General features: G+C 34.8%; 6 protein-coding genes and 4 long non-coding RNA genes across 30 annotated transcripts; 6 read left to right on the plus strand and 4 right to left on the minus strand.

Moving 5' to 3' along the window:
* The first annotated feature begins 31,071 nt into the window (after positions 1 to 31,071).
* Positions 31,072 to 154,040, plus strand: LOC128234064 (integumentary mucin C.1-like). 11 transcript variants are annotated; one of them, XM_052948038.1, is made up of 13 exons: positions 31,081 to 31,402; positions 67,020 to 67,098; positions 73,953 to 74,285; positions 95,455 to 95,586; positions 123,025 to 123,051; positions 124,974 to 124,997; positions 133,459 to 133,554; positions 134,508 to 134,630; positions 138,159 to 138,185; positions 138,494 to 138,583; positions 147,501 to 147,660; positions 149,280 to 149,354; positions 149,504 to 154,040. In XM_052948038.1, exons 2-13 carry the CDS (start codon positions 67,020 to 67,022, stop codon positions 149,703 to 149,705), a joined length of 1,368 nt encoding a protein of 455 aa, XP_052803998.1. In that variant the 5' UTR covers positions 31,081 to 31,402; the 3' UTR covers positions 149,706 to 154,040. The 11 variants fall into 11 exon arrangements, with proteins under 11 accessions (XP_052803995.1, XP_052803994.1, XP_052804003.1 ...); XM_052948043.1 differs by lacking the exon at positions 95,455 to 95,586 and having other exon boundaries at positions 31,075 to 31,402; XM_052948042.1 differs by lacking the exon at positions 149,280 to 149,354 and having other exon boundaries at positions 31,082 to 31,402.
* Positions 47,712 to 52,967, plus strand: LOC128235822 (uncharacterized). The gene is made up of 2 exons (XM_052950615.1): positions 47,712 to 51,765; positions 52,483 to 52,967. Exons 1-2 carry the CDS (start codon positions 47,712 to 47,714, stop codon positions 52,965 to 52,967), a joined length of 4,539 nt encoding a protein of 1,512 aa, XP_052806575.1.
* A 5,800-nt stretch (positions 154,041 to 159,840) lies between the features above and the next one.
* On the minus strand, positions 159,841 to 164,010 carry LOC128236320 (uncharacterized). Its single transcript, XR_008261321.1, has 2 exons — positions 163,799 to 164,010; positions 159,841 to 160,421 (listed from the first exon to the last, which is right to left on the minus strand). It is a non-coding gene; the product is annotated as an uncharacterized LOC128236320 (long non-coding RNA).
* Positions 163,722 to 176,641, plus strand: LOC128236319 (uncharacterized). Of its 4 annotated transcripts, none has more exons than XR_008261319.1 (10): positions 163,722 to 163,839; positions 164,377 to 164,476; positions 164,911 to 164,988; positions 166,972 to 167,138; positions 167,359 to 167,437; positions 168,723 to 168,940; positions 170,102 to 170,167; positions 170,536 to 170,601; positions 171,528 to 171,634; positions 172,447 to 176,641. It is a non-coding gene; the product is annotated as an uncharacterized LOC128236319 (long non-coding RNA). The 4 variants fall into 4 exon arrangements; XR_008261318.1 differs by having other exon boundaries at positions 167,359 to 167,428; XR_008261320.1 differs by having other exon boundaries at positions 166,972 to 167,128.
* Positions 176,642 to 178,915: 2,274 nt separating this feature from the next.
* Positions 178,916 to 188,734, plus strand: LOC128236292 (uncharacterized). 2 transcript variants are annotated; one of them, XR_008261310.1, is made up of 8 exons: positions 178,916 to 178,956; positions 181,676 to 181,796; positions 182,191 to 182,317; positions 183,495 to 183,559; positions 183,939 to 184,015; positions 185,176 to 185,311; positions 185,546 to 185,713; positions 185,975 to 188,734. It is a non-coding gene; the product is annotated as an uncharacterized LOC128236292 (long non-coding RNA). The 2 variants fall into 2 exon arrangements; XR_008261309.1 differs by lacking the exon at positions 183,495 to 183,559.
* A 2,011-nt stretch (positions 188,735 to 190,745) lies between these two features.
* LOC128236293 (uncharacterized) lies at positions 190,746 to 208,717 on the plus strand. Of its 2 annotated transcripts, none has more exons than XM_052951178.1 (17): positions 190,746 to 190,780; positions 192,486 to 192,605; positions 192,871 to 192,933; positions 195,195 to 195,227; positions 195,640 to 195,827; positions 196,977 to 197,136; positions 197,601 to 197,709; positions 198,633 to 198,718; positions 198,946 to 199,110; positions 199,855 to 199,933; positions 201,255 to 201,412; positions 201,721 to 201,883; positions 203,150 to 203,376; positions 204,691 to 204,799; positions 205,282 to 205,411; positions 206,498 to 206,630; positions 207,927 to 208,716. In XM_052951178.1, the coding sequence occupies exons 2-17, from the start codon at positions 192,493 to 192,495 to the stop codon at positions 208,051 to 208,053; spliced, it is 2,043 nt and encodes a 680-aa protein (XP_052807138.1). In that variant the 5' UTR covers positions 190,746 to 190,780; positions 192,486 to 192,492; the 3' UTR covers positions 208,054 to 208,716. The 2 variants fall into 2 exon arrangements, with proteins under 2 accessions (XP_052807138.1, XP_052807139.1); XM_052951179.1 differs by having other exon boundaries at positions 190,753 to 190,883; positions 207,927 to 208,717.
* Positions 208,718 to 217,388: 8,671 nt separating this feature from the next.
* On the minus strand, positions 217,389 to 220,919 carry LOC128234539 (uncharacterized). Of its 2 annotated transcripts, XR_008260965.1 has the most exons (5): positions 220,897 to 220,919; positions 219,941 to 220,038; positions 218,755 to 218,779; positions 218,427 to 218,571; positions 217,389 to 217,628 (listed from the first exon to the last, which is right to left on the minus strand). It is a non-coding gene; the product is annotated as an uncharacterized LOC128234539 (long non-coding RNA). The 2 variants fall into 2 exon arrangements; XR_008260964.1 differs by lacking the exons at positions 219,941 to 220,038; positions 220,897 to 220,919 and having other exon boundaries at positions 218,755 to 218,880.
* An 18,094-nt stretch (positions 220,920 to 239,013) lies between these two features.
* LOC128235823 (neuroblast differentiation-associated protein AHNAK-like) lies at positions 239,014 to 241,087 on the minus strand. The gene is made up of 3 exons (XM_052950617.1): positions 240,234 to 241,087; positions 239,908 to 239,999; positions 239,014 to 239,027 (listed from the first exon to the last, which is right to left on the minus strand). Exons 1-3 carry the CDS (start codon positions 241,085 to 241,087, stop codon positions 239,014 to 239,016), a joined length of 960 nt encoding a protein of 319 aa, XP_052806577.1.
* Positions 241,088 to 250,679: 9,592 nt separating this feature from the next.
* Positions 250,680 to 273,844, plus strand: LOC128234540 (HAUS augmin-like complex subunit 5). Of its 4 annotated transcripts, none has more exons than XM_052948806.1 (17): positions 250,680 to 251,031; positions 259,070 to 259,189; positions 259,603 to 259,665; positions 260,669 to 260,701; positions 261,113 to 261,300; positions 262,241 to 262,400; positions 262,859 to 262,967; positions 263,886 to 263,971; positions 264,199 to 264,363; positions 265,107 to 265,185; positions 266,516 to 266,673; positions 266,982 to 267,144; positions 268,416 to 268,642; positions 270,311 to 270,419; positions 270,900 to 271,029; positions 272,116 to 272,248; positions 273,552 to 273,844. In XM_052948806.1, exons 1-17 carry the CDS (start codon positions 250,967 to 250,969, stop codon positions 273,676 to 273,678), a joined length of 2,115 nt encoding a protein of 704 aa, XP_052804766.1. In that variant the 5' UTR covers positions 250,680 to 250,966; the 3' UTR covers positions 273,679 to 273,844. The 4 variants fall into 4 exon arrangements, with proteins under 4 accessions (XP_052804766.1, XP_052804767.1, XP_052804765.1 ...); XM_052948807.1 differs by lacking the exon at positions 250,680 to 251,031 and adding an exon at positions 251,043 to 251,077; XM_052948805.1 differs by lacking the exon at positions 250,680 to 251,031 and adding an exon at positions 256,636 to 257,674 and having other exon boundaries at positions 272,116 to 272,230.
* Positions 251,099 to 256,321, minus strand: LOC128234541 (uncharacterized). Of its 2 annotated transcripts, none has more exons than XM_052948809.1 (5): positions 254,355 to 256,321; positions 254,052 to 254,185; positions 253,268 to 253,914; positions 252,642 to 252,863; positions 251,099 to 252,446 (listed from the first exon to the last, which is right to left on the minus strand). In XM_052948809.1, exons 4-5 carry the CDS (start codon positions 252,817 to 252,819, stop codon positions 251,755 to 251,757), a joined length of 870 nt encoding a protein of 289 aa, XP_052804769.1. In that variant the 5' UTR covers positions 252,820 to 252,863; positions 253,268 to 253,914; positions 254,052 to 254,185; positions 254,355 to 256,321; the 3' UTR covers positions 251,099 to 251,754. The 2 variants fall into 2 exon arrangements, with proteins under 2 accessions (XP_052804769.1, XP_052804768.1); XM_052948808.1 differs by having other exon boundaries at positions 254,052 to 254,219.
* Positions 273,845 to 285,805: the final 11,961 nt, after the last annotated feature.

Consider the following 285,805-nt stretch of genomic DNA (forward strand, 5'->3'; position numbering starts at 1 on the left):
GATCACTATCCAGAGTTTTAACAAATTCTCTCCTTAGCGCCATCGTAGACAATGTGTGGTCGTCCCGTTCGTTCATCGTCCTCTAATGTTTCGCGTCCATTCCTGAACCTTACGTGCCACCTGAACACTAATATACGGCAACATTTTTGTTTCTGGCCTACTTGTAGCTTTTTTTAATGTTTGCGTCGGTGGTTATCGCAGGTTGACACAAAACTTTGTTTGTTCGCACTTCCACGTCGTCTGTTGACGTCATTACCCTTTTGCAGCGAACGACACTGTTTTTGCTATACCTTATGTTATAAACAACGTACAACGTTAAAACTCAACGGAAATGACGTAATGACGTCGTACGTGAGTGCGATATTTTGGCACAATTCTACTTATACCTATACGGAATGTTTATAACATTTATACTGGTATACTTTTTTTTAAATCGACGTGCTCGGGGTGTTGTTTCCATGGCTGCAATCGAAGCCACATGTGTGCTTATAAACGACGCTTTATTCTAAGTCGTTTTACAATATTACTAGGGTTATTTATACTTGTAATGTGTAGCGTTTTCATAACTATACGATGAAAATTGAGAATATGGCACCATTTGTCCCCGAACTTTACTTATAGCTCTCGTACAGTGTAAAAGCATTAGGTTTTCAATTTGAAAAGCTTAAATGCTATGAATTTATGTACAAATTCATTTTGATTAAGTTTCTCTCGTGTTTGTTTGATTGTTAAACCATCGAAATTAATTGTGTGTGTTTTTAGAAAATAATGACTGCGAAACAAATGAGTAACGTATTAGTTCACTTGAGAAACAACCACCAGAAACATACGTTAATATAACACTAAAAAAAATGTTGTTTTTAAATAAATGTTGTGCAGATTATCGCTTCAAAAAGAGGATTTTAAACAGCACTTAACAATTATACTTGAATATTTGAAACGGTTTGAAAGTGGTAACAACCGGGGAGAAAATGCACAAGCGACCATATAAGACAAGAAGGAACAGCACTCGCCCAGGCGGTATGTCCCGGCATGAGCCAAAGATTGTCTGCATATCATCTCTCCGGTTTTTCTTGATTCCATCGTGTATGCGGACGCACAACTTCTTCTTTGTGTCGCATTCTTTGTGGTTCATAAAGATGATAGGTTACTCCTCTTTTCGATGGTTCAATTTCTAACCTATGCCCCATAAAAGGGGGTTGCATTATTAATTATTATACGGCTCGATACATTACTTGACTAGAATCCGAAAATAAGACCGTGGTGTATTAAACAGCAAACCACTTCAAAACAGTGTTGTTGTTTTTTAACTTTGGCATAATACACGTAAATGGGGGATAGGCGATGTATAACAGCTATTATTTTAGCTATAAAAGAATATAGCTCGAATATCAAATAAATAGTTTATCTTCCTTTCTGGAAACCAAATTGTGAATCGTTTATTTATTTATTGTTGACTGCCCATTTTGTCACTCTATTGAATAGTATTTGAGGATACTCCTTACTTAATATATTACTTAACGTTATGCCTCTATAACTTTTAGATACACCCGCGTTACCACCTTTATAGATTGGCGCTTTTATACCCTCTCCTAATGATTGCGGGTATTCTGCGTTATTAAACATTCTGTTATAGAATTTAAGCAAATATCTGGAATTATTTCAGAGTTGCCCAAAGGAGAGAAATAAAGATAACTTGCGATGAAATAATTTGCCAGGCTGTTTCCGTTCGTATGATGGAAAGAAAAGTCGCCTATTTTACTATCCTTATGTAATCGACTGTTTACTATATGTTGGTTTGATGTCTTACGAAAGTCTAGTAACTTTTTTCCGTGATGGTCTAAATCTTTACTAATAATATTTGGAACATTTGTCAACGTTTGTTCAAACGTCTCGTTGTCAATATAATTATCAAAATTTAAGAAGTCAATTTCAACCGCCATGCGGCCATTAAAATCACTGTACAAGTCGAAATAAACTGTCTGTCTATCTGTCTGTCTATATAAACAATTACTGATAATCATTTAGTCGAACTTATTATAAAATATAACGTTTGCAATTATCATTGGACTTTTGAAACAGTGCGAATAATAAGTGATATGCAAATCAATAATAATATGTTTCCTTCATGTCTTAATTATACAGATTTAATAAGTTTGTGATTTTTTATAGTTTGTATAGACAACCTAAAACATCACAACATTGAGAATATAATATGGAAACTCGAGTGTCTAGTTAAAAGGATAATTTTTGTTATATTCACTCAGGATAAAATGAACATTTTAGCTAGAAATGAATATATTGCATGTTTGAGAAACGAAATATCCCCAACATGACATTTTCATTAACAGATGTAGAGTCACAGAAAGAAAATACTAAAACAGAGTTGTCAATAGTGTCCAAAGTATTTGGATAAAACCGACCGTTGGGTTACATCGATGCGACCTTCGGGAGACATTGAACATTTTCACAAACAGGTCAACTATTTTTTTCGACCAATAGTCGTTGTTTAATAATAAATTATTATTGCTTACGGTTTTTATATAACATGTTATATTATACCAGTTGTTATTTGATAAATATGTTTGAGATTTTTATTCTTTTAGAACAAACGTTCTGATAAATGGACTACACGCATTTTGATTCGGACGGATATTTGTTTTTATTTTTTAATTTCTAAGACATGACACCTCATTTATTTTTTACTTAGACTTAAAAATAAAGTATCGTTTATGGTTATAAACAAATATGAAAACACATGTAACTTCAAATTGAATTTCTTTGACGAGTACCAAGTAAGACGATTTTTTTTCAATAATCTTCACAGTCGAAACCCGATGGCTCGATATTTCAAGGACTGTCCAAATTACTTCGACCCTCGCAAATATCGAGCCAAGCGGTATTGAGTATTAAATGTGTTTATTAGACGTTCAAGAAAGACTTGTAAACATCGTTTGTTGTTTGCTACGATACCTCAGCAAGAGTAATTAATACCGATTGCACCTCGTACAGTTAACACCATGACGCATTTGATGCTAAAAAATCACTTGATTTTTAAAAAAATAGTTTAGGCAATAAAACTATAAACCCATTCATAGGAAAAGAGTAAACAAACAAGCTTTACCCAAAGTTAGTAGGAATACGTGCAAATAGCTTACGTTGTACCGATATATTAAATATTTGATAATATAGTTTATTATTAATAGTTATTTTTGTGTTTTGTTTGTATATAAATGACTTGTTCGCCGTCATTTATATTTTATTATGTATAAAAGCAAGGACATTTTCATGTTTATGGTAATAAACCTACTTGACAAACTTGTTACTTATGTATTCGTGCCAATTAAAGACCAAAACTCAAGTGAAAGCATGTTTGCTCAAACTGTTAAACCATTTAAATCGGAAAAAGAATAATAATACCAATCAGGCAAATCTAATCGATAAGCTACTCGGCTTAATGAAGAACAAGCAAACAAGTCAACGTGTGAAATTCATACCTGAACCAGCAAAAATGACATCGAGAAAAACAAAATGTGAAATTGTTACTAGGGAACGCAAATTGACATGGAACGTTGAGAAATATCAAATATCGAGCGAGCCGATCGAATTTTATATGAACATATTGTAAATACTAATACTTTTAATCTCGTTCGAGCCAACGGAAAATCGAACCATGCGAAACCGAGCCAAGGAGTTTCGACTATTATCAAATATTAATTCATTTGCATCATTTGCCGATCTGCCGACATGAAAACCTATCATATTTATGATTTTGTCACTTCCGAGTGCATTATTGTTTGGGTTTCATATTCATCCGCCTTAAAAAAAACAATTGAATTCTTTTTCATTATTCGCAGCACCAAAAAGGTTATTAAATGCTTATACAATCATCTATAGATAAGCCTTTTGAGTTTGTAATATTTTACTTGTACAGAATTTTGATATTTTTCCAAAACTGTTTTGGTTTTGTTTTTGCAATGATAGCTTTTCAAGCACCCTCATTCTTGATTGTTTTTATTAGTATTATCATTATTATAACCATTATTATTTCTATCATTAAACGTTTTATTATTATTATAAGTATTTTCACAGTCATTTACCGTATTTCTATCTGTACCTATTGTGTTGTTTTTTCAAAATATATCAGTAAATTTATTATCTAAGCTATGAATGTTTGTATTATAAAGCTGTCACACAACGCGTGTGTTTTTCTTACAGCCATGTATGTGTAAAATTACTACATCATATCCTCTTAAAATGTTAACAAAAATCAGTATCGCCAATTTTTATTACCAGGTACATTTATATTCCACGATACAATGCAATAACCAGTACCACTAAATTTGGAGCTATGTCTTGTTATATAAACAATTACCGATGATCATTGAGTCGTAATTATTAAAAATATAATGTTTGCAGTTATCATTTGACTTTTGAAACAGTGCGAATAATAAGTGATATGCAAATCAATAATAATATGTTTCCTTTTTGTCTTAATCATAGATATTTCATAAGTTTGTGATTTTTGTTAGTTTGTATAGACAACCTAAAACATCACAACATTGAGAATATAATATGGAAACTAAAGTGTCTAGTTAAGACGATAATTTTTGCTATATTCCCTCAGGATATAATGAACATTTTAGCTAGAAATGAACATATTGCATGTTTGAGAAACGAAATGTCCCCCACATGACATTTTCATTAACAGATGTAGAGCCACAGAAAGAAAATACTAAAACATAGTTGTAAATAGTGTCCAAAGAATTTGGATAAAACCGACCTTTGGGTTACATCGTCGCGACCTTTGGGATTTTTTTCACAAACAGGTCAACTATTTTTTTCGACCAATAGTCGTTGTTTAATAAAAAAATATTATTGCTTACGTTTTTTTATAAAGCATGTTATATTATCCCAGTTGTAATTTGATAAATATGTTTTGTATTCTTTTAGAACAAACGTTCTGATAAAGTGTCTACACGCATTTTGATTCGGACGGAGATTTGTTTTTGATTTTTAACTTCTAAGACATGACACCTTGGCACAATATTGGTCCCGTGTAGATGCGTGCTTGCGTAATTTCATCAGTGCTTCGTAAGTGTGTCCGTTCGGCTTGTCAAGACTTAAGTTGAACATGCATGGAAGCTCACTATGACCAGGAGGCGTGTCTCACACAGTATCCTAAACTATGTAACTCAAAGGTTAAGGTCAGTTAATAATTGTCAGAGTACTGTGGAAAGAATTAATCTGGAATAAAGCTTATCCGGGCAGTATCTTAACTATGCAATACTCTAGTATACACTTTAGTATACACTTTTTAAAACACGGAACGTTCAAAATTGATGAACAAACGTGTCGCAGGTCCGTGTATGTACGTGTTTGCGTCCGTTTATACCGACAGAACCTTGTCCAGGATGTATCTTGAGTACATCAATTTTCAAATAGAAACAAATGTTCGTTCCAGTAAAGAAAGTAAAGTTTTGCTACTCGCATGTAGCATTTTGTGGCATATTTTTCGCAACTTACTTCAAATGTAACAATCATCAGCCGTTAATGGAATACCTTCATCATATGTTCCAACTTCCATAAACACACATCGAAGGGCATAACAGGGTGTTAAAAAATAAACAACATTTAGGTTTAAACAAAAGGTCACACTGATGTGGCATATGCGATAGACAACTGCGACATCTAAAACATATTGAAAAAGAGCAAATATTGTAATATTAAGAACTTTACCCCTGAAGTTAATTTTAAAAAATATGCGACATATGATGTAGGTTTGACATAAACGGTAGAAAAAATATTCAAGGGTGCTCCATCTCATAAATGATATACAGGCCATACATGCAGTTCTCAATGGCAGACTTTATTCCCGAACATCAAAACCCTCTGTCACAGTATTCAAACAATGACATAATCAGTCACCGCGATCTTATTTAACTTATCTTATATTTGTTAGATTTTCGTCTAAAGATCAATGATGGACCACGTGGGTCTAATGTCGTTTACTTTTATTTTATTTTTTTGTCGACCTATATTTAAGAACAAAACATGATTAATCACAATCCACGGTAACATTTGAATGCAGATCAAAAGCAACCTTTCACTTTAAATATGTAAGCCAGTATTTTGTCTATGATATAAACCATTTTAAAATAAGAGTAGGAGTCGATCTCAATCTCATTCAAAAACAGATAATCGAATGTTTGGAAGACATAACTTTTCGTGAACGTTTCTGAAGTACGCAAAATGAGTATTTGCGGGAATGTAAACTGCTTACAATTGTTAACCAAAATTCTGACATTCTAACATTTCTGTATAAAAGGTATTATGTTTTATCTTTTTCCATAAATACTTTTCAAACATCAACACATGTCCAGTCCTACTTTTTTACACCAGGGCTCCAATTTTTCGAAAATGTTCCTATGCGGTGGCTAGTTGTAGGCATTTATTAACATAAGATGACTTGTCATGATACTGCTGATATCATCATTCTGGAGTGTTTTATGATCATATCAAGTTTCAAGATTATAGTCTCAACTTTGAAAATGAAAGTTTCTTGAAATATCGAAGATAATTATTTGGTTGAACTAGAAATAGAAATCTCAACACATTAACATAATTTCGTTATATGACAAAACAAAAAAAGATAATAGTAGATTGATTAAGTAAAAGGACTTTAATACCTATCACGTACATTAATGCTGAAATAAATTTTATTAGTTATCACTCACAGATATTCAACTCCTAGTTTTTCAAAGCTATGTTTTAGCTGGGATCATACATCATCATTTTTGGAAAGCATGTTTCAAAATGATCAGACTAAGTGCACAAACTCACTTATTTAATGGTGAATTCTTACAAGACTGTTTATAGTAAATCCATGTGTCCGTAGTTTGTCTTTATTTCTCTTAATTTAATAATTTCTTTCATTTGGCAGTTTCCATAAAAAACACAAATATTAATATAAGATAATATGCAAAGCAATATATTTTAGAATTATGTAAAAATGTTAAAAACAATAGATATGGCGTATGAAGAAAAGGATAGTTACGAAACGAATTTGACAAAAAACCTATTCATGCAAGATATAGATCTAACGCGTTTAGTCTGTATAAGATTCAATCAACATAAATCTTGCTTTGGTAACGATACATACATAGTCTTTAGTTAATTTTCTCCACCTTTTTATGTCGTCTCTTCTGGTGTTCTGGCTTTTGACGTTAAAGCTTTTCGATCACTTCTGATTGATCTCTTGCCAAAATCATACTCTATAGTTACATTTTGTAACTTTTTCATGCAAACACAACTTACTAAGTCAGTGCAGTTATTTATTATGAAAAAGTAACAGAACTAATGCCATTAGGTTTTAATTAGTGAAAGTCTGTACTGAAAAAAACGTCTTAAGACGGACGGAGGATATATACGCCCGGTTTCGTTACACTCGTCAGTATTATCAGTTTATCATATATTGTATTTTGTCAATGCAATAGCTTTGATCAGCAAGTGAACACTATCTTAAATGTATTTACAATACAAAAGGTCAATACATAGATACATTTGCATAGAAACATGGCATCAACACTACAAAAAGACAGTTAGGTATGTCACATAAATAAATATGCAGAAAATGTTTTTGAGTCATACTTGACACTCACTACACTCCCTGCGTTGGGAGTGTTTCTGCATGTTGCCTGAAAATACATCAAGGCAAACTCTGCATTTAAGTAACGTAATAATACAGCCTTGTAACACACATAACTTTTATTCATTTATTTCATTATATTATTGACGACATATTATTTCAATATGAGATATTTATGAAAACACACACCTTCCCCTCCATTGATTTGTTTTTGCTCCGCGACGTAGTTAAATGAACGTTTTATGTGACTTCGCAAAAGAGCCCTGGAACCAACCAATTCTTTGAATGTTTGTGTAATGTTCTGTTCTAGTGCAAGACTTTTTGACAGGTTGTTGGTACAGTCATGTTTTTTGTTGTTCTGTGACAACGTGTTAAGAAGAGGCAGTGCATTTTTCTATTAATCATATGAATTTGACTTCTCAAAATTTCTTCGATCAGAAACGATCAGAATCAAGAATGACCTAACAAAGACATTAAAATACTGCCAGCCATGACATAGTATAATTATATATCTTCAAATTACAAATAATGCGAAGCATTTGAGTAACAAATGATTAAAATCAGCTGAGCTGTGAAAATGCCGATCACCAGACGGAAGGCGGAGTCGAGATAACAGGACTGACTAATCAACAATCGTATCTGATACAGCGGTATGCATATTCTGCTGAAGAAATCAGTAAAATGGTCGACTGGACACGTGCCCTGTGTAAACATCCTGGAGATGGGGATATAAATCAATACACAGTTCCATTAATATGCACTAGACTAAGTGATAAGTATGAAAGTGTTTTCTGCAAGAACATTTATTATGCTTTATTACATTCCAAATTTATTTTTCCATTTTCTAATAAAAGTTAATTTGGTATTATATTTGGTTATTTTAAAAACGCCATGCACTTTGTATCTTTATAAATATAGAAGTTTTTTTAAATATAACTTAAACTGTAATTTTATTTTTGCTTTTTCTTGTGAAAAAGTATTACGGTTTACCTCATTGTTTTGTCATATACATTTTACTTAAAGATGAAAAAATACGATGAGAAAAATTTCAGTGTATGAAGGCTTGAAATATATTATAATCTATTTGCATTAAAATGTTCCAAGCTTAATTTAAATGAACACATTATAGGCCCTATAAAAATGCTCCTTATATAAAAAAATAAAAAAATGTCGCCTGAATAACAATGTTAACACAATCTAAAACAAAGTTGGGAACCAAATTTGGTCGAGCTTATTCAAAAGAGATCGCTGTTTATACGGACGTCAAAATCACACCAGGCATACTGGAGGATATATAATTTAACGGCGTTTCCTCTATATTTCATAATAAAAATAACCATCTTCAAGTTAGTTAGTTTCAAGTTAGTTTTTGAGGCATTTCTTGTCGTTCATATTTGTACAAATCCGATAGTTTACCACTGGTAAACGTTTATCCAGTACTTCGAGGAAGCCTGGAAACGGTGCCTTTGATGGTCAACACAATCTAGAAGTATTAACACCAACAAATATCCACACACTGGCGTATGATAGAAAAATCTGCGGTCCTTGACACTTATAGTCATTTTGAGTAAACCTTCTCAATCCTCCCTCATTGTCTTGAGTCAAGATTGAGAACAATATGTCCCCTACTTGCCTGTATCCCAATGAATTATAGAGGGATTAGCTTATTATCCGCATCAGTAAGCTGTACACTGCGTTTTTGAACAAACGACTAACAAAATACCTCGAAAATGAATATATCCTTGCGGACGAGCAAAGTGGATTCCGGACCAATACATCTTGCGAAGATCATGTTTTCAAGCCTAATAGTGTTATACAGAACAACAAAAATGCATTTTCAACGTACGTCGACTTTCGACGCAGTTTCGGTTACATTCACAGGGACATGCTCTTAAACAACCTACTACTTAACAGAATATATGAGAAGTTTTATATTTCAGTAAAGAATGTTTACGCAAATTCTCTATCTTGGGTCCGGTTTAACACTTCGAAAACGGACTGGTTTTATTGTGTCACTGGTGTGAAACAAGGTTGCACATTGTCACCGACGCTATTTTCAATTTTTGCCATTTTTTCTCTTTCAGGAAATCAACTTCCCAAGATGTGGCATCGCTATCGGGGACAGTCAACTTTTAATCCTCATGTAAGCTGACGATATAGTGTTAATGACACCGAAGAAAAGTAGCAAAACATGCTTGACCCCCTCAACAGTTAGTATACACGTTGGCGTGTCGTTGTCAATACGTCTAAGTCGAATGACGGTAAAGTTGGAAGGTAGTTGGTAGTTGGTAGTTGGGGATTCGAATAATCAACTACTTACCAGTTGCCAGTTGGGGATTCGAATATTCAACTACCTGCTAGTTGCCAGTTGGGGATTCGATAAACACTGTTTTAATTCACTTTTATTGGTATATTCGCCAGTCGGATATTCGACCATTTCCAGTCGATTATTCGCAAATGTTCAACTGCAAACCAGTTAGTAGTTGGGGATTCAGTTTATGTCTTTATGTATGGTTTTAAAGGTCACATATGGGAAAATTAATCCCCAAATGTTTCTGTATACATGTACACATAGGTTTCTTTGCGAAAAACACTGTTTTAATTCACTTTTATTCGTATATTCGCCAGTCGGATATTCGTCCATTTCCAGTCGATTATTCGCGAATGTTCAACTACTTACCAGTCAGTAGTTGGGGATTCAGATTATGTCTATATATATGGTTTTAAAGGTCGCATATGGGAAAATTAATCGCCAAATGTTTCTTTATGCATGTACACATATGTATCTTTGCGACAAACACTGTTTTAATTTACTTTTATTCGTATATTCGCCAGTCGGATATTCGTCCATTTCCAGTCGATTATTCGCGAATGTTCAACTACTAACCAGTCAGTAGTTGGGGATTCAGATTATGTCTATATATATATGGTTTTAAAGGTCACATATGGGAAAATTAATCGCCAAATGTTTCTTTATGCATGTACACATATGTATCTTTGCGACAAACACTGTTTTAATTTACTTTTATTCGTATATTCGCCAGTCGGATATTCGTCCATTTCCAGTCGATTATTCGCGAATGTACGAATATACGAATAAAAGTAAATAAAAACAGTGTTTGTCGCAAAGAAACATATGTGTTCATGCATAAAGAAACATTTGGCGATTAATATTCCCATATGTGACCTTTAAAACCATACATAAAGACATAAACTGAATCCCCAACTACTGACTGGTTTGCAGTTGAACATTCGCGAATAATTGACTGGAAATGGTCGAATATCCGACTGGCGAATATCCGAATAAAAGCAAATAAAAACAGTTTTTGTCGCAAAGAAACATATGTGTTCATGCATAAAGAAACATTTGGGGATCAATTTTCCCATATGTGTCCTTTAAAACCATACATATAGACATAAACTGAATCCCCAACTACTGACTGGTTTGCAGTTGAACATTCGCGAATAATCGACTGGAAATGGTCGAATATCCGACTGGCAAATATACGAATAAAAGTGAATTAAAACAGTGTTTGTCGTGTCCCCAACTGGCAACTAGCAGGTAGTTGAATATTTGAATACCCAACTGGCAACTGGTAAGTAGTTGATTATTCGAATCCCCAACTACCAACTACCAACTTCCTTCCAACTTTACCGTCATCTAAGTCGAAATACATGAACTTCCGGAAAGGCCGCACACAGCGTATTCAACACTCATTTCGAATTGGCAAAAGTGAACTTTAACTTGTTAACAAATATAAATAACTCGGAGTTATTTTCCATGACAAAGGCGATTTTAATTTCACATGCGATGGCTTATCCAATGGGGACGGTAGAGCTCTAGGAAGTGTTATCAACAAAGGGCATAAACTAAACGACATTGGTTTCAGACCATATGAGAAGTTGTATAATTCTTGTGTTGTACCGGTATATAACTGGACCTCAGTATAGAGATTCAAGCAGTTCCAATCCTCACACAATGTCCAAAACCGTTGATAAGATACGCCCTTGGCGTACATAGATTCCCGCGCTTACTGGCGACACTGGCTTATATCCCAACCCGTAATAGACGATGGATTAACATGCTACGCCTCTGGAACAGGCTCGTGCTCATAAACCTAAACGGACTGTGCGCCAAGGTGTTTTAAATGGACTATAACAGGTGAACTTGTAATTGCTAAAGCGAGTTTAAGAAGATCGTGACACACATAGGGCATATAGACAGTTTCAATAACAAACCACCTGTTGATCTCTCCTGTAAAAAAAATCAAGTGCGGAACCACTATATAAACATATTGTCAAGAGGGGTCTAATCTATGTCGAAATTAGGAACGTATACGGTATTAAAGCGATACTTTAAATACGAAAGCTATTTGGACTTAGGCCTGACCAAAAATGAACGTTCTTTGCTGGCCCAAACACGTACTGGTATATTACCTTCAAGAATAGAAACTGGGCGGTATCTAGGTGAACCTGTGGATGCAAGACTATGCGATGTCCAAGAGGTTGAGAATGAGTGGCATTCTGTATTAAAGTGCTCATTGTATACTAATACAATAATTTCATGCATCGGTCCTGTGCTTTCTGAAGATCATTTCATTTATCTTACTGACATCGAAAAATTAGCGTTTTTAGTGAATTAAAAAAATGAGGTAGTTATTGAAATAGTGTGAAAGCTTACTTATGCTCTAAGAAAAAGTACACAGGATGCATAGCATTTATACTAGTATTATTATGTCTTGTGTCATTTAATTTTGTATCAAACATTTATATCTTACTTACTTACTTACTTTACTTACTTACTTACTTACTTACTTACTTACTTACTTACTTACTTTTACTTACTTACTTACTTACTTACTTACTTACTTACTTACTTACTTACTTACTTACTTACTTACTTACTTACTTACTTATATTATTATTTACCCCCTCCCACACCCCAGAGTCCACATACTTGCATATAATAGCTTGGCTTGTATCAGATGATAGCCCTAAATGTCCCCTTTGTACCAGTACCTGGTCTTTGTGCGTCGCTTCACCTCAATCTAGTAGTTTCAATCTTAAAATTTGCAGATATAGACCTTTTTCGTTTAATTATGTAAAACATGAACTTACACCGTTACCCATATCGCTATTTCTGAAAAATTACATGGGCGTAAACAAATTAAGCAGAGATATCTAATATTTTAAATGTTATTTAGCATTTTACCATTTAACAGTCTAAGTGCATTTTTTCTGATTAGCTGCTACGGTGATATTACTTGCTATTACCGTGCTTATACTTTTTATTTCGGCTGATCCATTCTAGTTATTAGCTTCTGGTTGCAGTTATTATCTTTTACATTTTTAGCAGTTATCTTCACTTGATTAAAATAGAGCCTATTTTAGGTTGATGTCGTTCACACTTGGATACCTCAGATACTTTGATTAAATAGTTGACTGCATTTTTAAAAATTTCTTCAGATACTCACTTTCATGCGATGCTAAGTAATTATAAAACTTATATGGAAATATGATTTTGGAACAAGCAACGAAACACTCAAGTTGATTTAAAGAAAATATTAATAATAATTGATTCTTATGTGTTGTCGACTTAGTTTATTGCAGATACGTAATGTACGTGCACCATGAATTTAGTTTGAATTACTGCTTTAGTTGTCTTGAGGATTTCGAAGAAACTTGTTACATGTGGCACTTGTATCCCTTAACCCTTCATCTTTAAATGCCAGGCCAGAACAGGCTTGGCTGATGCAAGAAGTTGCTACTAGTTAAGTAAAGTTTAATGCGTTATTGTTAAAGATCTCACCCAAAGCTTTATTATACAGACATATTCTTATTTAAGGAAAAACACTTTGTTATTATAGACAAAAATAACCCCTTTAATATATCATATGATAATAGTATTGTCAATTTGGTTTATTTAAAAATGCATTCAATAATACTATAACAGTAAATAAATATAAATACAATATAATTATCCCGATATTTATATCTAATACGCAATTACACTCGAAGCAGGAAACTAACTGCTAAATGTATCTACCTATCTGTACCAGCATCTTAAAGATTGAAAGGATACGACCAAGTGTATGTTTATACAGTAGATAACAATAGCAGATATTTGTTTATCTGCCTTTGAGAACGTGTTAAACCTCTTGAGAACGAAATATTCTTAATCGGCTTTAACCAACCTTTTCTCCCACCTCATATAAGTAGATCCAAAACTTTAACCATGCTAGATATTCTAATCTTGCCCACGGGCGAAGATAAAATGCCCGTATGGAACTCCTTTTATCACATTGTAATTACCTCCCTGGTTGAAGACTGTCGTCAGTAGCATCAAGGAAATCTTGTCTTATGGTAATATTTAGAACGCTAATTAATTATTTCTCGCTTCAAATGTCACCATAAAACAGTTTTCAGGAACCATTCAAGAAATAATGCTTCATTATCCTTAGAACTATTTAAAAAGACGGATTTGGCTATTAACAGTAACTGGATCACTGCGCGTATATCCATGACAACCACGTGCTATCGCATATCCATACGCAATTATTTTCACTAAGCAAAACAGAGTTCCAGCAAAAAAAACATTTTTACTTAATTTTGTTAAACTGAGGTGGGAGAAAAAGCATCTACCATAGCCGCTCGAATAAGATAGGTTCATCCCGACCCTCGCGCAGGGTGTTTTGCGGAAACTCGGTAAACCTCGTTTCCGCAAAACACCCTACGCTCGGGTCAGAATGAACCTATCTTACACTCTCGGCCATGAAAGATACTTATAATCTCTCCACTCGAGTGATTATTCTATGCGTTAGAAATACATATCACTATGAAACCACTGACCAAAACAAATCCTATAATCCGAATGCAGACAGTTTATTTCCCTTTCCGGATGAAAATATCATAGCGTTTGAATAAGTTAATAACGAAATTCTTAAACATCAATTATTAAAATAAATAATTTTAGAAATAAGTCTTTAAAACATTTAATTTAGTATTTGAACGAGAAACATCAAATTGTTCAAGCTTGCGATGCATATTCACGAAAAATTTAAACTATGTAGATCTCATCATGTTTCTTATGTGTATATGTAAATGGCATTACCTTTGAAGTACAAAATTGTCCTGTATGCTTACGTACGAAGAATAAACAATCGAGAAAATATATTGGGTTTATTTGCGCAACGATTTATGATAAACAGGTTTTTTTTAAAACAGAACAGTCAATTCGAACACTGGCTATTGATACATGCATTCTAGAATACTAGTGGACTTTTTATGCATCCGTAAATCCTATACAATCATAGTCAATGAAATATGTAGATATTTACTGTATACATGAACGTGAATACAGGCAGTTTTGTTTTACAATGACGTTTAATAAATAATATTATATGATTTTTAGTCGACCGATAAACTGTTTTAAATGCGTTGTATGTGTGATTGTCTATTAATGAATATACACTTAATGTTTTACAAACATAATTTGTGTGCATACATAATGATAACTATGGATCGATACAAAGTAGATTAGTAGTAGTGTGTGTGTGTGTGTGTGTGTGTGTGTGTGTGTGTGTGTGTGCGTGCGTGCGTGCGTGCGCGCGCGTGCGAGTGCGTGAGCGTGTGATTTCCGCGTGCGTTCATATTATTCACTAGGGACAAGAAGGAGAGCAGCGACTTTGTAAATATCTTAGATAAATATGACATTTGTTTTTTGTATGAATCATGGTGTGATTCTTCTAGCAATATTGAATTAAAGGGGTATAAATCGCATAATTTTTATCGTAAATTTCAGCATAGGAACGCTAAAAGAAATAGTGGGGGTATTGTTTTGTATTATAAAGATTGTTTAAGCGAGGGAATTGAAATTATTAGAAACCACTTTGACACAATTATATGGCTTAAGTTTGACCACAATTTTTTTAACACAGTTGAGGATATATATTTATGTGGTGCATATATTTGGGGCGAAGATTCATCTATATATAACACTGTTAATGTTGATTTGTTTGATATTTTAGAACATGATTTGTCTTTATATGACAGTCTTGGTAGTGTATATGTATGTGGTGATTTTAATAGTAGAACGAGTAATAAAAAGGACTATGTAATACATGATAAATATAATTGTAATATTGACAGCCCTGATTATGACTTTGACTGTATCCCCGATAGGGCCTCTATCGACAAATCAAGTAATAGCCATGGGATAAAATTATTAGATATATGTAAAGGGTCAAGTATTCGTATTGTTAATGGTCGTATTGGTAACACTGATCAGTATACATTTTTGTCACATAACGGTTGTTCTATGATTGATTATTTATTGTCAAGCGAGCGTAATTTCTCACAGATTACAGAATTTACTATTAAATCTTTCAATGAATGGAGTGACCACGCTCCGTTACATATTTCATTGCTATGCAATACTATTGAACCTAATACTACAAAGTACTCGGAGCTTAAATTTAAATGGGATGTCTCTTTTCGGGAGCAATTTCGCTCCAGGATTATTTCTAATTTACCTGTTTTCAATAATATTTTTCATAATGTTGATTGCTCAAACAGAGACGCAGTTAACAATATGTTACATTCCTTCACAAACACTATTCAGAGTGTAGCTGAACCATTGTTTTCAAAAGAACGTTTTTATTCAGATCATCTATATTTTGAGAATTATACCCATAACAATAAGAATTGGTTCGATCATGATTGTACTGTAGCACGTGATTTGTATTTAGATGCTCTTAGAATTTTTAATACTGATAGATCAGATGCAAATAGATTGTTATTATGTAATGCGAAAAACAGTACAAGAGTATAGTTCGTAAGAGAAAAAATATTGATTATAGAAAGAGAATGGAAGATATTGAAAATTTGAGAAAGAGTAAGCCTAGAGAATTCTGGAAATATTTTAAGTCTAAAACTACAAACAATTCAAATAAAATTCCACTCGATAATTTTCGAGAATATTTCGCAAATCTCAGTACCTCTGCCATTGGCAGCCTTAATAATGACGCAGAGGATTTTAATATTAATTATGATTTTAATGCACCAAATAATAGTTTTCCAGAACTTGACGAGGCAATATCTGTACAAGAAATAATAAATGCTACTAAGTCATTAAAACGTTGTAAAGCCTATGGTACTGATAATATGTTGAATGAATATTTTATTGAAACTATAGACATTTTAGCATCACATTTTTGTGATTTGTTTAACAATATATTAAATTCGGGTTATTTTCCCGAACAATGGACTGAAGGGATTATAATCCCCTTACATAAAAAAGGATCATATTCTGATGTAAATAATTATAGGGGAATTACTTTAGTTAGTTGTTTATCGAAATTATTTACCACTGTTATAAATAAGCGTGTTGAAAAGTTTTGTGAACAACATGATATTATTTCGGATGCCCAATTCGGATTCAGAAAAGGGCGCTCTACCACTGATGCTATATTTATATTGTTATCTCTTATTTAAAATTATTTGTTTGAAAACAAAAGGCTTTATGTTATATATGTTGATATGATGAAATGTTTGATACTATTTATAGAAATGCCCTATGGCTGAAAATGTATAAATGTGGAATACAGGGAAAAATACTTAGAATAGTGCGTGATATATATATGAAGGTTAAATCTTGTGTAAAATCGTTGTCATCATATTCTGAATACTTTAGCTATACTGTCGGGTTGCGTCAGGGTGAAAATATGTCCCCTTTGTTATTTTCTTTATTTGTGGAAGATATTGAATTGTATTTACAAAATGATATTAATTCAGGATTACAAATAGATGATATTGTCATAATTATGCTATTATTTGCTGATGATATGGCCATTGTAGGAAAATCTCCTGAAGAAATTCAAACCCATTTGGACAATTTGTCAAATTACTGTAATACCTGGGGATTAAAGGTGAATATTGATAAGACGAAAATCATGGTGTTTCGTAAAAGAGGCGGATTATTTCCCAATGAAAGATGGACTTACAATGGCCATGATATACAAGTTGTTGATGATTTTAATTATTTGGGTGTTGTTTTTAATTATACTGGAAATTTTAACCTGAACCAAGAACATTTAAATGGCAAAGCACTTAAGGCAATGAACGTATTATTTTGTAAATGTCAAGATTATGACTTAAAACCCAAAATTATGTGTCAGTTATTTGACGCATTTGTTGGTTCTATTTTAAATTATTCGGCAGAGGTTTGGGGGTATACTAAATCAAAGGAATTAGAAAGAATTCATTTGAAATTTTGTAAAAGATTATTGAACGTTAAAACAAACACTTGCAATGCCACTGTTTACGGAGAGTTGGGTAGATATCCATTATATATTCATAGATATGTGCGTATATTGTCTTATTGGTTTAAGGTTGCTAACAGTGATAATATTATCATAAAATCTGTATACAAACAGGCTAAGAGTGATAGTGACAAAGGTTGCCGTAATTGGGTGTATAATGTTAAAAAGATATTAAATGATTATGGTTTTAGTTATGTGTTTGGTGATATTTACAATATTGATGTTAAATCATTCATAAAAAAATTCAAATGTAGAATTATCGATACTTTTAAACAAGATTGGTATAGTACTATAGAAAATAGCACGGTGTTAGATGTGTATAGACATTTTAAAACCTGTCTGGAATATGAACCTTATTTAGATATTTTACCAAAGAGCTTACGTTTTTTTCTTTTGTAGACTACGGCTGTCCGTGCACCCACTCCATATTCAAACTGGTAGATACAATAGAAATAACGTTGTACGCAACCAAAGATATTGTTTGTGTTGTAACTCTTATGACATCGAAGATGAATATCATTTTATTTGTGTTTGTAAATCCTTTAGCAATTTAAGAAAGAAATATATCAACAATTGTTACTTTATAAGACCTTCTGTATTTAAATATATGCAGCTGTTGAAATCTAACAATAGAGCTGAACTGATTAACTTATGTCTGTTTGTTAAAAATGCTCTCAAAGAAAGATCCGCTTTGATTAATGTTAGAACATAATTCTATTTAATGCACATCCACTAATATATATATATATATATATTAGTTTATTTAATTTAATTACTTAGAAGTATTGAATACTTTTGTACATATATATTTGTATATATATACTCATTTGTTTGCATTATCTGTTACTTTACATACACGTTGACATTATATGTTATATCATTATGTGTTGTTGACGATGTCCATTGTACAAGTCAAAATAAATTGTCTGTCTGTCTGTCTGTCTGTCTGTCTGTCTGTCTGTCTGTCTGTCTGTCTGTCTTATTTCTAATAAATGATTGGTCTGTGTTACATTGATTAATGTGTAAATGCATTTGTCCAGATGGCTTTATTGGGATGAATGAATTTTTGTTTGTTTGTAATGTGAATTTTAAATGAATGAATGATTGAATGAATGAATGAATGAATGAATGAATGAATGAATGAATGAATGAATGAATGAATGAATGAATGAATGAATGAATGAATGAATGAATGAATGAATGAATGAATGAATGAATGAATGAATGAATGAATGAATGAATGAATGAATGAATGAATGAATGAATGAATGAATGAATGAACGAATGAATAATGAATGAACGAACGAATGAACGAATGAATAATGAATGAACGAACGAATGAACGAATGGATAATGAATGAACGAATGAACGAATGAACGAATGAATGAATAATGAATGAACGAATGAACGAATGAACGAATAAATGAATGAATGAACGAACGAACGAACGAACGGACGAATGAATGAATGAATGCGTACGAATGAATGTATGAACGAACGAACGAACGAACGAACGAATGAATGAATGAAGGCACGAACGAACGAACGGAAGAACGAACAAGCAAACAAACAAACAATTAAACAATTAAACAAATAATTATAATACTAATAATAATAATAATAATAATGTTAATAATAATGATATACAATAAATTACTTATAAGCTGGACCCAAATATTTGTATTGATTGATAATAAGTTAATAACTGTTTATCTACATGATAACGCATGTCATAATATCACGTCACGATAACAGTATGACTGTGCCATTATTTCTACAGTCGGATTATCTTTTAGTACTGCACTAGTTAAGATAATCCTTTCAACATCAATGTTATGTTTACTACTCGTATAAGAAGATGCTTAAACTAAAGATAAGTTAATTTAGAATTAAACTGATACTAAACGTATTTTCAATCAGGTACGACAGTTGTTTATTGATCTGAAAGAATACCTTAAACCACAGTACAAATTTATCAATCTTTATACATGAATATTGATTTTAAAAAATGAGAAAATAAAGTAGTCTATTTTCATTTTATCACCTTATCTAAATGTGTTTTCGTACATAATTGTTTTGTGTGTTTTTTTTTGCAAAATCCGGTCTTCGTATTAAAACACAAAATGTTAAGTCGAAAACACTAAATAAAGAAAAGCACATGGACAGACATAGCGAATGAATCTATTTCGGGTTGAAAAATTACACCTCGGAGTGAATAACAACTCAAGTGATGTAGGATTTTTTTTATTATTTTTCTACAACAACTACTACTACTACCACCACCACCACCACCAATGACAATACTACTACTACTACTACTACTACTACTACTACTACTACTACTACTACTACTACTACTACTACTACTACTTCCACTACTACTACTACTACAACTACTACTACTACTACTACTACTACTACTACTACTACTACTACTACTTAATAATAACAATTATTCTATTACTACTACTAATAAGAATAATAATCCAACTGACTGTTCGCTATGAACTGCATATCAATTCCCTGACCACACACTGAATAAAAAAATGCGTAAAACCTCAAAGCTGCAATGTACTTGATGTTAGCGGCCTATCGGCATTTCGGCCATGCGGCTTGAAGCAAGCGGTCTGGCGACCAGGCAGCCTAGCAGCCTAAATTGCTTCCTAATTCAAAACATTTTGTTTGCGTTTTCTTCTAAAATATTGATAAATCTAATGTTCCTATTCACTCACAAATCAATATCCTTAAGCGAATACCAGCATCTTCCCTAGCTGGACTGGTTGATTGAATATTTTTATACTCGCTTCAGAGTGTTGAAGTTTTTAGAAACAAGTATTGCTAAAGAGGAAAGATCATATAGAAATGATTTCTGTTTATCTATGAATAAATAGGCTTTGATTTATCACTGTTTTTTATTCCAAAATGAAACGGATGTTCAATTTCATTGAATAGAGAACAAATCAAGGCCAGGCCACCAATTTCGCGCCGCAAGGCCGCTAGGCTGCTAACTTCACGAACATAAAGCTAGCTGCCTATTCTTGCATTACAGGATGTATTGCAACCATCAGATTTGCTGGGCGTTCATAATCAGTACGAAACAAAACAATTATGTGATTTGCGATTCCTTTTGGAATTTGATATTTATAGAAGTCCAGTGCATGTACATCATGTAGCCCAGTATTTTCAGGTCACTTATATTTCCAAATAGCTGATCTATTCCATAGTTTCTCATTAGCATGTATATTTAACACTCATACTCATTCGGTTTGTATTTACAACTAATCCTCCGGGGGCGGTTCAAGTGGCCTTGTGAATTTATATGAGATATATATGGGTGGCATTTATAAAACTTATTCAGTCAAATCCACACATATGTCATTTCAAAGTGAAAAATATTACTGGTCATAAGATTTTCATGAATACAAGCCAATGTGCCTGGTCAGCTTTCATTCTAGGTGCATAATTTTGACAATTTTGGTCTGAGACTGGCCTCGGAAATCAAGGGCTGAATTCAGATTAACCACTCTCGCCCACACACAATGACTTAATCCTCTGTAATAACGGCTCAGAAATGAGTGTGACGTAAGTGTTTTGTGTGTGGGATATTTGTTAGTGCACGGCTAGGCCACCCGTGAGGATTGGTAGTGAATACGAATTGAATGAGTGTGAGTGATAAATGTACATGACAAGCAGTAAAGATGGAATATTTAATATTTTGGAACGACTATGGGGCATGATCGTTCCCAGACAATATTCAATAGACCGGGATAGTCCATTGGAGTATATGTACTTAAATATCGTGACTTCTATAAAAACATCAATTTTCAAAAGGATGCACCATTCACATATTTGTTTTGTTTAATGCTGATCTTGACCGCCTAGAAAACTTGATGCAGACTACATTACATTGCGATTATATACGAATATGTTCAAATCACGTGATACAAATGAAAGCGGTTATATTTTAAAAACAACAGAAAACAGAAAACATGCATTTTAACGAATTTTAGAACTGTTATTTACAATCCAAAATGTTTATTTTTTATTAGCGAATTGTTTTAAAAGGTAAGTTTCATTTTAAGTATAATAATTATTGTAATTTGTGTGTCGCAATATCTGACAAAAAGGTACTCAAATCACATATGTTTACATTGTATACTATAAACACCACCATGATAGTGAAACAGATAATCCGATATGACCATGAAAACATGTATTTGTACTGAATTGGTCATTTAATGAGATGGAGTGTAAGCGAGGCGTGTGAATACAAAAAGATCAATTGAGTGTCACTCCATTCATTCTACTCAAGTGATCACTTGGGTGTCCCTAACGGGATTGTGGTTGGAGTGTGAGTGAGAGTGCATGTTCATCCGGCCCAAATTTAAAAAAAAATAATTTACAATAAGAATTATAAAAAACATGGAAATGCTGGTACCACACAGGGCCAGTCTAGACAGCAAAAACTTAATTTGAACAAACTGTGTAAAGCACCATTACACCATGCTCAAAGACTTCATTTCAAGGGTCTGCGACTTGCGGTTACAGAGGAAATAATTCTTTATTTGTTTTACTTCAGACGCTATTTACTAAGGCTAAGGCATGCATTGGCCAAAGGAATATCATTTGATTTTTGTTAGTTAACAGCCAAAACTTGAGGCTACATTCAACTTATCAAAACTCTTGCCCTTGTGATTGAGAGACATCTTGGGCAATACAATTTTTGGCAACAAAACAATTATTTTATCTTGTTGTTCAATTGGCATTGAAAAAAACACATTGACGCACGGAAGAGTGAACACCGCCTCCCGCACTCATCCACCAATACTTGCACGTGTCTTCTAGGGGAAGGCCTTGATCTTAAGTGAAACCAACAGCCATAGGCAAGCGCGTAGCTAGCCCTCTATGAATGTGCTTGCAACCACCCCACCCCCCGTCGGAAAATTTGTTAACCACGGTGCAATCTGGTGCATTCTGGTCGTTCTGCGGTGCTGTATTTAGTATATTGAAATTGACATCAGGTAGTCCAGAATAGATACTGCAACGTTGTCTGTTTTGTGTCAATATCATATGGATTCAGCCGAGTACTCGTATATTTATATTTACGCGCCTGATAGTCCATTTAACTCTACATTTTACTAACCTGTGACGGATATAGACCGACACTGGTATCAGAGAATAAGGTGCTGGTAGACAAATACATGTGTATAGCGTCCAAAATAGACCTACAGTACTACTGTGAACATAGCAGTGAAATGAGGATTTGAACGTATGTACAAGGTAATATTTATGATGCACACCAATTGCTTGGTCCGGGGTTGTAAGAATCCAATTTAAGCAGATTAAAAGTGTCAACTAAACTAGGTTTATGTTTAAATTTTTTGCTACTGATCTTGTTTCTGTAACTTTGTGCATAAATATTTCCACGTAACGATATCCGCTTTTGCAATGAATGGTTGTTATTGGGTTGATTGTTAAAAAAAGAAGTGCAAAATGCATTGTTTGCACAATATAACAGATGGCGAATTTTGTCAACACATTTTCACAACCCATTCCTGAATGTAGTAGTCTGGGTCTGTTTCAGCGTTGATTCAAACCCGCCACTACTAAATAAAGTTGAAACATGCGCGAAATTTGAATTGAAATTTTTAATGTGACCTTAACCCTAAACTAAAAACACGATGAAAGTTATTTATACAGAACAGAACAGATATTTCATTAAGACTTGTACAAAGTACATCATCTTCTTAACCACATATGAATAATAAATAAACAAACACATGGTATGACATAGGTTATACATTATATGGAATAGAATCATAAATACATTCAAAAAAATAAATAAATATATATGCAAATCAGGTGAGGATGAACAAAACTATTATAATTATAAGTCAATATTTAAAGTTGATCTTCTAATACTCAGAGCTTGTTTGACAAATAAGGACAGTTTTATAAGTTCTTGTTTATTTCTTGTGTTTAACAGTTCGATGAACTTAAAAACAGACGGACGTAAATAATAATACCGTTTTATGTATTTCTTTCTTATAGTTTCAAAACGTGTACACGTACAAATAAAATGAAATTCGTCTTCTATATCTCTTGAGTTACAGCAAAAACAATGTCTTTATACGGCCGCTTTTTAGAGTCATGATCGCGCCATGGATATATTTAAAATAAATACCCTGTTAAATACATCTGATGAGTGCAATTCAAATTGACAAAAGTTGTGCATTGATATATTAAAGCAATTGCATGTATTCATAAAGTCTCTGACGTTTGGCTGAACCAGTGTTAAAAGGACCATAGTAAAGAAAGTGAAATTTACTGATTCGTTAATTAAGATAGTTCGCACTAATTGTACAATAAGTAAAGATCAGCAATTGAACAGTGAAGGCTTGTCACATTGGAACTGAAATATATGGATTTCAATACAACTTTTGAAGAAGCGCAACATTTGGATTTTTTACCATTATTTTGATCTTTGAAGATATTTTTTTAGCAAACTTTTATACAATTATCTAAAAGAAAAACAGCTCATTGTGTTAAGCATACAGTTAATTCCCTTTTGAATTCCCAAAACGCTTAAATGGGTAAAATGGCACAAATTAAACCAAACAAAAAAATCGGCTGAACTTAATACTGTTTTAAGGGACTTTAGATGTATCGAGCAATTGGGGCCGGAGTAATCTGGGACCCTGATTTTATTATCGAAGATTTAATTGGCTGACAACGCGATCTGATTATTTTTGAAACTTATATATATCGCCCATGTGCATTGTAGTCTTAGCAACAATAACTGTTTATTCGTTGTATTATTTAAAATTCGAAAATTATATCACAAATAACGTTTGAAAAGTGAATTCTTTGACAGTGTATAATTTTGAAATTCTTTTTTCGGGCGGATTCATCTATCCTAAGGAAATTATTTAACTTTTAATAAAAACGTGGTTTGAAATATTCATTTCAATTTGAACATCATAACTATTGCATTGAAATTGTAAAAAATAAAATAAAAAAAAAGTTCATTCAATAATTTTTCATAGAAAACATTACCGATAAAAATAGGAAGACCAACCATAATTTATGTCCAATGCCTCATGGGTTTTAGACCTATTTGCGTCGAAATGAGAAATCCTGAGATGAATTGTGCGGCGTCTGCAGTCTGCTCAAAATTACATGTAGTCATAACAAATGAGATTTCGGCGCATCACCTTTTGCTCTTAAGAAATGGTTTGATCAGTCCCACAGAAGTACCACAAAGGTTTAAAACAAGCTTTACACTGAAGAGCTGGCCGGAAGGATAAGTATTGGAAATGCATCTGTTCACAAACTTTGACATTGACTCTTAGATGTGAGTGCGAGGTTGGTGCCACGACACTTGAAAGTGACGATAATGCAAATGGGGCAATTATCATAAAAATATAAAAATGAGTCATTCTCACCATGCGGTTGTGCGGCATAGTTGTTTCGCAAGAGACCCTGCTTCGAATCCTGGTCCCGAGTGGAACTATTGCTTATCTAGGAAACATAGTATACTGGATACTTAATATTGGCACCATTTAGGGGCCATTTTGAGTTAACAGTTTTCGGTTTCTGACTTATATTGTCTGAAGGTTGCAACTAAGTTAATCTTATCACTTTCAGCTGTTAAATAAAGCTTAAAAAGGTCATAGCTTGGGTTCGCGTCTGGGCCCTCACACTTAGTGACCGATATTCTATACTGTAATAATAAAGAAAACGCAAAATATTTTTCTTATAAAGATTACACATAGTTGAGAACCTAAATGTTGAGAAAATGCATATATCAAGGTTATGAAAAAAATATCATTATGTCGGTATAGAAGCTAGAAGCACATACTTGTATAATGAACAAACCCCCCCTTGACCTACAATCACACCCACTGCTTTATTTTCAGAGATTCTATCGACATTTCAAGATATTTATGGTGTTTTTCACATTTCAATTTAAAAGTTAACTACTGTGTATTCCAAAGTAATTAAACACGACTTGCATGAACATATATCCTTATATACTCGGTTTTAAAGTCATGCTACAACACGTTTAATTGTCAACATTTAAAAACAAGTATCTCTAAGACACAAGTATTATGCTATTCTTGAAAATGCTAAATCTTACTTACGCTTATATAAAGGCAATTAAGTATCCATGAGTTATTTACAGCGACTAAAACATACATGATATGAGTAAAAGGTCTGGCATTTAAAGACTATTCCTTTGCATATGGTAGACATATTTCATGCATTACTTATGAAGTGGTAATGCAAACAACACAATGGAACTACTCAATGAAGTCCGAATTACTCGGTTTAAGTGTCAGCGGCCAGTCATTGTCAGACGGGGGACACTAGTGTTGTCTCTACGTCGTTCAGTTCAGGATTCAAGCGATTGACTGTTGAATGTTCGCAAAAATCATATTTTAGTATTCTTAGAATTGGACTTTCTTTGGACATTAAGCAAGAGAGGACTTCTGTGACATTTCATGTGTTTCAATTTAGTTGAAGAGTTACTGACAAAAAATCTCATTTAAAGATTCACTCTCACGCCCAAATAAGAGTAACCTCAATTGATAGAAGTGTTTCAATTTATCAAAAGTAAGAAATATAATTAAAAAATATAATGAAGGACACCGTCTTTAATATGAAACAAAGGAGCATAAAACGGTATTTCTTTTATGAGACAATACTTGATCACTGTTAATATCTTAGGACCCACCAGTCATTTATGTTTTGTACGGTTTAAAGCTACTGAATACATGTTTATAATCATGTTATAAGTAAGAAATATTTTCCATAAATGTATAATTTCGCAGTTCGTTTCGCCGATAATAGTTAACACATATAATTACACAGACACTGTCAGTCATCTAATCATTCACTATTAACGCAACATTACGCGTTAAACAGTAAAGTACCAGAACTAAACTTGTTTTTTACTTTTTTAAACTGTTCTTTTTCTAAAGTAATATGCATATATGAACTGAACCTGGAAACCAATAAACAAGAAGTATGAATTGAAAATAAATAACCTATTACACTTGTTCTATTTCTAATGATTTCGGCAACATTTGTTGACAACGGAAATAGAAAAGACTGCTATTAATGGCCGGTACGATTTGAACACAATTTATGGAATGATTATCAGCAGCATGCACCCCTTACGCATTCCATAAAGAAAATATTTTACCTTTGATTAATGTTTGTGTAGATCCAGACCAGTTAAGTAGCATTAAAAGATGACAGCTTTTGTATATAAAATCACAGATTTCGTAGGCTTCAAGACAAACATATCAGTTTGCACATGATAAAATAATACGTGCAGGTACATAAGTGTATATTTTTACTCTCCAATACATATATTGTTAAATTAACCACCAAGACCTGTTTTAATATAATTCCGATCGATTCAATGCTTTGTACAAGTAGTTAAGTGATAATCCTTTTAGATGTCTCATAGTTTCTTAGCTTAAATGAGTCATGTAAATAAGATTAATTTTCTTTTTTAGAACAACTAAGTGTTATAGACTTAATTGTTTTTTATCCTTTATCAACAATGTCAAGATATGTTGTTGTATTTTAGTCTCCTGTAATTCAATTTTATGAATGGATGTGCACTGAACTCTTAAATATTTGTATTCTATGTTTTGTCATGTTGTGTACATATGATACATGAATACACTATAAAACTGCAGTGAAAATCATTTATTATGGCACATTATAAAAACTATCAGATAACTGTTGTGAGTCACAAGTGTTCAATTACTGACTAAGATATATTATGTGCTTTATTTAGCTTGCAATGGTTCACTCTGAGCATATTCGTTTTATCTGAAGTAACATTACCGAACGTATTTGTAAGTATATGTACCTTAAATGTTTTTGAATGAACTGTTCCCATTTATATCAGTATATAAATATTGAACACGGTTTTCTGTAATATAGAGCCGTAGCACATGCGACCATAATTACCATTCGTTATTCGCAAATAGTTGCGTCAGGTCCGTGACCCTTGGGAGTGACTGTAGGCCAAATTGAAACTTCCTCGACGTTTGGTGTGAATGTCCAATTAAACATTTTAAAATACAACTATTATAAATTGTAATAAGCACTTTTGTCATTTGTGTTTATTAATTTTTTAAAAAAATAACTAATACAACGAAAAGTACATGTCGTTCTTATAGTCTGCAAAGCATTGAATATACATCAACCTTTGGGCGACAAGAAAACACGGAACGTACGCTTATTGCGAAAATATTTTTTTGACGGAATTTCGGAATCTTTAAAGTTGAACACAATTAACTTTTCTGTTAAAAAATATTATATTCTTTACATTTATGAATTCTTATCTAAAACATATAACTATGACAAGAAAATTATTAAAAAAAAAATAAATGTATCCCAAAGGTTGTTTTCAAAATATACATTCCTGCTGATTAGTGCTGAATGACTGTTCCTTTTTAAAGCGTTCACAATCGTTTGCAAAATTGTTTTATTATTTTAAAAAATAAATTGACAGAAAAAAAACACAATTACTTTTGGGCGACACAACATATATCCTATGGGCGACACGAGTCTCCCAAAGGTTGCATCAAAGTTACCCAAAGGTTGGATTGTTCTATATATATATATATATATATATATATATATATATATATATATATATATATATATATATATATATATATATATACACACACATATATATATATATATATTTCATTAACAATTGATTTCCATTCCTTGACTAAACCCAATGATAGCTTTAAAAATAAGAAAGGTTGAAAGGGTACTTTAAAGGTAATCCAAGCACAGCATTGATATTTGTTTTCAAAACTGTACACATGGTCAAAGTTTCATTCCTGTAGCTTCAAAAATAAGAAAGTAGTCTAATAGGTCACAGTCAAGGTCATCCAACCACAACATTGTTATTTGTTTACAGAATTGTGAACATGGTCAAAATATTTCTTCGCTGTAGTTTCAAAATTAAGACAGTAGGTCAAAAAGGGTGGGACCAATTTAACCCAAGAAGCATAATTTGCACTATCTTGGTAGAGAACCACTGTATGATGCTTGTAACAGATTATTAAAGGTCTGGGCCTAGTGATGTCAGACGACAAGATTTTCGATAGGTTCATGGGAAACCTCATGGCATAGCGAGTTTTGACCCCAGAGGCATAATTTGATTTTCAAAAGCAATAGTGTAAGACACAGGAACAACGGACAGCGCACCATCCAATAAAATATGTAACTGCTATAAACTATGCAGATTTGATAACTACACTCTGAACAACCCACATTTACAATGTGTCAATTTCGGTCCAACAAAACATGGCTTCCCAACTGTGCACGGGAGGTAAAGTCTTGTTTATATACAATAAGGTGTATTCACTAACCACATAAAAGATAAGGTAATTGTTGTAAATAATAATGGTCGATTAAGTCCAGAGGAAACCTCATGGCATAGCGAGTATTGACCCCAGAGGCATAATTTGATTTTCACAAGCAATAGTGTAAGACACAGGAACAACGAACAGCGCACCATCCAATACAATATATGACTGTTTGAGCATTTGATAAAACTATTCTGTGAACAGCTCACAGTAACAGTTATTTTTGTCTCAGTTTCCATCCAACACTACATGGCTTCCCATCTATGAATGTGAGTTAAAGTCTTGTTTATATTCGGTGTATTCACTAACCACATAAAAGATAGTATACGATTACAACGGTCTTCATGTAGTTAAATGGAAAAGTCTGATTATTAAATTCATCATTGGGTAAAAATAAAATTCTTCAAAAAAAAGAGATATAATATTTCCTAAATTTTAAACCTATTACTAGAACAATTATTACCGTAGAAGTGACTAATTTTAAGAATTAATAAATATAACATATTATCCCTTGTTACTAAAAATAGACTATGCACTCTTCAACAGAAAGGGAGACCATATAGCAATATGTGCTGCCCTTGCTTCAAGAGTGATCTTTACATAACTATCAAGATTGTAACAAAATGTATTTATAGTGAACTTGTTACCCACAAGGTGGGCCAATTTTGACCCAAGAGGCATAATTTCAACAAACTTGGAAGAAAACTACTAGACAAGGTTACATACCAAATAGCTAAGCTCTAGGCCTCATAGTTTTTGTCAAGAAAAGTTTTGTAGTTTTTTCCTTTATGTTGCCAAGGCAACCAGAGTTCTGCATGGAATTCATTTCTTTGAACAATTTTGAAAGAGCGCCAACCCAGGATCATTCCTGTAAAGTTTCATAAAGATTGTCCTAGTGGTTTAGGAGACATTTATAAGCAATTGTTGACGCCGAACGGCATACGACGGACGACAGACACCGGTCATAGACTGATCACAATACTAAGCTCACATTGAGCACTTTGGGTGAGCTAAAAATGGACATTAACATAGGGCATTTTAATCAGCAAGAATGTGGCCTTCTCAGGGATAATTCTATGTCAGATTTTCAATGAGAGAATTGCTCCTATTTGGCCAAAATTAGTGAGAGAATATTAATTTCAGTGATTTTTTTTGTATAATGCATGGATAACGAAGTGATTAAACAATGCAAAACAGTAACTTTATCCATGAATATCAATACACTTACAATGTATAAACACTTGTTTGACTGGAAGGAAACAATTGTTAACTGTTCAGACATCATAAACATTAAATATTATCTTGGACTTTTCAGGAGCACTGTCCCCTAGTCAAAACCTAGGTGCCAGGATCATATGATTCTCATCATCTTATCTTCTTCTTTTTTTACTGGTAGTCGGTAGCGGTTATGTCTCTTGTTACTATAATCGATTGTTCAAATTTCACTATCGATTGTCGCCGACGTAGGCCTAACCGATCAATTGTCGATTATAATCGATCATCGGCACAACACTAGTAAGTATACTTACCCCCCCCCCCCCCCCCCGCCCCTTCAGCACCTATCCCGAATTTCCAGGTTTTCCAATCATAGATCGCGGGGCCCGGCATATACACCCGACCATAACCCGACCCAAAATGGCGATGTTGACTGCATTCGGAATAACTCAGCTATTTACCCTCGAAAAACCGTGGACATTCATATGGACGGTTTACAGTTCAAGAATGTTTCCATATAACTACGCTACAAGTAGTTCGCGTAGTAATTTTTATTAAGCAGCTAAGTTTAATGACTTACTCCTAGAATTTTAATTATTTATGCAAAAATTCACTTCACTAGCAATTAATTTAAACTTAATAGTACAATACACTCGTAAAACACTACGATTAATTAATGTTCTTCTTTTAAATTGTACGGACTACTTCTACTGATGTATATAGATGTTCCGAATGTGTTGACACTAATATAATAATGACAGAAGCCGATCTGAAGTTTTTCAAGGAAAAATAGTGTAATTAGTGAAAGGTATTGGCCAAGATATAATTAATGTGTATTTTTGTGTGTTTATTAAACAATTCAGTGTTATTGTGGAGTTACAGGGTACCACAGTGAGTCGAATAATCTATTTTACAATGACAAGTTCAAGTTTTATTCATACTCTTGGCGTCTTGCAGTCTTGGCCTAGTCCACCTAAATGGCCGTTAACGATTATTTTGACGAATTTTTATTATGGCAGACTCGTTACAGGGATACACATGAAATGTCAAAATAATAAAAAAAGTATCCCTGATCGCCCGGTCGGTGGAAATAAAAAACTATCCCTGATCGCTCGGTCGGTGGAATTACCGAAATCCCGAAAATCCCTGTAAATACCGAAAATCCCTTTCATTCTCTGAGGTATATAGCGTTTTCTTTAATACGCCCGGATTTACTACTTTATTGTGTTCGAATGTTGTATGCCGTAATTGTTGGAGGTTGGAGAGGGGTGGGGAAGCCTGGGGAGGGTGGGGGTGGGGGTCGTGGTGACTAAAACCCGGGACCCCCTTTCATTTTCAAAAGTTCGTACAAAAGAAGAGTATGCGAGGAGGTTCTTACGCCGTTCCTTCAAAACTGCATTGTGTTTTAGTGGGTTGTATGCTGTATATCTTGGTGGTTGGAGAGGGGTGGGGGAATCGGGGTAGTTGGGGTGGGGCAGGGAGTGATTAAACCCCGGGAACCCCATTCATATTTCTAAGTACATACACAAGAGTATGCAGTATGGTTTAAAACTGTAATGTGTTTAAGTGGGTTGTATGTCGTGGTTGAGGTTGGTTGTAGTCCAAATAATTGTACGTCGACGGATTTTTTTTTAGATTTTTGATATGGCAAATCCTTCACGTACAAATTGTTTAGTATCAAAAGTGGGTAGTTGTTCCGATCAGGATTCCGGGTTAAAGCATATAGCGTCTATAAAATAACATAAAAACAAGAAATATTACCAGATAATGTTATTTTATATTAGTTCTGTACACAAAAATTAAATATCCAACTTATAATAATGAGTTTGACGGCTTTTCTTCATTTCATTCTGTCAAAACATAGCGATATATACATGAAGGGCACCTGCAAGGCTTTAGGGCACAGTTTTAAATCGCTCGGAACATTTCGACCATTGGCCGAGTTGTTACGATTATATAACGAGGTCTATCTCGAAGCTTTGTCGGAGGAGGCCGAGTTATTACGATTGTATCGAGTTGTTCCCCTTCGCATAATTGTTGTCTGTGTCAGTCAACTTTCGTTTTATTGGAAAGGTAAACAACTTGTTTTAATGCATTAAATGCTTGTTCAGTGCAAAATAACATTTCACTTACATGGTAAAATATGAATATAACTCTTTATGATCAATTTCAACCATAAAATACTTCACTTAAAACAATTTCAATTTTTTTAAAACACCCCCGTTTTTTGCACATTCCCGTTTAGACGTTAGGGATTGGAAGAATCCCGTATAACACGTCTATTATTTTAGACTAAGGTTGGTTGGAGAGTGGTGGGGGAGTCGGGGGAGGGGGTGGTGGCTACGAAGAAGTCTCAAATACTACTTTCACATATCTCATTTCAAATTGTAGAGGTAAGGGAGGGTAGGGTCGTACCTTACCGTATACAAAAAAGTATGCGAGGGTGTGTACGCCGATATTTAATACTTCATTTTGGTCGTCCTGTATGCCAAAGTTGTTGGTGGGTGGAGGGGTGTGTGGAAGTCGGATGAGGGGGATGGCTAAATCCCGGGAAGTCCTTTTAATTTCATATATGTTAATGTTTTAACGACTAGTTCAATATCACATTTTATTGTGTTTGATTGCTATTCGTATTTTAAGTATATCGTATAATGAATGTTTTAAAGGTGTATTATTTGTTATTGATATTTTCTGTAATAAGTTATCCGTTTATTTCATTGTAAAGCGCCTTTGAACGTGTGGTTAAAAATGGTGCTGTATAAGTTAATCGATAAATAATAATTGTGTATTGTGAACAAGTTGTGTGTCGAGAAAGGTGAATAATTGGTATCAAGCGGGAGTTGATTATATTCAAAGTCAAAGTCAAACACGGTTTATTCTCTCACGCCATAAACATGGCAAATGAGGTCATATACAAAACATATATACATGGCGGCAGATATAATGTAAATTTCTAACTACAATTCATATGATACCCAATACGAGTATCGGACGGTCATTCACATGAAGCCAGAAAACATTATAGTCAAATCACAATGAATAAGGTTGTATCAATAGTAGAAATATTACCTTTGAATCACTTGTACATAAGAAAAAGAATATCTAACAATTGTGTGCCTAATTTATACAATTGTTTTTATGTGTATCATAACGATTTGTTGCAATGTTGTAAGTGTAGTTCAGTTCTCACTGCTGAGTTGTTTTGAGTGAATGTTAAATATATCACCCATTGACTTTAAAAGAATACAATTTAAATAATACTTGTTCTACAGCATTCAAACTTTCAGACAGTGATATTGAAATGTTAAAGTTTTAATTAAGCTATCAGTAATTGAAATTGATTCCACGGTAACCATGGAGACAATTTCTTGTCTAAAAATTATACTTTTATTTTGCATATATGCTATTGTTTTTCATAAAAACACATTTGTGTTCATCAATAAAATCCACCAATTGAAGAATTTTTGGGTAAAATGAAGATTCACACTGATATTGAACGCAATTAAATGAAAACTTATGTCATTGTTTATTTTGGACAACATTTGTTATATGGCGTGTGCTACAATATAATTGAAAAACAGCTGTTTATTTCATTTATGTCAATGGTCATTCATTTGTTTTTTCTAGCTTTAGTGTTCAGATCAAGAATACAATACTATGAAGCAACAAAAACCTTTGTGAGAAAGTTATTCTGCATGTTCCCATGGCAACCAATTTTCTTTATTTGATATTCATACCAAAGTTAAAGAATTTGACCAATGTTCATGTTTTTTATTGACTACATTACCATTGTTTATGAATATTTATCTGCTTTATCTAATTTAATGTCATAATAAATAATTTTCAGCAAATAAAAATTCACATTACGGTATTTTAGTGATACTAAGCTATGGAAAGAAGAACAGTTAACAATATACTAATGGCACAGACCTGATACCCTGTTTAAAGGATCACAATAGTCCAGTATGAAATTGATATTACAATATTACTGAATGGGAGCATGATTGATAAATAAACATTCCACAATTATGTATCTTTCAGTCATTTCATTTCAATTTTAAAAGGTTGCTATGGAAACATCAACTATGTTTTTTTTTAAAGTACAGTATACCAATAAGATACGATTCTTAAGTTGTAGTCATTTGAGACTGCATAAACACAACATGAGACAATGAATCAAAAACATGCTTTTGACCAGTATTAATTAAATATTACAAGTACAATCATGTTTCTTAAAGTAAACAAATGTTTATATTTGTTATTTCCAACCAGCGACTGAACTAGTCTTCTTTAGTTGCAGTACTCAAGACTTGGTTATAAGGACAGTATCAAAAGTGCATATATGGTATATAATTAAATGAGCTTTAAAATAGTGAAAAAGAAGTTTATCGCATCTTCTAATGTACATGTACTGAATAAACAATAACAAGCAGTTACTTTAGATTGACAGGATAGAACCAATACTTAAAAACAAGTTGCCCATTGTACCCACTGACTGCACTAGAGGGGGATGTGCACCAGGCAACGCCCCTCACATTGTTATAAATTTACTTCTTCTATATCAGAGAAATAAGATAAAAAGTAATTTTATACATTCAAAATGCAACATCTCAGACTACAAATTGCTTACATTTTTTTGGGTGGGGTTGGGGGGGGGGGGGAAGAACCCATTTTATGCCATCCACCCTGGTACCATTGTAAGTAGTTAATTTTGTAACTTAATGAATTCATAAAGGGAGCGTTAGTTAAAACTTATTTATTTTCACAATTGTGAAACAAGTATTTGCAACTCTCATTGGCGTCTTGTGTAGTAGGGGAAACTGGAAACCCCGGAAAAGAAGCCCACTCGTCCAACTTGGTGACCACTAACCAAACTCACACTCGCCTAGGCTGGGAATTGAACGCAGGTTCTCTATGAGAGAGGCGAATAGGAAATTCCTATCGAGCCCATTGGTATAGTTCTATACATAACATATCATATTGCTTTCTTATTATTAAACATGCAAGTGTTACTTTATTTACAGCTTAAAAAATACTTGCCCTGCCTTAACAAATCAAATAGTTATAGTTCTTGGATGGCTGTGCATAAATAATTTCATTGTAGGACTGTATATTCTAATACATTTGATATTATTTCATCTTATGATAATATAATGACGTGAATGTGTGGGTTCAAATCCTGACGCAACTCACAATGAATGTTTTAAAGTTTTAATAACGTCAAGAATATAATCACATGCATACAGTTCTATGGAACACCAGTAGAAGTTATTTATACAGCGTCATCAATGATTCTTGTAACACAAGTGTTTAAGTATTTTAAATTTGTAACGCAAATTATTAAACACACTTATAAAACTGTTCCTAGAAATATATATTTGTAACACAATGTCCTTTATTATAACTTTGGTAACGCACACAAAGTCGAAAATAATATTTGTAACACAATGTCCTGACTTTGGTAACACACAAAGTATAAAGTAATGTAATGGAACACCATACAATTCGAAGTCCTTAATAAAAGTGATCCTTAAGCTTTTATATGAAACATATTGTTGTTTTAAAAGGTTAAGAAATAACAAGAATGTCTGAAATGTCTCACTCAGGCTTAGCTATCAAAACTTGTCTAGCTAAGCCTGTTGCATAAAGATTAGTTAGAACATAAAATAATGAAGGTGCTAAAATTAAAGGAAACATGCAGACACAAAAAATAACAGTTTGTTGAAGAATTAAAAACCATTATGAAACCCTTCAGATGTAAAAGGAAATAAATAAAATGTATGAAATATTGCATATAATTCAAAGGTTCTATATTATTAAGAATATAAATGAATTCCTCATAAGATAACAATAATTTTCATACCAAATATAATATATTTCATATGAATAAAAGATTTACATCTGAATAGCAGAAGAATGTACATCTAACTTCTGGGACAAAAACATTAAGAAATATTAAATAAAAGATAACAAATATATGAAGACAATTCGACACAAAATTGCTTCATAATAGTTCCCCCCGAATACATTTAAGTTTGGACCCCAAACGTTACATCAATTATCTTAAAAGTTAAGAATATAAATCTATGCATGTTACAGATGTTTTTGTAACTGTCTACACAAAAGTGTGAAGTGTCCATCTCTTTTGCAGCACCCACATGTCTCTTCCATGGCAAGGTACACATTTTTATGATGGTATGAATCACTTCCACATTGCCGGCAATTGAAATCTTCAACATCTTCCATATAGTCATAACGTTGTAGAGTGGCTTCACTTACTACATCTTTGAATTCCTGTCTGGCCTTGTGAAATATTTTGTATCGTGTCTGTGAGGCCTGGTTGTTACGTAGGTTTAGATCTTGTAGTAGTTTCTGTGCCTTGTTGAGTCTCTCAACAAGCTTTGAGTTGAGCAGTTTAAGTGGGGCAATCTCTTCTGTATTAGTAGCCCTTTTTGATTCGGATACCATGTGGTCAAGCTTCTTGGTGAGGTCCTTATTTATCTTAATTTGTTTTGACATAGCCTTTGTGTGTATTTCAGATTGGCGGTCTAGCTGCTTTGATAATTCTATGTTTTTGTTACTATGCACACGGTCACTAACTTTGAGGTCATTGTTTTGGAGCTTGAGGATGGAGATTGCTGCACAATGACCTTCAATAGTTGCCTGAAATTTTTCTTGAAGTTTTTTAGAGTTTGCCTTACAGTTTGATGTTATTTTAGTTAAAGAGTTGAAGCGAAACTTCTGCAGGTCAGCATCCTCAAGGTTGTGAAATGGCATGTTTTGGGAGTCTTTTCTGTTCATGAAGGCAGTCATTCTTACATGGTCCCGCAGCTGCATCTGGTTTTTGCGAATAGATGTTGACCTGGCTTGGTGTGGAGTACCAGGGGAATATGTTCGATTGCAGTGTTGGTGAGAATGACTGTGGCATGGCTGGCACATCATGATTACAGGGTAAAATAGATGATGGTTACCCTTTTGGAAATTGTTGAAATTCATTGTAGAGTCTGTCAGTTTCTTTGATAATGGGAATTTCTCGCTTGGCTGTTGATATGTCCACACACTCAGAGGTACCAGGAAAGTCACAGCAGCTAAACAGTGCTGTTCCCCAGATTCATCCACCAAACTATAATGACGTGAATGTGTGGGTTCAAATCCTGACGCAACTCACAATGAATGTTTTATTGCATATAATTCAAAGGTTCTATATTATTAAGAATATAAATGAATTCCTCATAAGATAACAATAATTTTCATACCAAATATAATATATTTCATATGAATAAAAGAATTTACATCTGAATAGCAGAAGAATGTACATCTAACTTCTGGGACAAAAACATTAAGAAATATTAAATAAAAGATAACAAATATATGAAGACAATTCGACACAAAATTGCTTCATAATAATAACATTAAAACAGAGAGAGATATACATAGAGAGATATACATGTTGTAAGCAAACTATCATAATTTTTATACTTTAACTATTTAGTTATCAGGTGGTTTAATGTTACAGAAGGGCCAACAAAATAAAGAACACATTAGCATGTCTGTATACTCATGTTTCAACACCATACTGTTTGTACATATTTATAAAATGCAATGTAAAGTTTGGTAAAAATAACTGCAACTTTGAAGAAATAAAATGTATCCACCTTTCTAACAATTATGGCAGAATGTTAAATCACATCTCTGCTTAAAGTTACTTGCCATCTATGCAATGATTTAACTTGTCATTTCTCAGAATTCTTGTGCATGTATGCAAAAACATAATTTTGGTTCATATTGTAAATGTTGATGAAAAGCTCTCATGAGATGCAACATGTTTTGCCTTTTTTATTTAATAACAAACATTGATTTTAGTGACAAAGAGTGTGATTATTTCCTTTTTTTATTTATTTTTTTAAATAAACATGTAAATCCATATTATGTTAGGTAGTTTTTTTCTGTGTTAAAATTCCTTAATTAATTTTTATCATATGACATATATAATAAATAAATTCATAAGAATGGTAATTGCCAATTACATTTTTTACATTTGATTTTTTTATTGATAAAAGTAATGTTTCATTTTCTGTATAAATGACACTATTGTACATCAGACTCATAAGGAAAACATTTATAAGTGACAATAGAGGTGTTTTGGTTAAGGGGTGTTTATTTCATGCTTTGGTCCTTTTTTCCCCTAGTCAAACCTTACAGGTATTTTGCCACCTGGTTATTGGGGGGGGGGGGGGGGGGGTGGTGGTGGCACATTACAAAAATAAGCAGTTGTAATATGGTGTTTTGTTTGAGGTGAAGTTGTCCCACATCCTTATGTGTAACCTTGGAGCCTGTAATTAAGGTGTACCTTAATTGGTTTGTTAAAATTAAAATCTACTCTACTGTAACATTCTCCAGATGACAGCAGCCAAATGTATTAAACCAGTTAATTCGTTTTAAGTTTAAAATGAGTCGAAATGTTTATTAATTGGTCAACATTCATCAAATAGCCACTGTTCACCAATTTAATTATAACTATCATGTGTAAAGTAACCAAAAGATTACATGCGGATAATTGGCCCCCATATGACTTGCGGATATGTAAAACAGCATCCGATTAAAGTAAAAACTTGTGACATTTTTGAATGAACTGTTGTTCTTTTTCGACTAGGGCTAAACGATAGCAGTCATATCATTCTTTGTATAAAATAATTAATTAAAATATGCAGGAGTTGTTAAAATAACAATAGCAATAAGCATTGACAAATGTAACAGCCAACACTTGTAAACAATAACTGTCACGTGATTGTTGTTTTTTCCTCGCCAATTTAGGTCAAGCAAATATTGTTGTTTATAGATAAAAAATAAAAGTGTCAGCTGCTGCCATCGAATATATAGACACAAATATCTGTAAATTATGTGTAAGAAAAACATTTTATAACATTCTATGGTTAAATATCAAATAACAGTGCTCTAAGTGTGAGTGGTGAAATCGAAAGTAAATTTTCTAAGTTGACACCGGTGACCTAGTTTCACAATTTAATCTCAATTTCGGAGGTGGTGTTTATGGATTTTATATCACAGAATGGTTTGGAAATACTTGTCATTGAGTCAATGTAAAGCTTGTGTTTATTCTAAATTGCATGTTTATTCATGTTTGAGTTAATATAGTGTAAAAACAATGAAAGAGTTGAACACATACAAGTGTCATTGACCTTTACTGACACTACTGATGCCGGGATTTGTAACTGCATAACATTTAGATAAAACAACACGGACAACTGTTTTGAATACGTCCATTTCAATTTGTAATGAACTTGACATTTCACTTTAAATGAGATTTGTTGTTGTAACCAAGGAATACTCTTTAAAATGTAAAATAAACAAGTATGAAGTATAAATGCCCTGTGAACGCATACTCAAAATGGCGGAGTTGGGAGAAAATGAAAAAATCCGATACATAGTTATGGATTTCTCTGTCAGTTTACTATTATTGGTACATAAAATTAAGTCACATGCTAGATTTATTATTTTGCTATGTGATTTTTAGCTCTACTGGCCAAAGGCCAGAAGAGCTTATGCGATGGTAATGTGTACGTAGTATGTGCATCCGTGCGTCCGTGCGGTCGTGCGTCCGTGCGGTCGTGCGTCTGTAAACAATTGCTTGTGAACACGATACAGTCTTCAGTTTTGATTTTATCTCAATGAAACTTGTACAGTATCTAGATATCCATTAGAGCTCGGTTCCTTTCGAAAACCAGCCAGATCCGCCCATGCATGCCTAGATTATGGCCCTTGATAGTATAAAACAATGCTATTGTGTAAACAATTGGTTGTGAACACGATACAGTCTTCAGTTTTGATTATATCTCGATGAAACTTGTACAGTATCTAGATATCCATTAGAGCTTGGTTCCTTTCGAAAACCAGCAAGATCCGCCCATGAATGCCTAGATTATGGGCCATGAAAGTTTTAAAGAAATGCTTTCTATTTTTAGCCAGGTCTGCATGAGCGAATTCTATTTTTAGCCAAGTTTACATGTATATATGTTAATTCAAGTCTAGAGTTAAGGGAGACAATTTGCAAGTCTAGGATTTTGAGAGACAATTTGCTTTTTGCTTTTGCAGTTGATTTTGTGAATTACTCTGCCTTGTTCTTGTTGAAAGCCCAAAGGCCATTTTTTAGCTTTAAGTTCTGTAGTTTGTGCATTCATCTTAACAAAATTGGTTGTGAATGTTTTAAGTTATGCACCTGGTGTCATTACTGGCCACACCCAGGGTTCACAGGTTTGGTAAACATAAATCTGGAAAGATTTGAAAATCTTTTTGTGTGTTCGTGCATCCATCTCAGCACAATTGATTATGAATGTTTGTTCAAATTGATCAATGTTGTCCTAGGATGCCCTTGACTTTGACCTTTTGACTAACTTTTTTTAACTTTTAAAACTACAGAAATTTTTACTATGAGTACAGTTTTGAAAGCATTTTTTTTTTTGTCAGATGACTTATTTGGCACATATTAAAATAGTTCATGCAACTAATCTGCTTTCAATACTTTCTGTGCTCAGATGTTGAATGTGCTACGTTTTCAGGTAACCCAAACACAAAACATAAACTATATGTCTGTTGCCTTTTACCCATACATACATGCTCTGGATTGATATGACCACAAAAGCCATGCCAGTAGAGCATAGGCCCTTTTGGGCCTCTTGTTATGTACTGATGTGGTAATTTGCTGCAAGATTTGAATTTGAAGTGGATTTGTTGAACATCCCATGGTAAATAATCCGGTCCGAAAATATCCGGACTTAGCATGGATCGGGTTACACACAACTAGGTCCGAATATAATCGGACCCCGCATGGTAAGGGTTAAAAATCAGAAAATCAATAAAAAAAAATAATGTGATATCAATTGAATTACTAGTTTGAAGTTAAAACATTAAATATCAATATCTACGATAACAAAATAACTCCAGCCCATGTAAAGTACACAACTTCTGTGTATCTTTATTACCGTCTGCTGTCTTATCAGATCACACATTTAAGTGTCTTGCTGTGCGGTGTCATCCAATACAGTACAATTTTCATAAACGAAACTGAATGAATAAATCTTGTTATCATACTTCGTTGGTTTTGATTACGTTTAAGTCACCCCAACACCCCTCCACCGACTCCCCTTCCCCTCTCTACAACCAACTATGGCATACAAGTGATGACACTAATAATAAGTAATTACTCCTGGCGTACAAACCACCTCGCACACTCGATGTAAAATGAAAGGGGGTCCCGGGTTTTAGTCACCACGACCCCCACCCCCACCCTCCCCAGGCTTCCCCACCCCTCTCCAACCTCCAACAATTACGGCATACAACATTCGAACACAATAAAGTAGTAAATCCGGGCGTATTAAAGAAAACTCTATATACCTCAGAGAATGGAAGGGATTTTCGGTATTTACGGGGATATTTGGGATTTCGGTAATTCCACCGACCCCTGATCGCTCATTATTGTAGTTAACAAAACATGTATCAAAACATTAAACAGAATCAGGTTGGGTTGGGTCATTAAGCACTGGCTGGACTGGACTAATTACCGACCAACTAGCTAAAGAACTTCGCTGAAGAGAATGCCGTATCCAAACCCTACCAGAATTCGTGACATTTTTATGTCATGCTGTTATTTCACTTGTATGCATTGTACATACAAAATAACTGTATCCTCAGGTAAATGAAGTAAAATGTAGTTCACAAACACATTTTCAACACCAAAAAACGCTTTAAAGATAGTTGATTTAGCATTTTAATAAATCCTTTTACAAGCATTCCTTAACTAGGTCATAGTTGTGTTCAAATTTAATCACGTGACACCAAGATTTTCAGAAAATACCCTTAGTACCTACATTTGAACTCACAAATGTAGTGTTTATTTTGCTGTTATTTTTAACTCACCTGTCACATAGTGACAAGGTGAGCTTTTGTGATCACAATTTGTCCGTCGTCCGTCCGTCCGTCGTCCGTCCTTAAACTTTTACTTTAAACGACATCTCCTCATAAACCGCTTAGCCAGTTTCATCCAAACTTCACAGGAATGTTCCTTGGGTGGTCCCCTTTGAAAATTGTTCAAAGAATTGAATTCCATGGAGAACTCTGGTTGCCATGGCAATGGAAAGGAAGAACTTTAAAAATCTTCTTCTCCCAAACCACAAGGCTTAGGCCGTTGATATATGGTAGGTAGGATCACCAAATGGTCCTCTACCAAGATTGTTCAAATTATGGCCCTTGGATCAAAATTGGCCCCGCCCCGGGGGGTCATGGGTTTTCTCTATATGTTTATAGTGAAAACTTAAAAAATCTTCTCCTCTGAACTTACTTGGCCTAGAGCTTAGATATTTGTCATGATTCATCGTCTAGTGGACCTCTACAAAGTTTGTTCAAATTATGGCCCTGGGGTCAAAATTGGCCCCGCCCCGGGGGGTCATGGGTATGCTCTATATGTTTATAGTTAAAACTTCAAAAATCTTCTCCTCTGAACTTACTTGGACTAGAGCTTAGATATTTGGCATGATTCATCGTCTAGTGGACCTCTACAAAGTTTGTTCAAATTATGGCCCTGGGGTCAAAATTGGCCCCGCCCCGGGGGGTCATGGGTATGCTCTATATGTTTATAGTTAAAACTTCAAAAATCTTCTCCTCTGAACTTACTTGGACTAGAGCTTAGATATTTGGCATGATTCATCGTCTAGTGGACCTTTACAAAGATTGTTCAAATTATGGCCTTGGGTTCAAAATTGGCTCCGACCCGGGGGGTCATGGGTTTTCTCTATATGTTTATAGTGAAAACTTCAAAAATCTTCTCCTTTGAACTTACTTGGACTAGAGCTTAGATATTTGGCATGATTCATCTTCTAGTGGACCTCTACAAAGATTGTTCAAATTATGGCCTTGGGGTCAAAATTGGCCCCGCCCCGGGGGGTCATGGGTATACTTGATATGTTTATAGTTAAAACTTCAAAAATCTTCTCCTCTTAACTTACTTGGACTAGAGCTTAGATATTTGGCATGATTCATTGTCTAGTGGACCTCTACAAAGATTGTTCAAATTATGGCCTTGGGGGGGTCATGGGTTTTCTCTATATGTTTATAGTGAAAACTTAAAAAATCTTCTCCTCTGAACTTACTTGGCCTAGAGCTTAGATATTTGTCATGATTCATCGTCTAGTGGACCTCTACAAAGTTTGTTCAAATTATGGCCCTGGGGTCAAAATTGGCCCCGCCCCGGGGGGTTAGGGTATTCTCTATATGTTTATAGTGAAAACTTCAAAAATCTTCACCTTTGAACTTACTTGGACTAGAGCTTAGATTTTTGGCATGATTCATCGTCAAGTGGACCTCTACAAAGATTGTTCAAATTATGGCCTTGGGGTCAAAATTGGCCCCGCCCCGGGGGGTCATGGGTATACTTGATATGTTTATAGTTAAAACTTCAAAAATCTTCTCCTCTAAACTTACTTGGACTAGAGCTTAGATATTTGGCATGATTCATCGTCTAGTGGACCTCTACAAAGATTGTTCAAATTATGGCCCTGTGGTCAAAATTGGCCCCGCCCCTGGGTGGTCATGGGTTTTCTCTATATGTTTATATTAAAAAAAATCAAAAATCTCCTCTGAACTTACGTTGCTTAGAGCTTAGATATTTGGCATGATTCATCGTCTAGTGGACCTCTACAAAGATTGTTCAAATTATGGCCTTGGGGTCAAAATTGGCCCCGCCCAGGGGGGTTAGGGTATTCTCTATATGTTTATAGTGAAAACTTCAAAAATCTTCTTCTCTGAACTTACTTGGACTAGAGCTTAGATATTTGGCATGATTCATCGTCTAGTGGACCTCTACAAAGATTGTTCAAATTATGGCCTTGGGGTCAAAATTGGCCCCGCCCCCTTCGGGGGTCATGGGTTTTCTCTATATGTTTATAGTGAAAACTTCAAAAATCATCTCCTCTGAACTTACGTGGCTTAGAGCTTAGATATTTGGCATGATTCATCGTCTAGTGGACCTCTACAAAGTTTGTTCAAATTATGGCCCTGGGGTCAAAATTGGCCACACCCCGGGGCTGATGGGTTTTCTCTATATGTGTTATAGTGAAAACTTAAAAAATCTTCTCCGAACTCACAAAGACAAGTAACGTCTTAATTTAAACTGGATAACATATTTAGTACACATACCAATTTTCAATATGGGCCACATACAACAATTAATAACAAATATACATATATAGATACACACATAAAATCAAGTAGTGACAAGAGCTTAGATATTTGGCATGATATATCATCTAGTTGACTTGTACCAATATTGTTCAATCTTTGGCCCTGGGGTCAAAAAATGGCCCCACCCGGGCGGTCATGGGTTTCCTTATATATGTATATGATGAAAACTTATAAAATCTTCTTCTCCGAAACCAAAAGGCGAAGGCCTTAGATATTTGGTATGAAGCATTGTTTATCGGACCACTATTAAGATTGTTCAAACTTTAGCCCTTAGGTTTTCAATATTTTTATATAGTCTTATATAATAAAACTTTAAAAATCCTCTTCTCCAAAATATAAGACCTAGAGCTTTCATATTTGGTATATAGTGTTACCTAGTGGACCTACACCAAAGGTATTCAAATTATTGTCCCGGGGTCAAATTGGCCTTGCTCAGGGGTCATTTAGTTTTTACATTGTCTTGTCACTTAAACATCTTTTCCTCTGAAAGTATAGGTCAGAATGACTCCATACTTGATATGTAGCATCCTTACATGGTCATCTCTCAACTTTGTTCAAATGGTTTTGTTTGGCCCCTTTTAGGGGTCACCAGAGCAAAAAACAGAAAAACCTTTAAACAACTTGATCTTATTAACTGCTTGGTGGATCTTCAAGTCTGAAGCATCCTAGCATGGGCCTCTGTCAGGTCTTTTCAAATAATTTTGTTTGGCCCCTTTTAAGGGCCACCAGAGCTAAAATTAGTAAAAAAAACTTAACATTTTCTTCGCATGAACCCCTTGATAGATCTTCAGCAAATTTGGTTTGAAGTGTCCTTGCATGGACCTCTCTTAAATTTGTTCACATAATTTTGTTTGGCCCGGTTGCCAAGACAACGTGTCGCCTGCAAGACCCGTGTCCCTACTTCAAAGGTCAAGGTCACACTCAGTGTTTATTCACAATGGAGTGCTGCATATAAGGACATAGAGTATAGGTTGTCGTGTCCGGGCTGTAACTTTCCCTTGTATGGACAGATTTTAAAATAACTTGCCAAATGTGTTCCACATACCAAGACGACGTGTCGCGTGCAAGCCCTGTGTCCCTACCTCAAAGGTCAAGGTCACACTTAGTGTTTATTCACAATGGAGTGCTGCATATAAGGATATATAGAGTATAGGTTGTCGTGTCCAGGCTTAAACTTTCTCTTGTATGGACAGATTTTAAAATAACTTGCCAGACTTGTTCCACATACCAAGACGACGTGTCGCGTGCAAGACCCGTGTCCCTGCCTCAAAGGTCAAGGTCACACTTAGTGTTTATTCACAATGGAGTGCTGCATATAAGGACATAGAGTTTAGGTTGTCGTGTCAGGGCTGTTACTTTCCCTTGTATGGACAGATTTTAAAATCACTTGCTACATGTGTCCCACATACGAAGATGACGTGTCGTATGCAAGACCCATGTCCCTACCTCTAAGGTGAAAGATACACTAAGTGTTTATTCACAAGGGAATTCTGAATATAAGGACATAACAGTATAGGTTGTCAAGCATGGGTGGTATTTTTTTATGTTCAGAGGAAATTTAAAATAACTTGCCATATGTATTTGACATGTAAAGGCAAGATCAACTTTTCATGTACTGACCTTGTTCGTAGGTCAATGTCACATTTGGGGGCATTCGTCACATACTGTGATAGCTCTTGTTGAATTATATAATGTTTAATGTTATTATTAAATTGTATAAAAAAAATGTTTTTATTAATATGATTGTCTATGATCTTCTTATTCCAATGACTGTTTAACTCCCATGGTTAATATTAAAAAGACATAAAATTGAGTTAACGTTTGTGGGCAATAACTAGCCACCCGGTTAACTTAGTTTGTAGGAGCGCCGTGCCAGTATACCAGCAGCCCTTGGTTCGAGCTTTTTCCTATCATGTTACTTTAGTATTTTTATAGTCAATAAGCCCAGGTGTCGTTAGCGTACAGTAGGCCGAATATTTTCTTGGCCCCAATTCAAACAGCCTTGACATTTAAATGAAACTTGGTACACATGCACATTTTCAGAAACAGTAGGCTCATGTCCAGCAAGATCATACATAATATTTCAACACTTGAATGATTAAATACATCTGCTGCTATGTATTCAAATATCCATAACTAAGATTGTTCATCATTGTAAATATAGTGCTCAAGTTTAAAGCTGCATTCTCACAGACTGACCGTTTTGACAAAAAAAATGTCTGAAAACCAGTGATATAAGATTGCTGATAGAAGATCAGGAAACATTTTTACATATCTTGACTGTTTTGACAAAAAAAATGTCTGAAAACCAGTGATATAAGATTGCTGATAGAAGATCAGATAACATTTTTACATATCTTTGTTTGAAAATTGATATTTATGGTTAGAAGCGTTACTAACGCTTTAAGAAAATGGAGTCTTTTGACAGTGTTTCAAACAACTGAGATCTGTTCTATTGTGAATCATTTTATATGATTGACTGAATTGAAAGCAATGATACCAATGTTCAGAAGGTATACAGTTTAGTTCTAACTCGATTGATGGAACTTGTTACGTTATATTTAGTGGTGTATAACCTTATCCTCCGGTGAGACTGTCGAATATATCGTTATAGTTAAAGCACATGTTGTAATAGAGAAAAACAATAAAAAGTGAAACAGAACGTTATTGTGTATAGTATACAACCGGCAAATAACGTCAATAGATATCGACACAACAAAATGGTAGCAGAGCGTGGTTGCAAAACGTCCAATCGTACTGTAATAGACGGAAATGTTTAATCGATGCATCAAGTTCGGATAGACCAGTAGCCGGATAGACACGTTTGTGAATGTTATTTGGCCAGTTCGTCATACCAACTTATCAATATGGCAGAAACGGATGAAGAAAAGGTTGAAGACGTTACACACGACAACGAAAGTAAGTTGACAAGCTTGAAAATGAAAAAATCCCGTAAAAAAGCGGCGTTTACTCGAAGCAAAAACAAACTTCTAGAGGAATTGAACGATGAGACACATGAGAAAGAACTATTAAGAGAGCTGATTGATAAGTTAGAAGTAAACATGGATGAGGCTATTACTTCGATAGAAGAATTGACAATTGAGTACAAAACGCAGGGAAAAACAAAAGAAATGAAGTCCACTGTCAATGAAATTGACCTCTTGTCAAAGGAATATGATAAGGTGTTAGATGAGTATCATTATTTAATGAGCGAAACAAGTAGCAAGAAATCAACAAAAATAGAACCAAGCATCAGTAAGCAAAAACAAGTTGATAAAGACTTGAGGTGTCAGTTGAAACGTGTGTCCATCCCTATGTTCTCTGGTAACAAGAAAGATTTCCCATTCTGGAAGGCAGCCTTTGAGGCATGTATTGACAAAACAGATGCGTCTGCAGAGTATAAGTTTTTGCAAATGCGCCAGTATTTGACAGGTGAAGCATTGAAAACGGTAGAGGGCCTTGGACATTCAGCTGTAGCTTATGACAAAGCAAAAGAACGCATTGAGAGGAAATATGGTGGGGAAAGACGACTAATGACAAAATTCATGGACGATATTGCAACATTTCCACAAATAAAACGTGAGAATGCGAAATCAACAGAAAAGTTTGTTGATCTACTAGATATCACCCTGGTAAACATGTTAGAGAATAAAATTGAAGACCTGCATAGTGGTATTCTTTATCAGCAACTGTTAAAGAAGCTACCAGAATCCATGATTTCACGCTATGAACGTTGGGTATATGAAAACGAGAAACAAGAGTCAGTGGAAACATTAAGTGAATGGACAGTGAAAGAAGCAGAATTTCAAAACATTGCAATGGAAACAAAATATGGGCTGGATGGAAAATGTGAAAGTGAAAACCGAGAGCATAAATCATTTTTTACTTCACCTACGAAAGCCCTGAGGTCATGCAGTATGTGTCATCAAGATCATAATATTTGGGACTGTAGTCAATACAAGAAACTGTCAATAGAAGAAAGATGGGAGAAGGCAAAATGCTTCAGGTTGTGTTTTCGGTGTCTTGGTAATTATCATTCTGGTAGACAGTGCAAAAGAACAAGACAATGTGGAGTAGGTGGGTGTAACAGATTACACCATAGATTACTACATAACCTCAATCCGGATGCAAGAGCATTTTGTCCAAAGAGAGATGAAATTAGACACGAACCAAATGAGGTTAGAGACACATCTGGTGAGACTTTCACAAGCTCACAGAACAATAGTATTTCGTTACGAACAGTTCCAGTTTTAGTGTGTGCAAATGGAAAAGAAATTAAGATTAATGCACTTTTAGATGACGGAAGTACAAAAACATATGTCAACAGTGATGTTGCTGCTAAACTTGGTTTAACTGGAGACAAAACTGTTTTGCAGGTGAATGTGCTGAATGGAAGGTGTGAAGAATTAGACACTATGAATGTTACATTCAATTTGAACAATGTAGACAGGGATTTAGAACTAGACATTACAGCCGTTACCACTATAGAAGTAACCGGGAAACTGAAACCTACAGACTGGAGTCAAAATGTACATAGATGGGCTCATTTAAAAGGAATTAAATTCCCAAAGTTGGGAAAGAAACCCAAAATAGACTTGTTAATAGGGCTTGACCATGCAAAATTGCATAGAAGTTTGGAAGAAATAGTAGGTGAACCTAATTCACCTATCGCAAGACTAACACCTCTAGGATGGACATGCATTGGTCCAGTGAAAAACCAGAATTATAAGGATACATGTTTGTATACATTTAATACAGTTCAGTGCACAAGCGAACTGCATCAAATCGATGAGACTTTAAAACGATTTTGGGAAACAGAGGCTATTGAAAATAGACCAAAAATGAATTCGGAAGAAGTGAAATCCCTAAAAATAGTAGAAGATACCTTAGAGTATAATGAAGAAAATAAGAGGTATACAGTGTCAATACCATGGAAAGACAACAAAAAGGATCTGGTCATTAACTATGAACATGCCATGAAAAGATTTGAGCATACAGAAAGAAAGCTAAACAAAGACATAAACTTGAAAAAGGCATATGCAGAAACTATTGAGAGTTACAAAGAGAAGGGTTACATTTCTGAAGTCAGTAGTACAAATGATCAAGAGTGGTACATGCCTCATTTTCCGGTTATTAAATCTGATCGAGAGACAACAAAAATGCGCATTGTATTTGACGCTTCAGCCAAGTACAAAGACTTGTCGTTAAATAACGTCATCTGTCAGTGTCCAAAGCAACAGAATGAACTGTTTGACATTCTATTGAGATTTAGAATGAAGGCTGTAGCAATCATGTGTGACATTCAAGAGATGTATTTGCAAGTGGGTTTAGCAAATCCAGATAGAGCAATGCATAGGTTTCTGTGGCGTACAGAATGTAGCAAACCAATAGAGACATATGAGTTCAATCGTGTAGTGTTTGGGGTCAGTGCATCCCCATTTTTGGCGCAGTTTGTTTCGCAAGAAAATGCAAGAAGGTTCATGGAGCAATATCCAAATGCAGCCGAATGCGTGTTGAGATCAACATATATGGACGATACCATGGACTCAGTGGAAGATGAAATAGCTGCAATTGGATTGTACCATGAATTGTCAAGTCTATGGCGATTAGCAGGAATGAAACCGAGAAAATGGATGACAAACTCCTCAGTCGTACTAGCTGAAATACCGCAAGGAGAACGAGCTTACAAAATGGAAGTTACAGACACAGAAATGCCATCTGTCAAGACATTAGGACTCAATTGGGACTCACAAGAAGATATGTTCTTCTTTCGCAATACAGCAGTGGATATAGAGAGCATGAAATTGACAAAAAGGATAGTCCTGAAGAAAATTGCAAGTTTATTCGATCCCCTCGGGTTTCTTACACCCTTCACAGTAAGAGCCAAGATGATTATGCAGGACATATGGGTTGCAGGTGTAGACTGGGATGATGAGCTACCAGAACACCTCACAGCTGAAGTAAAGATGTGGTTCTCAGAACTTGAACAACTGAGTGACGTCAAGATAAATCGTTGTATCAACATCACACCTGCAAGTGCAATACACACATTTGTTGATGCATCTAGTCAAGCATTTGGAGCAGTTGTATATGCTGTAAGTCCTGCTGATAACATTAAAGATTGTGCTGAAAGCAGTGTCAGGTTGATTGCTGCGAAAAGTAGAGTTGCACCACTTAAGACATTGAGCATTCCTAGATTGGAACTTTTAGCAGCTACACTTGGTCTCAAATTAACACAAACAGTCTGTGCAGCGTTAGGTATAGAATTAGAAAGTACGGTGTTCTGGTCAGACAGCATGAATGTATTATATTGGATACGTGGTGCAAGCAGACAATACAAGACATTTGTCGCTAATCGAGTAGGCACAATTCAGGATGCAACCACTCCAAAACAATGGCGACATGTCAGTTCAGTGAACAACCCAGCAGATATAGCATCTCGTGGTAGTCAATTACATACTCTGTCAGAAAGTGAACTATGGTGGCACGGACCTAACTTTCTTAAATGTTGTGAAGAATCGTGGCCTGAGAACAAAATAGACATGACAGATGGTGTAAAGGTTGAAATGAAAAGAAAGTCTGCTCCGGATCGAGGCAATACATTCATAGCTACGAACAAGATAGAGGACAACAGACTCGATCCAAATAGATATTCTAACTGGAATCGGTTAGTGAGGATTCATGCATGGGTAGCTAGATTCATTGACAATTGTCAAAAGAAAGAGACAGAAAGAAAGTTGTCGAAAGAGCTTAGCTTGAGTGAAATTCAAGATGCAGAAGGAATAATTATTCAACAAGCACAGATAGAAGCATTTGAAAATGACTATTCACTCCTTTCGAAGGGCAAATCAGTATCAACGAATAGTAAGCTTGCTCCTTTGAATCCAAAACTAGACATTGAAGGCATAATGCGAAGTGACAGTAGGTTGAAATATGCTGAATATCTTCCATATAGTGTGAGATATCCAATTATCTTACCAAGAAAACATTGTGTTACAAAGCTAATAGTGAAACAGGGTCATGAGCAAACTGACCATGGTGGAACAAATCGGACTTTAGCTTCATTGTCAGATAGATATTGGATTTTGTCATCACGCGAAGCAATCCGAGAATATGAATCAAGTTGCACCGAATGCAAACGTCGAAAAGCAAAAGCGAGCACGCAGAAAATGGCTCCTTTACCAGTAGAACGTCTGAGACAATCTGTGAAGCCGTTTACAAATACAGCAGTTGACTATGCAGGGCCATTCATTACCAAGCAAGGTCGGGGAAAGGTTAGGTTGAAAAGATATTTGTGTGTTTTTACCTGCATGGTAACAAGGGCAGTTCATTTGGAAGTTTCATATAGCTTAGACACTAACTCTTTTATCAACACCTTATCACGGTTTGTCAGCAGAAGGGGTGTTCCAGACCGTATACTTTCTGATAATGGAACAAATTTTGTCGGTTGTGTTAATGAACTGCGAGAGCTTTACAAGCGGTTAGACAGAAATATGATTATTCGAAATGCTAACGAGAAACGAATAGACTGGAAGTTTCTGCCACCAAATTCACCTCACTTCGGAGGTGTGCACGAATCAATGGTAAAATGTGCAAAGAGGGCTTTGTACAAAGTTCTTAAAAACACAAACATTTCAGATGAAGAATTGGTGACTGCTGTTGTTGGTGCTGAAGGCATGATAAATAGCAGACCATTGACGTATCAGTCAGCTAACCCAGAAGATAGTACTGTGTTAACCCCAAACCACTTCTTACATGGACAATGTGGCGGAACATTTGCTCCTAATGTAGACAAAGCATCAGCCAACAATTTGAAGAAACGTTGGCGATATATACAAGAACTCCTCAGACACTTTTGGAAACGGTGGTTCCAAGAGTATCTGCCCACTCTTGTTTCTCGAAACAAGTGGTACCATGGCTCTAGAGATTTCCAGCCAGGAGACGTGGTAATGGTCATCGATCCAGATATCCATAGAGGTCAATGGCAACTCGGGCGTGTGGTTGATGTCCATCCAGGTCGTGATCAACGAGTCCGTGTGGTTGATGTTCGAGTCGGAAAGACAGTTGTTCGGCGACCAATCACGCGAGTCAGCATACTCGAGAAGTGGCTTAAAGCGAAGTGAGCAGTGTGGACTACTGTGTGTTGAGGCATAATAATCCTCCTAGCATACAGTCAGTCATATAAGTGATTAATACATAAATAATCGCGTTATTTAATGTCAGTTCTGAGACAAACATGTAATTGAATTATACCGAGTTCAGTTTGAAGATTACAAGATGAACACTTTCAAGATGAGAAGTCCAGAGTCGGATCGTGGACTGTACTTGTCTACATCAGTTCTGTATATATATAGATTCATAAGATTGATATTCTAATGTTACTTAAATGCATAATTCATTAATTGAATGTGTACTAAGTCTAGATGTATTTTGCATTATAGAGTGGAATTACTGAAGTACAAAAGGTACTATTTTTTAAGGGAAATAACATTTTCTTTGGAAATAACATCAATACTTAAAATAGCATTACTTGGAGAACGGTTTAAATAAAGAACTTAGAATTGTTCATATTGTCAAGGACCGTTATATAAGAAATAGAATGAGATGATGTTATTTTGTGTTTATTATGATTTATTATGTCACTAAAGTATAGGTATATATAGTTTGTTTTACAAAAGAAAAATAAGCTTTATATGTATTATGATAGTGTGGGTTCAATATATTTGATATGTATGTTGACATATTTTGACTAATGAATCAGTCTATAGTGCTATTGTTGCTTATATACACCAATGGGGCAACATACTGTCTCGTTAAATTAATCTATGACTTTAAATAGCATGTTGTCAGTACATGTACAGTACACTCCACGCGGAACTACCACTTTCCTCGGTGACTCGGAGGCGTTTTTAATTTATCGCGGATTTCCGCCGAGTACGCAACCTTTTTCCTCGCTAAATTTCGCCGAGTTGCACCGAGTTAATCGTTTTCTATGGAGGGTTTTATTGCCGGTAGCGCCGGTGATCGTATCGATTTATTGACCTAATCGCGGAACTCGGCGTTTTGTGCATAGCTACTACAGTACATTGCTCTGTTAAAACAGTATTAAATAATTATTTTTTTTCAAAGTACAGTCAGTTTCTTTTTAAAAACAATTATTATAAATTTCCATATCAATTTTCATCAGCATCGTCAAACAAATGTTGTTTTTCACATTATGTAATTAAAAGATATACCATAGCGTGTATTTGTGTTTGTTATTGTTATCTTTCTCTTACTATATTAAGGTGTTGAGAACTTAATTAGATTGGAGTAATGAAGGTGTTGAGAACTTTGTGTGAATATTTTTCGGTCATTATTTCTTAATTTGCATTTTACCACTTATTAATTTATCCGTAGTTATCAATGGTTCTAAACTTATTCATTACGCATATAAGTGTAAATCCTTCATCAAGTTAATTAAAATCCCATTAAACACCATTGTATACATGTACATGCATTGAAATGAATAACACATTCTATCGGCTTCAGATCAAACAGTCTCACTGTGTGACGTCACATAACTCACAGTTTTACCCACGAGGATCTCATGGAGAGCATGTATATTGTTATGCAGGATTAATGTGTCTGAGTGTTTTTTTCGAATGTAACTTAAGTATTGCATTTCCAACTTTATTTCATCACATTAATTAGTTACCTATAAATCATTGAATGTGTTGACTTTTATTGATGATTCAATAAGTATAACTGTACATAATTGCTTCTTACAGTCTACAAGTGTGGTACACGTTTTAAAGTTTATTGGCAGATCGTTTTACAAAAATGTCATGTCTTTGTTTTCTTAATCCCATGATTGCCCTTGCTGTTTATTTAATCCTCCAATAAATATTTCACACTTCCTCTTTCTACACGCATCGTTTAGGATGGTTATTTACTAATTAACTTGTAAACAGTTGTGTATACGGTTAGGTAGATAATCTTCGTCTGTGAAACTTGGTAAGTGTGAAAGTTATGATTGATGTCCTTTGGATGTCCGAAAATTAGGTATGCGAAATAAATTATTTTTTTAAATAATTACGGGTGTAGCAAAAAATATCAAATAAATTAAACAAAATTAGATACAGTGGGAGATTCTTATCGGTTTTCCTCCGAGTTTCGCGGTGTTTTTACCTCCGAGTAACGCGGCGATTGTAATTATACGGTCCACTGATCAGCCTCGGTGGGTAAACGAGTAAAAACGCCGAGGAAAGAGGATTATGATCAATTGGATGTCGTGTCCGCGATGACCAAAATCCGCCGAGGAAAACGGAAAGTGGTAGTTCCGCGTGGAGTGTACTGTAGATAGTTATTATTTCTTGTGCTAGTTAAGGTATGCTTTCAATACATACATTTTTGAGTTTGAAAATGGTAAAGTCAGAGAAGTGACTGTTGAAGGTTGCACATGATAAATTGATTCAATGATAGTTTAATGATAGATAAAAGAATTGTGGATAAAATGGTTAAATCATGTATCATATATCTTTTGTATTGAATCGGATTGTCGTGTGTTATACTGCATTTGAATGGTTGATGATTGTTTAAAGAAATTTATCATTATGTAAAATGAAGATAGTATAGCTATTTGTGTATGAGGACACAAGTTAGAAGCATTTTGCAGAATGCAATTCATTGATTATCGTAACAATGAAAAGGAATGTATGCTATATATGTATTTGTATTCAATAAGTAGTTATTATTGATATTCAATAATCAGATACATATAAGACATGTTGATACATTTTTGCATAGGATATCGTTTAGCTGTTAAACATTCATGGGATGTATGATAAAAAAGAGAAATAGTTTAGTTTCAAATATCGTATTCATTGTTTTTCAAGAACAAGTCAAGGACATATACGTAAAAGTCAGTAAAAATGGTAAGATGTTAATTAAGTTCAACATATGCTATTGGTTAAGCACATTTTATAGAGAATAACAGTATTTAACAATACATTGTTTCTGAATTGTTATAAAACATATAGGTTATATCGTTTTAAGAACATGATGTTAAGGTAATTGATAAGTATGACTTACCAATGTGGAGGGGTATGTTCAGAAGGTATACAGTTTAGTTCTAACTCGATTGATGGAACTTGTTACGTTATATTTAGTGGTGTATAACCTTATCCTCCGGTGAGACTGTCGAATATATCGTTATAGTTAAAGCACATGTTGTAATAGAGAAAAACAATAAAAAGTGAAACAGAACGTTATTGTGTATAGTATACAACCGGCAAATAACGTCAATAGATATCGACACAACAACCAAAATCAGTTAATCTGTGAGATTGCAGTTTTAAAGGTGCAGGTCCCTTAAGATCAGTTGGCAGAAGATCTCATCATATTTAATGAAGAATCATACATTCAATGATGCAATTCAACTTATTCATTTTGATTAGAATCATCATATTATGCAGTGTACGAAATTCGGCTTTGAATCCACTAGCCCATTCGGGCTACCAGATAGGAAATTTTACTAGCCCGAAACCAATTTCACTAGCCCAAACTTAAACACTTAAAAATTTCACTCGTTCGGAATAATTTTTGGAAGTTTAATTACGATTCCGCAACGAGTCCGATCATCTAATCTAGCACGCTCATACAGTTTCAATAAATGCTCCCCAACCTGAACAATGTGTCAATAATAAATTATAGTCATACTTAATTAGTGTAGTCATCAAAAGTTCATTAACTAATAAAGTTTTCACAAAGGCATTACGAGAAAAAAGAGAAAAATATTTTCTGAACATATCATTTATTTAATTGGAAAGAGTTATGCATGTACTGTAAGTTCTGTTATCCAATGCATCTTTGTCAAATCCGATATGCACCAGCGATTTTGCAATGACATTTTTCTCTTTTCAACTTTCAGTTTCACTTTCAAGTATCAACAAAAATATATGGATGTTCATATTGCCAATATTCCTATAATTGTTCTTTAAAAATTAATGGCAAAGCTATTCAAAGGTATAAAATACAACACGTAGAACCCTACTGTACTGTACACAGACAACGAGTTAACTATATCCGACAGTTCTCCTTTCACTTTGATTAAATTTGTCAGGAAGTAAGCGGGCACCTGTTTCCTCCGCATTTCAGACAACTTTTGTAGAATTATTATGTTCTGTTCGCATTAAAAACTTCAATATCGTTCTTTTTATTTTAGCTAATAAATAAAATATATTTAAATGAAATAAACAAAATATCAATGTTGATATTGCTATTTTAGCATTGTTGATTTTCATAGCCATCGTTGTTGTCAAAAACTGCCAACTTTATCCGTTAATTTACATAATGGGCGGAGTTTAAATGACGTCATAGAGTTGGCTGCTGCTATTAGACGCAGTTACTGGTTAGAAACTGATCGATAATTATGTCTCCCCCTCTCTGGGGGAGACATATTGTTTTTGCCCTGTCCGGTAGTCCGTCAGTCCGTCCGTACGTCACACTTCGTTTCCGATCGATAACTGGAAAACCGCATGACCTAGGATCACCAAACTTGGTAGGGAGGTTGGTCGTGAGGTGTAGAGGATCCCTATTGTTTTTGGGGTCACTAGGTCAAAGGTCAAGGTCGCGGCGACCCCCAATATAAAAAACATTTCTGCTCAAAATCTTGAGAACGGTTTGACCTAGGTTCACCAAACTTGGTAGGGAGGTTGGTCGTGAGGTGTAGAGGATCCCTATTGTTTTTGGGGTCACTAGGTCAAAGGTCAAGGTCGCGGCGACCCCCAATATAAAAAACATTTCTGCTCAAAATCTTGAGAACGGTTTGATCTAGGTTCACCAAACTTGGTAGGGAGGTTGGTCATGAGGTGTAGAAGATCCCTATTGTTTTTGGGGTCACTAGGTCAAAGGTCAAGGTCGCGGCGACCCCCAATGTAAAAAACATTTCCGCTCAATATCTTGAGAATGGTTTGACCTAGGTTCACCAAACTTGGTAGGGAGGTTGATCATGAGGTTTAGAAAACTCCTATATTTTGGGGGGTCACAAGGTCAAAGGTCAACGTCGCTGTGACCTCTAATGTAAAAAAATATTTCCGTGCAATATCAGGAGAATGCTTTGATCTAGGTTCACCAAACTTTGAAGTGAGGTTGGTCATGATGTCTAGTTGATTTTGCGATCAGTTGGTCAAAGGTCAAGGTCACTGACCTTGAGGTGAAGAACCGGTTTCTGCTCAATAACTCAAGAACGTTTACACCCAGGAACTTCATACTTGGTATGCCAGTTAGTCATGACTAGTTGATGGCCCCTATTGATTTTGGGATCAGAAGGTCAAAGATGAAGGTCACAATACTGTGAGGTAAAAAATGGTTTCCGCTCAATAACTAAAGAATGCTTCCACCCAGGAACTTAATACCTGGTATGCCAGTTGATCATGACTAGTAGATGACCCGTATTGATTTTCAGGTCAGTAGGTCAAAGGTGAAGGTGACCTTGTGGTAAAATAACAGTTTCCGCTGATTTACTAAACACAACTTCGGCCCAGGAACTTCATACTTGGTTTGCTAGTTGGTCTTGATTATAAGATGACCACTATTGATTTTGAGGTCAGTAGGTCAAGGTCAATTTCTTTGTCACCAGTACGTACGTCACACTTCTTTTGGCTCAATAACTTATGAAAGCTTGGACCCAGGAACTTCATACTTGGACCCAGGAACTTCATACTTTGTATGCAGGTTGGTCATGACCAGTAGATGACCCCTATGTTTGTTCGTCTCCAGTCCAAAAGTACAAATTTCATGTCCATCATTGATTATTTCTCACCTACGACCACACAATGGGGGAGACATGCGCTTTTTCAAAAAAGCAATCTCTAGTTACTTGTCACTTTGGGCGTTAATTAATTTTGACATATGCTTATATTCATTGATTAAATAAACAAACATAGAGCACATGGCTTGAGCCCTGAATAGCAGAGCAATTAGCTTTTTTATCATCGTAAATTTCGGCGAATCCGACTACGCCTTGAAGGAGGCATTCTTGAATAATAAGGGTTTGCGTATAAAAAAAACACGATGCGTAACACGTTTAATTGGCAGGTTTTTTTTAAAATCATAAGGAAAAAACGGTAGCCCGGTCGGGCTAGTTTCTGTGGAAAATCGGTAGCCCCAGCTGAAATTTGGTAGCCTCGGGCTATCGGGCTACCGCGAATTTCGAACACTGATTATGAACACCATGAGCTCTGATTTTTTATGACAAATTTATCATATCTGTAGAAAATGTCTGATACTATCATACAAATTATAGCAAAACAAACAAAAAATGGTTGTACAGAATTAATATTCATTTAAATATCTATAAAAAGAGTTGTTCATATAATAAAACATTATGATGCACATTTTAAATGTAAGTACAAGGACATAAAAAAATATTTAATTTATATGATTATTGAATAATAATATCTCTTAGGATAATAATAATAGTTATAAGTGTTAAATACTAAGCACTTGTACATGTATGAATATCAATAATAACAGTCAAAAAACAGCAGTTCAACCAACAAAAGAGCTCCAACAAGTACTAGCAATGGGAATCCAACCAATATGACCTGACAACCTACAGTAGCCGTTCAATCATCACTTCATTGCGTTCAAATCAGGCTCAACTAGATAGCCATGGGACATCCATTAAATACAGTCCAATCAACTCTTGTGGTCAAACCAACACTTCTTGTCCATCCATTAAAAGTTGTTCAACCAAAACATGTAAATCAACTGAGTATAGCTATCCAATATAGCTGTATATCCAACAGTGATTCAAATAACACTAGTTGTCCATCACACATTCTGTCCAACAAGCAGTCCAAACAACACTGATGGTCCAACCAACACTTCCGGTCCATCCATTTATAATTGTTCAACCAACACGTATGGCCCATCCAATATATCGGCCCAGTAAGCAATAGATGCCCAACCAACAATAGTGTTTCAACAGGCACTAGCTGTCCATCACGTTGCTACCAATCTAGCAGCCCAACCAATTGTAGTGATGTTCTTCATTGATAGTAATGATCTCAGAAGATAACATCCGCATATTTGAATCATATCTGTAAAGAAAGGAATGGATCATAAAAAGTTTATTTTTTATAAAAAAGGTAAGTTACTCTCAGACTTATTTATGGATGGGTTTTAAGACAATCTGGACCCCGATTTAATTCCAGGCCTGGGTGTATGCGACTATTTGGGTGGCCATCATAATATTTAAACATAACTAACTAGTAACAAATCATTCAGAAGACTACACATGTGACAGCATGACATAATTACTCTTTCTAAGTAAAATGTTTATTACATAGTAATAAAATACACCGAGCAGTATAAATATCATAATCTATATTGATGATGATTTATATATGTTCATTCATAAGATTATTACATACAGTACATGTAGTTATACCTGGTAATGTATAGATTCCTCATTATAGATTATGACAGTCAGATAGTAAAACAGACTAATATATTATTTGTGTTAATTTTCAAAACAAATGTTTAAGAATAGATGATAATTATTTGTTGTTAATAATACTCCAATAAGAATAGTAACCGCTGTCTTTTCTGAACCATCTACCCCACCCACCAGAACTAACTGTCCAGGTAAACAGTCAAGCGATTTATAACTCATGACATTCAAATAATATCACAATAATGTAATATAAACTCATTAAAATGACAAATCTAATAAAAATAAATAAATTATAACAAACCTGGAATGATAATTAGTCCGTATTAATCGCTGTTATTATACTTCGTTATTAGCTACAATAATGAGCGATCAGGGATACTTTTTTATTATTTTGACATTTCATGTGTATCCCTGTAACGCTACAACTCTCTACCATTTAACACTGGGCGAAAGAATATATAGTAATATCATGCATCGATGTTGAATAATAATGATATAATTGTTCGAAATGTACCTGAAAGTGATCTTAACTGGGTTGGATTTGTCGTTACAGTCGTTATTTTCACATAAATATACTCTGGGTCACGAAATGAGCGTAGCAGTCCACCATTTTTTATACATGTTGATTTTTATCGAATAAATTTGTACCCATCCGTCAATGATTGTTAACCCTGTGCGCAGTCACAGTTATCCTCGCTTTTCTATGTATTTGTGCAGAGCAACGCAACAGTGTTCAAAAATGGTGATACCTAATCATCATCATCATCATCATCATGAACATCATCATCATCAACTTCTCCCAACTTGACCCATTAAACACGTTAGCTTTCAGCGCATTGAAATGGTTGCATTTTTAATAGTGTTATTTAACCGAGCCTATTAACGACCAAAATATTGGAAATCCTCTACCCCGTTTCATACATGTACACAACCTGTCAGATTTGTCCTAGATTTACAGATTAATGGATACAATCGATGCATGTAAGTGCATGATGGTATCTGAACATGTTTTTTCGGCATAATGACATAAATAAATGTGTGTTTGATAGTAGGCAATGATATTTTCGTAGAAATTTGAATTTATAACAAAGATAATTTAAAAATTGTGGCCGCGAGGATCCTCTGCGCAAGGCCCGTTTGCTACTTTTTGCTGGGATGGTGGACGTCACCAGTCTGCCATAGTCTAAAAATCGTCAAAAGACTGGTTGACGGCCATTTAGGTGGACTAACTTCGTTATAACCCGGAAATAAACCGGAAGTCACCATGCCGCAAAGGATTATGGTCTATTGGAAAGTCGAGAATGGCAACCTAAAGGAAAATGTCAACAATTGGTTATAATCATCTTCTTCTCCTAAACCGCTTTGACAATTTTGATGAAACTTCATAGGAATGATCCTTGGTTGGTGCTTTTTCAAAATTGTTCAAAGAAATTAATTCCATGTAGAACTCTGGTTGACATGGCAACCTAAAGGAAAAGTGTCAACAATTGGTTACAATCATCTTCTTCTCCTAAACCGCTTGGACAATTTTGATGAAACTTCATAGGAATGATCCTTGGTTGGTGCTTTTTCAAAATTGTTCAAAAAAATTAATTCCATGCAGAACTCTGGTTGCCATGGCATGGCAACCTGAAGGAAAATATAGGCTGTCGTGTCCGCGCTGTGACTTACTCTTATATGGACAGATTTTAAAATGACTTGCCATATGTTTTCGACATACCAAGACAACGTGTCGTGTGCAAGACCCATGTCCCTACCTCTAAGGTGAAAGATACACTAAGTGTTTATTCACAATGGAATGCTGAATATGAGGACATAAAGAGTGTTGGCTGTCATTTAGTATGATTGTTTTTTTTTTCTATGCTCCGAGGCAATTTAATATAACTTGCAATGTATTTGACACATAAAGGCAAGATCAACTTTTTATGTACTTGTTCGATCAATGTCACATTGGGGGGCATTTGTCACATACTTTGACAGCTCTTGTTCAATATTCTTTGAGAAACAAGCTATATTAATAACAAAGGTTAAACTCTTTTACTCAGGTGAGCGATTTAGGGCCATCATGGCCCTCTTGTTTCTATTTCGAATAATTAGTAAATAACTAATAACAAATTTGGAATAAATCAATTGCTTTTACTTATCAAAAGTATTTTCAGCCTTACTGCAATTGGATTCAACTAAATGAACAATGTGAATCCGATACTATAAATAGAATCCATCGACGTCATCATGGTCATGTGATTGCATTGCATCATCACACTCAATTGATTCTGGTTGACTTTACTATGGGGGTTACGCCATAACTTTAATGTGTTGTAAACATCCAAAAAATAAATATCAACATTAAAGTAATTTGCCCTTCCCTAAATTTGCCACGAATTGGATGTGGAAAATGGGTGGCAGTTGGTGGAGTATTGGAACGGGTGGCACTTGGTGTAAAACGATGAAAAACAGAATAAAATGGGACTTTGATCTAATTTTTCACCATTTTCCACCAAATGCCACCCCAACGTGGCACTTGGTGGAGTATTGGAACATTTTCCACCAAATGCCACATGGCAATTTTTTTCACCAAATGCCACCCCAACGTGGCACTTGGTGGAGTATTGGAACGTTTTCCACCAAATGCCACGTGGCAAATTTTTTCACCAAATGCCACCCCAACGTGGCAGTTGGTGGAGTATTGGAACGTTTTCCACCAAATGCCACGTGGTAGTTGGTGGCAAATTTTTCACCAAATGCCACCCCAAGGTGGCAGTTGGTGGAGTATTGGAACAATTTTCCATCAAATGCCACGTTCAGTTTCTTTGATCTTTTTTCACCAAATGCCATGCCAATGTGGCAGTTGGTGGAAATTACGTGGCACTTGGTGGAAATAAAATCATGGGATTTATGAAGTATGCATACAACAACCTAAGAACAACAAAAAACATTTCTTTGCAGTCATTTAGTTTCATATGTACACAAAATTACAAAGGATCACAGTTGATGGTGAAGAGCTGTCTGCATTTCTACATTTGGAGAAATCCTGAAAACAGTTTTAGTATTATTTATTTTGGAGGTTTCATTTTAGCTATCATTATTCAAAATATATTTTAAAATTAGATTCAAGTTTGGCTATACTTCTTCTGCTATAGAAGTCCTCTATTCATATTTCTTTCTGAAAAAAGCGATCATTTTAATAAATCTGTTCAATATAATAGGGTTTGCCTCACAGAAGAATGTTATTTGTTCTACAATTTGTTCTACAAATGTCTTTGGAAACATGTGTACACCAAGATTCACTTTAATATCTTTATTTTTTCAAAATCATGCAGCCAACAACATGAATTACACCAAGGCTTTGTCAATACCTCAACGATTTTTCTTAAAAACACACACACCCTTTAGATCATATACATCTTCTACATCTTTTCTTGACTGGCATTTAATATTGTTTATCTCACCCTTCACAGCACTTAGCACTTTTAAATAAGTATAAGCTAATAAAATATGATAAAACTATGAGGTCAGTCTTCATTTAAGTTATTGTAATATTCAAATATTTACCAAAAAGGTCTTAGAATCTTGTTCCAAGTACATTGTCATCGTTATGGGGGGGGGGGGGGGGTCTGGAAAAAAAAATTGTATAACATTTCTTTATACATCTTCAACTTCATTGTACAAATTGAATGATAATTTTTAAACTTAGTACATTGCTTGACTGAGTATTTGTCAATTGTTTTGGAATAAAGTGAAACATACTTGACAGTACATGCATAAAGCTTATCTCTTAGTCAAACTTTAAACAAAGACAAAGAGCCTAATATGTGTAAAAATAAAATAAAATGATAAGTCATGATCTTTTTTGGATGTTAATATGATAAAAAAAATAACAGTTACCTTATAATCAATCCATTTTATTAAACAAAACTGCACATTTTTTTTTCTCACTATTCAAAGTTCCACAAAATTAATGCTAATAACTGTAAGATTCAAATATTTTGAGGAGATTTTCCAGCAGAGAGGTCATTCCGAGTTTAAATCAAACATTAATGCATCCCTGTACCTTTGGGGAAATAGCAACAGAGCACATGTACACAGAAAACTTAGTTTAACTCATCATTATCATGATCATGATAATCACCATCACATTGTTGTTGTCATCATCATCATCATCATCATCATCATCATCATCATCATCATCATCACCACCACCACCACCACCACCACCACCACCACCATCATCATCATCATCATCATCATCATCATCATCATCATCATCATCATCAATAACAACATGTTGTTGTTGTTGTCACCACCACCACAATCATCATGATCACTATCACCACCACCACAATCATCATAATCACCAATACCACCACAATCATATTCACCAACACCACAATGAACTACCAACAACAACACAATTGTCAAAATCAACCACCACCACCACCACCACAATCATCATAATCACCACCACCACAATCATCATAATTACCACCACCACCACCACCATCATAATCATTATCAATAGAACCACCAACATCATAATCATCATCAATAGAACCACCAACATCATAATCATCATCAATAGAACCACCAACATCGTAATCATCATCAGTATAACCTGAGCAACATTACCAGTTAGTTTTAAATAGTAGCATATGTAATGATGCTAAAACAGCAGCATGAACAGCAACTGTCGTAAATTCTATTATTATTCCATCATGATAAGTAATGGTTCCATTTTACAGAACTCTTGAGATTTTCTAAGTCTTTTTTCACCAACTGCCATATGAAAAATTAACTAAGTCCAACTTTTTCACCAAGTGCCACATGAAAAAAAAACTGAGTTCAATTTTACACCAACTGCCACCTCCAGTTGGGTGGAAATTTCATGGCAGTTGGTGGAATTCTTGATATTCCACCAAGTGCCACCCATTTTCCACCAAGTGCCACCCATTTGCCATGGATTTGGGTGGCATTTGGTGGAAGTTGGTGGCAAATTTAGGGAAGGGTGGGTGAATATAAAAGACTGGCCGGACGTGACCAATCCCTGACCAATGGAAATATCTGGACCTGTATGGAAATTGTTCAAAAGTCTTCAGAATTTTGATTGGGTATAAAACACTGGCCGAACCGGACCAAATCATAATAATAACAAATAACTTACTATATATTAGAATTCAAGAAATAAAATTTAAGGTACATAAAATACTTGAAAAGGTTTGGATTGACACGGTATACTCATTAAAGGGGCTGTTACAGGTTCTTGCCTATAAGTAAAATCTGTTCTTTTGATTACACAATAAATAAGAAATAATAATATATTTTTGATTTTTAAAATAATCTTCCTTTTTATTTCATTATTTTTTTATTTTTTATTTTTAAGGTATCTTGATCAATAATAAAATGCTTATTTACTGGTTCATTCATTCATTCATTCATTCATTCATTCATTCATTCATTCATTCATTCATTCATTCATTCATTCATTCATTCATTCATTCATTCATTCATTCATTCATTTATTCATTCATTCATTCACTCATTCTTTCATTCATTCATTCATTCATTCATTCATTCATTCATTCGTGTATTTAATAAATATTTACTTTATTACACAAAGATGCTGCTTTTTTACCTAAACTAAGAGATGCACTTCTAAGTAAAAAGATACACTTAAAATGCACTCTTTAATGACAGTAGATTATCAATAAAACTAAAGATACACTTTTCAGGTAAAAGATACGCTTTTAATGCAGTTAAAGATGTAGGAAAATTCACTTCAATGAAAAAGATGCACTTATTGCGCAAAAGATACACTTAAAACACACAAAAGTCCACTTCCATAGCAAAATATGCAGAAATCTTAGGAAAAATATTTCCACTTGTCATAAATTCAACATTTTTTTTCATATCTTGATGAAACTTGGTCAAAATATTTGTCTGAATAATATCTTGCTTATTTTCTTTATTGGTCACCCTAGGTCAAATTCTAGGCTACTAGGTCAAATCTTAAGAAAATCTTTCCACATCATAAATTCATAATTTTTTGTCAAATCTTTATGAAACTTGGTCAGAATATTTGTCTGCATAATATCTTGAAAGTTCTTTAATATGGGTCATCCCCGGTCAAAATCTATGTCACAAGGTCAAATCTTAGGAGAAAGAATTCCACAGTCATAAAAATTCATAAATTTTTGTCAAATCTTTATAAAAATTGGTCAGAATATTTGTCTACATGTTGTCTTAAACATTTGTGAATATGGGTCATCTCAGATAAAAAACTAGGTCACTAGGTCAAATCTTAGGAATTATTTTCCCTATGTCATAAAAAAAATGAAATCTTAGATGATAAAGTGTGTCATCTAGGGTCAAAAACTAGGTCTCTGGGACAGATCTTATTGGAAAAGCTGATGTATTTATTGGAAAAGCTGATGTATTTATAAAAAGTTTATTTTTCCTCACACAAATGGTGTTTCTGTTGATCAGATTATTTGTATGAACGATATCTCTGATAAGTATAAATATGGGTCTTTTTTGTTAAAATACTAGGTCACTACCTCAAATCCTAGGTTTGCAATATTGCAAGAAAAAATCCGGCTTTAATGCGGCGTTACCGCATTGGGGTCTTGTTAACAATTATGACTAGAATGTTTCTCTAGCAAGTCAATCCCAATGTATGTTCAGCTGTTGTACTGTGCAATGTCAGGTCATCATGGTGTTTTTTTGGGTGTGTTTTCAGATGGTTATCATGATGGAGTTAAGAATCAGAGAGATACTATGCTACATGCTGTGCTGTTTTTGTGTCAACATGGTTTCAGGTACAAATTTATGTTATAAGTGGTAAGGCCAGCATTTTTTAATGCCTTTGAAGGACTTAATATAGTATTTGGACTATACGTCTGTCTGTCCCCACAGCTTTGATAAAATGCGAATGCTAGATGAAATTATGGACAGAGGGTCAAAGGACAAGATCATGGTGATGTTGAGCTGAAAATTATTTTCCGATTTAAGTTCGGTATGGGGGTAAAGGGACGCATGGGGGTAAAGGGACTTTGAACTTACTAGACAGGTTCTTCATGACCAATAGATGAACCCTATTTATATTTCAGTTAGAGGGTTAAAGGTTTAGGTTGTTGTGACCTTGAGCTGACTATCCATTTTCAATCAATAACTGAAGATTGCAGGGTCCAAGGGTCTCAAACATGTTAGACAGGTTGTTGACCAGTAGATAAACTGTATAGATTTTGAGGTCAAAGGTCAAGATTATGGTGTCCTTGAGCTGAAAATCTGTTTCCATCACTAACTAAATTTTTGCTTCCAGGGACTTCAAACTTGGTATTGGTTGTATCCAGCAGATAAACCCTAACACTTTGAGGGTTAAATTAGTCAAAGGTTAATGTCAATAACTGATGACCACTTGGGCCTAATGACCTCATACTTTGTAGGCAGTTTCAACATTAGCAGCAGAGGAACCCTTTTCAATGTTATCTTATAATAAAAATGTGGCTGAAATTTGGCCACATTGGCATAAAAAATAACACTTTTTTTCGCAAAATGTTTAATAATTTCAGATATGATTAGTTCCCTTCCTGCAAAAGAGGGTGGGGAAGGGAAAAATTTAAAGCATCTCGAAAGTTTGTTTTATTTAGTTTTGAACAATTGTTTTAGGGAATAAAACATACATCCTTTGCAACATTTTTGTGATAATTAAGATTTTGGATATAAAAGCATCTTCCTTTTTATGAAAAAGTCTGTCAACAATATAAGTTCTATGTTTTGGTGTCATAATGCCCAAGACATCCTCATAAACAATGGCTTGTGGGTTCTTGATGATATCTTTCCAAAATAATGAAGATATTCAATAAAATAATGAAAAGTAGTGAATAAAATTCAGGTGTAATTATATTTTTTAGAATAGCTGCTATCACCACAAGACTGTTGATTGGGTAGTACTGACTATTTATTCCCCCGACAAACAAAGTTTGGAGGGGCTATATATGTCACCCTGTGGTTGGTCGGTTTGTCGGTCCGTTGCAGTTTTCCTTGTCTGTAGGATAACTTGAAAACTACTTGATAGAATTAAATAAAACTGCTCACTAGATTAAAGCACCATGATGGCTCATTATCAGATAGCTGGAAACAATAACTTCCGTCACTTTGATTTTTTTTTCCAAATCTATGCAATGAAATTGAATGTGATGTACATGCAAACTTATTTCATTCCACACTTTGAAAACCATCATTGGAAAAGGTAAGTTAATAGTGCTACCTTCAATATAATTAGGCTTCAAGAAAAATGACATTCTGATTCTTTAAGAAAACAAATGCCTTCTTCAGCAATGAGCAGTAGAAATATCATGAAATATAAAAGAAAATAATGTCAATGTACAAAAACAGGTCCGACTATCTTTTTATGGCATTTTTCAGTAAGTTGAATAATCTTTTAAGGCCACACCAAATTAATGTTGCGTTCCTCGGATTTTTCCAAAAAATAATGGAGTGAGTGAGCGAAAAATAAATTAAATTACGAATTTGTCAGTGTTCATAAAATCCGAAGCGAGTGAAGAGCGAATTTTTTTTCTTTCTTATAATCAATATAAATAAGAGAGGTTGTTCAATAGAATTGCATTTAAACCCATTTGAATGCAATCTTGAACTGAACCTTTAACCCATTGTATTTGGGATACACCTTTTGGTGTAGTTACCCTTTACACTCAGGATACACCAAAAGGCGTAGTTTTTGACGTACTCAACTTAAGTTCATTAACTTTCACTTTCGATTACTTTTTTCCTCCTCTTACGTTTTTCATGCGATTTCTACCAAACTTTTACAGATTGATTATCATAAAGTGAAGCAGCGCATATTGTCGGGCTTTCGCGTTTCGACCATTTTTGAAAGAGTTATTGCCCTTTCTTTATTTTACATTTAAAATTGGTTTCTTCGCAACTCCTCTTACGTTTATGGTTATATAGTGACGCAGCGCATATTGCCAGGCTTTTGCAATTTGACCTTTTTTGAAAGAGTTATTGCCCTTTCTTAATTTTACGCATTTCTTATGTTCCTGAGAAACTACCCTTACCATTGATTGGCTTTCGTTACAAAAAATGCCCCCATGATGCGGGGGATATAGCTGTCTGTGACCGCTCTTGTTTTCGTGAAGAACTTTTATTTGACAAGATATAATAAAGAACTCACAACATTGTTGAATAGGTAGTCTGGGGCATTTTGATGTAAAAACAAGGTGATAAGCAATGTCAACAGACTTTTCTGAATAAATGTGAAAGTTTTTTTGATCCAAAATATTTATTAATACTCTATTGTAATTTTTTTTAACTCCTTACTACCCCAAATCATGTTGCTAATAATATATGTTTCACACCCTTAAAAGATCGTTCCTCAAAACTATATAAAACATGGACTTTTTAAACGTTTTAGTTTTTTACCTTCCCCATCCACTTTTGCATCGCTGCCGGCCCTATTTGGCAATTGATTCTTTTTCTAGACAAAAATGGCTTACGTATACATTAAGAAACAATAGCTGTTAAAATATATAGCAATAAAGTATTAGCTGTACGCTAGTCACAAACATTCATTTAGCTGTGTTTCTACACAAACGTATTTCTACATTTGTCGCGCAAAATGTATTACAACAAAACATATTTGCTCATTACTTCAAAATGTTGCTATGTTATTTTAAACAATAATGTTAGCGTAAAAGATCGTTATAAAAGTTATTGAATTATACCCCTTACTTCGCTTGAACTTATCTTAAATAAACGAAACAACACTTCAGTTTATTTGGAGCATTATTTCGACAAACATGGCGGGAGTTCGAAACTACCTCCGCCAGTGAAAAGCGTTTCGTCTTAAATGCGTAACTGTTAGAATATAGCTACGCTAGAATATGACTATTTTGTAAATATTTGAGAGACAATCGATTACAAGCAAATCAATTGCATTTTTCCCCATTCTCAGAGATCATGGTCCATCTAATTTTATTTCTAATTAATAAAGACCTAAGCGAAACCAGAAGTTGAAAGAAAAACTCTGGTGTCCTTGCGTCATTGTAAATGATTGTAGAGTCGTTTTAGTTCAGTGAACCTTGAAAGAAGGTACATTTAACTTGTTTGACAACTAATTAACCAGTGTTGACCTCAGGTGCTCGTCATATTGCCTGGATACATATTTTTTTATTTTTTTATTTTGTTTTTTGGTCAAGATAGTGAATATATGTCATTTTAAAAAATATTCCACAATTTTTCATGAAAAAACTTAGTAATATATTTTTTTAAATGACATATATTCACTATCTTGTCAAAAATAATAAATAATAAAAATAAAAAAAAATATTATAAATTATAAAAATATATTACTGTATCCAGGCAATGTGACCAGCACGTGTGAGTGGAACAATCCATGGCACCTTACATGATACATATGATATATGTGGTGCTTTAATTAAAATAAATTTGATTTCAATCTTCATGTTATTTTGATATGGAATTTTCTTTAAGCATGTAATTTTTTTTAATTGATAATCTTTGGGTTATGACTGGGCCAATAGTGTTACTCTAAATGCACCAGTCAGTTGTAACCACAGCTACCTCAACTGTCTGCCTGTTGCTGATGCACCTTATTATATTCTGCTGGTCGTCTCATCTTTTGAATGGTTAAACAGTTCATCAAATTCATTAATCTTCGATGATTCAAGTTCAAGAAGTTAGGTTCATGAAAATACTTCATGGACTGATGTTTTGGTGAATTCTGTGCAACAGGTGATAACAAAATACTCATCACAAATATTAATTAATACCATTGGTAAACATTAGACAATTATATTAAAAAAAATCTGAAAAAGGAAACTGTTGAATCCTTAAGTTGTCCTATATGTGCTCAATGTCATGATACCAAATTCCTAACTACCGGTAATCCAAATGTTGGGATTTTCATTTTACAGAAAAATGATTGCATTTCTAAGTAATGATAACTTTTTCCAATTCAGAAAAGCTAGGATAAGTTTGGATTATTATTCCAATCTTTTCCTTTCTTTTCCAATATAAATATCCAAAGAAGTCTAAAGAATTCTTGGGATTTGTAAGGATTGTCTATTCCAAAGAATTCCAATGTTTTGCAAATGAGAAAACATTGGTAATTGCTAAGAAATCATCGAAATTGTTAGGATTTGAAAATACATTGAAATAATTTCTGCAAGGATAGGGTAATTAAGCTAAATTGGCAGTGAACTCAGGTGAAAGATATATGGCCATCGTGGCCTATTTGTATTTGGCTAATTATTTTTAGCTCTACTGGCCAAAGGCCAGAAGAGCTAATGCGATGGTAATGTGTTCTTAGCATGTGCGTTCGTGCGTCCGTGCGTCTGTAAACAATTGCTTGTGAACACGATACAGTCTTCAGTTTTGATTGTATCTCGATGAAACTTGTACAGTATTTAGATATCCATTAGAGCTCAGTTCCTTTCGAAAACCAGCCAGATCGGCCCATGCATGCCTAGATTATGGCCCTTGATAGTATGAAAAAATGCTATTGTGTAAACACTAGCTTGTGAACACCATACAGTCTTCAGTTTTGATTGTATCTCGATGAAACTTGTACAGTATTTAGATATCCATTAGAGCTCGGTTCCTTTCGAAAACCAGCCAGATCTGCCCATGCATGCCTGGAATATCATTACCACTATGCAAATCCTTGCTATTTTGAACAAGGCTTTTAGTGGTCCACTACCATGGTTGTTCAAATTATGCCCCTTGGGTCAAAACTGGCACTGCCCTGGGTGTCACTATTTTCCTAGAGACTTATTTAAGAAATATTTTCAAAATCTTCTTGTTTCAAACCACAAGGCCCATACCTTTGATATTTGTTGTGGAGCACAGGGCTCTCACTAGGCTGAAAATTTTGGGAGAAGTGTCTTCTCCCTTTAGTCAATTTAGGGAGAAGTGGGGAGACTTTAGGGAGAAGTGATACTTTTTATAACACCTGATACAAAAACTATGCCATACCACACACCTCAGTTTATATTCACATTCAAATTGATTGCTATAACTATATAAAATGTTCATAAAATAATGTATCATTTTTGGCTCAGCAAAAGTGTATTTGTCAATGTCACATAGTTTATCTCCAAATAGCATCTAAAATGAACCAAAAAAATACATCTAAGAATTTGAAATAATCATAATGACCTCATAAATGAACTGTCAATAAAGTAGGGGGACGAATCTTGTTTTGGTACGTTCGGGATAGGGTACGAATGTCACATTCAGCTGTGCTGTTATTTACTTGTCTCTGGCTAAATAATTTTAAATATGCTGACATTTAAGAACCAAATGACATTTAAATCAGTGTCCTTGATGAAAAATTTACCAATACATAATGTGAAGTTGAAAAATTAACTCGGAAAATTGTTCTGACAAAATGGCGATCTCGCCGATTTTTTTTTACATCGTAACTGTGACAGGAGAAAAATACTGTAAGTAAACTCTACATAAAGCAAAAAAAAATTATTTTTTGTGTTTACAAATCATTTTTCATCATGAACATTTCACTAAAACCAATCAAATATTTGGTGATACGTCATGTTATTGATTTTCTTAGCGCCTACTTGCCGATGGCCCTAGATGGCTATGACCGTCTGCTTCAAAAGCAACAATGTTTAAATGTCTTGCATTGTTTGTTCAATTCATATATTAATTACTTTTTAACTTAAATTAATGCTTGACAAGATATTTCATAATTATGTCTCCAATTCTATCTCATTTTAACAAACTTATATCATTTGATCAGGGTCTTCTGAATGTACATTCTGATTGGTTAACTTTCAATAGCTCCGCCTACTGGCGATGTTTTGGTAATTGGATGACACGGCCCAATTATCGGATTAGGAGATTACCAATTTGTATGAATGGCTTATTGTGATGTTTTGACTAATGGGACATTGGCCAAATACTCGCTGATTAACAGATTTACAATGTGCTAAAATTTTCGGCGAAGTCAATGTCGCTTTGATGATACAAATGGGCGAAGTCTGGGAATTTTAGGCGACCACTTCGCCCAAATCGCCCCCTCGCGAGAGCCCTGGTCAGCATCATATGATGCAATTGAAAACATTTGAAATAATGCCCCTTTGGCAAAAGCTGGCCCCACCTCTTTTGACTTACTTATTAATTTTTAAAGCTACAGTAATGAAATTTTGACCATGTGAACAGTTTTGCAAACAAGCATTAATGTTGTCCTCGGATGTCCTTGACTTTGACCTTTGACCGACTTTTTATTTTTAAAGCTACAGAAGTGAAATTTTGACGATGAGTACAGTTTTGAAAGCAGATATTTTTTACCCTCAGATTACCTTTACTTGGCACATATTAAAATAGTTCATGCACCTAATCTGCTTACAACACTTCCTGTCCTCAGATATTGAACGTGCAGCGTTTTCAGCTAACCCAAACACTAAAAGTGAACTATATATTTGTTGCCTATTACTCAAACGTACATGCTCTGGATTGAAAATGACCACAAGAGCCATGCCAGTAGAGCATAGGCGCTTTTGGGCCTCTTGTTTTGGAAAATTATTCAAACGTAAAATTAATTCTGTGTTGCTATTCATAATTCAGTCATTGGTTGTCTCACTGTGTTTCTTTTTTTCTTTTATTTTAGGGGTTGTGAACCTGACAGCATCTGGCTACTTTACGGACAGTACATATGTGGTACAGAAAGGAAGCTCGTTGACATTGACCTGTAGTAACGATAATAAAGCTACCTCTGTTACCATATCAGATAAGGATGGAGCTGCACTTGGTACATGCACTGTTTTTTTGGGAGCTTTCACATGTTCCCCAAGTTCATCATACACTGTAGATGCCACTGATGCATCTGTCAATTACTTTAATTTTGTCCTCAGTAACTTCCAGACAAGTAATTGTGGAACATACAAGTGTGAAATGGCAACAGATCCAACAGTGTTTTCTTCAATAAATGTTGAGCAAGAAGGTAAGGAAATAACTGTGCTTTTTGATCTGGTGTGTGAACAAATTGGTGAAGGAAGACCTGGTGCACTCAGTAGATAAGGCAAATGAAGCTTGATTAGAACTTATATTTGAGGCAATTACTTCAGATTTGTATATGTAAGAGATCCAATAATCTAGTACTCATAGTACTTTTTAATAATCAACAACATCAACAGAAAATATTGATAGCATAGAAGAGTGTAACAACAACATAATTTATTGCCTCAATGAGAGCTTGAAAAGGTTTAAAGTAAATTTAACATTTTTTTTAAACAACAAAAAATAACTGAAATGCATTGTTTTTGAGTTCCAAATTCATGCATTTCAGTTGTCCTACGCTAAGGGGTTTATTATTTGTCTGTTTTTGTTATTAAATGCTTAATCTTAAAACACATCCTTAATTGTCAATAAAATTTAGCTTTATCAGACTGTACAATAATTTAAACTACTTTTACCCAATATTAACATCATGCTGATATCAACACTGTTATTGTACCTCCCTTGTTATTGGTATGTTATATACTTAGTGCTGAATCACTGTGTTTAATTCCCCCCACTGAGGGTTTCAACAAATTGTTGTTGCTTTGTACCATATTGTGGTGGTGCACACATAAGTTTTTGTTGGAGTAGTTCATTACCACAATAATTATTTACCTTTAATTAATCAAAAAGCTTAAATTTATCCTTCTAGAGCAATGTCTATGAAACTTATTGATGGAAATTAATAAAGCTAAAACAAAATGAGTACAAGATGCTATTTTATGTTATGACAGAAGAGTCAAAACACTTTTTAGCTCACTCTGCTACTATAAAAGACTTTCCAGGAACGATTTTACTTTTCTTTATGCACCCTTCTGCTTTCAATCACCCTCTGTAGTATGCTAACCTTCCTGTTACATAATTACATGGAGAGTGGGACAGCAAATTTACCATATAAGCCATCATCCAAGGAAACCTCAATGCTGTCAAGAGGGGTAAACGGACATTTGCCCCCCCGGACATTTGCCCCCCCGGATGTTTGCCCCCCTTTTGGACCATGGCGGACATTTGCCCCCCCGCCGTTTTCGAGGGGGCGGACATTTGCCCCCCCTCAATGTTCGAGGGGGCGGACATTTGCCCCCCCTCCATTTTCGATGGGGCGGACATTTGCGATAACTTTAATAATCTTACAAACTATCAACACCAAACATGTGTTTGTATTAAAGTGCGATCCAACACTACAATTAAAGCAATCCCGATCGCGCTAATTACCTATGTGTGCATGATATCAAAGAAGTGTTAATTAATGAGAAACAATTAAAGCAATCTCGATCGCGCTATTTACCTCTGTTTGCATGATATCAAAGAAGAGTTAATTAATGAGAAACAATTAAAGCAATCTCGATCGCGCTATTTACCTCTGTTTGCATGATATCAAAGAAGAGATAATTAACGAGAAAAATGTGACGTACTTTTGCTCAAAATACAAACTAAGAACACGGGACTCATATAATGGACGTATTTCCTATCACAAATTACAACTCACAATTCACTTCCACGAAGCAACATGGAATTCATTACGAGTAGTAGAGGCGCACCAAAGCTTTGCTTTGATAGTTTTACGTACACGAAGAAGAAAAGCAGCAAGACCACCATCACCTGGGAGTGCTCACAGAGACGCACCTTGGAATGCAAAGGAGCAGTTATTACTGACAGTCCAGTAAGTTATTTCTTTAAATACTCACTGAATTAAGATAAATCTGTTATAACTCTTAAAAACCGGGGGGGGGCAAATGTCCGCCCCCTCGAAAACGGCGGGGGGGGCAAATGTCTGCCCCCTCGAAAACGGCGGGGGGGCAAATGTCCGCGATGGTCCAAAAGGGGGGCAAACATCCGGGGGGGCAAATGTCCGGGGGGGCAAATGTCCTAGAATCGTCAAGAGGACCTGGGGGTTCAGGTTTGAAGAACAAGTAACATGCAGGTTTTATTGCCAAAATTGCACACATAAGTCTGATATATATATCAATCCGAAAATCAGTATCTGACACATTTGTATCTGACAAGAAAATATAGTTCAAGAATTGAAATATACCTGCCTTGGCTTACAAGCACAAATCCTTAAAATGTATAGATGGATAGATTTAATACCTAACCGTATACAACACTGTGACAAGTTAATTAGTTACTACCCATCCTAAACGATTTATTGCCTGTTGAAAAGGAAGTGTGATATATTTAATAGGGGAATAAAGAAACAACAAGGGCAATTAAGGGATTATGAAAACACAGACATGACATGTTTGTAAAACGATCCGCCAATAAACTTTGAAACTTGTACCACACTTTTAATGTAGACTTTATGAAGCACTTATCGTAAAGTAATACTAATTGAAACATCAATAGAACAATAAAAGGCAACACATTCAATGATACAGGTAACTATTTAATGTGATGAATTAAAGTTAGAAATGCAATACAATCGAAAACACCACACATACACATTAATCCTGTATATCAATATGCATGCTATCTATGAGATCCTCGTGGGTATAACTGTGAGAATGTGACATCACACAATGTGACTGTTTGATCTGATGCCGATAGAAGGTGTTTATTTATTTCAATGCATGTATAAAATGGTGTTGAATGGGATTTTAATTAACTTGATAAAGGAGTTACACGTATAGGCGTTATAACCATTGATAACTACGGATTAATTATTAAGTGGTAAAATGCAGACATGAAGAAAAAAGGCAGGTTTAACATACATGTATATAAAATGTAAAAATGGTTATTTTCTATGAATTCGAACAGCGAAAAAAATAATTATTTTAAGGTGTCCGAACTCTAAGGTGAATTACGGTAAATACAATCAGAAATCCAACTAATATATTGTCAACTTTTCGTATACATTTTGTAACAAATGCTTTTCGTATCCAAATCACAATTTTTCACGGAAAAATAGGTTAGGGTCGGCGGGAAAAAATAGGGTCGGTCGGGTAACCTGAAACGGAACTATTTTTTTATTTGGCCTAACTATAAGTATTTATCATGTGTGTCCCGTTATGAGAGAGGTATTCTTGCATACCAGACGTGTGTTTCCGGTCATTTGACCAGTGCTGAAAAAACGCATCTTACACCACCATGTAAGATGAGTTATGTGCAACAACTCGCTACTTCTTATTTCTTTTATTGTATGGTTTATGAAAAGTACATTATTTCATTTCAATAAAGCGCAATCAATTATATAAGTAAACAATTAATTAAAATAGATAATGAATTATCGTAAAAACGCGATTTAAATAGTTACTATTTGACATCAATAGTGATTTAAAATCACTGCGCTTTATAACGTCAGTAAACAACGTTTCACGCGCTTTTTGGTAAAATGTACAGAAGTGCGTTTTCTACCTCAATTCTTCCACAAATTGATAAATTTAGATATGCAAGAAAAAAAATCAAATTGAATCATGTTTTTCCGGTCCGGATCGAAAAATCCGTCCTTCAGTCACACTTCGTGGCCGGTAACTCGGCAAACCTCGTTTCCGGCTTACGCGCGTGCACTCGGTCGGATTTTTCTATCCGTACCAGTAACACATGATAGATACTTGTAGTTATATGGTAAAATTAACAGCACCTAGCCATTTGTTTTCGAAATAGTTTTCAGTAAGGTTAAGGTAGGTTGCGAAGAGTTTTGTTTCTGCAAGTAGTATGCATAACCAGCATAATGTTCAATGAATGATAAACATAGCAACTGTTGTATTCATTCCAAAAGCGTCAACTTTTTATATTACTTCAAGCGCAAAACATACTTGATAGCACCATCACTAGGGCAACAGTGCCATCACTAGGGCAACAGCGCTACCACTATTATAAATATGTGCATTTTTCCTTTTTAAGAAGTGCTTATCAGTGTTCCGGCATAGGTACTATACATAACAGTTATGTTTGCATGCGTGAGAATGTTCTTATGGGGTGTGTTAGCACGGAAATGTACTATGCAATCAGATCTCAAAATATGCACAAGTCCGATTCGGGAGAAAAGCTCCTGACACCACAGTTTGCACAATATTGAAACGAAATAGTAACCAGCCTACAGTAGAAGTGTTCTTACACGGTACCACATTCTCCGATTTTCAAAATATGTCCGTTAAATGAAATTATCAAATAAAATATAAATCATACTCACGTTTGTTCCTGTAAACATAGGGCTCAGCTCCACCACGGAAGTGTCGACAGCTCTTTTTCTTTGCACCACCGTACAGTGGTGGAGCTGGCGTTTAGAGGCCGTGTAAATAGAGAACAAGATATAAATGTTAATTGAAAGTGTTAAACAAGCTGCACAGATTGATACTTAGCGCACTCTACCAAGCATTATCATTATGTGCAACAAGCTTAATATTTAAAAAAACAATGGACACAAATGTGATAATATATTTATAACATGTGTTTTCTCTTCCAAATCAGTAAAACAATGTTATGACGTCAACACAATATATATGTATCACTTTATCGATAATACTTAAGGCTTCCTATTTCATCGATGTTATAAATGAAGGACTCATTTTCCTTCCTGTTTTTGGCCAAAATAACCTTGACATTGATCTTACCTACACTTCACACTATAATATTTACACCTCAACTTCCATTCCTTAAATGAACTGCTTTTCGGCAATTGCGTTCATCAATCGACATCTTTGGATATGTTGGGATCGTAATTCATTGCATAACAATATACATGAAAGCTATTGATCTTGTTATTGGTTGTATTGTGTCTGCAGGTCCCGTAAAATATAGATCAACATTTTTAAAAGTGCTAGTTTATTATATTTTAAATATAATGGTACCAGAAGTGTTTCAATTTCACGTTTTAAAATGATTTCAAGTGGTTGATCTTTTCCCGCGTTATTGTGACGTCATTTGAAAAAAATGTTTCCGGTTATAGTTGGGTCGTTCTATTTACAGAATGGGTAAAGAGGGATTACTTAAAGGTTTTCTTAAATGAAATGAAGAATTTTTTTAACAATTCTTGAAAGAAATAATGAACTATTGGTGTAAATATAAGGAATGAATTGCGGGGTTGATGTCATTATCGGGGATATGAACGCAATTGGGTTGGACAAAGTACGCGTGGAGTCCTTCGGACTCCACACACATTGACCAACCCAACTGCGTTCATACCCCGATAATGACATCAACCCCGAAATTCATTCCTTAATGAATTACTTTAACAAATATCCTTTTATAATATGTTCAAATATCCAAGAATATTTAGGTTACCGATCAAAAAACTTGTATTTCCTATATTCCCACTCTTGACCAGTGGTTGTGTACAATTTTGGTCAGATTCAACATACCAGTCAGGTTGCAAGAAAAACAAAGTATACTTAAAACAATGGCAGGGGATATAGACGCGCTTTGGACTGCTTTGTTATGCCCCGCCGAATCAAAGGTTTCCGGAGGGCGATATTGTTTTGGCGTTGTCCGTCCCTCTGTCCGTCGGTTTGTCCGTCGGTCCGTTGCAATTTACCTTGTCCGGAGCATAACTTAAAAACTACTGGATGGAATTGTATTAAACTTCATACAATGGAAGAGCATAATGAGAGGAAGTGCAGTGTACAATAACCATAACTCTATTCTTGCTTATTACTGAGTTATTGCCCTTTGTTACTTTTTTTTGTCGGGATTATAACTTGAAAAGTACTCGATGAAATTCATTGGAACTTCATACAATGGTAAAGCACAATGGGAGGAAGACTAGTGCAGTGTTCAAGAATCATAACTCTACTTTGGCTAATTACTGAGTTATTGTCCTTTATTTATTTTTTTTGCTGTCAAATTTTTTCCCAGACATTAACTTGCAAACTACTTGATGAAATTTATTAAAACTTAATACAATGGTTAGGCACAATGAGAGGAAGTGCAGTGCACAAGAACTATTACTCTATTTCAGGTAATTACAGAGTAACTGCCCTTTGTTACTTTTTCTTGTCCGAGGCATATCTTGAAAACTATTGGATGGAATTTAATAAAACTTCATACAGTGATAGATAATTTAATAAAACTTCATACAGTGATAGATCATAATGAGAAGGAGTGCAGTGTACAGGAACCGCAATTCTATTTCAGCTAATTATAGAGTTACTGCCCTTTGTTACTTTTTCTTAACTTGAAAACTAATGGATGGAATTAAATAAATCTTCATACAGTGATATATCATAATGAGAGGAAGTGTAGTGTACAGGAACTGCAATTCTATTTCAGCCAATTACAGAGTTATTGCCCTTTGTTACTTTTTTCTTGTCCGGAACTCTTCAAAACTACCGGATGGAATGTAATAAAACTTTATACAATGGTACAGCACAATGAGAAGGAGTTCAGTGTACATGAATCACTACACTACTTTTTGCAAATTACAGAGTTATTGCCTTTTTCTGTGTTGTTTTTATGCCCCCGAAGGTGGGCATGTTAAAATCGCACCGTCTGTCCGTCCGGCTGGCCGGCCGGCTCTGTAACTTTCCCTTGTATGGACAGATTTTAAAATAACTTGCCACATGTGTTCCACATACCAAGACGACGTGTGGCGTGCAGGACTCGTGTCCCTACCTCAAAGGTCAAGGTCACACTTAGTGTTTATTCACAATGGAGTGCTGCATATAAGGACATAGAGTATAGGTTGTCGTGTCCGGGCTGTAACTTTCTCTTGTATGGACAGATTTTAAAATAACTTGCCACATGTGTACCACATACCAAGACGACGTGTTGCGTGCAAGACCCGTGTCCCTACCTCAAAGGTCAAGGTCACACATAGTGTTTATTCACAATGGAGTGCTGCATATAAGGACATAGAGTACAGGTTGTCGTGTCCGGGCTGTAACTTTCCCTTGTATGGACAGATTTTAAAATAACTTGCCACATGTGTTCCACATACCAAGACGACGTGTCGCGTGCAAGACCCGTGTCCCTACCTCAAAGGTCAAGGTCACACTTAGTGTTTATTCACAATGGAGTGCTGCATATAAGGACATAGAGTATAGGTTGTCGTGTCCGGGCTGTAACTTTCTCTTGCATGGACAGATTTTAAAATAACTTGCCACATGTGTTCCACATACCAAGACGACGTGTCGCGTGCAAGACCCGTGTCCCTACCTCAAAGGTCAAGGTCACACTTAGTGTTTATTTACAATGGAGTGCTGCATATAAGGACATAGAGTATAGGTTGTCGTGTCCGGGCTGTAACTTTTCCTTGTATGGACAGATTTTAAAATAACTTGCCAAATGTGTTCCACATACCAAGACGACGTGTCGTGTGCAAAACCCGTGTCCCTACCTCAAAGGTCAAGGTCACACTTAGAGTTTATTTACAATGGAGTGTTGCACATAAGGACATAGAGTATAGGTTGTCATGTCCGGGCTGTAACTTTCCCTTGTATGGACAGATTTTAAAATAACTTGCCACATGTGTTCCACATACCAAGACGACGTGTCGCGTGCAAGACCCGTGTCCCTACCTCAAAGGTCAAAGTCACACTTAGTGTTTATTCACAATGGAGTGCTGCATATAAGGACATAGAGTATAGGTTGTCGTGTCCGGGCTGTAACTTTCTCTTGTATGGACAGATTTTAAAATAACTTGCCACATGTGTTCCACATACCAAGACGGCGTGTCGTGTGCAAGACCCGTGTCTCTGCCTCAAAGGTCAAGGTCACACATAGTGTTTATTCACAATGGAGTGCTGCATATAAGGACATAGAGTATAGGTTGTCGTGTCCAGGCTGTAACTTTCCCTTGTATGGACAGATTTTAAAAAAACTTGACACATGTGTTCCACATACCAAGACGATGTGTAGCGTGCAAGACCCGTGTCCCTGCCTCAAAGGTCAAGGTCACACTTAGTGTTTATTCACAATGGAGTGCTGCATATAAGGACATAGAGTATAGGTTGTCGTGTCAGGGCTGTTACTTTCCCTTGTATGGACAGATTTTAAAAAAACTTGACACATGTGTTCCACATACCAAGACGATGTGACGTGTGCAAGACCCATGTCCCTACCTCTAAGGTGAAAGATACACTTAGTGTTTATTCACAAGGGAATTCTGAATATAAGGACATAACAGTGTAGGTTGTCAAGTATGGGTGGTATTTTTAGCTCACCTGTCACGTAGTGACAAGGTGAGCTTTTGTGATCACAATTTGTCCGGCGTCCGTCCGTCGTCCGTCCGTAAACTTTTACTTTAAACGACATCTCCTCATAAACCGCTTAGCCAATTTCATCCAAACTTCACAGGAATGTTCCTTGGGTGGTCCCCTTTGAAAATTGTTCAAAGAATTGAATTCCATGCAGAACTCTGGTTGCCATGGCAATGGAAAGGAAAAACTTTAAAAATCTTCTTCTCCCAAACCACAAGGCTTAGGCCGTTGATATATGGTAGGTAGGATCACCAAATGGTCCTCTACCAAGATTGTTCAAATTATGGCCCTTGGGTCAAAATTGGCCCCGCCCCGGGGGGTCATGGGTTTTCTCTATATGTTTATAGTGAAAACTTAAAAAAATCTTCTCCTCTGAACTTACTTGGCCTAGAGCTTAGATATTTGTCATGATTCATCATCTAGTGGACCTCTACAAAGTTTGTTCAAATTATGGCCTTGGGGTCAAAATTGGCCCTGCCCCGGTGGGTCATGGGTATGCTCTATATGTTTATAGTTAAAACTTCAAAAATCTTCTCCTCTGAACTTACTTGGACTAGAGCTTAGATATATTTGGCATGATTCATCGTCTAGTGGACCTCTACAAAGATTGTTCAAATTATGGCCTTGGGCCTAAAAAAAAAATTGTTTGGTTAGGGTTACATCCTTTTCAAAAATAGGTAGGGTAGGTAGGCTTTTTATTTTATTTTTTTTTTTTTTTATTAGGCTTTATATAAGAATGTCATTTTCATCATTGGAGAATGGTGTTAAAGTTATCTTCTATATAAGCAATTAAGGTTTTAAACTACATATTGAAAAGCGAAAAAAAAAAAAAAAAATTTTTTTTTTTTTTTTTTTAGTTTTTCATTTTTTTTTTTTCAAACTGACTATAAAAACGTTAGGGTCGGCGCCTATTCCGTAGGTAGGGTCGGGTAACCCGAACCAAATGTATTTTTTTTTTAGGCCTTGGGGTCAAAATTGGCTCCACCCCGGTGGGTCATGGGTTTTCTCTATATGTTTGTAGTGAAAACTTCAAAAATCTTCTCCTTTGAACTTACTTGGACTAGAGCTTAGATATTTGGCATGATTCATCGTCTAGTGGACCTCTACAAAGGTTGTTCAAATTATGGCCTTGGGGTCAAAATTGGCCCCGCCCCGGGGGGTTAGGGTATACTTAATATTTTTATAGTGAAAACTTCAAAAATCTTCTCCTCTTAACTTACTTGGACTAGAGCTTAGATATTTGGCATGATTCATCGTCTAGTGGACCTCTACAAAGATTGTTCAAATTATGGCCCTGTGGTCAAAATTGGCCCCGCCCCTGGGTGGTCATGGGTTTTCTCTATATGTTTATATTAAAAAAAAATCAAAAATCTCCTCTGAACTTACGTTGCTTAGAGCTTAGATATTTGGCTTGATTCATCGTCTAGTGGACCTCTACAAAGATTGTTCAAATTATGGCCTTGGGGTCAAAATTGGCCCCGCCCAGGGGGGTTAGGGTATTCTCTATATGTTTATAGTTAAAACTTCAAAAATCTTCTCCTCTGAACTTACTTGGACTAGAGCTTAGATATTTGGCATGATTCATCGTCTAGTGGACCTCTACAAAGATTGTTCAAATTATGGCCTTGGGGTCAAAATTGGCCCCACCCCCTTCGGGGGTCATGGGTTTTCTCTATATGTGTATAGTGAAAACTTCAAAAATCATCTCCTCTGAACTTTCGTGGCTTAGAGCTTAGATATTTGGCATGATTCATCGTCTAGTGGACCTCTACAAAGTTTGTTCAAATTATGGCCCTGGGGTCAAAATTGGCCACACCCCGGGGCTGATGGGTTTTCTCTATATGTGTTATAGTGAAAACTTAAAAAATCTTCTCCGAACTCACAAAGACAAGTAACATCTTAATTTAAACTGGATAAAATATTTAGTACACATACCAATTTTCAATATGGGCCACATACAACAATTAATAACAAATATACATATATAGATACACACATATCATCTAGTTGACTTGTACCAATATTGTTCAATCTTTGGCCCTGGGGTCAAAAAATGGCCCCACCTGGGCGGTCATGGGTTTCCTTATATATGTATATGATGAAAACTTATAAAATCTTCTTCTCCGAAACCAAAAGGCGAAGGCCTTAGATATTTGGTATGAAGCATTGTTTATCGGACCACTATTAAGATTGTTCAAACTTAAGCCCTGGGGTCAAAATTGGCCACGCCCCGTATTCATAGGCTTAGGTTTTCAATATTTTTATATAGTCTTATATAATAAAACTTTAAAAATCCTCTTCTCCAAAATATAAGACCTAGAGCTTTCATATTTGGTATATAGTGTTACCTAGTGGACCTACACCAAAGGTATTCAAATTATTGTCCCGGGGTCAAATTGGCCTTGCTCAGGGGTCATTTGTTTTTACATTGTCTTGTCACTTAAACATCTTTTCCTCTGAAAGTAAAGGTCAGAATGACTCCATACTTGATATGTAGCATCCTTACATGTCCTCTCTCAACTTTGTTCAAATGGTTTTGTTTGGCCCCTTTTAGGGGTCACCAGAGCAAAAAATAGAAAAACCTTTAAACAACTTGATCTTATTAACTGCTTGATGGATCTTCAAGTCTGAAGCATCCTAGCATGGGCCTCTGTCAGGTCTTTTCAAATAATTTTGTTTGGCCCCTTTTAAGGGCCACCAGAGCTAAAATTAGTAAAAAAAAACTTAACATTTTCTTCGCATGAACCCCTTGATAGATCTTCAGCAAATTTGGTTTGAAGTGTCCTTGCATGGACCTCTCTTAAATTTGTTCACATAATTTTGTTTGGCCCCTTTCAGCTAAAAATAGAGTAAAAAACGATTATTCTTGTGAACCTCTTGATGGATATTTACCAAATTTGGTCTGAAGCACCCTTGCATAGACTTCTCTCGAATGTATTAAAATAATTTTGTTTGGTCCCTTTTAATTTCATATTTGCATATTGATGGAACCGTACAGAGATATTGAATGGCGTACTAATTAGTGCAACATCCATTTAACTTAATGAAAAGTGACCAGCCAATATTCTTTGAGAACAAATATTAAGCTATATTGATTACAAAGGTTAAACTCTTTTACTCAGGTGAGCGATTTAGGGCCATCATGGCCCTCTTGTTTTATGTTCAGAGGCAATTTAAAATAACTTGCCATATGTATTTGACACGTAAAGGCAAGATCAACTTTTCATGTACTGACCTTGTTCGTAGGTCAATGTCACATTCGGGGGCATTCGTCACATACTGTGACAGCTCTTGTTTTTGTTAAACTTTTGTCTGGACAGTAACTGGAAAACTACTGGATGGAATAGCATAAAACTTCATACAATGATAAATCATAATGAGAGGCGGCGTTCGAGTGTATTAATCACCAGTGATAGCTCTAGTTTTTTTTATTTCAAACAGTTGCAATCAAACTCGTATATATATTTCACCAACAATTGATTTCCATTCCTAGATTTAAGCCAATCAGGCGGGGGATATAAATTCAACGAATTTGCTTGTTTTTATTTATTAGCTCTACTGGCCAAAGGCCACAAGAGCTTATGCGATGGTAATGTGAATGTAGTATGTGCGTCCGTGCGTCTGTAAACAATTTCTTGTTAACGCGATACAGTCTTCAGTTTTGATTGTATCTCGATTAATCTTGTACAGTATTTAGATATCAATTAGAGTTTGGTTCTTTTCAAAAAGCAGCCATATCAGCCCATGCATGCCTTGATTATGGGTCTTGAAAGTTTTAATGCTATTTTTAGTCAACTTATTTTTAGCCATGCAGGTCTGCATGAGCGGATCCTATTTTTAGTCAAGTTCACATGTACATGTAAATTCAAGTCTAGGATTAAGGGAGACAATTTGCTTTTTATGCCCCCGAAGGTGGGCATATTAAAATCACTCCGTCCGTCCGTCCGTCCGTCCGGGTCTGTAACTTTCCCTTGTATGGACAGATTTTAAAATAACTTGCCACATGTGTTCCACATACCAAGACGACGTGTCGCGTGCAGGACCCGTGTCCCTACCTCAAAGGTCAAGGTCACACTTAGTGTTTATTCACAATGGAGTGCTGCATATAAGGACATAGAGTATAGGTTGTCGTGTCCGGGCTGTAACTTTCTCTTGTATGGACAGATTTTAAAATAACGTGCCACATGTGTACCACATACCAAGACGACGTGTAGCGTGCAAGACCCGTGTCCCTACCTCAAAGGTCAAGGTCACACTTAGTGTTTATTCACAATTGAGTGCTGCATATAAGCATAGAGTATAGGTTGTCGTGTCCGGGCTGTAACTTTCCCTCGTATGGACAGATTTTAAAATAACTTGCCAAATGTGTTCCACATACCAAGACGACGTGTCGTGTGCAAGACCCGTGTCCCTACCTCAAAGGTCAAGGTCACACTTAGTGTTTATTCACAATGGAGTGCTGCATATAAGGACATAGAGTATAGGTTGTCGTGTCCGGGCTGTAACTTTCTCTTGTATGGTCAGATTTTAAAATAACTTGCCACATGTGTTCCACATACCAAGACGATGTGTCACCTGCAAGACCCGTGTCCCTACCACAAAGGTCAAGGTCACTCTTAGTGTTTATTCACAATGGAGTGCTGCATATAAGGACATAGAGTATAGGTTGTCATGTCCGGGCTATACCTTCCCCTTGTATGGACAGATTTTAAAATAACTTGCCAAATGTGTTCCACATACCAAGACGACGTGTCGCGTGCAAGACCCGTGTCCCTACCTCAAAGGTCAAGGTCACACTTAGTGTTTATTCACAATGGAGTGCTGCATATAAGCATAGAGTATAGGTTGTCGTGTCCGGGCTGTAACTTTCCCTCGTATGGACAGATTTTAAAATAACTTGCCAAATGTGTTCCACATACCAAGACGACGTGTCGTGTGCAAGACCCGTGTCCCTACCTCAAAGGTCAAGGTCACACTTAGTGTTTATTCACAATGGAGTGCTGCATATAAGGACATAGAGTATAGGTTGTCGTGTCCGGGCTGTAACTTTCTCTTGTATGGTCAGATTTTAAAATAACTTGCCACATGTGTTCCACATACCAAGACGATGTGTCACCTGCAAGACCCGTGTCCCTACCACAAAGGTCAAGGTCACTCTTAGTGTTTATTCACAATGGAGTGCTGCATATAAGGACATAGAGTATAGGTTGTCATGTCCGGGCTATACCTTCCCCTTGTATGGACAGATTTTAAAATAACTTGCCAAATGTGTTCCACATACCAAGACGACATGTCGCGTGCAAGACCCGTGTCCCTACCTCAAAGGTCAAGGTCACACTTAGTGTTTATTCACAATGGAGTGTTGCATATAAGGACATAGAGTATAGGTTGTCGTGTCCGTGCTGTAACTTTCCCTTGTATGGACAGATTTTAAAATAACTTGCCACATGTGTTCCACATACCAAGACGATGTGTCGCCTGCAAGACCCGTGTCCCTACCTCAAAGGTCAAGGTCACACTTAGTGTTTATTCACAATGGAGTGCTGCATACAAGGACATAGGGTGTAGGTTGTCGTGTCCGGGCTGTAACCTTCCCTTGTAACGACAGATTTTAAAATAACTTGCTACATGTGTTCCACATACGAAGATGACGTGTCCTGTGCAAGACCCATGTCCCTACCTCTAAGGTGAAAGATACACTAAGTGTTTATTCACAAGGGAATTCTGAATATAAGGACATAACAGTGTAGGTTGTCAAGTATGGGTGGTATTTTTTTATGTTCAGAGGCAATTTAAAATAACTTGCCATATGTATTTGACACATAAAGGCAAGATCAACTTTTCATGTACTGACCTTGTTCGTAGGTCAATGTCACATTCGGGGGCATTCGTCACATCCTGTGACAGCTCTTGTTGGTTCTGCACTTGATTTTGTGAATTACTCTGCCTTGTTCTTGTTGAAAGCCCAAAGGCCATTTTTTTTTTTAGCTCTAAAGTGTCTGTAGTTCGCTCATTCATCTTAACAAAATTAGTTGTGAATGTTTGTTCAAGTTATGCACCTGGGGTCATTACTGGCCATGCCCAGGGTTCACAGGTTTGGTAAATTTAAATTGGGAAAGGTTTGAAAATCTTTTTGTGTGTTTGTGCATCCATCTCAGCACAATTGCTTGTGAATGTTTGTTCAAATTGATAAATGTTGTCCTCGGATGCCCTTGACTTTGACCTTTTGACCAACCTTTTTTTTTTAAATTTAAAACTACAGAAATTTTTACCATGAGTACAGTTTTGAAAGCTTTTTTTTGTCAGATGACTTTTACTTGGCACATGTTAAAATAGTTCATGAAACTAATCTGCTTACAATATTTTCTGGGCTCAGATGTTGAACGGGCAACGTTTTCAGGTAACCCAAACACAAAATGTGAACTATAGTCTGTTGCCTTTTACCCATACATACATGCTCTGGATTAAAAATGACCACAAGAGCCATGCCAGTAGAGCATAGGCTATTTTGGGCTTCTTGTTTCTCATTATTTTTTTTTATATCCTCCTCCTCACCCAACTTTTTGGAAAATTTCCTGTAAATCTAAAGATAAAAAACTCTGGCCTAAATACAAAAAAAAAAATATGTTGGGGACGAATCTTAGTTTGGTACTATCTGGAGTGGGATTGGGTATGAATGTTATATTCAGCCTGGCTGCTATTTAGGCCAGAGTTTTTTAAATAAATGATTTTCAAACCTGCCACCCCTAATTTCTGTGAAAATGAAATAAAAATAAAAGACATCATGAAATGTTTTATTTTTAATTAGTATGCCGACCTAGGAAATGAGGAGCAATAGAGAGAAAAAATCGTCACTCATTTTTCCCTGCAGCGATTATTTCCCTTTGTCATAAGGCATTCGGACTGCACTCGGCTATTTCCAAGCTTGCCAGAAAAGGCTGAGTTGTTACGATGTGTTTTCGCTCAACAAGGGAAATCACTGTCACGACTTTTTTTATCCAGCAGCAGTATCAAATTATTTTCGTATAAAAACTGTTTTAAATGGGAAGAAAGAAACTTGTATCAAACTAATCGATCTTCAGATTACATTATCGCAATTCGCAGCAGATTTTCTAGTTGATAAGGATGTCCTAGAAGATCGGGCAGCTGCAGATGACGCAGCAAGTGCGATCAACATCCCCTTCTGGGTATAAAAAGAATTTGGGTATGCATCACTATGATATCAATTTCAAACATAAATAATCCAGAATTAAGAAGATACAAATATAAATTTGTTATTGGTCTTTTACAAGAATAGTCCAGTCGATTTACATTTGTCACCACCCTGTAGTTTAGATGCCTCTGCTATAAATGTTGGCCTAATAATCGGGCTAATGTCATAGTATGTACATAACAAGGCAATTGAAAAAGTGAATAAAAGGACTATATTTTGTGGGATCTTGAATTTGTGGATCACCCCACCCACGAAAACCACGAACATTAATGTCCCACGAACATTAATGATTTCACAGTATCTGACATGTTTTGAAGGTGAGCTATTTTGATCGGTCTATGTCCGGCGTCTGTCGTCGGGCGTTCGGCGTCAACAATTGGTTATAATCATCTTCTTCTCCTGAACCACTTGGACAATTTTGATGATACTTCATAGGAATGATCCTTGGTTGGTGCTTTTCAAAATGGTTCAAAGAAATTTATTCCATGCAGAACTCTGGTTGCCATGGCAACCTAAAGGAAAACGTCAACAATTTGTCATTAACATCATCTTCTCCTAAACCCCTTGGACAATTTTAATGAAACTTCATAGGAATGATCTTTGGTTGGTGCTTTTTTAAAATTGCTCAAAGAAATGAATTTTATTTTGAACTCTTGTTGCCATGGCAACCTAAAGGAAAAGCATCAACAATTTGTTATAATAATCATCTTGTCCTAAACGGCTTGGACAATTTTAATGAAACCTTATAGGAATGATCCTTGGTTGGTGCTTTTTCAAAATTGTTCAAAGAAATGAATTCCATGCTGAACTCTGGTGGTTGCCATGGCAATCTAAAGGAAAAGCGTCAACAATTGCTTATACTCATCTTCTCCTAAACCGCTTGAACAATTTTAATGAAACTTCATAGTAGTGATCCTTGGTTGGTGCTTTTTTAAAATTGTTCAAAGAAATGAATTCCATGCAGAACTCTTATTGCCATGGCAACCTAAAGGAAAAAATACAAAACTGTTTTTGGGAAAAACTATTAGGCCTAGTGGTTAAACATTTGGTGTGTAACACTGTCTATTGGTTATCTACCATGTTTATTCAAATTATGCCCCTGGAGAAAAATTGGCCTCGCCCAATGGGTTACAAGTTCATTATAAATACATTTTGTTAAAATTTGATAGTTATGTAAAGTTTACTCTTGAAACAAGGGCAGCAAGTTTTTTTAGGTTCATAGATTAAAATAACTATTATACACTTTATTCTTTAGCATAAATTTTATTTTTACTTAAAATGATAAATTTAATAATCAGACTTTTCAATAGAACTTCATGTAGATTATTGTAAACTTCATGTAGATTATTCTAAGCTACATTCTTATCTTCTGTGTGGATAGTGAATAAGCCTTACACTGAAAAATTTGATTATTAAAATTTGAAGGATGGTGATGCTGTCCTAGATGGAAGAAGCAATAATAGAATTTGAATGTGTTCTGATATTTGAATTTTAGAGCTTAAGGCAGTTTATAAGTTTTATTGGATGGTGCACTGTTTAATGTTTGTGTATCTATACCAAAAGTTCTTTCAGTGTGCAAGCAATTAAACATAGTTTTGTCAGTGTGCAGGCAATTGAACGAAGTCATGTCAGTTGTTTGTGTATCTATACTAAAAGTTCTTTCAGTGTGCAAGCAATTTAACATAGTTTTGTCAGTGTGCAGGCAATTGAACGAAGTCCTGTCAGTGTGCAGGCAATTGAACAAAGTCCTGTCAGTGTGCAGGCAACTGAAAAAAGTCCTGTCAGTATGCAGGAAACTGTGACAAATCCTGTCAGTGTGCAGGCAACTGTGACAAGTCCTGTCAGTGTGCAGGCAACTGTGACAAGTCCTGTAAGTGATTATTCAGGCAACATGTTTGACCAGTATGTTTTTCGATATTCTTTGAGAACAAATATTAAGCTATATTGATTACGAAAGTTAAACTCTTTTACTCAGGTGAGCGATTTATGGCCATCATGGGCCTCTTGTTTCAATATGTATTTTTTTTATTGGTACACAAATATGTTTCTGAAGTGTAAAGCAAAAAAACAGCTGTTTAAGTATCTTTAAAGTAAGTGAGTAGAAAGAAAACATGCATAATACACATATTATATAAAACAATATTCTGAGTTAAAAATGAAGGGTAAAAAAAACAAACACCTTTGGGTACTTTTTATGCCCCCGAAGGTGGGCATATTAAAATCGCACCGTCCGTCCGTCCGTCCGTCCGGCTCTGTAACTTTCCCTTGTATGGACAGATTTTAAAATAACTTGCCACATGTGTTCCACATACCAAGACAACGTGTGGCGTGCAAGACCCGTGTCCCTACCTCAAAGGTCAAGGTCACACTTAGTGTTTATTCACAATGGAGTGCTGCATATAAGGACATAGAGTATAGGTTGTCGTGTCCGGGCTGTAACTTTTTCTTGTATGGACAGATTTTAAAATAACTTGCCACATGTGTTCCACATACCAAGACGACGTGTCGCGTGCAAGACCCGTGTCCCTACCTCTAAAGTCAAGGTCACACTTAGTGTTTATTCACAATGGAGTGCTGCATATAAGGACATAGAGTATAGGTTGTCGTGTCCAGGCTGTAACTTTCCCTTGTATGGACAGATTTTAAAATAACTTGCCAAATGTGTTCCACATATCAAGACGACGTGTCGCGTGCAAGACCCGTGTCCCTACCTCAAAGGTCAAGGTCACACTTAGTGTTTATTCACAATGGAGTGCTGCATGTAAGGACATAGAGTATAGGTTGTTGTGTCCGGGCTGTAACTTTCCCTTGTATGGACAGATTTTAAAATAACTTGCCACATGTGTTCCACATACCAAGACGACATGTCGCGTGCAAGACCCATGTCCCTACCTCAAAGGTCAAGGTAACACTTAGTGTTTATTCACAATGGAGTGCTGCATATAAGGACATAGAGTATAGGTTGTCGTGTCCAAGCTGTAACTTTCCCTTGTATGGACGGATTTTAAAATAACTAATGCCACATGTGTTCCACATACCAAGACGACGTGTCGCGTGCAAGACCTGTGTCCCTACCTCAAAGGTCAAGGTCACACTTAGTGTTTATTCACAATGTAGTGCTGCATATAAGGACATAGAGTATAGGTTGTCGTGTCCGGGCGGTAACTTTCTCTTGTATGGACAGATTTTAAAATAACTTGCCAGACGTGTTCCACATACCAAGACGACGTGTCGCGTGCAAGACCCATGTCCCTTCCTCTAAGGTGAAAGATACACTAAGTGTTTATTCACAAGGGAATTCTGAATATAAGGACATATTACAGTGTAGGTTAGCAAGTATGGGTGGTATTTTTTTATGTTCAGAGGCAATTTAAAATAACTTGCCATATGTATTTGACATGTAAAGGCAAGATCAACTTTTCATGTACTGACCTTGTTCATAGGTCAATGTCACATTCGGGGGCATTCGTCACATACTGTGACAGCTCTTGTATTTTTATTCATTTGTCGTCCACTCACTTTTTTTTATTTTATTTTTATTCCCCCCCCCTCCCAACTCAATTTTTTTTTAAATCTCATAAATCATCTAATAAAAAAATGATGGCCTTTATTATAAAGTCTTTGTTAAAATAATGTTTAATATGCTGATGTTTTAGAATAAAATGACAATAAAAATCACTGCCCTTGCTTAAAGCTGCACTCTCACAGATATACCATTTTTACAACTTTTTTAACTTTTGTCTTGGAAAGAGCAACTTTTTGAATAAACATGATATAAGTTTGCTGACAAAAAATCAGATTGTAGATTTTCATATTTCCGATCGAAAATTTATGTTTTATGGCTTAAACCGTTTCTAACGGTTTAAGAAAAATGCATTATTTTTTTATTTTTTTTAACTTATACAGTCCAAACTCGCTATGTCGACTTCGGATATCTCGACTTTCCAGTTGTGTCGACTTTTTTCTCCGGTCCCGAATTTATTCCTTCTTATTCTATATAAAATAAATCTGCTTGTGTCAATTTTTCTATCTCTTTTTTTTGCTATGTCGACCTCATATTTCAGTCCTTGTGGTCGAATTTCACACATTTTCCTTGTTTCTTATGTCGAACTGTAGATTGAGTTGTAGGTGCGAAAATATTCATGACGGTTTGCGGCGTGTCGCTAAATTACCGTGCGTGTCAAAATAACAGAACTGTCATAAGTGGAGGTTTATTGGTAAGTGTGAATAATGAAAGTCATTTGTTTATGTTTTTGATTAAAGAGCAATTTATTGCTCAAGCTATTCATTGAACTGCTACAGGGACGCCGATGACATCATCGGAAAATTCAACAACATTGCAAGTCACGTGACAAAGAAATTTCTCTATACTGCATGTACAAAACAAACAGTCATACAAAATGTACTATTTATGTGCTATACTGTTTCATTACAATGTACAAGTGTATGTCATTGTGGTTTTATACCTGTTTTTTGTAATCCATAAATGTGAATTAAAAAAACTTCATTTTTCAATAATACGTTTGTTGTTTTCACAACTGTAAAAAGACTGTTCAATTGAAAAAGTCAGATGGTGGACTTCAATCAAATTCAAATGTGTTGGGATTGGTGATATTTTTTTTGTAATTCGTTTGTGTCGAATGTTCGTTATCTCGACTTTTTCCCCTAGGTCCCGACAAAGTCGACATAACGAGTTTCGACTGTATATAAAAATCTGCGATCTAATTTTTTGTCAGCAGTCTTACATAAAAATTGGAACGTTCCAAGTCAAAAATGAAAAAAGTTGTCAAAACGTTCAATCTGTTAGAGTGCAGCTTTAAAATCACTTATAAAACATAGAACACTGATAAAAGTACGCCGAAATTCGTTTTGACAAAATGGCAGTTTTGGCGAATTTTGACATGATCGTAGACATGATAGGTAAACGCTACATAAAGCATCAAAATATATTTGTAGGTTACAAAGAAATTTTCATCATAAGTTAAAATAAACATTCAAATTATTTACAGAAAAAGTGATGTATTTGATTGTATTAGTGCCTACTTTCCTATGTTTACAAATCGGCAGTGACTGTCTGCTTCAAATCAACAATGTTTAAAATGGCGAGTCACGTTTGTACAATACAATTAACAGTTATTTTAAAAGGTTTAATAGTGCTTGACAACATTTTTCACCATGCCTTCGCATTCTCTATCGCATTTTACAAACTTTTATCATTGAATAAACGAGTTCTCAATGTATATTCTGATTGGCTGACATTCAATAGCTCCACCTCCTGGCGATGTTTCACTATTAGGCTCTTCCTAATTATCCCATTAGAAGATGACCGATTATGAATACACAGGTCGTCTGCTCATTACACAAATACACAATAAGCTGTCATATGACACGGACAAGGCACATGTGAAGATGAAAGGGCAGTACAGCATATTTTAAGCAGTAAATGGGGCAGCATGGTGACACCTAACGGGAGCACTATTATCATAAGTGTTACGTAATTAGTCTCAATTATGACAGCAGATTAAGGGCTGCCAATCTTTCGTGATGATTTCAATAGTAAAAAGGGCACTTACGGGATAGATGGCGCTAATAGAGCATTTGTTAAAAAGGCTCTACCCCAAAAGGGGGCAGGGCGGTAAAAAAAAGGAATGGGCGAACCGCCCTCAAAAAACGGGCTAGCTGGAGCACTGATAATGCATTTATTTTCAAAACACCTAAAGCATATCAAACACACATTTGACTAACATTGACAAACATTTTTGTTTTAGTTTACTACGATGATCCATGTGGAACTACGTGTGGAACGTGTGAAGTCAACACCTTTGATTGCCAGGCAACAACCAACAAATGTGTATGTAAAGGGAATACAAATCCAGATCCAGACGACAAAACAAAATGCTGTAAGTGTATTTAAGTGTATTGTATTCTTATTTTCATGTTGTGTACAGTACACTCAACGAGTTAGACCCACTTTCCGTTTCCCTCCGCGGATTTTTGCTATCGCGGACAACAAAATTATTTTATCCACTGTCCGCGTTCCTCGGAGTTTGAAATTAAGGCCCTCGGAGGGTGATAAGTCAACCGATGAATTACGAACTTGATCGGCGTTCCTCGGAGGGGTTAACTCCGCGAAACTCTGCGGACACTAGATAAGAATCTACGCTAAAGTTATATTTATTTTATTAAAATTTTCAACCGATTACGACGGCTCCAGTAAATTGCTATTATTCTTTTTCCTCTGCCCGTTTTGCATTAAGTTAGCTTACCACAAGAATGCAGTCGTATTTCACATGCATCTTATAAACGTGTTTTTGCTAATGACTGATAAACATATTTCTTCCGAGAAATTCTAGGTTACACATTTTCGGAAAATCGGGAGGTCAAACACGCGTTCCAAGTTCACAGCGCATGGTTTTGAAGGCCTTCTTGCCTCGTTTTCTGTGGAAAATTCTATGAAACGTCATAGCTATTTTAAACCACCAATAATACATAGTATATTCTACATTGTATTGATCACGCGCTTGACGTCAGAGGTCATGGTTCAGAATCGTGTAAATAGTCGGCTGCTTTATGATGCAATAACTTAGTGGATTATAATACTTTAATGATTCAATGTTTATAATTCAAGACAATATTTAATTGGCGTTTACGGACATAAATACAAATTAAACGTGGGTACATGTAAGAATCTTTTACGCTTAACAATGTGCATAAGCATAAAAATAAATAACTTCTAAACAAGAATGATTTCTTGCTTATCTGATTAGACTCCGAGTTCCGCCGCGGGATCATAAAATCGGACAATTCTCAACGCTATCGTTCATATTAAACTCGGCGGTAAGCCAGCCACTCGGAGGAACTCGGGGGAATTTTAGCGAGGGCAACAGTTTTACCCTCGGAGGAAACCCGCGATCACCGACTTTATCCCTCGGAGTGAGCGAGGAAAGTGGGTTTAACTCGTTGAGTGTACTGTATGTATGGCAACATCCATGGTAGACAGTTATATGCAGACAATAGGACCAGCATTTCTGTGATTTCGAGATCTTAGACTAAAATATACTTATCTGATCCCAATTCACATGATGCAGAACAGGCTGATATTAACACCCTATGAATTTTCATAACCAGTTAAAGATTAACAAGGTTGATCAAGAAGTTTGCAAAATTTTGTTGTAAATTGCACACCAGGCAGATGAAGCTAACAAAGTTGTTAATGCCATCATTGGTAACTTTAAAATCGTTAATGTGCTAAAGTAAATGGATACACTTGTAATCTGCTATATTTTTAACAAAATTTAAGACAACTGTTTCAGCTGTACTTGTTTATTAGTTCTGAATGAAAGTTGCATATTAAAGCTTTTTATAACAGCTTGTTATAGAACTAATAATTTTAAGCCATATAAACTAATTTGAAAATAAGAACAAGAATTAATACTATTTTAAAGAAGATTCCTCTCACGCAGTCAAAATTTAATGCATATTTTGCTTGACGTCTTTTGGGGAGTGCCACCTATCTTTCCCTATGTTATTCTAAAAACTAAGCATGGTTGATGTACCAAAATGAAGTTTTGCATATAAAAAGTAGACTCCCTAATAAGTAGCATGATATAAGTATTTTGTTTAAATGCCACCTTATATATATGTATGTAAAAAGTACACAAACTTCTTGTTTTGACAGACTTCGTTATAGTCACTTGACAACACTGGACAAACAAAATTTAATGCCCGTGGGCTTGGATTTAAATTGTTTTTTTTTGTTACAGTCAAACATGTATTAAGTGGCCACCCTTGGGAAAAATTCAAAGTGGCAAGACAGTTGGCCACTTAATCCAGGTTGGACATTTCCGCCACTTAAACTTTGTTCTAACAGAGGTCGATCATGCATCTTAACCAAAACCTCACTATCAGTATCAGCAGTACTATTATTATTAAAGAAGATAAAATAACTTTATTTCAAATTTATGAATAAAATGCATTAAATAAATGTTTTATGTTCTCGTATTCCTCCACCATTTCACGCTTACGCTCAAGCAAGAAATTGATTTGAGTCTTTCCACAGTTAAATTTCTTGTCAACACTTCTTGCACTACGGCCATTTTCTAATAATCTTACAACTCAACACAATCTTTAGGGTCAAACACTTTCGCTTTTTCTTATTTTTAAGCCATAATAAAAATTTAAAAAACTAATATATCAAGAACAATAAAATGTAAATATCCGTTCGTAGATAGATAAATCTGTGCACTTTGAAAATTAATAGGGAAATTAATACACATCGTATCTCGTTTCACACCTTTGATTGTCAATGCAAACTGTAAATTCATAATAACCGGTGTTCTTTGTAGGTATTTATTAAATAATTAAGTTCGTATTTGTGTAAGTATCTATATTAATTATGTCAATTCTGATCAAAACATTCACCAACGTGTTATAAACATGATTTTCGGATTAGTAAACGGGCATGCCAATCGTGTGATGTAATATGCATTGTCATTGGATGACAGAAATATTCGAGGCGGTCGTTCTTTCCTCTAAACTTCAGTATGCAATTAACAAGCAGAAGTGTCAGTGACAAGGGATTAGTGGCCGCTAATTAGTGTTTATATGTTGACTTTATATAGTAAAAACATATGAGGGGGGGAATTCGGAGTGGCCCGATAAGGCAGGTGACTCTTTAAAGCAGGTAATTATCTTTGGTGGCGTTTATCCGATTAAGGGTCATGTCAATTAAACTTGAATGGCATGTCATTGTGGGTTGGTTTAGGCTCGATTTTGTTAGAAAGTGATAGCGATTGAAATTCAAATTCTTTCTAGTTTGGTCCTTTATCTCCTATACACATTTTTAACCAGGTTTTTACATAGTGAAACCTTTTTATTAGAAAGACATACATCATTATTTGGGCAAGAGGGTGGGCGGTTAAGCAGGTGGGTGGTATTAAACTTAAACTGAGTGACTTGAGTAAGGGTCGACATATCTACTAAACTTGGTATTTAGGAAGAGTTTATGGAGACCTTTCATTGGATTCCATTTCAGGCCCCTGGGGTTAAGGTCATGGTCAAAGTCACTGTTACAAACAATAGGTAACAGTTAAAACTGAATAACTTTAGTGAGGGTTGACATATCTTGACCAAACTTGGTATGTAGAAAGAGTTTGTGAAGGACTTTGATGGGATTGCATTTGGGGCCCAGGTCAAGGTCAAGTTAAGTGTTACTTAAATAAGAAAAAAAAACCCAGATGAAACTGAATCTCACAATGAAGGCGTTCTTCTGTCAATCAGAGAAAACCTGGTTTCGTCACATTGCGGCATTTCTTGTTGGAATTGTCTTACTGTGTAAATTACTATTACATCAGCATTTCTGCCATGCACATTTCGGGTGTTTGTGCTGACATCTCTTTCTCAGGCTAAAGTGCTCAGAGCAGCATGTAGGTGCTACTTAACTTGGTTGTCAGAATATTTTCATTCAAGTGAGCCAATTAATGGGGAAATAATCAATTTAATAAAGGGTTTTAATTAGCACATTATGTTTGACAAAAATTGTATGGCAAGGAGATGTAACCACTGTGTGTTCAATCATCAAAAATAAGGTTTGATTAATTTAAGCTAGACTATGCAAAAGAATAAGGTGAGCTTTCTACTCATCCTGGTGTCGATGTCACTTTTGGCCTCACAACCAGACGTGTGAACTCTACTAGCAGGATACAAAATCTTCCCCTTTTTAGACCCTTCTAGCACCCTTCCGCTTTCCCAACAATATACCGCTTTGGAAAGAAATAACAGAAAGAAAATGCCTAAAAGTTGCATGTCCACGTAAGGTCATAAATTTGTTATAACGAAACTGCAATTGGCTGGTCACACATTGCTGGAGGGCAGAGATTAACACAATATGCCTGCCATGATACTGCCAGTTAGCATAATAAGTAGGGATGGAAACCGGATACCATACTCTTATCAAATTGTTTTCATAATAGGTAAATTTCCTATTATATGTCACCCACCTTCTGTTATTTGACATAATTGTCCACTTAATTTATAATTCGTCATATGGCAATTTCACTTTTTCATTCATTCTTTCTCAGTCTTAATAATTTATAATGTTATAATCAAAGCTAAAAAACTCATTTTATGTCATAAAACTCATGATGAATACCACATAAACACCTTGCGAATTTGATAGTCACTTCGGCCGAGGTGGTTGCTAGGTTCCTGCCACGTGCTTTCGAGTTTGTTATTTATCAGCAGGTTTCATGTTAAATGACGCTTTGATTATTTGATAGTCGATTGTAATTTTATTTCATTACATTGTTTTGATTTAATGCAATACCTACAATTTCAGCGGTGTTTTGTAATGAAGGATATAGTTGCGGAAAAGATAAGAAGACAAAAAGACGATCTGATTTTTCTTTATTTACATGCGTGTACTTTTTTTATTTATCAATAAACTAAACATGTTTACATATCGTATGAAGTCCGACATCGCTCGCGTAAGTCTTTCGGCTGTGGCAGCCTGCAACTGCGGAGGAGTGGACATGGTGACGTCAAGAGTCGTCTGCCTCATGGTGGACTTTGAAGGTGTTGTCGGTGGACTGCATACGGGGTGTTTTTTCATGTGATTTCTAAGATTTGAAGTTCCACCACAATATACCAGTTTAACCTTACACAGTTGACACACAACACTTTTACCATCCTCGGATTTTGTGAAATACTTCCAAACACTTGAAGTCAATGTTGGAGGCATATTTTCATAGTCGTGATACAGGAATAACAATTAATAATTTAAAACACAATTATAAGATGCAAAATTATGGAAATTTGATTGAAAATTGAAAAGATAAACAAATTTGTTTTTGTATTTGTTGTTCAGATAGCAATAATTTTTTCATGCATATTCATCAAAAATACGATTGGTCATTAATAGCTTTGATTGCACGACCCTTAACTTGTGATTGGACGATCAATTCCTACGGATTAATGATCAATCCGTTTAATATCAACTAGTGCCAGTTAGTGTCAATTAAGCACATCTGAGATCATAAAACAACACTTATCATTGTAAACAAGGTCATAGAACTTCACAGGGTGCTGCACAAGAACACAATATCACGCCTTGTGCAAACACCCAATTAGCAGACGATTTGTGACACATACCATACCACTCCAAATTCAATGAAATTTTACAGGAAGCTTCCATGGGTGACCCTCTACAAAAATATATCAAGGGGTCACGATTGATCAACAACAACAACAATTACAAAATGGCCAACTTCCTTTTTTGCTTTAAAAAAACATCTCTAAAACTACCAGTCCAAATTCAATGGATCTTTACAGGAAGCTTCCTTGGGTAACCTTGAACCAAAATACAACAAGGGGTCGCCATTGATCAACAATAACAACAACAGCAACAACAATCTGGTGTAAAATCTTGATAGTTATGTAAAGTTTACTCTTGAAGCAAGGGCAGTAAATCTTGCTTTATGGTCTCCCTTTCTGTTGAACACTGCATTGTCTATTTTTAGTTTTTTCTATTTTTAGTAACAAGGGATTATATGTTAATTTTTTTAATTCTTCAAATTAGTCAACTTTTATGGTAATAATTGTTTTTTTCATAGGTTTATATGTTAGGAAATATTATATCTCTTTATTTTCTAGAAGAATTTCATTTTTACTCAATGATGAATTAAATGATCAGACTTGTTCATTGAACTACATGTAGACCATTGTAATTGTACAATCTTATCTTTTTGTGGTTAGTGAATAATACCTTATATAAAAAATTCTATACCATTTATTCCGTGCTCTTAATAAAGTTCAAAATTATTTATGACCATCTTACAACAAAAAACATAACTCCATTTTAACCCTTAATACAAATTATGGCCCTAATAGTTTTTTTTTTGTTTTTTTTTTAATTACTTTTGAAAAGCATATTTGTAATATAATTCTTAATCATTCTACAATAATGGGAAATCAAGTTATTTGAATGACTTGTGTCATTGTTTTGGTGGGCTGCTGGAAGGGTTGGCATCAAAGTCACCTTATGTATTGAATAATTTTAGTTAGGTTTGACATAAAGAGACCAAACTTGGTAATATTACATCGTTATTGTATTCACTTCTAAGTCAAACGGCGTAGTCGAGCGCGCTGTCTTACGACGGCTCTTGTTGTATTCTTAACCACATTTTCATAAAGGGAAAACAAGTTATTTGAATGACTTGTGTCATTGTTCGGTGAGCTGGTGGGAGGGCAGCGTCAAAGTCACCTTATGTATCGAATAATTTTAGCTAGGTTTGACATAAAGAGACCAAACTTGGTATATGTAAATAGTTTATAGAGACCTTTTATGGGAATGCATTTGGGGCCCCTAGGATCAAGGTCAAGGTTACTTTTAATAGAAAAAGTGTTGGTATTGAATAACTTAAGTTAGGGTCTACATAATTTTTATTGTGTCCAAACTTGGTATATAGGAAGAGTTTATAGAGACCGTTCCTGAGATTGTGTTTTGGGCCCCGAGAGTTATGGTCTAAGTCATGGTCACTGTTGCTAAAAATAGAAATATGGTTAGTACTGAAATGAATAACTCAAGTAAGGGTTGACATAGTGTGATCAAACTTGGTAAATAGGACAAGTTTATGCAGAGCTTTCATGGATTGCCTTTAGGCCCCCTTGGGTCAAGGTCACTGTTTACTTAAAATAGATTACTGTTACAGTTATGATTGACATACCGTGACCAAACTTGATATGTAGGAAGAGCTTATGGAGGACTTCCATGGGATTGTGTTTGGGGCCCTTAGGATCAAGGTCACTGTTAAAAAAAAAATAGAAGAAAAATTGGAAACTGAATCTCTTCTGTCAATCATTAAAAACCTGGTTTTGTCACATCGAATTGCTTTTGACGGGATATTACATTGTTATTGTATTCACTTCTAAGTCAAAGCGGCGTAGTTGAGCGCGCTGTCTTCCGAACTCTTGTTCATGTTCTAGTACATTGTGAGCAGCTTGGTACTATTTGATTATTCAAATTTGCTAATGGACAACTAATCACGTCTGTGAACCCTCAAACACGGCTCGAAAATACAGATGCCTAGTGCATCACTACAAACTATGCACAAGTGCCCTAGTCCAAAAATCATCCTGGAAATGGTGGTATTGACATAAAACAAAAATGGATTTTTTGACATGAAACATGCTGGCTCTAGGATTTAGTTATTTTGTTTGATAAAAATGATGTCAACATTGAAAAATGTATGCTCATCAAAAAAGGAAAAGAAGTTTTTGAAGATAGCAAAATAAATTTAGATGTTTGCAAAACTGTAGATTAGGATTTCTGAAAGGTTTATCTTCATGTCTCATCCTATTGAAATCACAAAGCAATATATCTTGATTTGGTTATCAAAAGTGTAATATTATAAATCAGTAATGGATAATCACACAGTTCGGTGATGAATCTTTGAAGAGTACCAGACAGCATTGTAAAAATGTTTTCCTGTTCATTGCCAGGTCAACCTACCACCACAACCACCACCTCAAGCACAACAACCACCACCACAACAACAACTACTACACCTTCTACCACCACGACTTCTACTACAACTACTTCACCTTCTACTACAACTACTTCGCCTTCTACTACAACGACTACATCTTCTACCACCATGTCTTCTACTACAACTACTTCGCCTTCCACTACAACTACTTCGCCTTCCACTACAGCTACTGCACCTTCCGCTACATCTACTGATGCCATTACCACTACCTTAATAGCTGAAACAACTGAAAGTGACACTAATACCGCTGCTGTTTCAAATGAAAGGACAGTCATTATTGTAGTGGCCTCAACAGTTGGTGGGGTGGTGTTGGTAGGTCTGGTGGTCTTCTTACTAGGTCTGTTTCTGTACAGAGCTAGGAGACATGGACATGGAAAACACAAGCATAATCACAAGAGAAACACCAGACGACAACAATCTGGTGGTGAATATATCTATAGTGGCCAAAACAATGGTCATAGTATGGCAATGCACCCCAGTATGGCCTCCTACATTGATACCAGGCATGGTTATCCTCACTCTATAAAGGATAACCCGGATAGGCACATTCGGGTAGACCATCACAAACAAGCCAATGGAAAACATGAAGGAAGTCAGATGAGGAACACAAACAATGTTAAATCAAGATACAGTGTCTATCCTGGGAATATGGTTCCTTCTCGAAGCACACAGAACTTCTTCCCCGATCATTTCCCCAGACAGGACGAATGGCAAAGGCCTGCAACAACGGGCAACATACACCCAGGCCATGTTAACCTTGCCCTTCAATCTGGTTACACTTATTATCAGCCTCGAGATTATTCAGATAACTGGAATATGTACTGATGTCAATGGATCAAAAGGCAGAGTTTGAGTTGACATTGACAAAGTATAGCTTTTAATAGATTTAGACGTGAGCCATGATGCAACAAATTTTAAAATTTTCTTGAAGCGATATTATGTACTTTTACTTATAAAGTTAAAAATAATGTACATATTTTCTGCATATCCTATTTTGATGATTTAAGAGTTGTGTCACTTTTCTAAACTTGCTGTGAACCATATCTTGTGTCCCTTGGATTTTTTTATGAATATTTACAGGAGCAAAATTTTAAAATTTTAATGCAACCTCACTGTAGGCTCATAATCATAATGATTTTATAACAGGAAACTTGTGTGTACAATAATTATAAATATCATGTAATTGGCAATAATTTACGCTTCGGCCACATCAAACTTAAACGGGTTTTTTGATAGATTAATACCCCACCTATATTTCCATGATTTCATTTTCTTTAAGTGACCACTCCTGTTTTCACCCATAAAATCAACAAATGACAAAACAGACCTTCATGCAAGCTATAACAGACAGACATGTTATTATATGTCTTACGACTCCCGAAAGCCTAAAACAGTTATATGTGAAATGTCAGTGCTCTGTTGGGTATTCTTAAATTTCCACTTAAAAGAAATAATAAAGTTATGAGTATTCATGACTATCTTCTAAATGATGATTAATTTAGGAAAGAAAAAATGTTTTGCCTCTACCCACTCCTGTTTTTAAAGGAAATGGAAATATTGTATGTTTAGTTTTATTTCTCAAGCTAGCATCAATTTTTATACCCCCCAAAACAAAGTTTGGGGGGGGTATACTGGAATCGGGTTGTCCGTCTGTCCGTCTGTCCGTCTGTCCGTCCGTTTTTTTTTTTGTCCGGGATTCATCTTTGTCGTTATTGAACAAATCTTTTTCAAACTTTCAGATATTAATGGCCATGATGTAAACTTGCGCCTCTGTGAAATTGGTACGGGTCACATGACCCTGACCAGAGTTATCTCCCCTTGATGTGTTAAAGTAGGCAAAATAAGCCCTGTCCGGGATTCATCTTTGTTATTATTTAACAAATCTTTATCAAACTTTCAGAAATTAATGGCCATGTTGTAAACTTTCGCCTCTGTGAATTTGGTACAGGTCACATGACCCTGACTGGAGTTATCTCCCCTTGATGTGTTAAAGTAGGCAAAATAAGCCCTGTCCGGGATTCATCTTTGTTATTATTCAACAAATCTTTATCAAACTTTCAGAAATTAATGGCCATGTTGTAAACTTTCGCCTCTGTGAATTTGGTACAGGTCACATGACCCTGACTGGAGTTATCTCCCCTTGTAGGCAAAATTAGCTTTGTCCGGCCTAACTCCAGGGCAAACAACCTAGACATGGAGGGGTGGGGGGTATTCGTTAGCCTATGGCTTACAGTTCTAGTTTAGGGTGAAATCCATAGAATAAATATTTGAATTGCTTCAGCCTTATTCTTGTGAGGTTTTAAATATTTGGCTGTCTTTTTAACTTAAAAAAAATTGCCTGTGCCCTATAGTAATCATCCTGTGTGTCCATTGGGGGGATTTTATACATTTGTTTACAGAAGCTTTACACTCTTTTATAACATAAATTTATACATAAGTATTGTCAGATTTATGGCCCATAGAAATTTGAAACATATCCAAATTCAGCAAATTAGTTTACTGTTCATCAGAACAAGAAATTGAATGAAACTTTAAAGCGACAGTCCGCAAATCGGGCAAATTAGCCATGAAAAAAAAATAAAATTCATCTATGTGTTGATAAGCATTCCTGACTGACGAATCCAAAAAAAATTTGGTTCAAATCGACCTAGAAATGAGTTTTTCGTGTCATTTTCAATATCTCTAATCTTAACTATCGGCCCCCGAGAGTTAACGGTTATATAAATAGAAAAAACAGTGGGATTCCAAAGTTCTTGCGCATGCGCAGGGCGATACTATTTCCCGGTCTCTCCTCGTAAAATCCGGTCTCATCCGGTCTCATAATTCCCGGTTCATAACTTATGGCCCCAGGCAACGGATTGTGTTGCTGATGTTTATAACACGATTTTGACAATCTTATTTGTTTTTATATGTAACAAAATGGTATAAAATATATAAACATTATGTCTTAATTTATGCAATTTGTTATAGGTATACACTATTTATGCAATTCGTGTTAAAGGTGTAGAGAAAGATGCGATGCAGTACAAATGCTCATGTTTTTTGCATAAAAGATTGAGGACGGCTAGAGTATGAAGTAACTTAGAATTGCACCTTTTAAATTATGTTATGTTATGTTATTGTTCTTCCTTTTATGTTTACCCCCCGACATAAAATTTTTTAAGCATAAATGATTACAATTGAAAAATTCCATGTTTGCATATCCGACTCATATCGATACGATACGAAATGTTTATTGCGTAGAACATTATACAATGTTCATCGCATGTAAACAAGTAAATCAATGAATGGAGAAAAAGTACATAAACACATTTTCTGGAGCTAAAAGTTGCAATGTTATAACATCCTATTATAGTAATTATGCGTGTGCTTAGACATTAAAGCTACTAGATGAAGAGTGTTTCTTTGAAGTTGCGCCATTCTGAAGTAATCAACACATTATGTCTCCATTTTTCGTTTATAATTTTGTGCTATTCGCTAATGCTAGGTTTATATTAGGCCACGATTACCACGATGTCCCCGATTCCAGAGCATCGTGGCGAACGTAACAGAGCGTGGAGTCGAATCGGGGTGATCGTGGGGGAGCGTAACGGAACGTGGTTGAATCGGGGACATCTTGGGCAACATACTTACAACATACAAGAATCTTTATTTAAAGTCGTCATGATCGGTGGAACTACGATGCTCCTAATTTATAAAAAGTAACAAATCTCAGCTTATAAAAGTTCCACGACTTCTATAACAACCAAATGTACATGCCTGTGGTGTCTTTGCAACTGCTAATGCTGTGGATTTTTGTTTTAAGAATGGCTATGTAAATACAAACGTCAATTTCGTTGTATGTGAAATGAGGGAACATCTAGTCAGCTGTCTAGAAAATAAAAAAAAAATCCGTTTTATAGAGAAAATGAAAAGTCGCGATCCCTATAAATTTCAAATTAAAAACATTCTGTTCATGTGAAATGCCAGAATTCGTCGATAATTTAGTTATTTGCGAAAATAGAACATGCAGGAAAAGATTCCACATGAAATGCGTCGGCATAAAAATTAAAATTAGACGATCAGTTGGCAGAAATACATAAGGCAACTGGTCGTGGAAGTGCATCTGCTGCAACAAAATCAATAGTTAAACAAAAGAAGGATAATAGAATTCCTGAAGTACTGAGATAACTTACAAATTTGATTTACATGTAGTCAAGCATTGTTATTTTTTGTATTACTATTATCAATAGTATACTTATAACTGAATTTAATATGAAAAAAACACACACTCAATGTGTTTGTTATTCATGACATTAATTTTAGTACATGTGCATATTTCGTGTTTATATCTTTGTCTTAATTTATTATATGTTTTATTGATATAAAATTTGAAATAAATAGTGACATAATTATCATCAAATATCTAATGTTTTAATCAACTGTAATCTTTTGTAATCCTATTACCCCCCGCGGTAATTAACACCTTTTTGATCACGCCCGATAGCTACTATAAAACAGAGACCGGAGGAGACCGGGACCGGATGAGACCGGGACCGGGAAATAGTATCGCCCCCAAGAGTAGTCGGAAAAACCGTAGACCTACTTTCTCTTTTGCCGTCTAAAAATAGCAACTTTCGGCAATTTTCAATTTGTTAAATCTAAGTTATTAAAGCGATTTTTTTAAAAATAATTGCGGTTCAGTCGGTCTGAAACAATGTGGAACTTATTAAAAACTTTTGAAATACGGTTACTTTTGCGGACTGTCGCTTTAAGCACCAATATATGATTATGGCAATTTTAACTTCATTTCCAAATTGCATCCCTTGATTAGAAAAAAACTATATGCTAAAGAACCATATATTGAAAAAAGTTGATGTAAATTGAATTATCTTTATATATTTTTGACCTAATTACATTTCAAGATGCCTAGCTCTGTGGCCCAATTTTCTCCCTTGACATTTTTTTTTCTCCCTTGACATTTTTTATGGAAGAATTGAATGTAATTCTAACTTTTAACATGCCTTGAAAATGATCCCCCTGTCCACAATGTTATATAAGGTTGTTATTTTGATCATGATTGTTTTAGATCCATGTGCCATATTATTGTTATATTATATACAGTATTATATGAACATTTTTAAAACCATAATTGAATATGCAAATACATGTAGTAAGTCTAGCCCTATATTCACCTTGATTGGTATTGGACATAATTATGTAATGAAAGTGTATAATTATAATATAAAGTATTGTAATATTATTTAAGAAATATAACACACCACTGAGGGTCATATGACATTATAAGGATCGGCCAGTCAGCCACCGAAAGTGTATATGGACCGAGGCGTAAGCCGAGGTCCATTCACCTTCGGGGGGCTGACTGACCGGTCCTTATAATACCATATGGCCCGAAGTGGTGTGTTATATTTCTTATATTATACCGAACATTTTCATTACAATTCAATATTTTTAAAGCGATTTATATGTGTTTTATTGAACAAAGCTTATAATGTTTACTTGCGACAATTTCTTGCTGTTTTGAAAATAGCAAGCCCTACTTACCAATTGTATGACGTCAGCGGTCCATATTACATTTTTGGCGAGGTCCGGACCGGCCAAAAATATAAAATGGACCTCTGAGGTCATTAAACTGGATTTTCATCAAAACACGGTGATATACGGACCAATCGAGTTTATATATAAAAAGAAGGGACAAATTTATGTGAGGTATAATATTTGTGTATATTTAGCATGTCTGTCAGTGATAAGATTTTTGTTTAGGTTACTAACTTACCAAACATTTGTGTAAGACAGCTGTCCTCCTTATGTTGTGGTAAATTTATAATTTAGCCATTTAAAGAGATTACAAGAAAGACCAATTTTCTCCCTTGACATTTTTTATGGAAGAATTGAATGTAATTCTAACTTTTAACATGCCTTGAAAATGATCCCCCTGTCCACAATGTTATATAAGGTTGTTATTTTGATCATAATAATTTTAGATACATTTTTACAACTATAATACTGTATATAATATAACAATAATATTATATACAGTATTATAGTTGTAAAAATCTAAATTCAATGTAGTGCTTTTAAACAAATATTTAATATACATAAATGTTCATATTTAAAACCATAATTGAACATGCAAATGGTCCTATATTCACCTTAATTGGTATTGGACATAATTATGTAGTAAAAGTGTATAATTATAATATAAAATATTGTAAGTGTTATGTATTATTTGTGTATATTTAGCATGTCTGTCAGTGATAAGATTTTTGTTGAGGTTACTAACTTACCAAACATTTGTGTAAGACTATCCTCCTTATGTTCGTTGTGGCAGAGATTTAAAGAGATTATTGTAATTTGTCAGATTCTTGGACTTGAACATAATGCTTTACTAAGGCCAGAAAAGAATAGATTTATTTTTCAAATGCAAGTGTTTGAAATTTTGTTTTGGAGGGTAGTGATAGAAATGTATGTTGAAAACAATAATTGCTGTAGTATTTGAATATCTTACTGTGAATGAATGCCTTAGACCTGCTGTCCACTATGCCCCCCAAACTTTTTTAGAAAGCAGAATTTGCAAAATCAGGATGTTTCACCATGTCTTTGCAATGTTCTTAAGCCTTACCTTGTCATTCCCTTACACTTCTGGAAACTTGGCACTTCTGGCCATATCATGATTGAAAATACTGTTTTATTTTGGACGGCTTCGGGATCTTCAACACACGTTGCATGACTTGTAACTCGGCATCTTAGGAAAGCCTTAATTATTTGAGGCTTCTTTATCTTTTCACATGTTATTCTAACTTAGTTTTCATTGAAGTCAAAGAAATGTTGAGGGTAAACTCGTCATTATGCATATGAAATAAGAAATTCTACCGCTTTTGAACCCGATCTACCACTTTTAGACCTAAATCTACCTCTCTGTCATTGCCAAAGGTTCCCATGTCTGCTTAATCACCACGTGTTTGCCGGCGAGGTTGTATTTTGCAGTTACTTCTTACCTGAGGCACCTGGAGTATGGGAATAGCCAGAACCTCATCCTTACACTCCTGAAGCAGAGCACTACACACTTCTGGGACCACATGGCATACACTTTCGGCAGCAACACAAAAGTCATACACTTCAGTTTTCCCGAAATTGTAAAAAATCTGCCTGTCCACTAGACAGGTGATGTTGGAAGTTTAAGCCTCTTTGAAAAAATATTTGCCTGTCCCCACAAACATATCATTAAATAGTATACAAAAAATGTTAGAATGAATACCAACTGGTTTTAATGCTTTACTGATTTAATTCACAAAAACAACCGTATATAAACACTTTACGGACATGTTGTTCAGTAAAAGTAAACACACTTGGTCTCTCAAAAAATATTTTAACATTGCCCTATTTAGGTGTTTTCCGGCAATTCCACCAACTGCACCCATTTTGTCACCGAGGCCGAAGCATATTGAGTGCTGACGATTTTGATTCATTTTGAACTCCTCAGCCATTTTTATCGAAAACAACCTAGGATGTTTTTGGAAGGTTCACAATGTCAGAAATTGGTACACTTTAACTACGCTGCAACTAGATTGCATTGTAATTTCAATTTACCGTATTATATCATATATAGGACGCTAGCATAGATTAGGACGCAGGCAAAAAAATAGTTGAATAAATGGGTAAAAACCCTTAATATATAAGATAGGACGCAGCGGAAAAATGTCAAAATCGGAGCCGAAAAATTGAGGTTGGTAAAGTATTTATAACATATATTGAAGTATAAAAAAGAAATGGATATAAGGCATATTTTGATAACTGTCTGGTGTATTTCTATAATTATCATCGTATTTCGGTAATTTAACATTTCGGTAATTTAGTGTACACAACAATGATATAAGTCTTGACATTTTGAGAACATTCACGCATATTATAAGACTTATACAAATGCTGTAATAGTCCCGACTCGCCTTCTAACTGACAGTCAACCGTTGCAAAAGTTCCGACATGCCTTCTGAATGACAGTCAACCGTTGCAACCGTTGCAAAACTGTGTATTGTCAAAACTGATGATTGATTTGATAAGGCTTGTCGCTGTGCGGAATAAAGCATGTGAGGCATAATTAATGCGTGTCGGTAATTATCCTTGCCAGCGGAAGGCACAACGGGTTAAGTGCGAACAAACAACCATACGGAATTACCATCGTAATTGTTCGTTCTATTGATGTTTTTTTCTAATGACAGACAGCGGGTGTTTTTCACACCTTCGCACATTTGAAAAGATTTGATAGTGACAATAATGCTACTTTGCGTTATGCACATTCCTTTATTAATTTTTTAAAACAGTAACATGCAACAAAATGTTTTGTAAAATATCGAAACATTAAAATAATAAACAACGATTAATTGATATTGACCTCCTTTCCCGATTTTCCATTGCCGTTATAACTCAATCCAGTTAAATGCCGACTCACATCGTGTTTTTGTGAGTAGCGTCCGTTTTGTAAAAATGTAAACACTCATGTTTGTTTTCAATTAATTTCTCAACAAATCATTTTAAAGTAAACATTCAATATATTTCTGCGTGTGTTAACTTACGTGATTTTACCTATGTCAGTTGTTCTCTTCGGTGACGCAGTACAGATACTTACATACATGCCATATCCCCGGGAGGGGGATAAAATCCCCCGGAATATTGACCCATCCCCCGGTCTCCCGGAGGGGGATGAAAATCCCCCGGAATTAAAGTGTTTAAAATTACGCAAATTTATCACAGGGTTTAATTATATATGCCTGTTTACAGTTATAATGCCCTTCCTGTCCTGAAGGTTAATTGGATTATCAACTGATGGTGTGTTTTAACAACACCTATTGGGTGACACTTAATAAATCAGCAGGGCACATTTCATGCATTGTTTTGATTGAAACTGACAGAATTTGCGTAAGAAATGTCAATTAGACTGGTCAGATAAAAGGTCGATTTTCATTGGTTAAAACTATGATTTTTATCCAATCAGAGAGGATGTAACAAATTAAAGCGTTCTTCATAACATGTGTCATTGTCATCAAAAGAATTAATAATTTAAAGGTGACTGTAAATTATTCAGTAAAGAAAAGGATTAAAATAACTAATAGACAATGCTGTTCTTTGTTATGCCTCACTAATATGTTTACATACGTGACATTGACCTTCATCGCAAATATCGGAAAATAACAGAACTTCCAGAAGAGAAACTGAAAGTAGACAATTCGGATGAAATGACTTTTATTTATTTATTATGGTGATGTTTTTTTTTGTTTTGTTTTTTTTATGAATGCCAAAAGAAGATATGTTTATGAACTTAATAAATTATGCATTTGCTTTTTATCAGAAGCAAACAATTCTGACTATTTGGGAATTGAAATGAAAAATATTGATAATTCATTCCATTCTCTCTATTAGTCTGAAAGTCATCATTTATGATCATAGGCTGCAGATTTTGTATCCAATTTTAGAGGAAGGTAAGCACATTAAATTGTCTCTGAAACATTTTTCTGTGAAGTATTCTATTTTGCAAGTGAGTGATTTTATTATGCAATATGGTTGTGTCTTATAAAAATATAGATGAAGTGCTGGAAAAAGGGGTAATTAAACAAGGTGAATTGGCATGTGTGTCATGCCCGTAATGCTACATGGCGATGATGAAAATCCCCTGGTATGTGACCAAAATCCCCTTAAATTGTGGACATAATCCCCTCGGGAGCCTTTCAAAATTATGGCAATTTGTTGTTTTTTCGTACGCGTCTTAAAATACTTCAAAATTTTGCCAAATTAGATCTGCTAAAAAATCCCCCTGAATACTACCAAAATCCCCCTGAATTTTCAGACTTTTGAACAAATCCCCTTGAATGGTCTCCAGAAAATATGGCATGTATGTACTTACTATTACCGCGTTCTTTCCCAGTCCGATATTTTTGACCTGAGATGGACATGGAAAAAAACAGATGAAATTCTAATAGCATGGAAAGGACGCAGGCAATTTTTAAGACAATAATTGGGGGTAAAAAAGTGCGTCCTATGCATGATATAATACGGTAACAGTTAAACTAAATGACTTAATTCTTGGGAATCTTAATTATGTTAGCAATAATACACTTCACTGGCAATCAATTCAAACTAAGATCAACAAATACAAGCTAAAACACTATATCTGATTAATAATATAATTCAAAATTTTACGAACTACTACTATTGATGCACTGGCATACATCCGAGGTTGTTTTCGAGAAAAATGGCCAAGGGGCTCAAAATGGATTATGATAGTATGATAGTGTCTTGTTGCAAACCAATAACCAATCAAAACAGGCGTAATATAATGCTGTTATGGGTGCATCGTTATTACTTGTTTATCTCTGGCAATCGGCTTCATGATTCCATATCAGAAAAAGCCGACTTTTAGCAATGTTATGTGACGTCAAATATCAACATGGGATCGACTAACTACCGCCAAGGCAAATAATCAGCAAAATTTTTTACAGACATTTCCCTTTAAGGTACCTTTTCACTATTTAGTCTTCTCAAAATATGTTGGTCATTTGGATCGTCATTTACGATTAAACAGCCTGACCCGTACAAATTTGCCAGTCATGTCCGGCGGACCGGCACATTTTGGGAAGACTTGACACTTACTAGGAGTATGTGAGCTCAGATGCTATTTTACTGTCCATAGTGAAGCCTCATGTTGTCTGTGAGTTGGGGAAGGACCCACAATCAATAGCATCTACTTCTTCTTTGTCTCAAATACAATGCCAAGGCAAGCATGGCATACATTTTAGCTTGGATTTGAAACCAAAGTGCAAGGTGAAGGTCTCTAGCATCCATGATGTTCCACTAGCAACTAGTCACAAAACAGCCCTTCGGCATAGATTATATACCCGTGTCTCAAATCAGCAACATTTCAGCATTTTATCACCAACAATTCAGCATCTCTTTGGCATGTTCTGCAACGTTACCTCAACCTTTCCGCATGATCAGGAAACGTTCAGAACCCTATTCCAGAACTGTATGCATTCTGCCCTGTCACATTAGGCTTCTTCAGATACGTTTCGGCATTCATTTCCCACTCCACAAATACAGGCCAAACGAGCATGATGGCGAAGCTTTGGCTATTAATTGATTAACTGGAAAAGGTTCCTAAAACTAACAAACTTGTATCAGAAACCCTTCCTCAGGCATCAGGGCTGTAGTGGACGGCAGCTTTTAATATTCTGTAACAATATTAATTGACCATGAGTGCAATGCTCTTTTCTTTGAAACTTTTTCATGATATTACTCTTGGTATTAAAAAAGTCTTTTGTATGCATTGTAAAAGATTGAATATTATGAAAACTTAGAGATTACAGCTTTTGCTGCTTTATTACAAGTAAAATTGTATAGATTCTTTATACACGTTATGTGAATATGTTATTATTTCTACTTGATATTTTACTCACACCAGTTTGAATTTTCATAATAGTCAATATTCATAACAATTCACAGAAATTAATCAGAATTAGTGCCAATCCATCAGTCATGTATTGTTAATAAAATTGTTTGACTCAACCAAAAGCAAATATACAATTTCGTGTTCTTTCTTAGAGTATTCAAACCAAAAAATTGAGTTTCTACCAACTAAATATTTCATGAATATTATAAGTTACGGGGTTAGTAGGTGACCCGATATAGGATATACCGGGCAAAGGAAACCGAATATGTTTTCCTGCACCCTGTATCCCATATCAGGTCACCTACTGACACCGTAACGTATATATCACGTTGATAACCTGTTTAAATGTTTCATGTATTCATCAGAATCAGAAAATAGATGCCATTTTGGTACAATTTAAATGTGGTGACCCAATTTTGAATATATGGGGTCACCACGTGACCAGTCCTGGACCAATGGCGTTGCGTCATTTATGTTGTAGGGTTGATATAATGTCATACTGCATCAGTTATTTTTTCTCCACCATCTTTTCAGAAGGGGGTCAGGGCCTTTATGTGGGGAAAATTGTGGTGTTTTGATTCAATTGGGAATTCCCATTTTTCCTTGAAATAGAGGATGGAAAAGGTTAGTAAATTCAATCTGAAACACAAATTTAAAACAAGAGACAGACTGACACTGAATCATGCATTTGACAATAAAGCCTTTAGTGTTTTATACTGTTTGTTAAATGAACCACCTAGAACCAAACATTCATAGGCAGAGGAAATAAGAACAAAATTCCAACATAAATTTTTGGTTTTATTTATATTTGTATATCTTGTCTGTATAGTAAAGTTTAATTGATAGTGTAAACATTCCACCATTTCAATAAGATAACGATAAAAATAGATACACTGCATTTTAAAAAAAAAAAATTTAATGAATATTAACATTCATATTGCAGCTTCAACAAAATAATTTCGGTTACATTTGGATCATCCTTCATATCTGTGTTCAAATGTTTTCTTGCTTCATATTCATGTTACACAAATGAAAACATTTAATGAAGAACGCAATTAGTATCAGTCCGTTGGAAATATTATAGTTGTTACTTTTGATCTCATTCGGGACACAGCTGTGTGATGCATATATATGTGACATCATTGGTTAATGATAAAAGTGTATTAAAAGCTAATCAGAGCAAAAAAAAATGAAACAATTTTTTCTGCTATTGGCCAAAAAAAATCACTGAATGTAACCAACCTTTTTGATTAAGAATATGTTGCATGAATAGCTGAGGAAATAAAAAGTCTACGAATTTAAAAAAAACAACAAATAATCTGAAAAATGTGATTTTTGGAACATTGATTGCTATTAGATGTGAGAAACACCCAACTGTACATTGTTGATTTTGTATTTAAGACTAAAATAAAACGGTGTTGTTCATTTAACAATATTATTGTATTTGTTTTGTACTGAATTAATACTCACAAGTGAATCTGTTTATATTTTTGTATTGCTTTATCTCAGCTTCAATTTATCCAGTGTTTTTTGTATTTACTATAGACCAATAAATGTATCATTATATCATATACTTCTTATTTCCTTTCTAAGTTGACAGTCATATCAAGTTAGATGGTAAAATAATCTTTACCTTCTTTAGATGTTGAGCTATTTTCATAGCTTTGTTGTTAGCATTAATTGTGGACCGGATACTCTAGAACAACCACTCTCACTCACACTCCAGCCACATTCACCTAAGTGACACTCAAGTGATCATTTGGGTGGGACAAGGGGATTGACACTCAAGTAATCTGTTCACATGCCTTGCTAACACTCCTCTTCATCAAGTGACCAATATAGTGTAATAAATACATGTATGTATTTATGATCATATCAGATTATCTCTTTTAATAATGGGGGTGATTACAATATACAATGTAAACCACAGGGGCAGGGTGCGTTGTTTTGACACACCCCTTTGACCACACCCCTCCCTAACCATTTTTTAAAAAACTTCCCAGACTTACCAATAATAATACGGGAACTGTTTCTAATGATAACCTACAATTTTTTTTATTTTTTTGGAATTTTAATTTTATTAACTTTGTAATAAAGAAAAATAGAATAAAAAATCACCCTGCCCCGTTGATGTAAACATATGTTTATTCGAGATTTGTTTACCTCATGCATTGTTAGAAATGGTGACAATCTAGGAGTGTTAGAAAATGATGCATGTTTTTGTTGTTGTTGTTTTCATTGTTGCTTTGTATGTAGCCATTTTCCATCGTACCATGTGATTTAAATGTATTTACACATAGTCTTGCTTTTGTAGTCTGCATAAAGTGGATCTTAGCGTTTGAAAATAAAAGTTGGAAGTTGAAAACACTTAATAAATCAATGTACCTATAATTGCAGCCAGGGAGGAATTGTAACGACCCAGTTTGCTTGGCATTCAAGCTAGATCAGCATGAATCAAAACAAATATGGTGCATAGTTTTGAAAAAAATTTTTATTGAAGTGTACGTTATTCAAGGACTTCAATGGATTATCCCTGTCTCTTTAATATTGCATGAAAACAAGGATTTCTCTTATTTGTTTCAAATCTGATATATTCCTTCTTTCTACTTGTCATGTACATTTAACAGTCAAACTCATTCAATTCATATTCACAACCAATCGTTGAGTTCAAGTGGCCTCACAAAATTAATGTCAAACTCACTCAAAACACTCAAGTCTCACTCACACCTATGAACACGGATATATCTTTCACTTGAAAATATCTGATCTGTTATGTGATTACAGAGGATTAACTCTTTGAGTGTGAGTGAGAGTGGTTGTTCTGAACTCATTTTCTTGCAAAAGCTTATAATAGCCTTTAAGTCATAATTAAGATGTCTGTTAAGAAATGTCTTTCAGTGTAAATTAAGTTGTCAAACCGAATATTTACTTCGACACCAATTTTGTTTTGGTTTATGTTCAAAGGCTGTCATACATGTATACTAAATGAATTAAAAAGTAAAAAACAAAACAAGAAATGAATAAGTATTAAAGTTTATTTTTACAAAAAAAAAACATTTTCTAAATCAGCAACATTGAAATATTGACAGTGCATATTATGGCATTAGTCAGATTTAAGATTCACAAAATCAAGGATTGATAATTGGCGCATCGTCTCGCGAAACTGTTGTATCATAATAATGGCGTGACAGCATACAGAGTGTCTGAAGATCACGGTCAGCATCACAATGAACTTCTTGTCATTAACTTCTCATAGATGTATCTTCTTGAATGCCCTTATCAACTGATAGTGATGATTTTTCACACCGTATCAAATTTTCTTTCAACTGTCATTGCAATTGACAACTTGTGAAATTTTCACACCTATCAATTGTTTGTTTATTTTGGAACATATGCTCAGGGGATAATCTGTGAAATTATGACCTTGAGGGAATCATAAGGTTTTGTGCATGATTTGTGTATTTGGGACTGGTTATGGTGCTCGGATTCTCTACTTATTTAGGTTTCATTGCAGCGTCAGTATAATTTATATGAAAATGCAAGGAAAAATGTTCGGGACTATTAACCTTCGACCTTGATGGAACGCCTGTTCCCGAACGACAGCCTGTTCGAACGACCGCAGTTTTACTGTATATACAACTAACAACTTTGGTATATTATATATATATATTGTCATTTCAGTTCCATCTACTACTACATCTACTACAAGCACAACTAACATGCTACCTGATACTAACACAACACATCCCAGCACTTCTAGCATGACTAATGGTACATCCACATCCACCACATCTAAAAGGCCTATCACGGATCATGGTTTGCCTGATTGGGCAATAGGTGTCATTGCTGGAGGAGCTTTTCTGGCCATTGTTATCATCACTATCGTTGCTAAAAAGCTAAACTTATGCTGTTTCAAAAAGAAGGATGTTGAGGAGAATCAAACAGGAGGGAAAGAACAGTCAGCAAACAATATTGAACAGCCAGTAGGGTTGCATCTGAAAACTAGGGTGTAACTGGGAAAGTTTTGCCTCATACACTTATATCTTTAGTTTAAGTCAGAGAATGGAGATAGGTACCATGATAAGCTATAGGGATTGTTATGTATGTCATCAATTATCTACATTGTTCATAGAAAACAGTTCTTTTTCTGAACCTGAAGGACAGTTTGAGCCAAACTTCTCAGGAACAATTCCTGAATGATATGAACTAACTAAACACTATGCACTCCCTTTCACTAAAACAACAAATAAAAAAAACATATGACATCCTTCAGAATATTGAAAATTAGATCAATTTTGACTAATCCTTTGGTTGTTTTGTTGTATTCATTTCTGATTTCAAATCATGGCTCCAAGGATTCAGAAACAAATGTTCCATGGTTTAAATATGAGAGGCTTTTCAATTTTGGGCAGTAAGCCTGACATTTGTAACTTTTATAAATCTGTGAAAATTTTAGACTATAATTTCTATTAACAGAACAGACTTTAATAAATGGTCAAGGAAAAACTCAAGATTGAGACTGGTAAAATATGAATGTAAAAATCAGGTTGTGTATTTTATGATACATTATATATGCATATAAAATGTGTAAGCAGAATTGCAATGAGTATTTTTAGTATAACCATCTGTTAGGCAGCTATTCCATGTGTCCAACAATCACAATCATTAGCATTCAGGCATCCAAATATGTCAGTCTTCCTGAAATTATAAAAAAGTGTAATTGAACTAGACCGAATAAAAAAAAATAGCCATTCATGTGAGCATTAAAATCTTCATTATGTTAGCCTTCTTTAAATTGCAAAATATCTCCCAGGCTATGTTGCCTTAACTTTTTTTAGTAAGTTCTGGAATCATTGCATCTATTTTCATGAAGATATTGAATTGTTCCATCTCTTTTCTTGAAGACGTCAATTTGTTTGCTTTGTTTTCATTAAGACATGGACTTGTTCCCTCTATTTTCATGAAGATATGAAATAGTTCCCTCTGTTCATGAAGATATTTTCCCTCTGTTTTAATGCAGACATGCACTTGTTCCCTCTGTTTTCATGAAGACAGGGAATTGTTACCTCTGTTTTCATGAAGACATGGAAGTGTTCCCTCTGTTTTCATGAAGATATATATGGAATTGTTCCCTCTGTTTTCATGAAGATATGGAAATGTTCCCTCTGTTTTTATGAATGTATGGAATTGTTTTTATGATGACATCAGATTGTTTGCTTTGTTTTCATGGAGACATGGAATTGTTCCCTCTGTCTTCATAAAGGCGTCAGATTGTTTACTTTTTTCTTGAAGGGAATTATAGAGATGACATTGAATTGTAGCACTTTTTATGATAGAGACTACAAGTATCTTCCATGGTCGAGAGTGTAAGATAGGTTAATTCCGACCCGAGCGTAGGGTGTTTTGCGAAAACAAGGTTTACTGAGTTTCCGCAAAATACCCTGCGCGAGGGTCGGGATGAACCTGTCTTACATGAGCAGCTATGGTAGATGCTTTTTCTCCGACCTCAGTTAAACAAAATTAAGTAAAAATGTATTTTTTGCTGGAACTCTTTTGTGCTTAGTGAAAATAATTGCATATGGATATGCGATAGCATGTGGTTGTCATGGATATGCGCGCAATGATCCAGTTAATGTTAATAGTCAAATCGGTCTTTTTAAATAGTTCTAAGGAGAATGAAGCATTATTTCTATAATGGTGCTTGAAAACTGTTTTATGGTGACATTTGAAGCGAGAAATAATTAATTAGCGTTCTAAATATTACCATAAGACAAGATTTCCTTGATGCTACTGACAACAGTCTTCAACAAGGGAGGTAATTACAATGTTGTGACCATTAAAAAGGAGTTCCATACGGGCATTTTATCTTCGCCCGTGGGCAAGATAAAAATATCTAGCATGGTTAAATTATTGGATCTACTTATCTGAGGTGGGAGAAAAAGACATCCAGAATTTGCTATCCTGGAGACATGGAATAGCAGTCTTAAAATTTACTTTGTCTATTCATGTGTTTACTAACATTATTTCATCAAGTTTTTGTATATCGATTTGAGTACTAATTTATAATAAAACAACAACTTTTACAAGTGTGTGATCCCTCAATTATGTTTATGATAAGAAATTGAAAATCTTTGGTTTTCGTTTAGTAGTATCATGATTCTTACAAAATATTGTCGATGTTGTTGCGAAATAATAACAAAGTTGTAGCAAATAATGGTCATGTTGTTGTTGCGAAACAATATCATGGTTAAATTAAATAATGGTCATGTTGTTGTATTGTATTAACATAAAATTGCTCTTTACTGAACTCCAATTGAAAATCATAAGCTTAGATCTTTATTTAGTAAGATGCATAAAATGTCCTCTGTGGAATTTGAGACAATATCTGGAGGTTGATTGGTCCCCCACAGCTCCCTTTGAATTGTTCAAAAGTACTGATATTATATTTAAGGCATATTTATATACTATAATGCACAAAACATTATATGGTGTTTGGACCTTGCTTGGAATTATGCCAGTCAGCAGTGTTCCAATCTAACACTGCTTTAAACACACCTCATGTTTACTGTTTCTACTGGAAATTAGCTTCAAGATCTTCTTGCCATGAATCATGAGGCTATAAGATATCAACTATTTGGTACAAATCATGGAATATTATAGTTATGTCTCCCCCTCTCTGGGGGAGACATATTGTTTTTGCCCTGTCCGTCAGTCCGGTAGTCCGATAGTCCGGTAGTCCGTCAGTCCGTCAGTCCGTCCGTACGTCACACTTCGTTTCCGATCGATAACTGGAAAACCGCATGACCTAGGATCACCAAACTTGGTAGGGAGGTTGGTCATGAGGTGTAGAAGATCCCTATTGTTTTTGGGGTCACTAGGTCAAAGGTCAAGGTCGCGGCGACCCCCAATGTAAAAAACATTTCCGCTCAATATCTTGACAATGGTTTGACCTAGGTTCACCAAACTTGGTAGGGAGGTTGGTCATGAGGTGTAGAAGATCACTATTGTTTTTGGGGTCACTAGGTCAAAGGTCAAGGTCGCGGCGACCCCCAATGTAAAAAACATTTCCGCTCAATATCTTGAGAATGGTTTGACCTAGGTTCACCAAACTTGGTAGGGAGGTTGGTCGTGAGGTGTAGAGGATCCCTATTGTTTTTGGGGTCACTAGGTCAAAGGTCAAGGTCGCGGCGACCCCCAATGTAAAAAACATTTCCGCTCAATATCTTGAGAATGGTTTGACCTAGGTTCACCAAACTTGGTAGGGAGGTTGGTCGTGAGGTGTAGAGGATCCCTATTGTTTTTGGGGTCACTAGGTCAAAGGTCAAGGTCGCGGCGACCCCCAATGTAAAAAACATTTCCGCTCAATATCTTGAGAATGGTTTGACCTAGGTTCACCAAACTTGGTAGGGAGGTTGGTCGTGAGGTGTAGAGGATCCCTATTGTTTTTGGGGTCACTAGGTCAAAGGTCAAGGTCGCGGCGACCCCCAATATAAAAAACATTTCTGCTCAAAATCTTGAGAACGGTTTGACCTAGGTTCACCAAACTTGGTAGGGAGGTTGGTCATGAGGTGTAGAAGATCCCTATTGTTTTTGGGGTCACTAGGTCAAAGGTCAAGGTCGCGGCGACCCCCAATGTAAAAAACATTTCCGCTCAATATCTTGAGAATGGTTTGACCTAGGTTCACCAAACTTGGTAGGGAGGTTGATCATGAGGTTTAGAAAACTCCTATGTTTTGGGGGGTCACAAGGTCAAAGGTCAACGTCGCTGTGACCTCTAATGTAAAAAAATATTTCCGTGCAATATCAGGAGAATGCTTTGATCTAGGTTCACCAAACTTTGAAGTGAGGTTGGTCATGATGTCTAGTTGATTTTGCAATCAGTTGGTCAAAGGTCAAGGTCACTGACATTGAGGTGAAGAACCGGTTTCTGCTCAATAACTCAAGAACGTTTACACCCAGGAACTTCATACTTGGTATGCCAGTTAGTCATGACTAGTTGATGGCCCCTATTGATTTTGGGATCCATCATTGATTATTTCTCACCTACGACCACACAATGGGGGAGACATGCGCTTTTTCGAAAAAGCAATCTCTAGTTCTATTACTGGTTTCGTATTGTTATAATTACATTTGTATATTTGGAGACAACATTAAAATATAGGCCTTTATGCAACAGTAAATAATAGACTAGTGCTTATAAATTTCATACGGTATTCCAAATTCTGGAGTATTAATTAAGTTTTCTATATGAAAAAATCAGTTGCTTAACTTATAAGTGGTAAGTAATACTATTTGAGATGGCTCATTTTATGACTTGTGGAATTATTCACAAAAATATGAATTTTATTCTGTAGTAACAACAACAACAACTCCACATCCAGGTAAATATTTATACACTGTATATTATTGCACAGTTACTTGAAGGAAATAAACACCTGCTTTGGTGTCATATGACTTGGAAATTGTTTTAAGTGACACTTAACCTAAAAATATTTATTTTTTCTTCAGATTTAACAATAAATTAACTGTGTAGGAAAATTATACGCGTATAAGACAAAAACAAATGAGTATTAAAAATGTGCCAAGAATATTACCTGAAAGAGAAGAAAGAACAAGACCTGCAGAATTCATGCAAATAACATTAAAAAAATACAGGTCATATGACATCAACGCCGGAGTTCATTCCCTTCCAGTTACTGTGGTATAAAAAGGAAAAATTCTCCCTGCGTCTCATATTGATACATATGCTCACACTTTTGCTATGAGTCTATGCATTTCTTTTGCTGAATGGTATCAACAAACATGTGACTCATTCTGCAGCCAAGTAGGTGCCTAAATGTTTATGCCCCCAATGCCTCAGGGACTAGTCTTAGGTGATATGAACATATTATTGTATATTCATGTGTAATTAAAAGCAATTAAGGTAGCAGCCAAACAACTAAAGTTGTAAAACATAAAATGTGCTTATAGGAAAAAAACTGTATTATAAAGCTAATTATGCTTATATAACTTGTTACACAGCAACCGTGTAATTGTATATAGTAACCTTACACTGACATATGAAACAGTTTGTGTTGTATATCAAAATATAATGCATGTCATAAGCCCAGTAGCCAACATTCAATGAAGAGCCAGTATGTACATTATGTCCTGAGAGTGACAGTCTGGCTTTCTTTTATGACTAAAAAATATCAACTGTAACTTTTAACATTACAGGATTCAGTTTTGTTACTAATGATAATTTTGATCCTTCTACAAAAGTTCACCAGAAATATATTAAAACTTGTATACAAGTGCTTGTATCAACTAGTTTATCCTGGGTGGATGTTTTTAGACCTGTTATAGTAAATGAACAAATGCTTGCTCCTTGACAACTATTACTATAAATATTGTTGTTTTACCTAATTTGCTTTGCATGTACCCTACATAACTTGCATGTATATTTTTGTCTGCCAGATAGTTTACCTTTTTCAGGAAAACATGTAGCTTGTTCTTATGCCCACTGCAATCCAGTCCCTCTATTATCACCTGAGAAAACCACATTACATATCAGTTTTATGTGGTTATAATGCTTATGTTTAATGTTTCTTTTTCTACCAACTTAGTCCTGTGACCAAAGAAATAATATGTAAGCTTTTTGGTACATAACATGGATTACTATTTACTTAAGTAAAGACTATTTTGTCAATGCACATGATTTGATGAAGTTGTCTATGTTTCTTAGATAGCTCTGCTCTCTGTTTAAGGGCAAGGTAACTATGATTGATAGTTAAGGGTGCCATTTTCTGGGGAAGAGTGCCTCTTATGCCCCCTGCAAACCAATCCCTCTATTATCACCAGGAAACAACAATGTCATGACATATTAGTTTTATGTTGTTAAAATGCTTATGTTTAAATTAATGTTTCTTTTGGAAACAACTTCAGTCCTAAAAATCTGGCCTGTGTGACCAGAGATAATGTAGGAACTTTTCAAAAGATTTGTTTCAAAACATGGACTGCTTTGGTGCTCTACCAACATAAATATTACTTTGGTTCCTGTTTGTATATTTTGAGAGAGCAGCTGGTACTTTATGCAGCAGTTACTGATCTGAGTACAGTAATATTAAATGACATTAAATGCTGTACATAATTATTTGTTTCATTTTAATGTATTCCATGTTTGTTTCATTTAGTGAGTTTGCCATGTAAAATACAACTGTTTAGCTAATAAGAGGTAGGAATTACTATTAAGACCTAAGGTAAAAATGTTTTGTTTTATGATTTAGTGAAATAGTTCATTGTGATTTACATTTCAATCATACAGAAAATACTACATGTAATAGTACAGGTAATTATATCCCCACTGTATAGCATAGTATAAATGAAGCTATCCCTCTGTTCAGTACAATAAATGCTCACACTTTTACTCACAGTGCGTATCCATATCAGTACCTCCTTTGCGAAATCTTTTGCACCTGAAATACCTCCTTTCATCAGTAGAATGAACATTAACTGGATTGTTGTCCATCGTCGATTTGTTTTCAGCAGAGAATGACCGGTGCAAGTGCAAAAAGGGTACCGTTTTAGTAGATTTCGCAAAGAGGGTACCGATATGGATATGCACCGTGTTACTACTACTTGCTAGATAGAGATGGGATCAATCATATGTAACTCAGACTAAATAAAAATATCAAGTGTATTTATTTACTCTATGGGTAACAATTTCAAAGAAAAGTAATAGCCAAATGTTTGAAAGTTAGAATAATTAATGAATTATTTTTTATTGTCTAAAATGGCCTTTTAATATACCGGGTAATTATCCCTTTGATATATACCACCGGAACCATTTTAGTATTATACATACATCAGACTTAAAGTATAGGCTTATGAAATAGTATTTTTATTTTTTTTTTAATAAAAAGCAACATAATGCATATTTAAATATATACAAATTTGAAGATTAACAATATCAGAAAAAGAGAGTATTTTTTTGTGTATTTTCTTCCCTCTTGCTTTGCAATTAAAATCTATCACTTTACAAAAATAAGATAGAAAAGAGGCTTTAGAAAAGAGCATCTTCTCTTAGAAAGGATGAACCTTATCATGAACCTACATGCTATATTTATATAAAGGCTGCACTAAGATACATGAACCCTGTACTTGGCAATTATCATATGTGTACATCTATTTTATACAGTGAAACACCGCTATTCCAAACACCGTTTATCCGAAATTATCGCTATTTCGAAATTATTTTTCGGTCCTTATTTTACTCCTTTGTTTAACAAAATTTTTAATCTTTAGTCCGAAATTGCTAGTCCGAAATTATCGCAGAATTAAAAGTTCCCATCCCGATTTGGTATTTCACACCTATTTATCAATTCTTATTTATCAATTCTTATTTCGAACTGGATCATGTCATAGTTTTTCACACCATACTTCGAATGCATTTGGGCATCGGATTGAGGTGACAATGGAGCACAATTAGCGCTTGTTAAAGAATGACATTGAGAACGCGTATGTTACTAACATCGATGTCAGAAAATGAGCGTTTCATTTGGGTGATGTAGTGTGTATATAATTGCTGATTAACACAACCTGAATATCATTCGAAAATGTCTATATCACGAGATTTGATTGGCGCATTGCTCACTCGACCCACTTCCGAAAAATCCATACTATGTTCTGAATGCACACATCTGCTGTCATTTTGTTTTAAATGTTTTATGTTGTTTTAATAAAGAAGTATAATAATGAATTATTTGTCATTTATTAAACAATAAATCAACAAATATTTTGTAAACGAAAGATCACTCAAACCAAACCCGAATGTATAGTATTTGTAACCAACATTGCAATCTTCAAGACTTAGTATTTCACGTCATCTATAATTCGCGAACGCTGTCATTTTCTGAAAATTGTTAATCCGAAATATCGTTATTCCGAAATAATTTTTTGGGTCCCAACGATTTCGGATTAACGGTGTTCAACTGTATAATGTTCCCTGTTGCTAAAATACCTATACCCAGGTTGTCATTGGACAAACTTCACTATTTTATATAATGTTCCCTGTTGCTATAATACCTATACCCAGGTTGTCATTGGACAAACTTCACTATTTTATATAATGTTCCCTGTTGCTAAAATACCTATACCCAGGTTGTCATTGGACAAACTTCACTATTTTATATAATGTTCCCTGTTGCTAGAATACCTATACCCAGGTTGTCATTGGACAAACTTCACTATTTTATATAATGTTCCCTGTTGCTAAAATACCTATACCCAGGTTGTCATTGGACAAACTTCACTATTTTATATAATGTTCCCTGTTGCTAGAATACCTATACCCAGGTTGTCATTGGACAAACTTCACTATTTTATATAATGTTCCCTGTTGCTAAAAAAACCTATACCCAGGTTGTCATTGGACAAACTTCACTATTTTATATAATGTTCCCTGTTGCTAGAATACCTATACCCAGGTTGTCATTGGACAAACTTCACTATTTTATATAATGTTCCCTGTTGCTATAATACCTATACCCAGGTTGTCATTGGACAAACTTCACTATTTTATATAATGTTCCCTGTTGCTAGAATACCTATACCCAGGTTGTCATTGGGCAAACTTCACTATTTTATATAATGTTCCCTGTTGCTGTACTACCTATACCCAGGTTGTCATTGGACAAACTTCACTATTTTATATAATGTTGCCTGTTGCTAAAATACCTATACCCAGGTTGTCATTGGACAAACTTCACTATTTTATATAATGTTCCCTGTTGCTGTACTACCTATACCCAGGTTGTCATTGGACAAACTTCACTATTTTATATAATGTTCCCTGTTGCTAGAATACCTATACCCAGGTTGTCATTGGACAAACTTCACTTTTTTATATAATGTTCCCTGTTGCTAAAATACCTATACCCAGGTTGTCATTGGACAAACTTCACTATTTTATATAATGTTCCCTGTTGCTGTACTACCTATACCCAGGTTGTCATTGGACAAACTTCACTATTTTATATAATGTTCCCTGTTGCTAGAATACCTATACCCAGGTTGTCATTGGACAAACTTCACTATTTTATATAATGTTTCCTGTTGCTAAAATACCTATACCCAGGTTGTCATTGGACAAACTTCACTATTTTATATAATGTTCCCTGTTGCTAAAATACCTATACCCAGGTTGTCATTGGACAAACTTCACTATTTTATACAATGTTCCCTGTTGCTAAAATACCTATACCCAGGTTGTCATTGGACAAACTTCACTATTTTATATAATGTTCCCTGTTGCTAGAATACCTATACCCAGGTTGTCATTGGACAAATTATGTTTGTTAATAAGATGGTGCCATAAAAGTCTTTGTATGATGAGTTATTGTCAAATTGTCGAGGCCATGTTAATGAAATCTCTGAACAATTTGATGTTTGCCATAAAATTACACAGAAACTGTAAGATATTTTAACAACACTTGTTACCTCAACATGTGTAGATCAATCATTGTGTCGGAACATTCATTCCTGATTAAGGAATAATATAATTGCAAATGTTTTTTTGTGTTCATTTTCATGACTGGTTACTATGTATCTCCATTAATTTCATTATGTACATAACAGTTGTTATTTCATCAATTACAGAATGTTGATGGACATTTTGTATTTCGCATTTTTTCAGCTGGGCACAATTGTTTTTCACTAATCAGGATTTCATCAAGTAGTCATTCTCATACACCACAGTGATGATTCTTTGTGTACCACAGTCTGGTTCAATCACTCTGATTTTGAGTGAAAACAGCGAAAATTTCAGCCAATCGGGAGGACTTAAGTGAGCGTGAACAATTAATTGTGTCAGCGTCAATATACCACCCTCCACAGTGTCACTCTCGAAAACATCCCCCCATGCCCAGCGCAACCTCGCCCCAGTATAGTCCTGTTTAATATTAAATCTTATTGATCATAAAAACTACTTGCGTTATAAAACATGCAATATGAAATATGTGCATCTTTTATTAATTGTTTAAGATAATATTCAGTAGCTTTATTTCAATATTTGATTATAAATTAGCAGCAAAACAATGTTTCGATGGTCAGTGCTAAATAGTAGGGATGCAAATGGATATTCGAATATTCGATCTAACGTTTGGTATTCGAATGTCAAAATCGGTATTCGAATATTCGATGTGTTTTTTTTATTGAATAAATAAGATAATTAACCTTTTGCCTACATCGTTGTTGTTGTGTATACAATTCTTTGTCTTGTTTTTACAACAATTGGCCCCTAATGTCAAAGGCGTGAGTGTGATGACAATACACTAAACTTGCGTCATATGTCAATTAGGGCATATGGTCGTGCACTATAAACAGTCCCAGTAATTTAACAATAACTGGCTTTTGGACAAGTGACATCTCACAAGTTTTCGGTGAAATGTAAATGACCACAATTTAGGACATAGGAAATCGGCCTTGATACCAAATTGTTGTTTTGGCTTCCAATTAAGTTTTGCAATATATTTCAAATCGCCGTGATGATATTAATGCATTGTGCTACTTACATGTACGTGCCTCAAACTGTTTTCCGCGTTTCAATACATCATTCATGCTTTGAAATGTAACTGTATGGTATAGCATTTTAGGATATATTGCCTGTATTGTTGTACAATAGATGGGTCAAAGTCCACATTTGTTTTCATTTTTATATTTTAATAGTTCCCGCAATGTTTTTTTTTTTTTCATAGTTATATTTAGTAAAGGTCAATCCCAGAAAGAGGCTGCTCTCCTACAGAAAACTCCTCTGTTATCTATTAACGTCCCTAAACCGTCGCTGGTCTGATTTCGCATTGTTTACTAAAAGGAATGAGTGGAATTGAATTTTTTTAATTTTTAGCTCCACTGGCCGAAGGCCATGGAGCTTATGTCGTCACAGATTGTCCGTCGTGAGTGCTTGCGTGCGTGCATGCACGCACGCGCGTGCGTGCGTAAACTTTTACTTTAAACGACATCTCCTCTGAAACTGATAAGCGGATTTTGACAAAACTTCACAGGAATGTTCCTTTGGTGGTCCTTTACCAAAATTGCTCAAATGGTTCTGGTCCATTGCACAATATGGCCGCCAGAGCTAAAAATAGCAAAATCTTTAAACGACATCTCCTCTGAAACGGTTCGGCAGATTTTGATGAAACTTGACAGTAATGTTCCTTGGGTGGTCCTTTATTAAAATTGCTCAAATGGTTCTGGTCCATTGCACAATATGGCCGCCACAGCTAAAAATAGCAAAATCTTTAAACGACATCTCCTCTGAAACGGATAGGCAGATTTTGATGAAACTTGACAGAATTGTTCCTTGGGTGGTCCTTAACCAAAATTGCTCAAATGGTTCCGGTCCGCTGCACAACATGGCTGCCAGGGCAAAAAAATAGAAAAACCTTTAAAGAACATCTTCTCAGAAACCGATGATCAGATTTTGATGAAACTTAACAGAAATGTTCCTTGGATGGTCCTTTATCAAATTTGCTTCAATGGTTTCGGTCCACTGCACAAGATGGCCCCCAGAGGTAAAAATAGAAAAACCTTTAAACGACTTCTCCTCAGAAACCGATGATCAGATTTTGATGAAACTTGACAGAAATGTTCCTTGGGTGGTCATTAACCAAAATTTGTTAAATGGTTCCAGTCCACTGCACACCATGGCTGCCAGAGCTAAAAAATAAAAAAAACTTTATACGACTTGTCGTCGAAACCGATGACCTTTTTTCGATAAAACTTGACAGAAATGTTTGTTTGGTGCTCCTTTACTCAAATTGCCCAAATCATTTCGGTCCACTGCACAACATGGCAGCCAGAGCTATTAAAGTAAAAAAATTTTTTAAATAACTTCTCCTCAAAAATTGATGATTGTATTTCTATGAAACTTGACGAAAATGTTCGTTAGGTGGTCTTTGCTTGAACCTTTTGGCCAGTGGAGCACAGGCACTGATGTGCCTCTTGTTTTTTTTACAAATGTTTTGCCTTTTGATGTTATGGGGAATTTCAGGGGCTTATTTAGGGAAAAATCAGGATCCGTCGCGTGTACCGGCTACGACAAAGAAGGTTATAAAGGCCCCAGCTATTGCTATAGCGAATAATAATAGTTTACTAGATCTTCTAAAATATTAGTTTTGGTTATCGAATATTCGATCAAAAGAATTACCGAATATTCGAATATCAATTTTGCCATTCGTTTGCATCCCTGAGAGAACTGGTCCGGACCGGGAAATAGTATCGCCCATTGGTATTCTCTTTAATATGATGACGAGATAAAAGCCTTTTTACAATCAGATTTCTTGTAAACTTGTCATACTTAATTATCCTAATTTGCTGCTTATTTTGTGTTTGTATTTATCACAAGTTATAATACTTAAATAGACATTTTTACCCCAGATGTAAATGAACAAAGCTTGCTCTTTTACAACCGTAGAAATCAATGTTGTTGGTCTACCTATAATTTGCTTTGCATGTACCCACAAATTGACCCTTGCTTGCTAAATGTTAGTCTGCCAGATAATTTACCCCTTTCAGGATCAGCAGATCACTAAGTTTTGTATGGTGAGTTATAATGCACCGGTCAATTGTAAGGTGGCCCAGCAGTGCGGGGTGAATGCAGTGGTTTTGTCTTCGTGCAAAATATAGCGGGGAATGGGCCTGACCTAGGTTCTCTGGGTGCGGGGGCATTTAGCGGACATTTTACCAGCAGTTCGTCCCCGCAGGGCGGGATTTTTACCTGGGGTTGGCTAGACCGAAAGTTAAAGTCCCTGCTATTCTCTGGACCTGGGGGGGGGGGGGGGGCAGTGGTTACGATTGACTGGTGCATAATGATTGCATGTTATCTGTAATGAAACCCTGTTTAAATTATCATTATTTTAACAGCATATTAAACACCCCAGAGACCAAACTTCGGCTGAGTGTGGTCAATTTGATTTTCAATGAAGACTTGATAATTATGTTTTAATCAAAAGCTATCTTAAAACTATGGTAGGTTATAAGGTCAAATTATTAAAATTCTTTTGATACAACTTCTTCAATTTTTCTATTCCTGTATTATAGTTAAAGTTAAATTGGGAGTTACATGTTCTCACAGAAAATCACAAGGTCAAATGTAAGATAATGTTAAAAGATTCAAATGTGCAAAATAAAAACAGACTTTGACCTAATGAGGTGAAAAACAGTTTCCACTCAATAACTGAAGATAAAGAATTTCATGCTTGCTATGTGAGTTGTTCATGACTAGTAGATGACCCCATACAGTTGAGATCAGTAGGTCAATGTCATGGTTATATCTTCAGGTGAAAAATAATATTTTGGTGGTGACCTAAAGCTGAATAATGGTTTGGCTTAAAAACGAATGCTTGCAGCTACAAATTTCATACTTGATATGCTTGTTGATCATGACTTAAGTGACTTTTAAGTTGGTTATGAGACGTTTATGACCCCTCACGATTTTTAAGTCTGTAGGTCAAAGTCGCAGTAACCTTCTAGTGATAAACAATTTAGGATCACTGATCTTATGCAGTAGATGATCACTATTGAATGCATACGCCAAGCCTCAAGGTCATTGTTTGTCTCTGGTACAAATTTCATGTCCATTATTGGTTATTTCTCAGCTACGAACCCAGCTTCATTGTTTTCTGTCAATATTTTTTTTTCAATGTGGCGAAGCTATAGAGCCATCTCAGGCGATTTAGATTGTATTTGATATCCTATAGAATTCGGGCAGAGCTAGGTTAATGAATTAGAAATTTGTATGCTTTCACGGCTTAACAATGACGATGTATTTATAATATAATGATAATGGATCTTCGTAGCAAAAGTGTGACAAATGTTTTCATGAGAAAAAGACGGAGAATGTGACTTCACTTTGATGTAATGAAAACAGCAAAGTCAATTAACACAGTCTGTTATCACCCCTGGTAGTTAAGGACGTGGTATGACAAACACTGTTTGTGTATTACAAATTCTGTTTTTTACTGACCTAGCCATTTTGGACCACAATAGAAAAAAAAAATTCGGACAATTTTTTTGGCCATTTTCTGAAAATGCAATCGGTCTGGCAAAGTCAAAATCGTTCCACATTGGCAAATTGACAGCTTTAAGAAGCCCTGAATGACATAATAGTGAGCAAGAAATAATCAAACAAAAGTTAATATGGAGTTACTTCTGCCCATTTATTGAATTCAAGCAAGTGTCTAGAGTTGCATTCTTGTAGCAGGAATTTCCCACCATCCAATCGAAATAACCTAGGCCACTGCCACAGTGTGCCTCAATGTGTCTACAGGCATGTACTGATGTTTATTCCATTTCCCATCTCATGAATTATTATATCCCTGACAAACAAAGTTATCAGAGTCCTGTTGTTTGTCAGTTTGGTTGGTTTGTCATTTGGAATTTTCCTGCTTGCAACATAGAACATAATGAGAGGAAGTGCAGTGTACAAGAACAGGAACTATATTATAGATAATTAAAGAGTTATTGCTCTTTGTTACTTTTTCTTAACAGAAACATAACTTGAAACTACCGAATGGAATCTATTAAAACTAAATGCGATGGTAAAGCACAATTAGAGGAAATGCAGTGTACAAGAACCATAACTGTACAGAGTAATTGCCTTTTGTGTTTTTTGTTGTCAAACATTCATCCAGACGAATGTTGAAGACTATGGGACATGCTTTCATGCACCAGGCACCCAAATGCTATCATTCAACAAGGTGGCATATTGCTTAACTTAGTTAAAATGCAGCATGTTCTCTTTTTCATTTCAGTTTGCCACTGTAAGGTCCTGAAAATTGTGTGGTCAGTCCTCTTCATTGTCTTCAGTACTGGGTCAGGAGCATGGATTTTGTATGTACTATTTGCAGGTAAATATAATTATTTTCTATATTATTTAATGATACTATAAAGTACAAATAAAAGTGTTTTCATTATATTTTTTATAAATGTATTTGTTTAAATTTGAATACAAATGGCATATATCTATGCCTGAGCACAAAGTGTTCATTGTCAGCTATTGTGACCAGTCTGAGTGTCCATTTTAAGGCATTGTCAACTTATCTGCAATCTGAAGCTTCCTTGTATTCACTGTAAAAAATTTCAAAACAGTTATTTCAACAAGACAGCCAAAGCTCAGTATTTACTTTTAATTATATATTGTCAAAAACAACTAGCTCTTAGATCTTATATATTGTATGTAGCATCAGGTTACTTCAGTTCCTGCCAATAGGTACAGGAATGGCCTTAAAGAGATGTCATAACTTTTTCTAATTGAAGTTTTTTAGCTCGATTTCAAAGAAGGAGGCTTGACTATTTGCCCCGGAGTCAGCGTTAGTGTCGCCGTCCAGTTAAAGTTTTAGGGCAAAGTGGCATTTTGACTTAAACAACTCCAATACCCTTCATTCAATTCACTTCATACTTTACGCAGTTGTTTCAGGACATCACACAATGTGGTTACACAACTCCATATTATCCTTGATTTATCCTAAAGTGTTACCCCTGAACAAAAAAATGGTTGATATTGAATAACTTAAGCTATGGTCCACATATTGCGACCAAACTTGGTATATATGAAGAGTTTATAGAGACCTTTCATGGGATTGTGTTTCAGGCACCTGCAAGGGGCACTAGGCATGACCCCAACAACAATTAACTGTAAGAGACACAAACATAAACATTGAAAGGTCTTGAAATGAGCTTATTTCTCTGGTTAACGAGAATGTTTGTTTTGAGGGCAAGTTGTGATAGAGACCAAGGGCATATCATAGCCAATTATAATCCTGTAATAATATACCATTGATCTTACCTTGCATATTTTCAGTTCCAAAAGCAAGGAAATGGCTAACAGAAAAGTTGTGTGCCCCAACCCACCTTTGCATGATTGGTTGGGTAGTTGTGAGTTTTGTGTACAGCATTATTGCAGTGATCCTCTACAACATCCTAGGTATGTGAGATATCTCTGTAAACTGTTAAGAAATTAGTCAAGTTATAAATGCTTATTACCGTAAATGACTGGGTATAAGACGATAGGGGGTATTAGACGCAGGGAAAAAAATCTGTGAAAAGTCCAAGATTTTTTTTTTTAATCTATGTTTTGGGTTAAAAGATGCATAGAAAAGATGTCAAATCGTCTGGCATTTTCGGCCACCATGTTTGTTGACAGACAAAAAAAATTTTTTTCGTGAAAATGGCGACGGTTATCTTTAAAACCATACAATGATAAACTGTTGAGAATGAAAAGTTAAGTTATGCAAAAACCTTATATTGTACGGTTTTTTTCTCAAAAATGTCAACACCTACAGAAAAGAATAAAGTACCGTATTTCACCTAAGAGTTCGGACACCCATAATTATTTTTCAAAAAAAATAAAAATTATTTTGCGTACCTAATTTTCGGACACCCAAAGGACAGCAATCATAACTTTCACAGTTACCAAGTTTCACAGACGAAGATTATTGATTTTTATCTTTACAATGCCTGGCTAGATTACGTAACAGTATACACCACTGTGACAAGTTAATTAGTTACTACCCCATCCTAAACGATTTATTGCCTGTTGAAAAGGAAGTGTGATCTATTTATTGGAGGATTAAAGAAACAACAAGGGCAATCAAGGGATTAAGAAACATAAACATGACATGTTTGTAAAACGATCTGCCAATAAACTTTCAAACTTGTACCACACTTATAGACTGTAAGAAGCAATAATCGTACAGTTATACATAATCCTGCATAGCAATGTCCATGCTCTCCACGAGATCCTCGTGGGTATAACTGTAAGTTATGTGACGTCACACAGTGTGACTCTTTGATCTAAAGCCGATAGAATGTGTTTATTCAATTCAATGCCTGTATAAAATGGTGTTTTAATTAACTTGATAAAGGATTTACACTTATAGGCGTAATAAATAAGTTAATGACCATTGATAAACAGGTTAAAAGCAGCCGAGTTTTTCACACCTTCTTGTACAACTGACAACAAATATTTTGACAGTGCCCAACTTTGCTTTTTTATATATGCAAGTTTAATTATTGTTCAATTCAATTTATTATTCAAAATAATATTGAATAACTTTAATCGAAAAATATTTTTGTTTAAATTATAAACGTCTTACGATATATCGTATCCCGATCTTCAACTGCATTTTTAACTCATATAAACTCGATTGATATGACGCGAGTAACATCCCTTTCTACATAAATCTAAACAAACTCTAGGCTTGAAATCGACCTCAGAAAAAAAAGTTGTTACTGGGTATTATATGCAGGCATTTTTTTTGCATCGAAATCCGAGGGAAAAAAGGGCGTCTCATACCCAGTCATTTACGGTAACAATTATTTTTCAGAAACTTGAGCATAATTTTATATTAAATATATATATAGGGTTTGTAGGGTGAACTATTCCATGGTAAATGAGGGATTGGTTTGAAACTAAGTACAAATGATCACCATGAAAGGCTCTTGTGCCTAAAATACAAATACTCTGTTTTCACTGTGTGGGAACGGACACCGGATATAGCTCAAAAAGTGATAAGTAAACAGACAATTATGCAGTTGTTTTTCTTTACCAGAGGTAAGATCTTGCTGTGTTAACGCTAATCTACCGTATCCACAAATGAAACAAGTGTTTGAACTAATAGCTGAATGCTAAATTTGGCCTATGGTGTACTTTAAAGTGCTTACAATTTAGCAGACCTCGAAAAATGTTTCTTCAAATCTGAGATGATCACCTCAAAACTTACAGAATTTCCACAAGTATTGTTATTTTTAGGAAATATATCGAATAAATAAAAAATCTGAATCGAAGGATTTCACAAGCATAAGCTCAGCTATTTTATTTTAAGAACTGGCAATGTAACTTTTAAACTGTTAAAGATATGCCTTTAGAAATGTTCACAGTACTGTACTGGAGATAGCCGTATTATGTACTGAGGATAGTTTCAAAGTTGAGAAATGTGTCCTGGTGATAACATGTAAAATGGGACAAAAATTGATAGTAACACTATTAGTATACAATATACATGTATGTCTATTTCGAACTTTTATACAATCTGGAAAAAGTGAGAGTACAATTTGATAAGAAATTATTGAGCAAACTTAAGTTAACAATGAGTTTGATCCATGCTCTCCTAAATGAACGTATATATGCAAGCTGCTTAAATATCAGGGTTGGTCCCAAGACATACTTTCTCAATGAAGTGAATGAGCAGAGGCCATTATTCTGTTCTAATTAATAGCAACATCGACCCAAGCTTAGAAAAAAGCTTCACGTGTTCCAAATTTGATCACAATATCTCATTCCCTACTGATGACTTTCTGTGTGCAAAAACGTACCTACTTGATTTACAAAGCAATACTATATATATGAATAGCAAACACCACATAAATTCTACGGCCATTTGTTTTGTGTTCCTCAATAAATCAGATTACCGGCGTATTTCAAATATTTAGATATTTGCGACTCGAGCGTCGATGCTTGTGAAAAACATATCATGGTTAACTAATCTGTATGAATGAAACAGTTTTAAGTGCATACAGATACACAAAAGCAACTTTTTTTGCTCTCATCCCTCGATATGGACAACATCAAACAATTTCCCTCGAGCTTGTGTATAGGTAAATGACCGTAATCATTATCACAGTCTTGTTATTCTAAATACATCGTTACTATCCTCAGTCCAATTGATAGCTATCCCCTGTGCAGGTTTTTTTTTTTTGCTTCACCTATCCCCAGTACACCGCCAGGGCATCAAAAAGTATGAATATCTCCGTAACAACAAATATTGGTATCTTACACATTACTAGATAATGTAATTACAATGAAATCGCTCGATTCAGTTTTTATTCTTATTTTAAATTTGTTGATTTATGTTTGAAATCGTACCACATAAATGAACATTTTTGAGCGATCATGCAACTTTCGGCGAGAATTGGGCTATTATACAAAAGAGGAGACACATTTCCATCATAGTCCTAAATTGTACAGGATCAAGTTATTCGAAACTCTTCGATTTTGATAAATATATAACCATAAAATACAAAAAAATATAGAAAACTTTCCATGTGTCAAAATCAAACGCTTATCGATTTATCACTTTTTGAGCTATATCCGGTGTCTGTTCCCCCACAGGGGGTTTGACACAGATGTTAGAGTAGCATGCGCTTGAACTTGAACTTTTTTACTCTGTGATTTCATGCCATTTTAATATAATTCCTTTTTTCTCTGCCATATTTTTTGAAGCAAAACTATTGGCAAAAAAAAAATCAAAACCCAACATGAACTCGAAAAAATCCATGAAATATATAATGTTTCAACTTCTTGTATATGCATAGTTACATAAAAAAAGAAATATGCTAATATGTGTAACTATGTGAACATATTCCTAACTCAAATAAAATTGGAGCCATTGGTGTAACTGCAAATTGAAAAATGTTACAGTTTAAAAAATATGTTTGTTTTCTTCTGTTACAGTTTGCAAAGATGAATCGAGTGAAGCAGGTATGGTTTTGCAAAATTGTTTGTATAATGCTGTTATGCCTTTTATAAAAAATATTGTTATGAGTTACAGTTACTGTCTAAAATATAGCTCTCAAGAAAAGTGTGCAGTAACACTAGATGTTGAGCCTTCCACCATCAATATTCATAGAAATTTTGAAAAAGGTCCTTTCAACTTGAATACCTAGTTTTGACTATATATATATATATATTTATATATACAATGGCTGTCATGTGAGGAATAATAAAACATATAAATGATTAAGCTTTCTCAATATTGCTTACAGAATTCACAATGGTATGTTTTTCAGATTGTTGGCCAGTTTACCTCATAATTGGAATTGTAGTTAAAGGTGGAGATGTGGCAGTATCTCTACTTGCACTACTTGCCTTTCTAAACGGTAAGCGAAAAGCTCTAGTGGTATAGGTACCAAGAGGCCCGAGCTTCAAGTTGCCTACCAGTTTGAAAACAATACTGGTTTCTATTGAGAAAAGGACTACAGAGTGAATAAGTAAATACAACATTTTACTGAAAACTTAAAACATTTTTTTTTTCAATGAGTAACTGCAACAATAATTTGGAATTAATACAACATGTTTTGACATAATTCTGTCACAGTCATAATGAAAGATATCTAAGTTTGTATTTAAACCTGATAATTAGTCTTTATTCATGTAATTAATGTTTTAGACATCTGGCCCCAATATCACGAAAATACTTAAGTCAAATCTCAAACTCAGTCTCAACTTATGTCACCATATAAAAGCATAATTTTCTTCAAAGTCTTCCATGTTTTATACTTTTTGAAAATGTATTTTGTTGATAAAAAGATTTTTTCAATATTTCAAAGAAAACTAATTCTAGAGCAAAAAATAAACTAAGTCTTGAGTATTTTATAAAGAATACAGAATTGTACTCATATACATTTTTGGCTGTAGAATAGAGCTCCCTTGGAATTTGACCAAAGGCCTTTTTCAGCATATTCTATGATAGAATGTGCTTATAAAATTGTAAAAAGCTTATATGATTTTTAATAAATTTTGATGCTATGTGATAGAAAGTGTTGAGACTGAGTTTGAGATTTGACTTAAGTATTTTTGTGATATTGGGGCCTGGACCTTTAATTTAAACCTTTAGCTTAAAATGTTTAGATGATGTGATAAATGGTGTCATATTTTTAATATAAATGTTAAAAACAATTTTATCTGTGCCTTCAGGTTGAAATAGAGACTTACTGAATAGAATTACATCAATGGAGAAAATAGTTGTTGAGTGTACAAAGTTTTTTATTTATTGCAATTGAAAAAGTCAGAATTTGAAACATTATGTATGTTAAAAAACAGATTCTTAAGGTATCCTATGTGCAATGCAGAATTATGCTCGATTTGGATACGTGGTGACCCCCATGTACGATTTGGTATCATTTTAAAATATATTGCTTGCTGATTAATGAGTAAAATATATGACTTAAAATATACTAGAGATAAATTATTGCAGTTTGAGTAGATTTTTTTAGTTTTTTTAGCTCGACTGAAACTGATGTTATAAGACCTATTTTACAAGAATCTTTCAAAATTAAGAAAAGCATGTTTGTAATGTTGCTTTTTTAGCTATAATTTTAACATATTTATCTTTTCCCTTTAAAATGATGCTAAAAAAGGGGTTACTGTAGGTATCCGGAATTGAAATAATTGTACATACGAAACCTTACATAGATCACATTTTTAAATGAAATAACTTCATTGTGTTATTTTTTAAATAGTCAAGATAATTTTGGTAAAATAATTGATAATTAATATAAGTTAACACTAAATACTATAACTATTATTCGTTTTGTTTAATCTTGTTAGTCTTTTTAATGAAACTATATGTTCTGAACAATTTAGCTAACAATCTGAGGTTGGAGGGGTTGGAGGGGCATCATCTTTAAGTGTCATTTTGAGTGTTATTTCATACTGCATGTATATCTGCTTAATGCATTTAATCACAGACTATGCTTATCATGAGCAAATGGTGTATACATGTACTAACCCTGCAAAAAATGTTCCCTTGTCACTAAACTGAAATCAACAGCAAGTTTTAGCTTGTCAATTCTTGTTAAATCAGTATATCTGTGTGCATGTAGCCTTCATGTAAGTATTTAAATGGCATAGAACTAATATTATTGAAAACTCATTTTAACATGTATAATTACTGTGGCTTGATAATGTTTTAAATCATAGAAATTACACTGGAAAAACAACTGTTGTCATCTTGTAGTGCTCCGGTTAAAAGTGTTGTTGTTGTTCGAAGGGAGGGGTGAGGGATACTATACAACAAAGATGCTTGCATTTTATTGCAGACCTCTGAGGAAGATTTTTAGAATAAGTTTTACTTCATGCCATTTGTAATTGTTAGTTGTTTTTGGTCATACTGATTTATTTATTAGCACTGCTTTATTCCTCGCCTGTGTAGTGTGTGTGTCTTCATTTATAAAATGAACTTTTTATGCTAATTTTGATTAATTGTAAATAGTTTAAAGGATCTGAAACTGTACCAGGAGTATTTATTTCTGGACACATGCATGCCCATTTAGGTGTCTGTATTAAATTTATACCGGAAAAGGTTTCATACTTGACCTGTTTTATAGTGTATTTATTAATGTGTAACATAAAAAGTCCACCAGCATTGTTAAAGCTCTTGTTTTGACTTATAATTTACTCTCAAGGAAATGGGTTTTCTGTGTGCTTTTCAGTCTGCATGGTTTATTGTTTTACCTTGATAAAATATCTCCTAAATATTTTCATACCCTGTGCCACTTTCAGACCCCTTTCCGAAAGATATTTACAATATTGGTGGTGTGTAACCTACTGATATCACTGAGTGGATTTTACTACATATAAGCAGGTGTAAGCACTGTTCAGGTACCCACAAAAGACCCCTTTGTGCGTTACAGGCTTTCAAATGGGTCCTTCATTTCCTTCAGGTCAGGCTCATATTTTTTCTTGAAAAATGACATACTTTCCCTACTTATCTGAAAATAGTTAAAAAATAATAGTATGCTCAAAATGCCCCCAGAATCATAACCAGAAAGCTAACTTTAGTTCAGTTCATTAAAAACCTTTTTAAACTCTGAACTACATCCACATCACAATCAGTGATTAGGTTCAGTAATAATTTAATTGTTTCAAAACAGTAAAGTAAAGAGCCCTTAACCTATACCTATTTTTGTTATTGGTCTCTTGAAAGCCTGTCCATAAGGAGATATACTTACCATAACACCACTTCATTAACACATACCCAGGCATGTTTTTTGGCCAAATAGCATGTTAATATTTAACTTAAACTGCATGTTAAGCCCAAGATTACCAGATACATGTGAAAAAATGTGGATGCTCTAAGCCATGCTTATGAACCTCATCACAATGGTGTGTTGCTGTAATGTCCGTATATAAATTTTAATGAATTTTAAATGCATTTTCGATATTTCTAATACTACTGTTTGCAAATGAACATTGAATGATCTGACCAAAATCTGACAAGTGAACTTCACATCAAGTACAACATGTATAGCCCAGTGCCAATCAACTTCTCAAATCAAAGAAAACTGACTGCAGTCATCAGCTATTTGATGTTATACTTACTTTTACATAGCACAGTTACTTGCTTCTAAAGGAGCAGAGTCATACCCCTGCAATTAAAAAGAGATGGTTATATTTTCATTGATGTAACGTATGAGGATGGCTAGGTTACATTTGAAAATCTTTCAAGCAGTCATCGAAATTAGACTTTTTGATGAACGAGCCCGGATTCTAATATTATTTCTTGGCATCAAATTTTTTAATTAGACCTGCTTTATAAAATTCAGAATTTAAGCAAGCCCTGAAGGCATTTTACCAGTGCAGGGCTTGTTGGCTTGTGTTAATTTCGACCACTGTTCAAGTGTCAAAAACTTACTGCTGGTAAATGCTTTTTGGGGCGTTACAAACTGACTGTCTTTTCGTTGCAAAGTGAACTTTTATTTACTGATTGACAACAACACTTTGCTAAGTTCATTTGCAAACAGTAGTATATGTTGTTTGATGTGAAAGCTGTTTTTGTATTTCTATGCATGCCTTTATGCATATTTTATTGAATTAGTATATGTTATGTTTAAATGGATACATCTTGATACACCAGTGCTTATCAATGTTTTGTCCCTCTAGGTGTTCAACAAATTCAAACATGTAAAATTATCAAGTATAAAATAGTCCAAATTTGTTGAAATCCAAATGGAATCAAATTCAGCCATGACTTTTACCACAAGACCCTTTTAGGACCCACTTTCCTTACTTGTGCAAAACATTGATAGATTTTTTTTTCTACTTTAAATAAATAAGCTTTGGTAACTGGTTTGTATGATTCAATTTTTTAATAATGGCAGTGTAACTTGCATGTAATGCTGATTCAATTGTTGTGATTGCCTCTTCCAAAGGTTTATTCTGTAATCAACTGAACATGGTGATACCTAAGGCAACGGTGTTGTTATTATTAGCATCAGAAAATCATATATATTAATTAATAATTTGTTTTTGGCAAAAACTACTTTGGTCAATTTCGTTATTACTTGGAATTGTTCACATTTTAGAGGGTGACATCGAATAATTTAACTTTGAATCAAATGTAAATAATTTGCTTCCTTTGATATTAAAAGGTCACCAAAAGTTTCAACTAAAGCTTTCTTGTTACATATTGAAAATTAAATGTCAGTTGTTGTTCAGTGTTTGTTTATAAAAGTAAGTAAAAAAGCTCCATTTCTACATGATTTGATTTAATTTGTTGCCAATGGAAAAACTGTGAGCGAGTTCCTTGTAAGCATGACTTAACTGTACTTAAAGGTAAAACACAAATAAAATCAGAACATTATTGTGCATTAAAATTCCCAATTTTTACATCACTCTAAGAATGTGCGACATTTACTTGATTGCTACAAGTATTAATATATTTATAATGCCTGTAGCTATAATAACAGCTTTGTCAGTATTGTCCTTTGCTTTACAAAACACTCAAAATGAACTTCTACATTATGTGAAATAACTTATTATTTGTCCCAATGGTACAACAATGTTGGTAATGATTATATTGTATGTAAAACATGGAATTTTCCATAAGCTTCATGGTTGCTTTTGACATTTCACAGAAACTTAAAAAAAAGAACATGTAGTATGTCACTTTTTCTCTTCCTGGAATATATACTATAAAGTTTTATGTTTAGGACTGTATTACAATCATTGTATCCTGTTGAAATGTGTGGGTTTTTTTATTATGTAAATGTCAATGTTCAATGAATGTATATCATGTTTAGTTCTTTACCTAAATGACCATGTTGCAGTTAGTTCTAAAAGTAAAAAAAAAAAACGTATAAAATTGCTGCTTTAATTTTTTAGCTTTAGCATTACATACATTGGTGTTATTCAAGATATGTAAGACTACTTGGCAAAATCATTTGAGTTTCATTGGCAGAAATTTATTCACCAAATAACTGGAGTTAAAATGTCATTGTTTGAGAAAGAAACATTTTATGTGGTTTGGCTTTGAACTCAGTAGAAAAACCTATGTACTTAAAAGGTCATTAAAATTATCAGTTTCCAAACATTTTTGATAGCCTTTTCCAGACAATTTAATCCTTGGGTGTACCTGAATGTCTTGTGCTCAGTAATGTAAAGATAAGAACAGTTGGAAAGTGCTTTATTTTTATTGTAAGTTTGATATTCTTCTATGACCTTGAGTGTGTTTATTTAAATCCCCTACCAAATCGAAGGTTTCGGTGGGGAGAATTGTTTTGGTGTTGTCCATCATTCCGTCTTTGGATCTGTCTGTCCGGTCCATATCTGAGAGGGAATTGCAAATATAATGTTTAAACTTGGTCAGAATATTCCCCTTTATGAATTCTCAACCGCTTGTAAATGTGGGCACTCGTGGGATCAAACACTAGGTCATATATTACAAAAATCTTTGGAACAAGCTGAAGGCATTATTTTTTATGTAATATTAATCAAACATAATCAGAATTTTTTTCTTGATGAACTCCTGCACAAATTAAAAGCTTGGTCACATGTAATCCTGTTACTATATATCTAAATTAGGTTACTAGTACAAATCTTAGGTTTATTGTCCGGAACTATATCATCAGAACCATCCCTTGTCAGGCATTAGTCAGATAAAGTTGGTCAGAATGTTCCCCTTGATCAATTCTCAAGTGCTTGTAAAACTGTGTCACATGTGGTAAATAAAACTAGGTCAAAAGGTCAAATTTTAGAAATATCTTAGAAAAACACCAGAGGCTGGTTCACTATCCCTGAATCTTAATCAGAATGTTTCCCTGTAACTCTTTAAAACTGGGTCACATCTGATGAAAAATTAGGTTTCTAGCTCAAATCTTAGATTTGTTTTGTCCGGAACCATACCATGTTAATAATTGGCCAGATTATGATCAATCTTAGATAGAATGTTAACCTTAACTAGGTCCCATGTGAAATCTTGGGAACATACTATAGACAAAATATATCTGGTCCAATATTTATAAAACTTAATCAAAATGTTTTTCCTTCATAAAATCATTCAGTAGTTTGAAACTGGATCATATAAGAAAGGAGAACACTAGGTCAGATATTTAAAAAAAAAACATGTCAGGAACCAAATATTGGTATTGATTGGTCAGACTTTGTTCAAACTGTAGTAAGACTATAGAAGTTGTTCACATGGGGTCAAAAACTAGGTCATTAGGTCAAATCTTAGAGAAAACTTGGGAACAAACATATGTAATCAAATATCTGTCTGCTCTAATCTTAATGAAACTAAAATCAGAATATGTGCCTCAATAAAGTCTTGGAATAATTTGAAACTAGGTCACATTGGGTCAAAAACTAGGTCATTATGTAAAAATCTTAGAAAAAATTAGACAACCTTGCGAACACTCTAGAGGCTTTATTTTTGCAAATCTAAAGCTATGTACGTACACTATATAATATTCTTTTATTTCAAACAGTTGCCATACAAACTCATATGGCATATCCAATGTTCATAAGAGTCCACCACTCTGCAGCCGTATTGCATGATTTGGTTGGAATATTTCACCAACACTTGATTTCCATTTCATTGTATACTTTGCTTATAATCAGATGGGGATATCAATTCAAGGAATTTACTTGTTTACTATATAATCATGTTGTGAAACTGTTGTTATTATAAATGTGCCATATAATTTTTTAGTTTTACGAAATCCTTTCGATTTTCAGTGCTTTATAAATATGTACATTTACTTTTTTCCGGAAAATAAAATCTTATTTATTGAACAATCAAAATATATTTGAAAGAAAATAAAAAAAAATTCTTAAATGATCTTAATGAAATGACATTGGTTAATTACTTGATCGATTTTTTTACTATTATTAATTGATTTTCTTAATTGTTTTTGGCAAACAAATTCTTTTATCAATTTTACAAAAAGGTTCATGTATAAAACTTTAAATTAGGATTGTTGTTTGAAATTAACTATTGGTGATTTGTTTGAAAAAAGCTATTTTATTTGTACTTTGAAAGTCTTTGTTCCTAAATATGGTGCCATTTTTGTGTATGTATTTAACATTATATAATTTATAATCTTTCGAAAGACTCAAGTCTGCCCAGCAAAGAAATTACATGGTTTTACAATATATGACTATGATCAAATTGTAAGAGAAAAAAGATGACTTACACAAATACCACTTCTTTAATTATGTGGTACTATTCTATGCATGATGAGCTATATCAAGTAAACTTGAAATAAATTAAAGCATTATCCTGGGCAGACTGTAGTTATGTTAGGAATATTAAGCTGAGGATTACTGGATATAAATTGTTTAGAATAATTACACAATGTACATGTACTGCATGTATTTTAGCTTTTTTCTGTACTATATGTATGAAACTTAATGGCATCATCTTTGTCCTTTCTTGTAAACCTGGAAGTAAATTGTTTTAAAAAAATATGACTTTGTTGTATTGCTGGTTTCTGAAATATCTTTGTCACAACAATGTTTGGCATTGACCTACAACCCCTGGCCTGTCATTGAGCATACGAAATCTAAATTGTTTTTTGTTTCTTTAATTAAAATTCAAAAAGCTGATGATCTGCCAACAACACTGAGGATTTCTAAGCCACCTTAGTGTAAAAATCTTTAACAGTAATTACAAGACTTTGTAGTAACAAAATTTTGATCTAGATTAGTATTGCCTTTATCATTCATGTTAAATTATACAGACACTTGGTGTTTTGTTTAATATTTTGTTTTTTATTTAGATACAAGATCTATTGATATTAAACATTTGCTAATTATACCTTGTGTTAGACACCATGATCATGATAGTTGTTAACAAGTGGCATGATGACAAAGCTATTTCTACAACTACTGGATAGTTGCACCATCTTCCTCAAGGTTTACTGCAGATGTATATGTAATTACTAACATAGAACTTTGGAAGGGCAAGCATTAATTGTGAGTATTACATGTTTTCATTTCTAAGAATGTTTTCATAAGTTTGATTACTAAGCAAGGTGTTGGCTAAAAACCAAAATGTAAGGAGGTTGTTACATTAACTGTTAACCTTGGTCAGAGTTTCTGAAATTATCCTAACAACCTAGTCTGATAAATATTGATGAGTTTAATAATGTGTCAGGTACAGAAAAGTATGCAGCAAGTCCTCATATCGAACCTTGGGCCCCTTGCTTGCAACCCAGAAGTTCTAACAACTGAGTGAGCCCCCCCCCCCCCCCCCCCCCCCCCCCCCCCGGAAAAACATCATCTCTGACCCATAGCAGTCTGTATTGTGATTTTCAACCTCTGAGCTGAAATTTACCCCCAAATTCCCAAACAAGATCAGCCATCGAAATTAACCTTTTGGATGAACAAGCCTGAACTCATATACTACTGCTTGGCATTACATTTTTGAACAAGCCCTGCTGTATACAACCCATAATTCGAGCAAGCCCAGTGCAGGACTTGTGGGCTTGTGCAAATTTTGACCACTGCTAGATGGTTATATATAACCACAATGGGCCTCTCCACAATTCTCAGTCTCACTCATTTGCACTGAGTTCCAGCCAAGGCTGCCCATTGGGCACTAAATGTCACAGGCACAGATAAGTATGCGGTTAACCTGGGGCACCCTGCTTGCAAGAGAGATCCTATACCAGCTGAGCTAACAGGCCCGGATAACTCACACTCTCTGACTTGTACAGTGACAGTCAAATATTTGCCTATTGTTTAATTATTTTCTTTAATAGGTAGCTTTGTTTATGCTGAATTTTGTATGTATAGGTGTTGATAAAGGGGATGCTGGTAGAAATCCTCCAGAAAGAAGGAATAACAAGTCAAAGGTCAGGAATGATCCGGCAAGTCATGTAACGCGCAGATCAGAACCCCCTGTCTCAACCCAACACAAAGATGCAAAAGCTAAGGAAGCAATGGATAGCCAAAGGTAAAAAAAAAGTTTGCTACCATATGAAAAAAACTAATATGTATATAATGTGCTAATTGTGGTGTGGTCTTGCACCAGTCTTTCTTTCGCTGTGTTGATGTGTCCTCATTATAGTTGATCTTGAAAGTCTTTGCACTGACTGCACTTTAATAGTAATAATACATTATAACATAGTAAAATATGTTTGGACCTTACTTACCTCATCAACTGCATGTGTTATAAGTCCCCTAGTGGTTTCACCAAATGCTTGTTGTTTCAAAAAGAATGAAAAAAAAAATGTTATATGGCAACAAACAACGTCTGTTTTGTCATCCCTACCGAAAAATGCTGGATCCTGGAAGCATGCAAGTTAAATTTGTGAAACTTTGTATTTAGTGTGATATTTCACACAACTTTGCTTGAAGCCTTCTTTTGCTGGCCAGAAATTGTGGTTGCATTATGGCAACAAAAGTTAGTGACAAGATTACACTTATAAAATATGAAAATCTATGGCAACCAGTATCATGGAAATACCTCACTTAGTAAAAGAGTATTTTGTTCATGGAACTTCAGTATGCAAAGAGAGAGTATACGGAGCTTTTTTGATGTTCTTTTCATTGTATATATGTTTGTGCAATGTTTATGAAAATAAGCAAAATATACCAAACACTTCATTATTATACTTCAGAACTTACTATGTCTCCTGTGAAAATGAATTTAAGGTTGCATTCAGATTATTTTTCATGACATTCGAATCATTTTCAAATGGCATTAAAATCAGTAGGGGACTGCTGCAGGCGTTGACACTAACTTTATTTTCAAAGGATCCTGAAGGAACCCCACAAGTTAGTATCAAGTGCCCTTCCTGAAGTCAGGAGTCCCTTTGAGAATGTGATAGTATGGGCTTTTATAGCCTTCTTTGCCTGTTTTACAGAGAATTCCACATGGCATGCCATAAGGGGTAAAAGGACTGTTAAATTCTTCAGAATAGAACTTTTCTTTTTAATCTATTTTCTTTGTTATTGCTTCTTTTGACTTTCTAAGTATCAATTGTGTGGTGTTTTAAAAAAAAGCATGAAACAAACAAAGAAACATATAGTGACCACTGACCTTAAAGGGACTAGACACAAATGTGATGATACAATTTATACATTAAAAAAATTAGAAAGTTGTCAAAAACTTGCATAAAATTGACATCATTGTGTACAACACTTTGAAATGTTACTTACTGTACTGATGTATCAAATCGTTTACAACACACATCATTTGCAGTTTTTGCACATTTTTCCAATTCGAAATTTACTATGGTTTTTGTGTACCACATAAATCCCAGTAAGTTGGTACATTTATGTGTACTCATAAACAGATTTGATTTAAACTGGGAAACAATTATGTGCTACTTTAAACAGGGAAACACAGATGTCAAGACAGCAACATGGTTTTTGTGTTTACAATTTTAACCATTTAAAGTAATATGTACTATAACTTTTGGCCTCCTACTAGCTCGCATTGACAAATCGAGGCTTTCCTGGTATTTGAGAAAATATTGTATTTGAAGATTTTTGGACCATCTGGTGTCTAGCCCCTTTAATATAAGCATTGGTGTGTTGATGTGGTGTGAATGGTGTTTTGTTTTGTAGTACTGGGTCAGCAGTTTCCAAGAGTGCAATTAATCCTACTGTAGATAAAGACGCCACTGCTGAAGTGACACTTAGGTAATTCAAGTTCTTTATGTATACGTATACTAGGTTAATTTGTATAAAAATGTCCACCTGTGGGTAATATATGTAATATGTATGCCAACCAAATTTATAAGTCATTTAAACATAATTATAATGGACCTATACGTTTTATGATATTTCAGGCCACAGCCTTTGCCCCCAGTTGGACAGCAAGGACATGGAAGAGGCCTATCAGCTAATTTAGGGGATCAATATGATGACATGCCTCTGGTTAGTCAGAAGAATGTTCTCCCACCTCTAGGAGCTGTTGGTGAAGATGAAGAGGTGAAGAAAAGTAAGAAGAAGAAAAGTAAGAAGAAGCGTGAAGAGGACGATATTGTTTAGACAGACTAGAGCAGTTAGTTTGGGATTATTTTTTTTTATCTAAGTCTGCATTCTGTGATATTATTCCATATCAATTGTAACTGTTTTGACTAAGAAAATGAAAAGATGTCTTATTAAAATTTAAAATTTCATTGTTTCATGCCATTGAACAATTGACAAAAGAATACAGCAATTACGGTATTCTGCTTCTAGGTCTTAAAGGAAGGAAAACCTTTTAACAAGACTCATGATTTGCTTATTGAGAAAAATACATCATTATTGTAATATTACTTTATACATAGTATTAGTAGGCGAATTATTTGCCATTTGCAATTATGAAAAATATGCCTGTTGATCTACATTTTGCTCATAAGGTACATTCTTTTAATGGTTTTCAACTGGGCAAAATATGAATTGCCATTTACTATCATATTTGATGCATATTTGTTGTAATCTGAGATAAAAGCATAATAATTAAGATCTGTAATTGATATATCTCTTTGGCACAGCTATTACTGCAATTTAAATTATGTTTAAGTTACTACCAAAGATACTACTACAGATATCATTGAGGGAGCATTTTGTGAATTGAATGATAATCTAAATTTAGTTACTTAACAGCAATTGTAGAAAAAACAAGGTCAAGTAAAGGCTAGTTATGTGGTTCATGCTTCACAATTTAAGTGCCAGTGTACAGAGGACTATATATAGTGTGATATTTATGACAATCAATACTTGAACAAAAGCTATTATGTCACTTCTTCATGGACCATATCAAACTGGCAGTTTATTTATTCATACATACAAAACCTCTCCTACCTACATCATAAGTACAAAACATGAAATATTAAGTCATTATGTAGAATGCTTATGTCTGGTGGCATGATTGTGTGGAAATCCCCATGATTGTTTGGAATTCCCCCATTTGTAACAGCCAGTTATTGATTCTAAGCTACTGATGTAATACCTGCAATATTCCCTACAGAATGTCTGATAAGGTTGTTAAGGACTGAAGGAAGAGATTTGATTATTGGAAAAATCATTGTGAATATTACTTTTGTTGTCATCTGGTTCTGAGTTTGGTATCCAAGTGTATAATATATCATCAAGTATTTATTTCCTATACAGACATCAGTGTATTTGATATCATGATGATGTATATCAAGAGCATAATAATCATTTAAATCATTCTATAGTATGATAATGCCTAATGTCATTTCTTTTGTTTATACATGTAATGCTATTTGTCATTCAGATCTATCTATATTTTTAGCTAGTCCAGTTATTGTCTAGCCTTGGGTTTGATGTCGGTGGAATCATAGTCTGTTGTTCTGCAAAATGTTCAAGATATTCAAATGAAACTTGGTACACATGTCGCCCTGAGACAGTATGCAGCAAAGCTCAGAACTCTGGTTTTAGTAATTGTTGAGCTATGCCCCTTATTGATTAAAAAACAACAACAATATACAAGTGTTTGCGGTCGCTCTGTGGAGCGGTTGTTAAACATTGATCAGTCTGAAATGTTCCTGTATCCGTCCACATGATCTAAGAGTCATGTATGCGCATTTCTTGCTGTGCTTTAAGTATTACTAAGTATTAGTGTTTTTAGATTTTATATGCTAACATTTTATTTAAGAATGATATAATCATTTACATATTTTGATGTTTTGTGCCATACGTATGCTTAAGTCCTCAAGTTATGTATCAAGTCCTGTTTCATATTTCAAATTATTTTGAAATCACATTATGTGCACTTTACTTTTGTGACTATTTAGACTCCTTGTGATTTATGATGATGATCTATTGCTTTACTTGCATCTAACCAAGAATTCCAGCAAACTTGTTTTCATAAACACTTTGTTAATTCACAGATGTATCTACATTTCTATGATTGTGTTGCTAAATGTTGCTGTTTTGTTAAAATGTTAAATTATACAAAAACATTTATATAGATATGGATTCCTATAACCAAGAAAATTGAGGAAAGTAATGCCAGTTAAAGATAGAGTAGAATAAAAAGTATATATATATATATACTAGAGTATCTTTTTACATTGTACAACAATGATTAGAGTGTTTTTCAATTCATGAATGTGCTGTTTATGTCCAGAAAACATGTGCTTATTGAGTGCCATAGTAGTGTATAACAAATTGTGTAATATAATATCATGTGTGTATATAAGTTGACAGTTGACAGTTTAAGTTTGTTATTGGTGTTAAAGTTTATTATTCACTATATATATATGTGTTTTAAAGGCCTTAATGTTGGTTTATAGCTCTTTGAAGGGAACCAAAACACACTTTAAGAAAGCTGTAATAATTTTGCCATAAACCACTGCGCTTCACTTATAAATGTTTTACAACATGTTAAGTATATCGTATATCACTTATAAAGTTGAATATTTTGTAAACAGGTGTGGTGAGCAAAAATAATAATCTTCAAATGCAATAAAAGCATTGTAGTAACCCTTTCTACCCATCATAGTGTTGTCTCATCAGTAAGTGGTAAAATATATGACCATATATAGTTAAACAAATTGTCTATATGAATATGTTTGCTATTTCAATATTGTTGTAGGAAACCAAGAATGCCATGTAAATATGTGCCTTATAAATTGCTTACCATTGAACTATTTTTTCTTTATAGGTATTTAAGGTATTCAAAAGGCGTCCTAGATATCATTTAGGAAGTATAAATAAGGTTGAATCGGGAAGAAAATATCTGTGCTCTTTATCAGACTTACCTATATGATATGTCATACGATATGCCACTGAATAATGTTTACCTAAATAATTGAATGGCACTTGACGGCAATTGAAATATTATCAGCTTGTCGTAACCTTATGTATCTAAGAGCCATAAATATTTACCCAGTGTCTTGACGATATGGATAATGCAATGTTAACCCTTTTAAATAGAAAATATGTTAAGCGTGGCCATGAAATGAATGATACTTTTAAGGTAACAATTGAAACCAATTGCAATGTAATAAACATTATCATGTTTGTTAGACCTTCAACTGATATAATTATGGTAACCAATAATCATATGATTCGGAAGTTTTATCCAACATTAAGTCACAATTGAATTGTATAACTTAATAACAAGCATACAATTTGTACTTGACAAAAGGACAATGTCCTATTTTTATAATGCTGTCATATCTGGTATAAACATGCATGTTTTATAATTAACAAAATATATTTGTGTAGTTGTGCATGGGTTAAACAGAATGCCCTATTGTTTTGTAAATTGTAAGCGAAAAGAGAAAGGAGATATCAGTATACTTGGTTAAGTTGCCCGATTTATTTTACTCAGGAAGTAATATGATATGTGAACAATTTGTAGTAAATATCACAGTCATTGTGAACTATTGAAATTCAATAGCTTGTAGGAATGTTATGGGGATTTCCCCTTGATAAAAAGAGCCAATAAGAAAAGCTCATTCTGTGTGAATAATTTATACCCCATGCTTTGCCAGGTTTATATTCAGCAGGTTTAATGCATCTTTAAAGTGTTATATTAATGTTCAACGTTTGAATACCTTATCATTGATTTATAGAGGTAATCGTTTTTGGTACTTGTTGAGCATGTAATAAGCTCTTTATCAAAAGACATGATGAATCAAGTTTCTATATAGCTATTCCTTCTGACCCTAATACCAAATATGTACTTATGTTTGTACGTTGTTTTTTACTGTCTCCAATCTATCAAATGTATGATTCATATTCATGGTGTGCTGTAATTAGAGCCTTTCACTTCGTTGAAGTGTATAGTTCCTGATCTGAAATGATTTTATTAATCAAAATAGCCTTTTTGTTATGAATCAAGGGTTGTGTTGAGTGCTACCATGTTTGTTTTTATTGTGTTATAGTTACGTGAATCTGTGTCATTGCTTTATGTATTTGTTTATTGCCTTGGGAGAGTACGTGCTCAAAGACATAGAAACATGAAGACATCTTGAATAGCATTTAATTTGATTTAACAATCAGAATCGACATGCTTTAAAATTATAATATGCACATGTGTATATGCATTTAGTATCTAGTTGATCGATTAATTATCTGATTTATGAAATTATGATCTACTTGTCTGGTCTTCTGTTCAGCCAATTGTTAAATTTTAACTCAGAGGTTTACATGTTTGCACTTCAAAGTGTGCACATCGCATAAGTATCTAAATATCAAGGTGTTGGCTATTACTTGTATGTTTTTGAGTAATTGGTTTGAATATTTGCAGTGCAGTTAGCCTTTTTAAAATCATTCCAGTAAACATTACATTGTTTGTATATGCATTAAATGCTTATGTATTATGTGTTATTGTTATGAATGATTCTTGAATAAAAGTTTTCTTTATCTTTAGTTTTGTACTTTTTAAAGTAACATGTTACTTTCTAATACCATTAAGTAACTACAATGTATCTTCCTATTGTGTTTTCACTGACGACCATAGCAATACAGTAGTTGAATCAAAATTATTTAAAATGCGATATACAGGGTCAATGTTTATATGAAAAACTACAGAACGGTCCAGTAGTCGAAATACGAACCCCATTAATGGCACAGGGTCAACACATTGACATAGAACTGAAAAACAGTCATAAACCAGAAATTTAGAACAACAAAAAAACTCTAAAATCAACCCACTACATGCATACAACTTGAGGTGATTAGCAAGGATTATTAGGTACCGCCTTCGAAGGGTCTGTAACTCTGTTGAACATAAATTTACTAGGGGTTTAAACAAGTTTGTGTGCACATCCTCACTCTTATCCCAACATTCCTGAATAAAGTAAAAATGTAAATTTATGGTAACTCTTATCAAAGTATGTATGAACTTGAGAATAAAACAATGAATAATAAAACTAAAAAAGTAAACCCCAAATACTTATATGATTACATTTATTGTTGTGTTAAAGAGTGAGAGTTTGCCTGCTTGAATCATCTTTATGGTAGCCACATTGTCTTAAAGTTGATAAGTAATAACTTTTAAAATGGGGTTTATGCTCCTGGGCTGGTCTTGTCCCGAAGGTTAGATTGTCACGTCTGGGCGTCTATATCTATTACCTATACAAAAGATCACCCGAGAAAAAACATATGCATGTATGGCAATACATACATTAAGAATACAACCTACGTTTTCAGCCTATGAAATTGCAGACGATTAAGAATTTCAACTTACGCATGTAAACTTAAAAGGTTCAACCCACTGCCACTCATACAATCCACAATCCATGCGTCAGATTTTGCTTGGACAATGTATCAGCCAATGAGGTTGTATTTTAAGTCAGTTAGATAACCTTCTTAATGATTAAGAAGAGCTCGTTCGCTATGCAAACTCTGCCCATTCTTAATCATGAAGATTTGAATTCATGTCATCTAACTAATACATAATGATGCTCTTTGCAAAGAAAACTGTCAGCAACAAAATTGCCTCCCAAAGTTATTTCATGTAGACGCTTCCATTGAAAAGGTATTTGTGTTACTGAGTAATTATTTCGAGCGTGTCGTCTTGTAGTGCTTTTGTTTGTCTTTGTCTCATGACACCCATGTCCGCCATTTGTTAACACACCATGATGTCCAGCTATAATATGCTTGGAATAAACTACGTAAACAATATAAACATGTTCATATAATGAGGGTACAAGACGTTTCTTTCACACAGTAAATACCATGCACATGCACCATCCAATGCTCTATCAATACATACATGTATGTTGAAACGATCAGTGTAATACAAGTTCACTGGAACACGATTTCACTGGGAATTCAAGCTAGTTGATTTGCGCATAACCCCGCAAAATTAAGACAAGAGGGCCCTGAAGGCCCTGTATCGCTCACCTGATCCAATTCAAGTGTGAAATAAGTGTTTTCAGGGCGAGGGCAATTGTGACAGGCGGTTAGATCCGTCCTAGTGACCAAGGTTTTTTTTTAATATCACAGACATTTTTTTAATATCACAAATTACCTAGTTGCAAACCTTACCTTGCTGTAATAAGTACATTCTGACCAGGTTTCATATAGATAAGGTAGAAAATATGGCCTCAACAGTGTTTTAACAATGTTTTCTATGATTTGACATGTGACCTAGTCTTTGAACTCAAACTTGACATAGACTTCATAAACACAAACATTTCGACATAGTGTCATGGTGACCAAAGAGAGAATGTAACCTGTACAGCGTTTACAAAGTCTATCTATGATTTGACCTAGTGGCCTGGTTTTTGACCTGATTACCCAGTTTCAAACTCTACCTAAATATCATCAAGAATAACATTCTGGTCATGTTCCATGAACATATTGTCATAAATGTGGCCTCTAGAGTGTTAACATGCTTTCCTATTATTTGACCTGGTGACCTAGTTTTTGCCCGCACATGACCCAGATTCGAACTTGGCCTAGAAGTAAACAATATAAACATTCAAACTAAGTTTCATGAACATACAGCCATAAATGTGACCTCTTAGAGTGTTAACATGCTTTTCCTATGATTTGACCTGGTGATCTAGTTTTTGACCGCACATGACCCAGATTTAAACTTGGCTTAGAGATTATTAATATAAACATTCTGACGAACTTTCAAGAAGAAACATTTATAAATGTGACCTCTAGAGTGCTAACAAGCTTTTCCTATGATTTGACCAAATGACCTAGTTTTTGATCACAAATGACCCGGATTCAAACTTTACTTAGAGATTATTAATATACACATTCTGACCAAATTTCATGAAGATACAGTTATAAATGTGACCTCTAGAGTGTTAACATGCTTTTCCTTAAATTTGACCTGGTGACATAGTTTTTGACCGCACATGGCCCAGATTCGAACTTGGCCTAGAGGTAATCAATATAAACATTCTGACTAAGTTTCATGAACATACCGTCATAAATGTGACCTCTAGAGTGCTAACAAGCTTTTCCTATGATTTGACCTAATGACCTAGTTTTTGACCGCACATGACCCAGATTCGAATTTGAACTAGAGATTATTAATATAAACATTCTGACCAACTTTCATGAAGATACAGTCATAAATGTGACCTCTATAGTGTTAACAAGCTTTTCTATTAATTTGACCTTGTGACCTAGTTTTTAACCCCAGATGACCCAATATCGAACTCGTCCAAGATTTTATTGAGGGTAACATTCTGACCAAGTTCATTAAGAATGTGCCCAAATTGTGACCTCTGTAGTGTTAACAGTCAAATTGTTGACGACGGACGACGACGGACACAGGGCGATCACAATAGCTCACCTTGAGCACTTCGTGCTCAGGTGAGCTAAAAATCTAGGCCTCATTAGTCATCATGAACTTGAAAACAATAAAGAAAGAAGTAAAACTTAATATAATATTAACTGATTAAAGTAAAGTTTTTTCACCCATAAAAAGGTAACGAAACGCAATTTATGTGCTGTATTATAAGGTTTATTGTAGGTCGTCAATATACATGACCAGCAGGAATTGAGTTCTTGAGAAGATTCTATCAGACCATTATGATCGACTTTGAAATAAGTAAGCTAGATTGTTTGCGGCTAGCAAGCTAATAAATATTATAAAAACTATATTTCACAACATAATAGTACATAATGGAACATAAAATAACCGTTCATTCTACTTTCATTTCACTAACTAGTAAGAGTTTCCTTTTTTTATCAATATAGTCAGCAATTTGTCAGCAGTATCCCTCTATTTCAATATGGTCAGCTAATTAGTCAGCACTTTAGCACGGACTGAAATGACGTAGGTTTATTTTCATGTATGTCTCAACGGAAGTTATTATATACAAAAAAACACAATCAGGTCCTAACAATGTGTATGCTATCCTATCGCTTTACTCATTGTATCTACCCTTGAAAGATGATCTGTCTTACTTTACTGGATAAATCGTTCAGACGGCCTATAAAATAAACTCTCAAAGGGTTCAGTATAATTAGAGTAAAAAAAGAATTTATAACAATGATATAATTATGAAGGGTTTAACCAAAACTATAACTGGCGTGTAGCGGAGAGGTTAAATTGGCCAAAAAGCTAAATTTTGAGCTACTATTATATTGGAGTCTTTCAAAGTGATACTGGTCAATGTTATCCATCCGTTAGGTTCATCTTAATTAAACGAAATGGCGTAGATCTATATGGAATAAATATCGAAGTTACAGTATTCTCAAGCGGTGTCAAAACGCACAGGTCTAGCTTTGGTGGTTTGTAACCTGAGAAGTTTGGCGGTCTTATACCTGAAACATCACCCGACATTAAATGTAGGCCATATATGTTAATATCTTCCTGTTTCATTCATGTGAACTTCCCCCTCCTATTTCGGCAATGACCTTTTGTTATCCTGATACGGGTAGATAGCGCATATCTGGACCAGGAAGTGATCTTCAGTTTTATACAGTTTTGTGGACAGACGACACTTTGAGTTTGAAGGGGTCGGCTCAAACAGTTTGTGAATAATTTTAGATGATGGTTTCTGTATAAACGTATGATTCTTAGTAAAATAAAACACACACAAAGCATCATTAAAGGTATGGTGAGGCATTGACAGTTTCCAAAAGAGACTTGAATGCCGCAATGTTTAATTACGGTTCTTTGGAAAATAATGTTTTGAGACGGTCCATATTGTCAATCTAAAGACTACCATTTTAAAATCGCTACAAAGGTTAAATAAAGCTATGTTTAATTTTTAAATTTAAATGACACGAATCTTGAATATATCAAAGCACTAGTATATATGGAGACCGATATAAAACGAAAATAGTGTTTTTCTGTTAATTAGTTAATTAGAGGAGGGCATTAGTAGGCCCTATTTTAGGTAACCGTTCAACAGTTACAAGTGTTTATTATGGAGTCTAGTGTTGATTTTTTAAATGGTGCATTAACCAGTATGTAAAGCTATAAATAGAAAGTAGAACTATGTAGTGAATAAAACTGTTTGATCTTTAATATTATACGATTTTCAATTTTCCCGCTCTCACAGGTTATGCTCCACCAAAGACTTACCATTAGGTACGGGGTGGGAAACAAATATCTTCCATTCGTAGTCATACACATACATTGTTAATACCACATGCGGAAAGGACATATGCTGCGCTCACTATTTAAAGATTTAATGTTTTAGCATTGCGGTCGTCTATGGGGCATGAAATCATTTGGTAATATATGGTCATACATAAATGAATCGCAATTCTAAAGTATGCATTATTTATATTAACACTATTTATTTGCATAATTTCTGTGGGATAATCCAACTAATATGTTGAAAAGGTCTGAAAGTAGTAAAAAATTCGGTTGTTTCCACAGCAGCGGCTACCACGGCGTCACTTGTTTTACCGATGACCTCGATCAAAAACGGCATTTGACCAATTACAAAGGTCGTTTTTGCGTTCAGCGAAATATAATGCAATTGAACAGAAAATGAACATATAAACGTTTATCTAAGGAAGACCAGTAGGAGTGTAAATAACTGAATATAAATGCACGAAGTCAAACATCAGGAATTGTATAACAATTGGTAAACCCAGTTTTACGGTGTAGCAATATTGGGTCTTGATTTTATTCAAACAAATTGTGTAATGAACATGACTGATAACTCTGTGCCTTTATTAGAATCATTATTTACATAAATTTTGTTTTGATCTGAAAATAACACACTAAACACGTCAACAACACGTCTGCACTTATAATACCTGAAACTCTTCCTGAAACAAATTGTGCCTGCTATTTATTTATTACATAGACTAACTGAAACTCTTCCTGAAGCATTGTGCCTACTTATAATAATATCATGAAATATATCACCTAATAAAATGATGTCAATGGCTCTTAAGTATTCAAGTCACATCCTTGTATTTGCATCTTTAAAATGATTTGTCATGTGAAAAGGAAGCTCTCACAACCAGGACGTTTACTGAAACCCCCCACTCCTATCTCAAGCATACACTAACAATAACATCTTAAATCAGTCAGGTATATGACCTGTCAACATTCAAGTAGCACTTTAAATGGGGATGTAAAGATATAAAACCACCTAAATGTTCACTTAAACTCAAATTTTAACTTAGGGGTCAGTTCAAACGTGTTAGTGAAAATAAAAACCATAATTTTACGAAATAATTCCATAGTTAAACGATTCGTTACAAAATCATTTGACACAGTAAATAAGGTTTTCATTTGCGTTTATAATGCACCAAGTCATTTTATTTGGAGTCAATAAACAAGAAAGTTGGTCTCAGCTATTTCGTAATGGTCCCCGGTTACGAATTCGTCTTCCTGATCGATGCTTGATCATGTACACACACCCAGCGTGATCGATGGACGGGAAAGAACTCAAACTACGTGGATCTGAAAATCTGTTTGAATTGATGTCCCCTAACAAAAGTTGTAATCGTGAGCTTGATTGTGCTTCCGAAAGGGTAATCATTATCCCAGATGACAGTCCGCCCACATATGATTCCCCATAGAGTCACTCTTGGGATATTGATTTTTCATGGCAACATATTCACAACTTCGAGGTGGTATTTTGAGTGCAAGTATCGGCTCGCTTAAGGTCAATGCCACACGCCATGGCTTAAAGGGTCAAGGGCGATTTTTGTGTGCGATCCAGAACTCATCATCCGATCAATTGACCCCGAACTAGTTTGTTACAACCACATCGGTAAAACGTGCAGAGCACATATTTCCACCATATTCGTTCCTTCATAAAGCGGGCAAAGGTGGATAGCCGCTATGCTTGTCGGCTCCTGAAAACATAAAATAGATAATAATTTTCAGTTGTTTAAAACACAATGACGACGCATGAACCAGCATTGTAGCTCTCCTAGATGACATGTTTCATGTCCGTCCCAGGTTTTGACGTTAGACCGGGGGGGGGGTGACATTTAGGGGCGTAGGTTTTTGACTTGTGCCTCTCCCTCAGAACCGAGATATATCAGGCTTGGCATGGGTTTTAGGGGTGTCTCCCCCTTCAAGATTTTAACAATATCTTGTCCGAAGTGGTTTATTTTGGGCCTGTTCATTACTTTTGTTCTCCTATTGAAATAAAAAAGTAAACTTGGACGATTTAAGGGGGTAGGTAGGTCGCGCCGGATGCGTCCTCCACTTGTTTCGCTATATATGGACAAATTAAGCACATTGCACGTATACACAACTTACACATGTATATAGTTCAACAAGCTCTTACAAAATACAATTGTTATCTGAAATAATACCTTTACTGCAAGTGTAATCACACATAGTTTAGGGTTCGCACAACACAAAAGTAATTGAGTAACAAAAGTAATGGATAGGTCGACAATCATATAACAGATTTATTTTTATTTTTTGTTATTAAGATGCATTCATTTACAAGTGTAACAAATACATCTTGCAACAAGTTTTTGTGTATGAGTTGAGAAAATTTACCGAATGAATATTGTAAATAAGAAGAGTAATATTCGACAGTACGAATATGTGCTGTTTCAAAAAATCCCAGGGTATCAATTCAACAAGTCTTGTGTTTTTGCGTCCTTTAAGCCTTCACATGATCAAATTGTATTTCGTAAAATGTGCTTACCTCTAAAAACAACAACACATGTATGAAAGGACACATCTTTTATGTTTTTTAAATACTGAAACTTAAAATGAAATAAAATTTGATATTTTTAAAACAAGTCTTTTTTATAACACACTGGCAGTTCCTGAACATAGACACTAGATGTGAGCAATTGACACTATTACCATAATACATGTGGTAATACCGTTTCCGTAGCGCTGAAAGAAAGGCATAACATGCGTGTTTGGTAAATGGTTTTAAAAAATGGTGTTATGCAAGCATACATGCATCGTATTACTAAAAGTATTGAAAGGCAAGCTAATACCATTCTCGTTCACCAGAGTTACGTACCTTTCACCTGATTTGATCACGATCGAACCTCTGATGCATGAGAATGGCTAACACAAAAAGCAACTAAAGCAATATACACAGGTCTTTATGTAAAATAAATCTTAACAAGGTATAAACATACAAAATACAAAAAACTTCGGGCCAAACACACTTCACCTGAAAAATACACTCTTAATTGGGATTCTGGTGAAAAATAGTATCAATGGATACATTTATTGTATGCTTTCCGGTTGTATGGATATTTATTAGTGAACTCACAGTAAAAATTCACTGTTTAAACCAGTGAAATAACGTTTAGATTGTTTTACTGTTTTGAAATTTGAGCCTTTATTTCAAATCAAACGTCATTGCGCACAGTGCTGGGATACACATTAAACGAGATAATTCTCGAAATGGCGTTACGTTCGCATAAAATTTGGTGCGCTGGTATGTTTCTATGCAAAAATAAGTTTATTTGGCAAAAACTTGAAAGCTGCAAAGAACGATAATTCTGCCTGAGAGTTTTCGAGTACCGCTTATAACCGCATAGTAAACTGGATTTTCTTGTCAACGGTGTATGCATTTGAGGTAATTTTTCGTTGGGTCCGTAGATAAAATTGAAGACTTCCGGCGGCAAATTCGGATAACTATAGTACATGACTTTTGCTTATTATTCAGCTGTATGTTGATAGTCCACTCCCATAATTATGTTCTTTGCACATTTTATTTCACTGCTTAGCTACCATTATTTAATACAGATATTTATGATCCGTCTTGTCAGTGGTACCTGTGAGCGAGTAACAGCAACATAATACAGATTATATAAAAAAATAAAACGTTTTTATCTTGTAGTTGTTGCTTTATTACATGGTCATGGAAGTATAGCAATCCTCTGATTAAGCCTAAGAGTGCACTTGGTGTCGATGGGGCTCAAACTCATGTTCTGGAACACACTGCATTCAAATGCTCTAACTGATTGTGATAATCGAGCGGTTGGTTCTTAACACATTCAAAATATACTCAACCCTGCAATCAAATTTCTGATCCTGGCACTCTTGTTTTTTTACGCCTGACCCAGTGAATTTAATCTGGAAGGAAAAGTGCTTGTACATTAGGACCAATGTGACCGTCTGAACACAAGCATGGTGCTTTTACCGATTGAGCTAACTGAGCAGCTGTTTCTTACTCACACAAGGTGTCAGTTATAATGATTGAATAGCGAACTATGGCCTTTAAGGCCTTCGAAAAAAATGCTTGAATTATTTTGAATGAATCAGTGTAGATTCCTTAATTGTTTAGCAGTCCTTATGGACCATTCAATTGTAACCTTGGCCACCCAGGTCCGGGGATAGACTGGGAAATGGGCCGTGTTTATACCTTTCGGCCCCACAGTGCCGGGTGAATGTGGTGGTTTTGTCTTTGCGAAAATATAGCGGGAAAGGGGCCTTACCTTAGGTCCCTTGGCAGTGAGGGCATTTGGTGGGGATTTTACCATCAGTTCATCACCGCAGGGCGGGATTTTAGCCGGGGTTGCCTGGACCAAAAGTCAAATTCCCCGCTATTCCCTGGACAGGGGGAGGGGGGGGTTGTGGTTACAATTGACTGGGGCATAATCAACCACAAGTTTGTAAAAAAAACTACTTTTTTCAGGAATAAGTTTGATATTCAAAACAGTTTATATGTTATTATTTATTTATATGAAACTTAAATGTTTGTCCGTCTTATATCAAGTTTCATTTAAGCTAACTTTTAGCTGCTTGTTTACTAGATTGGCAATGCCAGAAGTATATATTTTCCCCAATTTGGAGCTGTACAATTAGTTCAACTTGGCAAAAACTAGACAGAGAATTATAAACAGAAATTGGCACTTTGTTAATAAATTTGAAAAAAAAACTTTAACCACAGCTTTATCATATATGTTTATTTATTTGTTAAATTTGCTGTGATTTCTTGTTTTTTTTTCCCAATTTCTAACATCTTCATGCAAAAATTCCCAATAATGGCAATTTGAATGGCATGAGTTATCTTCTAATATAATGAAATGAAGCCCAATATAAATACATGGACATCCGGGATTTGATAACCTTTAGATAATAATTATAATAGTAGTTAAATTACAAGTTAGATATAAAGCATTAAACAGTTTACATAATCTATAAGTATTCATATTTGCTTTCAGAACCAAGATGAACAGAGAAAGTGAGTTAGCGAGGCAGTTGCAAGAATGGACGACACAATAAATGAACTTCAACTTACAGTCCTCCCATTCAGCAGCATTATATCCAGTGTAGTTGAGAGTATGTTCCATTTTGCTGTTATGATGTTTATAATAGTTAATGTAGTGTTATTTTAGGATTCAAAATTAAGATTTCTCCAAACTCATTATAAAATCGAGAATATGTTCAAGCACCTGCTTGATTACTGCTTTAATGTTGACATAATCAATGTCATTTGTGTTATTCTCCAAAGTTGTGCGTTCAAATTTGTTTCCTGGGTATTGTGCATTTTTTATTTTCTGTATCTTCTTACAATGAAGTGCAACCAATTACAAAATAAAAACTGGCCACTACGTAGTACGATTCACTTTAACTGCAGCAAATAGCGGACCAATATTATGCTATTGTTACTTATGTCAGCGAACAAAGAATAAGGATATTTTCACAAGTTTTTCACCAAGATGTTATGATAGTACAGATTCTTTCAACATGAAAATGCAAAAATGAGTTAGTGCAGTGTCATATACCTGGTACTTTGTCATTTTGTTGAAAATAATTTTTGTTCTTTCAATTTCTTTCATTGCCAAATTTAGAAGGTTAAATTTCTCTGCTTTTCAGGCCTTGTAAAGGACCAGGATCCGCAATATGGCAATGTGTGACACAACATGTAACATCCACAGACTGAGAGTACATTATTACAGCCTGCATATGGACGCTGGTACAAAAAAAGGATGATTTTATGATGGCAACATTTCTTTTTTATATGTGTTGCTGAAATTTAGTTTTTTTACATTTACAAATCATCAAAACTCCACACAGCAACTAACAGATACTCATTTGAACAGCAATTTGTAAATCATGCCTAAAATAATTCAATTTTTAATGGCTAGGATTCAATATACTATTTTATCAAACACAATAGTAAACTAATTAGGGTGATCGTAATTTGACTTAAGAGTCAAGTCAAATTGAGCTAATATATACATAATTTAAATTTGTACACTAGCATCTGACACCATTTACTTGTTGTTGAACTTTCGAAAAACATTATGACACAAGAATGAAGATAAAGCTGTTCATGTTTGCAGAGAAACACATTTAAAGAGTTATTTTTGCACTCTACATGTTTTTTATTTCTTTTCATTTTTTCAGAACAGTGGAGACAGTAAAAGGCAACCTGGCATTGTATCCTCATATAAACTACGCACACTGAAAATAGTTAAAGTTAAGGTAATATTTCTTTTATGCCACATATTTTTATAATTAAAATGCTGCATATTAATATTTTAGCATCGAACATAATAATTGTGGATGTACCAAGCAACGTTAGAATATAAAAGGTTTTGGTTCTTTCTGGCATTCACCCCATACATGCCATATCCCTTCGGTGGGGGAAAATCCCCATGACTTTTTATATTTCTTTTTAGGGAAATTTAAGGTTATCATAGCAATAAATATATGTGAATTCATTTTGTTTGCCTTGCGTCTGAAATTATTTTGATATTTCGCCCACTTAGACCTTCTAAAAGATTTTCCTTGAACTCTATCCCCCTGAATTTCAGCCTTTCTGAACAAACCCCTGAATCGGTCCCCAGAAATATGGCATGTATGTGACCCAATGAATTATACTACTCAAAATATGCAAAGGGTCACCAATGATCAAAATTAGCACAAGCACGCAAGCCCTGCACTTGTATAATGCTTTACTGGCTTGATCAAATGCTTGATTTTATATAGTAGGGTTTGTTAAAAGTTTTTGATGCCAAACTCTAGTGTAAGGATTCAGACTTATTCATTTTAAAGTGTGATTTCAGGACTGCGTCACCTGAGTGTCCATTCAGGATCTTACATGAGTTTGTAATGCATAAAAAATAAAACAAGTGTAGTGAAAGTTATTAAGTGAGCGTTGCCTTAATAAATTACCTACCTCCAGCTGCAGATGTACGCACCACATGGTAAGAATGTCATATATGTGAGCAGAGTCTTCAGGGGTCTTTTGATTTTTTTCACTCAAACCATGAATTTGCACTATTGCTTTAATATTTAATGGCTACCTGTATTAGATGTATGTATGAACATCTTGCTTAAAAAATATCCAGCATTTTAGGCATGAACGTGCGACAAATATATGTTACTTTTTTGCTTGTCTCTCTCAAGCTAATGAATATTAAATACATTGTACTGGTAGTTTAATGGGCTTTTGTGACACATACCCAACCCATATGTGATCATTCAGCACTTTTACTGCATAACACAGTGGATACAAGTCCTGTAGAGTATAAATATAACTTAGTCAAAGTACTATGCAAAGGATCATTGCTACACCGTAGTGCAAGAGCTCAAGTACTGTATATTAAGTAAGCAGTTATTATGTTTTTGCATTTAGTTGACAAAATGTGATTTATAATAACACAAATTATCAGCAATAACAACAAATAATGAAACCTAAACCTAGGCAAAATTTGAACCAGCACAATTGCCATTTGAACTCTCCATTTTGGCCAGCTGTCAGTTCTTAATCTTATTGAGAACCCTGTTAAATGTTGCCTGAATGTTTGTTTTTTAACATTAGGGTAGATGGTTAATAAGTTTATCAAGGAAAATGTATGCAGTCTATGAACTTACAAGCCCTATAATGGTAAATTGCTTTCTGGGCTTGTTCATATTCTGGATTTTTAATATGTTGCATGTTGCATTAAAGTCTACATATGCTGACTGTATGTTGATACGCTTGTAGTTCTTCGGGATTTAATCGTTTTGACTGCATCTGTATGCAGTGATCAAAATTGTCAAACATCTTTGTCGTATGCACATTGCTTGCTTCATGTGGAAGACAACCATTACATGTTTACATATATACCGGTAAGCACTAGTGTAATATAATTTAGTTGAATTTGTTTTTGCCTGTATATTAAGCACTTAACTTTATACCAAAAAATAACAAAAAAGTTTCATTTCTACCATCGAATGTGGCGTATGATAAAATAATCTTACATTCATTGCCATTTAATACAAAATTTTATGAAACTTGTTATCGAAAAGCTCAACAAAGGATCACATTATAAGTTTCCTAAACTGGTTTCATATTTGTTTGTATTAAATGGTAAATCATGTGTAAGATATGCCCTTTTATATGTTATGTATTGCAGAAATGATATCAGAGTTGTTGAATTCTCTACTTTATACTTTATTTATTCTTGTTTGACTTTACAGAGTGAAGGTACCATCAGGTTTTCAACAGCAAGCGCCATAAGGTCACCCTCCTTGACTGCGTGAAATCTACTCACGCCCTGGCACGGTATCAGAAATATGCGCGGTATCTCCACAACAGATGGTGTGGTGCATTGAAAATATCATAGCAGTGTAACTGGTAAACAGAGGTGATATCATATTGTGCTTGCTATTTTGCATGTTATATAATAGAGGGTATTTGTTTGTTCCAGTGTAAGAATAACATATATTTCTCTGAGTGAGCACCTAAAACTACAGTAATATTACCCGAGTGGCTACAAAAATAGCAAAAATCATAACAATAAATCTAACAGGCAAACAGTGTCAGAATTGTCATGTTACGTTGGTAACGGTAATAATTGTTTACAGGTTCAAGTATGATGGTGGTGAAGTGATGGATCTGGCCAGACAGCCGTCCATTTACAAGAATGTACATCAGGTAATGCAGGTATCTGTCAAAAAAGTATTAAAGTTATAAATACTTAATAGAATTTTGACATTCCTACATGAATGTTCAAAAAAGTAATGACCTGACAATGTACAAAAAAGAATTGTCTCTAAATACTGGTAAAGTTTTTGTAAGTTCAGACAAAGCGTAGGCATCAGACAAATAAAAGCATTTGCACAATACCGATTTTTTATTGTCACTAGTCAATTAAATAATGTAGACACATTTTCACCGAGATCTTGTGAGTAATTTTAAAACGAAGCAAAGATATAAACATGCAGAGCCACCATTAAAAATTTGAAACTGGATGTAAGAAATCCTTACCGTCAAATTTTGGAAGTTCTTCTCTGAAAGCAAAGGTTCAGTTTCATGGACGCTGAGAGTTTATTCCTCTATTTCCCAACTTCTGTTTTAGGTTTAAATGATTTGCAAAAAACAATATGTCAACTTCAATAATTTGTAATCAAATATGTCATTTTACTTCCATGGTTATCAAAACTGTGGCCTCGAAAGTAAGATCTTGATACCTTTATCTCTGTTGCCTTCACTCTTGGAATGGAATATCTTTATAGGAAAGATTTGTTTACTTTTAAGCCCTCGACCTTGAAAATTTGAGGCCATTTTGAGGGGGAAAAAATAAGCTATAATTCTGAACTACCTTTATAATGGAAGCCCTCTACATGTCACCTTGAACATTTAAACAAACATCATATAATTGGAGATTTATGTCCCAACATGCATGCTGTCGATGAAATGAAGTAAACATGAGTACACTTATTAATATGAAGACAATATTAGTTGGGAAACAAGGTTTGGAATTTACACAACTCATTTTTTAAAAATATTTCTTTCTCCAGATATTACCAAATTAACAATGTATGGAGATATTACAGTGGCAACATAAAAGATATTTTAAAAAGAATTTTCAACATTTTAGGCAAGGGAGACAAATCTATCATGAAAGAAGATAAACTGCTTGTCTCAGTGACTCTCCTTTAATGGTAGTGTTTTTTTTCAATTAGTGTTTTAATATTATCATTATTGTAAATTTATGGTTTTCCTAGTTATTCATCTCTCGTTTGGCAAAGGGAGGCCAGTCATGTTAATTAATGACATCCATGACTGTCATGTGTTGATCCCAATTCATGGTGCCATTAAGAATGGCACCGTACTGCTTGGACTGCCAGGGGAAAAAGACACTCTCCAACTGCTTGATGTGAAGTTAAAATTGTATCGAACAATTAACGAAAAGAAGAAAATTGTACTTCATTTATATTCACTTCAGATATTTGGACAACTGAAAGCCAGATTGGATGGCCAGCTGTATGCCCGCAAGGAAAGTAAAACGTACACTTTCCAGCCAACCAGCGACACTCCATCCACCAGATCACTCCCACATCTGTCCAGCGGGCATGTGAGTTGACACTACTGTGGCCGCTCAACATTGACACTATTGGTGAATCACAGCTAGAGTTCAGCCAACATTCACAAAACAGAGAAAGGGTAAAACCTTTGCAAATCTAGGAATTGTTTGAAGATTTTTATGACGGAGAGTAAATATTAATATACAATGATTTAACTTGTTCTGCATGACACTAAAGCTATGGCAAAACATGTGGGCCATTCTTTGTGAAAACCTGTTTACACTAATATAACTGAGCATCTAGAATTACATCTAGAATTTGATAGAGAACTATTGTTGTTTTTCACATGTATTACAGATTGAGCATGAAGAAAAATGTCTCAAGTAAAATCGCTTTGTCTTTTCCCCAATCACAAATAACTATCGTAATTGCTACGTAGCATTGCCATTGAATACTTTTTTACATTGACATTTTTTGTTATGCCGTTCATGCAATGGCATAAATATGGTACACTTCTTGGTTTTGTCTATAACATTTAAACTGTAAGTCTAGAGATTAAAATCAATTGTCAGTTATGTTTTCTTTTAGCACAGTGTATTATAAGTATCTATCATGTGTTACCGGTACGGATAGAAAAATCCGACCCGAGGGCACGTGCGTAAGCCGGTAACGAGGCTTGCCGAGTTACCGGCCACGCAGCGTGCTCGAGGGTCGGATTTTCTATCCGTACCAGAAACACATGATTGATATTTTTTCTTGCATATCTTAATTTATCAATTTGTGGAAAAAAATGACGTTGAAAACGAACTTTTGTACAATTACACCAAAAAGCGTGTGCGACGTTGTTTACTGACGTCATAGAGCGCAGTAATTTTAAATAACTAAAACTAGCGTTTTTTACGATTATTTATTTTCAATTTTAATTAAAAGTCTTGCAAACATTTATATTTGACAGCGCTGAATTGAAATGGCATAATATACTATTCATAAATCATACAATAAAAGAAATAAGAAGTGGCGCGTTGTTGCGCGTGACTCATCTTACATGGGGTATGTAAGATGGGTTTTTCCAGCACTGGTCACATGACCGGAAATACACGTCCGGTATGCAAGAAAAATGTATACCATTTAGCCTGTCTTTATATTGTAAGCATTCATTTCTGATGATTTAAAAAAATATATAGTCTCACATATTGCCTTGAACATTTCAAAATCATAATTGCTGTTCGTGTTTTGATCACAGTGGTATGTAATTATTGCTTAGACATTTGATTAACTTTCTTTCTTTTTTCTATTGCAGTTTTATCTTGAGGCCATGGCATCGGAAGACTTAGAAAAGATGTCTTTCTTGGGAACCTTCATTATGGTGAGTTTGTGGGCATGTATGTTTGGTTGTCTTTCTATCATAAATAGAGTTGTGCAAACAATATCATTAAGTTTCATAGTTGTTCACCTATATTTAGTTATCCTGAAGATATAGGTTACAGGTGACACATTGATGGAATCATGCTCCTTATTTGTTAAGGCCTTAAACATTTTGGGACAAAACATTATGATATAGATCATTTTTCATAATATTTTGTGCTTACTACAGCACTCCCTTTCATCTGCATACAATATTATTTTTGAGGAAAATGGTAGATATTGGAAAACAGTTGATTTCATATTCATAATGTTAGGTCTTCACTGTTAGACATCAAATTAATACTTATACAGGAATAGTCTCCTTTACAGGTCACTAAACTAAGAGTTTCAAGCAAGCACCACAATAAGCTACTGACATGGATGGCTATCGCTGAGGTAAGAATCAACACAAACAATGTCTGCAGAACAGGTATATATAATTTTCTGCTGAAGAATTCTTTTATCTCGGCTGAGATAGGACAAAAGATCATTCAACTAAACAGATATCATACTGTTCCACTCTTTATAACTGTATTCAACATCTTATGTACAAGGCATAATGATGGAACTGTGGATGTAATGAGACTTAGGTCAAAGTCAAATACGACTTTACATATGACTTAACATTTGACTTTACATGTGGCTTTATGTGTTATCAAAAGGGACTCGAAACCAGATGGTCCCTAAATCAACAAATACAGTATTTCCTCAAAACAAGCCTAGAATTGTTAATGTAAGCTAGAAGGAGGCCGCTGTAATGGTACTTAAAATTATAAGTTGATGTATTACTAAATTGAAGATGGATGAGTTTTGTTTATTATGTTGAAGAGGGATGAACTTTGTTAAACATTTGATGAATTTGTTTTATCATACATTATTGTTTTAGTTTGTAAAATAGTGAATGTATATTTCCTTCATGAGTTTCAGGAATCCATTGATATACATTTATAAAAAATAAAAACTGGACAAGTGTGAATGATATGATTAAAATGCTACAAAATATCCATGACTTAATTCCAAATTACAGAACAAAAGAGGAGCTAAAAGCAGATACAATTTGGTAACAGACTGAAAGCTATCATCAGCAATTGAATTAATGTGTAACAAAGTTACCTTTATTGACCTTGTCATAATAATGTTCAGGAAGTTTGGTTTAAAATTGTGTTTAAGGAATATGCTTGTGTATGGTCAAGAAATATGTAATCTACTAGTATTAGAAAATTGTCATCCCATTCTTTCATTATCTTTTTTGGTGTGCAGCATAGTCCTTCAATATTGATTAATTTTGCAAAAATGAGTGATCCACACTTTTAAATTTTAAGGAAGAAGACTTTGATGAAAAGCATACTCTTTGGTGGCGCTGAACTGACATGTGGAAAAATATGAGAGCACAGATTGCCAGACTGGATGGGGACACACCAGAAAAGAGGTTAGTGGGTGTTCAGTGCTATATTGAGGATTTCCAGGAGGATTTTCAGGAAAAAATGTATTTCCTTCAGGGACAAATTGTTTATTAAAAAAATCCTTTAAAATGGCCATTCCTATTGTAAAATATTCTATTTGATGCTAAAGTTATTACATCTCAATGACATTTGTCAAATAAAATAGCAAGAATGAACACCTTGTTCTTCCCCTCCACTAAGACAATGTATGTTTGTATGTATTTCTTTAGACGTTGCGGTCAAGGATAACCCGTAAAAGTTCAAGCACTAATTTCCAACTGGGTCCTTTGTTTTTGCTGATGGTACAGCTCACGGAAGAGAGAGTAGTGGGATACAAGGAAGTCCGAGTGCGATACCCTAGCTCTTTTTTACGAGACATCCTTGGGGTTTTTTATGAGCTCGGTGTAAAGCACCGATACACGGGGTACAATTTTCCATGGTTAAACTAGTACTGAGTACACCACTTTTCCAAGCACTACCCTTTAAAAGCCAAGCACTAGGCAAGAGAGCTACTTGTACCAACTTTAAACATCTTTTGGTATGACGCGGCCAGTGATCGAACACACGACCTTCCGCTCAGTAGGCAGATGCCTTAACCACTAGGCCACAGAGACGGTCTAAAAATTCAACAGTGAATATCTTATCTGCTCACATTGACAAAATGATTTGTTAACTATTGCTGAATATTAGTTTTAATAATGTGCATTTGCAATAACTTTGTCCAGACAAACTGTACACCACTAAATAACTTTGTTTTTATGTCTACGCAACAGACATTGCATTTGTTAATACATTACAGATTTGTAAATCTAACTGGAGGCTGATGGAAGAACCCAGAATGTGACTACGGGTATGTTCTGGAATGATTCAACACACATGCAAAAGTGACGATGAAGAATCGAGGATCAAATCATTCTGAGAGCATTGTTGATAAAACAGGGAATACCATCACATTGACCAAGAACTTTGTGTTACACTTAAACTATTTTAGGTCTTTGGACACACAAAAGCTGCATATAAATATTACATTACCCGGTAAAATGGAAAGAAAACACAATGTGTGCGCAACAAAACAGTCATTGAAAGAGTCACATATATTATTTAATGCTTGTGGTATTTTAGCATATCCTCATAATTGTATGTATGTGCATTTATTTGCATTTTCTCATGACAACTTATTATACCCCCACAAACAAAGTTTGAAGGGGTATATAGGAGTGAGCTTGTCATTCGGTCGGTCTGTCGGTTTTCATGGTTTCCGGACGATAACTCATGAAAGGCTAGACAGATTTGAAAATATTTTGGTACACAGGTGTAACATCAGAAGATACAGGTCAAGTTCGATATTGGGGCTGGTTGGGCCAAGGTCAAGGTCACTTACTAAAAATAGAAAAACGGTTTCCTGACGATAAATCATGAAAGGCTTGACAGATTTGAAAAAATTTTGGTACACAGGTGTAACATCAGAAGATACAGGTCAAGTTCGATATTGGGGCTGGTGGGGCCAAGGTCAAGGTCACTGTTACTAAAAAAAGAAAAACGGTTTCCGGACGATAACTCATGAAAGGCTAGACGGATTTGAACAATTTTTGGTACACAGGTGTAACATCAGAAGATGCAGATCAAGTTAGTGAGCTTGTAGGTCGGTCGGTCGGTTTTCATGGTTTCTGGACGATAAGTCATGAAAGGCTATACAAATTTAAAACAAATTTGGAACACAGGTGTAACATCAGAAGATACAGGTCAAGTTTGATATTGGGGCTGGTGGGGCCAAGGTCAAGGTCACTGTTACTAAAAAAGAAAAACGGTTTTCGGACGATAACTCATGAAAGGCTAAACGGATTTAACAATTTTTGTAGTGCTTACTACAAATATTGACCTGTCAGATGGACTTGTTAATTCGGCTACAGGAAAAGTCTCGGGATTTATTCCCAGGTGGATGAGGATGCATTCAAGCCCAAATATGTACTTGTAAAATTTGATGATGATCGTGTTGGAAGAAAAGCTAGTGAATGCTCTAGATGTCTTATTCCAGAAGAGATCATCTAGTTTTTCTTGTCAGCAATGTAACTTCTAAATTATTCAACAGATTTAAATTAAACAATACATGCATGATAAAAGAAGATGCAGTGTGCAGTAACCTTGGAGTTATGGCCTCTTTTCAAAGGAATGGTTTGCCATTCCTGTGTCCAGGCGGCATTTGGGGGTATTTGTCACTCCTGTGACAGCTCTAGTTTATTTCTATTTGTATTCAACCTACATCGGTTTTGTTTTATGTGACTTGTTGAATTCATATTTGTAAATGTATTTGTTGTTATTTGACTCTGTACTGTGATGGTATCATCTTATACAATTCTGTTCTGTTCTAATCAGAATATTATTTGAGTGATTGTTAAGTTGAAGTATTAGGTGCTACTTCCAATCAAAATGGAAATTCAATTTCAAGTCAAAATAACATTTTGCCAGGTTGTCATTTAAACTGATTATGGTTTAAACTTTATGATTGTAATACTATATTTTATGTGATTTACATACCATTTTAAAGCTCAATAATAATTAAGACTGTAACTTATGATGATTTCAATGCAAAATGTTCCACATTTTAATATATTTTCGAAATTCATTCTTACACAAAATTTTATTACTGGTAACGAAAATGCCATATATGAGCTAACACTTTTAAATAATTTGTTTAGAAAAGAATACATGATCAATTCAAACACATCTCACAAAGTATCTCAATGATCTAATAATATTGTTTTTAGATAATATCAAAATTTCTTTATTGTCATAAGACTTTAACCAAAAAAAATCAACTGTTTATGCTTAAAACTTTTAAATCTAATTTCACTATTAAAATGTGGGAGATGAACTTCGAGTTAGGCAATGACTTTTAAATGCCAGCCAAGATCTGTTACCTAGAAAATTATCTCTTGTGTTGTGTAAATATAAATAAATAATTAAATAAGATACCTATTGAAACAAGTTATAATATTGACAAAAAAATGCAAAATAATGCCATCTTTGTGATATCTTGGTAAAAACAAGTGTTGCTGAATTTATTTATTTGTTCAAATGTCACTTTTTTCAAGATATTAAAAGTAAACATATATCACAATATTTTGTAAATTACCAAGGCTCTTACACGTTTAACAACTCATGAATGGTAATGATCAATTAAAATCCATTGGAACTCTGCCTCTTTTGTAATACAAAATTTATTCATTCATTCTCATTCATGTACACGGTATTATACACACCATTTGGTGACGTTTATACCATTTTTGCTAATGAGAACCTTAAAATTATACCATACTTTTGCATAAAGTCGAACTATAACATTTAAATGACATAGGCAGTAGTTTACAGGGCTTCCATTAAGAATTTGAAACTGAAAGTATGAACTTCCTGACCATCAATATTGGAAGTTTTACATTGAAATTTGGAAGTTACAGTTTCTCTTCATACAATTTTTTCCAGTATTTTTTAAATAGTATGTTAAAAATCAAATAATTTGAAATTATATCTTGCCAGATTCACAGATTAATGTTATAATAATTCATTTTACTTCAAGACTGATTGAAATTGTGAGCATATAAGTAATACTGACACAAGGTTTTGATATTTTGAACTTCCAAGCATTTGGCTTTGGAAGTTTTCTTCAAAATTATGGAAGTTTTTGTACTTCCAAGAAATTAAGTTTGGAAGTTTTAACCCATTTTTAGGGAGTAGTATACTTCCAAACTTCCTTTAACGTAAGAATTGAGCTTATATATTAATTAATAAGATGGTTACAAAAACATGTTGTTAATGATGTATTTGGGATATTGTTTACTTAATACACCTGAAAGTCAAAGTCACACTATGTCACACAAGTTTTTCCTTTGACGTCATACTGTGTTTTAAACTTTGCATATCTTAGACTGTAATTAAAACATTAATAAATAGTCTTTCAATGGTAATAACTGTGTCTACAACTGCATAACAAAGTATATTTGTATTTTAATTCCAAAATTGTAATGTTCGTGTCATTAATACATGTTCTCACTACATTAGCTCATACATGTTTTATATATTGAATTGTGGCCGATTATGCCGGTTTGTTTATCTTTCTTTTATTACAAGGGCATTACATCATTTTTATAACTTGCGCTCTTATATTGAAACAAAGGCACACATGCAGTTAACATGCAGTAGAGAGTAAATTATTCTTGTTTTTCACATCCTTGAGAGTAATATATATGCATTTTGAATTATTAAATTACTCTTTTTGTCAGAAAATATGATAATATGATGGTGTTTAAAAGGCTGTATTGTATGGTAAATATAAGTTACATTCAGTATACTGTTAAACCTGTCAGTGTACATAAATTATATATGGTAGATGTTGATTAATTGCATTTGTATTTAGTCAGAATAAACCAAACCTTTATATATATAATGGATTTTTTTGTAATATTTTCTGAATAATACCAGTACAGAGAATAGTGTTAAGCAGTCTCACTCCTACCATAGTTCTTAGTCTTAGAAGTTTGGGCTAATTTTCAATGTGAGACTTTGAACGAATGCATTTTGCAAGCCATGTAGTATAAAACAACAGACCAGACCAATTGATTTCAACACTTTTATTAATTACTTTTATTACACTCATATACATTAGTAGCAACAAGAATTCTGGTTTCCATTCAAAACAGTGTCTTGGACCAAGGTCTCCATGCAGATATTTTATGTACCCAAATCTGTAGGCCTGTACTGTTAGGGGTAAACTACTTTTGTGGTAAAAACGTACTGGTCAAGAACCATCTACCACTCTACATACATGTTAATTCGAGGACAAAAACACTATTAAGCGGGACCTTTTGTATTAAATGTTTTACTAATAATTTAGTTTATTTTTCAAAAAAATAAATAATGACAAGTGCAGTTCAGTATATTTGGATGCCATAATCTGAAACATAACAACACCGATGATGAAAAACTTCTTTAACCCTTAATCTCCGGCAAATCATCTTGGTGAAGAGATTGTGCAGATGTCATTTCCCCAAGGGTATTGACGGTCAGGTGGGGCTGGAAAACCCTCAGTCTGCGTGGCAGTTATGCCATCCTTCCGAAACAAGAGAACGGCAGATGAACGGTACCTTAAAAATACCTGAAAAATAGACACATATTGTTACACAACATTATTAAGGATCAGATAGGCATTACCATATTTACCCCCGACGACTACCAGTTCAATTCTTTGTCAAGTCTGACGAAGAAGCTGTACCAAAAGTAAAACACATCTAGTCTTTCTAGTAAATGATTTTAGGTTTAGTCGGCTATAGATTGATAGATAGATAGATTTCAGTAAGGAATGCACATACGTACATGGACATGTAAAATAAACAACATGTATAGTAAATAACATTATACATACATGATATTTTTTTAATAGCCAGGACCGGCACACCGAACCAAGGATGCCACAAAAAAAGAAAACTTTTATTTCCATTGTGGTCTTTTGTTTTGGCGACATGGCATAGAGAAGCATTGCATATTGAAATAATAATATAGCTGTAATCGAAGTTGCACAGTTATATTAAAAGTTAATCTTTATGCATTGAAATAAATACTGCCGCAGATGTATCACAGTCACTTTACATAATTCCACCTAGATATGTATTTCGGGAAATGTTATTATACACATGCTATTGACTCTTATGTTTTATTTTACCATATTTCGTAAAAAACTTTTATGGCATTAATAAAAGCCCTATTTTCATTCAAAGCTAGTGTTACGTTTTCCCTTCATCCATACGAGTTCGACCGGCCTGTCACTTAGTACCTTGACGTTGAGCAATACATAATAAGTTATAAGTTGAGACAATACATAATAAGTTATAAGTTGAGAAAGTTATATATAATTATCACATTATAGTATGAATATAACAGTATGTAGTAATTATAAAATGCCTTAACTGAAAATCTTTGAATAAATAAATGAAAAATAACCGTGTCCTGTGTGTGTGAACAGTATCTTGGGAGATGAAATTGTCTCCCATGTAATCCGGGGATATGCCATTTTTTGTTCTAAAGACATGACCCAGAATAATCAGGTCTATGTACACGTTTGTTGACAGGTAACCAGTTGAGCGATTTAAAGTGTTCTGGGCCAATGTGAGACCTTGCATCTAGATCCAAAACAAACCTTTATTTTGTGTGGTTTGGAGCTTGGTTTTAAGAAACTTGGTCAGACCATGTTACCACATAAAACAGGCATAATCAAAATGGCATTAAATTAAGGCCATGACAAGGAGTTTCTTAGTGTATTTTGTAAGGTAACATTTCTTTCGATATAGATATTTCAACCTTGCATTAGCTTTTTTTTTAATATGGACCGAGCCATATAATCAAAAGATAGGGTCTGATCAATAGTTGCGCCAAGGTATTTAACAGCAGAAGTTGGTTCAATAGTGGTACCATTACATGTAATATTAAGTGTGGAGTTTGACCATATTTTATGTTTAGACCCAAATAAAATTAACTCAGTTTTGCCTAAATGAAGTGACAACTTTATATCAACCAACCATCCCTGACAATTAAGATGCTGGTCATCTTTCATGATGTTTCCACAGAAAACTTACATTTTCCTGAAACAAGTACCAGGTATGCCAGAATCATTAGCGTATAACAAGAGCTTGTTTTAAACCACGGCTGAAATATCGTTAACATAAATCAAAAATAAAAGAGGGCCTAGTATGGAACCCTGAGGAACTCCACATATGATAGTAGCAGTAGTAGAATGTGTACTGGAGATTTCAACTAGTTGCTTTCTATCTCAAACCATCTTAAAATGTCACCACCAAGTCCTGCTGATCGAAGCTTCATAAGGAGGATGGAGTGGTCGACTGTATCGAAAGCCTTGTGGAGGTCTAACAGAATCATACATACTATGTGACCTTTGTCCATTTCCATCCTAATGAAATCTGTTAAATGAATAAGACATATGTATCTGCAAGGTATTAACGTTTCTGGAAATCCCGATATCGCCATTCTGCTATTGTTGCTTTTACCAGTCGCCATCTGCATTTTCATTCAATAGCAGCCATGCGTTTAGTTTGGCGTTGCTGAAGTATTTTCTGCACATTGTGATCAAACGCTCGTGATTTTGATACCGGTTACCGGGGTTTAGCACCGACAGCGACAGTGAATATTGCTCGAGGTTATATTTCTTTGGGTTAAATACTGAACAATTTCCTTAGGCTATTTTTACCTTTTTTCTTTGGGTTAAAGAATTGAAAACTTCCGGCGGCAAATTCGGACAAATACAGTACAATAATTTTCCTAATTGTTCAGCTATTTCTCATTTTTCCGCTCATATAATTTCTTTTCTTGGCACAATCAATGAAAATGTTTGACTGATCTTGTGAATGGTAGTGATCAAACTTTATTTAATAAAGAATTGTATGATCTGGATTGCAACTGGTACGATATCCGTCTGTGACATTGACTTTTTAGCTCGACTTTTCGAGGAATAAGAATAAGGAGAGCTATACTGGTTGAGAAGCAGTTTCCGACAGTTTTTACAAGCTTTTATTGAATTATTCGTACGCGTTTGAATCCTTATAAAATTGTTAACATTTTAGATAACTCGAGCTGCTATTGTCGATATATTTTTTTTACATGTGTTGTTGTTGTTGTTGTTGTTGAGTTTATATAGGTCTGCCCGCGCCCTATAATGGCTGCATTATGGCTTGACCCCGTCACATCCCCAAGTGTGACTTAAACAGAATTTTGAAGCCAAAGGGGGAGTTTTACCTCCATCGGTTGATGGGATATTCGTCAAAGGAGTAATTTTTTACCGTCGTGCCGTCACATTTAATGTATCTAATGGGGGCGCAAAGAGGTTACTTACACTGTTCTAATTAGCTGGTGATGAGAAGCAGTTTTCGACGAATCGAATACATGGCAGATTTTAGGTGCCTTTTATCATTTTATTTAATATACTAAGTATAAGACTATATTACAAGAAATATTATTTAATTTTTCAGCATTTACCAAAATTTAAACCTTAAAATTTACACAGACACTGAATATCAATGATATTTTGATTCATTTCTGATTGGAACTTGCGTTTGAATACATTTAAGTGAATGTCTGTGTGAAACTAGCACGAGAATAGTGTTCACAAATATGTACAAAATGATCATCCTTTGTACAAGTCAATTTAGGAAAACCTTGTAGCTATTCATAGATGTGCAAATTAGGTTCACACGCATGTGCAATTTTCGCTGCGTGTGACGATCCCCCACATGCAAGTTTGTGAACAAAATGAAAAATAAACATTAAACATCAAATAATTATAAAGGTTACTTATGTTTCTCGGTAAGAACTTCAACTTTTGATTGCCTAGTAACCATATAATTGAATTGCAGTACCTTCATTATAAAGCTTTAAAGAAAGTATGCAAAAAAGGGATTTGTCGGAAACTGCTTCTCAACCAGTACTTCTCGCCCAAGCGCCTAATTAATTAACCAAGTTAGATAACTCTAGTTTGCATTTAATGCAAATAATTGCCCTGCATCATTTGACTTAGAAACTCTGGTTTAAGGTTTTGCATGTAACCACATTTATGTTAATGAATGAAGTTGACATAGTCTTATGGACGGAAACTTTTGAGTTCAATACTCAGCTGTCAGGATGTTGAAGGAATGAAGCGAACAATGTCAGAATTTACGCCAAAAGTGACAGTCATCTTTATCTGCATGAGACATCACGTTGCCATAATATAGAACTTGTTAAGTTAAACATATGCGGCATAAGTGCATTATTTGTTCATACTCCGCAAATACAACATGTATTGCATAGAAACTTTATACAAGGGCTCTCAGCCATTCAACCTTCTTAATTAATCAAGTAAGATAACTCTATCTTGCATATAATATAAATTTTGCCCTTTTATTATTTGACTTAGAAATTCTGGTCAAGGTTTTGCATGTAAGCACATATAGGTTAATATCTCACCAACTACTTGATTTATTAAACTGAGACCTAATACAGTGATCCATGCATGTTTCCCCAAAACTATTCAATCCTTAAACTGAAAAGCGGTGGAATAGTCGAGCGCGCTGTCTCTGTGAAACTACTTCTTTGCAGAAAAGGAGAAGTTATGGGCTGCACTTATATTTATTGTTATTTTCATTTATGTATTATGTAGATTATAGATATTCAAATCTGGAAGTGCCCTTTTATATTTTTGAAATTAGATCAAGTAAACATGTATGAAATCCCCCGATATTGTAAATTTGAAAGACCGAAATCTTATATTAATGCAAATATTCTTACAGATGTCTGTGTTTTGCTGTTTAAACTGGGAAAAAAATGAAATATTGCCAAGCTTCTTCTTGGCTTACCAATAATTTACACCTGGAATTAAATTCCCATTTTAAAGTTTTTAAATATAACAATTACAATATTGCTGTATCTTATGGTTACAACTTACATAGGGGAAGGATCAAAAGAAGTCAATGCGGCGGAGCATGCTACTCAGTAAACAAAATTATTTCCAACTATTATATATATTTTATTATTTATTTGTAGGTGTATGTGGAAAAAAATGTTTGTCATTTATCAGGGCTTTTTTCTGTTGTGTTTTAGCCATTATGCTATATAATAAATGTTATATATATTAAGCTATAATTTCAATGACAGAAAGAGTATATTTTTCCAAAGTTGCATTTTCAGAGGAAAAATTGGTTCAATTTGACTAAAACTTGACAAAGTCAGAGAAATTTATAGCAATTGAAAATATTTTATTAATTGATCAATTCTTCTTTTTTTCAATTTCTAACATCTACAATAAAAAAATCACAACTTGAAGGGTATGAGTCATCTGCCCCAAATAAGCTTAGCCTAAATAAAGCCATGTATATATAGAATTCCAATACTTGTTAACCTACTGCTGATATTAATAATTTAGTTGAATTATAAGTTTGATATGTAGCATTTAACAGTTTACATGATTTTTAAGTCTTCATAATTACTTTCAGAACCAAGAAGAAACAGAGAAAGCAAGTTAGCGAGGCAGTTGCAAGAATGGACGACACAAGAAATGCACTTTAACTTACAGTTGTCCCATTCAGTAGCGTGATATCCAGAAAAGTTAAAAGTGTATGTTCCATTTGCTGTTATGATGTTGGTAATAGTTTCTGTAGTGTAATTTTAGCTATAAAGTTAAGGTTTCATTAAAGTAACCCAAATACCTGATGACTAGTAAATGTTCATATAATATTATAAGGAAATAACCCAAATGTTTTGATATAGTATAAACATATGATAAGCTATTGTGACAGTTGTTAAAGAACAAAGAAAAAAAAATGTTTTAAATTTATAAAAGATTTAATGGCACAACATAATTCAACACAAAAATGCAAAAATGAGTTAGAGCGGTCATGTACCCAGTATTTTGAAAATTTTGTGAAGAAAATTTGTTTTTCTCTCTTTTTGCTGCCTATTTTAGTTGTCAGTTTAATTATGTTTTGATTGTAAGTTTTCTGCTTTTCAGGATGTGTAAATGGGCAAGGAGCAGAATTCAGTGTATCATGGCCTGTTATGCAATATCCACCAAACTCGATTGACCGTTAACTTATTCTGATGCTATCAGTGGCTGATTTGTAATGGGCCATTAAAAGGTAATTATCTGCTTGAAAACTGCAGAATTGTCATTATCAAATTATTAATCATTGCCGGTACATATGATTGCCAGCAGACATTGAAATTTTGCATAAAAATAAAATTTTATCAATTTATATCCATAAAGGGGCAACATTCGCTGCCTCAGCAGCGAGTAAATGGGGAGTGGCATATTGTAAATTCCCTCAGCTATGTACCTGTCTGTTAAACTCAGTGTTCTATCTTTAGCACACCCTGGAGAAATGTAAACAAACAGGGCTGATCAGAGCAGACAATGTATTTCCCCACACTACTATCTACTATATGAACTAAAGATGACCAAGCAAAGTTTTCCAGATGTTTTCTTTGAAATGATTATTTTCCTGTTCCTAACTGGCATTTTGTAAGTTCGACTAGATCTTTTTTCTGTATGGGACATCCCTCTCAAATGTATAGAATCTACATTCTCATTCCAGCCCAAAATAGCAAAGCTTATTCTCAGTTTGGAATCCAAAACTTATTATATTGCCAACATACTATAATAATGCTTTCTTGAATGCATCCACAACCCTAGTACAAATTGACTTTTATATTGTAAACGAGTTAGCCCAGATACAGTTTAGTCTGCCATACCATAATTAAGATAGTGTTGACACCTTTAATTGATAATTAATTAAATGTCACTGGCTGGAATCTGGTTTGTGTATTGATAACAGGAAAAGAAATGCACATTTGAGTCAAAAAGGAGGGAACTCAAACACAGACATACATGGAAATCGGCTCTGCCATCTGTTAAAATAATTACTTAAAGCAGAATAAGAAGACTCAAAATATGGAATAAAATAATCAGCACAAAGAGAGATATATAGTTTACTTGACTGAAGATCAATAGGAGATATTCATTTTACATGGGATATATATACATTTGTAATGATGACAAAGGCTTTGATAGAGAAGTGAAGGAGTAAATAACATTGAAGCAATGAAATTCATGATTTAAAAAAAAAAGACAAATATGAAAACAGTGTTCTATATTTAAACCTGGGAAAGATTCACCAGAATTACTAAAAAGGAAAATGTGCTAATAGCATAGAAAACAATTAGATTGAAAATGTAGCATATGAAGCTGATGATATCTATCAATAATTTCTGGATATGCTTAAAACATGTGGAAAAACTTCACTTTTGTTACTACAGTATTCGATAGTGAGGCGGTTCGTCTGCTACAAGCAAGCTGCTAGGAATGAAAACACCAGCACGTGGTAATGTTTACAACAGAGAGTTTATAACCGCCAGAACACCAATTAGCCACTCCCCCGGCAAATTCAAATTTTCAATCTGACATTTTTTTTTCTCAAAATCATGTTTCTATTTATCTTTCAAAAACAAATTAAGGATTTTTCATTGGTGTAACCTTCATTCTACATGCCTGCAAAGTGTCAGGTCTAAACTCTTTGTAGGTATTGCTTAATTTTGAAAAAAGTGTCCCTGAAGTGAAATATGCATAAAATTATACAAAAGCTTGCCCCAGCGCCACCTGGAGGTTTATATAGTCCTGTTGCCCCTTTAAAGCTTATTGTTTGACTTCGTTGTTTAAAGCATACTGAATGATACTGTTTGTATTTTTTATAATTATTTTAGCAGTCCCATTCCAACATGGTGCACAGAGAAAGGGCCACAAACAGCGAACACTGCGCAGTTCCAAGTACCAAGTCAAGGTTTGTATATTCCCCCCCCTTCCGCCCAAAGGTTTTGGCTTAGGGATATTTGTTTGACAATGTTTTGCGAATCATTTTCATTCTATATAGATTAATTAAGACCAGAAACATGAAAGCAACATCTATCCAACATACATGTAGAGGAAGACCAAATGGTTGAGTTAAGATCAGCTTGGAAAAAAGAGTGGTAGCAGACAGCTTTATCACAAATCACAGATTAGCATGGAAATGCTGCTTAAAGAAATGGCAACGATCATACACTGCACAACCAATAATTTTATTGAAGGAAGAAAAGGCCCAAAACTCACTTAAAATTGTAATGTATAATCTCGATTACAAAATAATGTCTGAAATATAAGCTACATTACTAGAGTTAATTTTTGTCATTAAGACGATATAATGCCCTGTGTTAATCTTCATGGAAGTGATGATCCAGTGTTTCTCCCAAGCCCTGAGGACACTGCAAGATGACATTGTTCATGTCACTGATCTGACAGTGGTTAAGAATATGAAAGTATTTGATGTTTTTGATGTGCTACACTCAAGAAATATTTTGAGCACCAATTTATCAAAGAAATGGTTGAGTAGTCAAAAGTTGAAAGATACTTGAAATGTTACAATGAAGCAGTTCTATGTTTTCATCAGTTTACATTTAAGCCTGTCTTGAACTTTCCAGATATTTATCATTCAGTTTTTTGCCCTCAAAGGAATGCATATTGTAATCACACTATCTGTCCATTTGTTTGTATGCCAGTCAATTTTCTATAACTATCATATTACACACAAGAATTATATAAATATGCATGCAGTTTCGTTACACAAGATGTTAAACTGCCTGCCACAATGCTTCATAGAGCACAAGTGAGGAAGTATCACTTGGTTTGTTACCATCAACTTAACTACTTCATTATGAGTATAATTTGACTTACACTTTAAAGCAGGGCTTAAATCCCATTCTTACGACAAAAAATGGCCATAAAAATAAAGCATTGCTCCGAGTTTCATAACATATATGTTCATTATAATTTGCATATTGTTGCCTGTACCTGTATTGACTTTAAATTTGATTAATACTACATTGAAGATGGATGAATTTTGTTTTATCATAAATTGCTCTTGTGTGTAAAATAGTAAATGTGCATTTCCTTCATGTTTTTCAGATACCCCTTGGTATATGTCATCATAACACTGAAAAGCAGACCAATGATGTGATTGAAATACTACAGCATTCCCATGACTTCATTCCAAATGACAGAACAAAAGAGCCTAAGAGGAGCTAGAAACAGATACAATTTGGTAACAGAATGAAAGATATCATCAGCAATTGAATCAATGTGTAACACCTTGTGTTACCTTGACTGGCCTATGTTCACGAATATGGGTTTATAACTGCGTTGAATGAATATGCTAATGTATGGTGAAGGAATATCTATCTATTAGGACATTGTCATCCAATTGTTTGAGTGTGCAGTATTATCCTGATATATTGGTTAGCTTTGCAAAAAATGAGTAAAGATTCTTGAATTTCAGGGAAGAGCAGTAGATAATGAAAATCATACTAGCTGGTGGCGATCAACTTGCATGTGAAAAAAAGGGGGACACAAATGGCCCAACAGGTTAGGGACACACCAAAAGAGAAGATAGAGAGCGTTCAGCGCTGTATTGAGGATTTTTCATGAGAAAATGTATTTCAGTCAGGTACAGACTGTCTATTTAAAAATGCTTTGAAAACACTCAACCTAATTAAAGAAAATTATTTTTGATGAAATAGGTATAGAATTTCGAAGACATTTGTGAATCAAAATAGCAGGAATGACCACCATTTCCTTACCCCCCACTAAGACAAAGTTAAACATGTTTTTGTTCACATTGATAAAATTATTTGTTTAACAGATATTGGTATTTTACATACACCAAGTCCATATAAACTGTACAATGAGTAGCTTTGTTTTTACGCAGGTGATCATGGATCGATTTTTCATAGAAGAGAGTGTGAGGAAGACAGAACCCTGAGCATGTTAAAATGTCTGATAGACAGGAGAAATCTCCACCAATGTAGCTGCCAACTTCCATGATGTTGCTGAGTTTGTCGATTTAGTACTTGATTGTCACCTGAGTGCATCTATGATTTTTTTTTTCAATAAGAGTACCAGGGATGAATGTCATCGCATACCAAAAGTACTTCACTAGTTCAACAGCTCTGAAAAAACAGTGTGAATGAATGGATAACTTGTCTACAACATGGCTCACCAAACAAAATTAGGTTGGAGTCATTCATTTTGCTAGATAAATGTGTCAGTGCATATGGTCATACATCCTGTAGTAAAGTAAAAAAAAACACGTCATTACAATGAAAATACATGAAAAAAAATGTTAATGTATTAGATAATCATATAATCACTGTATTATTGAATCTGATGATAAATGTATTGATAGTTATAGTAAGAATATGTTGTCAAGGGATGCTCCAAATACTGGTAATGGTCATGCTGAGTTAAGAATTATCGAAACTAGAGGTGTTGGTTTGTTTTGTGGGAATGTCCATAACAATATTACTTCAAAGATGACGGGTTTGAACGAGTGGCGAAAAATGATCGGGGTTTGAACTTACCATAATGATTTTAATACTACATTTGATGTGCTCTATACACCACTTGAAGGCTCTACATATAGCAACCAAGACATTTTCAATACACTTGTGAGCAACATTGCTTGTTTAAAATGTGGCCATAAGGATTGTATCTTTACTATTTATGATGATTTCAATGAAAAATGTTACACGATTTCTGATATTGTAACAATTGATTCTTTCTAAGCTAATTTCAATAACCGTATTATAACATTTAACAAACATTTCAATGGGTATTCTTATGTGAATAAATTTTAAGATGAACTGGGCTTGTAACTATATTTCATTACTAAGCACTTAAAATCAATGGTTAAGAAAAGAATGCATGATTAATACAAAAAAAAATGAATCTTTTAGTAATACATCCTAAATAATAATTTATAGAATGTCAGGGATGTGATTTGTCCACAGATTCGCGGAATTCCGCGGATCTAATGGGTAATGGCCCCAGGGAGCCCCACCCCCCCGCCAAAAAAAAAAGGTTTTTTTTTTTTTTTAGCTGATTAAAAAAGGTACTAGTGTGCTTTTGGTTGTTAGAGTTGATATCCCAGGTTACTTCAAATTTAAAGTCAGAAGAACCCTCAAAAGAGCTTCTAAAAAGCCAGTTTTTCTTCTACGTCAGTGTGCATTTGACCCCAAAAGTGCCCCAAGAACCAATGGCCGAATTGGTTTCAGCCCTCCAGCTGCCGGGTCAATCACATCCCTGAATGTACAAAACTAAACTTTTTTAAAAAATATCCAGGGTCTGTGTTCATGAAGTATCTTAAGTCATTTTCTAACTTTAGTGCTTTTCCTACTTTGAGTTTCTCACTGGTCTTATGATATAATTTCTTGATAATGTCCATAATACTAATATTTCATAAGACTTTAAATAAAATTCAAACATTAATGCAAAAAAATTATTAAAATTAAAATCTAATATCATTATAAAAAGTTATGGAAATGAAATTACTTAAGATTCATAATGAACACAGACCGAGATCTATTACCTTGAAACGTAGGTCTTGTAATGTGTAGATGTAGAAATTTAGATCATAAATTACCTATTGAAACATGGCGCTTTTATAGTATTGACATATTTCAAAGAAAATGCCTTCTTTGTAATACCAGTTGTTGCTGGATATCATTTTTTTAATGTCACTTTTTTCAAGATTTAGAATTAAAAATATATAACATTATTTGATTACCAAAGCTCTTACATAACGGAACAACAAATGAATTGTAATAATAAAACAAAACCATTAAAAATTGAAGTCATTTTAACGAATTTATTCTCTTTGGATCTTCAACCAATGTTTTATGTATAGATGTATAGCCACTGTTTGATAACGTTCATTTACTATATAGTATAATCTGTTTGTGAACTTCTGCTTGTTATGTATATTACATGTCACATACTTTTATAGAGCCTTATAATTTAAATTAATTCTTTGAACTAAATTAATTGTTTCGATGTATGACCCTATGAAAGTTATAGCATACTTTAAAATGTTTTAATGATATCATTGTAACGACACAAAATTTAGTTATTAAATAAGAAGTATTACCCATTCATGTAATTAATTCATGTATTATCCATATAATTTACTTAGTACAGCTAAATGTCAATGGTGCACTTTGTCACGCAATATGTTTTTTTATATTACATGTATTCTGTGTAATAAACTTAGAACATAATTAAATTGTTAATGAATTGTATCTTAGAACATAATTAAATTGTTAATGAATTGTATTTTAAGATTGAACTATGTCTTAAGTTAGGCAACCAAGTTTTATGTGCATTTTAGTGGGGAAAGTGTTATATTAATATCATTATTACATTAGCTCATACATGCTTTAATTTATCGCATTATGTAGTCTGTTTTTATTGACATAAACAATTAGTTACCTTTCTATTTTAAAAAAAAAATCAACCTGTTTTTAAGAAGCGTTCGCTATTGAATCTATTGCATGCTTGCAGTTTACATGCAGTCAAGAGTCAAGTATTCTTGTTTTTTCACGTTTATACTTGAGGACAATGCATTGTTTACTTACTAAATTACATTGTATGACAGAAAAAGGACAATATAATGATTGTTCAAAATGCTATATGGTAGATGTAACAGTTACTAAACATATATATGATATATGTTGATTAATTGCATTTGTATTTAACCTGAATACACCATATACATTTTATATATCCAATTGAGTTTTTGTATTATTTTCTGAACATACCCATACATTGAGTACCGGTATGGTTTAGCAGTCTCACTCCTACAATAGCTCTTCTTAAGATTTTCAATTGGATACTTTAAAAATGAATGTATTTTTCAAGCTATGTAATATAAAACAACAGATCAGATCAGACCAATTAATTTCAACATTTTCATTTATTACTTTTAGTATACTTTTATAAACAACAACAAGAATTCTAGTTTCCATTTAAATCCAATGACATTGTCTTGGTCCAAGGTCTCCAGATATTTTATTCACCCAAATCTGTAGGAGCCTGCACTGTCAAGGGTAACCTACTTTTGGAGTGATCATTTACTGGTCAAGAGCCATCTACCACCTAATACATGCTAGTTTGAGAACCAAAACACTATTGACAGTGACCTTTGAAATGGTTTAAAGATGCTGTGTCAATCATGTCTCAAAATGATATGTGGACTTCAGTAATAATCATATACTTGTAAAGAGCAACTAAACACTGCAGTATCATAGCAATATGCCAAGCTATTCTCAAGTTAGCATGCAGACCAAGTTAGCATGACAATGTTGACAGTGACCTTGATCTACTGACCTACAACACAATTCAGGTTATATCCCGTTAACGGCAAACTATCACTCGAGTTTCATGGTCCTTGATTAAACAGTTTCAAGCTATTGTGCCAATAAAGAAGTAAAAAAAACATTGATCTTGACATAAACACATGACCTACTAGCCCTAAAAACAATCCAGGTCATAAGTCTAATATATCTGGAAGTAAACATCGGATAAATATCAATAGGGTCAGAAGAGAACATGTGTTAGAATGTTTTTAGACAATTGGTACAAAGTTATTGTGATATAAATACTCATACTCATATTAAACAAGGAAATAATGCAATGGTATCTTATTAAATAAATACTGAGTGAGGATACATTGAAATGTAAACCTAACTAATTTGTGCTTATTCATATACATGTCAGTATACATGACAATTAAGTAAAGGAACGACAATTCTCATGTTAAAACTGGCCAAAATAGTATGCCAAAATACTATTACATGATAACAATAAAAGCACATGATAACATTTACACTGACAGTATGGTACAGGATGACAAAAATTTACATGTAATCATTGTGTTAACTGTATTTCTGTTATATAAAAAAGTACTTGCAGTTGCATAGTTAAGTAAATATATATATATATAATGCAAATTATATGCAGTTATTCAAGGCTTTGGACGAAAAGCCAATCACAATGCATTGGTTAACAAAACTGTAAATAAATGTGTACGCTGTCAGCAAAATGCTGATTTTTTTTCTTTTTTAACATCCTTTGGACCACATGTGCTTGAAACAAATTTATTTTAGTGTTCTATATGGGCTATATACTATAATAAGATATATCTTAATATACATATACTGGCTGATTTTGTAAAATATTTGATTATGTGACTAGCGCCTGTGCTTTTGACCAGGATCAACATATGGTAGGTATCATAAGGTAGGTATTTCTATATGTTCATATTTGAATCCAAAAGTCATCATGGTCAATGCCTTATATAGGCACGGGAGGACATAGTCCACAGCCACATTCAAATTAGCACATTTCTTAACAGTTATAAAAAAATTGCCACAGAGTCAGAAAGTTTTTAATATTTTAAATATTGAAAACTGACTGTGGCTATTTTTACCATTTTCTTTGGGTTAAAGAATGAAAACCTCCTGAGGCTATTTTTACCATTTTTCTTTGGGTTAAAAAGTGAAAACTTCCTGAGGCTATTTTTACCATTTTCTTTGGGTTAAAGAATTAAAACGTCATGAGGCTATTTTTACCATTTTTCTTTGGGTTAAAAAGTGAAAACTTCCTTCAAGGCTATTTTTACCTTTTTTCTTGGAGTTAAAATATTGAAAACTTCCGGCGGCAAATTCGGACAATTACAGTACAGAAATTTTCCTTATTATTCAGCTATTTCTCGACAGTCCACTCTAATAGTTTCTTCTGTTGGTCCAATCAATGGTATTGATTGACTGAACTTGCGAATGGTATTCATCAAACTCAATTTAATAAAGATTTTTATAATATGGCGTGTAAGTGGTACGATATCCGTCAGTGACATTGCCTTTAAATGTTACTGTTCGCGTTTAAATCTTTGCAGCTCGTGTGTGATACCAAAGGCATCTAACATAACAATTGTATAAGTTAAGAAACTACATCTTTGTCGAAAAATAGAATCTATGCACATTATTATTATTGTTTGTGATTATCATATGTCAAATTCTAATCTGAAAGTGTCCATAAATATATTTAAGAATAAGATTAAGTAAAGATTTATGAAAACACACCTAAATTGTATATTCAAAAGCACCGGAATCAAATAATAATTTATATATTATGACAGATGCCTTAGTGTGTTGTGTAAGAATGTTAAACAGTAATGAAATCCTACGAGGTTTATTCTTGGCTTTAGTACCAACAAATGAACAATTGTCGAAATCTTAAAGACAATTTATTGCTGGAATTTAATTCCCATTTTAAAGCGTTTTTAAATGTAATAATAACAAAATATAGAACTGTTGTGTAGACCTACAAATACTTGTAATAATACTTATACAATAATAAAAATGCTTGAATTCTAAATCTTATTGATTTAGTTGTCATATCTTATCTATACATAGAGGTAGCAGCAATAAGAAGTCAATGAGGCGCAGAATGCTAATTCAGCAAACAAAACTGTTTTCAACCATTTGCATGGGTGAAAGTTTTCCGTATTAATACGGAATTCCGTATTTTCGGTCTTCTCAGGGGTCATTTTTCTAAATCGTGTAAATCAGGGGAGTTTTTCGGGGGTGGGGGGGTGGAGGGGGTACCCCAAACCCCATCATCAACATCGCGATCTACTCAAAATCGAAGATAAAACAAAGTTAAATTTTCTGGTTTCCCAATTTTGTTCTATAAATAACGTTGCCATAAGTGGTAAAATTCTGTCGGCGATATCAGCCGAACGTTTCCGAAAATAGTCGTTTCTTTTCGTAAAAAAGCTGCCAGAAATATTATAAATATACAACATAGATTTGATTGATTAAAAGACAGGAAAGGCTTTGAAATGTGTTTTAAAATGCTTAATTCCTTGAGCTTCCGGGGGCCCCGGCCCCCTGGACCCCTGGCCCCAAGCTTAATTTTTCAGTATTTTTAAAATTTGCAACTTTCACCCATGCATTTGATATAAAGTCGTGAAGTTATTATTTATTTGTAGGTGTATGCAAAAAACTATTGATTGTCATAAATTAGGGACTTTTATCTGCTGTGTTTTAGCCATAATGCTATTCTATCAATCTATAGGAATTGTAAATAAATTGATAGCTTCTGTAAAATTAACAACAAATAAATTGTAACTTTATTGATTAATTGATCAACTATATCGTTCACTTTTATTCTTTAAAAGTGCTGTAAATTCTTGACTCCTGGCATATCACAATTTTTTACATCTACATTCCCAATTTTAAGTAAATGAGTCATTTTTAGACATCCAATAAGTGTCAACCTTCTGATGATATTAATATTTTAGTTAAATTCATAGTTTGATGTTTATGTTATAAAGCATTAAACAGTTACATAATTTATAAGTTTTCATAATATGCTTTCAGAACCAAAATGAACAGAGAAAGTGAGTTGGCGAGGCAGTTGCACGAATGGACGACACAAGAAATGCACTTTAACTTACAGTCATCTCATTCAGCAGCTTTAGATCCTGAGAAGTTAAAAGTGTATGTTCCATTTGCTGTTATGATGTTGGTAATAATCTATGTAGTGTAATTTTAGGTTAAAAATTAGAAAGGATATTTTCACATAAATTTAGGAAAAATTTAATGGCAGAACAAATTCTTTAAACACAAAAACGCAAAAATGAGTTAGAGCAGTCATGTACTAGGTATTTTGAGAAGTTTGTGAACATATTTTGATTTGCTTTTTTGTTGCCAATTTTAGTTGTCCATTTAAGTGTGTTTTGATTGTAATTTCCCTGTTTCTCAGGCTGTGTAAAGGGCCAGGAGCTGCAATCTGGCAATGGGTGACACAACATGTCAAGTCCACAGAGTAAGTCCTGCAAATAAGAACACTTGTACCATCACTAAGTCATACCACTACAAAGTTGTACCATATTTGCAGAAGTCCTCCCATATTTATATATACTAAAACATTACAAAAGATAAGAATATTCTGTATGGCCCATGTTTTTATACGCCCATCTTACGATGGCCGTATTATGGGAATCCCCATGGCGGGCGGCGGGCGGGCGGGCGGCTCCACAATGTTGTCCGCTCTCTAACTTGAACATTTCTCATCCAATTTCCACCAAACTTCATGAAAGTGTTTGTTGGTGAAATATCTAGGTCAAGTTCGATAACCAGCCAAATCGCTTTAGGCACTCCAGAGTTATGGCCCCCTGAATTTGTCAAAATTGGCCATTTTAGCTTTGTCCGCTCTCTAACTTGAACATTTCTCATCCAATTTCCACCAAACTTCATGAAAGTGTTTGTTGGTGAAATATCTAGGTCAAGTTCGATAACCAGCCTAATCGCTTTAGGCACTCCAGAGTTATGGCCCCCTGAATTTATCAAAATTGGCCATTTTAGCTTTGTCTACTCTCAAACTTGAACAGTTTTTATCCGAATTTCACCAAACTTGCTACTATAAATGTTTGTTGGTATATATTCTTGGCAAAGTTCTATAACCAGCCAGGCTCTTCAGGATTATGGCCCTTGAATTGGTCAAAATTTGCCATTTTTGCTTTGTCCACTGTCTAATTTGAACAGTTATCATCTGATCTTCACCAAACTTGCTGAAAATATTCGTTGGTAAAATAAATCGGTCAAGTATGATAATCAGCCAAATGCCCCGAAGCACTTCAGGATTACTGCCCTTGCCATTTAAGCTTTGTCTACTCTCTAAGTTGAACAATTCTCATCTGACCTTCACCAAACTTGCTGAAAATGTTTGTAGCTATAAAATCTTTACCAAGAATGTTTGCCGGTATAAATGCTTTGCCAAGTACACACTGATTGTCTCTTGGGTACGATTAAGGATGAATCATCTCTTGGAGACGATTTTTACATGAATGTTGTTTTTCAAATCCCGAACACGTTGATCGTCTTTGGGCATGATTTGGGATTAATCGTCTATATCTATAGACACAATTTTCAGGAGCCTTTTCTGACTTTGACAGATTAAGGTACTGAATTTCGCATCACGGAATTTCGGAATTTGGATACACAGTTTACAAGGGATACTTTTTGCTTCCACCTTATTCAATAATTTTTTTTCTACTGTTAATGCCATATTGTGCCAAATCATTTGCTTCTTGAAAAGCTTGTTTCTCAAAGGGCCAATGTGACAGTAAGTTGTCTTAGAATCCAAGAAATTATTGATGGGCGTATTTTGTGAGTGTCACTCTTGTTTAAAGTTGAGAACATGTAGTGTAAACATATCCACATAAAGCTGGAATATGACAAATTGCCTTTGATTTCATGTTATAGTTTTTAGTACTTTTTACAATCTAAACAATACATTTCATGTATGAAGTGGTACAAGTTTGTGTTAGTACAAATATCTCTTGTAACTCTCCTGAAAATGGGTGATGGAACTAAAAGACAAAATATTTAACATGGTGTCTTTTTAACCTGGATATTGGTAACAAATCTACCAGTTAAAGTTATAGTGAACATGTACATTATAAAGATGTAAGGGTTAATATCTTTGAACAATCTCACTTATGATGATCTTTAGGCATGCTATCAGCTCAGACAGGCATCAAACCAGACTTTAAAAATAGAGTAAGAAGTTTATGGAAATAGTGCTAGTTTTCATGGTACCCTTTCTTCTGAAATTTATATAGAGATACACTTTATTACCTCATGAAGGATAAATTTTGTTAGGTTAGATGGTCTTCTTCTCCTAAGTCTCCTAGGCTTCTGTCTTGATTCCCAGCAAATATTTGGCTGTCTTGCATTCAGTTGTTGATAAGAATTTAGCCAAGATGTACCAGGGTTTTCCCAGACACAATTTTCAATCTGAGGACTTCCATTTCTAGGCTTACTGTGCATCCATGGAACCCCAGAAACAAACATTCATTGAGTGTAAAACATTACCAGGTATATTGAAACCCAAAATAACAACCCTTATTTGTCCAGTATGTGGATCACAGGTCCTCCAGCTATACATTTCTATGGAAAACCCTGGAATCTGACATGCTTGGCTTCTGAATAATATAATGATACAATATTGAAGATAAGCAGAGAAACACATTTAAAGAGATATTTGTGCACGCTAAATGTATTTATTTGTTGTTACTTTTACAGAACAGTGAAGACAGTAAACGGCAATCTGGCATTGTATCCTTTATTAAACCAGCATTCGATGCCAACGTCGTCCCGGGATCCGAAGGCCACCAAATTTCTTAGATGGACTCCTGAAAATCCAAGTCCAGTTTCCTAATGATATTGGATATTTTTGGGGCAGAAAACATACTGGCTATTAGCTAGGTTCACCACTGCCTGTGCTGGGCACTCTAAACAGGGGCACATCAAAATCGGCAGAATTCAAGTTTGTGATAAAGAACTATTTCCGATGATGTTTGCCATGGAGAGTGTTCAGAACTGGCAATTGTTTTCTCTACTATTAAAATCTTCTTAGAATGACCATTGATTTGCAAGCCAGAAAAATCATTGTGTGTTTATCTGTCATCTTTTTGATAATTTCACATTATTATTCACATTGGCTTAATATTTCCTTAACTACTGCTAGTAAAAGCAAGACGTCTGTTCCAAGTTACAAAGTGAACTATGATGTGGGTGGGAAACAGTTCGAAGACTCCAAACAAGCCTTACTGGAGCGAAGAGCTGCTCTCACAGGGGAGATAACTACAACATTGAGAGATGTCGGCCATTTTGAGCACGAGGTGGAAAGAATCACAGCAGAGGTTGCTGAGACAGGTCAGTGACAAGAAATGAGGAAATAATATATGGCAAACTTGATACATTTGCTTTGATAAATGATGACATCCAGGGCCAAAATTCACTTAAGTCATGAGCAGTCATCAAAATTTTTGGATGAACAGGCCCGAATTCTTATGCTATTATATGGAATCATATTTTTGAACAAGCCCTGCTATATAAAATTCAGAATTTGAGCAAGCTCGAAAGTTATTTTACCAGTGCAGGGCTTGCGGGCTTGTGTTTATTTCGACCACTGCATGAGCCTGAGTGAAACATAATCTCAAAAATGCAACATTTTTTTTTCATTTTATTCTTAAGGGTGTAAATATTAATAAAAATGTTATGCTTTACATATACAGCAATTTTTACCATCAGTGCATAGTATTAGTAATTAAATAACACAATTAATATGGGAACTTTTGCATATTGAGTAAAAAAACTCAGACTCAGGATGTCAGTATAATAACACCATGTTGTTTCCGTCAGTTTTACAAGTGCATGATCCTAAATGTTTTTATACGTCCACTTTAATGAAACAATTTTTTGATAGCTATGCAGTGGATGGGTGGGCTGATCTCAGCATCCATTATGTTGTCCACTCAATAAATTTAGAAGCCTTTGTCCAATCGTCACCAAATTTGGTCAGAATGTGTATGGGCATAATATCTTGGACAGCCAGCCATATTGCTTTAGTCACTCAAGAGTAATTGCCATTAAATTATAGAAATTACCTGAAATTGGCCGATCAATAACTTATGAAGCCTTTGTTCAATCATCACCAAATTTGGTCAGAGCATTTCTGGTATAATATATCAGACAAGTTTAATAACCAGCCATATCACTCTAGTCACTCACAAGTTATCACCCTTTCATAATATTTTTTCCCTCAAATTGTTCTTGTCCAGTCCGAAAACTTTAAAAAGATGTTATTCAAATCATCACCACATTTGGTAAGCATGTGTTTGTGCAGAAAGTCTTGATGGTGTTTGTGCAGAACATCCTAGATCCTAGGGTATTATCCATCATAACATATTTATGGGTATTATCTATCTTAGTGTAATATATATATATATATCCTATCAACATTTAAAATCTTGGTAGTTGAATTCTCTACTGTACTTGTATTATTATCCTTTCACGTTACAGAGCGAAAGTACCAGCAGGTTAAAGAAGCCATCAACAACTCCCGCCGGAAGGCCGCCCTCCTGACTGCGTTCTGTGTGAAATCAGCTGACAACGCAGCACAGTATAAGGAATACGTGCGATGTCTCCAAACCAGGACTGCTACCATCAAATCCAGGGCACAGTATGTTTGTTTGGTGCATTACGCTTGTTAAAATTTCTCAATAAGTGCGGTGCCTCCTGAGACATCAGCGTCAAGACATTTGCACAATGGATTTTCAAACAGTACATTTCTACAGGTGATAATCTCAAAGGTATGAAATAACTCATATGGGTCTTATGACATAGCTCCAGGTGCTTTAAATCTCAGTTTATGAATCAAACCTAAATCAAGGCTCCCTCTGGGTATTTCAAAGTTGTCGCCACTTAATGTTGGTGGTCAATGGGGCAGAGTTAAGTCCATTGAGGGGTTTTGTGCAGCACCGTGATTGGCACTGAAGAGGGTAGAGCACCCTTGAAACTTCTGGGTTTAAGATTAACTTTAAAGAGCCTAAGATTGTATTTAAATCTCAGTTTATAAATCAAACCTAAAAGAATCTAATCTTTATCATTATGCTTATGCACAAGTGATATATATTGTTTTATCAGGAAAGGCTTGGAGACAGAAGAGTATTATAGTCGAGAGGCAGCAGGTGGAGATAGTGATGATGAGGAGGAAACAGAAGAAAAGACACCTGCACTGGAGATTGCTTCTGCGGTGAGTAGGGAGAAGCAGGGTAAAAGAGTGTATATATACTATAGTAATATAGTGGGCAGTTAGCGAGATTGAGTGGCAATAAAGATGGGAACTGGAGATTGAGGGAAAGGCACCCGCACTGGAGATAGCTTCCGCAGTGATTGGGGAAGAATAGGGTGAAGGTGTTTTTATTATAGTATTATAGTGGACAGTTTATGGGATGAATGGAGTTAAAGATTGGGAGCTAGAGACTGAGGCACAGACCGCCCATTAAAGATTGCTTTCATTGTGAGTGGGGTGATTTTAAATCTGGTGAAGCAGGTTGTGGGTTGAATGAATTAGATTATGTTAGGGAAACTGTAGAATATCCACTTTTCTTGCTTGGTGACCTCAAACCAAACTCACATGGGCCCTGGCTGGGAATCAAACCCGTGTCACCTTGGTGAGAAGCTAGTGAGCTAACCACTGTGCTAACCGTACAACCTGCTGGCGGTTGAATTGTAGTGGACAGATGACTAGGTAGGTTAGGGATAGTGAGGAAGAAAAGAAGGAAACATAAAAGGAAAAATATCTACACTGGAGGCTGCATCCACAGTGGGTTGGGAGAAAACGTAGTTTTGGTTTATTTAAAGTTTTTATGTGTTGATTATAACTTTGATTTTGTAAATATAGGTTCTAAATCTTTATACTTACCTCACCAAGGAGGATTTGAGTTGGACTGTTGGAGCCACACAATGGGAACTAGTACTGGTTTCCACTGCGGAAATAATTAATGTGATGCACTTGATCACTAGTTTGGTGTGTATGTGTATACCAAAACCATGTACTGTCATTCTGACTATCATATTTAATGAGTTATGCCCCAATATAAATCAACTGATGAACACAGATCAAGCTTGTAAGAGAGGATGGTAATTTGAAATATTGTAATTTGTTTCATGTAGAAACATGTACGAGAGAGCTGTTCAGAGATTGGCACATTTCTACAAGACACATTGAATGGAGCGTTCACTAATGATAAAGCCTTGTTGTAAGTAAATTTCCTGCTTATTGTTATAGATACCCCTTAGTCCTATTGCTGGGTTCTTTTCTAAACTTTGGTTCTAATTTGGTTGAAGATGCAATAGGCAGCTTTCAACCTAATCCTCCGTATGAAGGAAACAGCTCTGGTCATTAAAGGTTTACAGCACTGTTAAAGGCAGATATACCAGCCATTAGCGACTGTGTTTATATGTGTCAGCTACTTATCAATTCCAGCTCAAAGCAAAAGGAGCCACTCTGGCAGAAGGTTGAGCAAGTGTGTGGCACATTCTCTGCTGACCAGATACTGACCGGTCTACTAACCCATACAGTGGACACTACAGCTGCCCTCCACTCACTGACCAGTAAAGTGGACATCAGGAGGGACGCCCAGAAACTCAGGTAGGTGACTGGTCTACGGACCCATACAGTGGACTCTACAGCCACCCTCTGCTCACTGAACAGAAAGTGGACATCAGAAGGGACGCCCAGAAACTCAGGTAGGTGACCAGATACTGACCAGTCATCTTACCCATACAGTGGACGCTTCAGCCACTCTCTGCTCACTGACCAGGAAATTGGGCATCAGAAGGGACGTCCAGAAATGGGGTAGGTGACCTGTCTATGGATCCATATCTGGACACTACAGCCTCCCTTAACTCACTGACTGGCGTGGACATAGGAGGGTTGCACAGTCTCCAGTTGGAGATAATTGTAGGACATTTAATATTGGTGATCTTGGTACAACTTGGTCATGGTTAACACATTTAGTTATCATGTTGAGAGCAACTTAAGACAGTGACGAAGAAATATAACCCAGTCTGATATTTCTTGTTCAGCTGAGAATACACAAGTAATGAGCTTTGTGAACTAGCAACTGTTACTGATATTAGAAAAATGTTAGTTATTCGCTGATGGTTATCACCTCACAACATAATGATAGTACCGGGTAGTTGATATGTTGTCTTCTTGAACTCCGGTTGATAACCAGATAGTGACCAGACAACTGAACCATACAACTCTTCTACTGGGCTGTGTCCGCTATATTATATATTTTTTAACTATACTATGGTTAATCCAATTCCACGGGCAAATTTTTGTAACAATTGTCATCGAATGTTGGTAATTGTAATATTGTGTTTACAGATTCAAGTATGATGGTGGAGAAGTGAGGGATCTGTCCAGACAGCCATCCTTGTACAAAAGTGTACATCAATTATTACAGGTATCTATAATACACTAATAAAGTTACAAATACAGTCAAACCCCGTTGGCATGATTTCCTCATTGGCTTGAACTGGATGTAAAGGACTGATTTTTCACTACTCAAGATAAGAATTTCAACTTGGCTCGAACTTCCCGAGGCTCGAGGTATTTCCTGGGAGTTCGAGCCAACGGGATTCAACTGTACTCGAATGTATAAGGTCCTTTTCAAACAAGATTTGTCTCATTCAAGGATTTGAGCCTATTTTTTTTTTGGGGGGGGGGAGAATTATAATGCTTAACTTCCTTTAATAGGCCATGAACTGATCACCTTGAATATGTAAAAATCACCATATTGGGTATTTGTGCCACAGGGTGCATGCACAAACATTATTGAGATTTTTTAACATTTTGGCAAGGGAGGCAAATCTAGCATGAGAAAAGGGTAAAATGCAAATCTCAGTGACTTCCCTTTGACCATACCAATCGTTTTTGATGATTTTGAAATTATTACAATTATTTTTTTAATAATTTGTACAAACTTATTTATGATAAATTATGTTTTCAAGACAAAATCCAGTTATTGATATGGAACCTGGTCAAATAGCCCCCAAGTGAAATAGCCCCCATTTTGGTCAAATAGCCCCCACACTTTTGGTCAAATAGCCCCCACTTGGAAAAATCGCCCCCATTTTGGTCAAATAGCCCCCACTCCTTTTTTATTTGAAATTATATTTGATGGTAAGTTATAATGTTTTTAAGCCATAACTTAATTAGATATATTCATATGAAACTTTGTATACATGTTACTAGTGATAAATGTGTAGCAAGGCCCTTAACCTTTACTTTAATTATTGTCAAGTTAAGCCCATTGATAGTTTTAAAATGTCATCCAAAAATTAACTTTGGCTGTATTAAACTAAAATTAATAAAAATAACTCAGAACATCTTGTCAAATGTTATACAATTAGCTACTGGCCATTATCTGTGTGGCAGCTTATGTGTGGATGAGGTGGAAATTGGGAGGGAATGGTATTGGTGTGATTGGTGCGAGAGGTGATTCCATAAGGGGTGTTTCAGTGTGAGGATGGTTTGGAGTGATAGGACTTGGTTTAGTAGAGGAGGTTGAATTGGTATGCAGGATGTGTTCTCAAACATGACTTGCTGTGTAATTGTGTTGAGCGTGTGCATCTGCGCTTGTGTGAGTGAGTGAGTAAGGAAAAATGCTTTAGGTTGTTTAGTTGTTTTGCATCTGTGATTTAGACAAATATAATTCTGTGTATGTCATCTTTAGTAGCTCATGAATGGCCTTAATCTAGTTCACTCACTATGTACATATTCAGGAGAGGAACAAGGAACACTTCCTCAGTTTTGTCCAGTGTCAGAAGTCTGTCAACGATGCCCGGAATTTAGAGCAGTCTGTATCCATGGTGAAGTCACGCATTGAGAAAAAACTCCACAAGCTTTTCTCACAGAAGTCCACAGACCTGAAACTTGCCAGGTAGGTCATGATAAAAAATGTCTTGTTCACATAATTTAATTTGAATGATGTTTCCGTTGAGGATGCAGTCATCAACTTTCAAATTTTACTTCAAGCCTAATGACAATGTTAATATTATTGCAATTTTCCATTCTTTGAAATAGTTTCATTTATGTTTGTATTAGACAAACGCCAAGATCGTGGATCAAATTACCATCTTCACTGGTGGTGCGCTAAGTTCAATTATCAGTCGACTTATCAATTATTGTACCTTGATGTAAACAACATTCATACCAGTTCTATTTGAAGCCAATGTAGAAATTTTTCAGGACCCTAGTAGATGTGGAAGTTGAAGTTGACGGCCAGAGAGCTGCTTTGCACAGCCTCACACAGGAGACAGAGGCACTGAAAGTGGTCGTGGAAAAAAGCATCCAGCAGCGGCAAGAAATTTTTGCCAAACACCACCGCATACAGGAGTTCCAGGATATCACGGTATACTTGCAGTAGCCCTCACGGTATACTTGAAGTAGCCCTGTAAGGGCTATTCCAGTAAAACATATAGCCCATGGGAGGAAGGCAAATATTTAAATAGTATAAGGGCAGGTGTCTTTTTTCGCTAATTTGGTATTTTGGACCCCGAAAGGGTAAATCTGCTCATGTAGTGGGGGTGGTATATTTTAAAAGTGCTTTCCCCCTGGGGGTTATATCTTTAAATGGAATAGCCCTAAATATGGTCAGATATATCTTGCTTGCATTTTCAATAAGTTTGAGTTTAATATATAGATGAATTGAATAAGTGTTTAATGTCTTGTCAGTTTAAGTAAAGAGTGCTCCTGCTTAAGTTTGATCACTTTTGCTTAAAAATGAATACAAGATGTGGATATAAGGAATAAAAACCTTAATCTTGACCCTTTCTATTTGGTTATGTCATAAGTGTTGTTGTTGGCATAGCTGGATGCATCATAGTTTAAAACCTTTTAATTTTGACCGTGAATAAAAGTGTTCAAGACTTGAAAAAAATGTTTTGTACAAATGTTACTTTACCATGTTTTATGTCTGTCATTTGTCCTTTTTTTGTTAATTGAATGCAAACTGGACATAACAATACCTGAGTTGAGACAATGTAGCAAGGCCAATATCTCTGGCTTTAACAATTGTTAAGTTATGCCCCATGTTTGTCACTGAACAAAAGAGACAAGTGGTTGCCATAATTTGCAGCACAGAGCTTGTGTTTATTTGTCATATTGCAAAACTTTAATATCAAATTTCACTTCAGGCAGAAAGCAGAGTGCACATACATACATACATTCGTCAATGAAAGCTCAGACTAGCAGAATGTGCAAAGATATTTTCTTCCACATTTTTGTGCCCAAAAAACCTTATAACCTCTTTAACTAGTAATATTAAAGTTGTTATTAAACGAAGTGTGAACTCTCTGGGCCATTTAGAACTCATTTAGATATTCAGCTACATGAGCTGAGTTTAATCTTCTAGATTATTAATCACGCTTAGTGGAATAACTAGTAACTAGCAGAAATATTGGACTTTATTTTGCTCTATTTTGTCTTTTAGCAAACTTATCAATATGCATTGTTCCCTCAAGGACCAGAAGCAAGGAGTTATTTCAGTAAGGGTGATACAGAACATGAATGCCCAAACTGGACGAGACGAGGAGCTAGCTGACATATTCAACTATATTTTGCACTGATTGATCTTTTAGAGATGTAATCATAAACGTATGATTATTATACCTTTCAGGATCAGAAGCAGGGTGTTATCCAAGTGCTTGTCAAACAGAACATGAATGCCCAGTCACGATTAGAAGAACAGCTAGCAGATATATCTGACTACATCGGTCGCTCGTTTGTCTCCCAGCCCTCTCATCTCACTGGGCTCACGGGGAAACTTGCAGGAACAGTCTCACAGGAGGTGGATGGCTTTGCTAACCTTGTACTGCCGTATTTGATGTTCTCACAGATTGATAGGTAAGTGTTCGAAGATTTACTGGTCATGTTAGTTATGGGTTTCCTTTATATTGAGGGGAATTTCTACATATAGTTATTGCAGACAGCAATATTTATTCAATATCCATCTATTTATGTTAACAGTTATCATTTCCTTATGAAAACTTAGAATAGTTCCTCCCATTTTCATTTTCACGAGAAAGTTAAATATACTGGCAAAAAGTGATATTTTTGTAACCAAACTGCATGCTAAACAGAATATGAAGTCATTTTGGTAATGGGTGATATGCTATATGAAATCCAAATAACTAGGTAGAATTTACCTTAGTGACATCATTTTCAAAGCATAGGGTTTTTTGGGGCTTACAGTCAAACCTGGTTGTAAGGCCACCTATTACAAATGGCCACTTGTATTTCCAGCCTCTCCAAACTTCTCTTGTATGTTTTTACTATATTAGGTACATGCATTTAGTGGCCACCTGTCTAATTTGGCAGCAGCAACTAATCTTTGATCCCATGAAGCCATTATAGACTCCAAATAATGGCCTCTTATCCCATGTCACCGACACTTCCACTAATAAATTTTCCAATAGACAACTATTGTGCACAAAGTTAACGGCCTTGGAAAACCCGGACATCCAATCGAAATGCATATAACATTTCACGATTGCCCCTCATGTTTACTGATCCGGGAATCATGTTTAAAATATGTTGGCGAATGTTTATATCAGAATTTACACAATTTATGAATAAATACTGAAATAGATAATAAATTAATGATCAAAATAATACCGACAAACAACACTGATGTATATAGATTTACAAGAGACAAAACAAGTTATGATTCTTATTCATTTCAATTTTATGTTTTCAAAGTGAACAGATTTCTATTTCTATTATATTGTCTTAAGCAGCCAATTTGACAATTTCCAAAGGTGGCCACTAATACAGAATTTGTGTTTATTATGTTGAATGTGGTTCTAGGAAGATTGTTACTAAAAGCGTATGATAAAACACAGAGTTATGATATCAGTGTATATATCTTTTTTGGACTTGGTCTTGGTGAATATCATTCTATATGGTTCATGGTTTTACAATCATACTTACATTCATACATATATCATTTACTTTTGTCATAATGATTAGTCATGATATTTACTGTCTCCACTCTCTTACACCTCGTGACCTGCCTGAAAACAGCTGTCATGTACCTATCTTGGCTGTTATGGACCTGCCATTACACCAGACCTCTCCTGTCCATATCAGACCTGCTGTCTCCACTGTGCTAGAAAGCTTCAACTTTGTACATGTTTATACCATGTTCTTCTGTTACAGTGCCCTGAAGACAGCTGTTATGGACCTGTCTATACACCAGACCTCACAAGTCCATATCAGACCTGCTCTCTCCACTGTGCTAGATTGCCTGAACTTCAAAATGTTCCAGGTATCATATACAGATAAAATGATATGGGGTTTATAAGCTTGTCTTTATTTGGAGTTGTTGTGATAGCCTCGCGGTTGTCTGCGGTGGTGTTTTGCAAATCTTTTAACCTTAACAACAATTCAAAAACTGTTCAAGATGTTCACATGAAACTTAATACAAATGTTTCCAGCAAAGGTTTGAATGTACCCTATGCTGAAATCTAAGTGGAGACTAAGAGGTTCTTCAGGCACTTAGAGATCAATGTTATTTCGCATACATAAACTGATGTTGCAGCCATGACATCTTAAAGTTTTGTTTGTCTCTCGGTTTCCAATTTACAATATATTAAATGTAAATTCTAGCATTAGGGAAACTCATCACTCTATTTGTGAAAATATTTTCTTTATCATTCTGTGTAACAGGCATCGGTCTTATACATATATCATCAAATATCCTCTTACTTGAAACATGATATATATATATATATATGATATATTCCTTAGGCTCCAGAGTGTATCTTGTCCCAATGTGTACAACTACGGGAAGATATAGGGGACATTCTACACAGGCTTGATAGGGAAGCCAGTATAGCATCTAGAAGAACAGAAGATGATGTGGTCGTCAATATCACAGGTAACTCACAAATTGTCCGATAAAAGATTTTTATCATAGTGCATGCAACTACGGGAAGATATAGAGGACATTCCACACATACTTGATAGAGAAGCCAATATAGCATCTAGAAGAACGGAATATGATGTGGTCGTTAATATCACAAGTAATGTTCACATGTTGTCTCGGTGATGATATTTAATTTAATGATGTTTACACATTTGGGCAGATATAGCTGCCATTCTGCACAGGCTAGTTATAGAAGGTGATATAGCCTCTAAAATAACTGATGATGGTGAGGTCATAAATATTTACAAGAAATGTACACAATTTGTCACAGAAAGGATATTTAATCTGTACAATTAAGGGAAGAAATAGTTGACATTCTGCACAGGCTAGGTATGGGAGCTGATATAGTCTCTAAAATAACTGATGATGTTATGATCACCAATATCACAAGAAATGTTCACAAATTGTCACAAAGATGTTATAAGGGAGGATATAGTTGACATTCTACAGGCTAGGAAGGGAAGCCAATATAGTCCTAGAAGAACTGATGATGGTGTAATCACAAATATTACAGAATACAGATAGAATATTCACTGGCAATTTAAGCACCGCAATGTAATAATGTTTGTTTGTAAGGCCAGTCTTTGGAATCACCGCTGGCATTATTTCTAGGTAACAACAATGTTACTTGTGGTGGGCTCATTTGTCAGCCAAGTCAAGTTTGCTGACCATAAAATGAAAGAAAGTGATTTTAATAATACTTTTCCTTCAGGCTTATGTTGTTTTCATCTCGTTCGGGATTTTTTTCTTGGAATTGGGAAAAAAAATACATAATATTATTCTGTATTGGGAATAGGTCAGATATTCTGTCGGGTGAGAGGAGCAATAAAAGCCCTCCAGGTGAACAGATTAGATACAGCATTGTAATTATGACAAAAACTGAATGTACATATTAAGTTATTAACCGATAATGAGATAAAAATGGTCTATGTAATAAAAGATTATCAGTTGAATCTTGATGCATTGTGGTGCTCTTGTTTGTTAACAAAGTTTTATGAACGTAAGATATGAGTGATTACAATAATACTTCTCCTGCAGAGTTATGTGAGCGTGCACGCGAGAGTGACAGTCAACAGCTCCGACAGACGCTACCACGGTTACAGGAGAAGATTTCCCGCACTAACCAAGCCCTAGACAACTGTACACATGCCAGGCAGGCAGCAGATGACTGGTAAAGAATATATATATATATATATATACAGGCCAAGTATTGTGTCAGAACAAGATTAGATTGTGAGGGTGGTCTAGTGGTATAGGTATCCACTAACAGGTTGAAAGTGGTCTAGTTAAGGTGTCCACCTTTCACCCAAGACATACAATCCCCAACAGGGGTACTTTCTTAAGATAAGGGACACACTAGTTGAAGTCTATACAACGAAAACACTCCCAGTCTGTGAGAGGCAGACACTCTACATTATAGGTGTCTATCTCTCACAGGTTGCGAGTGGTCTAGTGATATCCACCTAGTTGTCCACCTCTCACCCAAGAGATTGTGGATTCGATCCCCAACAGGGGTACTTGCCTGTTTGGACACCAGTACTAGTTTCTACCCAGATAACTGAGTCAATTGATTTATTAGTGACTAGCTTCTGTCACAATCAAGCTAAAAAGAAACTGTTATTGACTAGACTAGTTCTCCAGTAGTTGAATATAAAACAAAGAAAAGCTTTATTAGGAGTGATCCCGTTGCACTGTCAAATTCGCTTGCTGGAACCAATAGACAGGGATGATACTGTTTAAAATTAATCCTGAAATCAGGATTAAAAGCTTTCAATTTGAGACAATCGTACAATTAGTTTTATTCTGGACTTTGCATTAAAAATGGTAAGAAAAATTTGAAATGAGTATCAATTGTGTTGGACTCAATTTCGAAATGAATTGTCAGCTTTTAACCCACATTAAGATTTGAGTATGACGGCTTTATGCTCAAATTCAATTTTCAGGATTAGCATTTTCTCTGTTATCATCCTTGACAGAATACTGTTGGTTTGTTTTTGTTTATTTGTGTTTATCAAGGTCTACCTGGTTCCATTGGGTGCATTATGGCTTGGCCCTGACTGATAGACGGGATACAACTTTTCTGGGTTGAACCACTACTGAGTACACCATGTTTCTAGTATAACCCTTTAAATGCAGAGCACTAGGCAAGGGGGCTACTGGTACTATATTTTTACGGTTTGATGCGGCTAGGTATTGAACCCCCTGACCTTCCACACCCTAATTGAACGCTCCACCACTGAGTTATCGGGGTGGTTGAATACTTCTGGTTGGAGGAGCTGTCCTGCAAATATTACTGAGACTGAGTTCTGTATTCTTGCTTAACACACTTTATAGGTAAAAGCTCCCTGTTGTTACAAGGATTGAGGACAGCCTCCTGGATAAGCTGTATGTCACCCATCAATGATAAAAGTGCTTGAGGCCTTCATAGTTGATTCCTTTTGTTAGTCAAAGTTATTTTTTATTCCAGGTGGTTGGAGCCTAGTCAGAAGTGTGTCCCCTGGGTGACTGTCGATGACCATACCTTACAACAGTACATAGACAGATGGACAGTCCTAGTGACCAGCCTTAGACAACAGCTTCTTCACAAGCAGTGAGGAGGAACATCTTTCATCAGAAGATCTCGTTTTGCACCTTTTTGCTTTTCCATGTACATTTCTCTTTGCTGAGTTATATTTACATCGGAGTCATGAACAGTTTGTGGATACATGTATATGAAATGTTTTCAGTATTTACTTCATAAAAAAATAAAAGTATTCATGTTTTAGAAACTTGATTTCTTTTACATGTCTCTCCATTACATGTCTCTCCAATTTTTTTTAAATAATAAGGGATGTCAATTTTACCATTCACTTGATGTAAGTAAATGTGTTGTACAGGCTATCACGAAAATCAATCTCAGTCTCTCAACTCATTTCACCTAACTGCATCAAAGGTTATTAAAAATCATATATGTTTATATACTTTGGAAAATTGACAAAATCTTTTCATAAACACATTCTATGAGAAAATATGTTTTCAAAAAGTATAAAAAACGGTAAAGATTTTGAATCATACTATGCTTTCATGTGGTAGATAATGTTGAGATTGTATTTTTACTTGATATATTGTGGTCAGGAAAGTTATGTGAAGATTATCTACCTAGAGATTGCTTTTGAGTGCAGTGAGTGCAAAAATGTTTTGAACATGCTGGACATTTTGTCTGACGTCTTTATGGATTACGCAGGACATTTTTCAGTAAATATGGAAGAGCTCAATTTAGTTGAATTATATGATATAAATGTATACCAGGATATGACTTCAACATAATTTGTTCATTGCCATTGACATACAATTTTGACTTGTCACATAATCAATTAGACATCAGTTAGATAACAACCAATAATTGAACAATTGGTGGCGTAATTTTCCTCGCTGAAACTTCCAAGTCAGAGTCATTATCTGAATCACATTCAGAGTCTTCATCATTCGCGATTGGTGTGTCCTTTTGCATACTGGCTGCTTTACAAATGTGCTCCATCTCCACTTGACCGTAATTAGATAACTCAGCTCTGTCATCAGTCACATTTAAACACATTTTATGACCTTTACCTGATATCTATGGAAGTGCCATAATTTAAAATGATTTTGGCATTACCGTACTTGTTTATGATGCAAATTACATCGAACTGACATCTTTTCAGGAAATACTGGGTAGCTGCGTAGCAGCATTTTAGTTCAATCTGTGAGCGCATGATATTAATGTCCGGTAAAAATCAGTTGTCAAAAGGCTTCATTACACATTGGACATTTCAATTTTGACAATTACGTCCTCCATTCTTTGAAGATACAACGGACAGTTTAAAAATCTACTGACAATGTCCTACTGTTTGACGTGTTTTCGCATACACTGAGAGTGTCAAAGTAGCTGTTATTTAAAATACAAAATGGTATCCACTGATAACTGGAGCCAATATTGCTGGATAGTGATGACACTGTTTGTATGCACTTGACCTTGCAATTCAGACATTGTTTCTTATTTAATCTTACTAGAAATATCATGGAGGAGTTGCTGTCAAGTTTACATTATTTTCATTTATGTTGTAACTTTCATTTTCCCCTAATGTTTGCAAAATAATTATTTGAATACAAACAATTGCAAATCTATGACATAGAAATTTAACAAATCAATGTCTCACTTCACATGCATTGATAGATTTTTGTATAAAGTGTTTTTACATACTAAACCATGTCATGATGAATGCTTTATTTAGCTTTAATTCTCCGAAAACACTTCAAAACAGACTGTGCAGGAAAATTTAGAAGTTTTAAATTACAATTTTGTTATGGGTAGGAATATCATTTGGTACATGTAGGTATACATTAATTTCGTTACAGGACTGTGAGTGTTACAATTTGAGCTGCTTTATTGGACAAATTATTTAAAACGATACTTGCAGTGTCTTTCAGTCTTAAGAGTATTTTTATCGTCTTAGGCAAACATAGATGATAGTGTATGATGGTTAATGGTGGGGGTGTTTAAGGTATGCTCCCGCAGGATATTTTTTTAATTCCAGTTTGAGTGTTTTACAACATGTTTAGATATATTCTAGACTTAAAAGGTACAATATTGTGTATGTCTACGCCAAGATTATGATCCAAAATAGATGCCATCACAGTTTGGAATACTCCTAAATACCAACAGACAACACTTTGACATATGCAAATTGTTGAATAAAAAAGTGAAATGACTGGTGCAAAAAATATTCATGTAGGTACTTTTGAGCTCCATGTGACAAAATATATTTCCGATTAATTTTTTTTTTTATTCAATGTCCAGAACTCTTATCCATTCAGTGACATTTGACAAAAATTGCTGGTACATGACAACCTGTGCTGACCAATATTCGTTTGAAGTTTCATTCAAATAAGAGCAAAACATTTTTAATACGTGACACAATAATTTTCTTATGTTCAATTTTGTTCATTATATGTATTAAACATTTAGAAGAGGTATGAACTAGAGTATTCGAATTCCATATAAAAACATCATACATTCTTTTCTGAACCAATGATTTGAGCGTGTAACCACACAATGGCATTTAGGTTAATTAATTATTAAAATAAACAAATATTCCGACAAATTCATTTTTTTCTGATTTTTTACATAAGAAAACCGGAGAGATTTAATCAAATAACTGTTTAACACCAATGCTGTTTTTTTAACAATATTTTACACATTTTACCATCTTTGAAAGTTAAACTTTATGCTAAAAACCAAAACGATAGTCTTGCAAGAGCTTCGCCAAATTTCAGTTGAAAGAGAATTACTAAAAAAATATTTAATAAGCTTTGCTACTATTATTTTTTAATGAAAGGGCGACATAATATTATAATAAAATATTGGGATTATGCCCACACCATTATCAATTTCAACTTAATTGCAAAAAGTTCTGCAAATGCCACTGCTGCCAGTAACACCCGATGTCACCGAAGCCGAATGTAATGTGGTGCTGACAGGCAACTCACTTTTGATATCTAAATCCTATCGTCTTTTACCATATGCTTCCCCATTCTTCCCTTAAATACCACGTGAGCTCTGAGCTTTTTCTTCCATTGCAAGGAAATTTGACAGTTGTTTTGCATTTATCCAAATCAATCAGTTTATGAAACCCTGATTTGCACATCTCGTCAATGCCACCCGTGCAAAAATAGTGTTATTCCATGTCAACCAAACTGCAATGACTGAAATATTTTACAATGTTGCCACCACTGTCCTCTGCAAGCAATGCCATCTGCTCCACCAGACTGAAGCAAGACATCTTCTTCAGAATCATAAAAAAAACACTTGAAGGAGTTTTTGCTAATAGCGATAGAAGAAATCAAAGTGACATCTTTATTCTCATTATTCTTCAAAAAGGAATAAGTAATTGTCTCTGCCAATATCTGCCAGAATTCCCCCTCATTGAACGAACCACCCGTTTTGGCTTCATTGTCCAGTGTAAATGATTCACCATCGTCATCACTGTTGTCTGCAGGTAAGAAAGCCTGCACTTCTCCAATAATAATGTCGATTTTGCAATGCCAGCTGTCTTCCCAACCTTTAAAAGAAATATTTCCACATGATATATTAAAGACCGAGTGTTCAGTACTCTGACTTTGATACCTCCTGACTTGACATATATGCTCAATAATATTAAAGACCAAGTGTTCAGTACTCTGACTTTATTAACCCCCTGACTTGACAGCTATGCAAACTAATATTAAAGACCCTAGAGTTCAGCACTCTGACTTTGACACCCTCTGACTTGACATATATGCTCAATAATTTTAAAGACCAAGTGTTCAGTACTCTGACTTTAATACCCCCTGATTTGACAACTATGCTGAATAATATTAAAGACCAAGTGTTCAGCACTCTGACTTTAATACCCCCTGATTTGACAACTATGCTGAATAATATTAAAGACCAAGTGTTCAATACTCTGACTTTAATACCCCCTGATTTGACAACTATGCTGAATAATATTAAAGACCAAGTGTTCAGCACTCTGACTTTAATACCCCCTGATTTGACAACTATGCTGAATAATATTAATGACCAAGTGTTCAGTACTCTGACTTTAATACCCCCTGATTTGACAACTATGCTGAATAATATTAAAGACCAAGTGTTCAGTACTCTGACTTTAATACCCCCTGATTTGACAACTATGCTGTATAACTATGCTGAATAATATTAAAGACCAAGTGTTCAGTACTCTGACTTTAATACCCCCTGATTTGACAACTATGCTGTATAACTATGCTGAATAATATTAAAGACCAAGTGTTCTGTACTCTGACTTTAATACCCCCTGATTTGACAACTATGCTGAATAATATTAAAGACCAAGTGTTCAGTACTCTGACTTTAATACCCCCTGATTTGACAACTATGCTGAATAATATTAAAGAACTAGTGTTCAGCACTCTGACTTTAATATCCCCCTGACTTGACAACTATGCTGAATAATATTAAAGACCAAGTGTTCAGTACTCTGACTTTAATACCCCCTGATTTGACAACTATGCTGAATAATATTAAAGACCAAGTGTTCAGCACTCTGACTTTAATACCCCCTGATTTGACAACTATGCTGAATAATATTAAAGACCAAGTGTTCAGTACTCTGACTTTAATACCCCCTGATTTGACAACTATGCTGAATAATATTAAAGACCAAGTGTTCAGTACTCTGACTTTAATACCCCCTGATTTGACAACTATGCTGAATAATATTAAAGACCAAGTGTTCAGTACTCTGACTTTAATACCCCCTGATTTGACAACTATGCTGAATAATATTAAAGACCAAGTGTTCAGCACTCTGACTTTAATACCCCCTGATTTGACAACTATGCTGAATAATATTAAAGACCAAGTGTTCAGCACTCTGACTTTAATACCCCCTGATTTGACAACTATGCTGAATACTATTAAAGACCAAGTGTTCAGTACTCTGACTTTGATACCCCCTGATTTGACAACTATGCTGAATAATATTAAAGAACTAGTGTTCAGTACTCTGACTTTGATAATCAGGCTGAATAATATTAAAGACCAAGTGTTCAGTACTCTGACTTTAATACCCCCTGATTTGACAACTATGCTGAATAATATTAAAGACCAAGTTTTCAGTACTCTGACTTTAATACCCCCTGATTTGACAACTATGCTGAATAATATTAAAGAACTAGTGTTCAGTACTCTGACTTTAATACCCCCTGATTTGACAAATATGCCAACTAATATTAAAGACCAAGTGTTCAACCCTTTGACTTTAATATCCCCCTGACTTGGCATCTATGCTAACTAATATTAAAGACCAAGTGTTCAGCCCTTTGACTTTAATATCCCCCTGACTTGACATCTATGCTAACTAATATTAAAGACCAAGTGTTCAGCCCTTTGACTTTAATACCCCCACCCCCTGACCTGACATTTATGCTCACTAAAACAAGAGATCCATGATTGCCTTATATATACATCGCTCACATGAATACACCGAGCTATTGGCTAAATTTGATCCAGTGGCAATAAAACAAGATAAAAAGTCAAAAGTTCTATTAAGAAAGTAAGTGAAATATTGAATGTAAATGTTTCAGACAATCCTGTCATGGCTTTCCGCTGATAGTGTCATTGTATTCAGAAAAGCATATTTAACAACAACATAGTTTTGGTACAAATCGTCTTTAAATGGAGAGTTAATGCAATAATGATGAAACTAAATCACAAAATGATGTTTGAATTGTAATTTCGCATTATCAACGGGCAACTGTGATAACAGTATTAACCAAATTGTTAAGTCAGTGTATCTTGTCAAGACTTTGGGTTGATCATGCTAAAAGGTTTGTGAAAGAGTCAAGGATATAACTTACTTTGTGCCATTCACATTCCGTCATGGACAACACACAAACATCAAACCTGTTAATAATCAGACTTAATGTGCACCATTACTTCCAACTTTCAAACGCTATTGGTTCGTCCATTAAGCAATGATAAATACTTGTTAGCTGTCTTTTTAGTATCACGACTTTGAGTGGCCCTTAAGTGTCTTGAGCTATACACCTAAAATCACTAGTGAGGCGCATATATGTATGTCGATCCCTAACATCTTCTTAACCAGCTTTAAAAATACTGGTTATGCTTTCTTATCATATAGAAATAAATTAAGCCGGCTAGACTTTCATTCCAAGTTTTTACCTGATAGTCAGTTACTGTGTTGAAACACTTTAAATAGCAGATTTAATGTGACTGTATTGTTCAATATGATTGGATATGGGTAAACATAAGATCTGAAGTCAAAACAATTATTTAAAGACGTCCTTGATGAAAAGGTCATTAGATAGTTTATAAAGCATTTCTCCTTGAAGCACCTTAATGTTTCAATCCATTCCGTGCACAGTGGGCATCTTGTTGGATACAAACACCTGTAACAGTAGAGGAGGAAAGGGGCAAAATCTTTCAAGCTCTACATTATCTTTAACAAACCCATTGCTTTGCCTAGTCAAGGCAAACAAATACAGGGTGTGTCAACAAGATATCATGTACACACTACTACAGGACTCCAAAACTGAAAGAGTCATTTTCCCTTCCTCTTTGTCCTTTCAACCGCCTCAACCGCCTCATGCAGAGCATAGATTCAGCCCCCCATTGGCTTGGATTGCACCACATACATTTACACAATCTTTTTTTATCATGTTTTGAAATTTGCTCTTGCATATTGTACAGCAGTCACAACAGTGCGACTACTAGAATGTCGCAAAAGTGGCCCCATATCGAAACTGGAAGACGAAGAAAAAAATTAATAAAGTATTTAAACTTAAATTTTTGTTTTGTGGATAAACCTATATTGTGTCCATTCAAACATAATAAATTCAACTTGATAGGGAAACTCTGTTCCGAAAAAAGTATTAGGGCGCTTTTTTCCACTGACAACACAAATTGTTTCTGTTTGAAAGCTTGAAAATAATTTTTACAAGAATCTCATCTTGTTATATGTCTTGATTTCTTAGTGTTGACGTATAATTTATGAATACCTCGCATTTCTCTCATGAATGTTGATATATGCACAACACTGTGCAAAAACCTCCAGGTCTTTCTCGAAGTGGATCTCTGTCACGGATATGAAACCTTAGTACGTCGATGCAGAAAATATGCACTATAACTATCAACTCATATCCACTGGCATCTAAACAGACACCTGCAGCCAAATGAATAAAACTTTTTCACCTGGGAGAATTAAAGAAAAACTGTATAGCTCGCCCTAAAATAAACAACATTTTATTTATTATTGCAAATATTAGCACGTTTTGCACAAAACAACATCGTACATATACATTTACCTCAAGTCTTAGCCTTAGACAAATATAACTGTTCTTGTATCCCAACGTATTAGAAAGGAAAAATGCAATTTTAATCGTTCTTGCACTTATCCGTGCTGTACTCGTAACTTGGCCATGCATTTTGATGATTTTAAACTAACTTGGCACAATAGTTCGCCATGTGAAGCCGGCATTTCGCGTGCAAGACCTTTATGTCAGAAGGTTCAATGAACAAGGTCAAACTATTTGGCCGTTGGTCAACATTCCTTGGTTTTCGGCTGTCCCGGGCTGTAACTAGGTAATGCATAATGCATTTATTAGCTCGACTATTCGAAGAATAGGTAGGCTATACTACTCGCCCCAGCGTCGGCGTCGGCGTCCGGTTAAAGTTTTAGGGCAAGTTGGGATTTTCACTTATAAGTCCAATACCCTACATTCAATTGACTTAATACTTCACGCAGTGGTTAAGGGCCATCACATGATGAGGTTAGATAACTCCATATCATTCTTTACACAGATTATGGCCCCTGATTGACTATGGAACTTAGGTTAAAGTTTTAGGGCAGGTTGGGATATTGTTTAATAACTTCTATATCCTTTGTTCAATTGACTTAATACTTCACACAGTTGTTCAGGACCATCACACAATGAGGTTACATAACTCCATATTATCCTAAATACAAGTTATGGCCCCTGATTGACTTAGGTTAAAGTTTTAGGCAAGTAAAAGTTAAGGGCAAGTTGGGATTTTAATAAAAAAAAATCTATACCGTTCATTAAATGCACTTAATAAAATTCAAAATTATTTACGACCATCTTACAACAAGAAACATAACTCCGTTTTAAGCCTAAATACAAATTATGGCCCCTTTTTATTTCCATTGAAAGGCATATTTGTATATTCTTAACCATATTTTCATAATGGGAAATCAAGTTATTTGAATGACTTGCGTCATTGTTTGGGCGGGCTGGTGGGAGGGCAGCATCAAAGTCACCTTATGCATCGAATAATTTTAGTTAGGTTTGACATAAAGAGACCAAATTGGTATTATTACATCGTTATAGTATTCTAAGTCAAAGCGGCGTAGTCGAGCGCGCTGTCTTACGACGGCTCTTGTTTTTCTTTTGAATTAAGTGACTTGGTATTATTGTTAACCGTGAGAAACAGACATGTCGCATCATGACCCATGTCAGTATGTCAAAGTTCATGAGGTCAAAGTAAAGGATCATTTGTCATAATTCCTTGTGTTTTGGTTTATCATGGATGTAAATTGGCTTCGGGGATTTAAATAACTTGGCACAGGTGTTTCCCATGACAAGAAAACGTATCGCGTGAAACATCCGTGCCAGACGGACAAAAGTCAATGTCACGGATATAGGTCAATGGCCAAAATCCTTTTGGCTGGTCCGGGCTGAAGCTTGGAAATACATCAGGATTTTTAGATTAATATTATGTTGCATGCAGAACTCATGTAAGTAGGTAAAGTTCATCAACACACTTCAGGGTCATTTGTGAAAAACCCTTTTTGTCTTGTCCGGGCTGTAACTATGACAGGCATTTGGGGATTTTCTAATTACTTGGCACGCATGCTCACAATGAGAAACCAGCATGTCGCGTAAAATACCGGTTGTAGTAGATAAAAGAAAAAGCTCAACACATCAGTGTCATTGTTCAAATTTTCGTGTATTTTGGCATGTCCGGCCTGTAACTTAACCATGCATGAGAGGAATTAAAAAAAATGAAAATTACTCATTTTTCGCATGCAAGAGCAATGTTAGGAGGCCAAGGTCACAGTTAAGGGTCTTTTATAAAAAAAAATCCTTGTAATTATGCTTTTGTTTTAAATAACGTGACACAAAGGTTCACCGCGAGAAGACGACTAGTTGAACAAAATGGATGGGTCAAAGGTGGAGGTTTCCTTTGGAGGACATTAGTAACATTTCTTTGTATTTTAGCTAGTTTGTAATCCCTGCTAACAATTTTCCATCAATTACATTCTGGAATAAAATACAATGCTGACAAAACAATAAATATGATTCATATTAATAAAAAACTTTTTTAACAGAGGCATTTAATTCATCAAACTTTCACATTACTGTTTCATCAGGGGCTATCCGTGTGTATTACACTTTTGTATTGAGGTAAAATCCGGCAGTCATGTTCTGCATCCAAACAAATTAATTTGACGGGTAACGCGCAATCAGAAATGTTATAGTAGAATCAAAGTTTTTACATTTTGTACAAAAGGTCTTGTTCCGAAAGAGTAGTTCACATTTCTGTTTCCACCAATTTTACTTATCCATGTACATTGTCAAGTCATTGCACCTGTAAAACAACAATTACAATGAGTTTGAATTTGTACCATGAACATGACAGGATAATATTATTCTATTTAACAAAAGATGTCGCTCAAATATACAACTATGCTGGCAGGCATCTTTTATTGTTTAATTTGATATAGAGGAACATATATACTTGAACCTCTGCAAACCTTTTGAAAGTGTAGGATATCCAACCATCGGACAAAATCAACACCATTTTTGCAAAGATGGACTAAATTCTTCCATGTTTTTAAATGATTTTTTTTTAAATTTTCAGTATAGCTGAATAATCAATATAATAATCATGAAATATTATACGATATACGTATACGATATAAAAATGTAGTACGATAAATCTATTTCTAAAGTGGCCTTTTCGAAAATTGGTGAAGGGTTTTGTCCGACTTCAATTTCTTACCTAGTTAGGATGTTGATAATATTTCAAAACAGAAATACGCGAGTCTCTAATATTCACAGAAGTAGTAAGCATAATATTGGCTTGTTTCTGTAGCTTTTCGCATAAATAATGGTAGAGAAAAAAGTAACAGTTACAAGAGGTGTTACTATATAAAAATAAAAACTATTGAAAAATACGTAACTACTTGTCCAGGATATGTATCTAATTCTAAAGTAATGGTTAAATGCTACATTTAAGAATACCTCAAAATGTTTGATCTGCATAATCGTTTGAAACAAATTATATTTTACCTAAATAACTATTTCTTTTCAAATTACTATCATCGAATTCAATCAGCTTACTGCTGTCACGGGAAGCCCTTTCACTACGTTCTTGTCACTGTACCTTTGTCGTTGAGGAGTCGTGTGTCCATACAACATTGTTGTATCGAGAGCCTCCCTGGACAAGGCTCTCATATTGAGTGCTTCTCTCAAAGTCTGGCTTTGGGACCCGTAAATTCTCATACTGGACAGTATCTCGACTCTCTAATCTGCTTTGATAAATAATGAAAATGACTTAAAAATTGCATTGCTCTCATGAAACAGTATTGTTTTCGATTAATTCTTTAGTTACTGATAATCATACCTGCAATTTATGTGCAAACGAAATGATAGCAATTTGAATTATTCAATATGGAAAACAGCAAATCGCTAAATGATGCTGACTTTCTTACTTTATAGCTTGGCTGGCTAAACGAGCTGAAAATGCAAAAGACGAAGAAAATCATAAGTTATCAATCTACTTAAGCATACATAAACAGCTCAATGTAATATTATACAGCATTCTTACCCTTCAAAAGCAAGCTGGTTTGCGAACTAATTAACGTTATACATACAGCAAAATGTACTTATTTACAATATTGTCTTCCAGAGGCTTTGATAGGCAATAATGAACATTGTACAAACAACAAAATGTACTTTATTCCTTCCTTAAGAGTTTGATGCCCAATATTTAACGTTATACAAACAACAAGATACATTTGAGACTTGTTGATATACTGATATAGAACAACTGATTACTGGCTCCTCTTCAGTCATTTATGACAGGAATAAGCTAAGCTCACTATTTATGCTTTGGTATAATTTATGTAATATTAACATCGCTTAGCGCTTTTAAAATTTTAAAGGGCAGTATCTTCATGATAATGACAATATTGGCTGAATAAAATAAGCTATTTCAGTTTGTTGCGCTTAAATCTTCCAAGAAATTTGGGGGTGATAGAAGCCAACTTGATAGACTGCTAAAACAATATGGCCTAAACTCATTACTGTACAGGAGCGTAACATAAAGTATATTGGAACGTCTTAACGGAATCTGTATGAGTACACATAAGTAGCCCTTTAATTATTTAGCTGAGTGTATATCAATGTAAAGTCTGTGGGTTATGTTATGGCATATGGTATTACACGAATGACATACATATAGAAACTATTTCGCGTTAATTGTTTGTGTCAATGAAATATTTACAAAATCAACACGTACACATGCATAACAAACATCAATTTTGACTGATAAACCTTTAACAAATTACTTAATAATTCATTAGTGGAAGATATTATTTACTGATAACATGATTGTTGCCGTGTTTTTAATTGCAGAAAGCGCAAAAATATTAAATGATTGGTGAATGCTTAAAGATTTACTGTGGTCTACTATGGTCTCATAAGGCAGATATACCATGTTTTATGCTCATTTCTTTCAAATTAAACTCGGTATCCTTCATAAGAACCCTTTTTTCGACATGTATTCATCCTTTTTGGAATATTTAAACAATATTATTAATTGTGGTAAATCTTATTTGGGAGTTAGAATGCATTTTTACTTAACCAGATTATTTTTAACTTTTTTAAAAGCGCTACCTGCATCCAGATTTGAATAATGACTGCGTTCAACATCACTGAGGATCTCGTATTGATCGTATGCTTGATTATCCAGCCCTGTGATAATATTGTCTTTTCTGTCGCAGCGTTTTGAAATTGGAAAACGGTTTAGAATAATATTTGTGGTTCATGGTTGAAAACATGTACAATTATTTGACTATTATTTATAGTTGAAATTTGAAAGCAATGTGTAATTTCCCATGATGTCATGCTATCCCGAGGACACTTTATCATTTATATTATAATTTAGAGTGACTCTTATTCAAAATCAATGCATACACATGTAAAATAAACATCAATTTTGACTGATAAATCTAAAACTACTAAAGCACATTTTTTAAATGATTGGTGAATGCTTAAATATTTACTGTGGTATACTATAGTCTAATAAGGTAGATATACCGTGTTTTATGCTCATTTCTTTTAAATTAAACTCGATATCCTTCATCAGATTCATTGTTTTCGACATTTGTTCATCGGTTTTGGAAAATTGAAACAATACTAAAAATTGTGATAATCATATTTGGAAGTATGAGTGCATATTTAAACAATGGTGTTTTTGTCGAATGCCATTGCTTATCATTTGTCCTATTTACGTTGACATTGAAAATAGTGAAATATACACACAACATTAAGGTACACGAAAGTGTCGTTTTCATTTCAAATATATTGTGAAATTCGCCTGGTAGTGCCAAATTTAAGCACCACTTTGGGATCATAACAATTTGAAATTAATAAATGGCATTACAAAGTGCAAACAGAAAAGCACTTAGTTTATTGAATAAGCTACACAGACATAGAAAAACAGGTTGGAATTGCAAAATCTATATCTATGCATTGCTCTTTAAATTGGCCTTAACTTAATTATTCATATTCAACACGTTTTTAGCTCTTTGTAGACTCAACAATAATGTTCATTATCAAGGATTGCTTACTTGTTTTTAGCGCTTTGTCTGAGTTCAACTGCAAATAAATGATAGTTGTAAATGTTCAGAGCAACTAGTATAGTACAATATAATATCTAAACAATAACATGTATAACTAGTAGTTCTATAATATACAATACAAAAAGTAATCGTTAAAACTTGCTATGAAGTAATTACAATAGAATAAATGGATAACACTGGTTTATTTCTTGTATTTTTACATGTGCTAACGCTGTCCTTACGTAGCCTACGCCTTATGCGTTTTTGTCAAATTTGTCCAAGAAATTTAGGGCTCTAAGTCATAGTAGTAAATGACTGTAAATAGTATAGTAAGCATGTTTATGTCACATTTTCACGAAATACGGTTTACATCCGTTTTAGTTTTATATGGAATCCATATTTATTTATACCTGCATTTTGGAGACAGTAACACACACTCTTGAATTTCCTTTTTATCCAAATCAAAACAACAAGACAAGCAACAACAGCAACAAATGTACCACCGACAGCACCAGCTATCAACAGAGTGGATGATGTTTAATCTGAATCTGTATCAAAATTATTAACATTAGTGTAAGGAAGATGTATGTATTGAAACTATTACTATACTAATTTAAAGATATTGAAATAGATCATATCGATGAAATCATTGTATGAAACATTAACATAAGGTCACAACAAATTGATCATTTGTTCTACGGATTTTGCCCAAAAAAGTAAGTGCGAGCGAGCGAGCGAAAAAAACACAATCTTTTCTTTTGGTTTTCAATAAAACATTATGCAATTGATAGATACCCTTTTCAACCGATGGGTCGACCGCTGTAGTTGTGTTGAAAGCGCTCGTTTCATTATCGTTGTCTGGAGCAAAATAAATTAAAAATGAATGTTGACAATCGATCTTACATAAAACAATGAACATTTTTACTACAGTTTTCGGTGTTTATCTATTGGTCAAATTTTTATCCAATTATTAATATTCAAACATAAACATGTGCAAACAAGTCTAAATATAACATATGAACAACTTAAGATAATTATACAATTGGCTGTTGTTTGTTTAAACAAATATTTACCCCAAACAAAGTAGAAGTTTCCACGATACTTTTCCGGAGTTTTCCAGTCAATGGTAGGAATGGTAACTACACATTGAAAATGTACTGAATTGTTTGGAGCTTCTAACATTTCATCCCCTGTCAGTTTGTAAGCCAATTTGCTTGTCATTTCATACTGACAAATAGTACCATTCTTTTTTGTTAAACTTGATGAATTTTGGGATGTTGTGATATAAACTAATCGACTGCTCGTAGTGATGGTTATTCTATACCAGTGAATTTCAGCTGTGTTATTATATGAACCGATGTTCGCATCACATTCCATCATAACCCTTTGCCCCTTTTTAAGTCTGACGTATTCCGAATTGTTTCCGTTTAGAATCTCCCCCCTATTGATACTTTCGTTATATAATCGCGACACTATCAATGATGGTCGCACTGAAATGATTTATAACGACAAACTATACACACTTCATAAATATGTTAGGAAATTAAAAACAACCCAACAACGTTGTACACTCATTAAATAAAATCAAAATTGCAGGAATCCATAGATACAAAATTATTAACTAATATAAAGTAAACTATGAAAACACGGGATGAACATATCAATACAGTTGACCTTACTTGTAACGGAAAGCCGTTTTGAAACAACGGCGGTCACTGAATCGTAAGATGGGGCAGGTTTTGTGTAAGCCAGGTGACACCTGTATCCCACACTTTCCCTGCATGTCATTTCCTCGACAGGTTTAGCTACCCCTAAAGTCGTGTTCTTAGGAACAGTGTTGTTAAAGTCAAAACTTCCAACCACCAGCCATTCCTTGACCCCATCTACCAATGTAACCTGTCTGTATGAGTTATTATTTCCCGGATCAACACCTTGAATAAATGCCATGTCTGTGTAGGAATCGTTGTTCGTATTGTCACTTTCCCATTGCAGTCTTAAAACTGTAATTCTGTTAAGTTCTGTGACATTTTCTACTCTACACTTATTTGAAAGGTAGAATTGGCTTCCTGATCAACATTAAGTTCTGTGATTGGTTCGGATGACCATGCGTTACTTTCATCTACCTCCTGAATCTCAATATTGAGGCCGTTGTCTGAAACGAAAAAAAAATGACCTACATGACATTGTGTACTAATACTTTTAAGGTAGTCGATGTAAAAATTCGCACAAGGCCATCGGTTACATTCTTACATCTTGATATATTGTGACCCAATATGATTTCCGTGCTTTAAAATGTTGTGGGTAGTGCTTGTTGGTGATACACTAGTATATACAATAAATGTCCAACACATCGTTCATAAAGTTGTTGATGTTTGTACGTTTACATATTTTTTTCTCTCAAATAAACAAGTTACAGCTTTTTAAGGATAAAACAAATGAGTTAGCTTAACTTATTATTTTGGTTTGTTAAGGGTTATGTTATACGTAGGACGATTACATAATTAATAAAAATAGGTTACATCCAAACACAATATATCGACAATATGATAATGGTTGTGTGTGCTTTAAATAGTTAATTCAAGTGCTGCCCCCATCGGGGGGGGGGGGGGGGGGGCGGGGTAGAAGCGTTTATTTATAAAACTTTCACTCAACCATGTCAATGAACTATGTTTTATGATAATGTCGTTAATCATTCAAACAATAATGCTATTATTAATCTTCATTTAATGTACTTGAAAGAACATTTATACCCTAATCTTTACCTTTAACATTTTTTTCTATTAATGTGGATGTTTGTGTGTGCCGTGACATTTATGCTTTAGAAAACAGAATGAGCTCGAAATTTAGAACAGGGAAATAATAACAAATTGAAATTCACAAATTAAAATTGTTTCATTTTGGCGCACAAGTCATTAAAGTAATTACATTTTATAACTTCCTTCAGTGCCAATACAATTTACAAACCTGTAAGCATTTTGTCGGTAAAGATCTATTTTGGTCAAAATAAAGAGGAGAAGTGAGCTAAATAAGGATAAAAAAAACATTTTCTCAATAAGTTTAAACCGGTTATATTAAGAAATCATTTTGAATAAAAGTTTCATCAACTTTAAACTTACTTTCCTTTAGGTGGATTACTATTTCGCTATGAATTACTTCGACATATATTATTTCATATAACCCTGGGGTCATTCTCATTTTTCATTGAAAGTTTATTTTCAAGGAAATACCGCCATGAAATACTGCGACGGACATTTTAAATAACTCTTGAAGGACTTTCAAAACTCATCAAACATCAGTAAAGAGAGTTTTAGCATCATTGAAGCAACATTGTTTTCCAAAAAAAGCAGTAACATTTGGCTTTCATTATGGCCTTATTCGAAATAACATTTTCGAAGAAAAACTGTTTGTGGTTAATCCGACGAACGGAGTGTAATTTTCGTATTGCAAAAGTTATTTTATTTGTTGTACATATGGCATCCTACAAGAAAAATTAGAATACTGACTTGCTTGACTTAAATGAATCAATAGTTGATAAGTTTCTCCAAGACCTATTTTTACAACAACAGAAAAAAAGACAATTTGCCATCAGAATGAATAGTTCGCCTTTATGTGAACTAATTCTCAGGTAGAGCAGCAATATTTATATGCAAACATACAGAAACAAACTCTACTTCGAACATAATTTTAGCGGCTTTATTGCTTTTGTAATGACTACATGGAATTTGAGCAGGCTAAAAACGCCACTTCACGTATCTCAGTACAAGGCCAAGTAGCTCTCCAACTCTTGAAGGAAAATCTAGATACGTTAGGGTTGATCTTGTTATTATCGGCAGTATTTTTCATCAATAGATATTGAATGATCTACTTTTACTCTTTTTTTTCAAATTTAACGTAATAAGGTCATATACAAATAAAAATGAATGTATCTCTTCATGCCTATATCAAAAGCCGAACAATTTTGGACAATGAATTGTGAAACCGCCCGAAAAAATATATATAATATATCCAAATAGACAATGTCGAGACATTCACCGTTCAAACGTTATGTGATTGATTATGTTCGGATATCAAATAATACGACCAATTTAACAGTTTTTGTTGCTAAACTGACATGTATATGACCGATATTGAAGTTTCCAAAATATTATTTGCGGAAGACTACCGTGACGTCAGCTTTATCGTGTACCATTTCTGACACCGGTCGAAGGAGCTCGAGCCAACGGGGTTCGACTGAATGTTTAATATTTTGACAATTCCACTTCCCATTTAAGTTTGCAATATTTTGCTGTTCTTTTAACATTCTGTTATAAGACGTTTTTATAAATATAAACTTAATACTTCATCATGGCCACTTGAAGATTGGAAAGTAGTTATACTTGATGTATGCCTAAAACTAAAGTTTTAGTAACTTTTGATAACACACTTGACAGTTGTTTGTCGCAGCATCGAATGCTGAAACAATGTTGAAACTACAACTTTGAAATATGTTCTAATGGCGACATTGTGAATTTTGTGTTATGTTCTTTTCTAAAAATGCTTTAATAATAGTTCACAAAATTTCCTTAACAAATACATTGGAAACCCATAGGCAGGATCTTGATTAGCTCAATTTCCTCATTGGCTTGAATTGGATGTAAAGGACTGATTTATTTATACTGAAGCTACGCATTTCCGCTTCGCTCGAATTCCCCAATGTTCGAGGTACTTTCGCTTGTCGCTGGGAGCTCGAGCCAACGGGGTGCGACTGTATGCTTAATATTTTGATATTTCCATTTCCCATTTAAGCTTGCAATATTTTGCTTTTCTTTTAACATTCTATTGTAAGAAGTTTTTATAGTTATAAATATAACGCTACATTATGGAGATTTGGAATGTGTATTACTATTTTATGTGCATTAGCTTGAGTTTTACTCCATTCAGGAGGGATTATAAGTCTTATGCGTAAGTATCATACTTAATGTTAGCCTAATACTAAAGTTTAGGTAACTTTAGATAACACACTTGACGGTTGTTTTAATGTTGAAAGTGTCTACAATACCTTCAAGAGCCAATGCATTGCAATATATCGCAATGAATTGTTAACTTAATTGAGGAAACTTATTTAATCTCCACCATCACAATTTGATCGTTTTGAATCAAGAATCATTAAATACAGAATGAGCTGATAAACAAGGAAACCTCATTCCATGATTCAACATTTGCCTTATTGAAAGTTGGTAAACCTATTCACGAATAATTATACGACCACTATTTGATGTGCACGCTGTCCATGAACTCCGTCCAAGTAATTGCAAGTTGAAACATAAATAAATATCGTGTGTCTATTCCATGTGTCCGCATCCACAAGTGCATCCTTACGAAATCGAGCAGTGAGCGAATGGTCGTGGATGCGGACCAAAGGCAGAACATATTGTCAAAAGACAAAACACATACTAATATGAAGATAAAATAATAAAACTTATAAATTTGTCTTTGCTGAATTTGAATCTTTTTCCAACATTGAATTGAAATAATTAGATAAAGCCTACTGCATGATGGCATATCAAATGGTTGTATGTCAAATGCTTGTATCTGTAGATGTAAAAAACAATGCGACCATTAAAAGGAAATATGACTTTTACCTATCGTTCACTTATTTTTGCATGCATCATACAGATGTTCAATATCATAAGCAAGCATTCTGGTATTAATTTGTATTCTGGTACATGTTATTGTTGCAGCTTAATGAATCTAAAAGGACATTTGAATTGGTTCTCGGTATTATTTATCCATACGGTATGTAACTATGGCGGGTCAGCCGGCCCAACATCTCCACTCAATACTTTGTGAACTTAAGCCTCTATAGCCCTTCCATGATGAAATAAAGAAATTAAAGAAAGGAATTATTGGGGACCACCAACTGTTAACTACCTTGAGTCTAAAGAACGCATACATCAATTTCGTATACTGCTTTGCTATACTGATCACACAAGCATAAGGCTGAACTCCCGCTGTAAGTTCTTCATTGTAAACAGTAAATGTATAGTCTCTTAAACCTCAGCATTGCACCGAAGACCATTACCGTTGTTTTATTATGTTTACTTCTTCATTTAAATCTGTTAAGCATTTCTAGAATTCAGTTGGAATTCCAGAATGTATTGTCGATTAATGTTTTATTAAACAATCAGATGCGCTTCATTTTTATTTTACTATTTGCTTCCCACATGATATTAAAACATTAAACTAATTAGTACTTATTTATCTAGCATACATGCTAACCGTATGAGTACTCAAGCCTCAGGCGCAAGTGGTTTCCAGCTCGTTACGCGGTCACAACTCACAACAAATTAATTTTTAAAACTTAACATTCTTCCTAGCCATGAAAATATGATGTTAAACATTTTCGTAACTCACCCTTGCAAAGCACCAAAGTTCAAATCCAATGAAAACAATCACACATATATTTAACACATCCATGATTAATCAATGACTCTTTCCCACAAAAAAAGAAATTTTGTAAATATATTGTAACAAAAACTTCCGCATGTTGTAATATGATCGCTTTAAAGCTTTTGCTCATTGAACAATGGTTTTCCTTTGATTTTATCTTGTTTTAATAGTACATGGTAAAACCTGACTCTATTTTACAGTATACGCCCAATAGTCTAACAGTTCAGAGGCACACGGTCTAAGGCCTAATATACATTACACCAGCTATACATTTAAGAAATATAACACACCACTGAGGGTCATATGACATTATAAGGACCGGCCAGTAAGCCCCGAAGGTGTATATGGACCGAGGCGTTAGCCGAGGTCCATTCACCTTCGGGGGCTGACTGGCCGGTCCTTATAATGTCATATGGCCCGAAGTGGTGTGTTATATTTCTTATATTATACCGAACACTTTTCATTACAATTGAATATTTTTAGAGCGATTTAAATGTGTTTTATTGAACAAAGCTAATAATGGTTACTTGCGACAAGTTTTTGCCGTTGTGAAAATAGCAAGCCGCACTTACCAATCGTATGACGTCAGCGGTCCATATTACATTTTTGGCGAGGTCCGGACCGGCCAAAAATATAATATGGACCGCTCGTCATTAAACTAGATTTCACCAAAATACAGTGATATACGGACCGATCGAGATTATATATACAAAGAAGGGACAAATTTATGTGAGGTATAATATAACTATATATATATATTCATTATTGTATGTTGGGCTATCAATAATAAACTACAGGTATAAGCCCAATAGTCAGGCAGTTGAGAGGCGCACGGTTATGGCCTCATAGACATTGTACGAGAGACACACACATATGTTTTTGGGTAACAATAATACACTGCAGGTATAAGCTGTGTATCAAACATGGCTTATTCTGCATGCATATTTTTCAATCAGTAAGCAAACACAAAAACAAAAACTGCATAACAAGGGTCATTCAGAATATACTACATTTGAAGCTAGTTTATGATTCATATTAAAGGTGATGACTGACAATGACTGTTATTGTTACAGATTCATGTGATTTATATTCGACCTCATATACAACTCCATATAATATTAATATTTCAGATTTTTGCATGCGCCGCCTTTCTCTAATGCCGCTGCATCACTTTTGTAACGTAAATTCTCACAATTTGTAAACACATTCATTTAAAAGCTCAAACAATTTAAAGAAACTTACTTTTTAAGCATGACATGGTTTTGCTGATTTAAAGTGCATTTGACAGATGTACGAGTGAAATCTGACCACCTTTGTCATTTTTGGAAAGTGCATAATTTACATATTTCTCAAAAGTGTTTTAAACAAAACATTCGTTCTTCGTGAGAATACCTTTATGTAAAGAAAATATATTTCAACAACAAAGCACACTTAAACTTAAGCTCAACACATTCTGATTCTTTGTTTACAAGAGTATAATAGACCAAATTAAAGGTTAAAGAAAGGTGTTCGTTACAAATTGTTAAAAGTTTTAAAACTAAATTATGTTCTTACTTAACGTAGCAGTTTATGTGTTATTAATGAAAAAAGATGAACAATAATATTTAAAATTGAAATTTCTTAAAGACTGTAAAAAAACATAAATATCGAACAAATCGGGTGATGTTATACAGTACGTGTATTTCAGATATTGTTTTATACAGAAACACCCGTTGATACGAATTGGGCGATTCGTGAAATGAGCCACTTAAGAACTCCAAATGTACATTTCCTAATGAGACAATGCTGTGCTGTGGTAAAAAAGCATCTTATAATTGTATGAAAAGAATCTCTAGCTCGCGAATATAACAAATATAAGAAGTGAAGTACTTTCAAGATGTTTAATGGCGTAGCTAATACAATTTTTCATGTTTCAGTCTTTCAGCAAATTGCAAGTTTTGCAAGAAAGTCGAAGGAAGCGTAATTTGTTTTATGATTTAAAAACAATATTTTCAGTTCAAATAATGTATGCGCTTAAGATAGGTAAAATCATACTGAACAAGTGAATATATTTTTTTGCATAATTCAAAACGAATTTATGTGTCTAATATCAAAATATTTCCTCAAACTTAGTTCTCCCAAACAATGTTATTCTGGATAAATATGGTTGATTAGATTTTTGCGAATGGAGTAAATGTGTTTTTTTCAGTTTCATAGTGAGGTAAGAAAATGAAATAAATCTCTAAACGAATTATAAAGTAAACGTAGATCTTAACTTTATTTATACACTAATTGAGTGGTTTGTGTTTTACTGCAGATAAATATAATCATATTTTGAAATGCTTCAATATTTGTCAAGGTTTAGTGTTTCGCAGTGAGAGTTAAATGCATATGTTTTATCAAACGATGGCTAGTTACCAGCAAATATTTATTGATGTAAACATTTTATATTAACATTTTGTTAGATGTATGATGCTGCACGAAAAATGACAACTTAACGTATCAAATCTCATTAATATGAAAATAGTTAAGTTTTCCAAATAAACGTTAAGGAAGTTGAGTCTTTTTACATTTGAAATAAGCAGTAACTAAAAGATACAGGCTCTTCAGTGATCTTGCCCTAGAGTTATGAAATGTTTTTGTTATTTCCTGCTAAGTCCTTAAAGTTATAAACCAAGTTATCACTAAGATGCTTTAATGGCATGTACAAAACATCTTATTTCTACAGCAAAACATCAACGCGTTTGATGCATTACATATTGAATGCCCGTCTTATTTTAAACAAAATTATACCTGTTACTGTTAATATGCAAAGAAGTTTGCTTTTTGGTATAAGTAGGTAAATTATATTATATCGTATATTGATAGGCTGAGATATATTCAACAGCAGGAAAGGAGTCAGACTCTGTCCTTTCAGGCTTTATCCACATCTTTAATAATGCAATTGGAAATACGGGGACAAGCTGAATAGTTAAACGTTCAAAGACGACTTTAAAAACCCGATGCAATATCCGTACACTAAATAAGATACTCAAAACTTTTTTTAACAAAAACAAACATAGCACAAATGTATCATCCTATCTTTTAATTAATTGCAATTATTTCATTTCTACGCACGCGAGCTATTGGACAACCTCCTTGACAACATGGTACAACCCAATACTCTGGTCATTGAAGTTAAACATTCCGACAAGCGCTCGTGTATAATTCCAATTACATGGATTGTGGATGCACTAATTATTACTTTATAATCAAATGTATCTTCTTCTGCTATTCGTCACGAGTAAATGTATACTACATGAGTCACAAGATAATGTATCATCTTCTGCTATTCGTCACGAGTAAATGTATACTATGTCAGTCAAAAGAAAACACATCTTCTTCGTCTCTGAGTCTCAAGGGAATTTCTACACAGAAATGTGGGTTCTACATCATGACACCTGAAAGGGAAGAACAAATCACTTAAACATCAAAGTGGTTAATGTTTTCATTCATAGTAGTCGTTTTTTTCTGTTAGTATCCTGCCAGAATATCTGCCAGCAACACATCATTCTTTTTCTTGCACGTGTGTTTTGAAGATAACGGGTTAGTTCTATCCTCCTATGTGTCCTTTTGCATAGGTACCATAGTACTCTTTTGTATCAATTCATAGTTAGCCTTTTAGATATGTTCTTAATGAACAATTATTAACTGATGTCTACCGTTTTATAAAATTACTAACAAACGTACAAAAATCATTTTTTTCGAGTGATACTAGGAATGCCTATGTGCATTGCGTTCTTTAGAACAGAAAATCGTTGTTTTGCTTCAAAGAATTAATTGCGTACGGAAATACACCAGTTCTTAAATAAGTAAAAAGGCCGTTTTGGGGTATATGTACTTCTGGAATATGGCTCAAAGTCAGAGGAGGTATCCTGCTATAACCGACAATCATAGCAATATTTAAGAAATAGGCGAAACATGTTATCATCGAACATCTGAAGACGAATTTCTAATCATGTCCAATTTATTTTATCCGCTAGTACAGTTCAGAGTAATTCGCATTCGATTGAATGAAGGATATTGGAAAACTTACGGTTGTCTGGAACTTCATAATTACTGCTTGCTGTATGCGAGTCTGTCTGTTGACTCTTAAATCTAAACATATATGGAACACACATTAAGGCTCAGATAATTTATCGCAAACATTTCATAATAATCCGCATTTATCCTTCCCTGACAAGGTGTCATGGCATTAACCTTAGTTCCATGACCGTTTCAAGGCAGTTATCTCCACTATTATCAATAAAGATATTTTAAAATTGAATACGGTGTGTTTCTCGTTGTATGTGTGTTAGGCCTATAATCCAATGTCCCTAAACAGGGTCATCGCTATTTGTTAAGCTTCTGGCGATATCTTTTATCATGAACATAATACCAAAATAAGATGACATTAAGAGGACACCATACTTTGACACAATTATTTGTATAATATCTAATCACGACGAAACAGAAACGTTCAATACCATTGCTTATTTCTGTCTAGTCTGGCAATAAAACCTGCAACCGTGTTGGAACGATCAGTGAAACCTTTTGAAGATTTAATTTTGAAGATGTTTAATGTATAATTAAGAATTAGTGTGACGATGTATACTCACTGTGTCTGACTCGCTGGAGAATACACTCCTGAAAACAAGAAGACAATCAATGCTTAAAAGGACTGAATACGACGAGGTCAATGCAATGATAATTCACACATTTATTAACTTTTAATAGTGTTCTTGTTTATATCTAGATAATTTTTCTCATGCAACTTAATGCTCAATGTCGATGTGAAGATGTGAAAGAATATTTACCCAGCTGTGTATAGGCGGCATTTTCTCTGGCGTGAAGACGCTCATAAGAAGAGGTTTCGTTGTTGGGACTGCCAGCACTAATAATGTTTAATGGAAGAATAACGGAAAAGTCAACTTCTCTCATTGCATTTTGTTAAATTATTTGTATCGGTATCAACATAATATAGAATTATACATGAACAAGAATGCTTATTATTTTAAGATATGAGTTTAAAAAAGGCAAAAACAAATTAATTATATTAAGATGTTCTCCATCATTCTTTTGAAATGTTAAATAAACTATAATAGATAATTAGATATATATTAATTATGTACCCAGATTGTCCAACAGCAGTCATGCCTGAAAAGAACAATGAATATTTATATAAGGTGATGTGTTTTAGATAGCGATACTGAATGGCCGACCGCCAGGAAAAGGATTCGGACCAGCTTGCTTTGGGAATGTAAGCCTAGCAGTTACCGCTGATCGTATTCAGCGTATGCGTTTAAGTGGGTTTATATAACGTTAAAATACAATGAATAAATGTGAATTTTTCAACATTGCAGCAGAAGTACAAAATGGTTTATTTTAATGTTGTAGGTAAATTGGGCATACTTGAAGTCAAGGCAATGATTTTTGTCGACATTATCGTTACTATGTTGTAAGATACATAGCCTATTTCAACCAATTAATTGCTTTTCATTCGTAAATATCGCCTATCAACCATTTTGGTGTTGGGGAATCTTTATAAGTAACATGTATAAAAAAACAACAACAATATTAATCTATATAGTTAATAGTGCTATGGAATAACCAATAAACAGGCTTATTTGTGTTTGTTTGGTATATGACATCGTGATAAGCAAGTCTGTTTGTAAAACAATGGCCTATCGCTGTGTATTCCGTTTGTGCTCTGGTATCCAGGTGTTCATAAGGTGACGCTGTTTGAGTCTCAACCACTGGATTTGATCTATTTGTTAAAAAGGGCTATTGTTATCATGAATATTTGAACTTTTGTATATTTCAAAATAAAACCATATATTCTGATCTGTTTATTATTTTGTTTACTAGTTTACAACATTTAATACCCTTTCTTGATATGCTGAGATTTTGTAAAATTTTATGCGTTCACATTTATATATTATTCGAAAAACAAAGAAATCATGATAGGTTGTGTACGTCATGAATAATCTTCTATGGAACGTAAGAAGTTACATAGGGCAAAGATCTAGGCTCAAACGCGTATTTTAATCAACTCAATCAAACTCACATACGTCCAGGCCGGGAACCCGGCCTTGGTAAGAAACGATTGCTTACACCACTGCACTTACCAGACAACGTTGAACTAGGCCCACTTTTCGTCAAATTAAAATGCAAAATCAATTACTTTGGCCATTGTACATATGCTTCCAGGGACAATATCCACAAGGCTCGCATCTCTGACTTTAATCATTGTCCAGTTATGCCTCGTTTTAACAACATAAGAATATGCGGCGCTCTTGTTTTATTTTTGTTTACGCATGAAACACAAATGTGTGTTAATACACATTGCTGGAATTGCATAATATTACTTACTGGATTTTGGTAGTTTTTGCATTGTCTGAAAGAAAAATAAGCATGTTTCGTAACATATTTAAAATTAACCCTTACCATGCTGCAATGTTGTAAGTGTAGTTCAGAGCTCACTGCTGAGTTGTTTTGAGTCAATGTTTAATACATCAACCATTGTCTTTAAGAAAATACAATTGATATAATAACCCTTGTTCTACAGCATTCAATCTTGCAGACAGTGATGTTGAAATATTAAAGATTTACTTAAGCAGTCAGTAATTGAAATTGATTCCACGGTAACTATTGAGACACATTTCTTGTCTCAAAAATGATACTTTTATTTTGAAAATGCTATTCTTTTTTATAAAATCATTAGTGTTCATCAATACAATCCATCCAATTGAAGTGTAGTGTTTTTGGAAATAATGAAGGTTCACATTGTAATTGAACGCAACTAATTGAAATAATATGTTTTTGTGTATTATTGGACAACATTTATTATATGGGCTGTGCTGCAATACAATTGAAAAGGCTGTTTATTTGAGTGAACAATAATAAATAACATAATAGGAATGGTTATTGCTAATTACAATTTTTGCATTTAAAGTCTTTGATTGATAAATATTTTATTTTTTAAGGAAATGACCATATTGTACATCATGATCGTAAGGGATACTTTTATAAATGACAATAGATGTGTTTGGTTAAGGGGTGTTTATTCAACGGTGTTTATTTGTAGATTTTTCCACCTTGTTAAAACCTTAGAGGTGTTTTGCCACTTTGTTAGTTTTCCACCTTACACAAATGAGCAGGAGGTGTTTTGTTGAGGGGGGGGGGGGGAGAGGGGGTAGTTGTCCTTCATCGTTATATTTGACCATGGAACATATAAGGTGTACCTCCATTGGTGTGTTAGTGTATAATGTACTGTAACATTCAAGATGACAGCAGCCAATTGTATAAAACAAGTTATTTCGTTGGTAAGGTGAGTTTGAAACTCACGAATCAAAACTACATGTTTGTTCTTTTATCATTGTAATAGCAATATTGGTAATTCTGGTTAGATACGGCTCGAATAACATCTTTGTCATTATTATCACATCTTTTGTCAGAAATAACTACATATACTTCAATCCGAATCCTAAAAGAATGTTCTTACTCGTTAGCTCGCCTGTTGTGTCCCCTTGTTAATATGTCTCTCTCAATCGGTAGATTTTAAAAACCGTGGAAAGATGCTAATGTGTGTGCAGTTTTCAAAAAGGGGTATTCCATATTTCCTGTTAACTATTTCCTATATCCCTACTTAATACAGTGAAAAAGTTGTTCAAAAGGGCAATATATAAACACTGCTTTAACCACCTTCGCCCCATACACTTTTTTTATCCTGTTTCAGTCAGGCTTTCGGCCTGGCGATGTTACTGTTAATCAGTTTGCATACCTTTACAACACATTTTGTAAGGCATTAGATGATGGCCTTGTGGTTAGAGCAGTATTCTTTAATAAAGTTTGGCACAGTGCCTTGATTGTGAAGCTAAGGAAACTGGTGTCAATGGCAACTTGCTTTTGTAGTTTAGTGACTATCTAAGCAGTCGTAGACAACGTGTAGTTCTCACCGGCTCCATGTCTAGTTTGGTCTTTCTTGAGGCTGGTGTACCCCTAGATTTTATTCACGGTCCCCTTTTATTTTTTGATATTGATAAATGACATTGTTGTCAACATTGGAAGTAATGCTAGGCTTTTTGCAGGCGCTTCTAGTCGTTATAATTTCGTTGAAGAGCTCTTAAGGGTCACTAAAAGAAATACTCCTCACCTTTAATCCTGCAAAATTTCAGTAAAACCCTACGATTAACGCGTATTTATCCAGATTTGTCTATGAATGGTCAACAAATCTCAGAAATCAATGTGCATAAACATTTTGGCTTGGTTCTTTCTATTGACTGTACATTGCATGAACACTTTGTACATCAGAAGTAAAGCCCTTAAACGAATATGCATCATGCGAAAGCTAAAGTTTCGTCTGTTCAAAAAATGTCTAGCAGCTATTAACTTTTCGTACATCCGTCTGATTCTTTAATATGCTGATGTTGTCTCGGATAACTGTACGGACTACGAAAAACGAACTTCAAAAGATCCAAAAGAAACCGGTAGAATGGTCTGTGGGGCTACTTTATTAAATTCGATTAATGTTCTCCATGCGGAGCTATGTTGGCCTACTCTGTCATAAAGACGCCTTAATCACAAATTATGTCTCTTTTACAAAATGAAAAATGGGATTGCCACAGCTCTTTCATCCCTTGCACCTTTAAATGTCAGTTCACAGAATAATCCACTAACGAATGCATCTAACATAAGAGCGGTTATGTCACGCACAGATTCTTACTTTTCCTCTTTCTTACCTTCAACTATACGTGCTGGGAATGAACTTCCACAGAATGAACTGGATTGTCGTTCCATTGCATCCTTTAAGTATGCCCTTCGTAGTCCATTGCCACTATGTCCTCGTTACTATTATTACGGTAACCGCCGATTGCAAGTACTTCACACTCGACTGCATACTATTTTTTGCAGTGGTTTTAAATGTCACCTTTATTGTAAAAGTACTATCAACTCTCCTCCTTGCGAGTGTGATGAAGTTGAAAGTAGTACTCATTATTTTATGCGTTGTCCTTTGTAAACCGACTCTCGACAAATTATTTCGTAATATGTCACAGAAATTAACATTGGTTTCATTTTCTATGGCATTCCAACCCTAAACAACGAGAACAACTCCAACATAGTTGATACTGTTCATAAATGTACACAAGATTCAAAACGTTTCTGATCATTTCCTGACTGGCAAAGTTTCCCCAAAATGGCATGTACCCAACTTTTATTCTAAATATATTTCCACACCCTATTTATATATCCTTTATACAATAACTTGTGCTTATTTTGTATCTATTATATATATCGTGTCTGAACTATCGAACCTACATCTAAACACACAACCCTTAGTTCTGTTATTTAGCATTAGTAACATACTTTCTCGCATAAAACATATATGTCGTCTAATCGTCAATAATTCGCATGTTTCTGGTAAATGAGTAACTTTATGCATACGGAGAAGAACTCTATAAGCTATGCTTTCGTTCCAATCCATTTCAATACAATTAGACAACATGTGTCTGTGCATATCCTATGTAGTTTGTTTGTATAAAAAATATGTTGAAAAAGAGATGTTTTAATCAACTTAATATACTCTTTGTTAAAATCTCAGAATGTGCTTTTCTGAGATTCAAGCCATTAATGAGTGTGTGTCCTGGTCTTAAGCCTTCGTAAAATGATTATCGTACCTGAGGTTTGCACACAAGGAAACTGATATCTTCTGGAAATTATTAAAACAGCCACAACAATGGCAGCTAGAGCAACAACTCCACCAACAACTCCACCAAATACTCCGCTGGTTACTGTTCCCGTTGAGCTACATTCTAGAATATATGTAGAAATATAAACGCCAAACGGCATGGTTATGTAAACCTTTTAATATATAACACTGGAAACTACAGTGACAATCTCAGTCTCAGAACATACCATACAGACACTAAACGAGATACTCAGGGCGTCATAATACAAAACTGGAATCTAATTTTCTGTTTATTTATTTATTGGCTCAGGGCCATTTAGGGTCAATTTCTATAATGAAACCTTAAAAACTGCATAGCAGGTTATTGAGATCGGAGATGCTATCAGACAATTAGGCAATTAGATTAAGATCAATGCACAGACATTTCGAACAGTTTTGTGCTTATTTTTTGGGGGGTGGGAGGCACTTATAGAAGGATTAAACTAGACCTTTAACCTTTACTGCTTTAGTAACATTGTGCACTTTAGTCAGATTGGATCTTCAGTATAAAAAATGCTTGAAAGTCTGAAGCAATTCATTTCAGAACTTTGAATGAACCATACTCATACCTTCTTTTCATTGCCATAACTTTCCTCATGCAATATTGTATAATCACAGCATCCTTGTCCTTTAGTTTTACCTACCACCATCACAAGGAATGTCTACAACATGAGTAGCTTGAGTGGCGCATTCCCAATAACTCTTTCGGACACGATTGAACCATTCTACGTGGGACAAACAGTCAAGATGGAGTGCTCGGCCAACATCGGCTCCTACAACGGTACTGCCCAGATCCGCTGGTTGAAGAGTAACATTGTTTCTGGCCGTCCCCTCGCTCCGTACTACAGTCTTGATATTCCTCAGTCCATGGGCAACTGTGTGTATAAACAGACGGATTCTGTGACATACAATATGACGGCCCAGGATGCTACTAGAATGGCTGACAACAGACTTTATTTTCAGTGCTACGTTTACATTCCTGGCATAAGCTGGGAAACACCTGTAGACCAACGATGGAATTTCAAAATCATTGTCTGTTAGTGTAAATCACTAATTGTACTTTACCGTTTAGTATAACTGATGTTTAAGGTACATAAATGTACAATTAAAAACATATTTTCCCTATGCAGAATTTGTTTCTGTGAACGAATTTAAAATACTTTCGAAAAAATGCGTCCTTCCATCCGTCACACTGGTGTACACTAAAATAACTTCAAAACTACTGATGTGACTAAAATGAACCCTGATATATAGAATAGTGCCCAAGAGCCGTAATTCTATCACGCATTTTATTGTGTTATCTCCCCTTAACCATTTTTTCATACTGGGTGTTAGTCCGGGCTTTAACTTGGATAATCTTAAAAGGATTTGAATAAGCCAGGTATATACATAGATAGCAGCTTTGTGCCCATTTAGCTAAAATTTTGCTGGGATCCGAGTATTGTTTCTGAGATTTAATATATATATATTAGACACCTGTCATCTGCATGATCATATATATAAATATATATGAATTCTTGCTGTGTTCACAAATATATAACAGTATAATCGAAAATACTATACAGGGTCAAGCCAACTAACTCAGCTTTCAAAGATGTTTGTGAAAGCGCAATTCTCTAGCCTTACAGACACTTAACGAAATGCACAAAGCGTACAAAACAGCAACAGTCATATGACACATGCAACCGTACATTTCAAGATATATTGATACATACTGTCGTTACAACTCACAGTCAAATGTACATGTAACGTTTACTCATAAAATTCACACGCATATGTATTATCGACTTCCATAAGTCACAGGCAAATGTTCATTCCAAGTAACAAATTCACAAGCCAATCCATCTTGTAACATTATGTTGCATATTGTTTTTTCTGTTTTCTTGTATACATCAGTAATAAGAATCAGTAGCAAGTTCGCGGAGCAATGCAAATGCTTCTACTTCTATAGAAGTCTCAAATAACTGTATCTTCTAACTCTTGGCACCTGAAAGGGAAGGACAAACAATGAACATTCATGTTTACATTACAAATGATATAGGGATGATGCGTGCAAAATAATTCATAGTTTGACTTATCCATGTCCACATACGTTACCTTTACATTTGAAACTATTGACTTTTTTGTCTTTTATCTCAGTTCTATCTAATTGCACACATGACTGTTTATGGTTCATCAACAGGCAACTGTTCGTAAACATGTAAATGACGAATGAAATCACAATGTAATACTTTATCAATGAACAGCCAAATATGGGGACTTGAGTCATATTGAATAATACTATTATTCACAAACTACGCGCAGTTCGTAAGTTTGTGCACTTCGTTTCACAGTACTGAGAATCTGTTTAATTATTTTTGTTTATTAAATGCTATTACTATGATATTTTATCGACAAATGTACTATATCGGGCTGCATACGCACACTTATAGTTAGTTTACATTATCATGCTATAAAAACATATAGCTCAAAAACATTTGTGTCATTCATTGGTATTTCTTGCGAAGTATTCCATTTGAATCATACTGGATTGCAAACTTATTCACGGCAACTTTCGAGGATTTGTGTCAATGACTTTCTTGTATAATTAAAACTGATCCCTCAATTAATTCCAGTTAAGACATGTGAAGTTATTGTTTACCAACTTAAGCGCAATATTTTTTCAAGTCATCTGCATGAAACTTCGATAAACTAATAATATGCTACATAAACAAAATTACGTCAATGATGAATTATTGGTTCTCATTGACACCCTTTAACAGTTATGCTAAAAATAAACCTCCAGCCATTTTACTTTATTGTGAACGAAATAACTCGATTATGTTAAGCCTGAACTTTGATCCAATTCACTATGAACATATACATACCATGGGCAGTATACTGATGTTCCAAAGGCGCTGTATATACATGCTCATATGTACTGGCTTGAGGTTTCTTCGGGTTTATTTCGTTTTCATAACTAAAACACAGTTACAATAGCGTATTACATTTGGTAATCAATATATCTCCATGTGTGTTCCTAAATGCAAAAAAAAACTGTATGCCCTTGAGGAAAATGTTAAATAAAGTGGCAAGCAAGGAATATAAAAGAGGCCCGGGCTGATCCATGTCTGGTGTGGCTATGTATTCCGGCCACATGTAATATAAGGACGGCCCGGGTAGATCCACGTCTGGTGTGGTTATGTGTTCTTGCCATGTGTCTGTGTATTCCGGCCCCATGCAATATAAGAACGGCCCGGGTAGATCCACGTCTGGGTCTGGTGTGGCTATGTGTTCTTGCCATGTGTCTGTGTATTCCGGCCCCATGCAATATAAGAACGGCCCGGGTAGATCCACGTCTGGGTCTGGTGTGGCTATGTGTTCTTGCCATGTGTCTGTGTATTCCGGCCACATGTAATATAAGAACGGCCCGGGTAGATCCACGTCTGGTGTGGCTATGTGTTCTTGCCATGTGTCTGTGTATTCCGGCCCCATGCAATATAAGAACGGCCCGGGTAGATCCACGTCTGGGTCTGGTGTGGCTATGTGTTCTTGCCATGTGTCTGTGTATTCCGGCCCCATGCAATATAAGAACGGCCCGGGTAGATCCACGTCTGGTGTGGTTATGTGTTCTTGCCATGTGTCTGTGTATTCCGGCCCCATGCAATATAAGAACGGCCCGGGTAGATCCACGTCTGGTGTGGTTATGTGTTCTTGCCATGTGTCTGTGTATTCCGGCCCCATGCAATATAAGAACGGCCCGGGTAGATCCACGTCTGGTGTGGCTATGTGTTCTTGCCATGTGTCTGTGTATTCCGGCCACATGTAATATAAGAACGGCCCGGGTAGATCCACGTCTGGTGTGGCTATGTGTTCTTGCCATGTGTCTGTGTATTTCGGCCACATGTAATATAAGAACGGCCCGGGTAGATCCACGTCTGGTGTGGCTATGTGTTCTTGCCATGTGTCTGTGTATTCCGGCCACATGTAATATAAGAACGGCCCGGGTAGATCCACGTCTGGTGTGGCTATGTTTTCTTGCCATGTGTCTGTGTATTTCGGCCACATGTAATATAAGAACGGCCCGGGTAGATCCACGTCTGGTGTGGCTATGTGTTCTTGTCATGTGTCTGTGTATTTCGGCCACATGTAATATAAGAACGGCCCGGGTAGATCCACGTCTGGTGTGGCTATGTGTTCTTGCCATGTGTCTGTGTATTTCGGCCACATGTAATATAAGAACGGCCCGGGTAGATCCACGTCTGGTGTGGCTATGTTTTCTTGCCATGTGTCTGTGTATTTCGGCCACATGTAATATAAGAACGGCCCGGGTAGATCCACGTCTGGTGTGGCTATGTTTTCTTGTCATGTGTCTGTGTATTCCGGCCACATGTAATATAAGAACGGCCCGGGTAGATCCACGTCTGGTGTGGCTATGTTTTCTTGCCATGTGTCTGTGTATTTCGGCCACATGTAATATAAGAACGGCCCGGGTAGATCCACGTCTGGTGTGGCTATGTGTTCTTGCCATGTGTCTGTGTATTTCGGCCACATGTAATATAAGAACGGCCCGGGTAGATCCACGTCTGGTGTGGCTATGTTTTCTTGTCATGTGTCTGTGTATTTCGGCCACATGTAATATAAGAACGGCCCGGGTAGATCCACGTCTGTTGTGGCTATGTGTTCTTGCCATGTGTCTGTGTATTTCGGCCACATGTAATATAAGAACGGCCCGGGTAGATCCACGTCTGGTGTGGCTATGTGTTCTTGCCATGTGTCTGTGTATTTCGGCCACATGTATTATAAGAACGGCCCGGGTAGATCCACGTCTGGTGTGGCTATGTGTTCTTGTCATGTGTCTGTGTATTTCGGCCACATGTAATATAAGAACGGCCCGGGTAGATCCACGTCTGTTGTGGCTATGTGTTCTTGCAATGTGTCTATATATTACGGCCCGATGTTATATAAGAGAGGAATGGGTTGTGCAACGTATGGTGTGGCTATGTTTTGCAGCTATGTGTCTATCTGATTGATTGGTATACGATTCTTTCAAGCTTTCAAATGACATTTGTGCATTTCAAATAAATTATAGATAATGCATATCATTAAAAACACTATCATTCGAATGTGAGCTAAAAATGATTATTGGTTTAAACTTTTTGCTACTGAGGTTGTTTCTGTAGTTTTTCACATAAGTATTGCATTAAGTATTTATATGGTTTTTGGTATTCATTTTACATTATTCCAAGAATAATAAATGTAACTTACTCCTTTGGTTCCTTTGAAGGTTCTTCTGGAAACAAACAAGTACGCTTTTAAGATAGTTATATTTCATTTCAAGGCAATATTAGTTGTTTTTCAATGATAGATTTGTCAATATCCGTTTTGCAATTAACCTCAATATACAGAGCAAATACAGTAATTGCCTTGATTTCAATTGAAAACCAGAATCATATTTTCTTGAAAAATAAAGGTCCAAATACGAAAGACCCATCGATAATTCATTTAGATACCTTCATTTATTAAATACATAAAAAAATAAACTGAGTATTTATGTAATCAAACTGAACAAGTAGGCGCACAATGTAATCTTTAACCGTCTTAATAATTTTAACATGTCCTATTTCATTTTTATTCATGCAAGTCATGATCAATGTCGATGTGAAGATGTGAATGAATATTTACCCAGCTCTGAATAGGCGGCATTTTCTCTGGCGTGAAGACGCTCATAAGAGGAGGCTTCGTTGTTGGGGCTGCCAGCACTTATAATGGTTAATGTAATGATGACAGAAAATTCAACTTTACTCCGTGCATTTAGAACGATTTTTATGGGACTCAACATAATATAGACTTATGCGTGGCATAGAAGGCTAACTACAATTTTAAGATATGTGTTTAATAATGGCAAAAGCAAACACATTATATCAAGATGTTCCTCATCTTTGTTTTGAAATTTTATATATACTATAATAGATAATTAGATATAAATTATTTATGTACCCAGATTGTCCAGCAGCAGTCATGCCTGAAAAGATCAATGCATATTTATATAAGGTGATGTATTTTTGGATAGCGATACTGAATGGCTTGCCGCCAACAAAAGGATTCGGACCAGCTTGCTTTGGGAATGTAAGCCTAGCAGTTACCGCTATCTAATTAAGCGTATGCCTTTGATTTGTTTTATATAACGTATTAAATATTAAAATTAAATTAATAATTATGATTTTTCAACGTTGCAGCAGAAGTTCAAAATGTTTTATTTAAATCTTTAAGTCTAGGCTATCATTATTGTCGAAACTTTTAATTAATTGCTTTCATTCGTAAATACTAACAATATACTAAAATTTTGTGAAATTTTATGTGATATCGGCATTCACATTTATTTGATATTCGGAAAACAAAGGAATCATGTCAGGTTGCGTACGCCATCATACGTCTACTATGGACCGTAAGCATTTACATACGGCAAATCTATGGGCTTAAAATTGATTAATTATGAAATTGAAACTAAAGGGAAAATTCAAGAAACCAAGCTGTATGCCATATCATTTCATCCAATTACTATTGCATTTCAAATGAAATCGTCGAGGTGTTGTGAAAGACTTGATATCGTCGTCTTCGTCTTTTGCGGCGTCAGCGGCATCGTTGTATATTTTAATCATGGTCATTTCTAAAGGACCGTTCAATATATTGAAATGAAACTTGGTGATAATACACACATGCATAACAATACTTATATCTCAGACTTTAATAATAAGTTTAAACGTTATATACTATATACCAACCGGAAGAAAGTTGCACGAGAGTGTGGTATTGTGTTGTGAGAGAAACTGGAGATCACGTAGAAAACACACTTGCCAAGCTTGGCGACAATCAAACAAACTCACAGACTCCCAGGCACGAGAAACCAGTTCGCCCTATGAGGAGCGAGTGCTAAAACCACTGCACTTTTTAGAGAAGCTAGAATTTGCCGACTTTTCGTCAAAATAAAGTGCAAACTATTTTAATTTTGCCATTGTACATATGCTGCCAAGGACAATATGCACATGGGTAGTAAGGCTCGTATCTCTGACTTCAATCATTGTCCAGTTATGCTTCGTTTTAACAACATAAAAACCCTCGAGAGGCAATCTTGTTATATCTTTGCTCACACATGGCACACAAACTTTTGCCAATAGACATTGCTTGAATTATGTAATGTTACTTACTGGACATTGGCATTATCTGCATCATCTGAAAGTAAAGGTAGCATATTTCGTAACGCATTTTAAATTGAGATGTACAGTATATTGAAAATGATGGGCAATAACATACATGGACTTGCACATTTTGAAATATAATTTTGCACTAGTTTTACTATTAATCTAGACTAGTTATTGGCAGTAATAAGTGTTGTTGTTCTTCAATAAAACAATGACCAATATGGGAAAAAGCGTAGAAGCCAACATTTTGCTGAAAAAAATAAGTTTAAGAAAATATTTAGTGGGATTAAAAAGATGTTTACCCTTGTTACGCATAAGAAGTTTCGAGAAATCGGGGCCTAGTGTTTGTATTCTGTCTTACGTAAGGATCCTTCTTCCGAAATGCATGTTTATTTTACTACCGCTGTTCTAAAGAGACCGTTGATTAGCACCCACAGTAAATAATCCACAGTGTTGCTAACTTTGGGCATGGAGGCGTTCGCAGTGTTGCTAACAGTGGGCTTTGGGTCGCTGGGAGAGTTGCTCACAGTTTGCATAGTGGTGTTGGCAGTGAGCCAATGAGACATTGGTAGTGTTGCTAACAGTGGGCCTGGGGGCGTTGGAAGTGTTGCTTAAAGTAAGCGATTGGGTCGTTGGCAGTTTTGCCTACAAAGATTGGCAGTTTTGCCTACAAAGAGCCCATGTGGTGTTGGAAATTCTGATAACAGTGGTCCTAATTGGTGTTTGATGTGTTTCTTACAGCGGGCATAGGGGGTGTTGGCAGTGTTGCTCTCGGTGGACCAATGCTCGAGGTGGCAGTGTTGCTATCAGTGGGCATAGGGGACATTGACAGTGATGCTAACTTGGGGTCTTAGGGATTATGGCAATGAAAGTAACACTGTTATGGGCGGCGTTGACAGTGTTGCTTACTGTAGTTCTAAAGGTGTAGGCAATTTTGTTTATGATTTGTCTGGGAGAATCAGTGTTGCTTATAATTTACATAGGTTAAGGCAGGGTTGCTAACAGTGGTAAAAAGCTGGCAATTGCATTGTAGCTTACTGTTAACATTGGACAGTTTTACTAACAATGGACCTAAGGGCATTAGCAGTGTTAACAACATTAGGCATTGGAGGATGTTGGTAGTGTTGCATACAGTTGGGCGTTGGCAGTGTTCCCCTCAATATGCCTAAGGATATTGGAATTGTTGACAACAGTAGGCATTGGAGTTCTGTGGTAGTGTTGAATAGAATGGGGCGTTGGAAGTGATGCTAACAGTGGGTATGGGGCTTTGACAGAGTTGCCTACTTTAGGGCACTGACAGTTTTGACTACAGGAGGCAGTGTTGCATAAAGTGGGGCGTTAGCAGTGTTTCTAACATTCAAGTAGCGTCGCTCTTGCAGTTACTGTTTAACATTCCAATCAAACTGAGCCTGCTATGTTAATTCATGGGAATTATACATTAGTCTTCAATATCTAAAATTAGGGCCACTTGTAAAGTACCTGTGATGTTTTCTCAAATTATTGATGCATACGCATTATTTAGGTCAGTCGAAAGTTAACCAAATACATCTGTTTTGGTACAAAATGTAAACAGTTGTATACGATCAACACGAGTCCATATTCACTAATGTTCTAAGAATGACTTTGACACTCAACACTCAACTCTGCGTTTTTTTTCTTTTATCATTGAAATAGCAATATTGGTAACAGTGGATAGATACAGCTCGAAAAGCATTTTTGCAATTCCTTTTACATCTAAACTCCTCGTTAAAATCTCATTATTTGCTTTTCTGAGATTCAAGCCATTAGTGAATATGTGCCATGGCCAGAATCTAAAACGACAATCGTACCTGTGGTTTGCATAAAAGGAAACTGATATCTTCTGGAAATTATTAAGACAACCACAACAATGACAGCTAGGGCAACAACTCCACCAACTACTCCGCCAATTACTGTTCCAGTTGAACTAGATTCTAAAATGTAAGGAAAAGTAAAATGTCAAAGGTCATGGTAAATTAAACCTCTTATAGAACACTGGAAACTTCAGAGACAATCACAGTATCAATACAATAAACGATATTTCCATTACGTTTAAAAATTAACAAGTCCTTATAGACACTAAACGAGAGACTCACGACATCACAAAACAACAACTGGAATTTAATATTCTTTCTGATATTTTAAGCAATAGATGATCGGGTTACCGCACCAGCCTAGTAATTATTGCATTATTGTCTAAACCAATAGATCAAATGCAATAAAGAGAGAGAAAATGGGAACAACTAAATCATTACTACGTACCTACATTTGTGTCATCAAGGGAAGTTTTGCCTCTATAATCTGTGAAGACATGTTTACATGTTTAAGCGTAAACAATAAAAGTATGTGCTTTTTCATGCTTGTAATAAGCAAACTCATTTTTTGAGTCTATAATGCATTAGAGAAAACAATTATATTTAATTTGTTCACAGAAACAAATTGCACATAGGGAAAATATTGTCTTGGTTTTGGGTAGAAAACAAACACTTTTCATTCGTGGAATTTTTAACGTCGGTAAATAGTACCTTAAAAATCACTGCATGCTAAAAAGGTAGAGTACAATTAGTCAATTACACTTTCATACAATAAATTTGAAATTCCCTCGTTGGTCTTCAGGTGTTTCCCAGTTCATGCTAGGAATGTACACGTAGCACTGAAAATGAAGTCTGTTCTCGGCTGTTCTTCCAGCATCCTGTGCCGTCATATTATAGGTCACAGAGTCTGTCTGTTGATACACACAGTTGCCTGTGGACTGGGGATCACCAAGTTCTGTATCAGTACTATAGTAAGGAGTGAGTGGACTGCCAGGAACAAGGTTACTCTTCAACCAGCGTATCTGGTCGGTACCGTTGTAGGAGCCGATGTTGGCCGAGCACTCCATCTTGACTGTTTGTCCCACATAGAAGGGTTCAATGGTGTCAAACAGAGTTATTGGGAATGAGATCAAGCCACTCATGTTGTTGACATTCCTTGTGATAGTAGTGGGTAAAACTAAAGGACAAAGATGCTGGGATCAAATACAGTCTATGAAAACAATGGAAAAGAAAATACCTGTATGAATATGGGTCATACCAAGTCAAGAAACGAAATGCTTCAGACTTTCAACTATACAATTGTTTATGCTGTATTCCCAACCTTACGTAAGTACCGAATCTTACTTACGTTAAGATCTGATAAAAATAACTTGATATATATATATATATATATATATATATATATATATATATATATATATATATATATATATATATATATATATATATATATATATATATATATATATTTATATATATATATATATATATATATATATCAGTTGGTCAGAAACAGGTACACTTTCTCTGTCTTATCATACAGCTGATCTTGCCTGTGTGTCCTAATGTGTATTTGTGAATAGATACTCAATGTATGAAATAGGTTTCGATGTTTTATGATTAAGAAATTAATTGCATTTATTTTTCAGATGCAGTGCCTGTATTAAACCTGGGGAAGACAAGGTCATTATAGTGCCGGTTGATGACGGATTATGCCAGTTGACCTTTAAATGAATCAATGAAAACAGTCCACAATGTCATGATTTATACAGAAAAGTATATATACATCGATGTTGTCAATACAGATATTAAAATATAATACTAAATACATTCTTGTGTTTCGTTATAGTGTATTTATTTAGTTTCAATATGTCTCTGCATGCTTAAAAATGGTAAAATGTGCAATTGCACTTTGTTTTACTGAAGGATGTTTTAAATCCCCCAAAAGCAATTACTAATTCGCCAGGCTCTAAGATGTGCGCAAACTGTAAGTCTATGACCATGTCACTCACGCTTGCTCCCTTTATCCACACCCAACAGAAATATTATAGCACCAGAACTGGAATGCCCATAATACATTTCAAAGTTGCTTTATATGGTACAAAGAATACAGATTCCTTCACCGAAAAATGTAAACTCTGTGTTAGGGAGTGCCAGTGTAAGATTTATATAGATTAACATCATTCAAAAGCTGTTCAAGCGACACATATTTTCTTTCTTTTACAGTATGTATACTCTATTTCCCTGTTTTGGACTCCCTTGAGTGGAATCAGGTTCACAGCTGGTCACTGCATTTCAATTTAATTTAATTTGAATTAATGAAACACATGAGTAAGAATGTTCACACGTAATGGTCTTCCTTAATTATATAAGTTATCATGTATATGCATACAAACATATGGCACATTTCCTGCAAGACTTGATCAATCTGAATATTGTGTGTTTCTGTTGAGCGGTTGTTTGTCATACTGCAAGAGAGCCTTTGAAACTACAATGTATTCTCTGATACAGATGTAGCTCTTAGAGTTTAAGAGCTTTCTATTTTGGGAATATTTATCAACCTGTCGTAAAATCTTCAATATATTGTAATCACCTTCAATAGTTTTAGTAAAATTGTTTCTTATTTAATACCACAATAGTATGTAATATTAATACTTATTCTGTTATAAGGTTTCTATAAATTGAAGCATAAAAACGAAAATATTTTTGTTTTGAAAAACAAATCTATCTGGCTATATTACATTTATTTTTCAAATTTCTGATGTATACATAATGTATTTGTTGCAAGCTTAGGGTCTGGATGATCCTCAGAAGGTCCGTTTTCTCTATCAAAATGTTTACTGCATTTGTATGTCCACTTTTTAATTTAGCAACTGTGAAATCCTCTTGCCCACACGCACATATTAACCCTTTGCACTTAAATTTCATTCGTTTTAGGTTAAGGGAAAGGTATGAAAAAACTATTGATTTTGTGTTTTAACAGAGTGCTGTTTTTTAAAAGACATAGGCTCTAAGCCCATACCCACTCCAGTGCAAATCTATGTTAAACAGAGGACTGGTCGTACAAAGTTTGTACTACCAGTTACAGTTGCTATGGACTGTGCTTATCAGTAAATTTATTTTTAGCATATTGGCTGATTAGAAATCCCTCCTATAGACACGGAAGGAAATAGTCCTCAGCCACATTCAAAATAGCACATGTCATAACAGTAATAAAAAATAGCCACAGAGTCAGAAAGTTTTCAACATTGATTTTAAATAATGAAAACTTTCTGACTACTATTTTTACCATTTTCTTTGGGTTACAGAATGAAAACCTCCTGAGGATATTTTTACCATTTTTCTTTGGGTTAAAAAGTGAAAACTTCCTGAGCATTCGGAGCTCCTCGGCCATTTTATCGAAAACAACGTTGTTTTTGAAAAAAATGGCCGAGGAGTTCCGAATGCTTCCTGACGGGTGGTGCTAAAAGCCGGTATTCGGTACCACTTTTCGGATTAAGTGCTGCCGTGATGTTATCAGATGACTAATCTCTTTATGACAAGGCCGCTTTTCATTGCCTATTGAAGTTATCATTATTAGATAAAGATCTCTGTTTGTGGCGGTATGCTTTTGGTTTGTAAAATAGTTTGAGTTATAAAGCAATAACTGCTTTTGCGGAGTGCATAATAATACCAAAACACTAATTAATTGATTTAAAAATGCATATATATCTTTGAATTCTAATGCGTGCAAAATGCATTTTCCTCCAAAGTTATAATTTAACATGCAACTACAGAGTTATTCAACAAGCATTTTAAATTTAATTTGATATGTATAGGTCAGACAATGAGATTACCTTCTCTGAAAATGGCAACTTTAAAAGGCCCTGTACCAATAAACAGATACACAGGAAAATGACCCCACGCTGTGAGACAAGTGCAATTAACAAGGGATGCACAGCGGAGAGTTATTATGCCGCTCATGCCTGAAGTTAAAATATTATAAGACACAAGCAAAACATGTTTTAAAGACGTGTAGTAAATTATATTTTTTTATACGATTTTGCATGCATATAAGACCTTAAACACTTTACTTACCGAGAAAACGGTGCCAAAACCAATAAGCACGCCGGAGTTTTAAATAACAACACACACTTGGTTGTTAATTAAAATTAATTATTTCTTTCCAAATCTATTCCCCAAATATAACATTAAAATCAAAAGACAATTATTATTGAAACAGAATCTGTTGTATTCAAGATTTAAAGCTTTATAAAAGTGTGTTATTTAAGGTGACTGTCAACCTACTAATACATTTTAATTATACTATTTTTCGTTCAATCAAACTCACTATTCTGTTGTTTTAAAAGATAATCAAAGTTAGAGTTGCTTATTGTGGACATTGATACCGGGCCTATCGATACCGGGATTTCTTAAGAGAATATTTTATTACCCAGTATCGACTGTGACGAAACACCCGGTATCGACATAATCCGGTATCATAAACCGTGATACCGGATTTTCCCAATATCGATACCGGATACCAGGTTTCAGCACCCGGATTTTCCCAATATCGATACCGGATACCGGGTTTCAGCACCACCCCTTCCTGAGGCTATTTTTACCATTTTTCTTTGAGTTAAAATATTGAAAACTTCCGGCGGCAAATTCGGACAAATAGAGTACACCTTATTATTAAGGGATTAATATATGGCCCCGCGCGGCCATATATTGAACTGTTTAATACACATGTTTTGACTCAAGTATTCAGTAGTCTGTCGATATGCCGATACTGGAAAAGCAAATTGAAATAAAATACATGTAGCACACATTTATTTCACAGGAAGTGAAGATAAAAGAACATTTTTCAACCCAAAAACATGTGAAATAAAAACAATATAATAATAACAGTGGATGAATGGAATAAAACATGTATGCAGAATAACTTTGTTCACTCATTCCAGTGCCTACAACTTAAGGATGCAGTACCAGTCATACTGTATGGTTCCTAATTTTTCAAATTAATGCTGATAGGCCCATTAAAGGTGCAGCCATTAAACATAGTCTAAAATAATAGACGTGTTATACGGGATTCTTCCAATCCCTAACGTCTAAACGGGAATGTGCAAAAAACGGGGGTGTTTTAAAAATATTGAAATTGTTTTAAGTGAAGTATTTTATGGTTGAAATTGATCATAAAGAGTTATATTCATATTTTACCATGTAAGTGAAATGTTATTTTTCACTAAACAAGCATTAAACGCATTAAAACAAGTTGTTTACCTTTTCAATAAAACGAAAGTTGACTGACACAGACAACAATTATGCGAAGGGGAACAACTCGATACAATCGTAATAGCTCGTCCTCCTCCGACAAAGCTTCGAGATAGACCTCGTTATACAATCGTAACAACTCGGCCATGGCCGAAATGTTCCTATCGATTTAAAACTGTGCCCTAAAGCCTTGCAGGTGCCCTTCATGTATATATCGTTATGTTTTGACAGAATGAAATGAAGAAAAGCCGTCAAACTCATAATTATAAGTTGGATATTTATTTTTTTTGTGTACGGAACTAATATAAAATAACATTATCTGGTAATATTTCTTGTTTTTATGATATTTTATAGACGCTATATGCTTTAACCCGGAATCCTGATCGGAACAACTACCCACTTTTGATACTAAACAATTTGTACGTGAAGGATTTGCCATATCAAAAATCTAAAAAAAATCCGTCAACGTACAATTATTTGGACTACCATTAAACAGTGACTGAGTGTCCTTCATAAATTTTTGCAGGATCAGTGTTCCACCTGGGCTTTGTTTAATGGGAAGGTCTAAAACTTGTTCAGCTTCATCATGTGTTGGTTTTCTTACAGGAATCTCTTCATATGTTTGGATGGAGGATAGCGCTAGCTCAATTTCCTGGGATGCTGCTACAAGTTTCTGATTGTCATCATCATCAAATTCCTTCATGCTAGTAACTGGTTCTGGTTCTGGATTTGTCAATGGTTCTTTTCTCTTACACATATGAAGAATATTGGACATGTTTTGCTGCTTTTCTATATTGTTTTTATGGTAATGATTTAGAGACATCAGATTTTTGTGACCAGTCAGCTGTGCCACCTCAGTGGGGAAACAACCGGCATCCAGCAAATTTGTAATGCATGTTTTTCTTGCAGAGTGATTAACATGCCTAGCCTGAAATCCAGCCTGCTCACTCATGGTTTTGGCCAGTTGTCCCAATTTATTTTTTCCCAGGTTTTGGTTGATGAACCAGAGATCATTTGATTCTGTTCCCTTTCCAAAATTTGGATTCAGGGCTACATAAAACCTTGTTTCTGGGGCGGACATCTGAGGTGGTCTCTTTTCCTTGTAAAGCTGATACAACCTTACAGGGCAGTTTGGGTCTCCTGCAAATAATTTTAAAACACATTTAGAGTACTCAATCACATATTTATTTCTTTTTTACAAAATCAACATTTGAAATCTTATTTTAAATGGATTTTAGTTTAAAAAGTTTTGCTTATAATTGCAATAAATGAACATCATCTTTTAACAATAGAAAAAATAACCTTTTTATAACAATGCTATTTTTACTTGGTTACCTGGCTGTTCAAAGAGCTTAGGTACATATTGCCTGTGGTCACCAGCAACTCCGTTTCTTGTTTTTGTCGCCCTCTCCGTGAAGGCCAAGTAACTCACACCATCGGAGGTCTGGCTTAATTCCAAGTCCCCCCACAACATGGTCAAGTGATCCTGTCTTCCTCGCAATCCAAGGTGCATGGTGTTGTTAAGCCAAATGGTATTTGTGAGGGAAATTGGAGAGGCTGTAATTAATTCGAAATTTATACCATTTGAAACAATTACACAGTTAAAATGTGCTTGATTATTATGTTGTATAATGTTCTCTACTGTTTAACAATGTACCGTACTGCACTGTAAACTCACTCTAAATGCATATAGATTTCTTTTTTCTACCTTAATAGAGTAATGAATGTTTATAAAATATATATTAGGTGAAAGAAATACAAAATAACAGACATAAAATCCATGAATTTCGTCATACAATAATAATTACCCATTATTCATTATTACCACGCAATACATATTATAAAGGTAGTCTTGTTTGAATACCGGGGACCGGCTTATATCGTTCTCTTTTTGCTTTAGTTGTCTCCCTTGTCTTTGTTGCTTAGTGATATGTAAACAATCAATTAACGGCCAAACTTACCGGCTCCAAGAAGTTCCTTTTCGTAGAGTTGTTGAATCTCTGAGGAAGTGAAGGGATCGGCTCTCTGTTTTTTATTGCCAAGTCCCTTTTCTTTCAAGTCCACTCATTTCGCTTTTAGCGTGTCCCGTGTGAGTCTGAACTCTTTTCCGCCCATGACATCGCCTTCGTACTCTGCAAAACGAGTCGATTATGATTAAAATAATCAAAGTCTGTGCATAAAATTATAGGCAACTATAAAATATATAACTATTAAGGTGTTTATATATTAACTTTAGTTGTTTTAGATAATAATAACAAACAGAAATCCGCCTACCATTCTCGGACAGGTGTCTCTTTACACTTGACAAGCAGTCTTCGCACTATTTTTTTTCAAGCACTAGCCCAGTCGGGCTAGCAGCCTGGAAAAAGCACTAGCCCGAATCAAGTTTCACTAGCCCGAACCAAAATAACTTTTTAACAGAGATATTTTAATATATGTGTAAGGTAATAAAGCTATAACACCAGTAAACTGTTTTCTCATTTTAATCTCTACTGTATTCCATCAACAATGAAAACACAAGGTCTTCTGACATCTCGCAGTCGCTTTCTCCGTCACTATCGTCTCCATCATACATCATCTTCTCTTGCACCAGCGATGTCGTAGTTGACTAAAAGTAATGCATGAAATGGCATAAAATTTATTTGTCAAAATAACTGTTCAACCGAAAATAGTATTTACTAATTATTGTAAAATTCAGTACAAACAGTTATATTGTAACTGAGATCTTTTGTTTGATTGTGATACCTGGATTTCACTGGTACTTTGAGAGCTTGTGTCTGCCATCTCGTCTGCCTGGTCCATCTCATCTGCCTGGTCGAGATCAGAGTCTGCATGGGTGATGACCTCCTTGGGTCTGGCAGGCTGCTTTATACGCTCTCCTACTCATCTCGTCTGGCCAGATGGAGTTGAGGTCTAAAATTGTGAACATGTACATTGTATTATTAAAACATATCTAGATTATTCAATTATTGTTTGTCATGCTTTTGAATTCATAAAGTTTCATATACTTTTTAATGACTATATTAATTCCTGCTGTATTTAACCTACCATCCATTCAGCGATGGCTGCTTTAGGGTCGAACTCTTCGATGGTTGGAGACATGATCTTGATAGCCATCAAATCATTCAGTCGAGTGTTTCCAAGTCGTCCTCTTCTCTTGGTCTTGACTGGAACTTTCGTTTTCTTGCCTTTTCGTAAACCTTAGTTACCTCCATTTTAGCATCAGGCTTGTCACCAGGAGCCTTTCTTTTCGGGGTAGCTCCTTAGAATTAACGTAGAAGCGACATCGTTCAGTGTGAAGAAATGACGGTCGGCCCAGTTGTCTATCCTAAATTATGATCGGACCTGCTTGAGGCCATCAGAATTATTAATGTCGTTCATCTTTGTCGTGATATTTTTTTTTACTTTTATGTTATAAAAGGAATGGCAATATTACTATATTATAGTATATTCCATACTTTTTTAGGAGTCTATCATGAACTATTTTAATGCAACGTTTATAAATACGTTGAAACTGTTGTCTATCACAGATTATTTAGCTTGACGAAATAGGCTATTGAGCAAACAGATTTTAGGCTTAAAAGTATCACGTTTATGAAACTGTTGTCCGCATCTCAATAATATGTACCTTTTAATACGAAGTTGTTAGTGTCTATCAAAGAAATATTTTAATTGATATTTATGTATGTCATACAAAAATAACTCTATCATATACCATTTCTTTTATGGACATTTGAAGGTACATATTAACAAAATCAATTGATATATTTTAATTTTTGCATCAAATATGTTCTTTGATAATATAAAGAAAAGTACATTGATCAAACAAGTGTAAGTGAGAAAGAAATAGAATTGGCTTCAATTGCCAATCAATGATTTCTGCTCACAGTCTGCAGTCTATCACAGATCAATGAGCAATTGCAATGACCAACAGTTAACACAAACGCTTCCGTGGGAGGGGGGATGGCACACCCGGCACATGCCCCATCACTAAAGTCTTCAAAGTTTGCATTCTATCTCAAAGGAGTGGAAATTAATAAACTACACCTTTCAAATACCATCATGTGCAGGCGATGTGAACTCATAAAAACAACAAATTCAAACAGCGCAACCTCCTTTAATTATGTCCTCTTGATGTTTCTTCATCCGTATATAAACAACAGTTTCCACGTCTTCCAACAATTTCCAATACTGGTGAAAATGTATCCATCATCCGTGTGATATTTGTTGAAAACAAGAAAAGCATACATGCCATAAAACTGAGAAAAAAGTTATTTTCTCCAGTCTTGTAGCAGAACGCAATCCTTGAACATGTGCAAGATATGCCATGAAGTCAATATCACCACTACTTGAAGGCCACCGATGTGTTATGTTCACTTGTATGTCTTTCTGATGTCTTCACAAATTGCTTACGTCTAGCGGACCCTTGGGGGGAGGGGTACGCCCCTTAGGTATGTCCTCTCTTGGGGAGCGGAGTACGCCCCTTAGGTATGCCCTTTCTTGGGGAGCGGAGTACACCCCTTAGGTATGCCCTCTCTAACGTCTATTCCTGAACTCTCCCCTGCTTTTAAGATAAACTTTCATAACCAGTATCACTTATTACCTTATTATTATAATAAAATTCATTAAACTTATCTTGAAGCCATATGATGGCAGATAAACAATGGTTAAAGTTAAATGAACAGTAATGTTCATTTCTATTTTTTTAATTGATAAGATTAATCCCAGTATGAAAGATTCATTTTATATTAGAAAATAAATAAAATATATATGTTTAGGAAAGACAATTAAGAAAACCATGTTTTACGATAGACAATATTTTTTTATGTAAATGATAAATAAGAAAAAATATTCTTATTGTCTATCATGAAATATATATTTCTTATTGTCTATCATGAAAAATATTTCTTACTGTCTATCAAGAATTGTTTTTATTATTGCCTATCATGAAATATCTTTCTAACTGTCTATCATAAATATTATCATATTTTATGATAGACAATAAGAATTTTATGAAAAATATTTCTAACGGTCTATCATGAATTATTTTTATTATTGTCTATCATGAAATATTTTTCTATCTATCATAAATTTTAATACATATGTTTAAATTAAATATTTCTTATTGTCTATCATGAATTTTTTTCTTACTGTCTATCAGGAATTATTTTCATTATTATCTATCATGAAATATTTTTCTTACTGTCTATCATAAATTTTAATAAATATATTTTATGATAGACAATACGAAAACAAATTATACATAATTACAGTAAAGCAAAAACCATGATTGACTGTAAGAAACTTACTACTTGTGTTTTCATGTAATTATAGGACAAATAAGAAAAATATAAATAATTCTTATTGTCTATCATAAATTTAAAAAACAACAACATATTTTACGATAGATAATATGAAAAAATATGGATAAACAGCTAAAGTTCAACATTTCAAGAATAATATTTTACGATAGACAAGAGGAACTGCGTTGATCATGAATGATAGATAATATGACAAATAAGACCACTTTTTTATGCTTCAACTATAAAATTTTCATAATTTGTTTTCAAGATAGACACCAAAAATGTGTTTCTCCTTTGTTGACTTTCGTCTATAAACTCGAAGTTAGAGCAATATTAAAACCATTACCAAGATTTCCAAATCCTTTAGGCGAAGACCATGACAAAAAACGAGTTGTCGTTTCAATTTCATGTGTTCGAATCGCATCCAGTCCAGAGCCTCCAATAAACTTTTTTGCATGGTCGCCGCCATGTTGTATCACCTAAAACGACCAATTTACGGTAGTCGAGCTACTTTACATTACTTTACAGTATATTAATAATTGTGATGCCCAATAAGAGGTCGTATAATAATCTGAGATAGACAATAGCATCGACGAGAAATGACAGCTACACGAATAGACTGTATCCCATTCTCAATTTTTCAAGCGTCCCTCAAGTACACGAAATGTTACATTTTGAATAAGCATTTATCGATCTGATGCGACTCGCGGTAAACCAGTCATAGTGCAAGCGTCTATTAAGCGCATTTCAATAAGCGTCTAGGTAGCCTGTTGTAACAGATACGGATACCGTATTTTTTTCGGATAATTATTTTTCGGGAAAAATCACTCGACAGGGCGGGCTAGTGACTTGATTTTTTCAGTCGACCGAGCGGAAAACAGCTCGACTCGGTCGATGGTCGAGTGGGTTACGTCGAAGACTGGACAAGATGCCACGCAGGGTAGATGGCTCAAAGTTGGTTGCAGCGGGGCCATTCGCCTCTGCCGAAAGCTTGGTCTTCTTGACACTGAGCAGGAATCTGGATAGAAGAATATCTACCTCCTTTGGTGGAATGTCTTTGATCTGGTAGGTCTCGCCGTCATCATTCAGCCAATCGTTCACCTTTTTCATGTCACTCCTTGTTTTTGTTACCGTAGCCTTGTTTTTCTTTGCTTCAATGAATTGCCGGGCTTGTGCCTCAGTGAAATGTTCAATTTTTTCGATGGCAGAATCCAGTTGAAGTAGCCTGTTGGCTAAATTTTCGAGCGTACGTTCACCCATGTCAACTCCGTCAGCCATCTTCAACAACGTGAAATTGCGTCACGTTGCACGTGCGGACAATCGCAGGGTCATTATCGGTCACCTGACTGATAATAGCCCCGGGGCTATTATCAATTTTGATGATTATGGTCCCGCCGCGCCGATAATGACTATTCTGGCAACGTTAAAATGTTACTATATATAGTAACATGTGTATTAATCACCTATTTCTCGACAGTATGAAAACACCCATAAATTGTATATTCAAAAGGACTAAAATCAAATAATAATTTATATATTATGACAGATGTCTTTGTGTGTGGTGTTAGAATGTTAAACAGTAATGAAATCCTACCAGGTTTATTGGCTTACCCACAGGGGCAGGTTGCGTTGTTTTGACACACCACGCCCCTGTCCGTTTTTTTATTTTATCATTTTTTTTATCAAATTTTAGTAAGAATATGATGTGGTAACTGTAACTTGTGAAAATTGCCAAAAAAATATTTTTTTAATTTTTTTATTGTATTATCTTTGTAAAGGGTGACGACTTGACCCTGAATTTCCATGTATTTGCCGACATGACCCTGTTTAAGAGGCCATAACTTTATCAAATCTTAACCAAACTCTACATTTTTGGACTTTCCTTGTAGAGTTAGTGTCAATCTTTAAGAAAATGTACAGTTTTAAAGAAAACAACCGAAATTTTCCAGACTAAAATGCATTATCCCGGTATTGCATCATAAATTCAACACGTGTGCTTAAGAGAAACAATATATCACGATACAGGTGAAATGGAAGTCAATGTTTTAGCCATACTATCAATGCCAGACAATAGATATTTTTCCTAATTTGAATCTTTTGGAAAAAAAATTGTTCAATTTAACCATTTTTTTTACTAAATCTGATGCATATAAATTTATAGCAATTGTAAATAAATACATTTATAGCATCTGTAAAAGTTACAACAAATAAATTGCAACTTTGTTGATTAATTGATCAACTATATCGTTCACTTTTATTCATTAAAAGTGATCACAATTTTTCACATCTACATTCCCAATTTTAAGTGAATGAGTCATCAAAAGACCTCCAATAAGTGTTAACCTACTGATGATATTAATATTTTAGTAACAACTAACATAAAACGTCTGATACTTATTTTAGCATTAAACAGTTTGAGTTAACATAATTTATTAAATAAGCATTTAAGTATGCTTTCAGCACCAAGATGAACAGAGAAAGTGAGTTAGCGAGGCAGTTGCAAGAATGGACGACACAAGAAATGCACTTCAACTTACAGTCATCCCATTCAGCAGCATTAGATCCTGAAAAGTTAAAAGTGTATGTTCTATTTGCTGTTATGATGTTTGAAGTAATTTCTGTAGTTTGATTTTAGGTATAAAATTAAGGTTGAATATACCCAAGTTCCTGATGACCAGTACATGTTCATATTATATTATAAGATAATAACTGAAATGCTTTAAAATAAAAATGAATATATGTTATATGCGATTGTGACAGTTATTAACAAACAAAGAAATAAAGGATATTTTTACATGTATTTATATAAGATTTAGTGGTAGTATAAATTCTTTCAACACAAAACTGCAAAAATGAGTTAGAGCAATCATGTACCAGGTATTTTGAGAATTTCGTGAACATATTAAATAATTCTGTTTTTCTTTAATCTCTTTTTGTTGCCTATTTTAGTTGTCCATTTAAGTGTGTTTGATTGTAATTTCCCTGCTTTTCAGGCTGTGTAAAGGGCCAGGAGCTGCAATCTGGCAATGGGTGACACAGCATGTCAAGTCTACAGAGTAAGTCCTGCACATTAGAAGAACACTTGTACATGTACCAGCACTAAGTCAAACAAATAGAAGGCCATACCATATTTATAGAAGTTCTCCCATATATATATATATATATAGATAGATATTAGATACTTTAACATTACAAAAGATAAGAATATTCTGTATGGCCCATGGTTTTTAAAGTTGAGAACATGTAGTGTTAACATATCAACTGAAAGTCCTGGAATAGGACAAATTGCCTGATTTCATGATATAATATTAGAATCTAAACAATACTTTTCATATATGGACTCAGTAGGTACGAAATTTGTGTTGGTATGAGTTTCTCTTTTAACTGTCTGTAAGTGGATGATGGAACTAAAAGACAAAGTATTTAAGATGGTGACTTTTAATCCTGGAAATGGGTAGCAAATCCACCATTTAATATTTTAGTCTACATTATAAACATGTTATATCTTTAAACAGTCTCACTTGTGATGATTGATAGGGGTGATATTTAGGTCAGAAAGGCATTGCTAAGTTTCATTGTACCATTTTTTCTGTGGTCGATATAGTGAAACATTTCATTAGGTCCAAAAAGAATGAATTTTGTCAGGTTTTATGATCTTTTTCTCCTAAGTCCCCTTTTAGGTTTCTACCTTGAACCCTGGCAAAAATCGGCTCTTGCATACAGTTGTTAGTAAGAATTGTGTCAATATGTACCTAGGATTTTCCCAACTCAGTTTTCAATATAGAGACTTCCAATTTAAGACGTATTGTTCATCCTGGAAACCCAAAAAACAAACATTCATTGAGTGTAAACCATTATATTGGGACCCAATATAACAACCAAAGACCCCTTATTTGTCCAGTATATGGGTCACAGGATCCCCAGATATACATTTCTGGAATCAAACACACTTGACTTCTGAAACAAGAATGAAGATAAAGTAGTGTGTTTTGGCAGAGGAACACATTTAAAGAGATATTTGTGCATTCTACATGTATTTATTTGTTATTACTTTTACAGAACAGTGAAGACAGTAAATGGCAACCTGGCATTGTACCCTTTACTAAACCAGTGCTGATACTTACGTCATCTCAGGATCCCAAGACCACCAAATTTCTTGGATGGATTCCAGAAAATCCAAGTCTGGTTTCCTAACGGAATTCCATGTTTCTTTGGCAGAAAATGTACTGGCTTTTGGCTAGGTACGCCCCTTCCTATGATGGGCACTCTAAACAGGGGCACATCAAAATCCGCAGAATTCAAGTTTGTGATAAAGAACTATTTCAGATAATGTTTGCCATGGAGAATGTTCAGAACTGGCAATTGTTTTCTCTGCTATTAAAATCTTCTTTGAATGACAATTGATTTGCAAGCCAGAAAAGTCATTGTGTGTTTATCTGTCATTTTTTTGATAATTACACATTATTATTCACATTTGCTAAGTATTTCCTTAACTAATGCTAGTAAAAGCAAGACATCTGCCCCCAGTTACAAAGTAAACTATGATGTGGGAGGGGAACAGTTTGAGGACACCAAACAAGCCTTACTGGAGCGAAGAGCTGCTCTCACTGGGGAGATAACTACAACATTGAGAGATGTCGGCCATTTTGAGCATGAGGTGGAGAGAATCACAGCAGAGGTTGCTGAGACAGGTCAGTGACAAGAAATGATATACGGCAAACTTATACATTTGCTTTGATAATGATGACCTCCAGGCCCAACATCACTTAATATGTCTTAAGCCTGAGTTTGAAACATAATCTCAAAAATGCAATTTTTTAAATACAACATTTTTTTCATTTCATTCTTTATTACAAAGGGTGTAAATATTACTAAAAATGTTATGCTTTACATATACAGCAATTTTCACCATCAGTGCATAGTATTAGTAATTAAATAATACAATTAATATGGGAGCTGTTGCGTTCCCAGGATGTTAGTATAATAACACCATGTTGTTTCCGTAATTTTTAGAAGTGCATGGTCCTCAATGTTTTTATTCGTCCACTTTAATAAAATATTTTTTTATAGCTTTACCTACAGCGGATGGGTTGGCGGATCTCAGCATCCATTATGTTGTCCATTCAATCAATTTAGAAGCCTTTGTCCAATCGTCACCAAATTTGGTCAGAATGTGTATGGGCATAATATCTTGGACAGCCAGCCATATCGCTCTAGTCACTCAAGAGTAATTGCCCTTCCATTATAGAAGTTACCTGAAATTGGCCTTCCCGATCAATAACTTATGAAGCCTTTGTCCAATCATCACCAAATTTGGTCAGAACATTTCTGGTATAATATATCAGACAAGTTTAATAACCAGCCATATTACTCAATTCACTCACAAGTTATCACCCTTTCATAATATTTTTTCCCTTAAATTGTTCTTGTGCAGTCTGATAACTTTAAAAGACGTTGTCCAATCATCACCAAATTTGGTCAAAATGTGTTTGTGCAGAATATCTTGATTCTAGAGTATTATGATGTATTATCTGTCTTAGTGTAATATATATCTAAGGATAGTATCCACATTTAAATACTTTGTAGTTGAATTATCTACTGTACTTATATTATTCTCCTTTCACGTTACAGAGCAAAAGTACCAGCAGGTTAAAGAAGCCATCAACAACTCCCGCCGGAAGGCCGCCCTCCTGACTGCGTTCTGTGTGAAATCAGCTGACAACGCAGCACAGTATAAGGAATATGTGCGGTGTCTCCAAACCAGGACTGCTACCATCAAAGCCAGGGCACAGTATGTATGTTTGGCACATTGCGCATGTTAAAATTTCTTAATATGTGTGGTATCTCCACAATGAGACAACAGCTTCGAGACAATTGCATACGTATAAGTGTTTATCAGACAGTGCATTTCTACTGGTGAAAATTTCAAAGGTATGAAATAACTCATATGGGTCTAATGTCATGGACCCAAGTGCTTTATACCTCAGTTATTGAATCAAACCTAAATCAAAGCAATCTTTGGGTAATTCAAAGTTGTCGCCACTTAATGCTCAAGAAGCCAAGATTAGTCCATTTAGGGGTTTTGGGCAGCACTGTTATTGGCTCTGAAGAGGGTAGAGCACCCTTGAATCATCTGGGTTTAAGATTAACTTTAAAGAGCCTAAGATTGAATTTAAATCTCAGTTTATGAATCAAACTTAAATGAAGCTTTATCATTATGCTTGTGCACAAGTGATATTGTTTTATCAGGAAAGGCTTGGAGACAGAAGAGTATTATAGTCGAGAGGCAGCAGGTGGAGAAAGTGATGAGGAAGAAGAAACAGAGGGAAAGACACCTGCCCTGGAGATTGCCTCCGCGGTGAGTAGGGAGAAGCAGGGTAAAAGGGTGTATACTATAGTATTATAGTGGACAGTTGGCGGGATTGAGTGGCAATAAAGATGGGAACTGGAGATTGAGGGAAAGACAACTGCACTGGAGATCGCTTCCACAGTGATTGGGGAAGAACAGGGTGAAGATGTTTCTATTATAGTATTAAAGTGGACAGTTGATGGGATGAATGGAGTTAAAGATTGGGAGCTAGAGACTGAGGCACAGACCGCCCATTAAAGATTGCTTTCATTGTGAGTGGGAAGATTTTAAATCTGGTGAAGCAGGTTGTGGGTTGAATGAATTAGATTATGTTAGGGAAACTGTAGAATATCCACTTTTCTTGCTTGGTGACCTCAAACCAAACTCACATGAGCCCTGGCTGGGAATCAAACCCGATTCACCTTGGTGAGAAGCTAGTGAGCTAACCACTGTGCTAACCGTACAACCTGCTGGCGTTGAATTGTAGTGGACAGATGACTAGGTAGGTTAGGGATAGTGAGGAAGAAAAGAAGGAAACATAGAAGGAAAAATATCTACACTGGAAGCTGCATCCACAGTGGGTTGGGAGAAAACGTAGTTTTGGTTTATTTAAAGTTTTTATGTGTTGATTATAACTTTGATTTTGTAAATATAGGTTCTAAATCTTTATACTTACCTCACCAAGGAGGATTTGAGTTGGACTGTTGGAGCCACACAATGGGAACTAGTACTGGTTTCCACTGAGGAAATAATTAATGTGATGCACTTGATCACTAGTGTGGTGTGTATGTGTATACCAAAACCATGTACTGTCATTCTGACTATCATATTTAATGAGTTATGCCCCAATATAAATCAACTGATGAACACAGATCAAGCTTGTAAGAGAGGATGGTAATTTGAAATATTGTAATTTGTTTCATGTAGAAACATGTACGAGAGAGCTGTTCAGAGATTGGCACATTTCTACAAGACACATTGAATGGAGCGTTCACTAATGATAAAGCCTTGTTGTAAGTAAATTTCCTGCTTATTGTTATAGATACCCCTTAGTCCTATTGCTGGGTTCTTTTCTAAACTTTGGTTCTAATTTGGTTGAAGATGCAATAGGCAGCTTTCAACCTAATCCTCCGTAAGAAGGAAACAGCTCTGGTCATTAAAGGTTTACAGCACTGTTAAAGGCAGATATACCAGCCATTAGCGACTGTGTTTATATGTGTCAGCTACTTATCAATTCCAGCTCAAAGCAAAAGGAGCCACTCTGGCAGAAGGTTGAGCAAGTGTGTGGCACATTCTCCGCTGACCAGATACTGACCGGTCTACTAACCCATACAGTGGACACTACAGCTGCCCTCCGCTCACTGACCAGTAAAGTGGACATCAGGAGGGACGCCCAGAAACTCAGGTAGGTGACTGGTCTACGGACCCATACAGTGGACTCTACAGCCACCCTCTGCTCACTGAACAGAAAGTGGACATCAGAAGGGACGCCCAGAAACTCAGGTAGGTGACCAGATACTGACCAGTCATCTTACCCATACAGTGGACGCTTCAGCCACTCTCTGCTCACTGACCAGGAAATTGGGCATCAGAAGGGACGTCCAGAAATGGGGTAGGTGACCTGTCTATGGATCCATATCTGGACACTACAGCCTCCCTTAACTCACTGACTGGCGTGGACATAGGAGGGTTGCACAGTCTCCAGTTGGAGATAATTGTAGGACATTTAATATTGGTGATCTTGGTACAACTTGGTCATGGTTAACACATTTAGTTATCATGTTGAGAGCAACTTAAGACAGTGACAAGAAATATAACCCAGTCTGATATTTCTTGTTCAGCTGAGAATACACAAGTAATGAGCTTTGTGAACTAGCAACTGTTACTGATATTAGAAAAATGTTAGTTATTCGCTGATGGTTATCACCTCACAACATAATGATAGTACCGGGTAGTTGATATGTTGTCTTCTTGAACTCCGGTTGATAACCAGATAGTGACCAGACAACTGAATCATACAACTCTTCTACTGGGCTGTGTCCGCTATATTATATATTTTTTAACTATACTATGGTTAATCCAATTCCACGGGCAAATTTTTGTAACAATTGTCATCGAATGTTGGTAATTGTAATATTGTGTTTACAGATTCAAGTATGATGGTGGAGAAGTGAGGGATCTGTCCAGACAGCCATCCTTGTACAAAAGTGTACATCAATTATTACAGGTATCTATAATACACTAATAAAGTTACAAATACAGTCAAACCCCGTTGGCATGATTTCCTCGTTGGCTTGAACTTGATGTAAAGGACTGATTTCTCACTACTCAAGATAAGAATTTCTGCTTGGCTCGAACTTCCCGAGGCTCGAGGTATTTCCTGGGAGTTCGAGCCAACGGGATTCAACTGTACTCGAATGTATAAGGTCCTTTTCAAACAAGATTTGTCTCATTCAAGGATTTGAGCCTATTTTGGGGGGGAGAATCATAATGCTTAACTTCCTTTAATAGACCATGAACTGATCACCTTGAATATGTAAAAATCACCATATTGGGTATTTGTGTCACAGGGTGCATGCACAAACATTATTGAGATTTTTTTTAACATTTTGGCAAGGGAGGCAAATCTAGCATGAGAAAAGGGTAAAATGCAAATCTCAGTGATTTCCCTTTGACCATACCAATCGTTTTTGATGATTTGAAATTATTACAATTATTTTTTTAATAATTTGTACAAACTTATTTATGTTTTCAAGACAAAATCCAGTTATTGATATGGAACCAAGTCAAATAGCCCCCAAGTCAAATAGCCCCCATTTTGGTCAAATAGCCCCCACATTTTTGGTCAAATAGCTCCCACTTGGAAAACATTGGTTAAAACGCCCCCAAATTGGTCAAAACGCCCCCAAATTGGTCAAATAGCCCCCACTCCTTTTTTATTTGAAATTATATTTGATGGTAAGTTATAATATTTTTAAGCCATAACTTAATTAGATATTCATATGAAACTTTGTATACATGTTACTAGTGATAAACGTGTAGCAAGGCCCTTAACCTTTACTTTAATTATTGTCAAGTTAAGCCCCTTGATAGTTTTAAAATGTCATCCAAAAATTAACTTTGGCTGTATTAAACTAAAATTAATAAAAAAAAACTCCGAACATCTTGTCAATGTTATACAATTAGCTACTGGCCATTATCTGTGCGGCAGCTTATGTGTGGATGAGGTGGAAATTAGGAGGGAATGGTATTGGTGTGATGGGTGCGAGAGGTGATTCCATAAGGGGTGTTTCAGTGTGAGGATGGTTTGGAGTGATAGGACTTAGTTAGTAGAGGAGGTTGAATTGGTATGCAGGATGTGTTCTCAAACATGACTTGCTGTGTAATTGTGTTGAGCGTGTGCATCTGCGCTTGTGTGAGTGAGTGAGTAAGGAAAAATGCTTTAGGTTGTTTAGTTGTTTTGCATCTGTGATTTAGACAAATAGAATTCTGTGTATGTCATCTTTAGTAGCTCATGAATGGCCTTAATCTAGTTCACTCACTATGTACATATTCAGGAGAGGAACAAGGAACACTTCCTCAGTTTTGTCCAGTGTCAGAAGTCTGTCAACGATGCCCGGAATTTAGAGCAGTCTGTATCCATGGTGAAGTCACGCATTGAGAAAAAACTCCACAAGCTTTTCTCACAGAAGTCCACAGACCTGAAACTTGCCAGGTAGGTCATGATAAAAAATGTCTTGTTCACATAATTTAATTTGAATGATGTTTCCGTTGAGGATGCAGTCATCAACTTTCAAATTTTACTTCAAGCCTAATGACAATGTTAATATTATTGCAATTTTCCATTCTTTGAAATAGTTTCATTTATGATTGTATTAGACAAACGCCAAGATCGTGGATCAAATTACCATCTTCACTGGTGGTGCGCTAAGTTCAATTATCAGTCGACTTATCAATCATTGTACCTTGATGTAAACAACATTCATACCAGTTCTATTTGAAGCCAATGTAGAAATTTTTCAGGACCCTAGTAGATGTAGAAGTTGAAGTTGACGGCCAGAGAGCTGCTTTGCACAGCCTCACACAGGAGACAGAGGCACTGAAAGTGGTCGTGGAAAAAAGCATCCAGCAGCGGCAAGAAATTTTTGCCAAACACCACCGCATACAGGAGTTCCAGGATATCACGGTAAACTTGCAGTAGCCCTCACAGTATACTTGCAGTAGCCCTGTAAGGGCTATTCCAGTAAAACATTTAGCCCATGGGGGGAAGGCAAATAATTAAATAGTATAAGGGCAGGTGTCTTTTTTCGCTAATTTGGTATTTTGGACCCTGAAAGGGTAAATTTGCTCATGTAGCGGGGGTGGTATATTTTAAAAGTGCTTTGCCCCCTGGGGGTTATATGTTTAAATGGAATAGCCCTAAATATGATCAGATATATCTTGCTTGCATTTTCAATAAGTTTGAGTTTAATAGTTATATAGATGAATTGAATAGGTGTTTAATGTCTTGTCAGTTTAAGTAAAGAGTGCTCCTGCTTAAGTTTGAACACTTTTGCTTAAAAATGAATACAAGACGTAGATACTAAGGAATAAAAACCTTAATCTTGACCCTTTCTATTTGTTTATGTCATAAGTGTTGTTGTCGGCATAGCTGGATGCATCATAGTTTAAAACCTTTTAATTTGACCGTGAATAAAAGTGTTCAAGACTTGAAAAAAATGTTTTGTACAAATGTTACTTTACCATGTTTTATGTCTGTCATTTGTCCTTGTTTTTTTAATTGAATGCAAACTGGACATTACAATACCAGAGTTAAGACAATGTAGCAAGGCCCATATCTCTGGCTTTAACAATTGTTAAGTTATGCCCCATGTTTGTCACTGAACAAAAGAGACAAGTGGTTGCCATAATTTGCAGCACAGAGCATGTGTTTATTTGTCATATTGCGAACCTTTAATATCAAATTTTCACTTCAGGCAGGAAGCAGAGTGTGCATACATACATACGTTCGTCAATAAAAGCTCAGACTAGCAGAATGTGCAAAGATATTTTCTTCCACATTTTTGTGCCCAAAAAACCGTATTACCTCTTTAACTAGTAATATTAAAGTTGTTATTAAAGAAGTGTGAACTCTCTGGGCCATTTAGAACTCATTTAGATATCCAGCTACATCAGCTGAATTTAATCTTTTAGATTATTAATCACGCTTAGTGGAATATCTAGTAACTAGCAGAAATATCGGACTTTATTTTGCTCTATTTTGTCTTTTAGCAAACTTATCAATATGCATTGTCCCCTCAAGGACCAGAAGCAAGGAGTTATTTCAGTAAGGGTGATACAGAACATGAATGCCCAAACTGGACGAGACGAGGAGCTAGCTGACATATTCAACTATATTTTGCACTGATTGATCTTTTAGAGATGTAATCATAAACGTATGATTATTATACCTTTCAGGATCAGAAGCAGGGTGTTATCCAAGTGCTTGTCAAACAGAACATGAATGCCCAGTCACGATTAGAAGAACAGCTAGCAGAGATATCCGACTACATCGGTCGCTCGTTTGTCTCCCAGCCCTCTCATCTCACTGGGCTTACGGGGAAACTTGCAGGAACAGTCTCACAGGAGGTGGATGGCTTTGCTAACCTTGTACTGCCGTATTTGATGTTCTCACAGATTGATAGGTAAGTGTTCGAAGATTTACTGGTCATGTTAGTTATGGGTTTCCTTTATATTGAGGGGAATTTCTACATAGTTATTGCAGACAGCAATATTTATTCAATATCCATCTATTTATGTTAACAGTTATCATTTCCTTATGAAAACTTAGAATAGTTTCTCCCATTTTCATTTTCAAGAGAAAGTTAAATATACTGGCAAAAAGTGATATTTTTGTAACCAAACTGCATGCTAAACAGAATATGAAGTCATTTTGGTAATGGGTGATATGCTATATGAAATCCAAACAACTAGGTAGAATTTACCTTAGTGACATCATTTTCAAAGCATAGGGTTTTTTGGGGCTTACAGTCAAACCTGGTTGTAAGGCCACCTATTACAAATGGCCACTTGTATTTCCAGCCTCTCCAAACTTCTAATAATAATAATAATAATAATAATAACTTTATTTAAAGAAGGTAACACATTAAGACATAGGCATCATATTATAAACAAACATAACACACGACTTATTTACAATGTGGACTTCTGAAAGAACATACACACGCACACACACATAAATGCTTAGAATGAAAACGCAAGCATAAATTTATGTTATTTCAAAAGGGTACGTATTAAAATGTTATACGAAAACATAAAGAAACATGAATATAATACATTAATTATAAGATCAATGCCGAACAATACATCAATTTGTACCTAAAGGTTGACAAATCGTATCATTAAAATTTATTAACTGAGTAAGTAGGACAGTCACACATGTATTCTCTTGTATGTTTTTACTATATCAGGTACATGCATTTAGTGGCCACCCGTCTAATTTGGCAGCAGCAACTAATCTTTGATCCCATGAAGCCATTATAGACTCCAAATAATGGCCTCTTATCCCATGTCACCGACACTTCCACTAATAAATTTTCCAATAGACAACTATTGTGCACAAAGTTAACGGCCTTGGAAAACCCGGACATCCAATCAAAATGCATATAACATTTCACGATTGCCCCTCATGTTTACTGATCCGGGAATCATGTTTATAATATGTTGGCGAATGTTTATATCAGAATTTACACAATTTATGAATAAATACTGAAATAGATAATAAATTAATGATCAAAATAATACCGACAAACAACACTGATGTATATAGATTTACACTTGAAGAGACAAAACAAGTTATGATTCTTATTCATTTCAATTTTATGTTTTCAAAGTGAACAGATTTCTATTTCTATTATATTGTCTTAAGCAGCCAGTTCAACAATTTCCAAAGGTGGCCACTAATACAGAATTTGTGTTAATTATGTTGAATGTGGTTCTAGGAAGATTGTTACTAAAAGCGTATGATAAAACACAGACTTATGATATCAGTGTATATATCTTTTTTGGACTTGGTCTTGGTGAATATCATTCTATATGGTTCATGGTTTTACAATCATACTTACATTCATACATATATCATTTACTTTTGTCATAATGATTAGTCATGATATTTACTGTCTCCACTCTCTTACACCTCGTGACCTGCCTGAAAACAGCTGTCATGTACCTATCTTGGCTGTTATGGACCTGCCCATACACCAGACCTCTCCTGTCCATATCAGACCTGCTGTCTCCTCTGTGCTAGAAAGCTTCAACTTTGTACATGTTTATACCATGTTCTTCTGTTACAGTGCCCTGAAGACAGCTGTTATGGACCTGTCTATACACCAGACCTCACATGTCCATATCAGACCTGCTCTCTCCACTGTGCTAGATTGCCTGAACTTCAAAATGTTCCAGGTATCATATACAGATAAAATGATATGGGGTTTATAAGCTTGTCTTTATTTGGAGTTGTTGTGATAGCCTCGCGGTTGTCTGCGGTGGTGTTTTGCAAATCTTTTAACCTTAACAACAATTCAAAAACTGTTCAAGATGTTCACATGAAACTTAATACAAATGTTTCCAGCAAAGGTTTGAATGTACCCTATGCTGAAATCTAAGTGGAGACTAAGAGGTTCTTCAGGCACTTAGAGATCAATGTTATTTCGCATACATAAACTGATGTTGCAGCCATGACATCTTAAAGTTTTGTTTGTCTCTCGGTTTCCAATTTACAATATATTAAATGTAAATTCTAGCATTAGGGAAACTCATCACTCTATTTGTGAAAATATTTTCTTTATCATTCTGTGTAACAGGCATCGGTCTTATACATATATCATCAAATATCCTCTTACTTGAAACATGATATATATATATATATGATATATTCCTTAGGCTCCAGAGTGTATCTTGTCCCAATGTGTACAACTACGGGAAGATATAGGGGACATTCTACACAGGCTTGATAGGGAAGCCAGTATAGCATCTAGAAGAACAGAAGATGATGTGGTCGTCAATATCACAGGTAACTCACAAATTGTCCGATAAAAGATTTTTATCATAGTGCATGCAACTACGGGAAGATATAGAGGACATTCCACACATACTTGATAGAGAAGCCAATATAGCATCTAGAAGAACGGAATATGATGTGGTCGTTAATATCACAAGTAATGTTCACATGTTGTCTCGGTGATGATATTTAATTTAATGATGTTTACACATTTGGGCAGATATAGCTGCCATTCTGCACAGGCTAGTTATAGAAGGTGATATAGCCTCTAAAATAACTGATGATGGTGAGGTCATAAATATTTACAAGAAATGTACACAATTTGTCACAGAAAGGATATTTAATCTGTACAATTAAGGGAAGAAATAGTTGACATTCTGCACAGGCTAGGTATGGGAGCTGATATAGTCTCTAAAATAACTGATGATGTTATGATCACCAATATCACAAGAAATGTTCACAAATTGTCACAAAGATGTTATAAGGGAGGATATAGTTGACATTCTACAGGCTAGGAAGGGAAGCCAATATAGTCCTAGAAGAACTGATGATGGTGTAATCACAAATATTACAGAATACAGATAGAATATTCACTGGCAATTTAAGCACCGCAATGTAATAATGTTTGTTTGTAAGGCCAGTCTTTGGAATCACCGCTGGCATTATTTCTAGGTAACAACAATGTTACTTGTGGTGGGCTCATTTGTCAGCCAAGTCAAGTTTGCTGACCATAAAATGAAAGAAAGTGATTTTAATAATACTTTTCCTTCAGGCTTATGTTGTTTTCATCTCGTTCGGGATTTTTTTCTTGGAATTGGGAAAAAAAATACATAATATTATTCTGTATTGGGAATAGGTCAGATATTCTGTCGGGTGAGAGGAGCAATAAAAGCCCTCCAGGTGAACAGATTAGATACAGCATTGTAATTATGACAAAAACTGAATGTACATATTAAGTTATTAACCGATAATGAGATAAAAATAGTCTATGTAATAAAAGATTATCAGTTGAATCTTGATGCATTGTGGTGCTCTTGTTTGTTAACAAAGTTTTATGAACGTAAGATATGAGTGATTACAATAATACTTCTCCTGCAGAGTTATGTGAGCGTGCACGCGAGAGTGACAGTCAACAGCTCCGACAGACGCTACCACGGTTACAGGAGAAGATTTCCCGCACTAACCAAGCCCTAGACAACTGTACACATGCCAGGCAGGCAGCAGATGACTTGTAAAGAATATATATATATATATATATACAGGCCAAGTATTGTGTCAGAACAAGATTAGATTGTGAGGGTGGTCTAGTGGTATAGGTATCCACTAACAGGTTGAAAGTGGTCTAGTTAAGGTGTCCACCTTTCACCCAAGACATACAATCCCCAACAGGGGTACTTTCTTAAGATAAGGGACACACTAGTTGAAGTCTATACAACGAAAACACTCCCAGTCTGTGAGAGGCAGACACTCTACATTATAGGTGTCTATCTCTCACAGGTTGCGAGTGGTCTAGTGATATCCACCTAGTTGTCCACCTCTCACCCAAGAGATTGTGGATTCGATCCCCAACAGGGGTACTTGCCTGTTTGGACACCAGTACTAGTTTCTACCCAGATAACTGAGTCAATTGATTTATTAGTGACTAGCTTCTGTCACAATCAAGCTAAAAAGAAACTGTTATTGACTAGACTAGTTCTCCAGTAGTTGAATATAAAACAAAGAAAAGCTTTATTAGGAGTGATCCCGTTGCACTGTCAAATTCGCTTGCTGGAACCAATAGACAGGGATGATACTGTTTAAAATTAATCCTGAAATCAGGATTAAAAGCTTTCAATTTGAGACAATCGTACAATTAGTTTTATTCTGGACTTTGCATTAAAAATGGTAAGAAAAATTTGAAATGAGTATCAATTGTGTTGGACTCAATTTCGAAATGAATTGTCAGCTTTTAACCCACATTAAGATTTGAGTATGACGGCTTTATGCTCAAATTCAATTTTCAGGATTAGCATTTTCTCTGTTATCATCCTTGACAGAATACTGTTGGTTTGTTTTTGTTTATTTGTGTTTATCAAGGTCTACCTGGTTCCATTGGGTGCATTATGGCTTGGCTCTGACTGATAGACGGGATACAACTTTTCTGGGTTGAACCACTACTGAGTACACCATGTTTCTGGTATAACCCTTTAAATGCAGAGCACTAGGCAATGGAGCTACTGGTACTATATTTTTACGGCTTTCGGTTTGATGCGGCTAGGTATTGAACCCCCTGACCTTCCACACCCTAAATGAACGCTCCACCACTGAGTTATCGGGGTGGTTGAATACTTCTGGTTGGAGGAGCTGTCCTGCAAATATTACTGAGACTGAGTTCTGTATTCTTGCTTAACACACTTTATAGGTAAATGCTCCCTGTTGTTACAAGGATTGAGGACAGCCTCCTGGATAAGCTGTATGTCACCCATCAATGATAAAAATGCTTGAGGCCCTCATAGTTGATTCCTTTTGTTAGTCAAAGTTTTTTTTTATTCCAGGTGGTTGGAGCCTAGTCAGAAGTGTGTCCCCTGGGTGACTGTTGATGACCATACCTTACAACAGTACATGGACAGATGGACAGTCCTAGTGACCAGCCTTAGACAACAGCTTCTTCACAAGCAGTAAGGAGGAACATCTTTCATCAGAAGATCTCGTTTTGCACCTTTTTGCTTTTCCATGTACATTTCTCTTTGCTGAGTTATATTTACATCGGAGTCATGAACAGTTTGTGGATACATGTATATGAAATGTTTTCAGTATTTATTTCATAAAAAATAAAAGTATTCATGTTTTAGAAACTTGTTTTCTTTTACATGTCTCTCCATTACATGTCTCTCCAATTTCTTTTAAATAATAAGGGATGTCAATTTTACCATTCACTTGATGTAAGTAAATGTGTTGTACAGGCTATCACGAAAATCAATCTCAGCCTCTCAACTCATTTCACCTAACTGCATCAAAGGTTATTAAAAATCATATATGTTTATATACTTTGGAAAATTGACAAAATCTTTTCATAAACACATTCTATGAAAAAATATGTTTTCAAAAAGTATAAAAAACGGTAAAGATTTTGAATCATACAATGCTTTCATGTGGTAAATAATGTTGAGATTATACTTTTACTTGATATATTGGGGTCAGGAAAGTTATGTGAAGATTATCTACCTAGAGATTGCTTTTGAGTGCAGTGAGTGCAAAAATGTTTTGAACATGCTGGACATTTTGTCTGACGTCTGTATGGATTACGCAGGACATTTTTTAGTAAATATGGAAGAGCTCAATTTAGTTGAATTATATGATATAAATGTATACCAGGATATGACTTCAACATAATTTTGTTCATTGCCATTGGCATACAATTTTGACTTGTCACATAATCAGTTAGACATCAGTTAGATAACAACCAATAATTGAACAATTGGTGGCGTAATCTTCCTCGCTGAAACTTCCAAGTCAGAGTCAATATCTGAATCACATTCACAGTCTTCATCATTCGCCATTGGTGTGTCCTTTTGCATACTGGCTGCTTTACAAATGTGCTCCATCTCCACTTGACCGTAATTAGATAACTCAGCTCTGTCATCAGTCACATTTAAACACATTTTATGACCTTTACCTGATATCTATGGAAGTGCCATAATTTAAAATGATTTTGGCATTACCGTACTTGTTTATGATGCAAATTACATCGAACTGACATCTTTTCAGGAAATACTGGGTAGCTGCGTAGCAGCATTTTAGTTCAAACTGTGAGCGCATGATATTAATGTCCGGTAAAAATCAGTTGTAAAAAGGCTTCATTACACATTGGACATTTCAATTTTGACAATTACGTCCTCCATTCTTTGAAGATACAACGGACAGTTTAAAAATCTACTGACAATGTCCTACTGTTTGACGTGTTTTCGCATACACTGAGAGTGTCTAAGTAGCTGTTATTTAAAATACAAAATGGTATCCACTGATAACTGGAGCCAGAATTGCTGGATAGTGATGACACTGTTTGTATGCACTTGACCGTGCAATTCAGACATTGTTTCTTATTTAATGTTACTAGAAATATCATGGAGGAGTTGCTGTCAAGTTTACATTATTTTCATTTATGTTGTAACTTTCATTTTCCCCTAATGTTTGCAAAATAATTATTTGAATACAAACACTTGCAAATCTATGACATAAAAATTTAACAAATCAATGTCTCGCTTCACATGCATTGATAGATTTTTGTATAAAGTGTTTTTACATACTAAACCATGTCATGATGAATGCTTTATTTAGCTTTAATTCTCCGAAAACACTTCAAAACAGACTGTGCAGGAAAATTTAGAAGTTTTAAATTACAATTTTGTTATGGGTAGGAATATCATTTGGTACATGTAGGTATACATTAATTTCGTTACAGGACTGTGAGTGTTACAATTTGAGCTGCTTTAAAATAAACAAATATTCCGACAAATTCATTTTTTTCTGATTTTTTTACATAAGAAAACCGGAGAGATTTAATCAAATAACTGTTTAACACCAATGCTGTTGTGTTTTTTTTACAATATTTTACACATTTTACCATCTTTGGAAGTTAAACTTTATGCTAAAAACCAAAACGATAGTCTTGCAAGAGCTTCGCCAAATTTCAGCTGAAAGAGAATTACTAAAAAAATATTTAATAAGCTTTGCTACTATTATTTTTTAATGAAGGGGCGACATAATATTATAATAAAATATTGGGATTATGCCCACACCATTATCAATTTCAACTTAATTGCAAAAAGTTCTGCAAATGCCACTGCTGCCAGTAACACCCGATGTCACCGAAGCCGAATGTAATGTGGTGCTGACAGGCAACTCACTTTTGATATCTAAATCCTATCGTCTTTTACCATATGCTTCCCCATTCTTCCCTTAAATACCACGTGAGCTCTGGGCTTTTTCTTCCATTGCAAAGAGATTTGACAGTTGTTTTGCATTATCCAAATCAATCAGTTTATGAAACCCTGATTTGCACATCTCGTCAATGCCACCCGTGCAAAAATCGTGTTATTCCATGTCAACCAAACTGCAATGACTGAAATATTTTACAATGTTGCCACCACTGTCCTCTGCAAGCAATGTCATCTGCTCCACCAGACTGAAGCAAGACATCTTCTTCAGAATCATAAAAAAACACCTGAAGGAGTTTCTTGCTAACAGCGATAGAAGAAATCAAAGTGACATCTTTATTCTCATTACTCTTCAAAAAGGAATAAGTAATTGTCTCTGCAAATATCTGCCAGAATTCACCCTCATTGAACGAACCACCCGTTTTGGCTTCATTGTCCAGTGTAAATGATTCACCATCGTCATCACTGTTGTCTGCAGGTAAGGAAGCTTGCACTTACCCAATAATAATGTCGATTTTGCAATGCTAGCTGTCTTCCCAACCTTTAAAAGAAATATTTCCACATGGTATATTAAAGACCGAGTGTTCAGCACTCTGACTTTAATACCCCCTGACTTGACAGCTATGCAAACTAATATTAAAGACCCTAGAGTTCAGCACTCTGAGTGTTCAGTACTCTGACTTTATTACCCCTTGATTTGACAACTATGCTGAATAATATAAAATACCAAGTGTTCAGTACTCTGACTTTATTACCTCTTGATTTGACAACTATGCTGAATAATATAAAATACCAAGTGTTCAGTACTCTGACTTTATTACCCCTTGATTTGACAACTATGCTGAATAATATAAAATACCAAGTGTTCAGTACTCTGACTTTATTACCCCCTGATTTGACAACTATGCTGAATAATATTAAATACCAAGTGTTCAGTACTCTGACTTTATTACCCCTTGATTTGACAACTATGCTGAATAATATTAAATACCAAGTGTTCAGTACTCTGACTTTATTACCCCTTGATTTGACAACTATGCTGAATAATATTAAATACCAAGTGTTCAGTACTCTGACTTTATTACCCCTTGATTTGACAACTATGCTGAATAATATAAAATACCAAGTGTTCAGTACTCTGACTTTAATACCCCTTGATTTGACAACTATGCTGAATAATATTAAATACCAAGTGTTCAGTACTCTGACTTTAATACCCCTTGATTTGACAACTATGCTGAATAATATTAAAGACCAAGTGTTCAGTACTCTGACTTTATTACCCCTTGATTTGACAGCTATGCTGAATAATATTAAATACCAAGTGTTCAGTACTCTGACTTTATTACCCCTTGATTTGACAGCTATGCTGAATAATATTAAAGACCAAGTGTTCAGTACTCTGACTTTATTACCCCTGACTTGACAACTATGCTGAATAATATTAAAGACCAAGTGTTCAGTACTCTGACTTTATTACCCCTTGATTTGACAGCTATGCTGAATAATATTAAATACCAAGTGTTCAGTACTCTGACTTTATTACCCCTTGATTTGACAACTATGCTGAATAATATTAAATACCAAGTGTTCAGTACTCTGACTTTATTACCCCCTGATTTGACAACTATGCTGAATAATATTAAAGACCAAGTGTTCAGTACTCTGACTTTATTACCCCTTGATTTGACAGCTATGCTGAATAATATTAAATACCAAGTGTTCAGTACTCTGACTTTATTACCCCTTGATTTGACAACTATGCTGAATAATATTAAAGACCAAGTGTTCAGTACTCTGACTTTAATACCCCCTGATTTGACAACTATGCTGAATAATATTAAAGACCAAGTGTTCAGTACTCTGACTTTAATACCCCCTGATTTGACAACTATGCTGAATAATATTAAAGACCAAGTGTTCAGTACTCTGACTTTATTACCCCTTGATTTGACAACTATGCTGAATAATATTAAAGACCAAGTGTTCTGTACTCTGACTTTAATACCCCCTGATTTGACAGCTATGCTGAATAATATTAAAGACCAAGTGTTCAGTACTCTGACTTTAATACCCCTTGATTTGACAACTATGCTGAATAATATTATAGACCAAGTGTTCAGTACTCTGACTTTATTACCCCCTGACTTGACAACTATGCTGAATAATATTAAAGACCAAGTGTTCAGTACTCTGACTTTAATACCCCCTGATTTGACAACTATGCTGAATAATATTAAAGACCAAGTGTTCTGTACTCTGACTTTAGTACCCCCTGATTTGACAGCTATGCTGAATAATATTAAAGACCAAGTGTTCAGTACTCTGACTTTAATACCCCCTGATTTGACAGCTATGCTGAATAATATTAAAGACCAAGTGTTCAGTACTCTGACTTTAATACCCCCTGATTTGACAACTATGCTGAATAATATTAAAGACCAAGTGTTCAGTACTCTGACTTTATTACCCCTTGATTTGACAACTATGCTGAATAATATTAAAGACCAAGTGTTCAGTACTCTGACTTTAATACCCCTTGATTTGACAACTATGCTGAATAATATTAAAGACCAAGTGTTCAGTACTCTGACTTTAATACCCCTGATTTGACAACTATGCTGAATAATATTAAAGACCAAGTGTTCAGTACTCTGACTTTAATACCCCTTGATTTGACAACTATGCTGAATAATATTAAATACCAAGTGTTCAGTACTCTGACTTTAATACCCCTTGATTTGACAACTATGCTGAATAATATTAAAGACCAAGTGTTCAGTACTCTGACTTTATTACCCCTTGATTTGACAACTATGCTGAATAATATTAAATACCAAGTGTTCAGTACTCTGACTTTAATACCCCTTGATTTGACAACTATGCTGAATAATATTAAAGACCAAGTGTTCAGTACTCTGACTTTATTACCCCTTGATTTGACAGCTATGCTGAATAATATTAAAGACCAAGTGTTCAGTACTCTGACTTTAATACCCCCTGATTTGACAACTATGCTGAATAATATTAAAGACCAAGTGTTCAGTACTCTGACTTTATTACCCCTTGATTTGACAACTATGCTGAATAATATTAAAGACCAAGTGTTCAGTACTCTGACTTTAATACCCCCTGATTTGACAACTATGCTGAATAATATTAAAGACCAAGTGTTCAGTACTCTGACTTTATTACCCCCTGATTTGACAACTATGCTGAATAATATTAAAGACCAAGTGTTCAGTACTCTGACTTTATTACCCCCTGATTTGACAACTATGCTGAATAATATTAAAGACCAAGTGTTCAGTACTCTGACTTTAATACCCCCTGATTTGACAACTATGCTGAATAATATTAAAGACCAAGTGTTCAGTACTCTGACTTTATTACCCCTTGATTTGACAACTATGCTGAATAATATTAAAGACAAGTGTTCAGTACTCTGACTTTAATACCCCTTGATTTGACAACTATGCTGAATAATATTAAATACCAAGTGTTCAGTACTCTGACTTTAATACCCCCTGATTTGACAACTATGCTGAATAATATTAAAGACCAAGTGTTCAGTACTCTGACTTTATTACCCCTTGATTTGACAACTATGCTGAATAATATTAAAGACAAGTGTTCAGTACTCTGACTTTAATACCCCTTGATTTGACAACTATGCTGAATAATATTAAAGACCAAGTGTTCAGTACTCTGACTTTAATACCCCCTGATTTGACAACTATGCTGAATAATATTAAAGACCAAGTGTTCAGTACTCTGACTTTATTACCCCTTGATTTGACAACTATGCTGAATAATATTAAAGACAAGTGTTCAGTACTCTGACTTTAATACCCCTTGATTTGACAACTATGCTGAATAATATTAAAGACCAAGTGTTCAGTACTCTGACTTTAATACCCCCTGATTTGACAGCTTTGCTGAATAATATTAAAGACCAAGTGTTCAGTACTCTGACTTTATTACCCCTTGATTTGACAACTATGCTGAATAATATTAAATACCAAGTGTTCAGTACTCTGACTTTAATACCCCCTGATTTGACAACTATGCTGAATAATATTAAAGACCAAGTGTTCAGTACTCTGACTTTAATACCCCTTGATTTGACAACTATGCTGAATAATATTAAAGACCAAGTGTTCAGTACTCTGACTTTAATACCCCTTGATTTGACAACTATGCTGAATAATATTAAAGACCAAGTGTTCAGTACTCTGACTTTAATACCCCTTGATTTGACAACTATGCTGAATAATATTAAAGACCAAGTGTTCAGTACTCTGACTTTATTACCCCTTGATTTGACAACTATGCTGAATAATATTAAAGACCAAGTGTTCAGTACTCTGACTTTAATACCCCTTGATTTGACAACTATGCTGAATAATATTAAAGACCAAGTGTTCAGTACTCTGACTTTAATACCCCTTGATTTGACAACTATGCTGAATAATATTAAAGACCAAGTGTTCAGTACTCTGACTTTAATACCCCCTGATTTGACAACTATGCTGAATAATATTAAAGACCAAGTGTTCAGTACTCTGACTTTAATACCCCCTGATTTGACAACTATGCTGAATAATATTAAAGACCAAGTGTTCAGTACTCTGACTTTAATACCCCCTGATTTGACAACTATGCTGAATAATATTAAAGACCAAGTGTTCAGTACTCTGACTTTAATACCCCCTGATTTGACAACTATGCTGAATAATATTAAAGACCAAGTGTTCAGTACTCTGACTTTATTACCCCTTGATTTGACAACTATGCTGAATAATATTAAAGACCAAGTGTTCAGTACTCTGACTTTAATACCCCTTGATTTGACAACTATGCTGAATAATATTAAAGACCAAGTGTTCAGTACTCTGACTTTATTACCCCTTGATTTGACAACTATGCTGAATAATATTAAAGACCAAGTGTTCAGTACTCTGACTTTAATACCCCCTGATTTGACAGCTATGCTGAATAATATTAAATACCAAGTGTTCAGTACTCTGACTTTAATACCCCCTGATTTGACAGCTATGCTGAATAATATTAAATACCAAGTGTTCAGTACTCTGACTTTATTACCCCTTGATTTGACAGCTATGCTGAATAATATTAAAGACCAAGTGTTCAGTACTCTGACTTTATTACCCCTTGATTTGACAACTATGCTGAATAATATTAAAGACCAAGTGTTCAGTACTCTGACTTTATTACCCCCTGATTTGACAACTATGCTGAATAATATTAAAGACCAAGTGTTCAGTACTCTGACTTTATTACCCCTTGATTTGACAGCTATGCTGAATAATATTAAAGACCAAGTGTTCAGTACTCTGACTTTATTACCCCTTGACTTGACAACTATGCTGAATAATATTAAAGACCAAGTGTTCAGTACTCTGACTTTAATACCCCCTGATTTGACAACTATGCTGAATAATATAAAATACCAAGTGTTCAGTACTCTGACTTTATTACCCCTTGATTTGACAACTATGCTGAATAATATTAAAGACCAAGTGTTCAGTACTCTGACTTTATTACCCCTTGATTTGACAGCTTTGCTGAATAATATTAAATACCAAGTGTTCAGTACTCTGACTTTATTACCCCTTGATTTGACAGCTATGCTGAATAATATTAAATACCAAGTGTTCAGTACTCTGACTTTATTACCCCCTGATTTGACAACAATGCTGAATAATATTAAAGACCAAGTGTTCAGTACTCTGACTTTATTACCCCCTGACTTGACAACTATGCTGAATAATATTAAAGACCAAGTGTTCAGTACTCTGACTTTATTACCCCTTGATTTGACAGCTATGCTGAATAATATTAAATACCAAGTGTTCAGTACTCTGACTTTATTACCCCTTGATTTGACAGCTATGCTGAATAATATTAAATACCAAGTGTTCAGTACTCTGACTTTATTACCCCTTGATTTGACAACTATGCTGAATAATATTAAAGACCAAGTGTTCTGTACTCTGACTTTAATACCCCCTGATTTGACAACTATGCTGAATAATATTAAATACCAAGTGTTCAGTACTCTGACTTTATTACCCCTTGATTTGACAACTATGCTGAATAATATTAAAGACCAAGTGTTCAGTACTCTGACTTTAATACCCCTTGATTTGACAACTATGCTGAATAATATTAAAGACCAAGTGTTCAGTACTCTGACTTTATTACCCCTTGATTTGACAGCTATGCTGAATAATATTAAATACCAAGTGTTCAGTACTCTGACTTTATTACCCCTTGATTTGACAACTATGCTGAATAATATTAAAGACCAAGTGTTCTGTACTCTGTCTTTAATACCCCCTGATTTGACAGCTATGCTGAATAATATTAAATACCAAGTGTTCAGTACTCTGACTTTATTACCCCCTGATTTGACAACTATGCTGAATAATATTAAAGACCAAGTGTTCAGTACTCTGACTTTATTACCCCCTGACTTGACAACTATGCTGAATAATATTAAAGACCAAGTGTTCAGTACTCTGACTTTATTACCCCTTGATTTGACAGCTATGCTGAATAATATTAAATACCAAGTGTTCAGTACTCTGACTTTATTACCCCTTGATTTGACAGCTATGCTGAATAATATTAAAGACCAAGTGTTCAGTACTCTGACTTTATTACCCCTTGATTTGACAACTATGCTGAATAATATTAAAGACCAAGTGTTCAGTACTCTGACTTTATTACCCCCTGATTTGACAACTATGCTGAATAATATAAAATACCAAGTGTTCAGTACTCTGACTTTAATACCCCCTGATTTGACAACTATGCTGAATAATATTAAATATGCTGAATAATATTAAAGACCAAGTGTTCAGTACTCTGACTTTATTACCCCCTGATTTGACAACTATGCTGAATAATATTAAAGACCAAGTGTTCAGTACTCTGACTTTATTACCCCTTGATTTGACAACTATGCTGAATAATATTAAATACCAAGTGTTCAGTACTCTGACTTTATTACCCCTTGATTTGACAACTATGCTGAATAATATTAAAGACCAAGTGTTCAGTACTCTGACTTTATTACCCCTTGATTTGACAGCTATGCTGAATAATATTAAATACCAAGTGTTCAGTACTCTGACTTTATTACCCCTTGATTTGACAACTATGCTGAATAATATTAAAGACCAAGTGTTCAGTACTCTGACTTTATTACCCCTTGATTTGACAACTATGCTGAATAATATTAAATACCAAGTGTTCAGTACTCTGACTTTATTACCCCCTGATTTGACAGCTATGCTGAATAATATTAAAGACCAAGTGTTCAGTACTCTGACTTTAATACCCCCTGATTTGACAACTATGCTGAATAATATTAAAGACCAAGTGTTCAGTACTCTGACTTTATTACCCCTTGATTTGACAACTATGCTGAATAATATTAAAGACCAAGTGTTCAGTACTCTGACTTTAATACCCCCTGATTTGACAACTATGCTGAATAATTTTAAAGACCAAGTGTTCAGTACTCTGACTTTAATACCCCCTGATTTGACAACTATGCTGAATAATATAAAATACCAAGTGTTCAGTACTCTGACTTTAATACCCCCTGATTTGACAACTATGCTGAATAATATTAAAGACCAAGTGTTCAGCCCTTTGACTTTAATATCCCCCTGACATGGCATCTATGCTAACTAATATTAAAGACCAAGTGTTCAGCGCTTTGACTTTAATATCCCCCTGACTTGACATCTATGCTAACTAATATTAAAGACCAAGTGTTCAGCCCTCTGACTTTAATATCCCCCTGACTTGACATCTATGCTAACTAATATTAAAGACCAAGTGTTCAGCCCTTTGACTTTAATATCCCCCTGACTTGACATCTATGCTAACTAATATTAAAGACCAAGTGTTCAGCCCTCTGACTTTAATATTGAAATATTGAATGTAAATGTTTCAGACAATCCTGTCATGGCTTTCCGCTGATAGTGTCATTGTATTCAGAAAAGCATATTTAATAACAACATAGTTTTGGTACAAATCGTCTTTAAATGGAGAGTTAATGCAATAATGATGAAACTAAATCACAAAATGATGTTTGAATTGTAATTTCGCATTATCAACGGGCAACTGTGATAACAGTATTAACCAAATTGTTAAGTCAGTGTATCTTGTCACGACTTTGGGTTGATCATGCTAAAAGGTTTGTGAAAGAGTCAAGGATATAACTTACTTTGTGCCATTCACATTCCGTCATGGACAACACACAAACACCAACTTTCAAACGCTATTGGTTCGTCCATAAAGCAACGATAAATACTTGTTAGCTGTCTTTTTAGTATCACGACTTAAGTGTCTATACACCTAAAATCACTAGTGAGGCGCATATATGTATGTCGATCCCTAACATCTTCTTAACCAGCTTTAAAAATACTGGTTATGGATAAACCTATATTGTGTCCATTCAAACATAATAAATTCAACTTGATAGGGAATCTCTGTTCCGAAAAAAGTATTAGGGCGCTTCTTTTTTTCCCACTGACAACACAAATTGTTTTTGTTTGAAAGCTTGAAAAAATTTTTTACAAGAATCTCATCTTGTTATATGTCTTAATTTCTGTGTTGACGTATAATTTATGAATACCTCGCATTTCTCTCCTGAATGTTGATATATGCACAACACTGTGAAAACCTCCAGGTCTTTTTCAAAGTGGATCTCTGTCACGGATATGAAACCTTAGTACGTCGATGCAGAAAATATGCACTATAACTATCAACTCATATCCACTGGCATCTAAACAGACACCTGCAGCCAAATGAATAAAACTTTTTCACCTGGGAGAATTAAAGAAAAACTGTATAGCTCGCCCTAAAATAAACAACATTTTATTTATTATTGCAAATATTAGCACGTTTTGCACAAAACAACAACGTACATATACATTTACCTCAAGTCTTAGCCTTAGACAAATAGAACTGTTTGACTTAGATTAAAGTTTTAGGCAAGTAAAAGTTAAGGGCAAGTTGGGATTTTAATAAAAAAATTTCTATACCGTTCATTAAATGCACTTAATAAAATTCAAAATTATTTACGACCATCTTACAACAAGAAACATAACTCCGTTTTAAGCCTAAATACAAATTATGGCCCCTTTTTTTATTTCCATTGAAAGGCATATTTGTATATTCTTAACCATATTTTCATAATGGGAAATCAAGTTATTTGAATGACTTGCGTCATTGTTTGGGCGGGCTGGTGGGAGGGCAGCATCAAAGTCACCTTATGCATCAAATAATTTTAGTTAGGTTTGAAATAAAGAGACCAAATTGGTATTATTACATCGTTATTGTATTCTAAGTCAAAGCGGCGTAGTCGAGCGCGCTGTCTTACGACGGCTCTTGTTTTCTTTTGAATTGAGTGACTTGGTATTATTGTTAACCGTGAGAAACAGACATGTCGCATGCATGACCCATGTCAGTATGTCAAAGTTCATGAGGTCAAAGTAAAGGATCATTTGTCATAATTCCTTGTGTTTTGGTTTATCATGGGTGTAAATTGGCTTCGGGGATTTAAATAACTTGGCACAGGTGTTTCCCATGACAAGAAAACGTATCGCGTGAAACATCCGTGCCAGTCGGACAAAAGTCAATGTCATGGATATAGGTCAATGGCCAAAATCCTTTTGGCTGGTCCGGGCTGAAGCTTGGAATTACATCAGGATTTTTAAATTAATAATATGTTGCATGCAGAACTCATGATAGTAGGTAAAGTTCATCAACACACTTCAGGGTCATTTGTGAAAACCCCTTTTTGTCTTGTCCGGGCTGTAACTATGACA

The sequence above is a fragment of the Mya arenaria genome, chromosome 5 (genome assembly GCF_026914265.1).
Source record: "Mya arenaria isolate MELC-2E11 chromosome 5, ASM2691426v1".
NCBI classification, from domain to species: domain Eukaryota; kingdom Metazoa; phylum Mollusca; class Bivalvia; order Myida; family Myidae; genus Mya; species Mya arenaria.

Bases quoted from the DNA above. Each gene is read 5' to 3' on its own strand.
- LOC128235822 (XM_052950615.1), top strand. From the start codon at position 47,712: ATGGCAGAAACGGATGAAGAAAAGGTTGAAGACGTTACACACGACAAC. The intron at 51,766-52,482 runs GTAGGTTGAAAT...CAAACATTTCAG, and splicing joins AGGCATAATGCGAAGTGACA to ATGAAGAATTGGTGACTGCT.
- LOC128234064 (XM_052948035.1), top strand. From the start codon at position 67,020: ATGGTTATCATGATGGAGTTAAGAATCAGAGAGATACTATGCTACATG. The intron at 67,099-73,952 runs GTACAAATTTAT...CTTTTATTTTAG, and splicing joins TTGTGTCAACATGGTTTCAG to GGGTTGTGAACCTGACAGCA. The intron at 95,587-103,183 runs GTAAGTGTATTT...GTTCATTGCCAG, and splicing joins AGACGACAAAACAAAATGCT to GTCAACCTACCACCACAACC.
- LOC128236293 (XM_052951178.1), top strand. From the start codon at position 192,493: ATGAACAGAGAAAGTGAGTTGGCGAGGCAGTTGCACGAATGGACGACA. The intron at 195,828-196,976 runs GTCAGTGACAAG...TTCACGTTACAG, and splicing joins AGCAGAGGTTGCTGAGACAG to AGCGAAAGTACCAGCAGGTT. The intron at 201,413-201,720 runs GTAGGTCATGAT...GAAATTTTTCAG, and splicing joins ACAGACCTGAAACTTGCCAG to GACCCTAGTAGATGTGGAAG.
- LOC128235823 (XM_052950617.1), bottom strand. From the start codon at position 241,087: ATGTGGCCGAAATACACAGACACATGGCAAGAAAACATAGCCACACCA. The intron at 240,000-240,233 runs GCAAGAACACAT...ACTGTGTTTTAG, and splicing joins CCGGAATACACAGACACATG to TTATGAAAACGAAATAAACC.
- LOC128234541 (XM_052948809.1), bottom strand. From the start codon at position 252,819: ATGCACCTTGGATTGCGAGGAAGACAGGATCACTTGACCATGTTGTGG. The intron at 252,447-252,641 runs GTAACCAAGTAA...AATTATTTGCAG, and splicing joins TAAGCTCTTTGAACAGCCAG to GAGACCCAAACTGCCCTGTA.
- LOC128234540 (XM_052948804.1), top strand. From the start codon at position 257,538: ATGCCACGCAGGGTAGATGGCTCAAAGTTGGTTGCAGCGGGGCCATTC. The intron at 260,702-261,112 runs GTACCCTTTACT...AACTAATGCTAG, and splicing joins GTAAATGGCAACCTGGCATT to TAAAAGCAAGACATCTGCCC. The intron at 271,030-272,115 runs GTAACTCACAAA...CTTCTCCTGCAG, and splicing joins TGTGGTCGTCAATATCACAG to AGTTATGTGAGCGTGCACGC.